The sequence below is a fragment of the Drosophila grimshawi genome, unplaced genomic scaffold (genome assembly GCF_018153295.1).
Source record: "Drosophila grimshawi isolate 15287-2541.00 unplaced genomic scaffold, ASM1815329v1 contig_1367, whole genome shotgun sequence".
Classification (NCBI taxonomy): Eukaryota; Metazoa; Arthropoda; class Insecta; order Diptera; family Drosophilidae; genus Drosophila; species Drosophila grimshawi.
In genome coordinates this window covers 10,723,135-10,968,740 of record NW_025062889.1, presented here as the reverse complement: position 1 = coordinate 10,968,740, position 245,606 = coordinate 10,723,135, and the positions used below count along the sequence as shown (strand labels likewise).

Here is a 245,606-nt window from a genome sequence, read left to right as displayed (position 1 = left end):
AACATTAAAAGTAGCGGTAGCCATAGAAAAGCAGCCGGAGACGCAGGAGGAGCAGTGGATGGAGATGGGAAAGAGCGACGGCGTTGTCGTCTGGGGTAGCACTTGCTTTCGCTTTTCCAAACCGAAAAAAAAAAACAGGGGATGCCACATGCAACATGCAGCATGTCTGCCCCTGTTGCTAGCTACTCTTGTGCATCTCTCTTAGTTTGTTTACTTCAGTGTCATAAAATTTAAATGCGTACTTTAGTGTTAATTTAGATGACGTTGGCGTCTGCCGATTCGCCATATGATTCCGATTCGAGAATCTAGTTGTGTGGATGTGCATGTGCTTAATTGAAAGTGCTGTCGACCAGTTCCCAAATCCATAAGATGTTCACTTACCCATCCCATCCCTAAGAAGTCTGTGTCTATTTTTGTTAGATCTTTCCTCTCTTTACCTCAGTGTGAAAGTCATTGCCACTTGAGCGTCAACAAGGTGTGAAGTTTCTGGTGTCCAGTGGCAACACACACAAAAAGGGAAATTGTGACTAAGCAATTAGCGTACTACAATTGTAAAACTTTCTTTTAATAACATAAATATATATATACTTGTCCAAGTATACATCAATTAAAATAATTAAGTATTTATTATGAAAAATCTACATTTTCACTTTCATTGTCAAGTTTTTGACGTCACTTTGAGATTCTGGATAGTTAAGGGTGTCTGAGAGGTTGTAAACTATTTCCTAAAAAAAGATTACACATTTTAGCTAAAAACTTGGGTATTATGCATTCAGATGAGATATATTTCATAGTTTAGAAACTGTTAAGAGATTTTTTACAACTAGTTCCATGAGGTGTTTTCATGTCGTTTTTTTGCCTACATTTGTAGAGCAACCCTATCAATGATATATGTATATATATATTTATATATATGTATGTATGTATGACTAATTGCAATTGCTCGACAAGCGCAGCTGCTCCTGATTTGATGTGCATAAATATGTATGTGCAGCGACGAATATTCGGATATGTATTTATAGTCATTGAAGTGGCGGCAACAAATACAAATCGAGTGCAATAAGTGCAATGAGGGTGACCCCTTGGCAAGGGGGAAGCGAATGGTGTGGAGTGTAGAGTGTGTGCTTGCCTGTGTGTGTGAGTGCAACAGTGCAACAAATAAATCTGCAACGGTAACAAAGCAGAATGCGAAAATAAACAAAACACCAAAATAAATGCAGCTAACGGCGACAGCTGCAGCCAAATCAGCAAGAGCCAAAAAGCGCTGGACTTGTTGTTATTGTTGCTAATTATGCGCAACTGCAGCAGGAACAACAACAACAACAGCAACAAAAACAATAAGGCAAGAGTCCAAGTCGGGTCGAAGTCGAGTTGAAGCCAAAGGAGGTCGCGCATGCGCCGCACGCCTTAATTGCCAACGCCAGAGGGGAAGCAGGAGCAGGCGAAGCAGGAAACTTGAGTGGCTTACTTCACAAGTGATCGGGATCTGGACTGTGGCAAGAGTTCCGAGCTGCGTCGGGTGGACGGGTTAATTGCTGTGGCTCAATTTCAATGCAGTACACTCCGCCTAAAAAAAAAGTTGCTCTAGTTTATAGAACGTCGAAAGTTGAAAATAAATCTAAGCTTTAGAGTGAAAAAGTTTAGAGTCCAAAGTTTATTGAAGATTTCAAAATAGTTTCTATATTCAATTTTATTTTATTTATTTTTAAAATTTATAAAAACTTGAGGGATGAATTCTTAAAATCAGAAAAAATGTAATGAAAGTAATTTCTACATTTAAAATAGCAAATTGTAAGTTTTAAAGCCAGAATAAAATATATATTGAAATTATTTCTTCAATTATCCCAAAACTAATCTGAAACTCAAATATTTTATTTCAAAACCTGTGCAAAATTTAGCTTTCATTTAGAATTGATAGTTGTCAAGCTGAGGTATAAGCAAAGTATTTTGTTTAGTGTAGAGAACCGGTTTGATGACTCATTGGAGCTCAGGACGCTGGCAACGGAAGTCGTGTTGTCACAGGAGCACAGCATATGTTGCATGTCGGCTCAAGCTTGACCCCTCCAGCCTGATCCGACCCGAGCCTGACCTGCACCGTTGCCTGTTGCCTGTTGCTTTTCTCTCATTCTCATTTTGTGTTTCCAGCATTGAATTTGGGTTTGTTGTCGTTGTCGTCGCGGGTTTTTGCATTTGAATTTACCCCTCGAGGGTTTGTTTTTAGTTTAACCAGTTTTCATTTGTTTTATTATTATTGTTTGCCTTTTTGGCCTGTTCCTAGTTAACCTGGTCGGAAGTGGAGGAGAGTTCGGGCTGAGTTGAACGAACTAACAAAGAGCTGCAGCTGGGTGCAGCGGATGTTGATTGAATGAACCAGCACCCATGTCCAACCGAAGCGTTTGTTAAACTCTGTTTGTCAAAGATATGATAAGATATGATTCCGAGTGTGCACATAAACTTAAACATAAACAGTCACTCTTTAGTTACTCTTCCCAATCAGTGTTTAAACAACATTACCCTTACCAGATGGGTACTGCCATTTAAACTTTAACTGTTGAAGCCCATATCATCTGAAGTAGTTGAGTAAACGCTTTTGATCATATCTCCCATGATGTCATGGTGATATCTGGCCCCGTCGACGGCGTTTCTATAAAAAGAAGTTATCACAAGTATTTGCTGCTTCAATTTATAGATACCAGATATCATGAGTGATATGCTCCTATATCGGATGAGATTGACTTCAGCTGAATCACTTCATTTCATTGATATTTACTCGTTTTTAATTGAAAATATTTATAAAATAAGAAAATAATAAAATACTTATCTAAAGATGTATGTGAACAAATAAAAGAATTTATATGTATACTTTTTGCATAATGATAAGAATCATTTTACTTTCATTAGTTGAAATAAATGAATAACTCAAAATTAGTTACAAATTTTCACAGAATTTTTGACTCATGTTTGTTTTTATCAAAACGGGGGCATCAAGATGCAAATTCGACTAACGATAATATCCACACACAATGGAACTGCCAAAGGTGATATAATATAATAACAGTAAAGTGCGCAGGCGCAGCGTGTGAAAATACGCAAAGACATTGTCTCATCGCAGTTTCTACCAAAAGTAACCCGTTATTGCCGAAAGATAGAGAGATTTGTTAGCTGTCCGAGAAAAAAATAATGAAATCGAAATTTCGCAGATTTAGTGTTTTGGGGTCATTTCTGGTTGATTCACTAATTAACATTTCATTCAAATTCACCGCCGTCGACATTTGATGTGACTTTTTATACCCTTGCAGAGGGTATTATAATGTGGTGCTGAAAGATGCGCCTCCGACTCTATCTGTCAACTATATATATTTATATATATATATATATATATGACTGCCATGGGAACGATCGGTGAAAAGATGAGTTCTTGTCTGTTTGGCAAGTTGTTCAAACTGATCTCACCAGTTATGCTTTGAGATCTGGCTACTATATCATATTGCAAAAATAGGAATAATCAACCGAAAGAAGAGTTTTTAACTGAAAAAATGTTAGTTTCACAAGATATCCAAACAAAACTTATCCAATATGGGCATTATTATTCTCCTAACAGTTAGACAAAAAATCATTGATAATAAACTAAATAAAAAATGGTCGGTTTTTAAAATATATGATAGTAATTTGATTACGGTCTACAAGGGTATGTAATCTTCAGCGTGCTAAAGATAGCCACTCTTTCTGGTTTAATTTATAGCGTCTTCAGATTAAGAGATAACGAATTCATTTCTTAATTATTCGCTGGAAGTCACGTCAGCACCGTACGTAGTTTTGGCATTAAACAATAGATCCATAAAAGTTGGTTCACAAACTTTGGTGTTGCTGTTGGTATTATTGCTACTGTTGTTTACCGCTAAACTTGTGCAATGCTCACCAAGCAAAAAAAAAAAACAAAAAACAACGAAAATAAATCAGCAAAATGTTGACGCTTAGTTATAAGTATCAAATAACTCAATTGTCGAGAAATGCGATCGTATTTGGAGTGCGATTTGTGTTGCCTACTTTCGAGATGCAAGTTAAAATTAATCACGAAATGCAGATACTATGTAGCCCACAACAAGCCAGATAAGCAAAGGGCGTCCAATATGTGAACAGCAGGTGCAGTCGAAGCGCTAAAAGATACCAGACCTCAGCCAGAAGGTTGAACAGCACCAAGCAAAGCGGATGACACCTGTGCCTCAGTCCGCAGCCAAGTTGTTGGCATGTGTGCATGTGTGTGCATGTGTGTGGGTGTGTGTGTATCGCTGTTTATCATGATAACGACAGACATGAACTCATAAAAGAAGAACAAGAGCTACAGCCAGGGGTCCAGTCACCGAAAATTTGTAGATACATACACTGAGCAAAATAAAACAATTTTGTTCTTAATTTTCAGAAAGTGAATGTTTTATTTTCAATTATTTATCAATATTAAATGAAAGGGTAGAATTTGATAAAATTAAAAATGTAATAAACTGAAATCATTGAGAATTTTAAGTAGATTTGAATCTTAATATTTGTCAAATGGGATTCTTATTGTCGATTTTTAGAAATGTGATCCTTACAATATGAAACGTATTTCTGCAAAGTAGTAATGATTAAGGGCAAGCGTGTCTGCCTTTAATAAATTAAAAAACATATAAATATATATATATATGTAATTCCAAGTTTTAAGCTAGATTACATTTTATGTAAATTGTTTTTGAAAGTGTTGAAAAAAATGAAACAAAATTGCAGCGCGTTGCTTGCTGCGGGAAATGCACTCAACTGTGTAAAGTGGCGTTGAGGTCGCGTGAGGATGTACAGGGCGTGGCCAGGTTGGGTCGAGTGGTGCAAGGAGGGAAGGGCGGCTGTGGATTCTTTGGCTTTGAGCCCTGTGGGTTCGCGCCACGCTTCGTTGGCTTTTGGGCCTGGGAAAACTGTTAAAAGTGAAGTCGCGTAATTGACCTTTTTCGGTCACATTTCCACAGCTCGGCCAAAAAACGAATGAAAATGGAATTTCAATATACAAATATATAGCCACGCCTACAACGAAAGCAATAACAAATTAAATGCACGACGTTGTTAGCTACTGTTCAATTGTTAAATCCCATAGCGACTTATTTTATGGTTATTTTACAACTGACTGTTGAATGTCACCACTTGATTTGCATAACAAAAAGGCAACTCATTGCTGAGAAATTTGAAAAAGCAACACAAATATTTACAAGTACATATATATATATATATATATATATATACATGTATGCGTGTGTGTTTGTATTTAGCTTTTGTTTATCTATTGGCAGCTTCAGGCAAGCGAAACTAATTATATGCCCAAACAATATGGGGGCACCTTTTGGGGGCATGGTATATAAACAATTCGATGGGAATTTGGATTTGCCAACACTTTTTAAGTTGCTGGCTGTTGAATTTATGTGAAGTTGGCAAAGAATTTTATTTGAAAACACTCTTCGTTTGCTTTTTTTGAAAACTATTAAAACTGATCTGACAAACATCAACAATTCTGTAAACAAATATTGCTTAGATTTAAGACAAATTCTCTTACAAAGTAGTCCAGAAATATGTATAAAAATCGCAGATTAGGAAAGTATTTATAAAAAGGTATATAATAACAGTTTTTTAATACTCTTTGCGTGTGTTATTCAAACAATTTGAATAATGTTTTTCGAGTTTTTGTTTGCATAAAGTGCGTGTGAATATTTTCTCAAGTGTTTGCTCGAATTTCGCGCTTCATTTGCTGTTGGATATCAGTTTTCAAATTTCCGGTCCAATAAACAATGCAAAGGCAGCCATTGAAAGCAAATGCTTTGTTGTGTTTCCAATAGCCACTAATTTGTTTAAATGCTCTTCATAAGGAAGCAATTGAAATGCGTGCAACGAATGGCTGCCCCAAAATGTGCCGTGAAATGTGCGTGCGCACGCGCCAATATACGACTTAAACCCACCTAACTTCAGCCCCCAAGCCCCCCTTCCCCCTGCCTACTAGGTCCAAACGGAAGTGCATTGTCAGCTGGTTTTGGCTTGGCCCCTTTGAAGGCGCCGTCTGTGGCGAGCAGCTGGTCATTTGGGGCAAGCACGTCCAGCTCGAAATTAACACACACACACACACAGCGAAACGGCAAACTTGAAAAGATTTTTATTTTTTTAAGTTTTTTATGACAGCACCACTTGAAAGCTACTAATTTTTTTCCCAACATAGACAATTGCACTTTGAGTCATTGTCACTCAACTGCTGCGGCACTCAAGCTCAGACCCAGGTGACCTCATTCTTGGCTTTAAAGCTGCGTAAAATGCAATTTACGCAGAAAGTGCAAAATGCAAAATGCAAAATGCAATGCCAAACGAGAATTAAATGCGAAGCGCAACACAAATACACAACAACTATTGTTAGTTGCAGATACTGTATCTGCAGAACACACAAGTGAGCTAAGCTTGAGTTTTATTTCACTTATTTTTATTCTTTTTTTTTTTTTAATGTGCATTGTTGTTGGTCTTTAGCAACAAATGCAACATACATTTCTCACGTCTCTACTTATGAATAATTTATATAGTTCTTTATCCGTATAAAAACAATGTTAATGCAATCACAAAGATGATGAAAGATGCCTTGAAACCGAATTCTAATAAATACGACATTATTTTTAAATACTTTTAAATAAAAGTCTATCAAAACAGTTTATAATATCGAACTCTTCCACACTACGAAACACGTTAACTGCAACTGGCAGGAGAGCTTACAAAAAGTCTGATGTAAAAGCAATTTGTCGGTTTTGCGTGGTTGGGCAACGTTTCGAGGTGCGATGGTGGTGCAGCTATTTACTAAGCGGATTCGAATAATGCACGCATGGCTGATGGATTCTCTGGTCTCTCGCACCCCCTTTTTCTCTCTCTCTCTCTCTCTCTCTCTGTCTCGTTCAATGCCTTGAATGACAAGAGAGACTCAAGTCCCAAATGACATGCAGAAACACGATTTTCATGTTCAAGTTCTATCACAAAAAAAAAGTAAATAAAAAAAACACTCAGGTACTGGAAACATTCTCCAAATCTTTTTAGAGAGTCTAAGGTATCAAGATTAATTGTTATCTATAAATATATTATTAATATTGATCATTTTCATTAACCAAATGAAATACAACCTTTGCTTCGAAGCATATTATTGATATGCAAAACATTGATTAACCTCTTGAAGATAGATAAATAATCAATTTAACAAACAATTTTAACAAATGAAACATAATAACAATAAAAAAAAGAAAGGATAGAAATGGTCCAAGAGAGCATTTCAAATTACAAACAATTCCAGCCGCTTTTCACACATCTTGCGGTTGCTAGATCATGCAACATGCGTGTGTCAATTAGAAACTGCCCCATTTGCCGATGCACTCAAGTTAATCTACGTTCTGTGGCAGCATTCGGTGTGAGATTTCGCGCTGTGTGGCCCCGGCTGGGTTAAGTGCCTCATAAAACGGGTCTGCGGTAATTGAAATGGTTCTAAGACACTCTTCAAACAATGCTGGAATAGTTGTGAGCGACATGAGTTTATGTGTACAAATCGTGTAGAGTTATTATATTTCCAATTTGTGGCTTTTGTAGAAATAATTAGACAAGCAATAAAAGAAATCTAACTCATGATTGTCTAGCAGATTCATCAGAGAACGAGCCAACTTACATATTTCAGTCTAAATACTTTTGCTTTGAACTTTGGCCAGCCAAACATTGAGTGACCTCCGTTCCAGTTTATTGGCAGCCTTAGAAGCGTTCACATTTGGCCGCCTTATGCACTCTGTAAACTGAATCTTTTGTGTCATTGCTTTTTTGTTTTTTGTTTTTTTTTTGGTTTATTGGCAACATTTGTGCACTACTCAGACTTAAGTCCAAGTCCAGAAACGAAGGCTGCTTGGTTAACGAGTATGTCGCTGCTTGGCTGATGGCTCCAATTCGTCGACTTCTCTATTTGTTTTCGCTGTTTATTGTTTTTTATTTGTTTTTAATTTTTTTTTGTTCAGTTTGCTGTCTCAAATGTCTTTATTTTGTTTACTTCCAGTTGTCGTCACAGTTTGTTTCTTTTATTTCAATTAAGCACTATTCCGAGTCGTTGTATTTTTGCAGCGTTGACGAAACCTTTGGAATAAGATATTTGACTGAAACAGATTTATAAGATTGGTTTACTCGGTCGACTCGTTGTCAGTTAAATATGTTTTGTATATATATCAGCAGCACATTGAGCATCCAACATAAATATAGTAACTGAAGCAAACTAAAGTCAAGGTGATTCTTTTAAAACATTTTCATTACCTGCAAATTGTCCACTTTGGATTGGGGTATGTGCTCAAGGATCTGTCTAGATCTGTTGGCTTAGTTTTTAGAAACTCTGACTGGAAAAAACTGGATACTTTTTGTTTTTCAGCTGCAAACTATAAATGCATTTTTTAACTTGATGAAGCCACTGTTTAATTAAGTAAAATGCTGAATTGATTAGATAAAATATATTAATAAGTTATTTATGATTACATTTTAGCACATCCAAGTTGAAAAGGTCCAATAATAAATACAAAATATGTTGAAGAAATTATACCATATAAGTTGAAATACAGGGTATCTTCCAGGTTAAAAGTTCTTATTTCCATGAACTTGAATTGCCCATTGGCTTACCTGATTACTTGTTTATGTTTGAGGAGTTTGGATGGTGCCTTATCGCCTTCACTTTGAGGGTTAGCCATCCATAACCATGTCATTTACCGCTATTGAACTGCAGCACGTCGCATTCGGCGCTCTTGTCACGATGCGGCATTTATCAAAGCGGCGAAGAGACTCATGTACATTGTCAGACACATCCACAACACACTTATCCCTCTATACATAACCCAATCCATGCAGGCGACAAAAAACCAGACGAGAACAACAACTAAACCGGCGACATCTAGATAAACGCAACTAGAATGGAATTTCAATATCTTTTTCGCAGTTGTTAGATGCATTCATATGTGAAGGGAGTGTGTGTGTGTGAGTGTGTGTGTGAGTATCTGTGTGTGTGTGTACCTAACGACCTACATATCCGGTGCTCTTATCAATTATCACAACTGCCAACAGTTGATTATTAATATTTTTTCTTCTTTTTTTTTTGTGAAATGAAATAGTTTTTACTCGCATTCAAATAATAAATTGACCTTTTCTTGGCGAAAACAGGGTATTAAATGTGAATCGCTGCTCATGCGCAAATGGATTCGGATTCGGATTCGCATTCGTTTTGTTCCAGTTTTGAACTGAATTTCAAGCAGACTCATAAATTGGCAGCCCTTTCGATTTTGGATATTGCTTGTTTTGGGCTTGGCATTGTTGTTTATGAATTATTGTTTATGGGCTGCTGCTCGTCTCCTTTGGCGAGGGTTGCTACTGCGCTTTTGTGTGTGTGCATGTGTATGTGTGTGTGTGTGTGTGTGTGTTGTGGGGGGGACTCTAATTTGTATTAGGGTCATATTTCACTTGTAGGGTTTCCAGCGAAGTTTCATTTTAATTTTATTGTTGTCGCTCGAGCAGCGCTGAGCGAGTGCATTGTTTTTGGTGTGCTACGATTTTAGTTGCACATATATATATATATATACTGAATATATATATGTATGTATAAATTCCACCCTGCGGTCTCTGGCGCTATTTTTGGGCTCATTCTTGTGCCACAGACTACAAGGGAGGGTGCAAAAAGCATTTCGTGGGTTTCCGCATTTTTCGACAGACTCTTCACGTGCATTCTTTCCCCATTTATTAATATAATCGACAATTGTTGACGCACATTTATAGGCAACAACTCTCGACAGCTGGCATATTGATTTCTATTTCTATTTATTCGTAGATTATGTCTGATATTATGTCTGGCTTAATTAGGTTACAAATGCACACACACAAATTACAGCATTTCGCAATAGATTCAAATTCTAGTCATAAATTGCAAATGTTAATTTTATGCTTTTTAGGCATATACTTGACTATATATAAATATGTTATAGAGGAAGGTTTCTGAACAATTTCATATATTAACAAATAAAGTAGCCATTTTGAAGTTTTCAGTTATTACTCAGTCAACTTTAAATAAGTTTTGTTTAATTGCAAATGGCATAAAGAGTTGTCATATTAATCTTTAAATATAAATGCTTCACATTTTTTACATTAAATAAATAGTTTTAGTACTGGATTCATATAAAGATATATTAATTTCTATTGCATGCAACTGAATGCATTTTCATCGCTTTCCCAAAAGTATCTATCGCAATATTTAAGTTGCGATACATTCTGCCAATTATTGACCAACCAACAGTTTGGTTATGGGAAAAGAGTCCAACAGTGCGCAGCTAAGGCCAAAAGCAATTCATGGAATTCCAAATTCTTTGTAAGTCGATGCAAAAAAAAAAAAAGTGAAAAAATTCACACTCTACGAATGCAAATGAGCCAGAAACACAAACACAAACAGCAACAGAAACAGATACAGATACAGATACACAGACCAGGTGCAAACTGCTGCGATATCGCCTCAACTTGAAGTCAGTGTTTTCTTTGCTGGCCACAACTGCAAACTGAAACAGTTGGCCACATTGCAATTTAAGCAGAAAATATGGTCTTAAACTAGTTTTGCCATGTTTTCACCTTCAGTTTGAGCTTGTGAGTGAAAACTAACGCTAACGCTAACAACACAACAGACTAAACAAAAACACAAAGGCCAAAACACAACAGCAAATACATTATACAAAAAAAAAAAGGAAAACATATTGTGAGTTGAGCCCACATACAGCTTTCAAACGCCCTTAAAAATAAACATAACTCTTTAAACATTGGCCAAAAAAGGCAATGCCTTAAAGCAAAGACTAGGGAGATACCCCTACATATATCTAAGGTTCTTACTTAGTTTCTTTACTGCAAAATAATAAAGATAATATTTGGGCACGAAGTGTGAACATTTGAATATACGAGTATATTAAGCAGGCTATAAATATAGCTTTTAAGGTACTTTATTAATTATTGATAACTAATTTTAGACTTCTAATGCACTCTATATTATTTATGTCTTCCGATGCAATTTTTCTATATTTTATTTTCCATATTTTCGGATCAAAAGCCTCATTTGACCAAATATGAATATTTTTTATGACTCAGGCCATATGCGGCTTAAGCCGCGCATTATTTTTGGCGCTTAAAAACATTTTTGGACTACAGTGCGTCCATTGAAAATGGCCTTTTGTTGCTGCATATCGTCCATATATATATATATATATATATATATATATATGTCTTGTACATGCCGTGAATGGTTAAGCAGTTGCTGGACGAGAACCTCAGGACGGCACGTCCGAGTGGACAGTATTGCTAGGGCCATACAATAGGCCTATACAGTCAGCAAATTGAAGTTGAACATTTCCCTTTATGAGCGATCTGTATTATTGACCAACCCTGTTGGCTACCTGTTGGCATGCTGGCCAACTAATAGGCGACTTAATACAACAACCACGTACCTAGCCTCATAGAGTTATTAGTGTCGTCTCAAAAGACACAAGACAATGGGCAGAGATCGCAGAGGAGTAGAACCCGTATTGGGTAATTGAAATGCTGATCAACTTTGCGCAGAGAGAACATTTTTAAAAAGCTAACAAAAAATATGAAATACATAATTATCATTTTATACCTTACAATTTTATTAATGGTAAAGATTGTAAAACAGATAAGGTAAATTAAGTGTTAAAATGTATTCTCCGTTTTTATCTTTTGAAATTTTAAGCAGTTTAAATATTATTTCATAATCATTAAGAAATTATTTCAAGAATATTCTATACTTTTTTCTAAATCATATTTTAAGCAAATCCAGAAAAGCAACTGTAGAAAGCAGAAAGAAAACTGGAGAGATGACTTCAAAGCTGATTCCAAATAAGTAATCAAATCAACATGCAGATAAGCCAGATGTGTATTTTAGACAAATATAATAAGTGTGTCTAGAACCATGAACAATGAGCGGGCATTGTGCGATATATTTGAGTAGTAGAAGAAGAAGAAGAAGAATAAGAAGAAGAACAGTGTCAGCATCTCTGCAATGCCAAGTTAATTGAAATTGTGATGAATAGTCGGACGAGTGTTAATGAGCACTTTGGCTAAGTTCAGTAAGTAAGTTAGTTTTTTTTTGCTCTGAGGCAACCGATTCCTTAATGGTCAGTTCGGCTGGCTACTTGGCTATTATTAATCTTGAGCAGCCGCCAGAAGGCAAAATTGCAGCAATGAGCGAGCGGCAGAGACAATGCTGAACAGAGAGACAAGCACAGGTTGTGGGAGAGAAGAGATCGGCAGCAAACAAGAAGCAACAGCAGAAGCAGCAGCAGCAGCAGCAGCATCCTCATCAACAGGTAGTAAACCGCCAAGACGTGCTCATCAATAACAATACAATGGTTTCGTGCGTGACATGTTCGAAGCTTCAAGCTCAACGAAAGAAGCAGCGCTTGAGAGAGGGAGAAAGACAGTTAGAGAGAGGGAGGAACAGCGAGAATGAGAGAATCTGTGTAGAAGCAAAAATAAGTTGACAGGCAGCTGGAGCGGACAAACGAAGAAGAGAAAATACTGAAAACGAGTGCAAACTGCGAATGCACTCAAAAAAACTACAACTTCACTCAAGAACACACAGCTACAAAAAAAACGAGAGAAACAAAATACATTCAACAGATACACACCTCGAACAAAAAAATACTGGTTTCAACGGCAGGCGGCCAAGTTCGTTACAAAGATTTGCTTTCATTTTTCCGTTAACGGCCACAGCGAGTTCGTGTGTGTATCCGACAAATACACACACAAATGTGCATGTATATGCATGTGTGTGTGTGTGTGTGTTTGTGTGTTCGTATTCAAACTGCAGCAGCTGCGATTGTCTCTCTGAGCCGCGTTCTCAACTTGGCTTTGCCTTTCTTTCTTTCGCTCCGGCTGCTGCTTCGGCTGCTGCTTCTGCTGCTGGTTTTGCTTCGGCTTTTGCTCTGCTCTTCTTTGCATGCTTCTTTCGCTGCGGCTGTTATGTTAATCCACTGGCTAAACATCCCAGCGAGACTCTATTCCATTCCCAATCCCGTGCCAGACACACACACATACACACTCACACCTGAGCGGCAGCTGCAGCTGCGCACAGCTCTTGGTTCTCAGTGGACAGGTAGTCAAAAAGGTTATTTGATTACTCAACAGCCATTTTTTCTGTCGCTTCCTCTCCAGCGTGCCCTGCACACTGCCTACCTGGGCTCTTTGGCCTTCTGCTGAAGCCCAAAAACCTTGTCATGTCATCAGAATTTTTGCAGTTTTTTGTGTAGTCGCCTTTTTTCTGTTGTGCGTGTTTTGTTATCGGCATTTGGCCGAGATAGGAACGCATCTGTCGTTATATTTTTGGGTCCTTCCGCAATTCACAAACACCTTGAATACTTTTAAGTTCTTAATTTTTGGGCATTTTAGTAAACTAATATCAAATTCTTAAAAATTATTTAACACATTAAGACTTGATAGCAGTTTTTACACATATCATATCAAGATGATCTCCATTAACTGAAACAGACAAAAATAATTTTAAAAAATAATCATTTTGGCTTCAGGAAAAAATATTTTAAAACTTTGTAGCTTTATTTTTTGTACTTGAGAGCTACTAACAAGATTTGTTACTGTGGCTTGGAATTATTCCCGATTCTATTTTCCAACACAGAAAAAATAATTCGTAATTTTTGGGCTCCCGAATCAATTGAAAAGCAATATCCATAAAATTAATGAACCTTTGACCGCGCTACAAAAATCGTAAAAGTGTAATAAAAATGTAAAAGCTATTTGTTCGTTATGATAGAAGAGATGTATGAGTCAATATGTAAATCAGTTGCTTTAAAATACAAAAAAAAGTAGGGTGGAAAAAGTGCATTAAAATTGAGCTGTTTTCAGTCGGAAAATCGATGATCATACGAAACGGCAGCTGCAACTGTGATCTAAAAACTCAGCTCAGAGAAATGACCCTGGTTGCTCAATTATATACATACGTAAATAGATGTAGACATAAAAATGCAGTCAATTGATTGGTGCACCTGCATTCGCTTCAGACTGCACTCAATTATTGCTCCCGTTCGATATTCTTTCATTCGTCCGCCCGTCCGTCCATTCGTTGGTAATCCATTTGTGCTCGTGCCGCAATCGATTTGTTCACAATTCACACAATTTTGAAGCCGGGGCAACATTGGGCGGCCTACTTACGACTGCGACTCGCTGATAAGATAATGGGGCTTTTCCTCTGACGCCAAATGACTGACAGCGAAACCAGTCCACGTGGGGGAATACGAACAGAACCGAACCGAACGGAACGCAACGAACTCCCCTCTCTCTCTCTCCTAGAGTGTAAACAGTGCCTTTATAAAAAAACATTTGCTTAGTGCTCGCTGTATTTGTTTAGAATTTGGTGTCAGTGTTTATTTTGGAGCTTTCATAAGTTTGAACTTATCATGGCATTGTATGAGTGTACACTTAGAGAAAATCTATACAATATAATCTGCTGCTACAATGCCTGACTATTTCTCAATAATTATAAATCATTATTGATTTCAAAATACGTCAAGAAAAACCAATAAAAAGTAATATTTACCTGTTAATAATTGTAAAATGTGGACAGTTTTTAATTAAAATTTGAGTAGAAAATGGTGTATCTGTTTGCCAAGTGTATGTCTGTGACTTCTGGCAATCTTATCGATCGTTTGGAGGGGTGCATTTATGTTTATGTGTTAAACATAAAAGTAGGTCTATTCCCAACACAACTTTGCTGTTGAGCTTTTTCAAAACTGAACTGTACAATTTAAATACGGTACAGTATTCCATTTTTCATTCCTGTCAAGAGTCGGCTGATTGGGCTTCCTATATACCAGGCATATATGTATGTAAATACTTACTCCCATACCTTGGGCTTATCTCCCACGGGGTCAACTTTGAGATGCTGTTAAATCGTAGAAATAAAATGCGTTTATTTTTTTTTCTTCTTTTTAATATTTCTGGTTTGTTTTTTGTTTGTACACAATTGTTGTGTGTGTGTGTGTTTGTGTGTATTGATATTGTAAATTTATTTGTATATAAATAAATTTGTCAGTTATTCATAATGCGTTGGCATGTAAAAAATTCGCTTAGTTTAGGACTCTTTCACGAAAAACGACTTATAAAAATACATATCGCATTTATTTATTTAAACATTTTTCACATAAAACTTTGTTTCCTATTATTATTATTAAATGTAATATTCTTATTTCGAATTGTTTCTATATGGAACACACACGCTTACATTAATATGTAAATATGCATTTGGATTAATTCATAATTACAGCGACTAACTATAAACTGTTCAATTCGATAGATTTGATTTAAACATACGTTTATATATATTTAAATATAAATATATATTAAAAAATATATGTATACGAAATGTACAGTGAAATTTTAAGATGTGTGTGTTTTTTTTTCGTATTTTCTTTTTCTCTTTTGCATATAAATTAGATCGACTTGTCTTAAATGATTATTATTAATTCAATACGGAAGTTTCAATGAGGCTCCAAAAAATACATTTGGAGTTGGTAGTTTTTTGTATTGTTTTGTTTCTGTTTTGTATATTTTGTTTTGCCTAAACATAAAGTATTTAATAATGCCTTTTGTATTACTTGAACATGTATATTTATAGACCTAAATGAAGATTAAGGACTAAGGCTTAATTGTATATTGTTGGGAATATGCAAATCAAATGCACTGTGTATTTTTATGTTAAATTTATATATATATATATATATATATATGCCGTAGGAATATTTGTTGAAAATTTTGATTTTGTTAAATACATATATATATTTTTGTTAAATTAATTTCAATGGATTTTGAATGTACTCTAAATGATATTTGTGTTTAGTGCTGTATTTTTTCTCAAAAAAATACAGACAACAATGCTATTTTGATTTGTTCGCAGTTGCTTTTGCTAAATCTAAGCTTGGATTTCTGTTTTCCATTTTCATTTTGTTTTTGTGTGGATCGTTATTTTTTTTATTATTTTTTTTTTTTTAGTTTTTACGTAAGATCAAGATCACTTTTAAGCGATTACAGACGAAAAAAGTGTTCCTACTAAATGCTCCCTTGCAATGCGCCTCGACAATAGTAAAAATCTATATATATTTGCAATGTCTTCCCAGGAGCGCATGACACCGTTGATACCGTTTTGGATACGTTCCGGCTAAGCCGGTGTACCGATAATCCCGGCGCCACGCCTACTCCTCCATCTCCTGCCTACTTATCGTAAAAAAGTCTTTTCGATTTCGTACTCGCTATCTACGTACTCGTTTTTTGTTTTTAGTTTGTTGTATTTCTTGTCTGTTCAAATGCGCCAGCCCTGATCGTCGTCGACATTGGAATCGGTGTCGGAGGGCTCCTCGCCGTACATGTCGGCAAGTTTGCGGAATCGTGGCCCAAAATTGGACAGATAGTCGAAATTGAGATCACCATCGTCGGTGCACGAGGCCAAGCTGGACAAACTGCCATCGGAGTTGCCATCGCCCTCATACGCATAATGCCGTACATCGTCCACGGTGTTGGCGCCCGTGTCCCTGTCACAGTTCTCCTTCTTCCCACCAAGGAAGTCACCAATATCGGGTATATCATTCGGATCCCGCATGCCTGCTGCAGCATGCAACGCATGTGGATCCTTATACAGTTTCTCCTCGTAGAAGGGTTGCGTGCGCAGCACATTCAGATCATAATCGGTGTCCCGTTCGCCGCCACCCTCATCCTCATAGTTGATGATCGTCTCACGTATATCATCAATGTCCTTCTCGTGCCAGCCATTCTTCTGCTTCTTCTGCACAACCACCGCAAGCAGGATGATCAGCAGCAGTGCAATGCATGTGATAATTGCTATGATGAAATTCCTATCGATGCCAAAGCTGACGGCAACAGCCACCGCCCGCTGGCAGCCGCTGTCAATGTTGCGGGAGAGCGAGGGCATGCCCAGATTGTAGGTACGCTCATTGATGGTCAGATTGCGGACACAGCCGAAGAATCCCTGCTGATTTGGTGTATGCGTCCAGTTGAGTTGACGGCCCAATTGCGCCAGATCCACGGGAGTACCACCCAGCTGCAGCGGAGAGTTGACGTTGAGGAATTCATTTGGTCCCTGGGGTGCACCCAGGCTCATGCAGGTGGAGAGACGACAATTGTCCACGGTCATCTCGATGCTTGCCCGTTGCAGTATAATGTCCAGTTGATAGGATCGACCCGGTTGCAATTGGATATGCTGATGCTTAATGCGCACCATGCCCGATCCGTAATCCACACTGAGCACCGGATAACCCTTGTCCAGTTCCAGCGAGAGGAAGTCGGTCAGCGGCAACAGCGGATTGTAGTTCAGTGGTCCCAAATACATGATCAACCCCTGCTCGTGCTGTGGCGCAATCTCCAAACTGATGCGGGTGTTGTCGCAGGCCGAGATGGGCTCATAGAAGGCATAGCCATTGCCATAGAAACCAACGGAGACGAGTTCACAGTGAGGACCCGTAAAGCCATCGATGCAATCGCAGGCATCATTCTCGCCATAACGACGCGAGCCGCCATTGAGGCAGGGCGAGATCGGAGGCAGTGCATCACAGACACACTGCGCTTGGACGAACGCATTGACGCCGACAAAGGAGCTGGTGTTGGAGTAGATCATGTAGGGCACGGAGCTCTTGTGCAGCTCATTGGTACAGGAGCTCTCGCACTTGAGGCGCTCAATCAGACACTCATCAATGTTGACCATAAGCATTTGCAGATCCAAATCGTTCTCTAACCGTTGCTGTGTCTGCGCCACCATTCCGTTGAGCTTCTCCGGCGCATAGTAGGGTGAACCGTGAGCCGAGTAGCGCACGTCCAGTGTACGATTCTCATTCTGGAGCACCGTGAAAACGTCCACATTCGAGACGGATGTGTTGAAGAGTTTGGCCAGCGAGTGCTGCAATCGATCCTTGAGCGAGAAGGCATCATCTGCGAGCACATCTCGCGGCACACTGATGAACTCCTCCTTGGTGATGTTGTAGAAACGAATGCTGCCACTCTTGTCCACCGCCTCCTCGGGCAATTCACGCACCAACACAGTCACATCGGCGTCCACAGAGTGTCGAGGGATCAGCGTTGAATCCTCGGTCACAGTGAACTCCAGCATGTATTCACCCTCGCTGGTGCCCTCGAGTATGGTGATCATTCCGGTGCTCGGATTCAAACGGAACTGTTCGTGTGGAATGCCGCTCTTCCACTGAAAGTGCTTGTCATCCAGATCCCAATCGTCGTCATCATCGACAAAGACGCGTCCAATATCCGTGTCGGGTGCCTCGCCCTTGTAGTTGTACATAAAGATCCGCGATGATCCCTCCGACATTGCATTATCATTCACATCCCCGATAATCAGATGGAGAATGCTAACCGAGCTCTGCTTGGGAATGCCCGCATCACTGATCCGAATGGGTATAAAGTATTCCTTTTGCATTTCGCGATCGAATTGAACGTTGGCAAACAGATAATCGTTGTCGATGCTGAACTTCGTTTTGATGTCGGGCGAGGCATCGCTGTCGATGCCAAACGTGAAGGGCGGTCCATTCTGGGGCTCATCGTAGTCATTGGCCAGCAGTTGAACGACCTGGCCGGGATTGCGATTCTCCTGCCAGATGACGGGCATCTGATTGATGAGGAACGGTGCATTATCATTGATATCCTCCAGTGTGATAATCACGGGCTTCACCGACTTGAGCGTGGTGCCAACGCCATCCTGATCGCTGGCCGAGATCAGCACCTGCCAGCTCTTATGCCCGTTGGGCGGATCACGATCGAGGGGCTGAATGAGACGCAGACAGCCGCTATTATCGATGGTCAGCAGTCGTTTGTGGTCCTCCTTGACGATGGAGTACGTTATGTGCTGATCTGCAGTGCGATCCTTGATATCCGGATCGTATGCCTCAATGATGAGAATGCATTCGTTCGATTGCACGGGTCCCTCCTGAATGGTGATGCTGTATTCCTTCTTGAACAGCGGCGGATTATCGTTGACATCCTCGATCTTAACGACAACCGTTGCATAATCATCGTAGATGCCATCAAAAGCACGCACTTTCAGTTCATATTCCGTGATGGTTTCGTAATCGAGTCGTTGATTAACCGTAATCTTGCCCGTTTTCAGGCCAATCTTGAAGGCATCACCCACATTGCCACTCTCAATGCTATACACTATTTGGGAAGCATTATCCTCATCCTCCGCCTTCACCTCGATCACCTCGTAATTGGTATTCGCATCCTCGAGCAATTTATCCGCCAGATACGTTGTCTGCTGGAAATGTGGCTTGTGATCGTTCTTGTCGCCAATAGAGATGCGGAACACCTGATAGCCGTGATTGTGATCCCCGTTGTTGAACAGACTCGACGGCGAATTATCCGTTGCGCTCACTTTCACATTGTAGAAGTCACGTTCCTCACGATCGAACGTGGTCAGCGCCGTAATGTTGCCCGTCTGCGGATCGATGGCAAAATAATCCGTATTATCGGCCAGCTCGAATGTGATGATGTTATTCGCTGGTGTTCCGTCCATGTCGAAGGCTCGGACCTGCATCACGGGTGTGCCGGGTGGTTCATTCTCCAATATCGTGCCCGATTTGACTTCCGTAAAGAAGGGAATATTATCGTTGACGTCCTCCACTTTGATCTTGATCTGATGCTCGGTGGCCAATTCGAAGGTGTTGCGCACACTCATTGTCAGCGTGTAGTCCGTGATGGCCTCGTAGTCGAGCATCTTGCCCAGCTTGATGGTCACCTCGTTGCCAATCTGATTGAACACAAAGGTATTCTTGTTGTTCGTCGGCTCCGTTCGACCCGTGATCAACTCAAAGATCACCTCCGGTTTATCGGGCATGTTGGAAACGGCGCGCAGCGTTGCAATCGGTTGCGAGAAATTCTTGAGATCCTCCTTCAGGTAGATCGGTTCGTCAATGGGATCGACAAATGAGGGTGGCTTTATGGATGATTCGACCACACGGATTCGCACCTCGATGTGCGCCTCCTGCAATGGATCCGGCACAATATTATACGCACGCACATTTATCGTATATGTCTGGCCGGGTCGTCGATCGATCGGCCGATGCAGATAGATAATGCCCGATTCCTTATCGATGCGGAAGTATTGGAAGTCACGCTCCCTCAATATCTCGTACTCCACAATGCTGTTGTTGCGATCATCAAAGTCGCTCGCACTGATCGACATGACGACAGCGTCGAGCTGCAAGTAAAAAAAAGCAGAAAATTCGATTCGAAATTCAATATAGAAAAACACCCTAAAAAACCCCTAATTAAAAACACATAAGTATTCTTGGCTTTAGATTTGCACTAAGCAAATGATTATGTAACCTATTTGTTGCATAAATTATTTATTTAATATTATTAGTTTTAGTTTCTACAATCAAATGAAGCAAGCTCAACTCAATCATTAAAATGCCTTAAAGAATACATTCCTTTCTCAGTTGAAGCCAGTACACAAAGATGCACATTTTCTTAGCACTTTAATTAAGTATCAGTTAAGTCCGTTTCTGTTCTATATTCACTGGCCAATTCAAGGCGTCAAACTGCACTGAAAGCTCTTGACCGGAAAACAGTCCAACGAACAACCGAAAATCCCTCGACAAATGCAAAGAAAATGCAGAAATTACGAGTGCAACAACTGTGGTTGCTTTTCTCTGATACTAAATATAAGAAAAATATATTGATTTATATTTTATTTTTAAATTTCTTCTATTTTTAAATACTGTTGCTTATTAGCTTTTCGCATTTAAATAAATTTTAATGAAATTATTAAATTTGTTATGGCAAAGTAGATGTAAATTTAGAAAATCAGATTCGTATTTTGTAATGCAAATAATATATACTATAAAGCTAATAAAGATATATATAATATGACTTGAATTAACATTTCATTTAAAAAAATACGAAATGACACCACTGTCTTTTATAAGAATAAGTTTATTTACGCTAGTTAAATTAGTCGAACACAATTTGCAAAAATCAATAATAGCTGACAAAAGTGAATAACTAAAGCTTCAGAGAAACTTATAAGACTAGTTCAAGGCCTGATTGTTATTAAGAATAACTATTAATAAGTAATAGTTTGTAGTCCTAGTCTGCAGCCTTCAGCTATTTCTGTATTGCGATTGGGATTATGGCGTGGGAGTTGTGCGCTCAACTGGAAAAGCTGATATCCATTTTGGCCACAGGTTGAGTTCATTGTTCGCTCTCGTTGGAGTCGATGAGTCAATCGCGAAACCTTGAAGCCCCTTGAACCGCTCTATCTCTATCTGTGTCTCTATCTCTATTTGTATCTGTTGCACTTCATGAAAGCTGCCAAACGAGTCTCGAGTCTGTCTGAAAAACTGACTTAACTAACTATTTGTGTGTATGTGTGTGTGTGTTGTGCGGGGGCTACTTTCAGTTGGTTAAGGCACCCTACAATTAATATTGCAGAGCTACTTTATATAGATACCATTTATATACATGTGTATATACTTGTTGATGTACTATCAAAATATCTACACATTTATACATCACAAATGAAGTTAATTTTTGCATTTCTACTAAGTGCACTCAAATAAATCGCCTTGAAATTTAGAAAATTAGGAGAGTTCAACGTATTATTAAGAGTGCAGGTAAAAAAGTCATCAACATTTTGACAAGTATTTTATCCCAAATCTTAACTTTAGAAATTGTGCAAAAAAAAAGGAAAATATAACATCACCGAGAGATGAGCTCTCCGCGCAGGTCAAACGGCAGTAATCCGAGGTCCACGCATTTGACCCGCAACAGAGAGAGAGAGATGGAGAGACAGGGAGCGAGAGAGATAGATATAAAATAGTGGGATTGGGAATACTTACAATGGTATTCTCGGACATGGATTCGTCGTAGCGCGCCTTGTTGAAAACGGGCGGATTGTCGTTGATATCCTCGATGGTCACATTGAAGGTGCACACATCGTCCAGCGGAGGCAGTCCATTGTCCGTCGCTTGCACGGTGACAAACACGAATTTCTCGTGGATGGGTTCGTCCCGGTCAAAGGTGTGCGCCGTCATAATAACACCCGAATTGGGATGAATCACGAATTTGGGTCGATCGAAGGCGGACTGAACAAGACTGTACGTTATCTCCTGATTCGGATCCGGATCGACTGCTTGCACGGTGAACACGTACGTATTCTCCGGCTGTTCCTCCTTGACGGATGGCGCATATTCTGCACAGTTTTTGAAGGCGGGCTTTCGATTATCGCCCGCAAAACTATCATATCGCAACGGACTCGAACTGGAGACGAGGGCATCGAGGGCGGGAATGTGTAGCAGGATTATTAAGCCTAATGCCAACAGTGGGCGTGGCAATAGTGGGCAGGTGCGATTTGTTGTTGTTGTATTTGTGGTTGTTGTTTGCCGGCGACATTTTCGCTTGTGCTGCTGATGTGGCTGTTGTTGAGCGGGATTCGCATTTATAGTATTATTATTATTAATTTTATTATTATTATTGTTGTTGTTGTTGCTTTGTAACGACATTTTGTTGCATTACTTTCTGTTTACACACTGGCGCAAAGAGGCGGAAGAAAGGGGGTGTGGGGACTTTGTAACATTCACGTAGTTGAAATCATCGTAATTTTTTTTATGAATCACCCAGTATTTTTTCTATTGGTATTTGATGCTTGTATGCGTGTGTGAGTGTATGTGTGTGATACGATCGCAGGTTCACGTTGTTTCTATTGAACTTGCGCTCTTTATCGCTCGCTCTCTCTTTCACTCTCTCGCGCGCGCACTCACTCCCTCTCTTTTCCACTCTGTTAATTCACCTCAAATGTAACGCAACTCAACTCATAAGTATTTGTTTGTTTGTGTGTGTGTGTCCGCAGTTTGTTTAGACTGCATTTTCATGGCAACCGATGCCAAACACAAATACTACAACAATTACAAACCAAACCAAATCAATTAATTTATATATGTATACATATATGTATTTATTTATGTGTGTGTTGATTTAATTTTATTTCGTTTTGATTCTTTCACTTGTTTGAATTCTTCTTTGCTCTGCTATTCATTTGCGAAGTGCGCTTTGTTCGCTGCTTCTGCGGCTTATTTCACTAGGCACAAACAGGTAAATCCAGGTAAAAAGTGGTTTCACACACATATACTCTCTGCGCTTGTGTGAGTGCTTAAGAGCGTTGGATTTGTTACCAACACACATACACGTTTGTATGTGTGTGTGTGAGTACAAAGACACTTTTGTTGTCGGTTTTTAGTGACGTTTGCAAGTCATAATCACGTTTCGATTCTTTGAATTGTGTTAACAGCACTTGAATGCAGTCGGTTTTTTCTCATGTATTTTGGTTTTGTTACAATTTTTATTCACAACACACAACAACAGAGAGCCTCACGATCGTGTTTGAAAGCAACGGTTAAATCAACAATTCTCGCGTAATACGCGCGAGAGTCCGTACGAGCAACCGCACAACTCAACAGCAACAGACAGAATGAGCGGCGAGTGCGCGACGAGTGAGCGAGCGGCAACCCTATGAGTAAAGCGGCAAACCGTCAAAATATATCGAATAGAAATCGCCATCATTATGAGAGGGGCAGTGAGTAACGTTAATGTTATTTAACAGTTGCGGTTACAGCACTCTCCTTCGAATCGGTTAACTCTACGTAGCTTAACGAATACTTAAACCGCTAAAATTCAAATAGCACTCGTATAATCATATTTTGTAAATATTTATAAATGTGTGCGAAAATTTTTGATAGTTGAATTGATTAAGGACACAAGTGGTATTGTTGATAAATGTTAAACAAACCTTTCTTCATAACTTAAAGAATTTACTATTTGTTGCTCAATGTTTTTCATTGCTTTTGCAATAACAACTCAAAGTAAATTTGGAATTAAAATATCGATACATACGAAAGTCAGCGGAAAGGAAAGGAAAGATATTCCACTTTTTAATATGAAGTAGCCAGAAAAACTGAAATTCTGGATATTGATAATTTTTTCAACAACTTCAGTTTCATCTACAACTAGTGGTGAATTCAATCAATTGCTAAGTGCATTTTGTAAACCTCATTGGCCCATATGATTTAAATGCTACTCAGGATGACGTACTGAATTTAGAATCAAACTATTTTGTCTTAATTTTTTGGCATTTTTTCTTGGCGATCTGTAAGTAATCGATAGTTTTGGCAGCCCTGATTAGAGAGACCAGCAAAGATACTAACAAAAAAATACCAAGCGAAAAAGACTGTCATCGTCATCGTTCATTGTCTTCTCATTAATTGGTTGAAAACGAAAAGAAAAAAGGCCGGATTAACTTTTATATTACTAAAAAATCAATGAACTACAACTGAACAGTGGCAAAAGCACATGTGCGAAACACACAATAAATACTTGAAGTTTCGATAACTAAAGCGAAACTACAACAACAACCACAACAGCAGCGAGAAAAACCAAACACTGCCCCAAAAACCAGTCGTGAATCACCCATCGAAATAACCACAATAATAATAATAGAAATATGGAACCAACACAGATTACAGACACGGAAAAGGTGCGCATTGTGTCCGATTTTATACTGCATGCGCCGCCCGGCGAATTCAACGAGGTGTTCAACGATGTCCGCGAACTGCTGAAAAACGATGGGCTGCTCAAGGATGGCGCCAGCCACGCCTTCTCCCAATATAACAAGGACCAGTTGACGCCCGTTCGCGTTGAGGGCAGCGAACACAACGCGATCATCTCCGAATATAACGATTTAGGTGCGTATGCCAACAGCAGTTATTCACCAGCTGTCGTTGGATGGGTGCGGATGTGTAGGGAATGGGGAGGGGGAGTTTAGAGTTGCCTCGCTTCGCTTCTGATTTTGTTGCGTTTACCATAAATGGGCATAAATAGAGAAAATAAAAACACACCCGCATACTCTACATACAAATGCATGAAAAACTGCAGGGTTGTCATCGAATATCGAATTAAAATTTCAAATTTGTTTTGATTCGAGTACTAAAAATTAGATTAGTTTAAATATTTCCTTTAGATCATATTAGTAGTAAATTTTGACAAAATTATGAAACACAAGTTACAAATAAAATTTACGTAGATTAAATGAAAAATTCACTTTTTGTTAATCATTTAATCTTTTGATGAATAACCAACTCATATTTGCAATTTGTTAAAGTATTTGAAAGTCGAATATAATATATATTTCCATAATGATATTGCACACGCTTATCACTTATATCTATTATCTTTTCTGATTCACTGATATGGGTTTCTTTGTGTGTGTATTTTTGTTGCAGGCAACGGTCGCTTCTATGATCCTCGCACAAAGCAATCCTTCAAGTACGATCACCTACGCAAAGAGGCGTCAGACTATCAGGATCTGGAGGCCGATGCCAATTCGGAAACGTGGCGCGCTGCTCTCGATCTCGCAGCGCTTGCATATACAGCCAATCACTATCGACATGGCGTATGTTAATCAATATATTTAAAGCTGTAATTTATTGATATATGTACTTTAATTCCTTATAGGTCAGCTCGGTGTTCGGCAATTCGCAGGGCAATCAGGTGACGCTGACCATTTGCATTGAGGATCATCAGTTCCAGCCGAAGAACTATTGGAATGGCCGATGGCGTTCGCAGTGGCACGTTACCTTCCAGCCTGGCAGCGGCACAGCGGAGCTGAAGGGTGTGCTAAAGGTCCAAGTGCACTACTATGAGGATGGCAATGTCCAGCTGGTCTCGTCCAAGGATTGTCGCGAAAGTCTCGTTGTGTCCAACGAACAGCAGTTGGCCAATGAGGTCATCCGCCTGATTGAGGAGGCCGAGAATGAGTATCAATTGGCCATTTCGGAGAACTATCAGACGATGTCAGATACCACATTCAAGGCGATGCGACGACAATTGCCCATCACTCGGACCAAGATCGATTGGAGCAAAATTGTCTCGTACAGCATTGGCAAGGAGTTGAAGACGCAATAAGAACAAGAGCAGCAAGCGGAAGCCGGAGTAGAAGGTGGATGTGGCACGCCAGCATCTCCGTTGCCCAAGAGACCCAACAGTCTTCCACTTGCGATAACAAAGCGAGAGAAATGATGATCACTGATCGAAACCATACGAGAAAAACACACTATTTACGATCGTTAAATGTTTGGCGCTTGTGTAATAATTGTCTTTGATTTGCTTATTCTTTTTATATATATATTTATATATATAAACACACACACACATACATATATACATATATATACAACACACATGCATACATTTCTTATCTGTTATATATATTACGATGAAAGTGGATATATAGATATATATGCATAAATCTACTATGAAATCAATTCAACTTGGTTGATTGCATCTGCATTTTACAGTCACAATCGCCGCCAACAGTCGCCTTTATCGTTTAATTAAGCGTGTGTTTTTTATATGAAAACAATAATAATATTATTAATAATAATAATAATGGAATGCATGCACTTTCAAAATAATGTATTATAAATTTAGAAGAGCTGGCATCAGTTAAATCTTAAGTGAGACAGCACCTTGCAAACAAATAACAGTATAAAAAAAAGAAAAGAAAAACAAGTAACGATAAATACACTTTTATTAAAAACGAACAATAATTTAATTAATTCAACAGCTAATAAAAAAAAAAACAAACATAAATTGCAAAACAAAACGTTCTTTGTGTTTAGCAACAAAAGACTTTGGTTTTGTATTTTGAACGTTTTTTTTTATACTAATTAATATATTACAAGTTTAAGAACGCTTGCATAGTCAAATTTAATGAGAATAAATTAAAGAAATTTCAACAAGTATTTAATTTTTTGATTTTAACCCATGCGACCACCATCCGCCGTATGGACATATGGCGCCGGTTCCTCCGGCTGATGTAATGGTATTGGCTGTGGATATTGCTGTACCGTATAATTCCGATCCCCTGATGGTAATTCTGTGGAATTTTGCTGCTGGTACTCCGGATCTGTAGGCGATTCGGAGTCATTTGGCTTCTTCAGCAGGAAACGCTTGTTGGGATGCTGTTTCGTCTCCAGCTCCAGTCGATCGATGAGCCAGCCACTTTCTAGCTTATTTGTGGCCCAGAAGAAGACGGTGCCTTTGTCCTTGGGTCCACGCACCGAAATCTCGAGTTGTGCCTGGTTCGCATCACACGTGTTATTCACATTGGACATGTCAAAACCGGATTCCTTAATCGGTTCGCCCAGCAGCCCGATAGCTCCTACAAATTTCAAATATCAATACTCGTATTTGTTTACATTTTCATTGAAGATTTACGACTTTTACCCTTGTGTTGACGCAGTGTTTTCAGTGCCAATTTATAGTATTCGGTTGAGCGGACGCGATCCTCGAGCCGCCATCGCATATACATCACAGCCGAAATGGAGATGACGGCGCCATAAACGCAAATATTGCCCAGCGTTCGATTCGAAGGCATTCGCAGTTTTATTATCGGCATTTTGTTGCATGTAATGGCATCTGGTGTAGAATTTTATAATTTTGTTATCGTGTTTTTTGCCGGTTCAGGGTTGATTTCGATAGGTTTTCGCAGTGTGACCGTTTGCGCATTTGGTGGTCTGTTATACAACAACTGTGTGAACGACGTTCATTTTCCCCTTAAATACAATGATACTGTAATATAAAGACAATTAATATTGAAGTTTAATGCAAAGCCAACACAAAAATGAACAATTTAACGATGGCACTTAATTTGTTGCGACAGCGTCTAGCAACAACAACAGCTGCTCGCTGTTATGCGGTCAAGCCGGTGGCTGTGGGAGCAGGTGAGTCCAAAAATGTGTGGAAATGTGGCCAGTGTGTTAACATTTTTATTTGTTATTAGCGGGCAAAAAGAAGAAACTCGGCAAGCTGGGACCCATCATGGAGAAGAAGATAATACCGGTCGAAACGGATGCCAATAAGCTGGTAAATTATGTGTGTGGCAGCAACTACATGAAAACTGGCGAGGATGTTAAGGTGAGTGTGACTAGCGCATTCAAGGAGCATGACCATTAAATGTGCTCTGTTCTTGCAGCTCAAACCGGACGCCGAATACCCTGATTGGCTGTGGACGCTCAACACGGAACGCATTGTGCCGCTAGATGAGCTAGATCCTGATACCAAACAGTATTGGCGCCGCTTGCGAAAAATGGCTCTGCGTCGCAACAATCAACTGTCCAAGCTGAAAAAGTTTTAAGTGCAGCATTTACGCGTTGGCAATGGCTGGTCACACTTGGCAGCTTGACAGTTTGGCCTTCAAATCGTGTAACTGCCTCGTTGTTGTCTTAGGTCATCATTATTGTATTTGCCTTGCTGTTAGTGCAAGAATAAACACATTGATTATATTTATTGCTACGTTGTTGTAGCATTCTTATGTACATAATAATAACCATGTATACAATCGTTTTTATTTTACAACATCTTTCACTTAACGCGAGTATCTTGTTGATATTGTAAAACGTATAAAAGGCGGCCACCAAGTTGAATTATGAACAAAGATGCCAAAAGATTCGCTTGAAATGTTGTCTTTTATATTACTAATAATAGCAATGCTGCTTAATGCAGTTGCAGGAGCAGCCGAGCCAGAAAGTAAGTTCCTTTTCACGCTTATTATATATGTTAAATATTAATTTATATGTTCACTTTTAGAGCACGTTATTTGCTATCAGGGAACGTGGAGCGTTTATCGGCCCGGTGAGGGTAAGTTTGGTGTGGAGGACATTGATCCGTTTCTATGCACCCACTTGGTGTACGCTTTCCTCGGCATCAATGAGACTGGCGAGCTGCGCATCATTGATCCCTATCTGGATCTGGAGGATAATGGTGGCCGTGGCAATATTAAGAAATTCAATGCGCTCAAATTGAAGAATCCGACACTGAAAACACTTGTTGCCGTTGGCGGTTGGAATGAGGGCTCCCAGCACTTCTCGATCGTAGCCAGCGATGCGGAGAAACGTGCTCGCTTCATCGAGCAGACCGTTCAGTTTATACAGCGTCATGGTTTCGATGGAATTGACTTGGACTGGGAATATCCTGGACAGCGTCACAAGTCCTCTGAGAGTAATGACCGCGAGAATTATATAACCCTGCTCAAGGAACTCAAGGAGGGACTGGATCCGTTTGGTTACATGCTTAGCGCTGCCGTAGGATCAGCTGAGTTTTCGGCTGAGATATCCTATGATATACCCGCCATATCGCAGTATCTGGATTTGATTAACGTTATGGCCTATGATCTACACGGTTCTTGGGATGCGACAGTGGGCATAAATGCACCCCTCTACGCTGGAGCAAAAGATGCAACGAAACGGGAGCGCCAGCTGAATGTGGATGCTGTTGTTAAATATTGGTTAGGTGCCGGAGCACCGCCAGAAAAACTGCATCTCGGCGTGCCGTTTTACGGACGCACCTTCACTCTGGCCACAGCCGCGGATCATCTGCCAGGAGCTGCACACATTGGTCGCGGCATTGCGGGACCATTCTCGAGGGAGCCTGGTGTCCTGGGCTACAACGAGTTGTGCGGCCTCATGCAAAAGGAGCAATGGACGCAGGAGTGGGACGAAGAGCAGCAGGTGCCCTACGCATACAAAGATCGCCAGTGGGTGGGCTACGAGAACGAGCGCAGCCTGCAACTGAAAGCACAGTATGCCATGGAGCAGAAGCTAGGCGGCATTATGATCTGGTCACTGGAATCCGATGATTTCCGAGGCAACTGCGATGGCAACAAGACTCGTTATACCCTGCTGCACGAAATCAATCGGGTGCTCTTTGACCGGGAGACTCCAACTGGGCTGGTGAACACAGAGCGACAAAGCGCAATTGAGGATTATAGTTGCCCAGCGGATGTGGGCTATGTGCGAGATGCACACAACTGTTCCAAGTTCTACTACTGCAATGCTGGCACCACTTTCAAGTTCAATTGTCCCACAGGTCTCCAGTTCGACTACAGCTCGAATAGCTGCAACTATGTCAATATAGTAAAGTGCTGAAACCCATTTAACACCAGGGTTTACACGAAAAATTTTATTTTTGTCTATCAATAATGGTTGGTGTTCACTGAACAATCTTTAGATTCAGTGGCAGGTTGTGATAGTTGTAGCCATCATCGCCTGGTCGCCAGGTGACAAAGTTCTGATTGCATTTCACTTGCTTCGAGGGCTGGCACTGAGCAAGCTCCTCAACAAAATAGTCGCCGACAGGGCATTCATAGTCGGTGCGTTGAGCATGACGACACTCGTGATACAGCCGACAGTCCCACGGATGCCTAAAGAAGCCATCCTGTGGACACAGACCGAAACCTTCGGTGGTTGGTGCCTGAGTGGTGAGCGTGTTCGGATCGCCAATTAATGCGATGATCACCCGGAGCAGTCCAAAGCGTTCGCCGCATCTACCCTCGAAGTCGTCGGCATCGATGGACCAGGCCATGGCGCCACCCAAACCATGTTTCATGGCCAGATGCAACTTTGCACTGAGGCTACGTCCATTCTCATAGCTAGCCCATTGGTCATCGCCGTAGGCATAGGGCACCTCGGCCAGCTTGTCGTATTTCTTCTCCCACTTGGATGCCTGCAGGCAGAACTCGCCAACGGTCATGAATCCCGGCCGGCTGGAATATTCATGCTGGCGACCCGGTCCCTTGCTTGCAGCACCCACCATCGTATTGCTCAGCTCGTCCAGGGTGTAGGTGTGCACAAAGAGCGGCAGACCAAGCAGTAGCTTCGCTGGTATCTTGCCATGCTTCACCCAGTGGAGAACACTGCGCTCCACACTCCGGCTGCCGTTGCCATAAAGTGGCGCGTTGTAGTTAAGTTGACGGCTATATGGATCGTGGCCATCATGGGTATTTAGGACCATAAAATCAGCATTCTTTGCTATTTGGGGAATGTCATAGGCGGCCAGAGTCACTGCGTCCAAGCGGGCAGAAACCACAACCATAATCATAAAGTGATGTTCGTGTAGACTTTAAGGCAAGGATATTGAAAATATTGTCTCATTTTTTCATTAGTTTGTTTCTTACATTACTCGGAGTTCCTTCAATAAGTTGGCAAAGTTATTGCGATCGTCTCGCATGGGGTACTCCCAGTCGATGAAAATGCCATTGAATTCCCATTTGTAGAGGAACTTGATAAGCGATGCATAGAATTTGTCGCGTTGCTTTACCTCGGCTGCCATCTTGGAGAACATGTTCGACTGATCCTTCCCACCACCAATGGAGAGAATTGTCTTAATATTATCACGTTTCATGTTTACGATTTGCTCCAAGAGTCCTAATATATTTCAAATATAAAACTAATACTTTGGGATGATTTAAATTGCTGCTTACCATTTTTTACAAGCAATTCCTCGTTGATAATGCTTAATTCACCGGATCCCTTTGGATCCAAACTTGTAGCGGAGCCAAAAACAATATGGTTGCAGAGCTGTGTGTCAATCGAGTACAATCTAAAAGTGCTAAGCGACATCCGATTGTTCGACTCAATATCCCAGTGGCAAAATACCTTATCTACAGTTGAGGTCGGCAGTTATTTCATTATAATATCATATATAATCAACTTACACTCTCGATCTGCGGCATGACTAACGAGCAGCGTGCCTGCGATGAAGAAAATTAAACTTAAAACTTTCATAATTATTTGACAATCGAAAGAGAAACACTTGTAATTTGAAACTCTTTTATAATGTGGTTCAAAGGTATCAATTCTTAAGTGTTTATCGTGTATATTTTTTAAAATTATTTCTAGCTAAACTATTTTCGAGTTCGAGGTTGTGTTTAGTCTGAAAAAATGATAGTTGTTGCAAAAGTTTCTACTTTGTATTGCAAGGCTTGCTTAAACTTTTGTGCACTCAAAGCTCACTTCAAACTATTAATTGCTAAATCTTCTACAAGTTGAGGACGTATATCTAAACTCTATGGATATGTATTAAAATTCGATGTGCTTAAAATTGTTCACTTCTATAACTTTGTCAAAACTGATGCAATCTTCATCTAGATAAAAACTGTGCTTAAATTTGAAAACACCAATTATGGCAGAGATGCATGTTAATCTTTAATCTCAAAAAATGCACCAATTTATTGGTTTAACTATGTACCTTGTACTATGTACATACATATGTCTTTATGAAGATACGTATTCTTCCATACAAATGCATATTTTATGTGTGTTTTACATTGGCGCAATCAAAATTTTAATGGCTTATTAAATGGGGCAATAAAGCACAACGCAAACCATCAGGCGATATCAATATCGCGGAGAAGCCAACTTCTCTCAAAGGTATATTTCAGCTTGTTTTTCCAGTTGACGGCACAATGTGGCCTCATTCTGAATGACAACAACAACAACAAGAACAAGGCCAAAGGATACAGATGTCGCATCCGGCACTTTATGTGTCAACATTGGCAAATATTTTACGATTATTACCGATTTTAAAAACAATGTCATATCGATTTTATACGTACTCACTTGCGAAATTATATGTGTAGATATAACAATAATAATACACAAAACAGTCGCTTCTTCAAGAGGTGTCAAATGTTTCCAGGCAACTCAGCTGAATATAATCAGGCAGGTGTCCAATTCGCGAACACGGAAAAGCTTTTGGTTTTTCATTTACAAAGCGGAAAAGTTTCGCGTAAATTGAAGCATGCCAAATAGCAGTCCTGCAATAATAACTCAATGTAGCCCTTGAAATCTATGTTCATATGCAAAGTATTGGAACCTAAAAATATCGTCTAATTAGAAAAATATTAATTTATTTCCATCAACTATCCAGAAATGAATACATTTCGTGATAAGTATTGGCACATTATCGAATTTTCTAGATTATGTGAAGAACTGCAATCCTCTGTTACAAAAGTGAGTCTAAAAATTGAAATACTCCATTGAAACCGTTTAAAAAAGGATCAAAATTTTGAGGGACTAACAACAGCGACAGCAAACAAGCGCCTTATATTATATGGGAAAAACAAGTTCACATTGCTTAGGCCAGAATCGAGAATTCGAAGTTATTTGAGAAACTGTTTCTATGGCACTGGTCGCATTTTATTTGTCGATATAATTGGCTGCTTCGTCCTGTACCATATTGAGCTGCAATCGCCAAGGGAATCGAAAATCGTACATGAGTTTGGCGTAATTGGAATACTTTTCGTTATCTTATTTTTAGCCGTGGGCTATTTTCGTCAGATCCAGGCCAACGACGATTATGGAGTTGCTCTGGCTTTTAAAGATTTAATGCCCATGTATTGCACGGTTCTCAGAGATGGACGTAACCAGATTATAAAAGCCGAAAACGTTGTCCTTGGTGATATATTACAGATCACATATGGCGAACGCATAGCGGCCGATGTCCGATTCTTTGAATCACATGACCTGGAGGTGAACAACGTGGCCCTCACCGGACACTCCGTCTCTGTCCTAATTGATCCCGAGTTCACGCATCAAAATAAATGGGCAGGGAGGAATGTGGGCTTTGCCTGCAGCCATGTGACAAAGGGACACGGACGGGGCATTGTGATTGCCTGTGGCGATAAGTCCGAAGTGGGTGTCATGGCCAGTTTGAACATGGAGACACGTTCTCGAAGCAGATCACGCAAGCATATTCAACAGGTTAGCGATACTCTGCGTAATCTGAGAATATAAATAGGGGTTTCTAGCTATACATTTACTGAAGAATCAAATGTTGTCTGATCATGGCTAGATAAATTGTATACTTAATATTGGAAAAGTGCTTCTGGTTCGAAATTCATGTTCAAAATATACCCTGAAGTGCTTCCAGATTCGGGTTAAAGCTTTCCAGAGTCATAACTTGGTTTAAGGTGATCCGATTTATAAAAGACCGAAGTTTTTGATCATGGCTCAAACTCGAAATTCAGGCTAAAATTATACTTTGAAAAACTAGAAATTTGTTATCATAGTTTGACCTAAGTTAATCTCCTTTATACAGATCACTTATTATACACATATCATCTGTATTCTGATGTTTTTTATATTGGTTTGTACGATTTCGCTGGAGGGTTTGACTTTGCAGATGTTGATCGAGTTCAACGTGAGCTTGACGATTACCCTGTCACCCATCTATCTGCCCATTCTGATGTACTTTGGACTGTGGCGCACACGAGCTACGCTGCTGGAAAAGGGCTGCTATGTTCGGAATATGGAGGCAGCCTCCACACTGGGATTAACAACGGTGTTGTTTAGCAGTTTAATTGGCACTATGACAATGCGCAGCTGGCGAGTGTCGGATATATTTGTGAATGGAGCGCTGGAATCTGTGCAGCATCGTCATCAGTTCAGTGAGAACGAGCCATTTTGGCAGCTCATTCGTGCATCGGTGCTGTGCAATCGAGCTATCTTCAGTCCCGGCCAGAAGGGCGTGCCCCGCATGGAGCAGACTCTGGACGGTAGTGACTATGACAGAGCCTTGTTCCTATTTGGCATGCGCGTCTTTACAGATATTTTAGATTTTCGAAGTCAGTATGAGACAGTTGCTTCTAAGGCCTACGATCCTCTAACCCATTTACAGCTGAGCGTTCACAGGACACTCAATGATGAGTATCTGCTCATCATTCGAGGTTTTTGGAGTGTCGTACTGAGTTACAGCAGTACCTGTTTTATCAACAATAATGAAGTGGAACTGGACGCAATTGAGCGAAGAATCGTTTCCAATGTGGGCTTGAAGTTAAAGCTGGCGGGACGACACACGTATGCCTTTGGCTCGAAGATCCTGCAGCCTGATGAGCAAATGATGGCTCTAATCTCCGAGGACTTTGATTGCAATAACAAAAGGAAATATGAACAATTTATGAGTGCATATTGCAATTCGTTGTGTTTCTTGGGTCTCATTGCCACCTACGATCCGCCCAGCCATAATGTGAGGCAAGGCGTGGATCGTTGTCGCAGTGCTGGCATCAAGCTGGTCCTTATCACACGAGCCGATCTAAGCTTTTCCAGGGCCATAGCCCGGGCGGTGGGCGTGATTGGGCAGAACAGCGAGACCGTTGAGGATGTGGCCATGCGCCTGGGCATACCCGAATCACAGGTGAACTGCAGCATGATCACCGCTGCGGCCATTGATATGAAGAATTGGCACAAGAAACTGCATCATCAGCGTTGGTATGCCAGGCAGCTGCTGCTCGCCCATGCGGATCTGGTCTTTGCGGCAATTGGTGTGCAGCAGCGCTATATGCTCGTCGATCTCTGCCAGCAAATGGGCGCTATTGTCACCGCTATTGGCACCTCTGTCCACGACTCTTCCGCCATTCGACGTGCGAATGTGGGCGTGTCAGCGAGGGCCGCCTCGCAGACAAGTCAATCCTGTGCCGATATCACACTGCTGGACAGCAATTTTGTGACACTTGTGGATGCCATTGAGGAGAGTCGTCTGCTCTTCGAGAATATGAAGAAGGCGTTGGTCTACACCCTATCACCGAGCATGGCAAGCTTATTGATACACTTGTCATTCATTTTGCTGATGATTCCATTTCGCTTGTTCTTGATCGTCTCGTTGATTTTGAATTTTTTGGTTGGATTGGTGGGTGGGAAAAAAATCAATCAGAAAATCAACTTTAATATTTGTTTCTAGTTGCCAGCCTTATCGCTGTTTTATGAACCACCGGAGGAAAACCTAATGGAACACAAGCCCAAGATCTATGAAGACTTTCTATTCAACAGACGGTAATTGTTGCTTTGAATCGAACAACATATTTCTTAACACTATCCACTTGTTAGCATTATTATTGTGGCTTTTATACATGTGGGTTTGATTGAGGCCTGTGCCGTCTTTACTTCCTACTTTGTTTACATGGCCCATAATGGATTTCTACCCAGAACTTTAATTGGCCTCAGCGTTGAGTGGTACGACTATTCCGTCAATGATTTGGTCGACTCATATGGTCAAGAATGGGTAAGTTCTCATTAGCATAAGTTATTCATTATGAATTATTTTGAATACCCCTTTGCAGACAAGTGGGGCTCGCAGGCTGCTGGAGATTAAGACTTTAACAGTTGTCGTCATCACATTTATTATTATGCAGTGCATCAATCTCATATTGGCCAAAACAGGACGTGCAAATCTATTTACCCATGGCTTTGGCAACATGCGCTTAAACATTGCAGTCATTTATATGATTTGCTTTGGTTTTTTCCTCACCGTCTTGGATTATCCAACATACTTACGTATTTCGCCAGTTGAGTGAGTTTATTTCATTATCAATTTTCACAAATTAATCATAAGAAAATAATTTGTTTAATCCTTTGTAGTTATTATCCGGTATTTTGCTACATTTTGGCCATTGGTATTACTGAATATATTTTTAGAATCAGCTCGTCGTTATGTGTTGAGGAATTTCCGTGGCAGCTGGTTTGAGCATGAGACCTACTTTGGACACATATAAACAGAAAAACTCCTGTTGCAAGAATAGAAATAAATATTCATTTTGGCTTTCATCAGGCTGTCGACTTAAATAAAATAATCTTCAAATAAATTATGAATTTCTAATGTATTTTTAAAATATTGCATTTATTTTTGAATAGCTCGAAGCTGTGGTGGTGTTTGCTGCAATTACTCACATCAATATTGTACGTGTTTTTGTGTGTGGGTGTTGGTGTGGGTGTGGGTGTGTGTTCTTGTGTGTTTGAGTACCGTTTAAGTTAATTAATTATTTAAATTTGCATATTCGTATTTGAGTTTCTACATACAATTATTTATGTAGGTACGAGTAATCATTTTTGTGTTTTTTTTTTTTTAGGACTTTACACGGTTGTATTCATTCAACATCAATATCAATATTTGGTTTTATTAAATGTTTTCTTTTTAATATATTTATTTTGCTTGTAAATTGTAAATATGCCATTTTTGATTAAACTGTTGTGAACATTAATGCATATACTATTTATATTTGGTTTGTATTTGTATTTGTATTCGATTTGTATTGAGATTACACTTAGCTATGAATGCATTGAGTGCACATTTCGAGTTTTAACTTGCTTTTTTCCATAAAGATTCCTCATTTATTTATCATTTTCTATTATTTGTATAACGAGTATTTTAAATCAGCTTCTTTGTAAACAGCTTATCAATTCAAAATGCCAAACATTTGAGTAAAATTCCTTTCATTTAGTGCAAAATAGATAACGTTTCGTCCTAATTATATCAATTAAGAATTATTTTTTGTAATCTTATGTGCAGAAACTCATTGAAAAGTTTGGGTTTTAAGTGAGAACATATCGATAAGGATGATCTGAAGAAGGCACCCATTTCAAAGAATTTAGTGATGAACATTTGTTTAACTATTCTCAGAGAACTGTAAATATTTCCTGGATTCGATGTGTTGAAACTTCATTTGTGTTTTAACTGAAACCGAATATGTTTTTGTGTTTTGTTTGCTTTGGGCTCAATATTAAAACAAGCTGAAGGCGGTGGGATCACTGTGATCACTTAAATCCAAGATTTGGAATAAGTTGTGTTGCATTCAAATATTTTTCTATGCAAATGAATTTTGATTATCCCAGATGGGATATACTTTTGTATCATTCTCAATGCGATAAAAGTATTTGTGAATTATGGTTGTTTGGCTTTTGGTTTCTTGTACTCAACTCCGTCGATGCATTTTTTAGAGTTTCATATTAATTCATTTTAAAATATGTACTCCAAAAATTATTATCAATTTAAGTGGCGTGTGTTTAGGTTTGTTTGTTTTGTTTTTCTTGCTTGTTTTAAGGTTTATTTTAACACATTTTAAATATAGATTTAAGTACATATAAGTATGCATAGTGTATATATATATTTTGTTTTATGTATATATATATACATATATATATATATATATTTTTTTTTTATGGTACTTGCAATTGTGTGTGTATATTTATTTAAAGTAATTTATTTAAAGTAATTGCGTTTACATTTTAATTCTATTAAAAGTTGTTCGTTAATTTGACACTAATTTAGTTTGGTTTTTTATGCATTTTAGATTTTTACTGGTTAAGTTTTTCTTAAATTTGTTTTTTTTTTTTTTGGTTTTCTGAAATAAAACATCGCATTAAAAATACTTGTGTTATTTATTTATAATTCGCTTAGAACAAATCGTGTGTAGACAGGCTTTCTGGTAATTCAGGGAAATCAGACGATCCCTAGTTCCCCTCGGAAGCTTCTTCAAAGACATACAGTTGTGTACCCAAAGGGGCACAAAAAGCGCAAAGTATTCGCTGACGTGTGTGTGTGTGTGTGTGTGTAAGTGTGTGTGCTAGTCGATGGACTCGATTCGAATCTTGTTCGCTTTCATAAAGTGTTTCTGGTAATCCTAACTTATTTGTGTCCATTTGTTATTTGTTTGTCGTGTCTTTAGAAGAAGGAGGCGGGGCAAATTTGTAGTCGGTCAGGTGCGACCATCAGTGCTGCGCAGCATATAAAAGTCATAGGGTTAGACGCCTTGGGCGAGACTCTCCTTGGGCAGCGCTAAAATCGACTGATCCATGCCCTGGTGCGGAATGATGAAAGGTGATGCCAGCATCTGTAGTGGCCTGCACAGGTATTTATTTTTTTTGTTGTTGTGTAATTTATAAATCCATTTACAAACTCTGAAAACAACTTACTCGCCAAATGTTGAGGTGGTCACCATGGGCTGACGTACTGTGTGCAACGCCTGGGAGTTCTTCGCACGCGCCAGCAAACTCATCACGGTGCGCTTTGTGGGATTCATGCCGGAACGCGGTACGCCCAGCAGCGGTCGCTTGCGTCCCAGACCCCCGCCTGCAAATAAACATCAGCGCCCAGTTGTACCGTCGTTGTCTTGGACAACTCACCTATGTTGATGGTCTTCACGTTGCGCAGCGCTGGATGCAACAGTGTCCCGGGTGGATCGAGCAGCGTTAATGTTGATGTGTTTGCATCATTATCGCTGCCTGTCAGCTGCAACGCTGTGGCGCTGCTCTGTGTTGTAGCCAGCCCCGACATCGCCCCACCCACACCCTGTGCCGGCTTCAAAAGTCCGCCTATGCCCGCGGCAGTCAGTTGATGCTGCAACGCCACTGCCATCGCTGTTGTGTGTACTGGAAAATGGCATAGAATGAGAAAGTTGCAGTAGAAGTGATCGACTAGAAGATGCCCTCTGCTAGATAGTTACTAGAAGATGTCATTTGATATCTTAAATACATTTGTTATCCATTTAATAATTTATTTTTTTTTGCATTTGTGCATTGCAAATTTTAATTTATATATTGTTTTTTTTTTATTCTATTTAAAATTTATAATGTTTCAAATTAATTGTGTATATCTTTATATATACTCTACACTAAATAAATAAATAAATGCAAAATAAGTTCAACATTTTGTGTTTATAGTTAAATAAATAAATATATTAAAAAAGAGTCAGAATCAGTGCGTTTATTATTATAATCCAATAAATATGTTCTGCTTCTTTAATAAGAATCCAGCAGGAAACATTATCGAAGTTAAATGATAATTTGATTTACCAGCGATGATAATGTTCCTTTATTATGAATATATACATTTTTATATTCCACAAAGTGCATAAGAGAAACGCTTAACACTGAATTGCGTCATAATCTGTTGTTATTTAACGAGTTTCGATTAATGCCGCAAATTGCACTTGATTAAAGCGGATTACAAAGGCGAACATTATCAAAGCCATCTCGGTAATTTTTCCTTTTTAACTAGGATATACTCACGAGCCGCTGCTGCCGTCGCCGAATTCGCCTGCCCAGCGAGATGGTCCCCACAGGCCATGGCGGATGCAGCAGCGCTGGCGCCTCCATGCGTTTGGAGTAACTGATGGAAATGCGCTGGTTGGTGATGATGATGGTGATGTTGCTGCTGCTGCTGTTGTTGTTGCTGCTGTTGTTGTTGTTGCTGCTGCTGCTGATGGTGGTGTTGGTGCGCGTCGCTGCTGCTGCACGACTGACCGCAATCGAGCTTGTCCGGTGAGAGACAATCCATGCCGCTGGTATCGTTGTCAGACTTCTCATCGTTGGACGTGTCCATGTCGGCCAGACCACCGCCCAGGCCGCGAGTGGTATTTGTCGGACTCTGCGAGTCGTCCAGGTGGCTCAGCGTGGGCGTCGATGTCAGTGCCTGCATTTCCCACATCTGCTCCTGCCTTATATCGTCATGATAGTCCTGCGTGCAATGCAATCGAGTCAACCGTTTCAAAATATAAGTAATTAAAGTATATACACTCCTAACAGAGACACGCCCACGTTGCGGACAGGAGTGGGCTGGGCGTGACGGGCGAACGAGTAAAGAGTGCGTTTTGCCACGTTGAGCAATTAAATTTAGTTCAGGCGCAGAATACGCGCAATAAATGCGAATTTTATTGGATGTCAATTAAAAGTTCGTGTCACACTCAACAGACTACCCCTACTGCCAACCGCACACACGCGCACACACTCTGACTACCCCTCCCCTGTTAGTCCGACGCTAAGGCAGCTGTTTGGCAACAGCTGATGTATTTACTTCTACATGTGCGCGTTTCTGTGCTTAATGCAATTATGCTGAAACAGCACCAGCTGCAGAGTCAGCGCGGAGGGATTGGGGAGTATGGCGAGTATCAACGTGTCAAAAGCAACAAATTTGAAACACAGTTGGTTGTTGGTGTTTTTTTTTTTTTTTGGATGCCATCTGCGAGTGGGGGGTGGTTGAGTGGGTGGGAGAGTTTAAGGTGCCCTCGAGCGTATCTTTTCATTGCCCCCATTAAACGAGTTACGGTTAGTGCAAGAGCTGAGTGTGTATTTTTTGTTACTTGTTTTCTAGTTTGGGTTTTTTAAGCAATACGAAAATTTAGGTGGAAATTTAAAGAGAAATTTTCCAATGAAAGCTCTACTTATATTAAATGCTGTACTCACAAATTCTTTGCTTACTGAGCAAACAGTTTGATTTGACTCCTCAGTTGCATTTGTTACACGTCACAAATCCAACCAATAATTTTTCATTCATAATAAAGGCTGCCTACTTCGAAGACAATATCTCCATAAATCGCGCTGTCAGATGCCATAAACAATGTCAGATTTCAAGGATTGAACAGCTTGCGCACATAAGGCTACTCCTACACACACATATACATACACACACACACATACACACACTCACACACACATACAAAAACACACACATTTATACACGCAAAAGCATAAGCTGCACATATTTATCAAATTGAAACAGTTTATGTTTTCAAGTGCGAGCAAAATTGAAATAATTTCTATGCAAATTTTTCAGCGTAATCAGATCAGAAAACTCCATCAGCCACAATTTATGTTCCTGACAGTTGTATGTCACAGGTTTGCTAGTCTTTAGTGTGTGTGTGTGTGTGTGAGTTTGTTTCCCCTAAACTCAACCCATTTATTGTCGAAAGCCAGTGAAAGCCCCACAAGGCCCCAAAATAATTTTCAAGTTGTGAGGGAAGCTGGTCTTTTTAAATTTTTAGTCTGAGCCCAGAAAAGGGAATTTTGTTAAGTAATTTAATATGATAATAAAATTCGTTGAAACTTGCAAAACGATTTAAAAATATTTGTAAGTAAATTTTAAAATTTAAGTTAAATTAATATTGACTTAATTCTTTTATGCAGATATCAGACATCAACTATGATTAAGTTATACATTTTCCAACAAGGCTGTAATTTAATCTTTCGAATTAAACCTCGTTAAAATAAATCTTTTGACATGCTACTTTAAAGCATCATAAGAAATGTATTTATATTTGAAGAAAATTGCTGTTATTTGGGTCACCTATGCAGGGCAAGCGAGTGTGTTGCACTTGGATAGAACTGGAACTGGAGCTGGAGGTGGAGGTAACTGTAATTTAAGCTGCATACATACGAAGTTTTTCATTGAAAGCACAAAAATAAATAAATAAATATCATGGCGAGGCATGTGAACATGGCTGCATGGTGCAAGCAGGTGCATTGTAAACGAGCATCGAGGATTGTAAACGGTTAGCGTTTGTATTCCAAGTGGTCGCGGGCTGAGTGGGTGCGAATGGGAACGGGAGCAGACAGAAACCTGGAGCTATGCTGGCGCACAAGAGATGCGAGAATGCAACGGCTACAACGATAGCGATGACGATGGTGCCAGCAATGGCGACGGGGCTGAAGACGGTGATGGTCATGGAAATGCTGATGGAGTTGCAGTGGCGATAGCGTGCCAAGAGCCCACACAATGGACAGAGCTGATAGCAGCTACACGGCTACACTGTAAAAAAAACCTTTCTCTTCCTAAAAAAAACCGAACTATCCTTGCAGAGTGCATTTTAATTTTGCCGTGACGAGGAGCAGTAGATGTCTCCAACCCCATTCTTGATCAGCATGACTAGCCGATTTATATAGCCAATGCATATAGCTGTCATTCAGCTGTCGGAACTGGAAAATATCAGAGTCATCTAACAAAAACATAATTATATTTCGAACTTTGTGCTAAAATTGGAATTTGTCAGCAGATTTACAAGGGTATGTAATGTTCGGCTAGCCAAAGATAGATACTTTTTTAGAAAAGATAGAGTTTTGCAAAATGTAAAAAAATTGAACAAATTTTAGAACGTTTATTTATCAGACATGCGCCAATTTATGCAAAAACTTTTCCGTTTTCGCAAATTGGCGCATTCTGACGCCCACTTTGAAAATGAAAAGGAAAATCTTTTCCGTTTGCTCAAATTGGAGTACGGCTGTGAGTGTTATTATAGAAATAAGTTTGTAAGAAATAATATAAATATTTCTGGCATCGTCAATTAAGTGTTTTAAGTGTTTTTTCCCACTATTTTCTAGGTATTTTCCAAGCGTTTAAGAAATGTTTTTCGCTAGTTAAGAAATTATTTCTAAGAAAACAAAATTTGTCGAATCTGTTGAGTTTTGTCAGTTATGTGTTATATATTTTTTTTTCGAGTGTGCGGAAGTTTATGGAGGGCGTGTCGAGTGGAAAAGGGAGTGGGTGGTTAAATGTAATTACAGCACAATGCAATTTAGTCAGCGACGCGTGGTGGCATGGCTAGAAAGGAAGCTGACGCTGGATGCTGCTGCTGAGATGCAAGGCAGCTGGCAGTTGGCAGCTGGCAGCTGCTGGCAGATGCCAGGAGCACACGGAAGCTGAAGTCGATAACGAGTGCAACCTTGGAGCAGTATAATCTGCCAGTGTCTCTGTGACCGGCATTTAAGTTTCTTTGCTTGAGTAAATTTAAGTTGTTTCACAACTTGAACTTACTCAAAAGTGGGCAGGCAACATTAAGTCCCAATTGGGATCTTTCGAACTCACCGGAACTAGAAACCGACGCACTTCCGCCAATGCATAAGCAATGCGAGCGTGTGCCTCGGCCGGTGCCGCAAACGTTGAAATCTCGACGTGCAGGTCCTCGAAGAGATGGGCGTAGCGACTGTCGCCACTGGCCCGCAGTTCCTCCTCCTTCCGGCGGTCGCGCATCGAACCGCGTCCCAGCACGGCCATTTTGCACATTGTGTCCTCCTGGAGGCGTTTCATCGAGTTGCCTTTGGGTCCCAGCAGCTTGCCAACGAAATTGAACTGGCAAGAGAGAGACAGACACAAAATGGCCAATAAGTTACTCAATCATAATCATGATTACCATCCATCTATAACCCTATGACTCACCTTGGGATGATCACGCACAGGCACAGCCACTTTAACGGACACCTTAACTGGCTTGTCTCGCGTTATATCCAGCATCTTGAGTTTCTCTGCAATGGGCGGGGCCAAAAGTGTGTCAGTGAGTAAAAGACATTCATGAATAAATAACAATGTAAACTAAGTGAATAACGCAAAGGGACTTGACATTTAAGTAGCTGAATGTATCAACAACTTCTTTCTTCAAAGGATTTATGTCCTCTGAGCATAATCATTTAATTAAATATGAATATTGTAAAAAGTACACATGAGAAACAGAGCATTGCTTCAAAAGCAGCAGTTAAAAAGATTTGACTTACTTAATATAATGTTAAAATGCTCTTTATAAAAAATATTTGAAAAATGTATCAAGAAATAGGTCAGCTTTTAAATACTGATTACTGATTAAGTCAGCAATTAAATGAAGTCCTTCAATATTGAAGCTAGTCATTTGTTTATCGAAATCAAAGACTTTATAAATTCAACTGAGACTTAGATTAAACTTTGCGACATTCTCCACAATAAAGTATTAAAACACTCACAGTTAGTTTTTATAAACCGAACTTTAAACTATGATTAACAAAGTTTCATAATAATTGGGTATTCATATAGATACAAATTCTGAAAAGTTATAAATGCAAACACTAAATACATAAGTCCTCTATTAGAATTGAAATTGTCAATTTACTTGGCACACAATGCTTTTAATCACACCAAAATATCTTCAACAATAAATGGACTTAAAAACTTGACACCGATATGGGCTGTTTATGAACAACTGTCAAAGCGACAATTTGTAAATTTGGGTAAATCCAATCTTTTAGTTTCCAACACACAATTTGAAGTGTAAATCTTATGACAGTTGACTTTGACACGAACTCACTTCGGTGTCATGCCTGTGTGTGTGTGTGTGTTTGTGTGTGTGGGTGGGTGGGTGGGTGTATATTTATCAGTTCGTTATCTGACATGGCCTTAATCAAACTAGCAGAGCCAGAGAGCTTATCCCAGAAGAAGTTCGCACCAAAAGATATTTGCGAAACTTTTGCAAACATGTCCCTTAAACTTAGTCAGTGTCGCTGTTTGCCTGAAGGTAGCTAAGATAATACCGTTTTAGAATCACCGTTTTTAATGTTTGTAACTAATTAAGCAAAATGCTTTTGCACACAACAAACCTACGCATAGGCTCTATGGGTTGTATGTGGGAAGAGGGTTGATGCGGTGGGTGGGGAACATGGCAGGGACAAATCTGTTGACATGCCCAAACATGAAAACATTTGTGTTTGCTCTTCAGCTCAAGTCTCGTCAAGGCACGAGCAGGGTAGCCAAGACAAGGACTTGTTCACACACACACATACACATACACCTGACACACACACCTGTACACATACACACATCCCTACACACACTCGTCTACACTTTTATACCGACACTCATTAGCAGGCGAAATGGCTTTCTTAACACCTTTGACGCTGCTGCTGCTGCTGCTGCTGCTTCTCTGCCGCCGGCATAGCCACCTCCCCCCTCCGTTCATCTGCCAGCCCTGCCCCGCTTCCGAATGCTGGCCCCGGTGACTGACTGGCTCTCTGTCGACTTGTTGTCAGTGGCAGTGGCAGCAACACACGGTCTAAGTAGTTTGTTGTTGTATGTAGAGTGAGTGCACTTTCTCATGCATACATCTATACATTTACTCTATACACTGACATTTACGAGGGGTTATTATGAACATACACTGGCGAAAAATGTTCAGGTACACACAGACCTTGAAATCAGTTCAATGTGGTTCGACTCATATTAGTTTAAGTACAACTCGATATCTGAATTCAAATTAATTTCAATTTACTTAAATGAAGATGTTACATTTATGAATAAAGAATTGTTAATCTGTTTTTTAGTTTTATTTGAATTGGAAAAACACTGCAGTTTTTACAAATAAAAACAAATTCAATTTACGAATTATATTTAAAATAAATGGGAAGAATTTAATTAGAAATGTTTGTCAACATTTATTGCAAAGATTGAGAGACCGCAGAATAAAATCCAATGACACCAGTAATAAATAAATTAAAAACGTTTAAGAGCAGTGCTATTTGTACTTGAAAATATAACTGCTTTTTTTTTCAAGTGTATATATATTTTTATGTTTTGATACTGACAAAAGCATAAACAGTCAAACGGTAAGTGCAAGACCAGCTGAATATGCACATTTCCTCTCTTTGTGTGTGTGTGTGTGTGTATCTGTGAGTGTGCGAGTGTATGTAAGTAAGTCACTTTGTCTATATGTGTATGTGTGTATGTGTGTGTGTTGCTGCTTGTAGCCTATTTGTGTTAATTGTTGCCATTGCTGCATCAAAAGCACGCCTCATCATCATCTTCAGTCTGCATGATAAGAAAAACATCCATCGCCGGAGTACCTCAGTCACATATAAAGTCTCACAGATATATATATATATATATATATATATATATTCTCGTCGGTATATGTACAATATTTTGCATAATTTAACTCGAGAGTATTCTGGCAACGTTGCGTATGTGTCATTATTAAATTAAGCAACAAAATATTTGTACACATGCATAAATTTGAGAGGGCAAAAATGGGGGCAACAGAATATGCTTAACACAGCCTGTTGATTAATTACACTCGAAGAGGACTTTTGCGTTCATAATTAAGTAAATTAATTACGCAAAAATTAACAAAAGCAAAATATTTAACTTTAATCTCAGGATTTTTATTTCTTGCACAAATATTTATGCAATTTGCAATTTAAAAAGTGCAAAGTGAACATATCATTTTAACGGCAAGTTGCATTTTCTTTGATGACAGACTTTTGCAGCAAAGAGTTGAATATTGAATTAAAGTATATAATAATGAGCAGAAAGAAATGTTAAATGGTTGCATAATATTGTCATTACTGTCAACTGTGGCATGGTTTTAATGGGATACTGTATGGCGGCAGTATTTCTGTTAAACATCAACTCTCTCTCTCGGTTGGGGCATCATTTATACACGATACGGTTTGTTCAATTAATTTCCGCTTTATGCGTTGCACAATTGCAGCTATTTATTGATTTTCAACCCGACCACACACCGACGCTAACAATAATAATTATATTTATTATTCGTTTACGCTGGCTGACAATTATTTAAATGAGCCACACGTTGCATGGATGAAAAGTTTCGTGGTTCAAACAGTTGTTTTTGTTATTGTTTTTGGCCAGTTTCAGGTGAATGTAAATTTTTTGCGCCCTAATCTAGCGTAATTTATGGCCAAAATTGGCCATTAAGGTAATTAGGTATGCATTTTACGCCCACATCAACCCACGTCTCGCCTCCCCCTTCCACGGCATTATGCTAACTGCTGCTCCTAACTATTTTGTCGCCTGTTCCACGTAATTTTTGATCAGATTGCACTAAGTGCTTTCTTTCTCATTTTTTTTCTTCTGCGGGCTGCCCGTAAAATTGCTAAAGTGTTTTTGGCATTGGTCGTCTGGCATGCTGCTGATGCCAAAAATGCCTCCGGAATGCTGCTACACTTAAGGAAATGCCTTTGATAAAAGCAATGAAAGTGTTTCGCTCCGATAAGCATTCGATGAGAATTCAAACTTAATTTTCTAGTTCCGACAACGAGTAACGAACTAAATATGCATGAAATATACTTGTGAGGGAGCACTTCCTGTACAGAGTGGCCCCAGGACAGATGCTAAACATTTGCTCAGTCATTGCAATTGTTTCCGTTTGTTGCTTTTGCTGCTGCTGCTTATGTTGCTGCTGCTGTTGTTGTTGTTGCTGCTGTTATTGTGCAGCATTCAGCAGCACAATTCGCTCGTTGGTTCTTTTTGCTGCCATATTTTTCCAGTTCTTTTGTGTTTGCCTTCGTTTGGCTTTTCCAGGTCATTTGTTTGTCCGGAAAGCAGTTCCGTGTACCGCACTCTAGCTTCTTCTCTCTCCCTCTCTCTCTTTTCTTGCCTGTTGCCCGCCTACATTTCCGCCCCATGCCCGAGGGGCAGACACTTGTCTTAACATGAGGGTTTGGTCCCTGCATCACCTTTGCCCTTACCCCGTACCCAAACAAGCCTGTCACCCTGGTCATCCTATTATTCAGAAGAACCCTCTTCAGTGCGATGACGCCAAGTTGAGCATGATTTATTTTCATTTAATAAAAGGGACACCTGCATTTAAATAACATTTGGCAAATCAAACATCAAAATACAATTTGGTGAAAGTAGTCCAGTAAGTGCCACACTGCCATTTAATTAATTTACTCAAATATGCAAGAAATTCATTTGAATATATTATTTACTTTTATTTTGTTTTAAAAGTCGATGTAAGGCAAAAACAGCAGGCAAAATAAAACTAATCAGTGGAAAGTTGTAACAAAAAATTGCTTACCAATTTCTTGATTGCTGCTGAGAATTTCCAATTTGATTGTCTCTTTTACTATTTGCTCATCACTACAAATGTATTCATTTCTTGTTATACAATATCAAGTAAGACTTCTAAAAACTTTTATTTCTTAATTTTAAGTGAGAATATATACGATACTGCCCAAAATCAATACATCCGATATCAATTGATCACATGCCGGTATCAGAGTGTTATGCAGTCGGTAAGACTGAAAAAATCTCAATGCTTTGTTTTTGTTTGTGAAGTGAAGTGTAAAGTAACAGATAGAAAAGAGATGTAAGGAATTTAATTCTATATAGAGGATGAGCTGCTAAGAATGGAGGAGTACTAAAAGATTATTCTTATCTATTTGTTATTTTATTTTAAATCAGTTTTACACTCACAAACACATTTCGAAAATTGTATGTTGGAGAGCATCTCAATTTGGCTATTTATTATTAATTAATTGTGTTCTTTGCCGAAAGAAGTGTTTAAGGGTTTCAATTTCCAGTTAAGTATGGAAAAGTGTTGATTACACGCACACAGATAACACAAGTTAAATAGAAACAATGTGCTAAAGCATTGTTGGTATTAAATTCCTTTGCCCCTTTCATTCGGTGCTTATCTCGAACATGGTCGTATAAAATATAAAACACAAAATAAGACCCCAAAGGAAACCAGACGCTTTGGGTCATTGCCATAGCAATGGCCAATGGCTCATTTAATCGTTTTGCGAAAGTCGTTTCTTTAGCTTTGCTTCTTTATTTATTTTTTTTTTTTGTGGCGCAGAGCTCATGAGAGGCGTTTCGACTCTGACACTGACTGTGTGACTGACACTGGCTGCTGCTGCTGCTTCTGCTGCTGGTTTAACATTTCCATGTGGAACACCCAAGGGACGGATTACCAAAATGCGGCTCGTTAGTCAAAAAATGTGCTGCCCGAGAGCTTACAGGCCGCAGATGACGACAACGGCAAGGAGGACATCAAGCATTCAAAGAAGCAGTTGCTCCCTCGTTACGTACTCGTTCATGTTACATATGTACACATGTATCCTTTTTTTCTTTCTATCTTTTCCCTTTGTCCATTTCGTCTTTTGCAAATGTGATAGCAACAGCAGCAGCAGCAGCAGCAGCAACAGCATTGTTATTTTAAACTTCTCATCTCGTCTCGTTGAGATTGAATTTAAAGAAAAACGAGATTATTTTTCTCACTGGGGCAGTGATTGTGAACTTAACGCAGATGCTTTTTGTATCTGTATCTGTATTTGTGCTAGACGAAATGATCAAAAAGCTTAGTATTTCAATGTGAGGCGCTTGGGAAGATGGCCCTTTAAAACGATACCCCTAATGAGCTCAAATGGAGACGGAGCCGACGACAAATAGTTTTGTTTTTCGTTGCTTATCACTGCATGACGTAATCTTCTTGTATGCTTATGATTAAATTTGTACGAGTGTGTGTGTGTGTATCGGTAACAGCCAGTGTGACGACAGTTTTTACGACGGCAGGATGCCAGTCGCTTTATATCCTTCCTTAACTTTTGCACAAACAAGTCCAAGTCGAAAAGGTAGCGCTAAAAACGTAAAAGAAAAGCTCGCTGAGAAAATTCACATCTCTCGTTTGGCGTTTCCCCTTTGCTTAGCTCAGCAGCACGACGGCAAAACGGGGAGGTGGCAAAGACAACAAGACAGTTGGCATGAGGTTTTCTCAATACACCGCTACGCAACCACCTTCCCCCCCTCAACAAACCCCTCACGCAAGTTTACACACACACACACACAAAATATACAAACATTGTTGGCGCAAAGTTTACTTTATTCTGTTAGAATTTCTTTTGCACCCCAAACGGGGTACTTGAAACTGCTGAGCATTTGATTGTTCTTCCTTGCGCTTTGAAGCTGCTCAGGTTGCCTTTGCATAAACACACACAAACAAATTTCCACTGGCGCTTGAAAACAATTGAAACGGCGATTTAAAAGCGCCGCAAAAGGCTCTCCACTTAAATGTTTACGGAAGGCAATTAATACAACAACATTAGTTGATCTAAATAAATTAAACAGTTCTTACTGATTGACTGATTGATTGATTGAGTGGTGACAGCTGGCTGAAAGCTCACATCTTTAGCTTCCTTCGAGGAATTTACATCTTTTATCCAACTTAAACTACAGTTAATCGACTATTTTGATTTACATAATAAGACACTTATTTTATTGTTATCTTTAAGTCCTAAGATTTAGATTTTCTTTACTTACTTAAGAGTCTTAAAGTGGTCTCTTCAAATATTTAAAAAGACTTAAATTGTATAACAACGTCAATATGCTCATTCAATTTTGGTAAGACCATGGTATAAAATCCGGTTTATGGTTATAAAATTAATGAAACATTTTAAGCAACTTCAGCCCGTCTATAAAAAGCTGTGAAAGTGGAATTCAAAAGTTGTACTTTTATTGCATACCTGAACTTTTAAGAGCACGTTCCTCTTGTGTGCTTAAGCTGGATTTGGGTTCCATTTTGAGCTTCAAATTTCAGCCACTGCAAGCAAAGAAGAATGCAAAGAAAATTCAATGTAACTTCATAATAATAGTATGCTGTGGAATTGTTAAGCTTTCCCCTCCAGTTAAAGTCTGAACGTAAAGTTTGCGACATTTTATTATGCTAGCCGAAATAAGTACTAGCTAAGCAAATACAAAATACTTTTATCTAAAGGAAGGACACATTTCGTAAATAAATAGTTTAGCAAAATTGCTTGATACTTTTTTTTTGGGTGTGGGAGGTGGTATTTTTAAGTCACGTAAATTTCAATGAGTCACTTAACAAAAACCATTCATGTCAAGTAGTGTGTACAACGTTTTGTAAATAAAGTTAGCGCAGTGTTAACTATTCTTGTATAACACAGACTCAACTGTGTCTGTCACAGCGCCTAAATGGCCCAGATGCTAGAGATTGACCAAAGAGCATAGCATTGGCAATGAGTAACCGAGTCCATTTGAGAATGTCAAGTATCCGTTTTCATAGTCAGTAAATACGAACAACAGCCACACACATCAGATATATATATATATATATTGGCATGTAGACATGTATTTATGTTTGTAGCAAATTTTACCCGCATGCATATTTGCTCAAATCGAAAACTGGCCGAATGGGATTGGTATTGGCTGCTTGACGTGCCGGCTTTTGATGTTCACGGCATGCGACCCAATTCTCCAATGTGTAGCTGCTGGATAATTGATGCCACGCCCCATTAAATTCCAGAGTACGGTAATATAAATACGTATATACATATATACGTAGTATGTATTAAATTATAGGTAATATAATTTTCACAGCCATTAACTGGTGAGTCATGCCGCCTAATTGCCTTTTATGATGACGCGAAACATTTGTTGTTGACTTGCCCTCGACTTAGGCCAAATAAAAAAAAGAAAAAGAAAAGCAACTGAAAACTCAGAACTGAGACAACTACCTGAGAAATTGACGAAAGGATAAGCGTGGTACAAGTTCTCAAAATTAATGATGGCGTGGGCCTCAAATTCTCTGACAATGTTGTTTGTCATTGTACGTTTTTTTTATTGTTGTTGTTATCGTTGGTATTGTCTTGCCAACATGCTCTAGCATCCAACAACATCCAACATTCACCATTCAGCATCCAGCTCCGAGTTTGACGGATTTGTGCGCATTTTCAGATTAATGCTGCGATTATTGTTTACCGTAGGAATTGTGTACAGTGGAGCGTATGCGTAACATCTCGTTATCTATTGTTATTTTTAGAAACTTTCGTGATTGAGTTATAATTGCTTTTCATATTCTTGTATTTGTAAGTACTTTGCGCTACTCGAACTTGTTCGAAACTTACCCGATTACGTATGCGTAATAAATTTTATCTATTGCCGCTTACAGACTCCGTTAGTCATAAATTCATTTTCATATCCTTATTTTTGCGTAACCTTTTTGTTGAAACCTAACCGATTACGTTTACGGAATATTTATTGATCATAGAAACTTTTTATATATTTTCTTACTTCTATTAACTTTCCACTACTCCACCGATTAACTAAGCGTAGATGGAGTATATAAGTTGATGTATTGCTATTTAGAGACACATTTATCGTGAGTCAGAATTTATCTTCATATTTGCATATTTGTATGAACTACTCTTAATTTGTATGTTTAGTGATTAACTGAGCTTATTTCTAATATAATTTTATTTATTGCATTCCTCTCTTGGTTAACGAAGCGTATACGTAATTGATGTTTATTTATATCTGCCATTCACAGACATTTCTATTGCCACAATCGAAGTATATTTTTATAGAATTTTATGAATTGACTGCCAAACACATTCAAACCAGTGGAAGCAGTTAGTTTGAGCCTTGCCAATATGCAATTGATAACCACTGTGCACAGGAGCAAAGACGACACTCGAAGTAACGTTGTCTTTTGTATGCAAAATTTAACCCAGAATAAAGTCCCGTTCGGTTGTTGGGTTAGTGGGTTGCTGCTCGGTCGGGTTGGGCTGCGTGAGTGGGTTGTGGGTAGGCCGCCTTCTTCATTTGCCCGCGTTCCTGTGCATTCTCGGCATTCGCTTTGTATAGCTTTGCACGCACGATTTAAGGATAACGAGGATGGAATGCAGGAAGCGAGGCAAATATTTACACAGTTGGATGATTTAGATAAAGAAGACATGAACATGAACCATAAAACGAAGCAGCCGAACACCGAAGCCGCAGAACAGCTGAGAGTGGGCGATGCCCAACCGGAAACGGGGTGGGGGAGATGGTTGGTTGAGGGGCGGGGAGGGGGTAAATAAGCTCAAGACATTATAAAAGTGGGTTGGCATTATAAAGGATAAAGAAATTTGAATACAATGAAGAGGATTTGGGGAAAGCCGTGATTGGCGAGCGTCACTTCTTTGGTTTGCTTTTGTGGCTGCCAAGCAACAGGAAACCACCAACAATAGCAACAATAACAATAAGCAAAATAAGAAATACAAGAAATTGTTTACAAAATTAATGCAAGTATCGTGTTATTTAGTGGAATTAATAAGCATCCTGTCCATAAGCAACAAAGCTTGTCAATTTCAGCAATTAAAAGCGAACAGTTTGAACTAGCTGTCAGAAGGAGGATGTCTACAAAGATGCACACATAATGTATATGTATGTGTGAATGTATGTATGTAGGTATGTGTGTATACCTTGTATACACGCCTATTTAGGACAACCTGCACGTTTCAGCTTTTGCTTTAAAGTCCGGATCAGAAACGCAAAACAAAACATGCATGTGTAATTTATTCAAGCAGACGTGAAAAAAGAAGGAAATAACACACAAATGGAAATGGAAATGCAAATGCAGTCGGATGTGCATACAGGAATACGCAGGGTATTAACAGTACCAGCATGCCATCTCTCGCACAAACAGCACAGCTGCATCCGGCTGACTCGACTCGACTCGACTCACGTTGGGTGCCAATTTGAATGATGAAAACGGGTTCAATTGAATTTCATGTATGCAACGTGTGAATGCCACTGAAAAGCTGTCGGCTCAAACAGATGCCGTGCCACGTGCCAATTGCTACTGTTGAGTTTGCAACAAGGCCACCGGCACGCATAACAGATGAGAAATTTTCATACGATTCCGTACAGCATTTAAATTATTTGTGCCTGTGTCAACATTTGGAATTCCATAAATTTTGGCCAGTCAATGCATGCATAAGGGCGTGCTGCACACAAGTTCAGCATAGCATCAAAACGTAACCCCCTCCCTGCCCCATCCTTCCTTCCAAAAAACTAACTAAACACCCCCTCAAACCCCTACCCCACACTCTGTGAACAAATTTATTTGTTTTCTTGCTTGTTTATTTGCGCATTCGTTTGTGCATATGCGGTGGAATACATATATGAAATATATGCGAATATTGAAATGCTATTCACAATTGGCACTCTATTGCCATTTTCTAAATATCTATTTCTCTCTCTCTCTCTCTCTCTCTCTCTCTATCTCCCATCTCTCTTTCGCTCGATATCAGTATCTGTTGTTATCGTCTCTATAAATGCAGATGAAATTCCTGACCGGAAATTGTTTCACAACTGCTAGACAATTAAAACTAATGGGAAAACAAGAAAGAATGTTTTTTCTAGGTATGCCGAAGATAAAATACCCTTGTGGAATGGACTTAATCTTCTGCAAGCTCATTTTTAATCCCAAGTTCAAAATATTTGTCCATTTTTGTACATTTTATTTCTTATTGCAGACTTGTGTATTGGTAGGGATTATACGCATGCCTTTGTCGACTTAGAAACTCAAAATTCAGTTGATGCACCTGAGTAAGATACCCTGTTTATTCTCATTGGAATTGCAATCAGCACACGGATGCAGCATGATAAAATAACGAGCATTTTTTCACATTATCCTTGGGCAACTATTAATTTTTCCATTATATGTTTATATGCACTTCTTATTCGATTACTTGAAAATAATAATAAAAAAAAATGTTGCATACCTTGAACAGAATATGCATTCAGTTTGATTGTTATGTTTGGCTCATATTTGTTGATTGGCATTTTCTGTTCATTTATATATTATTGATAAGAGAGCTTAAAACGAATTGAGTAAAAATTGTAACTTAGATGGATATATGAACAAATCAAACTACTAACCTACTAACTATGAGAAATGTTATGTTCGTATCTGTGAGATACTTTGAGTGTCTACAGTCCTCAGTAAAGAGATGAATACATGCCAAGTTCAAAAAAAGTAGCTTTAAAACTGTTTAAGTTGTGTTCAGTCCCAAAATGAATATTAAGAAGTTCAAACTTCATCTCTCCCTTAAGACGAGTCCCAACCAAAATAAAAAATACCTGACCTGGCTGACCTGGCGAAAGACATACTTAAATTGGCGAACGGCATACTTAAATTAAAATTCGAAGAAGCAAGAATGTTCTAGTCGAGAGCGCTCTCGACTAGGAGTTGCCCTGAAGCGAGCTAATAAATGCATTAAATCGTTTAAGACATTTGTTCTAAGTACAGTAGATACTATGAGCAAAGTATATTTTAATGCTTTCAGGGGATGAATCGAAACTTTCTAGTATCCAAACTAAAACGATTTTGAAGAGCAGAGTGTGCTTTGTCAAGTTTTGGGTTCTAGATTAATATTTCATTGAAATTTGCAAGCCTAATTTCCGGTCAAAATTTATGACCAAATTCAACTCGCAATTTGAACAATATGTAAATGCCTCCCACTATTTTGTATACATTTACATTGATTAAAACTGGGGCCAGACCCCGAAGGTTATTAGCAGAATTTGCTGAATTGTCAGTCGAGCTATGGGTAACTAAATATGTTTATTATTGTGATACAATATTTAGTCATACAGAAAAATACATATATCCACACAAGTCAAGTGTTGGAAAGTGTCACACAGCTTTGCGGCTAGCCGCCTGAAATGAAGCACAAAAATAGTTCAGTGGCTTCCATAACCTTTTGAGGCAAACGAAACTTGGCCCAGACACACACATACATAATGCATACAGTATGAATACAGTACGGGTAATCATATGCACATACATTAAAAAGGTCATGTTATTGTTGTTATACAATAATGTGCATATATAAATGGCCACAAAAAGTGAAACTTTTGCCTTTATTGTCCGCAATGTGGGCTGTGGATGATGCCCACAATAAAGAAAATGCCAAAATGAGAGACCTTTGTGCCAAACAACAAACATATATTATGTACATGTATATTCATTATGTTGAAATTCAGTGGAAATCATTTTTGTGGTTTTCATAAGTCAGAAGTTTTGCGGTCTGTGAGAGGTCGGTACAAATATTATATATATATATATATCTAAATACTTCGAATCCCTTGGGGCGATCTCATGTTCAGTTTCAGCAGCTAATAAGCAACTACTTATTGCGAATGCCATAGAAATCCAAGCCAAATTAGAGCACATCAATAAGCATTCCGGCCATAATTTATCTAAATTAGTTTTATTCCATCAAGCCTCAACAGAGATCAGCAAATAAATGACACTCCACTTCACATTCCACCCCAGGCTCATCCAGTCCACCCCAGTCCAGTCTGAGCTGTCGGCAGTGATAAGAGTGAAATAAATCAAAAGCAATTACAAACATCCATTATCGCTTACTCTGGTCCACCCTGGGGAGTCATTCCGGTGAGTCCAAATGGATAAGTGAAGGAGACTCCAAATATATGTGAAGTACTTACATCCATACAAAAAGTAGCCGGCCATTGAATTTATCTGGCGGCTATCTGTATGACTGCTGGAGCAAAATAATTAAGTTGATTTCCCAGCCGTAATTGGGTTTGCCACAGGTGCACAGCTGTATTTCATTTAATCTTAAATACAAACAGACATCCAAACACTGCCCAAAAATGTATATTTTATATTTAATGCAAATAAGAAACGTGTTAAGCAAGCAAAAGTTTAGTTAATTATTCAATTAATTGTGAGTACAATAAAACAAACATCAAGCAGTTGATGTAGCCTTAAACCACTTACAAAGACAAGTTTAATTATTACTATTTTGATTTATTAGTCAAATAATTCAATTTTAATGCCTGAATTTCAGTCAACAAATAAATGAACTTATCAATTATGTTTGTAGAGTGAAACTAGACAGAAAATAAACAGAAAGCAACAGAGTAGTTTAAGCACACATCTAAACAAATGAATTTAAAATGAATCTTTTTAGGATAATGAATGTAGCTTACCCAGGTGATAGATATATAGGTGAATATATTCAATTTGAATCGCTTCCAAGTAGTATTGTTCTGTAAAAGTAATCCAGTTGAGATGTCGCTTTAATTGTAATACATTTATCTCAATATTCACGGGTCGTTTTCATTTTAATTTTCACTGTGCTTCGACAATTGCCTGGAAGTGCTTATTTAATGCTTTATTCATTCGCTGCAAACATTTGCACATCCACCAAATTCATCAGTACTGATTAAAGATGCATGATGCCCCCGGTTCAAAGGGGAACGGGGCGACGGCAAATAGTCAGTTGAATCGCGTCGGGGTGCCCGAGGTGCGAAGAAACAGTTCGCTTTTAATTTAAGTCTGGCTGGCGACAAAAACAACAAAGTAAGCCACAACCACAACAATAACAACAATAAGAACAACAAGAACTCTTCAGATATATCCCGCGGGCCTCAGATAATGCCATCCGATTGGGGAACCGCACGAGAGAAAAACGCGCGCGACGAAATCAACAACAACAAATACGTGAAACAACAATAACGACAAACAACGATGGCGACGAGGATTCGAATTCGGTGGCGGAGGCGGTGGCGGAGGCGGTGGCGGAGACGGAGACGGGGCGGGAGCGTAGGAGTATGGCAACGTCTCCTGAGGAGCGTCCCAACTGTTTGGCTAAGTGCTCCGCAGACGGCGCCACACGGCACCCACTGAAACACAGAACCGCCAACTTTCACTGACTAGCAGTCAGGCTGGGTATTGCGGCGGGGGTAGGAGAGAGGTGCGGTGTATACATAGGCTGCTACTGGGCTACAATGGGGCAATGTGTTCCTAGTACACCGCACACTTGACACAAGATAAATAAATTGTCTCTGCACCGCGCCGAAGTGGGCAGCTGCTTGGCGCCAAACACCTGCAAGTGCACCTGGAACCGGATGTTGGTGGGGCCGCGGGCGCCTACAACAACAACAACAACAACAATACAGGCAATAGCGTTCCTAAACAGTAGCACATCTCACTTAACCGGAGCTGTGAACCGTATGGTATGAACCGTTCCGTCAAAAGTCTAGCGCGCAACTAATGCGACCGCAGCACATTCTGTACTAACATGGCTTGAAACACAGTCACACGAAAAATCTCATCGCATCTGTGGATGCTGAGTTGGAAGGCCTCCCAATATTTGTTTAGATTCTGCGCACGACTCCATTTGGGAATCCATCTCTCCCTTTGTCTCTTTTATACTGGGTACGGTTGATATTAATGATTCTGCATTTCCGTTATGCTTTTCAAAACCAACTCAATGCTCGGCTTGGTCAGATTTAGCTATTATTAACCAACTGACAGATTGTGATTCTCAAATCTGCTGTTCAGCATTGAAAGAAGGCTTTAGTTTTCTAGTTGTAGTTTTACTAAGGCAATCAAGCTGGGCAGAGGCACCAGCTCTAAGACAGAAACTATTTGAACATTTAATATCGATGTGAAATCAAAGACTTAGAATACTCACCGGACATAAGCACTGTCATTATATTTAATAATTATAAAATAGATCACATTTGATATTACATCTTACATGAAATGCCATGGTAACGATTATGTAATATTGGATTTGCTTTTGGTCTATCAAAAATGAATTGCAAAGCAAGTTCTCTGATAACATTCTGTTCCTTGGGGCTTTCTCTTATATATACACTATATTCTGCAAAAGAACTTCAATAGCTTCAATGGCTTTTTACTGAGAGTTTTCCATCAAAGCTCTTGTAATTCCTTCGTCCAACCAATCACTTATCTCAATTTAATATAAAATTCTATTTTCTTTTATCAGAAATTGCAATAGCAGTTTAACTTCAAAAACTCCGCTTTCGAGTCTCTCTTACATAAAGTTGAAATGTGTATATTCCCATGTAAATATTGTTGCAATTAAAAAAAAAAGAAGCTGTATGTGTATATTAAGTTTAATTTTGGCTTCATCGAATGGACAAAGTCTGGACAAAGCCATAGGCAAAATAAATTTACATTCAAGTTTGTCAAAGGTAAAAAGGAAACCAAAAAAAAGGAAAACAATCAGCCGTGACGCTGTGGCCACAACGGCTGTTCACGCTCCCGTCCTTGTGTGTGTGTGTGTGTGTGTGTGTGCGTGTGTGTGTACAGGTGTGTGTGTGTGTGTGTGTGTACAGGTGTGTGTGTTAGTGTATGGTCTCCATCGTAGCCATCGTCCACATAGTCGCATATTGTAAACATCCTCAACAGCATCGAGCACAATACGCTTGGGGCCCCATTTGGATACTGTTCAATGCGCCAGAGACTTTCCTATGTATGACAAACAAACATAAACATTGTGTGCTGAAATTGAGACCGTAAAGTATCGTTTCCTCAGCTCCAACTTAACTGGCTTAACCCGAAACGAACCGGACTGGACTGGAGCGGAGCGGAGCGGTGCTCCAATGCGATGCGATGGATGAGTGCAAGTGTAAGGGTCGCTTTCCATGTTTGCGTGGCGCACTCTAATTAAAATTTTTGCCCGGGGCTGCATGGCCCCAAAATGTTTTACGAGGTTAAAGCCAAAAAAAAAAAGAAACAAAAAAAAATAGAGAACACCAAACTAAACAAGTGCCAACAGCATAATTTGGTCAAGTTAGCCAAATGTAATAAAATCGCGCCGATGGCGTTTTGTTACGACGGAAAGTGTTGAAAGTTAGCGTCGAAATCAAAATGGAATATTTACTGCATCTGCAGTGCATGTTGCACGAAGCATAATGATTTCAATTTGTATATACCCTGTACCGAATTCAAATTGACATTAGATACTTATAAGGATTAGTAAGATGACCATATTCAAATTGGCATTAGATACTTATAAGGATTAATAAGATGACAGACAGTGCAACGAATTGGTTTTTTCTCTGTAATTATTCTGTAATTATTATTATAAATAATATTCGCAGGGTTAATAGATGTGAACACAGGCATATTCTTGTGCCATAAATATATATGTCTTCATTACATTTTCTAATTCAATCTTGTCGTATCATCATTATATACCTAACTGATATACATTCAATTGCTGGATATCTTTACCAAAATGTTACACAGCTAATCATACATATTATCTTTGACTATTAATTCACAAACTTAACTATGATATATATACAAAATGCTAATTTATATTGCTAGATGCATTCAAGGGAATAATATATATGGCGTATGTCATTAATTGTGCTTTACAAAGTGTTTAATTACCTTTAGCTGTCACGACTGTCACATCATGTCAAACACGTCCGTCGCAACCGTTGACATGCTGTGAATGGTATGTTGAAAGCTCTGGAGCCGAATGAAACATGAAACATGACCAGGTTGCCACAGTCAGAATCCCCAGCAGGGCTATAGCCTCGCCAGTGACATGAGCAAAGTTGTAATTGATTTCCTGCAGCGACAGCATTGGGACCGGACACGACTACTGCACTCGAGAATGAAATGGAGCAAAATTGTAATTCATCACAATCAGGCACACATAAACACATTACACACACCAACACCAATGCATACATGTGATATGCAATTACTCGGTCCACCGAGAGTATGAGAATTTTATGCCTGCTGTAAAGTCAGTCAAGTTTTGTGGGTGCAACTCTAGTTGCCATCCCCACCTGCCACACTCGTAAAATTTCGTTTAGTGCAGTGCATTTCTTGCGGCTCAGCTCACAAAATGAAGGCAACAAAGTGTTTTGTGTTTTGTATGTTTGCCACTGTGGCAAGCTAGCGACAACACACATAAAGTTGTCAAGCACTCGAGCATTGCCAAGGCCTGACAGCCTCGTGCCTCATGCCTAATGCCTCAGCCAAAGACATTGCCACAGTCATAGCCGCACAGCCGAATAGCCATGTAGAAATACAGCCATATAGACCCATATAGCCAAAGAGGGATAGAAGCCAAATGTGCCATTTATAATTTAAGCGGGATTAAAGTTTTCCTACAATGGAAAGCCTGCTGCCTGCTGCCGGCTGTACATGCCGCGCGTCAAAAACTTTTTATGGCCGCTTGGTCGGCGTCGTGGTTCCACAACTGCAAAACTGCGAAACTCAAACTGAAAACGGCCCGAGAGTTGCTTGCAAATTTGACATCAACGGTGCCCCAGACAAACCAAAGCGGATTAAGCAACCAAGCCAGCAGTCATGCAAGTACAGTGGTAGTAGTAGCAGTAGCTTCCCGTGAGGGAGGAACGGTGCCGGAAAGGGGCGGCCAGTCCGCCCAAGGCGCCGTCAAAGTGCTATACACTTTTTATACCCTGAACTCATTGAAAATGGGCGAAGGGTATAATAAAGTCTATAATGGCCAATGTAGGTTTTGCGACTCCATTAAGTACATATATTATAGATCATTACCAAAAAAAATCGGGTCATATCCAGTTGTGTTTGTGCTTTTCTATGATGATATCAAAGACTATAAGAGCTAGAAAATATTGAGTTGGAATATGGGTTCTCGTATATCATACGTATATCGAGTTTCTTGATCAGTTTCCCGTTTCTCAAATCTATTTACGATAACAACGAACGACACAATTTTAATGTAAATTAATCATAACCATATCCTAATATTGATCAGCTGGAAAAATTTCATTAAAATCGGATAAGAAACACACGCTTTATTAGCCACAGTTATTCACTTTTTCTGCATTTATTTATGATTATTACGATTGACTGCATAATTACACAAATATATGTATGAACCTGTGAATAAAACTATATCTTTTTTCCCTTCTCTGGAGATCCCTCGCATAACTTACATTTGAGTGTACAAAGATATTTTTAAGCCAAAATTACCAATAAAACTAGAATCTATGCTTTCAACGTATTTATATAGTCAACTTCAATATTTAGGGTATCTCGTAGTCGACTTCTAGAACATTTTCAGTTGTTTCACTTTACGTTTTATTTTTGGACGTCTTTGCTTTGCACAGAGATTTAAGTTGCTACTCCTGCTTCTGCTTCTGTTTCTTCTACGGCTGCTTCTGCAACTGGTGCAATGCAAATTGTAGGTTTGACCTCCGTTTTGTTGAGGCTCCGGCTGCACAAGAGCTGTCGACCGGCATGCAAAAAAGCACGCGGCAAAGCATGTGAGCGAAAATCAGGTAAGAGGGCCCTTACTTGAGAGGGCCGGACTGCGAGATACCCTGCCAGACTGCTGGCTTATCCGTCTTTGATATTTGTCGATCATAAGGATCATATAGAAATGTCTCAGTCAGAAATCTATATTGATTTGAATTTGGTTTACACAAATCTACATTCAACATTTCCAATATCTAGCTAAAATGGGCCTTGAGCTTCTATCTCAATAAATAATATAAAGCGCTATCAAGATCATGTATGTTCTAGATAGTCGCTGTAACATGCAATATATTATAATAAAAACCAACATTTTCTGATTTGATTTACAGAAATCTATATTTAACATTACAGATATACATAATGCGGTCGAAGCTGTCTCATTCTGACTGTGCAATTTGTATTACTTCGCAGGCTGGCACGTAATATTATAATACACTACAGGGTATACAAAAATATAAATACAGCAGCAAACAGGCCATCACAGCACCTGCAATTTCGCAAATTGTCTTGAAATGGCTGAACACTCAAACCACCCACCAGCAACGAGTCAACCGAACCACCGTAGGCAGTTGTAAAATGCTCGGAAATGCCACCGGCAGTCGTTGGATTAATTATGAAAAATACCCACGACCACCACGTCCACCACGGTGCGGCACTTTGCATTGTTGTAAATTGTGTACAGAAAAATGTGCCTACACCCTCTCTACCCCTCTCTCTCTCTCTCTCTTTCACTCTGCCTCTGTAGGTCAGCGACTTAATTGTCTGTTAAGTGTTACAGTGCGCACGCAAAGTGAGCGGACAGGTGGGCTGCATATCCATGCAATGGATGGATTGCGTACGGATGTCAGTGTCTGTGTGTTGTGTGTTGTCAGCTAGAATGTTTCTGACACTTGGATGCACTTGCCACACTTCCGGGCACTTGGTGCACTGCTGTCGCAGATTCCAGCACACGCTTTTGCACGCCAAGGCCGATCGGCCTAATATGACGTGTGCTATGTATGCTTGAGTGGAAGATTGCACCGGTGCATAAAGTGGAGCATGTGAGCCCTAAAAAGCTTGATTTGTGTCTAAGTTAGGTAGAGATGACTAACTTGACAGACAAGCTCATATCAGCCCACCAGATAACCAGGCTAATAGCTTAAAGATCAATCCAACATGTATTTTAGCCACAACACATTAATAATAAATTGAATTGTATATTTGTTAAGTGGAAACACATCTTTTATGTTAAATTCATTAAACGATCGTTGGGAAATAAAAAGGGAAGATGTACCTGCATACAAAATAGCAAAGAATAAAGAATATTAATTTGTACACAATTAATACATTGAAATCTATTCACAATTTATATTATATTACTGGTCATTAAATTAAGTATAAGCTTTTATGTGTTGTAATCCCCCAGACATAAGTAATAGCTTCAGTAAAATTCTTGGTACACGAATTAAAAGTGGGTTGTTTGATTTTACTCATCTACAGTCGGCTTTGAAGCACCTCTAAGAAGTGTTTCCTTCCATCTGTGCTCCTTGCAACTAAAAATCGTAATAACTGCTATAAAAGGTATTATATTTTGTCGTCTTTGTCTCTCTCCGAATGTGCTAAAAGCCCCAAATCGGTTTACTGATTTCTTGACTGAAGCAAGCTGGTCGTAATTTAAGTAGCTTTGATTTTCAATTACCTCCACTCGATTCATATGCATTGGACGACTGTCACAGGCAAAAGCTGTCAACTGAAACAGACACACACACACACATCCATGCATACTAAAACACTCTTATTTATGTACGTATGTATGTACATATATGTATGTATGTATATAGATGTAGTTCATTGAGTTGTATGTGGTCGATATGGAGCTAGACAGTAGCCTGGCCTTGGGTAAATATTACGGTATGCGTTGGACATGAATGATGAGCTCTTTGTGAGAGAAAGAGGCCATTGTAAAACACTTAACACAGTCTGAGCCAGCAAGTGTGTAGTCCTGTTGATTTCCTCAGCCTTCGCCAATACCATCCGCCTCCACCTCATCCGGCACTTCCTTCAAGCACATCGACATCCGAAAGGCTGAAAGACTGTGCGCAATTCATTGTCGGCTTGATGAAGTGGCCAGTGGGTTGGTGGTACGCTGTGTGTGCACAGCGCATATAACACTCCATTGAGTTCTGGCCAACACTTCACACTTTTCCACAAATTACCGAAGCCTTGATTAACTCACCATCCGCAGGAGCAGGAGCAGCAGCAGCAGCAGCAACAGAAGCGACCACAACTCTCAGAAGGGACAAACCTGAAGGGCGTTTTTTTTTCGTGTAGCCAGGTTAAATTGAAATGCATTCTCTGGCATCTCGTCATTCACGTCGACATCGACTGATTGTTCAATGAAGCAAGCTGAAATACATTTTTTTTTATATTAATTAAATTCCAGAAAGGTGGTTTCCTTGGATATGTGTGTGTGTGTGTGTCTTTTTTGTAAAAGGGCTGTCTCTAAGAAGCCATAAACTATTTGCAATCACCTACAAAAAAAGAAAGAAAAGTATTTCTCAATGCGATCAACACTCTCATTAGCTAATGGCTCTGAATTTATGCTTGTAGCTTTAAATGCTTCAATCCCTGCCTGACCAGAAACCGTTCTGGTTTTCACTGCGGCCTCGATACCGCAATAGCCGTTCCATTCAATATTTTCCGAGCATTGCAGTAAAGGATTTCATTATTTTTTGCTACTGTTCTTTACACTTTGTAACTTTGGCATCTTCAGCTATCTCGACAGTTGATAAATCCCAGCATAAATTCAGCAATAAAAACTTTATTGAATATCCCATGCCTACCAATAATTTCATGAAGCTCTTGCAATACTCATCTTATGTCATAAAAGAGCATATACACTTCGGTGTTTTGAATTATTTTGACCCTGTTTTTTTTCAATATTTATTTGCTTTGAAAGTGTTTACATGGATTTTTACTGGTAGCCCAGTCTGCTTGCCGCAGAAATAAAAGCAACGGGGCCTTACAATCATATTTTTTGGTTGGCTTTTATTCAACATGAATGGCAGAAATTCAACGCAAATGCAAACAAAGCGTAAATTCTGTGAAAACATCCCGACACTGAGCCTATTGGCAGCGATTGCCCTTTGCATCGAGACATTTGGTCAACATTCTTAACAACACTCCATATAAGCCCTTATAAATGATTCCGTTTAATACTTGTATTCTATTGACTAGTGTAGTGGATAGTCATATCTATTTACTTATTTATTTATCTATTTTATGTGGACTAATAACTAACCGGCTTATTTTCCAAGAAATAAATTTTTTTTAAATAAAAACATATTAAATTAAGCTTAGAAATTAAATGCTTTACAACTACAAATTAATAATAAAATTTGATCATTTAAAAAATAATATATACTAAACTCTAAAATGCCAGAAAAAAACATTTTTGAATGGCAAACCTTATTTGAAGAAATTTAACCAAATAAATATTTTATATATTTACATAATTTAGCTGCCATCGCCATTTAAATAAATGTTAAATTATTTTATTATTATTGCTTAAAAAAATATTGTACAAATATAATTATTTGCAATTGAATTAGTTTGTGAGAAAAATACGTTTATATGCAAATTGAATTATGGCACATACGTCCATTATGGTCCATTCGTGTGCAGAATTTGAAGTATATAATTTTTATAAATGGATTGGCGAGTTAGTCCCCATTATACTTGCATGTTGACTCAGCAAAAATACAAACATAGACTAATACATGTACATGTACATTCTGGAATCCATGAGATTCAAACTCATCAATTACTGTTGAATAGATTTTGTGCATGCAATGCATTTTGCTTTTGGCTATGGCCATCTCCTGACGTGTGTGTATATCTTGTTACACTGCTTACCACTTGAATAGAACACACTAAAATTTGTTTTCTATCTCCCAAACCAGGTATGCCAGAGATTTGAGTTTTGTTTCTACTTAAAGTATATTTAATTGTTTAAAATTGACCGGCAGGTATATTAAATATAAATAAATGATTTATGGACAAAACATGCTAGATAATTTACAGGGTGTCTTATTTAAGTGGCTTGCGGTGTATGTTGCTATCGATACCATGGCTAATTAAAGCTTCTACCTGCCTGCTGAATGAGAAAACAACGAGCCATTCATCAAATGTGAACTGAATGCCAGCTGACTAGTCTTGATTTGAAATCGAGGTCGAACGAACGCAATCGCTTAGGCGTTTGCCATTCGAAACCAAAACTGTGGCAATTAAAATTGTTGCAAGCTAGAGTGGCACTCATAGAGCTGCAAATCAGATGTGCTCAAAGCCCAACAAATAAAAGTATCACAAAAAAACAAAAATAAAAATAAAAATAAAATACAAGAAAAATACATGCCAAAATCAGCAGTGCAAACTGTATTCACTTGCCACAGCAAGTGGCACTCACATTTGCATTCCCATTCGCATGAGTGTGCATATGTAATTGCGGTTATTTGACTGAGAGTCTGTTTGGTGGCATTTCGAGGGTGGAGATGTGATGCAAACAGAGAAATGGTCAGTTTCAATAATTCAAGCAATTTCACACGTGTGGTCAGTTATTCCCAATGGAGGCAACGCATCGATGGGTGCGTGGGCGTTCAGTGGCCGTGCTTCGAGTATCTACTTTATGTTTTATGCAATTTTCCCATTTGCTGCTCAAACGAAAGCCAAATGCATTCATAAAACTGATAGTAATCAATGCATCCTGGTCGGTATTCATATTCCTGGCAGGGTAATCAAGAGAATTCCACATTTTTTGTGTGTGCATGCAGTAAACCATTTGGTAGATCGATAGAATTGATTGATTCTGTTTAAGCCAGTGTTGCATTTTTTGAATATTGAATAAAAAATGTTAATATTTTGTTTGCACGTTTGCCATTTATTGTGACCCAGTTTAGAATAAATATCGCAAGTTTGGTTTGTTATTTATTTATATATATTTTAAAGTTGAAATTCGCATTGTAATTAAATAACAGCCTTTGGGGAGCAATTGTTTAATTTGCATTTTGAATAAAACTAATAACAAGCCAAACTTGCGACATTTATTATAAACTATATATATCTGTAAATATTCAAATGAAAAACCAGCAAACTTGTCGTTAAAATCGCTTAAGGCTAATGTTTACTGCGTAATCTCATTGCTTATTGTTAAACTTGTGTAAATATTAGTTTGATGAATCCAAAGAAACTTGGCGTATTCTTATGAAGAAAAATAATATTTCTAATTTTTAAATTGTTTGGCATTAGACGATTTGTGTTTTATATTATTTATATTTTTGTTATATATGCACCACGCACTATTCGAATTGTATTTAATATATATATCATTCACTTTCCCTGACCGCAATCCGTTTAAGAATTTGGGTATTCATTTGACAAAACGTTCAATTTGCCAAAAACAATTAGCCACAAAGGGCGACTGTCAATTGACATTGAAAACTTTACAATGGCAACTTTATCCCAAACGAACTGTGGCTAACACTCACTTAACTGTTAATGCTTTAGGGCACTTTGTGGGGTTGAGAGTTTAGGTCGTAGTGTTAAGTATTATTGCTGATCGCTTCATTGAAATGACTTTTGTAATGCAATTGAACTCATTTAAAAAAAATGGAAAAAAAATGAAAAAAAACGGAAACTTCAACTTTTCTCCGCAACAGTTCCTGATGTAGACAAAGGGAGACAGGAGTAAGAGAAGGCGAATGTCATTGAATCCATCAACTGTGAATGAAAAGGAAATACAAAAGCAAATGTCAAGTGCTCAATACTTGCTCGCACATTTAACGAAAAATCAGCAAAGAGCACAGTAAAGAGAAGTTGATTTTTCATAGCCGACGTGCTCGAGGTTCCCGATTCCCCAGTCCCGTTGGAACCCACCCAAAACCATGGTCACGGAAGCCAAGTGCCAAACGAGGTGCCAACTGCAGGACGCAAACCGGAATAGGGAAAGCAGCAAAAGCTGCTTTTGTTCGTTTAGTTGCGTGATATTTCTCTATGGCTGACTGCTTAATCATGTTGTGGAACAGCCGAACGTTCTCTTATGGTGGTGGTGGTTTTGGTCGTGTTGGTGGTGTTGGTGATGTCAAAAGTTAATGCCAATGCGGCGATTTCCATTTGACCTCGTTACACGACTTTCACTACACAGTCGTGGAATCAATGACAAAGAGCATTGCAAATTTCATTGTTTGATTTGCCATTTCCTTTTTTTTTACCTAAACCTTTAGCTCATTGAAAAAGAGCATAATGAAGTTGTGCAATAGTATGTAACAAGCAGGAGGAAGCATCTAAAGTGTATATATATTCTTGATCAGCTTTAACTGCCGAATCGATTTGTATGATTGTCGATTTGCCTGAGAGACTTTAGCAGCTAAAGAATCCAAATGTGGAATATATGTGTTGTCGATTTTCGAGTTATCGATGTTAATCGATTGCCAGTAGCATATAAAGCCACAGTTCGAAAGATATAGCTTACTAATTCGAATGGATTAAGGTTATTTTAGAAATACGATTGAAACTTGTATATTCATGTTATATATATTTATTGAATTATACACGCATTATTTTTATCATCTACGTATACGACTTGTGATAGATAGATAGATGTTGAGGGTATCTTCTAGTTGAGCTCTCCCGACTATGACATTCCTACATATTTTCTATGGGTTTTGGCTCCATTGTTTGAGTTTAAAAATGTTGCTCGCAATTTTTATGTCACCTCCAGCAAATGACATCCATGTGCCAGATATGTGTGGGGAATGAGGAATGCAGTTCAACACACGACCAGGCGTCAGAGAAGGGGGGAATTGTTCAAATAGTGTTTGTGGAGTCATTTGGTCACGAGTTTTTATGCGAACTTGCAAAACTGTACAAAACTACAGCTTTACTGCTTCAGCATTTATCCGCAACTCGAATGGGTCATTTTGGATGAACAGCGGGGCTATAAAACAAAGCTACGAATAAAGTCACTTAGTTAGTTAAAAGTGATTTTAATTGCAGTTATATTATGGCTCTGAGTCTAATGGTTTTCTTATTGTCTGTTTGTTTTCACAAACGCATTTCGATAATTCCTTGCATTGATTGTTATTTTAAATTTGGCTGATTGATTTTTATTTACTCGTTCTGTTGCTCTGCTCATGACAATCCAATATCGCATGGATTACATATGAACGAATACGACTCCTCAGAAGGCATCGCACGATTAAGCCTCCATTGTGCCACCATCTGAATTAAAAACTGACTGTTTTAGAAATACACTCAAGCATTCAACTTTTTGATTTGACTTGTGACAGCATTAAGCCAACTTGATGATGGCAGTGACATTCATAAGATACATCTACACATTGTGTGTACACTAGGACAGATCACAGAGATTGTCTGACATATGACTCTGTGCATATATGTATTTTGTTTGTGTTTCAAGTCAGCGAACAGCGAAAAACTCATACGCCCCGTTGCACAAAGCTGAGCTGGAATTGACAAAGCATCCGCAATTGCGCAACAAAACCCTCACGATTTACATTTGAGCACTCGCACCCTCGTAAATATTTGTATATACAATTTGTAATTGGTACGAGTGGAGTGCGAGTGTGAGATGGGGGCTGGAGTTGATGAGATGGCTTATGCATTACAAGCAACTTAAATGCTTATTGTGATTACAAAATGCCACAATTGCGACGAGGGGGCTAGAGCTGTTGGCTGGGGGCTGGGGCCAGAAATTAAAAACTGGGGACAGTGTTTCAGGCGATTTGATGGCTTTATAAGTAATTCAGGTCGACAGCTGCTGGCTGACTCTCAAGCTGGCTGGGACATAATTTCAAATTGCGTTCATAAATTGATGCTCAAATTGGCGTCGCATTTTGTGCTTCTTCACATTACCTGGCGCATCATTCAAATTATTTTGAAGTTGCGTCTGCTCGGAGTTTGTGCTATCAAACTGAAATTTATCTCGTTAGCCCACTTGCCAGTATCATCGCAGACAGCTGTCACTGCAGCCCAGCCAGCCCAGGCAGCCCCAGGGAGCAAAAACGAGAGAACATGGCAGATAAGAGGCGGACACAGGATGCGATGAGTTGTTGCGACACCCGGTGACAATTTTCAACGAGCGCAAATTATGAGCCGGAGACGCAATCGATATCGGCATGGATGAATATATATATATCTATATATATATGTCTGTATGTAGCTGTTACTATGTAGGTAGGTGGATGATGTCATCGACAGATGCCTCCATGATACACTTAATGAAATCAATTTAATTATTTATTTTCTCATGTCTCATTTACATATTTATTAAACGTTGTTCGCAAACGCTTCAACATAATTTTCAACAAACAATCAAGTTTGTTCAAGTTTTATAGCACTTGCCAGCCAAGGAATCAAATTTAGACCCACATTCACCCATAATCGCATTTCCATTATATACATATATATATAAATACTTTTTTTGTGTAATATTTCATTTATATACATAATTCAATGATAAACTGAAAACATCGCTTTGAAGAGGACGAAGCGAAAAAAGCAGGCTGGCAATGTGTAATCAGCCAGCTAATACCCTGTAATATGTAACCTTAACTTTGTAGACTGTCTTTAAGCTCAAACGAAAAATCTGCCTTAAAAATCATCACAATATCCGATACTATACTACCTACTGTTGAAATTATTGTGTTGTGATATTTTTTACTGTCCGTCAAGTTTGAAATTTGTAATTTACTTTGGAATTCAATTCTTTATGACCATAAGACCGTAAAAATTTCTATAGTCAAACATTATTAACTCTTGCACGTATCCCGTAAGCTGTTTGCTCTATACGGTGTATACGTGGACGTGTGTATGTGTGTGTGTGTGTGTGTGTGTGTTGTAGGTGGAGCGGGGGAGGAGGAGTATACGCCGTAAATTCCTGATGCCTTTTCAGAAATACGGAAAAAATAACATCGTTGGGCGCCTTGCACAAAAGGAATTCCATATGAAATTCCAGTAAACGAATTTGTGACTTTTTTAATGAAGCTAAACAACAATTATTACAAACAACAAATTCACAAGCTATCCTTGGGTGTGGCTCACATAAGGGCCGCCCTCTGGCAGAGTTGAATGGAAACAGAATGTTTTATTTCATTCCGTTTTTTTTTGTGTGCAGCACTGTTTTTGTTACCTTTGCATTTGCCGCAGGGCTTTTGCGGGCGCCCAATCATCCAAAATTGTAGGTGACAACTTGTTGCCACCCCATTTTTATATAAATATATGTGGCTGTGTGTGCATGAACAGGAGTTGATATGGGTTGCCTTTGGTATCTGTGATATATATGACCGAAAATTAAATTTTAATTATTCATGTATGAATGTTCTCTGGTAAATTTTAATTAAACGCTTTTATTTGTCAGTTCGCTCCCCAGTCGGCAATTCCATTATACACAACAGGGTTCCGTTCTGTTGTTGTACTTATTGTTTTACCAAGGATTATGCCGGAGTTTTTAGCCACGCTAATTACATGCACGCAAATATTTATTTACACTCATGTAAATATTTATAACTTGGCACTCTATTTCCTAATTGATTTCAGAGCATTAAGCTAACACACATAAGCTGGCTTATAACTTAAAAGCGTAAATATTTTGTAACTCATTTTAGCAGAGAATAAGTTGTCTAATTAATGCAGAGTGTGAAATTTGTGATAATTAAAATAAATACATTTCAAATTTAAAAGCTTAAATATAAAATAAATATGTTTAACCATTAGAGAGGCACTTTAGTGAGTAATATTCATGCTAAAGAATAGACTTAGAGTGCTCAACGTTCTCTAAACAGGACACTGTATACTATCTTCGATTGTTTGACTATTTTTGACAATGAAGGGAATCCTCAAAGCACAAGAAGATGACCAGAAGAAGATTCAGTATGTGTCCTAAGCTCAACGCTTCAACTTCTTCTTGAACTCGTGCAAGAATCTGTATTGATGAAGCTATAGCTATAGACTCAGAAGTGGGTACAATAGATTGAAATAGATTGTTGTGTCCGAAAACTGCAAACAATAATAACATTAAAAATAAACATTAAAGAAGTCCGAAAGCTTTTCCAATTTGTCAAGCTACTCATTTGGTGAACACAAGAAAAGCTTTGAGAATTCCTGTGCATATCTTCTAGTGGCAGCCACGAAAATAATTAAACGGTTGGCAATTTTCGGCAAGTGCCGTTGGTTATTTTCGAGCTGCAGCTGCTTCTATGCCACAAAATTGTTAGCCGAGCACCTACACATATATATATATGCGTATATATATGTTGCACAATACGCCTGCATGTCCGTATTTTGTTCCTGCTGTTGTTTGGTTTTTCGCACAGCTTTTGTTTTAGCCGGAGGAGAGCGAATGATTCCTAAAACTCGCTTTTGTTGTTTTTCTTTTTGCCGCGTTTTTGCGTTTTACGCTTTGTGTACAATTTTCAATTTTCCGCCAGCGCTTTTGGCCATTTCCATTTCCTCGGGCCGCCCATTGTGGAGACACAAAGGAGGAGCATGAGCCTGCGGGCACTTGCACAGAATAATCGGATTCGACTAGTTAAATTCATTCCGCTTTTTCTTCATTCTACTGCCGAGTCTCAAATGCCGACTGAGCCGTGCCGAATGAGCCCGCACGACAGTAGAACAGCAATGCCGAAACTTGTCTTGCTACCCATTAAATCTCAATTATGTTGGTTGGTCGAAAAAAAAAAGGACCAAACGTTAATGTCATTATAATGAATTGAATGCCGACATCGTCTTTGAACCTTTTTATGTGCAAATAATTTAAACTTATGTATTGTAAGTCGATGCGAATTTCCGCTTGGCTACCCGCCCACAAAAGCCAACTAGCCAGCTAGGCAGCCAGCCAACCAGAACCATCACATTTTGATGTGGAGCTGGTAGTTGGTGGTCCTTGCACCGGCACTGATACCACAACCAAAACCTATCCGCACAAGACGAGGGTGCAAGTTTTTCTTTGAAAGAACAGACGTTGCACAAACAGTGCCACAAATCATCCAATAGAGACTTTCTTGACTTACTGATGGCCTGGAATAGGTATAGTTATACAAATTTGCCCAAAAATTGACAGTTTCTGCAACTAATTAATACATTTTAATTTTTGTGAGATAATTTTGAAATATATATTAATAAATTAAGTACCAGAACTATACAAATTACTTTAGTATTTTATATTTGTTCACGTCTTCCAAGCAAATCAATACGTCGCTTATACCCCTTAAGGGCTTCTGGCTTAAAACTGTGGCACACAACTTGCTAATAGAAAGAAAAGTTTCCTTTTGTGTAACTTTTACGCTGTGTTGTGTTTTAATAGGAACACAAACTTGGTTGCTGCCAATTTATTTGTTCCTTTGTTTTTACGCCAAATCATTGTGGGTGGTGTATTCATTTCCTGTATATGAGTGTGAATGTGTGTATATTCCTCACACAAATATTTGGTTTGAAAGGGTAACGTATAATTGGGGATGGTGGGCATATTGATAACTGAATTATCCGTGGCAGTGCCATAAATTCAAAAGTGTTTTATTGCGCCTAATTTGGCCTGAACAATAGGGTTCGTGCCGAATCGCATTACTCATGTTTAGCCATTTAACGCATTCACGAGTTATACGCTCGAATAAAGCGAATTGGTTTTGGGGCGCGTACATATTGCTCTCAAAGGATTTAATGTGTGTTAAATTTGTCCTTTGCGTAACTTGTTTTCTTTTTGTTGTTTTTTTTTTTTTAATTTGCCGCAGCAAAAAAACACATCCATAAATAAAAACTTTACTGCACTCAGCGAAGTAGTACCAAGTCACGTTGTTCCAGTTGTATTGAAAAACTTTCACAGAACCTTGAAAATGTCTAAGTGCATGGCAATTGAAGATTATATACCATGTCGACAACAGTTGTGCCCCTTTCCAGTTTCCTTTTGCAATTGTTTTTGTTCTTTTATTCTTTCTTTCAAGTTTTGGGTCGAAAGGTGGTAGGGACGGATTCAAATTGTTAGTATCTAACAGCTGTGAGTTAGTTCTTAGGCGAATTCAATTCTTCTGAATGTTCACCCTTATCGCTTTCAAGTTTGCCAGCTTGGAAATTGCACGACTTAGCTATTTTATGTCCTTTAACTTTGCGGTATACTTTGGAAAACTATTTAAAATAGTTTGCTTTGAACATTGCAAAATATATTAAAAAGTTTGTATTTTATGAAAACTATTCACCTTTACAAATCTATGAAATCAATCTATGCTTACTAAGCAGATATCTTTGGAAATATATTAACGTTATCCAATTACAACTGGTGTCAGCTAAACTGCGAGTTCGTTGCCCGTTTCAATACTATCCAGAAAGTAATAAGAAAATACGAACGTTACTCAATTGAATAAAATATATCTTCGTCTGTCTAGGCCAAGTCATCTGAGTGAAATAAATAGACCATGAGAGAAAGGCAGACAGAGAGCGAGAAATAAAGACAGAGAGAGAGAGATTGTCAGCGTGGGAGTTTCAGAGTGGAAAAATGGACATCAAACTGTCCATGGTTCAAAGAAAAATATTGCATGCCACTTGGATATTTAATGGCGTTCAGTGCAAATACAAATACAAATACAAATACAAAACACATACAGAGCTACAGATACAAATATAAATGTGCACGAGTACATACGCAAAAGCCATAAGTATACGTGAGAAATCTAAAATGTTGCGATAAGCGCAAGGACTACTCGCTGTGTGTGCTTTTGGCTTTTATGCTCGGCGACTGCGAATCGAAAGCCAAATGCTCGGCGGAGGACTGCAGGATTATCGAGCACGTACGAAAAATCGAAACGAATCGCATCGAGTCGGAAAGCTTCAAATTTAGATTGAAGTGCCAACAACAACTAAAAGAAAAACGAAAAAAATTGAATGGGAAAAAGTGACGCAAGCCGGCGAAGCTTCACCTTGTTAGCGGCTTGTTTGCTTTTCAATTTTTGTAGCTGAAGCCGAAAATGGCAATAAATCTAGTCCCAAGTGGTCGCACAAAGTAACCCCAGCATCCTTCACAGGCGCGTCAAGTGCAAGCAAATGCTCCAGCAGCACAACACCCTTTCCACTGCCCCTGCCCCTGCTCCTGGTTTTGGCCCCACCCTTTGGCAGTTGCATGAATTAAAATATGCCGCTTGGCATTGAGGATCCAGCGAGCTGGTCCCAAGATGAATGCTTCTCACTTCGGCAAATGGCTGCAGTTCTCTAGTGCTTTCCATTTGGCCACTTTGAGTCGCAGCTGCTGCCTTTTTTGCAGAATTTATTATTCTAACAAATATTGAGCTGAAATCGATGAGTTTACCGTCATTTTGTATATAAACCGTTTATAGTTGAAATAGAGCTCAGCTTTTTCATCATAGAACACCATTTGGCAACAAAAATTAGAATATTATTTTAGTGAAATGTTTTGGTAAATAGTTATAATTTCCTCTGTATTTTCTTAAGATTTTTACAGATTCTTATTAATAATCAAATTTTTCTAAACAAGTTTAATATATTCTTTTACTTACGGGTTAAAAAACTTTTTGTCCATTGATTTTCATAAAAACTTTTAAGTTTGGAAACTGCCCTTAAAATGATTCAATTATTTTATGTGATTCTATTAACTTTTTCTTGTTCCGTACACCTTACATACCCTCATGTGTATTCAAATATACAAATATAAAATCGCATACTTGATGCTTGACGAAAAGACAAACTAACTTTGTTTAGTCCCTTTTTGTTAGGGGTAAAAGTAAATTGAATTTGTGGCATGGAAATAAGGAATGCGAGCGTGCCTACTACCATAATAAACTATTGCAAAGCAACTTGTGGCAAGTCAATGCTCGTAATTTAAAGTTTACATATCAAAGGCAGGCATTTCGTTGGATTCTCCAAACTAAAATTTGTATTCATTTAAGATGCGTTGAGGCAATAAAACAGTTTGAGAATGTGCCAAAGCCACACGAAGTCCATCAATAGTGGCGATTACTTGGCTTCGACTGGCTTGTAACTGCGACTCTAGCCTTTAACTTTGGCATTCCAGCCCAGGGAATGTCCATTGAAATAAACAATTTATCTGCAGCTCAAACAGTTGCCACTACTTAAGCCAACAAATAAATATTGCAGACATCATTTGTATGCCATGCCACGTGCATTCCCCCTTTTTTCGACTTTCTTGTAAATGTCTGTCTTTTTTTACATTTTAACCACGAGGAGTAGACCAGACCAGGTCCAACAGTCCAATGGCAGACACACGAAATAATGTGATGCAAATTTCATGTAATCATATGCAAAGTTTGGGGGCGGACACAGGCAACGAGGATGAAGCTGGGAGCTGGCTGGGTGGTGTCTTCGACGTAGGCGACCGTTGAAGGTGGAGCAACGTCAACGAAAGTTTATGTTCTCAACGTTGGGCGTGTCAAGGGTTTACGAGGTCAGTGAGATGTCAAGAGGTCGCTGCTGTGAGAGTAACTGCCAACAACAAGAACAACAAGTACAAGAAACACAACAAGTGCATTCCACACACATGCACACACAGATGTGTAACGAACTTAGGTACGTGTCTGCATAAATATTCATTAATTTGCATCACAAGTCCTTTTATGTTTTAAGTAATACTTATAGATCTACTTGTCTGCCTGCATACATAGATATCCGTGCCTGTAATCAAACAGTGCAAGCTGTAAAATGCACAACGAACAGGTCCTAATACAAAATTATAATTGCAGCCAATGTGGGATGGAGGGGAATTCCAAACTTTAATCGCGCAGTTTTGCAAATTTGAGTTAAATTGTTGCGCAGCCAACCGAAATTTTGCAGCGCATCTCATTAAAATGTAATTTCTCAACTTGTTACAAAAATATAAAAAAAAAGGCCTGTCAAATTGGGTCAGGGCCAGCATCATCAGCATCCGCATCTTCTGAGCTGTGCTGCTGGCTGACTCTTAGGGTGACTTGACAGCTTGAAGATGTGACAGTTAAGTGCAGTCCACCTTCCCCCGCCAACCAGTCAACCATTTGTATGCGCTGGTGATAAAATTTGCGTTTCCAATTAGGCCGCAAAGTGCAGGCGTTAAATTTTGATTAAACGCATAGCGTCAACACAATTAGGCACGACTCTGCAGTTAATTGATATACAGCTAAGCAAACACCACCTAATGCACAACCACCTGCCGCACCACTAACACACCAACGCTGCCGTCACTGCGCCACATGAAATGCTGCAACGACCGCAACACAAATCTTTAATGGCAAATCAACCGCATATGCGATTTCAAAGGGTTCACAGTGGAGCACAAAGATCAAAGCTGACTTACAACATGACCGGCAGATTATAAACGGTTTTTAGTGTTAGTTTTTAGTTTTTAACTCAGAAAAAAATTCAACTGAAAATTTAGAATATCACAATATGTCTTTTGAATCTTAATAAATTGTTTTTCGTATATTCAGAATGTTTTTGTTGTGCTTTTAGTTTTCAGAGCGGTTTTCATTTTAAGGCGATTGTTTTGAAGTCATTTTTTCTGGCTGTAAGAAGCTTAACAAACAAAGAACTGTTTTTTTGGTCATAAAATGACCTCTATTGCATGTAAGAAAGTTGAGATGGGCAAACAACAATGGCAGTTGATAAATTTAAAAGCGTTTTCCGCACACAAACACACAACAAAAAGGTATTGCACACCCGCTGTGCTAAAAGTGCAATTATTTTTTAGGGTCTCCTGCCGGTTCGCCAGGTGTTCTACCCCACTGTGCATGGGGTTGGTATAAGTCGAAAATAGGGCCCAAACAATTGGATGCTGACCGCAAATTTGTATTGAAATTTGCGGTCAATGCAAAACACAAATTCAACTCCATTGCAAGACTGAGCAAACAAGGAGCAGGAATGCTGCGGATGAGGGATGGAGGTGACTGCATGCGAAGGTAGCCAAATGGCTGTTGAGTGAAAGCCAATTGCGGAATTGTGTTTTCAATTGATTTGCTTGAAATTGCATTTAGTACTGCACTCGGGCATTTGGCAAATAAATAGGCCGCAATCGAGTAGTGAACCTTTGCAGAAACAGTGTTTTACCATTCGACTATGTCTCTGTGTGTGGTTGACTGTTAATAAAAGAGTAGGACGAAACAAGCACGGCTCCAGAGTAGTGAAAGGCATTTGCCCAAATGCAGAAAGACAGGCATCCCTAATTTATAGGCAACATGGCATTAAGTTAATTATTTATGCTTGCCCAGACCCGGGCTCCCAAACAAATGTTCTAGCGCTTATTCCTACCGTATTTTTTTGCTTGCCCTCTATACATAAAATATATATATAGAGCAAAGAGGGCGAGCGGAGTTTTCTACTGAGAGGACACCACTTCGCAGCCAAGTGTTGTTCTTTAATTTCAAAGTGATAAAAAATTAACACGAAAGCGAGAGAAATTTGGGCTGACCTCCCCGCCCCCCACTTCCCTGGGGTGTCCGAAATACACAAACACACACAAACACACACACACATACACATACACCCACCAACAGCCACAAACATACTCCGATGAGAAATGGCCTCTTATTGGTGTCTGCCACTGCCATTAGTGCGTCGTTTCTTGGACGGAACAGCAAATGCCTCTCATCCGCATCCGCACACTTGAGGTGCGAAAACGGAGAAGGAGCAGCCGGAAAAAGAAGAGCAGCAGTCGGTGACGGAAAGCTAAAGCATTGTCGGTGTGTGGGCGAATTGGGCGTGCTTTTAGCTGTCAGCTCTGCGAAATGATTTATATTTGTTATTAAATTTGCAGTGAGTATTTGAATACGGGTAGGCTCTGGCATTTGATTGCTATTATTTGCCGACAGAATGAGGCCAATGGCGCCAGCCTGGGGATTTTGTAAGCCAGGCGGTCGTAAAGTTTCCGGCCAGGACACTCATATTGAAAAGTTGCAATCGTAACAGGGGACAGACCACATCAACACCGTCCCCCTCCACGCCGCAACCACTGTCCAATTGACAAATGGAAACTCGCACAAATTTCGCTAATGTTTGTGCTACTTTAATGCCGACTGCTTTGCTTAAATATATGTATAAAACAGAAAAAAAGAAAAGAAAAGACAAATCTGAGAAATAAAACACAAAAAATGTTAAGCAATCTTAGGCCAGAGGTATATTCTTATTATGTCTTATACATTCAGTTTGTGTTGAGGGCAAGTTAGTAAAGTAAACAATCAGGCTAACAAGTTCTACACACAGCTGCCAGCTGTTCCTGTCATCTATCACTTGGCCTTCGTGTCATGTCCAAGTCCCATCCTAGACAAGACTTTCATGATGTTTACTTAAGAGATTTGTCAACTTTACCCAACTGCTAACCAACTGAACGAATGCATTGACCAACAGTTTCATATATTTTTATATAGTAATTGTGCACACCGCTCACCGTTCAGCAGCAATTCATTTCAATTATGCATGGTAATATGAATAATTGAGAATTTATATGGAAATGTCATAGTTGCACAAATTGCTCACCACTTATGTATGTATGTATAAGTATGTATATATAATATAACTGGGCTGCACGTTCGCCTTTAACATTTGCATACAAACGATGAACCGAAATATTTTTTTTATTTTCCCTTTTTTTCTTCTCATTTTCATTTTCACATGGCACACACACAATTGATGCTTTTATTGGCCAAAGTATTTCACACGGGTGCTCTTTTTATTGATCCCATGGCACAGTAGCACAAAATAGACCAAAAATGGTTTGGGTAAATTCTCAAATTGCCCAAAAATAAATCCACTGTGTATTGAGTTTTATAAAAATTACTATTCTTTTACCTTTCTGAGACGATTTGTGTGAATTGTGTATTCTAGTTCGACGATAAAATGGAGATTTGTGTTAAATCGTCTATTTACCTTAACATCCAATAACGATTACGTCAAAATAGATGCAGAGCATAGAGAGAGACTGAGTAGCTCTTTTTTCCTGTAGTAGTTTGTAATTTAGTAATTTAATCAAGCAAATAACCCACTGTACTGAAAATTGCAATCGACTTAGCACGGTAACGACTTTCAGCCACCATAAAATATAACAGCTTCCATTCGGAGCGTCAAGAGCAAAGTGTTAAGGGAAAAATTTTCGAAAAACAAATCATAATCGTGTAACAAATCAAACTTATGAGCTCTCCACTTAAATGCCCATTTTATGAGTCTCTGTCCGATCCGAGCAATAGTCGCAAACAAGCCAGCTGAGCTCTATAATCCCGAGACTCCAATATATGGACATACATTTGAGACGTCAGGCAACAACATAAAGTATACACTGTATACACTGTTGGCCATTATTTGATTTGGCTTATTCATGCGGCACAAAGTGACACTGGGGAAATGTTAAGAGGAAAGCGCAACCAAAATAGAACAGCACGGAAAAGCACCTACACGGGTCATTCAACTCTCAGAGTCTGAAATATGGCATTCTGATTTATAAATAAATGTAAACAAACAAAGTTACAATAGCAATTATTTACTTAGCTCTCTCCAAGTACATGGCAAAAGTGTAAATGATATCTTAAGTGTACCGCTAATCGATTTTCAATGTTTTACATCTATGTCATTTTTGCAGTTATATCAACAAATCGATAAAAATAATCGTATTCATTGCTATTTGACACATGTTTACTTAGCCAGCTGTCGACATTGCCGTTGGCCATCTTTCAATGACGGGACTTTCCCGAAAAGAGAGCGGAAAACTTTCTCTATTGCCGACACACGCAGCACGTACTATCGCTAAAAAAGTTTGTGATTTTCTTAAGCTTTTCGTTTTTTTTTTATATATATAATCTTCCCAATTGGTAGCTGCAGGCAACATAAAAAAATGGCATCAATATGATAGCAATGTCTCATGTTGACGCAATTTCCCAGAGACAACAATACACCAGGCCAGAGGCACTTTTGCTGCAAATGCACAATAAAGTTGTGCAAAATGTGTGCTAAAAATATACAAAGTTTGCACAAAACAGAAAATAACATTCCTCAGCGGTTCACAATTTTCAACTACCACAACTTTGTCAAAACTGATTTAAATGCCTTTGCAGTTTTATTCTTACTCTGTCAAGAGAAATTTACGGAATCCATTTCTTATTCTACTTGCATTATCAAATTTCCTTTTTAAAAGATTTCCACATTCAGCTATAAGCAGCTCAGCAAAGTAAAGTACTTTAATCGGAAATCAAAACCACGATCCGGAACCATTCAAAAGCATTTGTACAAATTTTCATGAAAAATTAAGCAAATGGAAATATTTTTGCTTTTGCTATTGATAATGCTCTTTCTTAAAATGAGGCTGTTAAGTGTTCTGCTATTGCTCTGTTAAATTTTGTAGCAGTAGCAATAACAGAGCAAAATATTTGAATTTCTTGCTGCTTGCTGCTATTGAGAACAAATTTCCAACAGTGCTTAGAAGTTTGTTTTTATAATCGGTAATTATTCACAACGCTATTCAATATGCACTTGACATAATCAGCTCTTATAAAAGCAATTAACAACACATAACATGCTCGTTGGAGACGTATGTTTGCTCTGTTGAATATAAATGAGATACATTCCTTGTTCAAATGCGAGAAGTTTCAATTAAGTCTCGTTTGAAACTGTTGACTGCCGTTGACTGCTTCGATTAGATTTGTTGTGCGCCCAAGATAGGTCAAATGGCGTACAATCAACAGGCCAAAGACAACAACAGCAAAGAACAAGGCCAGTGCACATCCTTTAGTTATTGCACAGCAATGCTTTCTGCTCGTAATTACCCAGCCGGGAGAACCACTTCAGCGTGCCATTCTTGCCAAACTCTCGTTTGACAGATTTTTGCATAGACTTAGTGGTGCTGAGACCCAGTTTCAAGCCCAAAGAACCAAGCTTAGTCTAGTCATTCAGTCATTGCCATGTGCCGACAGGAGCTCACTTCTCGTCGAGTGCTACGCGAGGACAGCAAAGAGCACCACAAACTAGGAGACGGTTGGCAGAGGGTGTAGGGTAAATGGGGAGGACAGGAAACGAGGCCTGGCATTTACACAGTCGAATGGTTTAGATAAACATAACATGAGCTGTCGAACAAAGCTAAAAAGAAGTGCACATACGAATGGTACAGATAAAAGAGCTCGCCGAGCAGATACCCTATGTTTTTCTTTTCTAATTATAATGATATTAACAGATTATGAAATACATTTTAATATAATTTAACATTTTATAAATGTCTGTTTTGAATTTTATGTTTAATCTAAGCGAACAGAACACCCACGTTTTCATATACCCCTTGGCAATTTTAATGGCTGTAGGGAAGCTGGAGTAACTGAGTCAGAGCCAAACTAAAGTATTATTATTATTGTCATGCTGGATAAAGCGAAAAGATTATTTTGAAACTTTCTTGACTCTCTTAAAATAATATTTACATCATTTTAATTTTTATTAAAATATTACGACTTGTTATACCTCCTTGTTCATTTAAATGGCTACAGAGAATTAAAGACAAAAAAGAAATCGGCAGTTGGAGCAAGTGAGTCAGAGGCAAAACAAAGTTGTAGTTATTATTACGCAGGATGAAGCAAAGAGATTAGGACAAATCTGTGATTGTGATTGTGAGTGTGATTGCAGTGTCAGATGGCAGTTGGCAAGTGTCAGACTGGGCTTTCCGTCGAATCACAGATACTGATTTAATTAAATTTAAATAGCTTGCACATTGGCAACTTTAATCAAATATTTGCAATTGATAGCTTTTATTTATGCAATCGGCTTTGATTTTATTGCATATCTAAATCAATGGTAATTGCTAATGATAAAATGTGGCTTTATTTCAATATAAAACGCGGTTGCCAAAATCATTCAATAAACACACATTCGTTGAATAACACAACTTAATTATCTAAGCCTATTCTAAATACTCAACAAAATAGCTGACCATTTGGAAAATAATTCTAAAATAATTGCATATAAATAAATAACTTTTTGTTCTCAATTTGCTTTATTGTCAATCAAATGATTTATAATTGCCACTACAAGTAAAATGAAAAATTGATTAAAATAACCAATAACAAAAGAGCTTTTGTCGGCATGAAAATAAATCTTTAAATTGTAATAATGCACATGACATAAAATAATGCATTAAGTGCAAATATTAAATACAAACTCTCAACTTGAAATACTACAATTAATTGCTACAATTCAATTGAGATACTGTAGACAATCCAAAGATGCAATTAAAATGGCCCAAACTGTGCAGAAGATAATAGATAAGTCAAGGATTGTTCTCGACTGTAGAATGAGTTTGGCTAATGCATTTGGCTATTAAAAATAAGAACTTCATAAAATGAAAAGTTAATAAGTGCGAAATTAAGAGCCTTAGTTTTACTTTAGCTTGGAGTCGCTCTAAGCGCTCAACTTATATGTTTATGGGTCAATTAGGTGTTAAGTGCTTGAACTGCAGGAATCTGTAATAGTTTCGCCATTTCTTGGCTATTCGCAGACATATATCTATAAATGCAGAGCCGCAACCTGTTGGCAGGCGGTATGTGTGTGATGTGCCTGCCTCTGATAGCATCAGCAAACTGAGCACTTAACAATTCGTGCAATGGCATTTTTGGCATCTCTACTGAATGTGGATGCTGTGCTCCTTTTAGCAGCTTGCAACATTTTGCGGATCATGCGCAGAGAAAGCAAGAGCACATATACTGGGAACAGTTTGGTTTGGTTTGGTTTTTTTTGTAAGGAGAGAGCGACAAATGTGAGCATTGCATTCGATGTAATTCACCTGATAATTAGCAGTGCTGAACGATCAATCTTTGCCGGAAAGACAGACCAAGAAAGACACTGAGCACACACTGTAAAAAGACCAGTGACCAGTTCTGAATGCTAAGCCTTATGTCAGTGCACAAGACCAAAAGTCAACTCGTAATAATGAAATATTATTAAGCGCATGGGAAATTGCGTTTCGGCTTTAGCCCTTTAGCCTGAACTCCGCTTATCCCCCCCATTCTGCGTCTCTCTGTCCGTCTGTACATCTGTGCGTCCGTGCGCAATTGTGGGATTAAGCTAATGAGGTGTGTTGGGCACCCAGTGGCCAGCTGATTGATGGCCATGATTATTCAGCTTGACAGGCTTACCAGTTGTCCAGCAAATGCCTCCCTGCCACCCACACTCAAACTCAACTCTCGGCTCGTATTCAACCAAGCGGGCCAAAAGCAACAGCAACAGCAACATTCCATCCATGGAAATTATCTGTCCCATTGCAAACCAAAATACATTTATTACGTCGCCTTCGGCACTCTTTGCATATGCAAAATTACCCAATTCAAAATGCATTTCACTCCATTGCTGTGGGCGGGATGAGAGGGCGGAGTGCATGTTTTCAAACGCAGGCGTGCGACACATTGTTGGAACCCTTTGCTGGCTGTGCCTCACCTGGCCTGATAGGCGCCCATTCGATTTGGGTGCCATTTTATGGGCGTTGTGCTGGAGGACAAGAAGCACCCAAAATGCTCGTTCGAGTAGGTTCCATTAGCCAAACTTTAGATACTTTCATATTTGGCTGGGGAATATTTCACCTTAAGTGGTTGGCCATTAAATTTAATGCTGTAATCAACTTTTTTTTTTTGCTGAAAAACAAGTTTTTTCACTTAGCCCATAAGTTAAAAATACAAAAAAAAAAACTCTACTTATTGGTACAAAAAAAAGGAACAATTTGCTACGATATGTCCAAAACTGTTGACAAGAAATCATGAATAGGATAAAAATCATCTCTGATGAATATCTTTTTTGAATTAGGTCGAAATACGAAACCAAATATTTGCTGCAAAATGAAACTTTTAAATAATGGACTTAATAATTGATGAGAGCTTTAAATATGAGTTTAAACTCAATCTAACTCCAATCCATATAAACTTATCCTCCAATTTTCCATCCACCTGGATGGATTTTCCGAAATCAATTAAATCAACTTTCACATGAAATACATTTGAGGCCGCATGGAAGCAAAGGAAGCTTGCATGTTATTTATATGAATACGTATTCCTATCTGCTCACACATAACTTGTATGCCTATGCCTCGACAAGGCGTAAAGAGTACTATAATTATTGAGGAAAAGACATCATAAAATATGAACGAACATTTCCGAAACTGACGAGAAGTTTTAATTGCTTTTCCGCATGCAACATATATATCTATATATATTTGTGCAGGTATAAAATGTATATGCAGCATCAACAACCAAGTGTAAGTAGTATTTGAGCAAACCACCTGAGTCACCTCGAAACCCACACTGGTCAGGTACGTGCCGAAATGTTATGCAATACTCGTGTACTGACAACGAAGAAGACGTTCTCCCAGCTGCACAACAAACTAGATTGTATTTGTGGAATATGTACTTGAGGATGTGCATAACGAAGTCGTAAAGGAGCCAAAAGTTCAGCTTGGAATGTCATAAAGTTGACAATGCTTACGGCTGACAGTCAGAACTCCCCAGGACACAAACACGCCCACACACCCAAACACGCCCACACCCACACACATACTTGAATACTATGCAGCATAACAATTCAGCATAAATTATTAACACCTTAATCAAACCAAACCTTTGGGTTTAAGTTGTGTAGGGTGAAAACTTCATTGCCAGCCTGACAACTTTCTCTTACGGAAATTTTGATGTTAATTACTCGAACTCATGTGCATTCAGCATCAAACTTGCAAATTGTATTGCGCACAAATTCATACAAAATACTGTCTTCTAACGTTATGCATATTAGATGTATTTTACAGCCAGATAGTTAGGGTCGTAATATGCTATGTGTAAATCACATGCAGTTTGTTTCACTTTCAGCTACTGCAAATCTAATGGCATCGTTTTTCATTGAAAGCTAAATCTCTGGCCAACGACACCAAGGAGACCAAGAAACTCGGTAACTCGTTGCAATAAAGAATTGAATTTAGTTTTGTTTCCGACATTTATGTATAGAGTTCCACGGGCACGTCGTAATCATTTGCGGCAGTTGTCTTATCGTTGAAAGCTGGCTTGGCTTTGCTCTACAACCCCAGCCAGTCACATCAATTTCAGTTTCAGTTTTAGTTTTTCTCTCAGTCAGTCGCAATTGCAGATTCAGTTTCAGTTTCAGTTCTAGTTCTTGTTCTTGTTCTTGTTCTCATTCCCTTTTTTGGCCACATTGTTGACTTGCCATAAAAACAGATGCAATGCACGTGGAAGCATCAAGCGTTGCAATTTCGCAAATTGTCTTGAAATGCTACAATGCATTTCATTCCTTTTGCTCAAAACCGCCCCCCGACCCGCTCACAACGCCCACAGGCGTCTGACCGGAATTATGAAAATGGGCGGGGCAGAAGTTTAGCACACACCAGTTTGTGAACTTCACAGATACACAAATCAAGCAACTGCGAGACTGGCTGTAAAACTTTGACTAGTTGTAGTTTTAAAGTGTCCGCAAACAACTTAAAGAAATCTAGTTATTTTATTATATTCTATAGAATTATGCAAAATATTTCTTTATTCATTGATATTTCACAAAGCTACAAATGCAATAGACTTTCCAATTACACAATTTCACAAAATAACAAATTATAGATAAAACGACACAATAAAATATTTTCAATAATAAATAACCAATTTAGCTTGTCAAAGCTTCTGTGTATTTCTAATCATAAATATCAAAGTCAATGTAAATATTATAATTATAAAAGTAAAATTGAGAATCTGAATTTTATACAATTAAATGAAGTTTGTAAGTAAATTCAGTTTGTTCTCGAGTTCACTTTAAATTTCTCACATTTTCCACAAAATATCCTTTAATATATTATGTTTGTATAAATGTTACTGCTAATTGAGCAGCCGTCGAGTTGTGTATGTACTTTGTACTATATAAATTAGTCAATTGGTGTGTGGGTCCAGCAGTTAATGTTGCACAGCAATAGAAAATCCTTGGTGTGTGTGTGCTGTGGCGCGACACAGTCTTCAAAACTGTTGCCACAGTTGTTAGCCATAAAAAAGAAATGCTCATGTTACGAGTTTCGTGTAACGCAACTTCAAGGGTAAATTAAAGGGCTTGTACATGTAGTAAATACAGTTTAGCACTGACTCAACTACAACGAGCATACACTTAGTTAGAGAAAAGTAATTTAGGCAAAAGCGCTTATATTGGCATCAATTCGAATAATAACCACAGTATGAGTGCCAGCTACAAAAGTCTGCAAGGTTTCCCTATTTAATAACGCAACCCTCTTAATTGCAATCAGCAGTTTCCTAACATTACGAGTAGTCAGCATTTTGAACATCTGTCGGCTCACATACGTAATTTACTTGCATACACACACATAGGCCTGGTCTATGGAATCAGAGAAAAAATCATCAAATTGAACTGAAAGCCGAATTTTACTTCGTATATTGTGAATACCTTTAATTTGAATCTAAATTGATTTCCACTCTTTCATGCTCAAACTATTTCAGTTGATGCAAAGGACATTTACTGAACTTGTGTACACATCTACTAGTGCAAACTATATATAATTAAAATATGAATAATTAACTTAATTTCATTACAAGAGCTTTATTTACGGACAGTTGACATTTGTAAGGAGAAGTTTCCTTCTTCTGAATTTAATGAAACATCAGTTTTTATACTCTGATAACAAACATATTTGAAGCTAGAAATCTATCACTTGGGCTCAGACAAAGTGTTAAAGTTGGAGTGCTTCGCCGTGAGACTAGGAAATCGATAAAATCGATAATTACAAATCGATTAAGTCACATATTTTCCACAATTTGTAGACTGCTGTTACTTGCTGAAAGCAAATTAGCAGGCCACGCCCAAAATTTTAAAGCAAAAGACCCACAGTTAAATTAAGGCGGCAAATTATTGATTATTCCAGGCACTATTATCAACTGATATTAGACAGTTATCAGAGTATATCGGAGTCGGTTACGCCCGACTGCAGCGCTCTCACTCTTTTCATACTACCAAACTCACTCAAAAGGTGTTTTAAATCGCTGGCCTTTCATCAAAAACTTTCTTGAAGACGGTTGGTTGAAATAAATTGTTTTTGCTGGTATTCCCTTGGGATATAGTTCTTTGGTATGCCATATACTTTGGTTTTGATTGTATTGTTCAACGTGTTGAACTTGTTCTTTTACAACAATTGGATTGGGTTTGGATCTGTCAATTTGCTTGCCACGTTTCCAAGTTATAAACTCCCCAATGGGCTTAAGAATTAAGAAATAGATCAGTTCAGCTATTGAGATAACGCTGAATCCCAAAAACAATCCCATAACGCCGCCAATGTTTGCTGCATGGGAAAAGTGTCATGTTAAAATTGAATAGAATCAAACGGGGCAAATAACTTACACAGAAACTCAGTAAAGCCAATGTACACATTTGTCATAGTCCCATAATAGGCTGACTCCCTGTAGTATAAATTCATAACGGCAATGTTATCCAGCAAATACGTTTTGTTCATATTCGCCACCAGTTTATTAGCAATCTTAAAGTCCCGTTTGGCCAGGGGAAAATATAACGCATCCGCCTGGTATGACAGATCAAAGCAACTAGGCAGGCACTCCTTTCGACAGCTCGCCGTCTCATTTCTATTCTCAGGACGTTTGGCTCGATTAATACAGAACGCATCCTTCACACTGCAAATGCTGGCATTGCTGAAAATTTGCGGATAATTGTGGGGAATGCAGTCGCAGGACTTGTACAGAAACATTGTGATGCATTCCCTTTCACAGTCCAGAAGTGAGTAGACCTTGTGATGAATCAAGTTCTTCTCATTCTGAAAGACACACTGACGATCCACCTGAGGTATGGATCGAATTGCTTGCGTCGCTTCAGATCTGCTAAACTCCATGCGAAAGTTCGTTTCGTAGCCAACGCCCACGACAAGACCTTCGTCTTTAACATTTGGTAATGTTGTGGGATTGTGGAATAAGATCTGCAAAAAATAGGTGATATTTTCTATTCAATTGTTCTTCCCAAAAAGATTCATTATGTTCCGATCGGCCTACAGACCTTGAATCCAGGTCCGTTCGTAGATGAGCAGTAGTATTCGCTCAGCTGGGCATCGAGAACGGCAGAAAATCCCATTGTTATACCAGTACCTTAATAATAAATAATGTATTTGGAAATCATAAATTATATTTAATCATTTAGTTTACCAATGGCCGGAACTGGATAATATTTTTTTGGTAATTTCAAGGGATAGCCGGTCTCCGGATCCCAGGGCACAGGCTCATTCACAAGACTAGAGGTTAAGTTTCTAGTGTTTTTCGAACTAGGACAAAATGTGATTACTTAAATTTAGTTTGACTGCCTAGTTAAAACACTTACGTTGACTTATATACAATCTCCGGTGGCAGAAAATTAAATACGCAGCACAAACCTTCATCGGTGATTATGCGCCGAAAGAGATGGACACAATCATATTCCTCACCATTCAATTTGCAGTGTCGCAACATTTGCTCACAGGGCTGGGCATGATCCGTTAGAAATTCGCTCACTTGCAGATTGTTGTCGCCCAAAAAAGTGGAGAGCGGAATCGCATCTGAACCGTTATCATCCTCCGTTTCGAAAGAGTCTTGTGAGCAGAGTAGTTTCAACAGATCTTTCTCACTGGACCCACTGGATTTGTGTGTCAGATAGGCATATATAGAAAAGTATGTATTATATGACGTTTGACTTACTCCTTATAATGCTGGACTTTACTGCGTTGCACCTGATTCATGTTGCATATAGTTATGGCCGGAAATGGCACCTTCCGAATCGATGTGGCATGTGGACTAATGCCAATAATAACTGGTGTACTATTCCACTTGCCATAAATATTTGATATCAGGTGGCAAGTCAGCATAAATGCGGCCACAAACGCAATGAAGAAAAAGGATCTGGAATCCACCAGACATAAGGTATGTCGACAGTCAAATTATTATTAAATTATTCATATTTACCTTTCCCAGATTCTTAGCGATGAGTCGCCCACAAATTTCAGTCCATGCAATCCAGTTTCCCTTAGAAAGTTACTTAGACTTTTCGTAAAACTATTCAGTAAGAATGAATAGTTTTTTTGTCTTTTCCGGTTGGATTCCATTTCGACAATTCTTACTTCTAAGCAGCTACTTATTAGTATTTATAGTCTATTGAGCCCATTGAGCGATTTCGCTTTTCTAATTGAATGCGGTCAATTAAACGGAATACTTTGAATACTAATTAAAGCAGTCTATTGATTGAAGCATTTCAAGCAATTCCTTTGATTAATTTGTGGTTCCTGTTACACACACTAAGGGGACTAATAAGTATGTAAGACACACACACGCCCCCACATGGGCAGAAAATGATTTGACCTCGTTTTAATACAAAGACGAGGGTTGCTAGGTGCGACTAAGCATTTATGTTGATAGGTTTCGAATTGCGAAATTTATGTCAAATGTATGCATTGGTATAGATATTGAGTTTAGTGGATAATATTTGCAATGACTACGACACAAGCGAGCGAGATTAAATATTGATTATTCATTAATGGACGCAAAATATATCGTGTATATATAAATCTTTGAGGTATCCAGCATAAAAGTAAGAGAACTTAACTTTTGTGACTTTAAGTTTAAATATGTTTGGAATTTTAATATATAAAAAAAATAAAAAATAACACTTGATCTGGAACAAGCGCAAAATATATTTAAATTATTAAACACTAAACACTTATTCATAAAGCAGAACCAGATTTCTCGCTACATTAAGTACACATTGTGCATCTAATGGTTATGTACAAATAAGTACTTTTGTACATCAAAATGTACACTTAAGCCACAAATATAGCAAATTCAGTCAATCATTGTATGCATATTTGTATTTCTATACAATGAAATTGAAACAAAACATTTACCTTTATCTTCATCATATTCTTAATCATTGCTCATTGTGAAGAAAAAAACAAAAGCTTTTCCACAGCACAAGCTTAAACTCAGCCAAGTGAGAGAATAACAAATAGACTTTACTCGTAATGCATACAATGTTTATATAGTTATTTATTTATGTTATTCAGTCTCATTGTGGGGCAAGCATTGATAAGAAAGCTTTGCTCCACACAACAAAAAGCTTCTGCACGTGATTCACAAACCGGTTAGGGAGAGACGGTGCTATTTTTATTGCTCGTTATTACAATTAAAACAGTTTCAATTGAGTGCGGTCGGAATGAGGGTTCGACGCAATCCGCTTCCACGCCGGCTGGTGGATATCTTGTGTTACTTGGTCATTGGCGTATTTCTGCCAATTGTATTCATCTTTGAGATTATTGTTGTGCTGCCACAATTCCATGCACCTGGCAGTCTGCTACACAGCTTCACCTTTCTATTGGCCATGTTTATGCTGTTCAATATCAAGGGAAATATGGTGGCCTGCATGATGATTGACACCAGCGTTGACAGTGAGTTATACAATTACTCAATCAATTATATTTATATATAAACACTTTTCATAGAGCTCGTCGAAGCACCGCCAGTTGGGTCAGCTGAGCGTTTGGAGTGGCGGCATTGCACAATCTGTGATAAATTAGCACCGCCCAGATCGTGGCACTGCAAGGTGTGTGGTGTTTGCATATTGAAACGAGATCATCACTGCCTCTTCACCGGTTGCTGCATTGGACACGAGAATCATCGTTACTTTATGTGCTTCATATTCTATTTATTCGTCGGATCGTTGTATGCCCTTGCCTATAACTCTGTGTTCATGTGGGTGCTGAATGGGGATATATACTACAAGTGGATAACTCTCGTTAAGCTACTGTGTCCCATGTCCATGCTGGTCCTGGGCAACTTTTGGACGAATCTACAACTATTTTTCTATTGCCTGAACATCTTGGCACTGTTATATGCACTTGTCATGTTGTGGTATCATGTACCCATTATGCTGCGTGGTGAGGTCTGTGCCGAGAGTGGCAAGCCACACAAATATAATAATGGACTTTTGCTCAATCTGCAAAGTGTTTTTGGCCAACGAATGCATGTCGTTTGGCTATCTCCACTGATCAAAAGCCCCTTGCCCGATGATGGTTACACGTGGAAGATCAGCTCTACAGAAGAGTTAGTGCCTACCAAAAAGTCAAGTTAGCTATAGCATCTGGAACTTCCCTTTAAATGTTACTTATTTATAGAAAATTATAGAAATATAAATAATTTACATGTTATTAAAAGTTATCACTGTTTTATCTTAACTTTAAGCTCTGCAAATTTGATCTCAATAACCTCATTGACTCTTATGGATTGACAGAGAAAAACATTACAAATTAATCTTCGAAATCAACTTCAATATAAAAAGTGTTTTTTGCCAACGCTCTTCCAAATCTTCATTCCGATTCAAACTAAAGCGGTTCATGATATTATTGTTTTAATACATTTTTCGGTAGACATGTTTTGAATCCTTCTATTCGATGAGCAGGCCATAGATGAGAACAGTTACCTTGGCATTTCTTGGTTGAGTTTTATCCGATTGAAAGCAGCTCAGGCCTAATATTGTATAATTGAAACCAAAACCACCATGGATAATCGTTGCGTTTACTTTCGAATCCAATTGACTGTCATCAATAACTAATATCTGGTTTACTCTAAATTTCATTTCATCCTATAATTGAAGGAAACATATGTATTTAGAAGATATACGACTTTAATGTATTTACCTCGATTGGTGATGCTTCGGCATACATATAGTTAAATAAAGAACAGTTCCAAGCAATGTCAACTTCAGCAATGGGCACTGCTGAAGGATGCAATTGCCCAAATTGAAACGAGTATCCGAAAGTAACGGAAATAAAGAGAATACTCCAAACTGACAGCAGCAATAAAAATGGAGACATGTTCTCATGCCAGACATTACTTTCTAAAACAAAAATCTTATCAAGAAAAAAGGCGCGCATCAAACAGTAGGTCTTATATCTATTTGAAACATTATCTAGCTACTGTACTTTTAATGTAATTGATTCTATTAATGAAAATTGATATGGGTCTATGTAGTATTTTTTTTTTTTCATCTGATAAGAAACTCTTATTTAAAAAAGAAATTATTGACATGAATCTTTCGATATTGAATGTTTGTTGAAATTGTCAATGAAGTTTACATCAGGCACACATTTCACAGCTGGCAACCCATAAAAATCAACATTTCATTTGTTAAGTTTCATAATTCCGGAATGAAGTATCGCATTCCAATAATACGAAATGCATCGGATTTCGTATACTTTCTAATAATAAGCGTACTTCTGCCCATCGTACTGCTTTTCGATGTCATTGTTGTGCTGCCAGAAATCCATGAACCGGACTCTTTCCCATACGATTTTACAATTATAATGGCCCTGTTGATATATTTCAACATACATGGCAATATGATAGCCTGTATGATAATTGCCACCAGCGTTAAATGTGAGTAATATCAGTTTATTCAGACCGCAAAACATATTCAAACATATCCAATCCAAACCTGCAGTTGAGACTGTGAGAGAACCTTCAGCAGCGGATGCCGAACGTTTGGAGTGGCGTCATTGCAAGACTTGCGATCGATTTGCACCGCCCAGATCATGGCATTGTCGATATTGTGGTGTTTGTATTCTCAAGCGAGATCATCACTGTGGCTTCATGGGCTGTTGCATTGGCCATCACAATCATCGCTATTTTGTGTGCTTCGTTTTCTATCTGTTTGTTGGTGCGATTTACGCATTGGTCTACAATACGCTGTACATAGTTGTGTTCACTGATGGCGTCGCCAACTGCTGGAAAAATGCGCTAGTCGTACGCTTTCCAGCGCACATACCCAGCTGCAGTTTCTGGGTTAATGTACAGATCATAATCTTTGGCCTGAACATATTCACACTGATCTGTGCGAGTATGGCATTGATTCAACAAGTATCCATTGTGTTACGTGGTGCGGTAAGTGCTGAATGTGGTCGTCATCCCAAATACAATTGCGGAATCTACCACAATTTGAGAAGTGTTTTCGGCGTGCGAATGCATCTGGCTTGGATATGTCCCCTAATCGAAAGCCGATTGCCAAGCGACGGTTATAGCTGGAAATGCATTTCTAATAAGGACCTAAAATAAACAGATCAGTTTTAGTCAACAGAAAAATAAAATTGAAAGCTTAGTTCTAAAAAAATTGTCTTAGCCAGTTGGTACTTCGAAAATGAAGAATAAATTTATATAGATATCAACCCTTACCTATTTGAAAATAAACAACAAGATTTCATTTTTTCAGTCTGTTAAATGCATACAAATGTTAACAGCGAAATACTTATTTCGATAGTCATCGATTATTGCACGCGAGTGTCATCGGTTTTCGATACATGCCCCAGCTGTTCTTGCAGCTCTTATTTAATACACACGTTCGAAGGCAGCGATTCAATTTGGATTGTAAATTGTAAATTGTTAATGAAAATGTTTCGCAAACAATTTGTGCACCTGTCGCGTGTCTCGACTCACCTGCAACGCAATGCAATAGCCCCCTGCATTGCCAGTCCTGCAGCTGAGATGTCAACAAATGTGGCGCCGGCTGCTGCAGATACTTCTTCTGCCGCAACGAATGAGTTTCGCACTGGTGTAACTAATCCCGGCGAGCACTCAGAGCTGCATGTGGCCAAGTTCTATACGATACCCGTTGAGGAGAAGAAACAAATTTTCAGTGGCGGCGGCCTGCCAAAGCAATACGAGCAACAGATCAAAACATTCACCGAGGCCTGCTTGATGGTCAGATCTCCAGCACTGGAGCTGCTGCAGTACATCAAGAATGCGGATCTGACGAACCCAGCGGTCCGTTACGTTCTCTATGGTGACAATGGTGTGGGCAAAACTCTGACTATGGCGCATGTGTTGCATTATGGTGCACTGAATGAGTTTCTGTTGGTGCATGTGCCCTGGGCACCCAACTGGATGAAGCGACCCAAGGAGGCGGCCAATTCAGCGAGCCAAGAGGGCTTCATTGATCTTCCATTCGATGCGGCCGCTTGGTTGGTGCACTTCAAGACGCAAAACGCCAAATTGCTCGGCAAACTGCAGCTTAAAACCAGCAAGGAATATGTGTGGAGTAAGCGTGAGAGCACGCCAGCAGGAGCTCCACTAATGGAACTGGTGGAGCATGGCATTGCACGCATTAAGTATGCATCGGAGACAACAGCGGCGCTACTCGCGGAACTGAAGCAGCTTGCCAGTGCCCGGCAGTGTAAGATAATGGTGGCCATCGATGGATTCAATGCATTCTTTCATCCCATTACCCGCATCTTTTCCGACAACAAGCAGCGTGTGACGCCGGAGCGGATCACGCTGACGCAGCCCTTCCTCGACATCACCAACTACGACTGGACGAATGGTGTGTGTGTTCTGTCCGTGGATAAAATAGCGATGACCGAAGGATATATGGCTTCGTATATGCCACGCTATCTGCTTGGCAAGGATGGCTTCGAGCATTTGGATCCCTTTGTGCCCGTCCATGTCGGCAACTACACGGACAAGGAGTTCTTAAGCTACATCAATTATTATTTGGATCGCCACTGGATCTCGAGAGCGCAACCAGGCTTCGAGGAGCAACTTAAATTTATGAGCAATATGAATCCTTACACGCTAATGCAACTTGTCAGAGGCTTGTAAACTAACTAGATCATCAATCCAGCTCTGTTTTTAGTTTGTAAAAAGTTAATTAAATTAAATAAAGGATTTCAAAATATTTAAACTGACTTCAAATATTTTCAGAAGTAAACTGTAAATCGAATGGGATAAATTATAATGCATAATTTTTGCGTTTTTAGATTGTGGGCGACTTGGATTAAAAATATTTAAAGCTTAATATTTGATTTTAGGCAAGACTCTGATTAACTTTAGTTTTCCAGTCAATATTTTAATTTATTGCACTTGTATCAATTAGGAAATGAATCTAGAATTTCTTCTTCAACGGAATAGTCTTTGGTCTTGGAAATTAGCCCATGAATTAAAATCTTATCGAAATAAAACAGAAAATAATTTAGATTCAAGTTTATTCAACATATTCAATTCAAATTGTGAATTTATTTAACGATAATCAGCAATATATAATAATGCACTGTAAAATAAGTATAATGTGTGTGTGTGTGTGTGTGTGTAGGTGTGTGTGTGTATGTGTGTGTGTGTGTGTGTGTGTGTGTGTGTGTGTAGGTATTGAAATGATGTTTTAGTCGCTTCATAAGCTCGCAGTACGCCCAATCATCACATGCATAAAACATTACAAGTGAATATCTCGGCATACATGTTGTAGTTGTAGTTTTTGGAGAAATGCATTAAAGAAACTCAAACTCAAATAATAGCGCTTTATAACTAACATGTACCGTAATCCGTATTCTTAGGTGTTTTTTTTTAGTTTTTTGGTTTTTTTGGCGTTCGGTCAAAAATCGAGAGTAGTTCTTCATTCATTTCATTTCAATTAACTTCTCGTCTCGTCTCATTCACAAATAATATGGTAAGCTGCAATTTAACATTGTCATCATATTTTGTTTGTATATTTGCATAATTCTATTACAATTTTAGTTGCTTTCAACAACAATAACAATTATGTGTGTGGGGTTTTTTTGCATTCATTTTCATTAAATGTATCTTTGTTGGTTTTAAATATATATATATATATATATATGTGTGTGTGTGTGTGTGTGTGTATCTGCTGATCGTTTTCTGTTTGTTTGTTTGTATGATGTAATAATGCTAAGCTATGTATGTTATGTATCGTATTATAGTAGTCATAATCGCGCTTTCGCCGATATATGTTTAGATTCATGTTTGTATTAATTATTTTTGTTTTTTTTGTTGTTTTTTTTTTTTGTTTTTATTTTTGGTTTATATATTTTTATGTAAATATGTATTGTATGCTTGATTATATGTAGGGGTATATGTATCTTTATGTGTGTGCTTCAGTGTGCATGTGATTAGCTACTACACGCAAATAAAAATCATTTATCTGTCAGTTTTACATGACTTTTTTTTGTTGCAAATGTAACAAAAAAGGAAAAAAGAAGCCTCCTATTTGTGTAATTATAGCATCGGAGAAGAAAATTATAAATAAAAATTGTATGCATTAAGTATACACAAATAAATATGAAATGATGTTGTAAACATTTAATAATCAATTCAATTCAAAAAAAAGGACAAACAAAACAAATTAAAAATCAAGATATTATTTTTTGTTTTTTGTAGGGGGTGCCCCAGCTGGATGAGCGATCCACAACTGTCAAGAGTTGGTTTCCGTTTTACACAAAATGCTCGTAAAAACACAAACAATATAAAAATGGTTCAACAAAAACAGTAAGCTTACAAAAATGGCATCTAACGAGTCTTCCTCCCCCTCAAAACAATCGAAAGCCCAATCATAGTGTTATTCAGTGTGTGTGTCTGTATGTGTATGTGTGTGTGTATGTTTGATTGTGTGTTGTGAGTGTTCGTGTTCATTTGGAGCATTCGTCTACTTAGGCTAATTTCTTAAACGTACAATTTACTCATTTCATTTCATTTCATTTCGTTTTGTTATGTTTGGTTTGGTGTGGTTTTGTCTCCTCATTGTTTTTTTTTTCTTTCCACTTTTCGAAATCTTTTTTGTTAAAGTCAAATGTATGAAAATTGTGTGTGTACTTATTACATCTACCTTTGGAGCAGTGTGCGTGCGAGTGTGAATGTGTGTGTGTGGTTTGAGATTCCGGCTCTGGCCTGAAATCGACCGAAAAGCCCAATCAAATGGCGGCGCATGCACATGCATAATATACTAGAGATGTATATATATATTTATGTATGTATGTATCTATGATTGTATATATATGTATATGCACATTGCTAGGCGGGGCATGCGTTTGGATGAGATGACGACATTGATGATGTGGATGATGATGATGCGGATGTTGACAAAATGGTGAACAAACAGCGAGCGGCAGCAGGCGGTGGCGGCGCATTGCTTCTGTATTATTTCTTGACAAACTGATAGGGGGCGGCGGGACGATAGTGCCGTATATTTGGCGGCACAGTGCCACCGGTGGCAGTTACAATAGTGTTGGCCATAATGCCACCACTGGCATTACCAAGCGCAGCATTGCGTCCATTAAAACTGGCCGAACTGACCAGCATGCAGGGTGATTCCCGTACAATTGTCTGCGGCGGCAATGCGGTATGCATTGCATTGCCCCGTTGGGTAGCTAAAAAGAGATGAGGATTACGGAGAGATAGAGAGGCAGATGGGTTGGCAAGTGGTTGACTACTCACCTGGCACATAGGGCTTTGGCTGGTGGTAGCCATTGTTGTGGGAACGATAATAGACAGTCTCGTCGTTGTGATGATAGTGCGATTGCTGCTGAAACTTTTGTCTGCAAATGATTGATAGATGCATGATTGATTGATTGTTTGACTGATGATAATGGTCACCTGTAGTTGCCGCAGGAGCGATTGTTGCCATTGCCACCGCCGCCGCCGCCACTGCCTCCAGCTGATTGTTGTTGTTGTTGCTGCTGCTGCTGTTGTTGTTGCTGCTGCTGCTGCTGGTGTTGTTGCACCTGGCGAAGTGATAGCTTTTTGGCCGCCTCTGGATCCTCCATGAGCTCCTTATACTGCTGCTGGCGTATATCATCATGCTTATCGGGTATCAGATAGCGCCGAATCTCGGCCAGGGCGTAGGCAACGCGTGCGTAGGCCTCCGCTGGCGGCGCTATGGTCGACACTTCGACATGGAGCGGTAGATTGAGGTGGGCATATTTGGCGTCCGCTGAATTGCGCAACTCCTCCTCGCGGGCACGATCCTTCATCGAGAAACGACCCAATATGACAATCTTGCACTGTGTCTCCTCCTGCAGCCGGCGCAGTGAGTTGCCCTTGGGGCCAAGCAATTTGCCAACATAGTTGAATTTCTTATCCTTGATCGGCACGTGCACCTTCTGCGACAATTTAATCGTACGCTGCTGATACACATCGGCATACTGATCTCTCGTCGGTATCCGGCCATTTAGCTGCACCCGTTCTAAAGCTGCAAAAGTCACACACAAACACAAATATATATGTATTTATAGATATGGTAAGCAGTTGGATTTTGTACCTTCGTCAATAAGTTTTAGTGCTAGTGGATATTGGTTCTCCATGCGGGATCGTTCGCTCATAAGTTCCTGCATATATTTCTGTGCCGATTCGTTGAGACGCGCCGGCTGCGCCTTCTCATTATCCGCTGCCGCATTGTGTTCGTTCTCGTGCTCGCCGTTGGCGGTGCCAGCATTTGCCACTCCCACACACGATCCGCCAGCTGCAGCTACTGCTACCACCGATGTTGACCCTGGGCCGACACGCATTCCGTTTTCCGCCATTTGTCCTGATTTCGCTAACTGTGCACGCAGTTGAATTGTTGTTGGCGTTTGTTACCAGCTTTGGGTGTCGGCACAGTGCGTGGCGCGTTTTATCTTGTTGGCACCGTCGCCGTGCAATCGTATTTATTTGAATTTATCAAATATGTTTGCAACCTTTTTGTGGCCCTAATTTTTTTCTCTCTCTTTTTCCATCAAAGTGTGTACATATTTAGCAGAAAATGGATAAAACGCGCTTTCGCATCGACAAGTGTCCAACCCTGCCAAGCCCAATTTGACCATCTCTAGTCGTGTACTTGTTTTGCACCGATAGTATCGTTAGAGTTTGCATCCAGTGTTACCATGCGTAGTTGACAAAAGTCTACCAGCATTTACTTTTAACTTTAAATGTATATTTTAAGCAGCAAATTAAACAAACTAGTTATTCGAATTTTATTGTATGTATTATATGCATGTAACAGCTCAGAATGCATCATATTAATACCAATAGTAAAATAAACAAGAAAAATACTAAATTAGGCAGAAAAACAAAAAAACGAACGGTAACACTCATTACCCCATACATAAAAGAAATTTTTTTCAACCACATACATTTTTACAATTGTACTTTGACGATTTTTGCGCTTCCCAAACCTTTAATTAGTGACCCATATACTGTTAATAAGTGTGCTCTCAATTAATTAAAATGCCGCGCGACTACGACAGAGACTACAATGAGGACACCGCCGCAGACTACAAGCGGAAGCGACGTGACGACGAGACAACCGGCGCCGGCAGCGCAGCAGACGCTCCCGAAGTGGATGGCAGCCACGGTCACACAGCCAGCCACGCCCCCCTGCACGATACGCCACAGTTGAACGAGAAGACAAATGCCTACCTGCAAGAATGCCTTATGGAGAAGAAGTCACTGGAGAAGAAGAATATTATCACAAAGCGACTGCTCGATGATGGTGCGAATAACTGTGAAAATGGGGAGGGGGAGTTGGGTGGGACACGTAAGTGAATTGTGAATCACAAGGCTTAATCCGATTTCATTTCATTTGCAGAGGTGGAGAAAATACTGGTCAGTGGCCGCATACCAAAGCCCGAGATATATGCGAATGTGTACAGCGAAAAACCAATTAGGGTTGCCCAAAAAGTTCTTTTCCCCATCAAAGAGTATCCGAAATTCAATTTTGTGGGCAAAATACTGGGACCCAAGGGGAACACACTGCGCCAACTGCAGGAGGAGACAATGTGTAAAATGGTCGTAATGGGTCGCAATTCGATGCGTGACCATGGCAAGGAGGAGGAATTGCGCAGCTCGGGCAATCCAAAATATGCGCATCTTAGCAGGGATCTGCATGTGGAGATATCGACAGTGGCACCACCAGCCGAAGCCTATCATCGTCTGGGGTATGCCTTGTGCGAAATACGCAAATTCATGATACCTGACGCCAACGACGACATTCGTCTGGAGCAACTCCGTGAAATGGACGGCAAGGAGCGCATGTACAAGAAATCTCATCACTACTCCAAGTCATATGGTGACCATGGCGCCTACAGCACTAGGTATATATAATTGCTACAATATTAAACTCATTTGTATATGCTTATTTTTATTCAAAACATTCTATATTACTTCTGTTCTCTTCAAAGGACACCTCCGCCAGCCACATCTAAGCCCAAGGTGTATTCCATTCTGGAAAAGGCGCGCTACGTAATGGATGATCCCAATTATGGTATTGTTAAGGCTCACAGGTATGCGGGAATAACTGCAGTAAATATCTACAAATTCCTTTAATATATTTTCTATTAGATCTAGGGATCATGAGCTATATGATCATCATGGTGAATACGACAGATATGCAACGCCGCCGCCGCAGTCTTCGAAGCACTCGAGTCACCATGCCCAATATGACAGTAGCTCGTATGAGCGGGACTATCGACGTGAGTATCATCCGCACTCGTCTTCCTCAACGTATGCGGCGGCCTATCCAGGTAAGGGCGAACGTATTTAGATATAATTAATGTCTTTTCCAGCAGCTGGAATGTTTTCGCATAACGAATAATTCATAAAAACCGCGCGCAACTGTTGACAAAAATCGAATAATTTAACTGCGATAAAAAGCACCAGAAAAAAGTAAAAAAAAAAAACAAGAGAAGCAAATGAAATACAAAAATATATCAAAGTAAAAACGCGTATATCAATTATGATAAAAAGAGAAAAAAACGGAAGCATATATATATCTATATTTAACAAGATTTTAAATGCACTATGCCTGCCAGAGGCGATCGATCAACCAACTCTCCATTCTGACGAACGAAAATCACGAAACTCAAGACAACTGCTAACAACTAACAATATATTCGTACAAAAGCATTTCTTAAAACACACATTCGAAGCAAATCTATCTCCAATTACTCATACATCGAATATAAACAACCAATTTCTACCTACTTCAAATTCAAATTAAAAAAAAACCTGTGATAACACATCAATTTGTAATTGCACTTTTGTATGCAAAACGCAAAAATGAAAAACAAACAAAAATATATATATGTATATGTATTAATTAAATTACTGCTGGGGCTAGTGCATTCAAAACCGGTTAAGCAACATGAATATCTTTTTTTTTTTGTTATCTATCTTAAGACCAATGTATAAAAAGAATTTAACAAATGAAAAACAGAAAGCAAAAAAAAAAAAGCAGAAAACAGAAAACCAAAAATACAAAGTACAAAGACAAAGAAAAACAATTGAAATCTAAACAACAAATGAAATTCTTTCCAAAATAGCAAAACCAAGCAACGGTCGTTCATCATCGTCATATAGACCAACGACATCGGGCTCGGGATCACATTCATCGGCACATTATGAAACTGGATCACGTTCTCGTGAAAGCGTGCGTTATCGCTCGGCTCCATATCCAAAAATGCGCTAATTTATTTCACAATAATCCAATCAACCAACAAAGTTAAGTAGTTAGTATCCAGCAACGAGAGCGACAAAGCTAAACAAAACAAAAAAAAAATTCCATGCAAATACAAAAAAGAAAAAGGAGAATAAAAAAAACATACAACAACAAATATCAAAAATATTTAAAGTCCAATAATCCAACCAATAATACATAAACAAATCTATGCATACACTTACCTAAAAATATATATATGACCTAAAACCAAACAAAAATTTCAAATGCAAAACCTATTTTATAGTAATTGTTGTTTAAAATATTTAATTTGTGTTAAACCCAAACAAAAAAGAAAAAAGAAAGAAAATGCAAACCCACAAAACAAAAGTTAATCATAATAATGCAACAAATCTAGCAAAACAAAAAAAAAATATATATATATATAAATATATTAAAAAGAAAACACATCTATATCAAACTTGAAAACTCTTTGTAAAAATCGTAAAAGCAATTCACATAATCAGTTAACACCTAAGCAAAGAAAGAACAAAAAATAAATAAAATCATTATACACACATCCTTATGCAATCGAAACAACAACAAGCCCCCTAATTATTCTAAACAAAATGTTAGCGTAAGTTTTTGGAATTATTTTTCAATAATAAAAGTTAATATAAAAATAAATAAAAAACAGAAATACCCAACGACAAAGTAAGTATGAAAACGGCTTCAATAAACAAACACACACAAAAAAAGAAAAGAATGCAAAAAAAAAAACAATTAAACTTTTCCGGCTTCGTTGCTGATCAGAGCGTTAAACGTTATACTTTATAAAAAAAATGTGTATTACTTTCTTGTAACGACGGTAAATGAGAAACCACAAAATTCCAATATACTTGATTATTATTTATAATTTTAAACGAATCATGTGCGCTTTAAAGAAATGGGGTGAATAACAATTAATACTTAAAATCAAATTCTCTCTGTTCGACGAAAACACTATCCCAAATAAATAAACAATTATAATAAAAAACAAAACAAATGTGTTTTTTAAAGATATTATTATCCTTTTTGAGGTTGTTCAAAAATGCAATGCACCATCCAAGAATATTAAACTATCCACGGCAGATATGGCTAGTTCCACATCTCTCTTTTGTACCGTCTTCTTTTTGGCCTGTGCTGTATACGTGAAGGACTCTCGTGCCAGGGATTCTATAAACAATTCCACCGCCTTTGTAACGGCAAAAACTGCTTCATTTGATGCAATCTGTAGATCTGGATCCAGTTTCATTATATTTCGAATGCGACCCATTGGCAACTGGGTAAGTTTGCCATCGGGTTCAGGTTCACTCGCCTTGCTGCCATTGCCTATTAATTATAACAGAATTTATACACTGCTCTGTTAAGTTGCTGTTTACGCTTTTTACTTGTTTTGTTTGCCGGTGGACTCATATTCGTTGTCTGATTTGGGGCAGGCGCTGGCTCAGCATCTTCGCCGTCGGATTCAGCAGCAGCCGCCTCTGTATTCATTTCTTCGTTCTTATCCAAGTCCTGTCCAAAGTCTGGCTCCTCGGAGTAATCATTTTGAAACAAATCCTCGCTTGCCATTATTTGTAGTTTACTATGGTGCTGTAAATATTAATACACGACTGCGTCGGTCGCCGCCAAAATAGTATCGATATATTGTCGCTGGCATCGATGACAATATGCACAAGTTTCGATCACTGTTGTGGTCGCTGAGATATCAAATTTAATCGAAGAAGAAGAGAAGCATTTGCAAACTATTATACACAATTTTCACGTGAATTAAATAGGAAAAAACAAATATTATGGATACTTCAAGTAGTGAATTCAGCGAAAAGCCGGCTGCACATGAGCATCAGCCACGTCTGAATGAAGTGGCTCAGAAATTTCTGGCAGATTTAGATGAGGAACGCCAGCGTCTCTCAGCCGAGTTTCCATTGTGCGCTTTGCTCATCGATGAAGGTAATTCTTGAAAGATTAATAGAGTGAATTGATGTATATGTATATATATTTAACAACAGCCGTGGATCGTGTTTATTGCACTGGTCGCATACCTGGACGTGAGTTTTATGCCGATGTTTACAAACAGAAGCCAATGAAAATCACACAAAAAGTCTTTGTGCCCGTCAAGCAATATCCCAAGGTAGGCTCAAAAGGAGAGCTATAACGTTATATATTTATATCTATATATATGTATGCCATATGCAGTTCAACTTTACTGGTAAAATATTGGGGCCCAAGGGCAACTCGCTGCGTCGCCTGCAGGATGAAACGCAATGCAAGATTGCCATTAAAGGACGCAGCTCGATACGCGATCGCAGCAAAGAGGAGCAGCTGCGCAATTCTGGCGATCCACGCTATGCTCATCTGCAAAAGGATTTGTTCCTCGAGGTGAGCACGGTGGCGACACCAGCGGAGTGTTATGCGCGCATCGCATACGCCCTGGCCGAGATCCGTAAGTATCTAATTCCAGACAAGAACGACGAGGTCTCTCACGAACAGTTGCGCGAACTGATGGAAATGGATCCCGAGTCAGCCAAGAATATACATGGGCCCAATTTGGAGGCATACAGGTGCGCCGTACCATATAGTTTCAAAATATAGATATGTATTAATACTTCCTAATCCTTAGATCCGTTTTCGATAAGAAATTCGGTGGTGGGAGCAGCGGTGCACCGAAATACTTGAATCTTATCAAGAGAACAGCGGAAAATCCGCCCGAGTAAGTTACTTGTAAAGTATAATTTTGAATTTATTTTCTGTGAGCGAACAAATTTACAACGAATGGATAAAGGTCTTAACGGATCAGCGTAAACGACAATTGAATTTGAATTAATTTGTTATCCACCACCTAACTGTCTTTAATTTAATCTAATCCAATCTTTTAGAGCTGAGGAGTCTGAAGAGGTGGCCTACGAGTACGATCATCGGATGCCCAAGCGTGGAGCACCATCAGGATATGAATACAACAAACGTAAGTGGATGCATTTTATTTGTGGTTGTGTTTCTTTCAGATCCTTGTATAAGTCAATACTTATTTTTGGAGGGTATTTCCTGTTTTTTTTTTTACCTTGATAATAAAGTAATATTGATTGCATTTTGGACAAACAGTGCAATTGTTATAACATATAATAATGCATTTGAGGCGATGACTAATTTTTATAAATAACAAAATTTCTATTTATGAACTATATAACTATATACCTATTCAAATTGTTGATAACTATAACATATTAAAAATGCATAAATTTTATAGCACGCCCATCAATAATACCAACAAACGCAGCCGCATATAAACGACCTCAGCCATACCAAACTGACATGAAACGTATGCGCGAACCACCCATCAAGTCTTATAAACCGAATACGTACACCATTCTAAAAAAGTATAAATAACACTATAAATGCTCTTAAGAAATAATAAGATGAAAAATATATATATACTTAAATATATATATAAATGAACAAGTAAAGACGATGTAATAGTTACAGCCAACCTCTTAAGAATATGATTAATTGGAAAATCAAGCAAACGTTTCAATTTGTTTGGACCTTGGGTGGAAACATATTTGGAAATTACCAATGCCCAATGCTAAATAAATATGAAAAATAATCTATATATATACATAAAAGTTTAAAAAGAAAAGAAAAAAAACATATTTATAAAAAATTTCAATTTAATTAAATTATAATGTTTACGCGTTATCACAGAACCTGTAAGTTTTGTGTGGTGAGCAGCCATACTTTCAGATACTTTTAACCTACTATTGTGCAGTTAAATAAATAATAGAAATTATAAATTGAAACTAAAAACTAAAAGTCGCATATAAAATTCGATTATAATAGAACTTAAATAACGCCTTCAAGATGAGATTGTTACTAGCAATAGACAGACTATATATAAAACAAATAAAATATATACAACGATGACACTGGCAATCGATAAGTACAGTCTCACATTGTTTATAAAGCAATAAATTTGGATCAATTCACATTTATTGAATATCAATTAAAAATCTAAAGTTTATAACAAAAAAATATGCGCATATTATACAATAAGATAATAAAAATACAAAATAAATTTATAAATTACTTAAAGTTGAATAAATAAATAATATTATCAGCACAATAACAATTATTCTACATTCAATGTAAACTTTTGCAACATTAAATTACATTTACAGCAAGCTGAGATCATTTATTAAGATCCCCGCGAGTCTCGATGGATTAGCAGACGTCAGAAATAATTCAGTTATAGCACTAAGGACATTCCATTTCAATGTCCAAGGTACGCGCACAAGTAAGTTATAGATATTATTATTTTTTAAGATAATTTCTAGTATAATAGCATTTAAGATATATAATATTCATATTTTTTAAAGATTTTCGTTTGGCAATGCAAACGCAAAAAATATGGCAATGCAAAAAATATTTAAATAAATATAAATGAATAAATCATAATGTTTTTTTTTTTACTGGGTTAAATGTGCGGTTAATTTGGGGTCTTAGGCAACCTTCAACGAGGCTAAAAATATATATTTGTTAATGTATACACCGCATACTTTCAGGATGAAATAATTTTTGGCCTGCTCAGTAAAGTCACAAATAAATGCATACTTTTAGGCTAAAAATGATTACTTAAGATACAAAGGTTCACATTCAAGTAGCTCTAATTATGCAATATCCTAGCAGATTTTTGAGCCAAATCGAATCTTGGAAATTGCTAAATGCCAGGATGCTTTCAAAAATGTCCGAGCTATGAGCCAAATCGAATGTCTACAAAAATCGATTTATGACGCAAAAATCCTTACAGATTTTCGAATTGCGTTCAAGAATTATGGAGTCATCTAAGAACCTAAGGAATTCGAATAATTTGGGTGACGCAATTTAGATTGATATTTTAATAATTTTTGGTTAATAAAAGACAATTAAATTTCGTTTGCATAATACAGCTCTTATTTCAATAAAAAATGTACTTATTTGTAAGAATACATAACTAATAAAATACTTAAACCAATTTTGTAATATAAATTGTACATGTATTTAATATATAGAAATCCATTACATTTCACTCTAGCGGAAAACATTCTTGATAAATAACTTGAAGTTCGATTGCTGATCTGTTTTTTTTTGGGGCTACGCACGATAATATATATTGCCGCCTGTAAAGCTAGCAATCCAAATCTGTTTCAATATTTCTTCGCACGGATTAGGGTCAAAGCTTTGAGTGTGCTGCTTCTGCATACGTTCCACTATTCTACGATATACATGGGATGCTGTCTGGAGCTGATTACAGCGGCTTTCCTCGCAGCAGGTTGTGCTGCTCGAGCCAAAGCTGTCCTGAGCAGTGGCTATGGCTATACTCTCTGTGTTGGGTATCATCTGTAGCAAAAATGGAAAATATTGTTAGTCAAAATGCATTTTTATAGATATTGCTTGCAATTTACTTTCTTATACGCAGATATGCAGCACTGATTTGGTATGGTGACTAGAAATGTGTAAGTCCTGCTTAGCGGTGCAGTTGTCGACTGGCGTGTTGTCTGCAGGAAACTAAACATGTTTTCTGAGCCACGCTTGGCTTGTGTCGCTGTTGGCAGCGGCGTTGTCGTCAGCGTCGCTGTCGACATCGGTTCCACCACCCTTGGCCGAGTGTTTGTGCCTGCCAGCTCCTGCTACCATATGGCTGGCATGTCCTGCGCACATTGCGGAATTCCTACCCACTACACATCTGCAGCTGCAGTCGGCCACCGAACTCGTGCTGGTGCGACAAAGAGAGCCAGCGAGTGAATGCATTGTTGCTGCTCTGCTCTGCTCTGCTCTACTCTTTTTAGCCGCCCCTATCCGCTCCACAAAATACAATTCGGCTGCCGTGCTCTATGGAATTGTATAGACCTCCATAAGGGTGGGTCGTCATCGTCATCATCATCATCATCATCATCATCGCAACAGAAGCACACACAAACATTTGGGAACGGCAGCAATTTAAAGTTTTAAAACGGTATTCTGCATTGATTGCATTGCAGCCAATATAAGTCTTGGTGTTGCAATTAAATTAATTCAGGGTGTTTTTTTTTTTTTAAGGATCGAGTTTATTTTACTTGCTCTGCGAGTTTCAAAATATTTTTTTTTAATTTTTGTTGCATCAATTTAAGACACTTGTTACCGTACATTTTATGCATTTGTTTAGTTACTTTGTTCTAAATATACATATGGCTCAACCAAATACTAGTTAATATTGCAATTTATCATATTAATATATTGGAGTTTAACGCAAACTTTTCTTTTGAGATATATATTTGTGTGCTGCAATTGTTATTTTAGCTGGATCTGTTCTTAATTACAACATTTTTTATAATAATGTAAGCTGTTAACTTTCAATTTACTTGTGCATCTGACTTTCTTTTCTAGAACTTTTGTTTTGTAAAATATTTCTTAGAATTTGTCTGCTCTATTTAACATTTTTTCTAGATTGGAATAAGCAATACTTTAAGATCAAGTTTTAATAAGTACAAGGCGAACAACTTTAGTTCATAATTACATATTTTCTAGTTGTAATATGGATATTTCCTCTAACTCAGTTTATCTGATATTCCAAATCCTTTTTCATAAGCATACTTTGCATTTATTATTAAAGCAGTTAAAAGCACTTTGGATATTTGTTAAGAGCTTGTCTGATGGATTCGTGGATCCAATTGATAATCGGGAAAGTGGCAGCTTTAACATAGTAACGTATTTATATACATTCGATCAATCTAAATATATATATATGTATATATATTTGTGTATATATATTTCTTACAGCTAGACTACAATAATAAAGCAACACCTAACATAATTGAAGCTACACTTGAATTGGAAATTAAACCAAGGAATCCTTAACTCAAAATCAGCACATTTAACAACTTAGATACAAGCTCGTCCATTACTGTAAGTCTAATCCTTCTGCCAAAGGACATCAAGTGCCGGTGGTGCAATCTTTAAATGTGTGTGCTCCACATTTGCAATATGCTTAAAAGCGAGCTGTTGCCTGCTGGATAAGTGACAGTACTCCAAGAATCAGGCAATCGACAGCTCTTGGCCAGCTTATGGATGAAGCTGAGCTGGAATCCGAGGTGGGGGTAGGGGCTGTTCCCAACTGGATGGTAATCAGGCGACGCACATTTGCCGGCATCACGTAACACGAGAAATTGTGACCGGTGGCATTGGCCAGCGGCACATTGAGGACGAACTGATTGTCCAGACTGTAGATGGGGATGATTGGCTGAATGCCATTCATGACGGGCGTCTTGTCCCGATACCAGAGAATCACATGACGTACAGCTGAAAGCGAGCGCACGAAATGGGACAATCAAGGCCAGCTGGCACACACCCTTTAATCAATTTACCATCATAGTTTTTAACTGGGCAATCGAGTTTTACATTGGTCTCATTCGGCATCACGTAGACAACACCCTGTTCCTGATCCTTTTCAAAGTATGGCACCATTGTAGCCGCTGTGGGCTTTGCCAAATTGCCCGGCGAACGCGATGAGTCCTCGTCATCATAGGAATAATCTGGACTTTGCTCGCTGGCGTATGCTGAATAGACATAATAAACATATACAAGTGGGATAAGTTATATCAGATAGATATACCAAAAAAACTATATATCAATAAAAAATATAGCATTTTGGCATTTAAAAGAAGTATACAAAACACCTTAGATTTTATTTTATTATATTTATTAAAAATCTTTGGAATTTTTTGTTTTTTAAGAGGAACATTTCTTTTAGAACATAGGAAATCTTAAATGATATTATTTGCATCTCCAAATTGCACAAAGTAAAACATTAATTAAAAAATACATATAAAATCAATTTATTGTTTGGTGATTGAATATTTCAAATGTTTGTTTCGCGGTTTTCATTTTTTATGCTGCCAGCGAAAGACATATTTTTATCTTATAATTAGTCACTTTGTAAAGGTCAAAAAGATGACCCTCATCATAGAAAACGAGTCTCAGTTTTTGTGAATCTTCCTGTTAACTGTGATTCATTAATATTGGTGTCATTTCGTTGTCTGTGCTTGTATTTAAGATGGGCGCGGCAAGGTCAGCAGTCAACACCCTAAACATAACCAGTCAACACACCTGGATAGCGTAATTAAGGCCCAATTATGCATTGAAAACCACAGCAGTTTCTCGTGTCGAGCAATAATCGAGCTTATCCCCAAACATATATATATATATATATATATATTTATATATATATATATATATCGAGTAGGCCTAAGCTTTAGGATTCTCTTCATAGACTCGCTCAACACGACGACAACATAATACCATTAGGTAAAAGGGCGCAGCCCAAAGACTGGCAGCGTGTCGACGCCCACTTTGGATGACTACAGACTACAGGCTACAGACAGAGAGATATACACAAATGCTGTTCCCGTCTCTATGGCTCTTCCTTCAAGTTCCTCACATGCCAACCAACGCCTCGAGCTCGAAACTGCTCGAGGTCATTATAGGTTTATGGGAACAGCCATTTCAAGGCACACGGGAATTGTTGCCAGTCAAAATGAACGTTTTCGGGATTTCAACACGGACACATTGTACACTTGCATACATCTATTGATTTATGTCAAGGATAGCTATTCGAATTGCTTGCGTCATTTGCACTTTGAGTTCATCATCATAGTTTGAGGTCCTGAAATTGCTAAATATCTATATACGCATATACACAGCGTGCGGTAAGTTATTATTTCTATTTATTAACACACATCGAATGTGGAGCGTTTTCTGTGTACTTAAGGCTTGTGGTAGCAACCACAAAGTGGGTCAGCGTTTTAGCAACTGGGAATGTTATAATATACTTATATCTGTACTTGAGATCTATTATAATAAGTAGAGAGCGCATGCACAGCTTTCCAATAATACACCCCACAACATTTTTGATTAATCTATATTTTTTGTCGAGGCTATAACTGTTAAGTGGGTCATTCAAGTCCTTTTGCTCCAAATATGGGCATCTATCCAAGAATGCCTAAGGTCAAGAACAATTATAATCATGACTCAAGAACTGACAGACTAAAAATGACAATCATGCAACAGTTTCCTATTTCCAAGATACTCATTAAGTTTATTAATATCTCAAAATGACAATTAACATAGGAAGCTATTTACAACAGTATTGATAGATAATGCTGTGGGTAACCATTGAATGACTCAAATACACTCATTTCATCGCATTTATGCAACAGCTTCATAACTTCCAATTTAATTATTCAAAGTCACTTTAATCATGCTGATATTTTTAACAATGTGGTCATTCATTCCTTCTATGGATGAGTCTGTTGTGGCATTAATTTGTCCATTTACCCCAAACCACATACACATGTATGAATTTACCCGGCTCAACGGTATCAGCTACAAGTGAATAACAAATTCTATTTATATATATATAAATATCATCGTTTTGGCAGCCAAGACGCGTTTCCCATTAATGTGTGTGTGTGTGTGTCTTGTAAGGAAAGTATCTATATCTATATGCACATACGTGACAAGTATTTTATGAATTTCAGTCCATAATAAATATTTTGCAAATATGTAACTAGATGAATTATTCATAGATTTATATTATTTATTAATTAATAATTACTATTAATAAAAAATTATATAGAAATTCAAATCTGCCAGCTTAGTAACGAAGCAAAGAAGAATCAATATATAATATTATTCCAAGAGATTTCTAAAATATTATATGAACTAAATTCCATTCCAGTCTAAGAGCTAGTTTTAAGTACGAGCAAATTGTAAAGCATATACTTAGGCGTCTTATTTACAAGACATTTTAATCATGCAGCTTGTTCTCTTTTTTGTTTTTAATGTGTAAACTTAGAGTGTCTTTTGGAAAATTAAACTGCAGTAGTTTTTTATCTGTTCAAATGTAAGTGTCGAGGGTCGAAAGGAGAGTGCAATGCTCTTGTGTGAGGGGAAGGGTTGGGATGGGGTTTTAATCCATCGATTTCTTGAGCGCTGCACAGCCAGCGCATTTTGTTTGGGCCTGCATGCAGTTGGCTTATACTTAAGCCGTAAGCACTCGGCACTTAAGGACTCTTGGGATTATATAATTTGAAGGATTGTGTATACAGTAAAATATTTTATTCACCAGCATAAGTGTCATATGGAAAGCTTATCAGAGGCAAAATAACAAAGCAAAAGTTGCCTTGTTATGCAAAGTAATTTTTATCATAGAGTCTCATAAGTGTTCTCATAAATACATATCTGAAATTGGCAGATCAGTCAACATGACGTATGATTGATAAACTAAAAATGTTTTCAGCTCATATTGTTGGCATTTTTATTGGCAGCGGAGAATAGACAAACAAAGCCATCGAAAATAGAAGCATAGCTAATGGATTGGCATTTCGGAATATGAATAGTTTGAATAGTTTGAGAAACAGTACCATTAAACAGATGCACAGATGCTGTATATATATATATTATATATAAAATATGTACATGCAAGTTGTATTAAATTGAAAATATGTATTATGCATATATAGAGGCCAAGAAAAAATGATGCTTCTATAAATAAGTGTTTGATGCGTGAGTGAATTTGGATAATTCATTGAAAAATGTACAAAATAAATGCCGAACTGATGGGCTGAAATCCATCAACATCAAAAACGGATTTAAAGAGTACACTCTGAATGAATTTGAATAATAAAAATATGTGGAATTTGTACCTGGCAGCGTATATAGAGATCCGATGATAAATGCCAGCAATAAGAGACGAGTTGTCATTGTCATTGTGCTTGCGGCAGATATGGAGAGTGTAATTATGATAATGTGGTTTACTTTGGCAGTTGTCTCGTTCAACTCGGTATCCTTTGCAATTCAGATAGAGAGATTTTTATATATTTATATGTATTGCGAAAAAAACGCGAACCGCGAAACCCGTTCACACTGAGCGACACTGAGACACTAAACTTTGCGTGGGTTGTTTTGGTTGTTTGGTCGGTTGCTGCTTCTGCTTGTGCTTCTGCTTCTGCTGCATGCCTCTGCTGTCTGCTGCCTGCTGTCTGCTGCGAGAGGAGAGCACACTGAGCACAACAGCGACGAACAGAATAGGACTGCTCTGAACTGCGAACTGCTCATAACACGACGACGACGACGCCGAGGTGCAGCATAAAAACAAAAACTCAACAAAAAGGAAATAAGCGAAAACTATGCGAATGATGATGATGACTCACAGCCGACTTTGGTTGCCCAGTTGGAAATTGGCTCGCGACTCGAGCAACACTTTACACAGCGTTCCGTGTATTTTCAGACATCTCTTTTTGCCGCTCTGAGTCTCTTTGGAGTTGGGTCTGTGCGTCTTCATTTACCATTGGCATTCATCGCATGCCCATGCGCAAAATGATTTCATCCATCGGGGCAAAAAAGCAACCACAAAATGTAGCCTGAAACGACTCCAGCAAACTCCGCAGTCCGTGGCCTAAATGTCGTAAAACTTGTAACTTATGGAGGGTGCATGGATATGCTATATATATGCATATAGAAATTGCATATGTATTTGCAATATATTTGCAATTCTACACTGTAAAATATTCGCTTACCACGCGGCTGATAATCATCAGTAGCTGGGAGCAGCTGGGCGTATCAATCAGATTTTCGAAATAAATTCATCCAAATACTTTGGCTGACTTTTAATGCAGCTCTTTACTTGAAATAAAAGCTTTTATTTTATGTTGTAGTAATGTTTCATAATTAATAATAGGTAATCAACGACTGCTCAAATATATAAGATATTTTTACTTTTTTATTTGTTTTTAATGTATTTAATTTATGTATCCCAATAGTCCCAATGGGATTCGCCATTTATCGGAGTAGAAAAAGCAGCGAAAAGCATATTTAATTTAGTTATATTTTCAATTTAATTGGGTTATATATGCTTTTAGGATAAATCTTCTAATTTTATAGAACTAAAAGTCATTATTGAATATGAATTAAAACAACAACTAAATTAGTAGTCTGAAAAATGAATTTTACTAGAAAATAAAATGCATCTTTAATTGGAAAAAATATCTTCAAATAGACTGAACTTAGTTTTACATTTTCTGACAAATACTTGAAACTAAGTTTTTGAAATTCTTTTGTAAATTTTATGTTTCTGCTTCTGCTCCTCCTTTACTGTGCAGTGCATTGTTCAATGTGTATTTTATGTTTGCATGGAAGATTGAAATTCTTTAGCACATTTGCTGACACTTTCAATTCCAAACAGTTTTTCGTCATAATTTTGTGTCCTATTTCAGTCAACACTCGCTGCTCTTTTGCACAAACACAGCAGCAAAAACAACCCCCAGCAAACACCCACACACACACACACACACACACACACAGAGGCATACCAACGGAACTTGTTTGGTTCTGCAAATGCATGTGTTCTTGTGGTGTCGCGTTGCCAACTATGCCAAGGAATTGTCGGCATATTAACACGTAAATATAGTTTCTAATGTGCTCTCGCTCTCCCTTTCTATTTCTCTTAAATGTGCCTTGGCGCTCTCTTTGCGGCTGCTGCTGCTGCTCCGAGCAAATGGAGTCTGCGCGGCGACTGAGAAAAGGGATACGCATTTGTGTGTTTGTCTTTAGATATCTTGCATGTATTTTATGCTGACAGCGCACAGCTTTTAACACACACACACACAACACGCACACATAGAATACTTGAATTGTCGCTTGTTGTTTGTTTGATTAATTTGATTCCAAAGTTGTAAAGAAAGAAAATTCCCAGAAATTCGGTGAATGCCGCCGTCGCACAATGTGTCTGTGTGTGTGTGTGTGTGTTGTCTACGTGTAAATATAAATATTTGATTAATATCCACCCATAGCTTAGCTGCAGGCGCGAACATGTGCAACAACCACAGCATCTTCAACTCATCAACAACAAAAAAATAAAAATCTGAATTTTGCGGATGTTTACAAAGTTGGCACCCAAAGGCAACCCCAGGCAACAGAAGACAACAAACAACAACAAGACGAATACATAAATATGAATATACATATATATACACATATATATATATATATATATGTATGAATGCATCATAATGCATCTACAAGATACTCACACTCGTACTCGCACTCGATGCACAATACCCACTTTGTTTTATGGTCGTAGATTAATTTTAATTGTTTGTTTGTCTCGCTTCAGCGTGCTGCATATCATATCAGCAAATGTTGCATTGCATTACGTTGCACACATTACACATTACACATTGCTACATGTGTCCACACGATGAACACAAACATTTTTCTGTTACTGCCACACAGTGGTCGTCATATCATTTACCGCAACTACAACTGCAACTGCAACTGCAACTGTGGCAAGCACAAGCACAAGCACAAGCAGACAACACAAACAAAACGCGACCCCTAAAAGCAGTTGGGGCAAGTAAATCACAGTGCTTGCCCCAATGCAATCAACTGGCTTCCCATGCAAAATGCTGGGAAAGTCGCCTTTTCATTAAGCAAACGGCAAAATGTATCTCTCGGCCCGACAATGTACATCTGTGCATCTGTGTATCTCCAGCTCTCTTCTGGGAACTGTTCAGCACAGCGAGGAGTACATTGAAATGGAAATCGCCAGAATGCGAAGCAAAAACTGTGGATGGCAATGCCCAATAAATTCACAGAATTTAGCACAAGAATGCCTAAATAAGACAAACATGATATAATTATATTTTTTCTCTCTCTGATTGTGTGTGAGCTGCATACCAAATTAATTGCTTACCAATTGCCTTTAATTTAACCTACATTTCATGCCCATATGCATGCATATATTTGTGTATTTATAAGGTATTGGCATTTTATGCTTAAGAAACTTTCACTTAAAATTAATCATATGAACGAGGAACTGCAAGCTCAATTTTGATTAAGCCTGATGAAAAATAATAAATAATAAGTAAATAAACATTTTCTGATCTGCATATTTTGTCAGTCCATTTATGCATTTAATGTAAACATTTATTAATTATAGTTCAACTACTAATCTAGTATTAATTAAGCTTTATAAAATAAAGTCAAACTGTTGATTGATCAGTAATCATATCAGTTATTTGCTGAGCTATAAATCTCGCTTGCCAATCATATTTAGCCATATTCTTTTTATTAAATAAAAGCTTTTATTATAGATTTATTAACTATAGTCCTATAGTCCTACTACAATATTATTAAAACCTTATTAAAAAAAATTCAACCCAGCTGATTGCCCTGTAATCAATAATAATCATATTCTGATCTGAAAATGTCGTTTGCCAAGATCAGCTTTAGACTAGTTGACTACTTTTTTTCTATAAATAAATTATTGTATTAAATTCATTACAGTTCAACTACTACTCAACTATTAATAATGCCTTTTAAAAAGCCAAGCTGATTGCTCGATAATAATAACAATAATAATCTGATTGGCTTTAAATTGTGGCAAAACTGCTTTTTTCCACACCCGAACTAAATTTGAATAACTTATCTGAGTGCAAATATTGTAAATGGCAATTTAATGAGTAAGCAGTTAAGCGACGTATGAATATTAATTATAATGAGTCAATTTAACGCCCTCAAATAAATATTGCCTTAATCAGCCGCTAGAAATAATATAATGATCGTTATATTCATATATTGTACATGTTATAAATATAAATATAGATTTCAATATATTATATCTGCTGTATTTGTCACAAATTAAGAATAATTAAGTGTTCATATATTCTTTTAATGCATCATCCCATAAATGCGATTGTTGGTACACAAATGCTTGTTAAATACAATTTGAGCTGCGCGCTTCTCTTAGCTTAAGGTGTGCCGCTCTTCAGCCAACTCTTTGGCCTTTGCCTAGCTGCCCCCACACTCTCTCTTAGTGGCTCTCTTCAAAATAACGCCGGTGCCGTTGAGTCAGCGGCCGACGTCATTACTTTTTGTACTCTTGTCCCGACCGGTTGCATTTTGCCGAGTGTGCGGCAAAGCAAAGCCGAAACCGAAAAAGCCGAATAACCGAATCTAGCCGAGAGTGTTTGAAAAAATTATTTCATAAATTCGCGCCTCAAAAGACAAACGAACTCCAGATACAAATGAGACGTGTTCGTGCAGTCAAGTTTTGTGCGGAGATCGGAAGCGTTATCGGTCAGCAATAAGTGGAACCTTTTTTCCCCCGAAATTAATTGTGCTTATAACTGTAGTTCGTAATTGTGCAGTGGAAAAGAGTGCAGAGTGAAAGAGCCACAAAGTCAAAACATAACAACAATAATTACGAATATCGCTGGTTGAAAAGTGCTGAATATGTTATATGTAGACCGTTAATTGGGACGCTGAACTCTTTGAATTCAACTGGAAACTAATTACTCGGCAGTAATTGTATTTAGTTTTTTTGTTTTTCTGTCAAATCACAAGAATAACAAACAAGCGACAAAGAGGCAAACGCAGACGTGCGACACATTTTAAACACAACTGTCGACAATATCAGAATATATATATATATTCACAATATACTTTCATATTACTTGCGAGTGTCGAGCAGTCAACAGCGGCCAAAATGGTATCGAGCAGAGTCTTCAATAAGTTTATAATCTCAGCAGTTCTGCTGCTCGCAGGATGTTGCCTGGGTAAGTTGCAAAGATGATCGTCTGATGATCTATTTAAGTGTAACGGAAATCGGTGTCTTAGATTTGTGGGGTTTATGTAAAAGTCGTGCTCTATCTAATCTCGGTGATTATTTGGGACCCTTTGAACTGACTTAATCGCTTCCATCAGATTCACATGCATTGCGACCGAATCGAACATGTAAATAGAAATGATTGTGTGACTGTGTGGAATGTGGCATGTATAGAACAATTTTTGACCTACATACTAGACGAATGTCCATTCGGGTATTCGAATCTCGTACGCATTGAACTTTGAGCATAGTACATATTTCTATATATATATATATATTTGACACAGTGGCATTCTTAGGATTCGGCATTCTCAAGTGATTCATGCTCGGTGCCGAGTATTAAACACTGCGCTCAAAATAGATCTTTATGATCTTCATACTAAATTACAGTCAGTAAATTTCTTGTTGTCTTTTCAGTTGATTCATATTTTATTCCAATTTGTCTAAATGTAAGGTAAATGGGTATTTCCCAACATTTTGGCAGATGCATTCTGAGTGTGTGTTTCATCTTTGACCTGATGCGCAGCTGTTGGCATTAAAAGAGTTCCGCCTTTAAAGGTTAATCAATGTCTGATATATTGCTCAATCAGCTCGTTGATTATGCGAATAGTTTAGTGTTATTGCTACCTCATTGCTGAATAGTAGTGAATAGTAATATTTGCGTTTCATTTAAAAGTGAATGCAGCTCACCGTAAAATGTACAATTTATGGGCGAAAGCTGTCACATTAATGCAGTTATTTATCACGATCAATAAACCGAGTGCAGTTTGCACAGACACACACACACACACAGACTCACACACACACATAAAAAACAAGCACTCCCTCCTTCAATGCGGCACTCAATCAATAGGAAGTGAATATGCCAATTTTGTATGAATGGAAAATGCCGCCAGCTTGGAGAGAGGCAGACCCCCCTTGGCTCGTTGGCCCGCGTTTAGCAAACCATTCGCATATCGGTTACGCTGTTAATTATTCCATAGGTGCCTAATAGGCGACAACACAACAGCAACAACATCGCAACAAGCGACAACAAACAATGGCAACAATAAGAAAGGAAGTGAGCAACAAGGCGCTGCAAGTAACCAGGTAGTTGCAACCAGGTACCAGGTACTCCGAGTGCGAATCTCAACACACCACAGCTCCTTGGTTCGATTTCGGTTTGGGCAAGCGTGAGAATGTGGGTTTTGTGCAAAAAAAAAAAGAATAAGAAACAAAAAAAAAACCCTCTAACTGCTCTAAGCTCGCTAGCCTTTGCTGCAACATAACCCCTTGGCCATAAACAATGCGATTGCAATCGGTTTGATTGGATTGCCGAGGGTGCCATGTAGGGAATTAGGAAGACAGTGTGTTTTACTGGCTCAAGGCAACAGTTTGCTTGAATTATGCACATCAATTTCTGCTTAAATCTAAGACTCCAATTTTCCTGCCTTGACATGGGTAAATAACCGAAAGAAGACCAGAATAAAATGATCATCATCAACCTTATCTGCTGCTATTGTTTGTCTACCATTTTCTACTGTTTCTGCTCCTATTTTGTTGTCGGATGGGGCATTAAATTTCACGAATACACCAGAGAAGATCCTCTTGCTGTGTGTCTTTTGCATAATTCTCTTTCTGGTATTTGCATACATATTTATTTTGGAATCTGTGACTCATGCGCCCCGATAATACCCGTCCATGGTAGATGTTGTGATCGGTTGCAGCTTGCTTGGTATTCGTGGGCATTTAACCAACAGATACGAGATGCAGATACGAGTTTCGTTGGCTTTTGCAGTCTGCTGCTCTTTATGTAAGCCGCTCGATTCATTCGCATTTTCATGTGCGTCTTTCTCATTCGACGACCCGTTCAGCAGCATGGGGGCATTGTGGGTTGGGGTAAGGGGCATGCCGCCAAGCGGCAAAGCGAGTTAAACAAACTCGTAACCAATTCTCGACAATTAAAGAATCAATTTACTTAACAGAGCTGGCGAATTGGTGGCTCATGCTGTTCATGCCACGGCTGCCACTGCTGCCACCGCTTCTGTGTGGTGCGGGTGCGGGTGACGCTCTCAGATAGAGGCAGGGGATACACATACATGTGTGTGCGTTGTGTGTGTGTTTGTGCACTCAACTGGGGCAACAACAGCCAGTCAGCCAGCCAGAGGCGGGTATTATTATTATTTGAGCATGTGTTGGCATGGTGACTCCCATGTGCATGCCTGCAACGAGTACCCCAATACATATGAGTATGTATGAGTGCACTCATAAGTGTACTCTTCTACATAATCGTATGTACTCGAATATGTATGTACATATATATAAAAATTGTGCCACATTGAAACATAAAAATTAATCGTTTTGATCACAATGATAAAGAAGAGCTCTTCACATAGATGATTCAGCTGCAGCAGAAGCCAAGAATATACAAAATTTAAATAAATTAAAATGGTATAATAATGAGTTAAGCTGCAACCATAGACAAGTGTTGGGATCTCTGCTCTGAGTAATTAAATTTATTCTAGAATTGCAGTTGTTTTCGATTCTGTTAATTGAGTCAACAAAAATGTGTTCATCAATAGTTCCGTGAAGTATATTTAAATAACATGAATTTATTTTTATTCAATTGATATTATTGAACAAAAATCATATAAAAATTTTGAACTCTGAAAAGCTTAACAAATTGTTTTTTATAAATAGACAAAAATGTCTTCATAATTGACGAAAATTCTTTTCTCAAGGGTTAAACTGCAACAATGAAAACAAATGCATCATTTGTAGAGGCAATCAAATTTCTATACAAAGTTTGATTGATATTTCTCAGTTTTGCTGTGTTTTCCATAGCCATAAATAACACTGGAGAATAGAAAATAAAAAGCAAAAATAAAAGAACTGCTGTTGCCTTTTGCGCTAAATAGTTGGCGGTGCTGGAAAAGGAGTGTCGCATATTAATTACATGCCACAACCACTTGAATGGAACACGAGACCTGAGCCAACCCAAGCCAAGCCAAGCCAAGCCTTGCCCCAATCCCCCAATCCCCAATGCCCTGCCCTGCCCTGCTCCCCCTCTCACAATTTATACTATCCCCAAGTCACCCGTTCGCATTCCCGACTTGGAATGAAGAGTGATTTTAATATGCGCTCCGTGTAGAAGCCTCGGACTCTGCTAAGTTTCGGCCATCGTTATTACGATGTGGTCTATCGGCCTATTTGATTTGCTGTGTGGATCTACACTCGCATAAATAACTTTGAAGATCGCACTGAAAACAATTAACGAAATATTTTATACATATTTAAAATAATTTATATACAATTGATGGGACTGTGCTCAATGAGAGTTTTGGACTATAACTTGGGTGTTTCCTATCCGATCTTGATGAAACTTCTACAGTTGGTCAATAATATGTCAAGGTACACAATATATTAATTATTCTTTGGGATCTGTCTTGTAAATGACTTTAGTTATATTATATTTGTTAGAAACATAGTTCAAAATTTGTTTAAAAACCCTTTCTTCTTTATAGATTTATTTCTGAACAGGATGTTTGCAATATTTCAAAACTTTCGGAAATACAAAAGAATTTGTGTTTTATTTGATTATCTAAATTCAAGAGAATATTTTTCTCAGAGTGTATATATATATACTAAATCTCCATAGATATGCCAGACTGTGCTATATGGCTTTTGGCTATGTGCCCGCATCCCGAGGCACTTGCCGAGGCAGCAGCCTCGGACTCCCTAAGTGCCGACACGTGCACTTTGGGCAAAAAACGGGAAACATGCTTGTCCATGCCTCTCTCTGCTGCTGCTGTTTCTTCTTCTTCTGCTTCTTCTTGTGTGTGTATAGTCTTAGGCCTCAGGTTCGAGTGTGTGTGCCACAAATTGTTAAGGCACTGGCCTGCCGCTGATCATAACTCTGGCGGGGCACGCACACAATTTGAAATCAAATGGGTCTGCGGCCAAGTAAGTGAAATCAATGTTCTCGTAATGTACAATAGAAACGAGTACTTCTATATTTGGTTGGACGCTTTCGAATGCATAAGTGTAAGTGCATACATATAATATACATTTATGTATATACATATATATGTATATACAAGTAACCGGAGTTTCGATTTGTAATTTATGTTTTGAATACATTCATTTGCATTTCTTGGGTAGGCACTTGATCGCATTTGTGGCTTGCTTTGCTCAATTGAATTTCGATTATGACAAAGTAGGCCCAATAAGTATTTTGATTTGCATTTTCAATCGAACAGCTTTCAATAATTGCCAGAAAAATTCGTTAGACATCTGTCGATTTTTACAGATATAAATTGCAATCCCTTTGGCAAGGCACAGGACACGCGGCCTTTCATCCTCTGTAATTGAATGATGGCGAATTTTTCCAATGTGTGGGTTATGTTTGTCAATGAATGACTCTCTCCCTCTCTCCTTCTTTCGCTCTGTCTCTCTTTCTATCTATGCCACTGTGGTCTGGTCGGGAGTTTGCGCTGCACATCTGCCTTGGGCGAATGCCTTGCGTAGGTAGACCTGGTTTATGGCTGTCCCTTGCGGCCCGTAACCTGATCGCTTTCAAAGAACCAGAATGCCATTATCATTATCCGCTTCGCTTCATGTCTCTATCTGCCACCATGCCACACAAACACAAACAGCATAATTTTCGGCTCGTATAACGCCAGACGGCTAACCTGGATGGGGAACGGGACCGGGACCGGGCTCGGGCTCGGGCTCGGGACAACAACCATCAGGGTCAGTCACGTAGGGGCGGGCAGTCGGCCCGAAAAACCTGACAACAAGAAAAACAGAGAAAAAAATAAAAACAACACAGTCAAACAGACAATCAGGCAGAGAGACAGACAGCCAGGAGATCAAAGATCAGAGCTGCTGAGCGCTTTTAGGCCGCTGGCCCAAATGAGGCACTCGCGGCTTATCAGGTAGTAAAAATGCGGCACTTGGATGACTCCGGTGACTGGCAATATTTCTGGACAGGCTGCACTAACCAATGGTCAACGTCATCTTCATCCGCCTGCGGGTCAGCCCGAGGGGTTATTAGCTGAACATTTTTCAGAATCATTGTGCGTATGATAAATTGTTGTTGGCCTAATTCTGAGTACCAATTAAAACAGGAAAAACAGATACAAAAAAAAAAAAGAAAACAACAACAGCAGCATAAGCAAGATCAACTACAATTGTTATCTTAAGCATTGAAAACATTAGAACTGATTCTCATGAGAATGCAACATTTAACTTTTTGGAGCCCAAGTGTAGAGCATTACATAGGTGTCTTTAATCTAATGATAAGAGAATGTTGTATTAAAAAACTTTCGTTCAGCTGAGTACAAATTTGTAGGCAAGATTTGTTCAAGGATTACACTAAAACCATTATCTAATTATGTGTAAAGCTATAAAGAATTCAAAATATGTAGCTGTTAAATATTTTATCACTTCCAAGAACTAAATCCATAGCAGAAGCTTAACTCTCTCAAATCACGTTGATTAAATGATGAAGTGTAAATTTGTTAAGCAAACCTTTTTATTTGGCTCTTCGTGTCAAGAATGCAAAAAAAATATATATATATATATGTGTATATACGTAACCCTTAAGAGCCTTCATCTCACAAACTTCCTCGGCATTCTCGGTTCATTGACTTTTTCGCGGAAACAGTGGAAACAGTATCTTTTTGTTATTTCTTTCATTTTATGGCTCAAGTTTACGACAAAGAGTAGTCGATGGGGTCAATTCGTGTAAGTGTATGTGCATTTTTGTTTGTGGACTTGTATCCGCACGACTTGCCTCCAATTGGAATGCATCTCAAAAATGTAACAATTCATTAAAAATTCTAGAATCTGCCCCAACTCCAGTGTATACGAATTGCCGATTCGGTGTTCACTCAGCCACATTCCGGCACATGTTTGTGGCTGTGGCTGTGGCTGTGGCTGTATCCGTATCCGCAATGCATTAACTGCTAAGTCCACTGAGCGTTAATACCCTGTACTGAAGACTACACTGGGTGTGTTGTGAGAAAGGTTAAATTAAATTTGCATCTACTTTTACAATTAATACAAATTTGCATCTATGAAAATAAAAAATTAAATACTATGAATACTCCTTCCAATAAAATATGAATGACGTTCGTTAAAGATATGCCAATGGTAACTTTAACTTTATCTATTTAAATTAATAAAAATCGTTATAAAAAAGTCGCCTCTTAACGATTCCTCCCCTTTCGTTACAATGTTTAAGGACAGTTATTGCCATTTAGTTGCGCAGCTTCTTCTGTCAAATTTACAGGGTATGCAGATAGTCAACTACTAATAGCAAAAACGTTCCTAGTTGTTTATTATTATGCGAGTGTCCGATCTCTACGGCAAGTTACAATTTCAACACGCAACGCTGCGCAAGGAAAGCGACAAAAGTGGCTATAATAAAGAAGCATAAATAAATAAGTGTGTGTGTGTGTGTGTGTGTGAGTGCGTGCGTGTGCTTGAGTGTGTGTCAAAGAATAACACATAAAATACAATAGCAACAGAAATAAGAACAATAACACACACACATAAACAAGAAGCTAGAAATGGCAGAAGCGAAATACAAATGTAAATTTAAACTTTTTCACAATCATCATCTGCGGACTCTGACCCCCCCTTTCCCGTCTCCCTCGCCATTGTCGACATTTTGTCTGCAACGCGGAGCGAGGGTGTGATATGTCAGTGTGTGTGTGTGTGTGTATGTGTATCTGTGTGCGAGTGTGCAGTGCAGTTGCCAGAATGAAAATGGACATTGTTGTGAAATGTTTTTCGATTTTGTGTCCACTGTCGACACCACTAAAACAAAGTAGCACAAAGTGACGGCGAAGCCGACTGCGGCGCCAGCAGTAGCAGCTACACACAAAAAAAATTCGCTTGACTTCAGAAAATGTCGGTAATTTTCAAATTGCTTTGATTTATACCCGTAAAATTTGTGAAGAGCATTCGTCATTCATATCAATGACTTATTTATTTATTTTATATTTAATAAACATATTTTCCGAATTATTATGTATTATTTTTTAAAAATTTACTTCAGTTGTTCAATTCTATAAATAATAATTCTCAATATATTTAAATGTGCAGTTCGAAGTTTCGAAATCTTAAAGGTCATTACAGCTAAAAATATTGTTTTTATTTTAGAAAAACTGCCTTGATATTTAGAAATGATGATCTCAATTTACTAAATAAACAAGTCGTGCATTTTTCAAATTTATATTTGAATAAATAAAGGCGTGGTTGCACTAGTGATTTTTAAAATTCTATTGCATATTTTTGTGTGAGTGTAGTTGTCGGGTATAAGCCGTGGCAGCTTTGTTGGCCGCATTCCCCGCCCCCTAATCAAGACACATGCACACATGTGGGTGCGGCGATCGGCCGACCGACACGGGGAGTGGGAATGAAAATGGGAATGGGAATTGGAATGGGTATGGGTATGGGTATGGGTATGGGTATGGGGACTACCGCAGCGTTTTCTCTTTCCATTCGCTTATTTTAATTCTCGCGTTTTTCGTGTGGCCCGCGCACCCGAGTTTGTCTGTGACCCCATTTCCGTGAAATGTTTTCATACGACTTTGACAATATTTATATATGTATATATATGTGTATATTGGAACGATATAAAGGAAATGATGAATATATGATAATGTGAAAGGGGAAAAAGAAAACATTCGTATGCCTTAAGCCGACAGTGCAGCTGGTGCTCAATGTCCCTAGCTGTATCTGTATCTGCATCTGTATCTGTATCTGCATCTGTATATATATATATCGGTAGCTATATCTGCATCGGAAGTGGCGGTGGTGGAAATGAATATGAGCTGCCAACGAACTGTTTAGACAAACATATCAGCACGCTGATGAGCTGACCTAATGCATTGCCAAAAACAAAAATGAAAAAAAAGCCCGCCGTTTTCAATTTCAATTTAACTCGGAGTACAAGTGATTAGCATAGCAGCAGGAAGTGTGGGTCGTAATTGTAAACAAGCGAGCTTTTATAGCCCTATTTTATCACCCTATTGTTTTACCAATAATTTTTTTTTTTTTATAGTTTGAATATGGCCCTCCGTGTAAGCTGCCTCGTTAAATTTCAAATTATTTGATAGTAAAATGATTTTAAATTCAAGGTTGAACGCATGCCGCCCACATTTTAATTGGTTTTTATATTGTCTGTGTGACAATCTTATAGATCGTTAAATATATATAAAGCTTTTATAAAGATTTTTTATGACTACAAAATCAGCAGGAAACACATCAGTTCAGTCTTCCAAATTCTTTGTAACTAGTAAATCGTTTAAAAACTTTATTTTTTGAGAATTTGTGCGATTATTAATTAATTCAACAGATGATAATATTAGTAATGAACTTTCATTTTGTAACTCTTTACAGTCCTTTCATACCCGTCAAGCACAGAAGATGATGAGCTGATGATGAAGGACGATTACGACTACGGTTCCGATGATCAGAGCAGTCCCAGCCAACAGAACAAGCCCACAAGTGTGGCCAAGCCAGCCTCGCCACTGTCCAACAGAACTACGACCAAGACAGGACTTATCGGCGAGGATGTTGTCCTCAAGTGCGATGAATCAATTACAAAGAGTAAGTCAAATTCAACAAATGATAAAAAGAAGACCTGTACAATTATTCTGATCGTTTTAGGTAATGTCATACTGTGGTACAAGGACTCCAAACTCATCACAAGTGGCAACAGTGTGGTGCTGCCCGATTTCAGTCTAAATCCGAGCAACTATGACCTAACAATACTGAGGGCGAGTCCCCAAAATGCTGGTGACTACTACTGCCAGATTATGCCCGAAAAGGTATTAATACACACAAAGGTTATACTGGGTGATCATTCAATGGATGTCATTACGCCGGAGAGCTCCACGTCCGGTCAGAGTAGTTTTCATGGGATTGCGTTCATCTGGCTCCTGTTTGTGGGTTCTGCACCATTAGTTTTTAATTAGTATTAAGCTGAAATTTATATAATGTCCCCTGGGTGTGCTTAGATAAGTACGCTAAAATTGCATTTCTGTCTCCCACTTCTGTCTCCAAAAACAAAAAAAAAAGAAAGAAAAAGCTAATTAAGTAAGTCTTGTTAATCGTGTATTTTTCATTTTTTGTAAAGACAAACGATTTTATTTATTAAAAAACCAAAGTATACAAAAATATCTTGAAACTCTTTTGATTTGCGTTTTGGATTAAATAAATCTGTCCACAACAAAATATTAAATTTAAAAAGGCATCAAGGATTCAAAAATTAGCTAGCTAAAGCTGAGAAGATAAACTTTATTTCAGATTCTGCATTTTCTCAACCCAATGCGAAAGTAAATAATCAAATTTAGTTGATTTGTTGCTTTATTTGTATCGGTATGTATATATTCTTAATGTCGCTTTAACTAAATTAAAATGAAAAAGTTACAATATTTGTTTAAGACACTGACTTTTCTTTAAATATGTATATGTATGTATGTTAACATGTCGGCTCTCAAAATTAGGTTTTGCATTTACGAAAATTCATATGGAACTTTACTGGAAGGCAATCATTTTGCATCGATTGCTGCAATTGGCACGTTTATATTTGTTGTTTCAATACTAATATTATGATTCTTAAATAAAATATAAGTATACAAAATATATTCCTATATTCATGTTTTGATTGTAAGTATCAACGATTCTATATGGACAGCAGATTGCATATATATTATGGCCAATGGCAATTTCAGGTATTGTAGCGAACATATTTCAATCGAAGCCAAACAAATAAGCGACTCATCCTCCTCTTCTTCCAACTGATTATCGATATTCAATATTATTACATATAGACATAAGTACTGTTTAACACATTCTTTTTGTTTAATCTTGCTTAATAACTACTAAGTATCAACCGGATTCCTCAATACTCCCGAAAATTATGCCAAATTCAAAATTGAGAATTTTTCTCGTAAAAAATAGTGCACATATGTATGTATGTATATGTGTGTGTTGTGTGTGTGTGGTGTGTGTGTTGTGTGTGTGTGTGTGTGTGTGTGTGTATGTGGGAAGGTACACATGTATTTGTATTTCTAAGCTTTGGTCTAGTGTTATCGTAATATTTGAAATGTTCTCGTAACTCGAAAACATATATACATATTTATTAAATAAAAAGTGTTTTATATCTTAACTCTCGATTATACTCTCATGGCTCTATACAAAACATGTAAGCCCGCCTCCAAATCACTAGATCCTCATTTACCCATTTCATCTTTTTTGTATTTTTGTTTTTGTTTTTTATATATTATTATTATTATTTACATAAGTAAGTGCTTTTAAGTTCAGTATCTATAAGTGTGTGGTGTGCTTGTTCATCTGTTCAGGTAATTGGGAAGTTAATCCTTCGGATTCTATATAAATCGTCAATGTTAACTACTCGTTATTACGCGTACATACAAACAAATAAATATTATAAGCTAGGTTTTGGGCGGTTTTCAACCGATCGTCGCAGTTATTTGAATCTTTAACTTTAACTAAACTAAGCTATATGTAATTCTTACACTCGCCTTACTCTTCTTCCTCCTCCTCCTCGTCCTCGTGTGGATGCTTATTGGCACAAAAGTTGGTTAGCATTTTGCTTTTGATTTGTTTTGTTTTCTTTTTTTTGTTGTGCAATTTGCCTATGCGTGATTTTGATTTTAGATTAACATTAGCATTAACATTAACATTGACCCCGTCGTAACGGGGGCGCATTAGCATTTGCATGTATAATTAGAATACTTGGGTATTTGCAATGGCATTCTTATAAATAAGCTGCTGATTCTTCGTTGCCCAGGTGCCGGGCTTGAGGCAGCACAAGCCAAACAAGTATGCGTATGTAATATGTAATTTGAAATACGTATTTGGATGTCCTGTTCCTGAGCCGCAACGATTCTTAAAGTCGCAGCAGGACTGAGCTGCAGATGGCACCCATCATCATCAGACTCGGCAGTATATTCATTGTACACGCCGCATTCGCCTTTGAGCTGCCCACTCCAAATCCGGCACGTACCAAATCATCTGGCGGCACGGAATCCTCATCCTCATCGGAAACTGCAAATGGTTAAGCGAATGAATATATTCAAGTTGCAATTGTCTCTTAGGTATCCCAATAGCCACCTTCTTCGTCTTTAATGAAAAACTCGTGATCTGGCGAGAAGTTGGACCAGCCCTGAGTGTTCTTCGTCTTGACATGCGCATGCCAGTGTCCGGGCGTCAGTTCCATCTGATGCGTGATCTTCCAGATGCCGCTGTCCCTGTCATGACGATGTGTCCTTATCACCGAGACAGTGCTCCACGTGTACGACTGCAAATTTTGTGAAAATTAGAAAGCCAATTATAATTCTATTAATTCGAAATAAATTAAATCGTTTTTCCTGACAAACGGGCTGAATGTCTAACTGACTAATTGGTGGCTTAATGGGAGGGAATCAAGACTTTCCAGCAGAACCGGTTTAGAAAAGCGAGAAATTTTTAATCACATTGTGTTCTCTAGATTACTGCCGCATTTTAGTAAATATGTTTTATTTATTCCGACATTAATGTAAAATACTGAACATCAAAATTTCAATTGGGAAATTGCCAAACATTTTTAGACGTTTTCCAAAATTAATTTAAAGTACTTTTTCATTTTCATTTACTCAGTAATTACGAAGAACTACTAGAAAATGAATCAAGCTTGTATATCTATTAGAGAAATATTTGAAAAATATACAGAAAAAGATTCGCAATTGTTCCTAGAAAGGTTGGTAAAGTTTAGTTATATATTAAAATAATCTGAATTAAGAATCAATTCCACATAGTATCAACTAAGTCCCAAATTATGCTTTGTGACACTTTGCGGAACTGAAGCAATATATAAATTCAGAGTATTTCTGTTAAGAATTTATATGTAAAATACTTAAGTAACTAAGTCAGTAACTAAGTAAATCCTTGCTTTAGCTTCAGCTTACCCCTGTCAACTTGTAGTCGAGCATGGCTTCCGAGAGCGGCTGCAGACTGCGAACGAGCCAATGCATTGTGACCTTGTTGCCATCGATGGTGATGTTCTCGAACTGGGGCGTCTCTGGGTGATAGCTGAGCTGAATGCGCACATCGCTGGCACCAATGGTGTTCTCAACTTGGCACAGATACTCGCCCAGATCGCTCTCTTCCACATGCTTGATGAGCAACGTGGTGCGATTTTGCTCCTTGTGCAGTGAGTTCCTTATGGAATACTTGTCGGACAGTGTCAGTTTCTTGCCGTCCTTGATAAAGAAGCTAATCGCAATGGGATTGGCACGATAGTTACAGTAAATCTCCGCCGTATCACCTTCCATGGTGTTCACATGGTGTCTATGTGTGGACGCCTTGGGACTGAACTGCACATCGACAGAGACGCTGCCATGAGGTGGAGCAGCACTTCTATCTTCACCCAGACACTGATAAACGCCAGCATTCTCTTCATCCACGTTCTCTAAAACGATGACGCCATTGTCGTCACCCTGGAGCCGCTGACCCTAAACATGTATGAGATGATTGAGATTGAGATTGTGATTGAGATTAGGCATGGATCAGCAAATAGAGTAAGCTGTGATGTGTAAAGGTGACGGATGATGAGCACATACATTGAATGACCATATAATCTTTGCATTGTCGGGCAGATAGGTGCGGCACTCGAGCTTGTGATTGTCGCCCTGCTTGAACGTCTGCGAACGATCCGTAACATCGCGATCGTCGCAGAGGATCGATAGCCGGGCGCCAACACTCAGCGTTGTATACTGCTCCACTTTGTCCGGCAATATCTGACATTTGTAGACATCCGCATCGTCCGATGACACATTCTCCAAAAATAGCGAATTATTCGGCATGATTTTCACCCGAGTGCTAATCACACTCTGGCCACTGGTCAGCATAACGTCGTTCTTGTACCACATCGCCACATTGTTATCTAGAAGAATAGAACAGCATTGTTCAATTAGCTGCAAAAGAGTGTACATTAATCCTACGTACTTCTATAGTTGCGGGCATCACAAGTGAGGGTGACATCATCGCCGGGCTTGGCAGAAACGGTTAGATTTGACTTCTCAAAGTAGGGTGCTGCCACATGTTCCTCAATGGCCATGGGGAAACCTTCCGAACTGGATGGCTCCTCTCTATTATCGTAATCGTAATCATCGTCCTCAGGATCATTGCTATTCTCTTCGTCAATTGGTGTCGCCCGACACTGTTCTGAAGGAAAGAGCAGAAGATTGTGACAAAGTCATTTCTTGTCGTTTAAGTATTTATATGGTTAATGAGTCATTGTTTAGAGTTCGCTCGTAGTCAGCTCTTAAGTGAACGACATGTTTGCCATACTTGTTTACATGGCTGATGCAACTTTAAATTGGAATTGATAAAAATCACACCCCATCAGCTAGGGGAGTGCTCACAACGACAACTTCGACATATGATCGACACTTTTTTTTTTTTTAGAGGAAATTGAGTTATTACACCGGATGTGAATAGAAGGGTGGGCGAATGAATACATTCGAGTGCAAACATTGAGCGAAAGCATATGCCAATATTAGCGTTTATTTGGATAAGCTATTCAGTTTACTATTTAATTAGTTTAAGTGGGATGTAGTATGGCCTTATAAAACCAATTTAAAAGGAAATCTAACAATATTGTCTTAAAATTGCAATCAAAAGTCGCTTTACCCATAGCTCTTAGCTCATAAAAAGAAATATAATTAAAGCTTATATAATAAATATTTAATGCATGATAGCTGCCAATTAAATATTTAATGGTAATCTTAATTTACAGTTTTCCAATTACAGCCTTATATATTCAGCAATTATACACAGCTAAAATTGAACCATAAAAGAAATGAGTTTTTCAGTTAAGGCCGCTGCAATCGTAATTACCAACGATAAAGACAATGGCTTAGACTTTCGGCCATCCATTGTGGGTTAATGTTCAATTTTGGCATTAGACACACGTAAGCAAAGTCAAAGTCATAATATGTAAATTGAATGACGAATTTATAGCTGCGGCTTTGATTATCGATAATAATTTGCATACCATATACAAATGTTGGTTTTGGACGAGCTCTGAGTAATTTGATTCAATGACGTCTAACGGCAATTCCAATCTCACGACTCAGTGCCCACGTCAATGAGTCATGGCGATGCCATCGTCATCACACTTAACCACTCTATGCTGCATTTAGCCACACGAATCGTTGCTGATGTGTTGCAAGGTATGATTACGCAATCCACACCAAAAGATACTTCAAATTCGCTTCAGGTCGTTATCACGAGTAGATAAAAGTGTGCGTTCGCCTTAAAGAGCTTGCAATCAACTGGTAAAGATACTCATAGAGTCAGAGCCAGTTATCTTATCCAATCCCCTGCCTGTCCTATCCACAGATAGGCAGTTACCCCTTTTATGGCAGTTGCCTATGAAAACGAAAACAGCTTCTGTCATCTCACAGTCATCGTCGGCGTCGGCGTCGTCGCCGTTGGTGGCCAGCCAATTGCCAAGCGACGAGAGGCCGGAGAAGAAGACGAAGACCGAGGCCGACACAGACACGGTCACCCAGACCAAGAGCAAGAGCATGCGACCGAGACTAAGACCGAGACCTTCACCGCCACCAAATTGCAATCGTTTTTCGTTGCTCATTTTTGGTCGCCTAAGTCAAGGCCAAGTGTATCGATACACTTGGAGAAAAAGCATAAATCCTCTCATTTTAAAACGGTTTGTATAACTTGTGTATATATATTTATAAAGTCAGGTACATGTTTAATTGAAGCAATGCTTTTGGTTAATTTAAATCAATCATATCAAAAATTAATCAGCTTGAAACTAGAACGCTCAACATTTGCTCAGAGATTTGCTTAGCTCATCTTTTTTTCTTTATCTCACTCCTTATCGGTCCAGATCTCTATCTCTCTTCTTAATGTGTTGCTAACGCTTAACAAATTATGATTGGGTTGGGTTGCTTTCTGGGCTTACCCAATCTTTGCAAAAATGTTGAACTGTTTTTCACAGAATTATTTTATTTGAAATATTCACTTTTAATTTATTATAATTTAATTTGTAACTTCAATTTTAAATTTTAATTAAAATGTTTTCTTTTTCAAGCCCTTTTTTGCAAATTGTTCAACGTTTTTTAGTCCGCATTAAATAAATAAAAATAAATCTTTGAGTATTCTTGGTATACTTGATTTAAGTATGTTTGACCTCATCACACTTCAGATTTAGTGAGCAACACATTAGCACTTCTTGCGCTGTTGTCCAAGAATTTAAATGAGCCACTTTTTTCCTGAGTGTATGGTCGCACAACTTAGCTCCAGTTGGTCCACTTAATTTCCCAGCAGTCTATTTGCACTCGCGCAAGTGGGTCAGCTCAAGGGGAGATGTTGCATGCCTGGGCGGGGCTGCTTGCCACATGCGTCAGCTGCTGTTTCGAGAGTCCTCACTCCGTTGCCGCATTGTCCTTGGATCGATGTCTGGGGCAGCTTCAACTCAACAGTCTGCCATATGGATGCTTCAATATTTTGCCCTCCCCAACTGCCTGCTGCAATTCCAAATGTGGGACAATGGCGTCAGGACGTCGTGGCGCCAACGAGCCAGAATCCTTTACACACTCCAACCCCGCCTCCGCACCCCCAGAACCACCCTGCAAAGTCACTCGAGAGTTCGCACTTTTTAATGGCGCACGCATTGGGAACACAGACTGTCGACTGACGACATTTTGCTTTTGCTGCCGTCAGCAATTGGAATTTCAGTCCTTCTCTTTCTCTCTCTCGCTGTCTCTCTCCCTTTTGGTCTTGAATCCCTAACTGTGCCAAGGGATGTGAATGCAATTCGTTATGCCATAAGAAAAGTATATTTATCAGGAGACCAAATTCAATGCCATTTTATTGCATTACTCATACGCAATGGATTGCTTTCAATTGATGGCCTTATATTTGGACCCAAAAACATGCAATAAAATGTTCTTGTTTATTTATTTTATGGTAAGTTATTCATCTTATCGTGCCCATGCATCTTAAATAACCTTGTACATAGCTGTCAAAGCTGTGAGTAGTAAATATTTAGTCTTAGATTTGGTAAGATTTAGTGAGTTAGGAATAATTTGTGAACATTTTTATTAATAATTGGTTTATTTATGGGCATTAAACTCTCTGCTTGTCAAGTCTAGAATCAAAAATCAAGATTGCTGCGCCAATGAACAGAAACTGCATATATATGTGTCTGTTGGGAATTGACATATCAGTAAGGTCAGTAAGTGGGAAACGGCGCCTCCTCCGGCAGATAACAAGTCTGGCATCGCATCACATCGCATTCGATTCAATTCAAGATTTAGTTCAAGCACGTATATATAATAAATGAATGCGTGTTTTTGTTTTTATTTGATTATCACCATGGTTGATGATGCGCCCACCTCTTGACCATAGCTGCTGCACACAGACACATTGCAACCAATGTGTTATTCCATGTCCTACATATGGTGCTCATACTATATACATATGTACATATTCATATATATATATACATACACGCACAGATACCGCCAAGTTATGGGGTCAGATCGTAAACAAATAAAATGCCATATCTGTCTCGTTGGTATGTCTTGATGTTTGTGTGCTTATAAATAAATATGAACTGATCACTGTTGCTAATTCCGTGTATACATTTTAATTTACCCTCGCCTGTCGATTCCGACAAATGCCCAAATCCGCAATGGCAACAATTGAATTTGCGCTCGGGTAGAAAATGGGGATTGACAGCCTCTGGTGGGACCATAAAAGTGCCAAGTAGTAGTCTATATATATATATATATATGTATATGGACTAATGTTAATAGTTGATCAGCGTGCATAAATTTCGATTGTACATAATTCGATTCAAAGAATTTGCATAGCGACTTAAATGAAAAAGCCGCAACAACAATGAAGGGAGCACATTTGAAATCGAGAAATTTAATTGAAATCAATTGATTTGCCAGAAATACACATATGTATGCAATACGTGCGCACATATGTTTGTATACATATATTTATATATGCATAAGGAAATGTGTTTTGGGCACGGATCAAAAGGGTGTCTGACGTGCATATAGCGAATCGAGTATTTTGATTTCAAATGCGATTTTTCAAACAGAATTTTTTCGACTCGAGCAATCGGCAGGTTAATATGTAATTTGAGAAGCTTCTGTCATACATAAATAATTATTTGGATCCAGTAAAATCAGCATGTAATCGACTATAATTTTAAATTGATCCAAAAAATTCACATTGAATGAAAACAATTTTTTTTTTAAGTATAGTTGCTTGTGGCATAGAAAATGTTGTGCAGAATTTTTTAAAATAATATTATATTTGAAATAGTAGCTTCAAAAAGTTTAAAAATAAGTAGGACAATAGAGTGTTCGACGGGCAGATACCCTCTAAATGTAATGCCAATTCGTGTGCAATGTTAAATTCTTTGCACACATTTCTTCTTAACAAACATAATTCGTGCAGCTGCTTAAAGATCAACATGCGTCAAATTTTGCCTGCTGGCAATTATTGATGCAACAGCTAAATTTCAAAATATTTACATAGACATCAAAAATATGCTTTGAACTTATGGTTGTTGTTGTTGTTGCTATTGTTGCTCCATGCCTATTTTGATGTATTTATGTAGTAAATTTTCCATTTTCTAGCATTATATATGCACATATGTGCAAAGTTGTAGCTGGAATTGTATATGGATGTTTACTATGCGCTTGCTTTAGTCAGATTTCGAAAACATGGCGAATGTTGGCTTATCGCATGGCTAAAATTGGAAAAACGCACATTTAATTAAAAATTTTCAATTCGTTGGTGGCCCTGGAAAGGCAATATGTGTGTGTGTGCCTCGATTGTGACCCCTAACCGCCGGAACTCAAATCGGGCAACTGGATCATAGATTGGGGGCAGGCATGCTGGCTGACTGGAAGGCAGGCACTGGCTGCGTGTCTGGCATTAGCAAATATCTAACATAAAACTGCCATTCTTTGCACAACAAATATTTGCTCTACGAAATGGACGGTTTCAGAATCGGGGAACCAAGCGAAGTCGAGCAGAGCAGCATGGCCCACAGCTTCAATAACATTGGTCACACACTCAGAAAAAATGCTTGAGTTGAAAAAGCTGGAAAATTGTTCAGATTCTTGATAAAGAAAAGAACATTTCTAAAAATTAAAAATACTTCTTTTCTATTAGTATTTATGCCAAAGAAAATATTTGTTTGAGAAGAAGTGTAAAATCTTAATGAAATTCGCAATTAAGAAAATAGTAATGAAATTAAATATATAAATTATTTTGTATATGAAATTCTTATTTACTAATTTTTAATAATAATATTAAGAACCAAAGGCAATATTTTGTGCATAAAAACATCCTCTGGAAATAGGCTATATTTTTTACACAACTTTCACTTTAGGAACTCATTTTTTTTTTTTAAATAAGTTGAGTTTCTAAAATGTAGCTTGATTTTTCTGAGTGCATCTATTACAGCCAAGTGAGGCGTGAGTAGCTGAGCTGTGAGGCATGTGGAATGTTTACCGTAATCAACATTTTGCGCCATAACTCTAAACGCATATGAAAATTTAACTTTCAACAATAGATAAGCGTTCTCTCCCCGATAAGATATGCTGCTGACTTCAATTTACTTTGGCTTTGGCTTTGCCGTAAACAAACGTAACCCACGTGTTGCCTGCCTCGAGTTATAAGTACGCACACACACACACACACAGACACAGACACAACATTTGGTATGATATGTGGGCTGGCGCATTGCTCATGGCTATTAATATGGCAGACGCAACTTTGGTAATTCATAATTTTGACACAAAATTACATACCCACATTTCATTGACAACGCCTCCCATTAAAAAAAAACACGCATACTTTTGTAAACAATTGTCGTGTCGAAGAAATATATTGTTTTACTAGCCCCTTTTTCTTCTTCTTGGTCTTCATATTCTTTTTCTGGCTACTAACCTAATAATCACTTATTATTGGACAATGAACGTTTAGAATTTTAATAGACTTTTCATAATCAAAAGATATGGGGCCATACCGAAAAATGCCGCAAAGTAATTAATTTATTTATTTTTTATTATAAAAATATGTAATGTAAATTTATGGTATTCCTATACATTGAATATGAATTTATGGCATATACATTTAAACTTCTCTAAATTCTCTTTGTTGACAGCAAATTGAGTCTTTGACATTACATTTTTAACTAGAAGATTTAGCAATTATTGCTTAACAAATGAATCTGGTCAAATCTAGTCAAGCTGGTGTTGATCTGATTTGTACATTTATTGTTGGCAATCAAGAAAGTTTTTCAAGCCCTAGCTTCAATTTGGGGCGAAGTTATGTCATAACCGTATACTCGATGGTCTCCGTGATGTCAAGGCTATAACAACAGCCGGTTTCCCGCACGCAAACACAATTAGCCTACAAATCAAATATTTGTGCCTGAGAGTTTCAACTTTGTATATTTGAGTACGAGTTTTAAACAAACAGTTTTGCCCAATCGAAGAATGTTGAGCGGCAAAGTACTGCAATTGACATAAATTGCTTATAACGAATAAATTCAATCAGAATTGCGAATTCAATGGGTGTATTTTGATTGTTTTTGTTCTTAATTTAGGGGCGTATACCAGGGATATGCGATTAATTGAAAGTTCCGAATATCTAGGGAGCTTTCAATGAGCACTTAAGCAAATCAGATGTGTACATAAAAATAACACTATCGCATACCAAGAGCAACAAATTAGTTGACTTACCGTCATAAAATAGTCCAATTAGCAGACAACTAAGTAACATCCACGTCGCAGCTCTCATTGTTACCGGTCTCAGTTGAGTTGTTGTTTTTATTATTATTATTATTTTTTTTTTGGTATTCGTATTTGTTTTTGGCAGCACGCACTTTGAATTTCTGTGTGTGTGTGTGTGTGTGTTGTTTGTTGAATTTGCTGCCGCTATCGGAGGTAGTTCGTTAACTGCAATTAATATGTTTTGTTGGAAGTCGATTTAATTAATTTGCCACTAAATTGCTACAACCAATTGCGGCCCCAATCGGGCGCCGCAAAGCCAATGAAACATTTTTCTGATGTTTTTCTTTGACAAATTGTGTGTTTTATTTTTATTTGTTTTTATATACGCAACGTGAGTTGCATGCAACCGGAAGCTCGAATTTGGCCAAAGCCAAAAATCAAAGAGAAGCGCGCGCATAATTTTCGGATTATGGAATTCGAAAACAGTTGTCAAGCACTTAACCAAAGAGACCCCCTAACCCAAAGACGCCAACTTGATTCGCAGCTGTTCGCTAAAAAAAAAAATACGCAAAAAAAATCACAGCTTCCAAAAGAGCACAAAAACAGTTTGGCGCTGATTGGCAGCTAAATGGTAAACATGGCTTAAGTATTTCGCATTGGTTATGCAAGCGAGCAGAGGCTATACGAAGTGTAACTCAATGAATATTATGATCTCAGTGCGAAAAGTGCACTTTGTTGTTGCGGCTACTCCGCTCGCTGGTCAATAATGAATAATGTTGCCCCAAGTCACTTCGGCCTCTCGCTCTCTCTCTCCTTTTTAGCTCTTTTTGCCTCTGCCTCTTGGCTCTGCTCAATGCCACAGAGTGCTGCAAAGTGGGTCGTGTCGGGTCGATGGGGTTGGGTCAGGCGGGGAGGGGAGGGAGGGGCTCTGCTGGGGCAGGGGGCGGAGTGCTCGGGTGTGCCAAGTCGAAAAGCATGCAAATATGTATGCATATTCTCGTACATAAATAAATAAATGTGCAAATGCGAAAAGTCATAAGCGAAAAACAGCAGCTAAAAATTGTTTTAAAAATATTTCTATATATTAACACAACGAAACCTCGACACCCTTTCGATTGACATTTAAACTAATAACTCATATTTTTGGAGTAGTTGACAAAAATTTGCCAGACAAGTCTATTTTAGCTAAGCATGTGTAAAGTTCAAAGCTAGGTTTTCTTTTACCAATTTTGTAAATTGTATTGGAGATCTAGATAAATGTATGAAATATTAAATATATTTTCTCGCAAGTGATGTGGCACACTTATCCGCTTCTGGCGCAGGGCATTAAAATGCAAACATTTAAATAACATGTATGTACATTAATGTTTACACTTGCTACACACATACTAAGTGATGACATATAAGCAAATATGTATGTAGCACATACATATATATATATTTTTTTTTTTGTGCTACTCGCCAAATAAATTTGCAATGCTTCGCGATCAGTTTCTAGTTGATGCATTCGCTAAAGGCAGCTAACGATTACTAAATATGCACTCGAACATTCACATATTCACATTTTGCGAAATACGAATACGAATGTTTGATGATGAACACGTAAATAATCACTTAGCACCCAAAATACATGCGAGTATCTTTTAACTAATCAGCTGCCTTTTTTGTATTGACTCTAAATTTGTTAGTCAGTTTTAATTTGGACTTGGTGTGAGCTATTTCTAGTTGCTAGAGTCAGCTGCAGTTATAACAAACACCTCATGTGACGGCGAGTGTGTCGTTAAAACTCACAGTTATCACAAATGAGTGTTTTCGAATATATATTTATCAATGAGCAAGGTGCAAATGCGACATGACAAGGGCTTTTTAGCTTCTTTCGAATTCGTTCTAGCGAGGGACGTTCAAAAGACTCTTTTTGATAAGCACATTGTGAAAGTTATTTCCAATAGTAAATCTCGAAAGAGAAGCTCAGCAGCAGTTAAAGAAAACAGTTTATGATTGTAATAACTATAATTTTCAATTTAAAGCTGTCAACTTTAAAAACAGAAGAAAATAATTATTCCATTTGTTGAATATTACTTTTCTCATGTCCACAGAATACTTTTTTCTTGACTTATAATTGTTAACAACTTTTTAAAAAGTTGTAAGAGCTGATTTCTTTTTATAATCACAGTATTTATAATAGTCGAATATCCGTCCTGAAAGAAAAATCTATGATTTGAAATATCTTCCAGGATACCAACTTTAAAATGTGCAAATATAGCAGAAAATACAATAAATCTGCAATATTTTGCTATGCAACTTGAAGAAAATGCAATAATTATCCCACTTTTCGTAAGTGAAATTTCTCGTGTCTATAGAATGCTTATTTCTTTTGACGTTTTATAAAAGTTCACGAATCAATGTTTGTTAAAGTCTGAAAGGGCTTTTCATTTGAGTAATGCCAACAATATAAAAGAGCTTTTCTTTTTTTTCCCATCGCTTAACTTCAAACAGAGATCAAATGATATTTTTTGGAATTACAAAAGGAGTTGCGATTGCAATTCCAGACACGAATATTCTCCGAACCGCTCTCGCTCTTGTGCTGGAAATCGTTCGTTCGTTTGGCTTTTAACATTCTCTGCTTGCTGACTTGCTTGTCTTTTTCTTTTTTTCATTTTTTGTTGTTTTTTTTTTTTTGGGTTTTTTGTTTTTGACTTGATGTTGTTCTTGTTGCCGTTTGTTTATTTACATTGCGCTCCAAGTTTACACACACAAAAGCAAGGGCTGTGTGTGTAGCAGCTGCAGCTGCGCTCAGTTTGCTATTACAACCGATTTTTTCTTCGATTTTTTTCCGTATGGAATGGAAGTCGAATATGCCTGAAAATTGAATTGAAAACTTTTGTACTGTAAATAAGAGCAAATCAATGTTTTGCCTGCGGCGTTTACTTTTCAGCTGTCTGTCTGCAGAGCAGTGCTCCCCGACTCCCTCTGCTTCAGAAACTGCCCAGCCTCTTTGCTGCTCCTTTCGCTGCCATATGCTCAATTTCCTTTCTCTGCCAACTTTTTTTGGTGCATTAAATTTTCGTTTTCGCTTTCGTTGGCTGCCCGGCGAAAAAAAGAGAGAGACGACAACTGCAAATCGAGTATTTTACATATTGCACAAACATATTTATAGAATGCACATTTGCATATTGCACAAGTGTGTTTTCTATTTGATTTATTTTTTTTTTTGCTTCTTTTTATTTTTATTTCTGTTTCTGTTTCTAATTGAGAGTGTGCCAAAATTGTATTGGGGGCCGCAAATTCGTAATTTGTAATTCGCATTGCGAATAAATAGCCAGATTTTTTCTAGTTATTATGAATCACTCAACACATAAAGTGGAGTTTTATGTGCGTGTGTGTGAGTGTGTGTGAGTGTGTTGGGGCAGCTGCACCCGCCGGTGGCAGGTAAAAGAATGGCTTAAAGTGAAGTGGCCTGTGTGCCATTTACACGAGGAGCATAAAACTGGTTTGCTTTTTGTGCGACGACTGCTCGAGATGGCGATGAAGAGGGAGAAGGAGAGAGAGATGGAGAGAGATGAAGAGGCAACAACAACAAATATTTCGGTTGAAGCCGCATTACAAAAGGGCAACCTAAACTGAACTGAACCAAACTGCCAGCGACGACATATTGTACGAGGTGTTTTTGATTTACGAGTCGAGGTAACAATAAATTCGAATTGATGCAACTTGAAGCTGGTGTTGTTGTTGTTGTTGCAACAACACTTGCACTTGCAAGCGCTTTCTTTCGCTGCTGCAACATCGTATCGAATTTGTTGCCCCCTTACGAATTCATTTGTTATAGCTTTTGCTTTGGCCCCAGCCAAAGATAAACTACACTCACACACATATACAATATCTACTGTTTGTCTGCGCGCACAAAACAAATTGAAGTCTTCAAGTACTTAATGGATAGGAGTTGAATATTATTTTTATTTCTAGTGCGCTACGCGCTCTTTGCGTACCCGTCGCGATGCTTTTCAAGCGAGAACTGAATTTAAGTGTAGCGCGTGCTTGGGAAGCCCAAAAGCAAAGTAAAAAAGCACATACAGCAACGATTGGAATTGAAACACATAACATCTCAACGGCGCTCTCTCACAGTTGATATTGCTGCTGCTGCCGTTGCTGGTTGGGGCTGATTACTACTGGCTGGCGCAGGTAAACAATTTGTATCTTTCCGCGTTCCTCTTGTGGCGCCAATTTTATCTGAGCAAGACACGGAACAGAGAGACAGACAGAGAGAGAGAGAGAGAGAGAGAGAGAGGGAGGCAAAGAGAGATAAATCCAGAAGATGCTCACAATGTCATTGTCAATTGCTGTTGGCGGTTTTCGCTCGAATTGATTTGAAGCCCTACACCGAATAAATACCCTTCAATTTACCACCCGAGTTGGGAATTTTTGTATGAACAACTTTTCACTCGGTTTAGAAAAGTCGGCAAGACTCATATTAATCTAGAAAGAAATATAACATCATATTTGTTTTTAAAAAACGATAAGACTTACAGCCAATTGAAAAAGTTTCATGAGTTTTTGTTTATTTTTTTTGGAAATAATACTTTGCCTTATCAAATTTAGTAATAATACAAACGGATGTTCGTAGAAGCTTGATTCATTTATTTATCTCTGATATGAGACAAAGTGAGTAAGCCAAATCATTAATCAAATAAAGAGATTATTCACATATATTTTTAACTTAAGACTACATTTATTGGCAAATAAATGACTGTACTGCAATAATCAATTAAATAAGTAAAAGCGTTAAAATATTTGAATTAATATCTTTATGACGCTCACACAAGCAATAAATAATTAATTTTTAGTTTTAATTTACTGGGATTTATAATAAATTGAATTAAACTTCAAAACGTATATTTGAGGTGACCACATATCGATAAATCGATAACCAATTTTTGCATGCGTCGCAAATTTGCAACACTGGCACTTAACAACACTGCACAGTCGACTGCGCGAACCTTTGTTTACAAACTTAAACAGAAACAAACAAAAAATGGACGTGCCTCTCTCTGAATTCAATTCACTTGACTTGGAGCGAGAACTCTACGCTCGCGCAATGGATACCGAAGGCAGCAAGCAGGAGCGCTATGAGCGTCTGTTGGCCGCACGACCGAAAGAAACGCATCCTTCAAAACGAGGTACGATTGCAAAGTTCGGCGCTCGCTTGCAGCTGGGAGATTTTGCTGAAATTAAGGTCTACAATCAGGCTGAATTTGAGTTGTTATCTGGCAAGTTGAAGTGGAGACTGGAGCATGTGCGTCGCACAGAAGACGGCGAGAGTTTGGAGTATTTTCATCCGGACGTGCTCAGTCGCATTGATCGCGCCAAAACATATATGCTGAATATGGATGAGTTTCTGGTGAGACAAGAGCCATATATTCACAAGGTAAGCCAAAGCATTAATCGTCTGAATAGAAGTTTTATTTATGCACATTTTACTTACAGATTTTTGCTATATTCGTATCACGCACTGGCGGTCAGGAACCACATCTTTGCTATGCCCGGAGCCTGGCCAAATTGCGCAGCTGGGATGAAATTACCGAGGAATTTGAATGGCCAGTAAGTGGGATTCGCATTTACCATGATAATGATAATTATTATTATTATTAATTAATAAATTGGCAGCTGATAGGAAGTGAACACATTGCCAAATCCTTGCCCAACGGCGAAATGGATAATACTGAGCTGGAGACGAATGTAAGCTCAAAATTGTAACTTGGAAATGGAAATATAATTATAGTCTAATAATCTTTCTCAATTCTTAGCTCATCACATCCGAGAACATTGCCAAGGCGATGACGTACATATTGACTGTGATTCGGGAGAAAGGATTGAAGAACTTTGTGGCGATAGCTTGTGATCAGAATAGGCTCAGTTTGGCAGCGGTGACAATGCTGGTGGAGGCCAGTGGACATGTAATGTTGCCTTGTGTCTTCGATACGAGCGATCTACAGAAGTCCCTGAGGGACATGTTCTGCTCGGCCTGTGTGCGTTGCTCGGTGCGTGTCTCCAACGAGTTGTATCTGCAGAGTAGCTACGAGGAGCAGCTGAGCAGGATATGCAATAGCAACAGTACGAAGAATATGAATGCAGTTCTGCTGCTCATGGACTATGTGAATCGTTTACCGCAAATCCTGCTCGCCATGTGGCACTTTGAGGAGCATCGAGATAAGCCAATCTCCTTGCTTGGCCTGAACAATAAATTGGTGAAAATCTATGGTTCGCATTTAAGGAGAGAACTGCCACCGATCACATTTGAGAACTGTGCAGCTGGCTCGGGTCTGTTGCAATTGCTTGTCTTCGACGCCTTGTGGCACATATCTCCAGAGCTTGAACCAGAAGAACTCCATCCAAGATAGCTCCATTAAAAGTAAATATCTTGTAGTTTTGAAATTTTATAATCAGTTGCTAATGTATATATATTTATATTAATATTACTATTGTAAAAATGTCTGTAAGAATAGCTTTTATATATTAATTTATTTGTTGGAACGTTGAAATCAGTACAAATGCATTTATTTATTACTTTATGTTATGTGTAACGCATATTGAGGCAAATTTGAATAAATATCGCTAGATATATAAAGCCACTGTATTCACAGGTTGTTGCCCCATTATGGGTCATGCTCGCTGTGAATATCTGTGATCTCTGCGTGATCTCATTGTCAAAGACCTCCTCCGTTGCATCATATTGCAGTTCCGATTCCGTCGAATAATTCGGCAGCTCAACTGAAAGTAAAGAAATGTATAAATTGCCAAAATATTCAAAAATATTACTCTCTTTATTATTATTACCCTCGCCGCCAGTGGCGAATCTGACAATTTTACTGTTGTCGCTCCAGCCAAAGCTGTTCCGGGCCAGAACTGACACCTCAAAGAGACTCGCAGGCTGAAGGCCGTGCAGCGTATAGGATGTTATATAAATCGGACCTAAAATTGAGATAGAAAATTAATTCAAATGTATAGCATTCAAGTTGGATTCTTATCTATGACTAATGTCTGCCAGATTTATGCAGTTTTTGTTTATAAATACATAAATTCGCTGGCAATGCAGAAGCCAAATTATTGACTCGTCACCAAATTACTAAATTTATAAACATATTTTTGCATGCTTTGTTTACATAATCTTTATTTTTTGCTTAGTGTACCCTTAACTGACTTGTATAATAACTTCTTGAATTATTATGAGAATAATATCTTTGGCATGCTCAAATCAGCAGTTCTTTCCTACTTATAATATCCAACAGTTATTATATATTATGTATATAAATGTTATTTTTACTCACCGATTGTCACTTGGGCTGGAATTGTCAGCTCAGTCCAGTTGGTTCTAATAGTCCTTGTTATATTTGCTTATAGAGGATAACATTTATTAATGATCTTAGCAAGTGAAAGTAAAGGTAACTCTTCCAACCTGATGGTATCTGTCGGAATTTCAGTTTGAACTCCATGATGGGCAGCATGCTCTCCGTTTGCCAAACAAGCACATGCGAAGTGGAGCTCTGGGTGCCCGGATTGATCTTGAAGACACAGGGCATGGGTCGACCTGTAAGCTCCACGGTGGCGCTCTTGAAACCAATCGAGTTGCTCGCCCGGCACTCGTATTGACCCATGTCGGATTCACGGACCTTCTTGACGGTCAGCACGTGCTTGACGAGGCTGACATAGCTATCCAAGGCCTGATTGACAACGCCCAGCTCCGTCTCCTGGCTGCTAATGTGAGCGCCAATGGCCACGGGGACACCATGATGGAACCATTGCAGCGTCGCCAGCGGTGCCGCCTCCACAATGCACTCCAGATGTGTTCGATCTCCGACCCGAGTGTAGACAACACTCTGTGGCAACGTCACCTCTGGAGCAACTAGAAAGATTTGGATAACTTGCTGAATGACACAAATCAATTGCAGCAGAGAGCTTACACAAGACTTGGAGCTGAACGCCCGCCACTGCTGGCTGACCCACTTCATTGGTCGCCAGGCACTCGATCAATCCGGCCATGCTACGAGACTTAATCTCAAAGATGTGGCTCTGGCGATTGCCCGAGTTGCTATATTGATCCACAGTGTTGCCATTGAGGCGCCAGCTGATGGACGGCTGTGGCACACCCTTTGCCATGCAGATAACCTCAAAGATGGCGCCAATGGGCAGCTCGAGGATGCCGCTTGGCTCCGTGACAACACTCGGCTCGTACTGCACCTCAATGGCATGTACCTGGACGGCGTGATTGCTGCTCGACATGATCTCGCAGTAGTAGTCGCCAGTATCCTCGGCTTTGAGATTGGACACCTGCAGGCTGCCATTGCCCCACAGCACAATCCTTTCGTTCGGTGGCAAAATCTCCGGATGGCGGGAGTCTACCAAAGGCTGATCATCGCGATGCCATCGCACATAGCGAAAGGGAGCTGTAGATTCGATATAATGAATATAAGCGATTTGATAAAATGATTAAGTCTGCACAAGCTGCACAAGTCAAAGAAAATAAATAAATAAATAAATAAAAAATCATTGCAAACATTCATAATTAAAATATTTTAATACTTTTAAAGCTCAAATTGGCTAGGAGAAAAAAGGGATGCATCTTTTTCTTGTACCTAATTGGAATTATTTTAAATATATAGAGCTTAAATCTTTTAAAAACTGCCTTAAATTCGATTATTAATTGAAATGTTAATTTTTAAGAGATTTTTCTTTGATTGACCCTCTGAAATCACAAACACTTTTTTAATGACATAAAATCAATACATTTTATATATTAATCTACCCTCTTTTGGGGCTTAATTAACTTGTTCTCAAATATCCAAATTCAATGGGCTCTGTCAATAACCCTTTTTAATTGACATGACCTACGATGGATGTGAAATAAATCACTTAATGAAGCTACTTCAAAAACATGCATGTTGACGTTCAATTAATAAAATCCGTTTTCGCGTCTATTAAAGAAAAGAAAAAAAATGTTAATAAAGAAGAAAATCCATTGTGATAAACGAATTTCCTTGGCTGCCTTTTGTGTAGTCATTCAAGGCGCTTTATAATATCAATCTAGAGTCATCTTTTGCTGGCTACCAAATTAAATGTCATTGTTATATCAAATTGTACACAAAGGAGCCATTTCAAGGCCCATTAATAGATGAACAAATTTAGTCATTCAAATGCACATGTTACGTTATGAATTGCTTTTAAAATTAAACATTGAATCTGTATAGTTAAATTAGCTTACTATCCAAATGGCACGGCAATAGAACTGTATCATTTTCATATGATTTTATTGTGGTCGGAACACTTTTAAATTTCTGATTGTTTTCCAGATCATTGTTGAAATTGAGCTCGGCTTTTGAGGGATGCAGCAGGCCAATCAGTAAAAGCGATATTAACAAATCAATGGAGCACATATTGCGGTCACTTGGATTTTAAATTCAATTAGAGAACAGCGATTTAATGTTACGTATTATTCGAATCTATTTCAAGCTAACTATTCCCCTCCAGGCGGACGCGTGTCGCAATTTTTGTTCCGGCGCGCTTCAAGTCACGAGCCCAACTGAACGCTTGAGCTGACGTTGTGAATCTGTGTGTTGTGCTCTGGCGAGGCTTCCCCTAACGGACACTTGAGGCGCAGCAGAGATGCAGAGGCAATGACTGAGGCAGCGAGAGAGGCGTTGATGAAAAGACAGCTCAAAAAGTCACTTGCTCTTTCTTTGGATGCCGGTTGATTAGCTGACATTCAATGTACAGCAACGCAGTTGGGTATTGTGTTCATTTTTTTGGAGTGCAGACATATGTGCAAGCTTGAGATACATATATATATAAATATATATGTAAATATATATGTAAAGTATATATATATCTATAGTATCTATAGATGCATCGAAGCGTTCCAAACGCCCACCACACCAAGCATGTCCATTTGCCATGGGCCATGCATCGCTAGTTTTTTTTGTCCGCATTCTAAATCCGATTCTGATTCTACTGCTGCTGATGCTGCTGTTGCTGCTACTACTGATCTATTACATTCTCCGCTTCACAGAACGTGCTTCTGTTGCATACTCTGAGATAAAATGTCATTGTGCCACAATGGGAAATATGTTTGGGCATCATCATTGTGATCGGATCAGACACATACAATTCACACATTCACATTTGGTCACAATGTGTGGCTCCAAATTCTCCCCCAGTAGAGATGGCCCTCAGTGTCCAAGTGGGCAGAGTTAGGGCCAGGTCCTCCCCTATGTGGCATCGTTAACCATGTATTCAGAATCTGCATTTTTAATAAAAAACTTTTACCGGAAGTGCATTTATACATAAAGGAATACATAAACTGTTTGTCTCGATACAAAATGTTGCATAATAGTAAGCAAATGTGAGCCGCATTCATAATATTTGCAATTTGCATTTCTAAATGGCTCCAAACATTTTAAAAAACGAGCACGATCTGAAATGTTTTGTTCTCTATAAGAAAGCAAATGGTATTTTGGAAGCTAAATTTTGTATAAGTTTCGAATAAGAATCGTGAATTCAAATTAAAATGCAGTCTTACATTTAACACTGTCAAAACTAAACCGATTTTAAAAGTAAATTTCCAATGTTCTACTTAAGAAACTCAGTGTGGAAAAGGATCAAAGATTTCCAAAGCTATAACTGCTTTAAAATCTAAAGGTCGATTTAATTATAATTTGTTTTCTAGATTAAGACTGCATTAAAAATTAGAATCTATGTTAAGAAAATTGATCTAAATATATATAACATTTGTGTTTTAATATTGCGAGTCATAACTTGAACATAAACTCAACCCATTTTCAAAAGCAATTTCCAAGTGGATTCGATTGTGACCTTTAACGTTTTGATGTAGTTCAATTTGAACTGCCCGCGAAAAGATCTGAAATGCGATCGCTTTCAATTAAAAGACAATTTCATCGAATTAATTAAATTAGATGTTGTGGACTTTTTTTTTGAAGGGGGCTCCAACAGCTGCGCAAACAAACTGCAAACCAATTAAAGACGCGTCCGAAAGACTTAACCCGACACATATACAGACACACATATATATATAGAAGGCATCAATGTTCTCATCATCATCATCACATTGGTACAGTTGGGCAATTAGTTCTCATTTGATAAACCCTGGTAGTTCATTGAGTATAGTAAGTATTTATTTATGTTTAACCTGGGCTACATTAGTTGGTTTTTTTGTTCATTTTAAAATTAATAAAGCGCTGAATGCTTACAACCGAGGCATTAGCAACTTATGGTTTTTAAGTGTGTGTGCTTAATATTATCCTTATATAGTAATGGGCATTAAATCAAAGTTTAAACGATTCACGTTATAAGAATGTATGTTTGCATGTGTGGCAATATAAAACATAAGTTAATTTTTAAAACAATTGATGCATATATATTCATTTATACATGTATATAATAACTAATACAGTTTTTCTTTGTTTAACTTAACGATAGTTGAATTACAAAGGATATGACTGAGGACAATCCTATGACTATTTTGTGGTTACAATAAAATGAGTTTCGTACTTCAAAAAATTAGCTAATTCTTGTTCATAAATTATAATTAATGAAACACAGACAATCGCACACACACACACAAACTCACACACACATACACGCAACACATAAATAATCAGATACAATTTCCATCAGTAACAGATGTTGGCTTGTAAAAAAAGGAGTCTTGAAAAACGCAACTGAACCGTCTCCAAGAAGATTTCTTGGAAAACCCCTGAATGAACAGAAAATAATAATATTGGATCGTCCACATATCCAGTACAAAGCGATGTATTCGTAAGCATCGTACAATGTTGTAAATTACGCCTACAAAGTTTGGAGCAGCGTTAACAAAACTTGTCTCTTACAATAATCGATTACGTTTAATTACTCGTAACTCATACTACTAGCCTATGGGGGATGGGGGATAAAGAACGTCGTCATTAATTGGGTGCAACACTAGATTAGGCCGCGCTTCTTTTTGTAATCTTCCAGGTTGAGTGAACGTTTGGACACCGTTTCGGTTGGCTTGTTCGCCGGTTTGGGCAACGCATTGGCGCTGTTCACTATAAAAGGTAAAATATTGTAATTAATATATAAATCTATGTGTATATTTATTATCAGCTCACCTGGCAGCGGCACATCGAGGTCTATATCAAAGTCGTGCAGCGAGTACAGACTGTAGTCCTTGCCATCGCTTGGCTTTGCATTATTGGAAGTACTCGTCTCATTCGCTTTCTTTTTGCCCGGCGGTGGCGGCGGCATCGGTGCCAACAGCATATCTTCATCATCCTTTTTGACGCCACCCTTGAAGCCCATACGGGGCTGGGTGATGCGACGCGTGAACGGATCCGATATCTTCTGGCCTTTGTTGGCACGCGCCTCCTCCATGATGGCCTTCTCGGCATCCTGCACATTGCGCTTGCGATTGCGATCGTTGATGTACGAAATCAAATTGAGACTGTGCGAACGTCGCTTGTCCAGTTCGGAGGCACGGCTCTCCAGCTGATCGATCTGCTGGCCCAGATCGTTGGCGATGTCGTAATCGCCGCGCAGCATCGCCGCGTCGCGTTCCTTCATCAGGCAGGTCTTTTTCATGGCATAGTTGGTGGGTCGATTGCGAAAGCGATTCTTCTCCTCAACGATCTTGTCGACATCCTCGTCCTTGTACTCATAGTTGAGCGCCTTCTTAATGTCGTTGGCTTTGATCTCGATGAGATCAATTGTGGGCATCGGCACATGCGACTGCTGGCAGATATCGACCCATTTGTTGAACTCCGTTTCGGTGAACTCCTGATTCGAGATAAACTCCAGCCGAAAGACACGCTCCTGTGTGCCATGTTTCAAGCGTAGTCCACGATTCGTACGCGTCGTACCCAAACTATAGATTTTGCCAGTTTCCACAACGCCAACGATTTCGGCAACGCGATAAACGGGCTTCTGCCCGTTGTTGCCAATGCTGATGCGCACAAAGCAATTGACGACGGTGCTCTCAAATATGGGCAGATTAACAAAACGCTCCATTTTGAAGCGAGACAATCGCAACTTGTTGAGATCCTCACGGGTGGTTATAAATACGGGATCCTTGGTCGCCTTGTCATCGTCCTCCGATTCGCTGGAGGCTTTGCTGCTGTTCGAACGGGATCTTTTGTCTGTCGGCTTCTCATCGTCGTCCCAGTCACTGCTGCCGGAATCATCGGAATAGATTTCGGATGCTTTCAGTTTCACAGCCGATTTACAACCGGAGACGCTCTCCAATTCCTCTTTATCATCATCTCGATCGCGTTCCGCTTGTCGCTTCGCTTCCTCCTCCTCTGCAAATGCAAATGAGAGAGATTTGTTAAATATATTCGGAAAGGTTTACTTTGATTTGTTGGCTTCACCTCGCTTGGCTTTTCCTTCTCGCTTGGCTTTTAGCATGGCCATTGCGTTGCTGCGCTTGTCATCCGTTTTGTTTGCCTCGACGTTCTTCTTGCGCTCCTTGGAGCGCTCCTTGTGATCAAAGTAATCGGCCACGTCGCTGGCCCTTTGCTCCTCGGCAATTCGCTCGGCGCTGCTGCTTCTGGGTGCACCACCACCTGAACCGGAACTTGCCATAGATGTGGATGGACCCTCGCGCATCGAGGTCAACGGCGGTGACGGACTCTTGGCCATGGTGCGTGGTTCTACTGCGCCACTCTTGCTGGGATCGGTATCAGCGCCGACGGATGCCTGATGCATGGTTGGTGCTACAAGCTCTTTGGCCCTCTTGAGTCGCTTCTCCTTCTTAGACTTCTTTTTGGCCCGATCGCCCTTTGTCTTCGATTTCTCGTTCTTTTCGCCACGGCGGGCGAGCTTTAACTTCCGCTCGATCTCCCAGCGGGTGCGCATAATATCGCGCTGTTCGATTCGTTTGAATATCTCCGTTTCGCGCTCCTTCTCCGACAATCCGTTGAGTCGCTTGCGATCCGCCTCATCGCCCATCAGATCATCATCGTAACCATCGTCAAATTCCGAATCCGAACTCGACGATGAAGAGTCTGAGGAATCTGTGCCAGAGCCGGAGCCCGAGCCCGACGACGATGTTGATTTCGATTTGGATTTATCGTTATCCGAATCACTGTCGGAGACTTCACCCTCCTCCTGTTCACTGTGATTGTCTGCCTTTTTATGCAGTTCGGGTTCGGGACGCTTTTCGATGGGAGCAGGGGCATTTGTTGGCGCTGCCTCATCCTGACTATCGTCGTCCCAATTCTCCTCCGAGGAACTCGAGTCTCTGCTCGTCTTCTTTTGGCGCTTCTTTTTTGAGGCGGGCGCACCCGATTTATTATTAGCCCAGTCCGAGTCCGAATCGGACTTGGAGTTTGTCGCTTTTGTGACATTGCTTGGCTTCTTGCGTTTTCGGGCCACCGACAGCAAGTCCTACATGCAAAATACAAATACAAATTAATATATAGATTTTTACATTTAATTTTTGCGTCGCATTGATTTTTGTTGCATGGCGGCTGCATTTTTTTCGGGGCGTCCTTCCGTATTTTTAAAATTGGCAATACTCACCGATTCCAGGTTGGTGTCTGTGTCGCTGTCACTGTTGCTTGAATTTGAGTCCATTAGAGATTGCGTTCGACGTTTTCCCATACTAATTAAGTAAATTTGTGCCAAACAACAAAGCTAACCTGCAAACAGGGTGAAAATAAATAACTAACATTAACATACATACTACATAAAAATATATACATATATATATATATACAGCGACAGGCCACTTACATTTTGCTCAACTGTTAACGGTTAACAGCGACGACTCATTATTGCGTGCAACAACAACTGCTCCTGCTTTTCTCGAGAAAACTTTATCAAATTATGCAATTCGAATGAAAATTGCGTAAAATCACAAAATATTTTTCGTTTACACTTTATTTATTAATTTCATAACTTTTCAGGGCTCACTACTCAATATATAACAGCTGCTGACTGGCTGTAGTTCGCGTCTGTAATGCTGAATAACATATCGTTGCCAATTATCGATTACAATAGACAGACCAGGAATTAGGCCAAAAAGAGGCACAACTGATTATAAATATTCGATAAGCTTTAGGCAATTGGTGGCTGACTTAATGCTGATAGCTATAAAATCAAAGCGCCAGTTTGTAATTTGAATTTTCAAAATTTCATACGAAATTATTTTACTTGGATAAATTAGGTTAGGTGAAATAATGCTGAAATACAATGATTAAATTATTTAATATATTCAATTTACATACATCTCAAAATCTACTTCAAACATATTTTTGGTAAACTTCAGTTTTGGACAAAACAATTATAGTTAAACAAAAACTGTAAAAATGTTTTGAGTAATTGTCTATGAAGCGGTGCTATTCAGAAACTAAAATGAATATGTATTAGATTAGCTTTTGATACATTCTTTAAATTGGTGGAACATCTAGCAAATCAAATCTTATTATGAACATGCATTTCTTGAATTTATCTGTTTTTTTTTTAAGAATTGTTGGCAAGATAGCCGAGTAATCTAAGGCGCTGCGCTTAGATTGCAATCTACTAAGTTGTAGGTCTGGAAAGGAATTCCGCACTTTCAGTAGATCTGTGAATGCATTCCCTATTTTGCCAGTGAATTGAATGATATTTTTTCTTGATTTATGCATATTCATATATGCAGACTAATTGAATTGTCTCCTTAATCTTGTTAAAATCGTATAATCCTTATGTAACTTTCTCTCACACACTCTCAAATATATCTCATCATCAATTGAAAATGTGTAAATATGAGAGGACACTCGAGGACATTTGAGGGTTTTACGTTTATCGCCGTGAATGTCTTTAGGATGCTTGTTTGTTAATGGTTGTGGTAAATGACACAATTAATACGCTTGACTGCTCCGTCATCGCAGTGAGGTATTTACTGTACCTGTACACAGCCTTGACACTGAATGTGGTACTTTTCTGCATTTTTATGGCATTCAAAATTGTTAATGTTTTTTTCTCAACGGTCGGTCGCTTGAGCTTAAGCACCCCATTTATTACGGCCCACTGGCGATGTCAGCTGCAGCGGCAACTGTAAAAGTAACCAAAAAGAACGATGCCCCCTAGGAAGGAGGCCCAGACTCACCTGAAGTGGTCTCCATCAGTACGCGGGTACAACGGGCAACAATGCGGCGTCCACTAACGTACACTAATGCAACAAATAAATCATGAAAAGTGTGTGACTGAAAGTTGCCAGCACTGAGAAAAAATGAGCAGCAAAAGCAGATAATTTTTTTTGGCTTAGTTTGTTAACTCTGATGCCCAGACTTGGGAATAGATATATTAGCGATATGATGATGGGAGCTGCGGCGATTGGTCTGATACTAGAAGAGGTTTATTCTCTTTTAGTATATTTGCTTGCAAAGACGAATAAATATAATATTCATACATATATTTTTTAAGTGTCTTCGCTTTAAAAAATAATAAGAGGGAGTCTCTAAGAAGTGAATCTGCAATGTGGAAACAGCATTAAGCATTAGATCTCAAGTCTATTCTATAATTTTTAAAATTAATTTTATTATTACATTTATTTGTTAAATACTTTTCTAACAAATTCCTTGAAAATAGTATAAGTTGTATGATAAATTTGTAAAATATATTAAAATAAAGCAATAAAATAATTTAAGTGATAATTTTAGTAGTAGTGTATTTGATTACCTTTATTGTGAACAGTTCACTTGTTACACACCTGATAAATGCCTTTAAAATTGTGCTGGCCAGTTGTTAAGCCTTTTTTGAGCACATCCTCGCTGCAGTCCATTTATACTGCCTGTAGGACATTTAATAAATTATCGGGCATTGATTTCGAATTCGCCATCGAATAGTGGCCATTTCTGAGACAACTTGAATGCGACTGAATACTGACTGACTGCAATGCTACTAATAAAATAAATAGACTACGAAACACGCACACACACAGGCACGCACACACACACACACACATACACAAGCACACACACACACACACACAGTGACTACAAACGTGAATTCGAGCGTGTGAGAGACTTTCAAATGAAATGCTAAGAATTTCATGCTTATGCGTTACGCTCAATGGATTTTGGATGACAGACTGACAGACGGAGGGAGTCGAGGGGAGGGGTGCGCAGAATGCTTCACGGATATAAACATCAAGATTGCGGGTTGTGGAAAACGCAATGACATTTAATGGGATTGGGTCAACAAACGCATTAGTGTGTTCATGGACTGGGAATGAGGATGGCAACTATACCAGGATAAGGACTTTATGGTGCGCACAAATTGTGGCGCATAATTCTTTAGAATGCGCAAAATTTTTGCTTTATTCATAATAAGTGCGGTGAATAGACAACAAAAAAAAGGAACAAATAAGGAATGCTAAATTGGAGAAACACATAAAGAGATATTAATTGGAAATTCATAAAGTTCTGTCTTCTAATTAAGCTATCTAAAAAATATTTGAGATTTATGCATCTTATTCATACCATACAATAATATATATGTATATATATAACAAAATATAAAACGTATAAAACAAATATGTAAAAGGAAACCACAAAAATGAACTCTTAAAGAAAGAGCTCAATGTTATCAAATATAAGTATATTATTATTCCAAGCTTCACATGTTATCTTATCAATATATATATATTTATATGCATATATATATATAATCGAAAAACTGTTCAGAATTTATATGGCAAGCAACAACCGATTTTAACTTGCCCGGATAGCTCAGTCGGTAGAGCATTGGACTTTTAATCCAAGGGTCCAGGGTTCAAGTCCCTGTTCGGGCGATGACTTTTTTTTCCTCGTATCTACGATTCCAAAAATTCTTCATTTTGATTTATATTGACTGCAGCAATTGAATAGCATTAATTAATATGTACATGCAAAGATAAAGTCATATATGAAAACGCAATTAAATCGAAATCTAGCAAAAGATCGTAAAAATGTTTCCTGCATTTGAAATCAAATTGAATTTAATTCGGTAAATTGAAATGCAAAGAGCAGTCACATGGAATGCAGCAACAAATATACACACACACCTACACCCACACTCACACACCCATACTCATACACACACACGTTCACACACACGCACACACTAACACTGAAAGCAACGCCTTGTGGTTTCAATGTCAACAAATAGTAAACTTAGTCGACCTCGACCTACACTGATAACAGCAAGCATAATAAATAAAAGGTTTGCAATATAATATTACATTATATATTACATTAATTATCAATGATGTTTGGTTTACTACAGCCGTAAATTTGTCAAAACTGAACCGATTTGGGGATTCAGAATAAACTTTACTGTAGGAAAAATTAAAAATGATCGAAAAATATATGCATTTTTGCTCGCATGTTTAAAGTGTTATAGGTCTGATAAGAACTTGTTTGCATTTAAGTTGAAACTAAATTAGAATAGTTTACAACACTTATGTACAAAATTCTACTCCATTATATACTCTGCACAACTTCAGTGTCAGAGTATAAAAAGTTTCTAGACTCAAGTCAAGCTGTAGATGCCAAAGTCGAAAGCGAAAACTTTCACTTTGAAGGACACGAAGAAGATACTTTAGAGATGCGCAATCAGAGCGACTGTTAGATATACATGTATACAGACATATGTATAGTCTGATAGCATACAGACAAACATGTAGGACAGGCTGTCAATCTCAGCGAGCGTTGGTTCGCCGTTCGCCGTTCGCCATTCGCCATTCGCAGCTCGGTGGAGCGCAAAGCGGAAATCAGACGCCATATCAGGCGGATATGCTCGACAAGACCGGACGGAAATGAAACGTAAGTGAACATTGCAAAAACAACAAGCTGCCGAACATTGAATTAAATGTTCGGAGCAGCAGTAGCAGCAACAACAACAAAAACAAATACAACAACATTGAAAGGACAACTGACATTGACAACGATGATGATGCCATTGAAGCTGAGGTAGAATGCGGGCCAAGGATTGAGGATTGGGATATACAATAAATAGGAATAGGTAAATATTGAGTATACGCCATCGTAAACAAAACGAGATTGTGTCAACAGTGGCAATAAAAATGCAGTGCCAATAAAACGCATCAAAGCAATTTTACTGTTTTCGTTGCTCCAACTTGACATACATACATATAGGATGGGATACATACATACATCCGTTCATACATACATACATACTGACTTACATAGATTTTTGTTTAACTCTCACTCGCCCAAGTCACTCAGCAAAACTTGAAATCGATTTCGCATTTGCAGTAAAAATGCAAATGCAAACAGACAGCAATAAGAACACAAAGTTTTGTTAGTTGACTATAACAAAAAACACATTTATGTGGATAATGGATAATAGCTGCAACTAGATACAGCTAAATTGCTACTGCAGATTTTCGAGGATATTCATTTCTAACAAATATGAAGAAAAAAAAAAACAGATGAAAGCTACTCATAGCAATCTTAACAAATTGAAGAAAATTCTGGTTATATATAGCTTAAGTAATATACGAATCTTGGTAGATGAGATGTCTACTTGGATGAGTTATGAAAAGAAGCAATTTCTTGAATAATTTTTAAAGTAGAAAATTTTTGATTTTTAATGAAGATTTTGTCAAAGAATTGATAGTGTTTTTTATATTCCTAATTGGTTGAAACTGCTCATAAATATTTTTTTGTAAGAATACATTTTCAAAACAATATAAGTTGTTGTTTCCAAGTGAATAATAATTGTTCAGTCTTCTGTCTGTGTTGAAACATTCAAAGTAGAAACATCAAATTGCTCAGCACAATTCTTTACAGCTTTTGCTGTCTAGTCTTAAACTTTACTAAATTAGCTTAAGTCGCATAGCTGCATTTAGATATAGATATATATGCAGATCAAGCGCATCCATTGTAAATTGACTTGAATTGAATTCGAGTGGTTCTTTAAATGGTTTAACCAAGCAAAAGGGAATCCTGCTTCTTTGTGTTTGCTTGACTGCGACAGTGTGTGCGTGTGTGTTTAGATATATATATCACATACGCATTTCTGTATGCAAATTGAAGGAAAGTTTTTCTGGCGGCTGCCTCTTCGAGGGCTAACTGCAGCGCTTTACACGATTTCTTTACGCCATGTTGCACATTTTGCGAGTGTTGCAAAAGTTCAAATGACTGTGAAAATGCACTCGGGTGACGGGGAGCCACCCCAAATATGCAATAGAATGGGAATAGCAACACCAACAACAACAAACAACGACATCAACTATTCTATAAAATACCAGCTGGGTTATCGAAATGGCAACGGCAGCAAATGCCGCACGTGTTGCAAGTGCGCACTCGAAAAACTTGTGTATTTTATGCACAACATTTTTTGTTTTTGGGAATATGAGAAAATAATAAAATTCGCACAGAAAACATTCTGGCCACTTTTTAACCTTGATCTCTCTCGCTTAGAATATATAAATACATAAAAATAAATTTGAAGTTGTACATTTATAGATTTTTATGTGTGAATGTATGTATATTATTAAATAAACCTGCTTTGAATATATTCTCCCATGAAATCTGGTTATTGTTATGAAATAAATTAAATAACTACGATAATAATCAAAGTCTCCAGAGATACATCTCTATAGAGATAGATATGAGATGCATTTTTAACTTTTGAGCTCTTTAAATATATTATAATTATGTTGCGGATACCTGAACTACAACAGATAATTATTTTTGATGAAATAAAATAAATAATGGATTTGATAATAGATAACAAATAAATAATAATGATTGAAGTTTTTTAGAAATTGTTCACATAAAATCTGATGGAGAAGCGGGCAACAGGAACTTTGGGAAATCGCAATATTATATACATATATATATTATATTAATAAAGATATGTTTTTCCTTCGGTTACAATAACCGTTTCAAACGCAACTGTTGCCCATCAAAAACATCGAAATGCTGGGGCTCCACTTGGGGAAATTATGTTTAGTTACAGATAAAGATTGCAATCGGTTAAATTGGGATAACTCACACTGCGCAGTCGCCGTGCAAGAGAGAGAGAGTGAGAGAGAGAGAGGTAGAGAGAGAGAAGGAAAGAGAGCATTTGTCCTATGTTGTCCTTATGCTCTCTCTTTTAGAGTTAGCTGCTCTCAGAAAGCTCCTTTTGGCACATCAAAGGCAAAATGTTCATTCAAATCAAAACATTTCGGGCTCTGTGCTTTGTGATGTTTTGGAGTTGCCCCACCATCTCACCTGCCCTCCCCTCGAGCTATTTGTTATTGTTATTTGTTGCCATTGGTACAACATTTCCAACATAGACGAACGAACACGCGCTCAATTTGATTGAATTGTTATTGTTATTTGACTGTAGTTGTTGAATTGGCTGCTTTTTTTTTTCTTTCTTGATTTCTTGTGGCCACTGGTAGTATGTTGGCCATTTAGCCAAATGCACATTTAGGCCAAATAGTAGCAAATTCTTACATGCATGATTGTGTGTGTTAGTGTGTGTGTGTGTGAGTGTGTGCTTGAGCCTGCTTGTGGGACTATGTCAGTTCCATTGACTTGAATAAATAACGAGCACTACGTGAGTTGATTTTCGAGTCTTTGAATTGTTTGTCTTTTGCACGTGGCGGCTGCCAGAAAAAAGATTTGTAAGTGTGGCCGTATTTACATTGTACCCGTGTGTGTGTCTATCCGTCCGTCTGTGCTTGTCTGATTTTCTTCATTTTTTTTTTTGTTTTTTGTGTTTTTGTCTTTGGGTCAGCAAATGACTCGCTTGTGGCTCGTACAGCGTCAGCGATTTGAGGCCGGAGTGGCTGCAAAGCTAGTGGAAATTGTAGCCTGCTTTTCAGGCAACCCTGACCTACTACTTATATGTGTGTGTGTGTGTGTGTGTGTGTGTGTGTTACTCAACTCTCGATGGCATTGTCAAACAGTCAAATACATCAGCGTCAAAGCTCTATATACTAATTGAATGCATTTGCATTTTATGCACAACTGTCATGGCATTCAAACACACACACACACAGTCAAATACTTACTTTGTGTGACAATGTTTGCAACAATTTTTATTGTTGCAACGTAGCAATAACAGGCAACACCCAACACTTGCCACAAACTACAAACCGCTTACGTCATATATTAAGGTTGTTTCATATTAATAGTCGACTTATTAAAGTTACAGGTTCGTTTATCGTTTGAGTTTATGATAGTTAAAGAACATGTGTACAGGGTAACTGCTAGTCGTGCTAACTAACTAACTGCCTGTTTGTTGACAACCAGTGTGAGCTATGCGCGTCCGCGTCTCATTCAGCCCTTTACAGCTTTCACAGCTGCTGCTAAACTTAAAGTGTGGCAATTGCAGGCGAGTGTCAGGCCGAGCTTTGCAATTGACATAATTAGCTGACATGTGTGTGTGTGACTGTGTGTGTATATATATATATATATATATATATATCTGTGTATATGTATGATATAAGAGTGTTGCTCATTGAAGCACTTTCAAGTGCTTTGTTTGGCCCAAGTCTTGCACAAAATAGACAATGAGTTGTGAACAAATGAAGACAGCGCAATTTTGTCGAGCATTAGGAGTCCAAGAAAGAGAGAGAGAAACGCCGAGAGTGCTGGAGAGAGAGAGAGAGAGAGAAAGGGAAACAAGAAGTTGCACTCAGTTTTAACAAATTTTGAGTGTAAGCTTGTCTAGAATGTAGTACTTTAAATGCAGTTCATTGGCAAAGCTTGAGAGTAATTTTAATGTTCGACATTTAAGAATTCCTAAGTTCGGAATTGTGAACTCGAATTCAGATCAAGCTTTCTTTTTCTATATATATCAGTATTTATACTTATAAAGGAAACCTAGCTTAATTATATACCCTGTATTTTCTGTTTCGTTAAAATGCTGTCCATAAAAGAATATTTCGTCCAATTATAATTGTTTATCTCATTATTCGACTGATGAAAGGTAAAAAAAATAAATCAATTTTATGCTTTTTACGAGAATGACAAATTTCTCGCAAACAAAACCCAATCAAATTAAAATGCTCATTAAAATATGATTTAAGTAAAACACAATAAATTGAATAAAAAGTATATTGATTTTGTTTCATGAGTATTCTTCGATCGAACAAATGCGAATTATGCTGCATACTTTAAGCTTTTGGAATTTATTAATTAAGTTACGTGGCAGCCAACCCAATTAGTGTATGTCACTGTATATATGTATATATATATATATGTGTGTGTGTGTTTATTTGTTTGGGCTTGTGGCTGACCGGGAGTCAGGGGTCAGCAGCCATACAAAGCAAAGAGCGGCTTTAGTGGCGGCTCAACTCAACTCTCGATGCAGTCTGAACTCTTGAACCCACCCCACATGCAACATTTGCATGCATATGGATGTGTACTGCACCCACACATGCACACACACATACACACACCCACACACACGCACATACACACACACACAACACCGCAATTTGCATATAGATTAAAGGAGTGTAATGCCGTTGGAAGACAAACAACGCCAGTCGACGTAAGTCGCCCATTGAATCTTGTGCAAAATCCTTTTGCCTTCGCCCAACCTACTTGCTGCAGTTTTGTAGGCGTGGCCAACGGATGTTTTCTTGCAGTTTGCTTCCGTTTTTCTGCTCCCATTTTTTTTTTCTCTTTGCCGTGAATAATTCAAGCGAACGGGCGCGATTCATGTTGTTTGTATTTTAAATATGTTGTTGCATAATCTTGAGTCCCTCGATGCGCATTTGCGTTGTTTTCTTGTTTTGCTTGCTTTTAGTTTAATTGCAGTTTTGCATACGCATTTTGTTGCTACCTCATCCAAAACATAACTAAAAGTTAAGTTCTTTAATTAAGCTGCTATTCGAGTAGAGTTGAATTGATAATAGCCGCCACAGAGAGATATTCACTTCTGAGAGCTGTATTTAATATAGTAAATCACATAATAGTAATAAAAATAATATCAATAATTTAAAATTAATTATGATTTAATGCTTATTTGATAAATAATTTTTAATTAAATATTTTTAACAGCCCACTTTAATTACCAATTTCAATTTGTATTTATTCACAATAATTATTTGAAAATTACTATTTGGCAACTTAAGCTACAATTTTTGATTTCCACTTGCAATATTACGTTGATCATTATTATAAACGCTGGGATACTTTTAGTGCTTCAAATCACATTAGTGCACATCAGTATGCAACACAACAGGGGCAAGCTGTTGTGTGTGTGTGTATTGGTGCGCCCTGGCAACACTTACGAGAGCGACACCCCAAAAAATGTGGTTCATGTCTTTTGCTGACATTGTTGTTGTTGCTGTTGTTGTTGGTGTTGTCGGGGCTGCTGCTGCTGCTTTCGCATTCGTGTCTCGGACATGAATTACGTTTACCGACAATTAATTTCAAGTGAAAATGTGCTAAAACTTTTAATTGGGCTACCAAGTGGCAGGCAATGTCTGCACAGCGAGGAGGACCCAAAGAATTTCAGCAACCATAAAAATGTCGACAACATGCCAGCCAAAAATGTTGCAGCAATTTTCGACGGCGTGCCAGCAGAAGCAGAAGCAGAAGCAGCAGCAGCAGCAGCAGCAGGTGCAACGGGCAGAAGGATAACCAGGCACCAGCCTGCCGTCAACTTTAAGTCAAGAACTGTGTAGCCGATTAGTAAGCAAAATGAAAACTGACTTCCAGCACGAGAACACGTTGCGTTCATTTAATGAAAGCATAACATGCGAGTATCTCTTTTGTTGTTGTTTCTATTGCACAGCATAACCTGTATGCAATGCAAATTGGCATAGCGATTGCAGCCACAAACTAAGCTGACTTCATAAAAAAAAATAAATATTTGCTTATCAAATGATGCAGTGAGTGAAAAATCGCAGCAGCAGCAGCAGTAGCAGTTGGGACCTATCCAAGTCCGCTTCAAGGCACACCCGTCAAAGTCAAACAAAACAAAGGTTATACGAATTATGGAAGCGTGCAAAATGGCAGCAAAAACCGCTAAACAAAACTCTTCACTTCAAATTCACGCCTCGACGCACAGTGCACGCACAATGTATTTTTCACTCCAGCTCCTTTTGTGCCCTTCTTTCTGCGAATGCTTTAGTTACGGTTGCTTCAGCTGCTTCACTTTAATTAAACCCACTTGTTGTTATTGTTGTTGTTGTCGTTGTTGGGACATTTACTTTGGCGACCTGCTGCAGTTTTGAACTTCTGAGTTCTTAGACATTTCTGAGTTCTAGAAATATACGAAACTAAACTCAACTGATGCTAAGTATACTGTGATACAAACTTATCTGTCAATATGATATAATATTCTAAGAATTGATATGCATATCTCAGTTTGGGTACATAAAAGTATAACAAATTAAACTTGAAAATTACGATTCGCTTTGTTGGACTATCTTTGTGACTTATTGATTGATTAAACTTCCATCTTTGAGATCTGAAGATCTACAACACGTAATTAGATTGAAGCCCTGTTTAAATTACGACTGCATGATATACACACTTAATAAAGAGAGTTTAAGCTTCAAATCAGTAAGAGAGTTTACTCAGCAAGAATTTTGGTAGATCCTTAGTAAATTATTAAAACACAACGCTTACTTAAGCAACAGAAATAATATAGGTTGTTGCAGCCATTGGTTAATTAAAATGAAACTATAGAAATGCAGCAACACCCAGTGGGAAATAGCCAACATTGAGTATAGATACAACAACAACAACAATAGCGGTAGCAAATGGGCTCCTTTCCTGGCATGCTGGCATCATAAATTACACAGCTGCCATTAGCTAACACAAAATGAAATTTTTCAATTAAACTAAAGGCCATTGATGATAGTGGCAATGTCATTAGCAGGCCCACCAGACTCTGGCCATAAGCCAGGCCCTAGGCACTAGGAACTGCTTCTCTCCCTCTCTCTCTCTCCATCTCTCTCTCTCTCTCTTTTCCTTTCCCTTGCTATCTGGGTGCACAGTAAAATTGCACAGGTAAATCGGTGGCACATAAATTAAAATCGAAGCCAGGCTATTTTATGTGCATTTAATGCGAGTCGATGAACTTTACGCCCACACAATGTTTAAATAAATGCGCTGTGTTTTATGGCATACTCCAGCGGATTTTGGTTGTTTATGGTATCCGCAGCTAATTGACAATTGAAAATGTTGAACATTTGCTAGTAGCGACAGATCGACAGCCAGTCATAAAGTTAATAAGCAATTTGCATAACAAATTTTCTAAAACGTTGACAACATGTCGCATGCAACGGTACATGGGACGAATGCTTAATGTGCGTTCATCGCACTGCGGCCCATTGCGTATACGCCATGTGGGCTGGCAAGCAGGCAGACAGACGGGCAGACAGGCAGGCAGGCAGGCAGGCCTGCATGCATTTAATTGTTTTGCACAACCAGAGCGTCGCCCAAACAAAAATGTCATTGCTCGTGTGCTGTGTGCTCAGAGCATTAGCTTCATTTTGACGCAACTCCCGCACCACCGCACCGCACCACTCCAACCCTCAGTCACCCAGTCAACCCACGCACAGCTCGCGGTGCTGTTGCATTTTTCAAATGCAATGTTCGTAATTTATTCTCGGCTTGTTAATTAGCCTGGCAGCAGCAGCAACAACAACAACATGCGTTGCCAGCCTTTTAAAATAGTGTGGCTTAAAAGCCGCTTCTGGCTTTTTTGGTTGGAAACTTGTTAGACTACTTTTAGAGCTTATTGACGTCAGTATTACACACGTTATTATGACATTATTTCATTATCGTATTATGTCCAAAAATGTTATCAGACAGTTTTTCAAAATTGAATAAATTAAAAAGAAATACAATAAATTGGAGAGCACAAAGTCAGATTCAGAATTAACCTCTATTTGTCAGACAGTTTTTCAAAATTGAATAAATTAAAAAGAAATTCAATATTAGAGAGCACAAAGTCTGATTCTGAATTAAACTCTTTTTAAATGCACTCCATTATCAGATTCAATAAAGAGTGTTCAAGCTCAAAGGCATGAAGAGAGATTTCTATATAAAATAAAAAAAAATGTGTTCTTAATCAACAAAAATAATTTGAGTTTTTGCAGCCATTTGGTCCCATTCGAAACATTTTTACTTGATTTTTTTCGTATGGCTGTTTTGTATTCAATTATTTTCCTTTCAAACTTAAACAGTTAACAGCAAGTTTTCGGTAAATTACGTAGATGGTAGCTTTAATTAAAGTTAATGGACAATCCTTGCAGCTTAAGTGCATTCGTACAGTGTAATTGCACGAATGAGTATAGAACTTTTCGTATAAAATTTGCAACTTGGCCACAAATCACATCTAACAATCCAACTGGTTGCAGTGTAATAAAATAAAACGGGACCAAAATGGTTATGGTTGCATTTAACGGATTTTCCAGTGCAATTAGCCAGTGTCAATTGTTCATACAATGTGTGCGTGTGTAGGCTCAAATGTGTGAATGGAACATTAGTGACTTGTTTTGTTTTTCATGCTGCCTAGCCAAAACATGCAGGCATGCATACTCGCACACACACACACACACACACACACACACACACGCACACTCAGTAAACACACACGACTTTGTACTCACTCCTAACTGCCATTTGCATCTGTTTCTACTTCCGTTGGCAGGCCACAAAGCATTGGTCCTCCGTCAAACGCCTCCTCTAGTTCCGTGTAGCCCCCCTCGGGCTCAACATGATTTGTAATTTGATGCCATGTGCACACACATACACACACACACACACACACACACGCAAAAAGAGAGAAGGAGAGCGATAGTGAGAAAGAGCAGTTGCTGCTGCCGTTTCTCCGGTTGCAAGGAAATGTTCCTCACAGTATGCATTACATTTGCGGCCAGGGCCATTATAATTGCACACACACACACACACACACACGCACAACCGCATACACACACATGCTGCAAAGATGGATGCCAGTGAAATTGCATTGGACATTATGCCTTATTATAATTAAATGATAATCAATTTGGTAAATATTTGAATTTCTGAGATATTTACCAAGCAATGCAAGTTAATCAGGCGTGTCTTTGGATCAGCAGCAGTGGCTATAAGAAAATGCTAATGTGCATAAGGCAAAAATATGTGTAGAGGCAAGTAATTGCTCTGGGAAAATCAATATGAGTCGCTGGCAAGTTGCATGTTGCATGAAAATCCCCAATAAATAAAAATTTCCTAGCAATTTACTTGAGAAATGAGTCGATTTTTTTTTGGTGTTGCTTTTTTTTTTAAGTAAAGACGTCGCCAGCAACAGCGAACAGCCACCAACAAAATCAATTCCCCAGCTATTTCACAGCATGTAATTTCTCAATTTTTGGTAGCAACGTTCGCTGTCCAAGCCAGACTCTTTGCCTCCTTGCCCCCTTACCACATTGCCTCATTGTTTCTCGCTGCTTTCTTTAGCTACGTACTTAATTTCGGGCTACGACAACGTTGCGTGGTTGAAGGGAGTGGAGACACAAAATATGCTGCGACTCAGCTATTTCTATTTATAAAAGAAGGCCATAAGGATTCTTTACTTTTTTATTTTGCCCTCCTTTTTTGTTATATTTAGCTGCGTTAATAGTTGCAATATATCTTCCGTTTTTTTTTGTTGTATAGTAAAGAAGGGAATGGTTTGAGCTGCATTAGTTAGTTAAGTAGCTAAGCAAAGCTTGATTAAATATAAGGTACATCGATGAATTCAGAATTTCTTAAAAATGTTTGCTTTTTTACTTCTTCATTCTTTATTCATTTGTAATATTTATTGTTTTAATAAAAAAATTTAAAAATTGAGTTTCGTCTGAGAGCAAGGTTAAATAAAACTTGCTCTCTAGTGGAAGTTAATTTTAAATGGTTAATTAATTAAACCACCGACTCCAGATCAAAGCCAAGTAACTTGGCCTTTTCATTGATCCAAGGGCGTAGGTAGGGCACATTTGCATAGACCGCTGGCACATCCTCCTTGGCGCAATCGACTCCCCACGAAACGATGCCAACTATCTGATAGCGATCCGCCTGTCCGGGCAGCGAGCAGAACAATGGTGATCCGCCATCGCCTTTGCATGTATCCTGGCCCTTCACGCCGCCAGCACAGATGAAACTTGGACGTAGCCGGAAACGCTCTCGCAGTCGTGTGACTCTCAGCAGTGCCTGGCACTCATCTTTGTTGACCAAGGGCAGCTCGATGCGTTTGAGTAAATGTTCGTTCCTAATGCTTTTCAGATTACGGGCACCCCAACCGGTGGCATAGCACACAGCCTGGCGGAGATCTTTGTGCAGCTGAGGCGTCTCTGGCGGTGGCAGGCACAGCGGTTGAATATGCGGCTGGATGTCGATCGGTGTCTCCAAAACCAGCAAGGCAATATCATTAAAATACGAACCAGGATCGAATTCCTCATGTCTGATTATCTGCTTGATGCGGCGGGCCTGACGCTCGTATGGCTCATCGAATCCATTTAGATCCCATTCGCCAACAAAGACAATCAGAGTGTCCACCGTTTGGTTGCGTATATTGTGAGCGCTCGTCAGCACCAGCTGTTGATGGATTAGTGTGCCACCACAGAGATACTGATTGCGTCCAGTCATGATTGCCACCATCCACGGAAATTCGCCAAAGAGCGATACATCCATCGGGTACTCGTAGCCATCCTCATCGGGAATCAGGCCCTTCACATTGCTGTGCCCGCAGCCCTGATACTTGAATTTATCCAACCTGGCAATGTACGGACTCGCATTGGCCTCCACCTGAAGTAAAATGGGTATAGAATTTAATTTCGATAAAAAATAAATCCTTAAATACAACAAGTCTTGAGAGCTACCAACACATTTTGCATTTAAGAAACAAATTTATATTTTCTTTCATTAATTTCTAAAATTTAAAAAAATGCTTGGAAAATATCCTAAAATCCTATGTAAATAAGATATTTATTTATTTCAACATTTATGAAATTGATTTAATAAATTTCGTAATAAGCACGAAGTATATATTTTTTCCCAGAATATACTTGGATGACTCACCCGCTGATCTACGGCACAGCAGCGATGCAAGGAACGTGTGCAGGGCAACTCCCCAATACGTGGATTGACTAGAAAGCGACCATCTTCGACGATGATATTGTCTTGACAGAGACTCCTGGGCACACATTCCATTTTCACGCCGCAGGTCTCATACCCGCTGGGTTCAGAGTCAGTGCCTGTGATTGCTTTGTTTTTGATGTCGGTGTTTGTGTGTCTAGGAGATCCTGTCATATTCTGTGTGGCGTCCCAGCTTTGCAGTTGTTCGCGATCGCAGCACACCATACCCACACCACAGATGCGAGCGAGGCGTACCCCAATTTCACCGCGTCCCGAATCATCCGTCTCATTGCAACGCTGCTCGGTGACGCACAATTCCTTTGTGCCACAAATTGACACCGATGCAGCGGTTTGCTGGCCATTTAACAGCTGACTTTGAGTCACAATAACAAAGGCCAGAAGCCAATAATTAACGGCGTCCATCAGCTGGAATATATAGTATAAGACAATACAAGTTGCAGTTTTCTTAGTTGAGAGAGAGAGAGAGAGAGAGAGAAAGAGAGAGAGAGAGAGAGAGAGAGAGAGAGAGAGAGAGAGAAATATAGAGAGAGAGTCGTTCTGATAAGATTCATCACAGTGAGAACAAAGAAAAACCCGCTTGCAGTGCGTAGGTTATCAATGAATCTCTCAAATTTACATTTAATAGATGCAGTCGATTGCCAAAGGTCCGTATAAATTAATAGACTTTATATTATATTCTATTTTTGTACACATTCATTGAATAAATTATATTATTTTTATTTATTTTTAGATACTTCGCAATTAATACTCGTTGGTATCTAGTAATTAACTGATGTGATTTTATCTGGCGAGCTCATTTTATGATCACATCCGCAATTCAGTTAAGTCAGACAGACGGTTGCCCATAATATTGTTAATTATTTGATTTCTCGTTGTTTTTATTTTTGTTTACTGCCTACGCATGTTTATTTATTTACTTTATTATCTCGTTAAAGTACAACATACACGTATAAATATTTTTGTCAGACACAATTATAATGCGAAGCGCGTAGAATTGCAACTGAGCTGTTTCAGGCAGATTTCGGCTATATTATAGAACCGGCTTGGGAACAAATGGAGAGCGATGCTGAATTGAGGCGCAAATAAGCATCTGAGAGAGACAGATACATTTAGTGGGATCAACTAAAGAGCTGTGCAAACTTCAAGCTAAGCTTATTTCCAATTCTCTTCGTTAAGTTTATGAATTTACGAAGAATGTTCACACAGCGAGTTCAGAGCGCTGAATCTGTTGATAAGCTAATAAAATATGTGAATTGGAACTTGGAAAACTCAGTTGAATGCGCAAACTCTTACGGAACGTAACTCGGACAAATCGTGTATTGCAATTGATTTTGTTGTGGCTCTTATTAGCTGTATTTTAAACATGTAAATATTTATGTGCGACATTGATTACTCATTTAATAATTACCAGACAGCTGAGTATATATTATTAATATTCACTCTCAATTTATTTCATATTATATATTTATGATTTCTTACTTTTTAAAGTTATTACTTTAAAAACTGCAGTTCGAAATTTCAATACAATACGAAATCAACAAAAGTGTACAAAGTTCACATGGAAGTTCATTAAAACTGGTGGAAACATTGCAGTGGGGCATATCCTACTGAAAAATACTCTAGATAACAGTGTTTCTATTCGCAACGAACCTTCTTATGGGGTTGAGGTTTGACAATTGAAAAATGATTAATTTACTCATTAAATCTTAACAAGGTTTCTACTAATTTACCTTCAAGTTTAATTCCAAAATTGTGAATTTAATGGCCAAGAAGATTTTGGGAGTGATCTTCTGTATGGAAATCAATAAGGCTATCATTAAGGAACATCGTCTGTCATCCAAATCGGGATCGAAGTATAAAAAGAAACCTACTTTGAGATACATTTTTTAGCCTGCACCCAATAAAAGTGGGTAAAAGAGAGTCGATATAGACATGTACGCGAGAGACTTAAAATTTTGATTATAAGTTCTCGTATTCCATATGCATTTTATCGCTTAGGGTTGAGCTTACTCGAATACAACATTCTTACTTAGTTTTTAATTGTATTGAAATAAATTATATAAATTGTATTATTAAGAATTGTATAAATAGCTGCGCAGATAACCGACTCACATTCGACCTATGCACTCCTACTTAATTATTCTTAGAAGCTGAATATTTTGTGTATTCCAGCGAATATTTTATATATTCCAGCGAATATTTTGTATAATGCGCAAGATGGATCATTTAATAAAGATGCTTTCGCTGCTGATACTCGCCTATGCAACTTCAGTGCTGTGTTTATGTAACGAAAATCAGGTTTGTGTCACGGAACAACGCTGCAGTGAGTCAGATGATTCCGGTGCTGGAATACTCGCACCACGGAGTCTAACACGCGCGTGCGGCACATCCCTCGTCTGCTGCGACAACGAGCAGCTGGAGAGCTACGCCCGAAGCCAGGCGAGTGGCAAAAAGTTTACATCAACAAGACAATCAACCAATGTGGTGAGTCAGAGCTCGGAGAAGCCGTTCGATTTGAGCTCCTTACTGGATTACAAAAGCTGTGACCAGGATAGTCTGTGCGTACCCCGACATCTGTGTAAAACTGGCGAAGTTAATACAGATGGTCGGTTTATAATTCAGCCCAAAATAAATAATGCCAGCAACTCTGGCTGTGGAGTTTTCGAGATTTGCTGCCCCTCGAATGAGAGGGTAAGCAGAATAAAAATAATAATAAATAATCAAAATAATCATTGCATTATAATTATATATATTATAACAAAATACAAATAATATTACAATTAATAATAGAAGAAACAGCACTATATACACTATGCTTTAGCTAACAGTATATTTATAATATACATTTGTTAATTAGCTAATGATTTCTTGCCCACACATTACATTAATTAATTACATTCTGGCACATATCTTATTTGCTGTTTCTTCTGCCCTTCTATGAAAGATTTATTATTAATAAATTATTTATATGAATTGATTTTCCATCTGCTTTCTGCTGTTGCAGCTGGTGGAGAGCGAGAGTTCCGTGCGACTCAATGTGAAGGACTTCAAGTACAAGGGATGTGGCAACAGCAATCCCGGCGGACTCTACTACGCTTTGGTGGGCTATAACGATTATGAGTCCCTCTTTGCCGAGTTCCCCTGGATGGTTGCCCTGATGGACATGCAGACGAATTATGTTTGCGGCGGTACATTGATACATCCCCGTCTGGTGCTGACCAGTGCCCACAATGTGGCAAACCACAGCTCGGACACACTGCTAGCCCGTGCCGGTGAATATGATTTGAGGAGCGACGGCGAGCCGCTTCCCTTTCAGACGCGCCGCTTGCGCGGTTTGTTTCGCCACGAGCGCTTTAACAATTTGAATTTTCATAATGACATCGCACTGCTGGTGCTGGAGCAACCGTTTGACCTGGCACCACATATCCAACCGCTTTGTCTGCCGCCAACGGACAGCTCACAGCTGCAGGCACAGTTGCGCAGAGCTCAGTGCTTTGCCATCGGATGGGGTAAACGCAATATCAGCGAAAATTTCACGGTACAGATACTTAAACGCATTGATCTGCCTATCCTGGAGCATGGGCAATGCCAGCAGCTGCTCCGCGAAACCATTCTTGGAAGACGTTACAAGTTGGACGACAGCTTCATTTGTGCCGGTGGCATGGAGGGCAAGGACACGTGTAAGGGCGATGGCGGATCACCTTTATTCTGCACCATGGAGGGGCAACGGGATCGCTATCAGCTGGCAGGCATTGTCTCCTGGGGCATTGAGTGTACAAGGAAGGACATTCCGGCCGCATACACGAATGTGCCATACTTAAGAAACTGGATTGAGGAGAAGGCCTGGAAAGAGGCCACCATTGTGTTCAACTAAGACGGGCAGTAGCAGTGAAATAACTTTTATTATTTGATGGGACAAAAACTTGTGTTAGTATTTTCAAGAATTCATTCATTCACATAAACTTAATAAAAAAATATTCAAGAAGTAAAGTAAAATACATTTTAAAAAAGAAAACGATAAAAATAAAGACAAAGATAAACAAATACTAAGTAAGGATTAATCAATATGACAAACAATGACTTAAGAGCAATTGAGACGAAAAATTGGTATGAAATTTTCAAGATTTATACAGTCATTTTACACTATATAACTTGAGATTAAATTAAAATGGTTCAAAAGTTGTGGATGCTTAAAAACTTGTCAAATGCAAAAAGCATAAAAATAATTGCACTCTGCCAGCGATTTGATCCAAATACAAATTTTGTTTAGACAATAATTTTGTGCTCGTGTAAATTGTCAATATTTCTTTCAATAAGAGAATATTTATGAGTTTTGCTAGTCGCCCAGTCTGATTTATATCGCTTCGGTTTGGGATTTTGATTTGTAGTGCCATAAAATGTGCCGGTCAATATTTGTGCACAAAATTTCAAGCGTATTCTGTCTGTCTCTGTCTCGCTCTCCCCCCTCTCTCTTTCTCTCTCTCTCTCTCTCTCACTCTCTCTCCCTCTCTCTCTGGCTATGGATATTGAATTGCAAATAGTGGCAGCGCTCTTGCAGACACTGTTGCAACCAGCAGTGCGTATGAGCAATCAGTCAACCAGCCACTGACTCAGTTAGTTCCTACATACGATATCTGCATTTATGCTCCACCTACTCTCAATTTCTGCAGTTTAAAATTTGCAACACTTTTTCTTTGGTAGTTTTCATAACGAAAGTTTCAAAGTATCAAAAAATACAAGTGCCTTAAAATAAAACCGATGAATAAATTCTATTAAGTTTAACACCAAAAATTAGAAGATTTTTTAAAATTTTATTTAAGTGTTGGCATTCCATCTTAAAAAAAATAAATTCTGTTAGAATTTTAAAAAAATTATATGGAATAGGGTCGCTTAGAAGGTTATGTTAGTTTATGGCGGGCATCCGATGGAAGCTTGTCCGTCTGTGTAACATAAACCAGGCACTCTTGTAAAATATATACTGTCATCATTGGAAAAAGCAAAAATCTAAAGTTTCACTAAAAAAGTCAAAGCTTCATTTAGTTTTTGCTGTAGTGAAGCTAGACAAATCAAGGTGAGTCATGCAAATGAGTCAAATCAAAAAACTGTTAATTGCTGCATGTGTTTTTTACCGATTCGCAGTTGAAAAGTTAGTTGTGAGGTAAATAATACAATATAATTCGTGAAATACTAACCAGATCTGAAGCAGTCACAAATCGCTTAAGCTGAGTAGTAGCTTAAGCAGTGCAACTGCAATAAATTTTATTCAGATTGCCTTAACTGCAACTGCAACTGGAACTACAACAAGGAAGGCAAGGAGAAGGAAGTCAGAACTTTCACCTGTGTCGCCATAAATTTTCATTGCATCCATGCGTCGAGGCGCAGTCAATTGTGCTTAAATGTTCGACATTCACGATAACTCATCGATGTCGCTGGATTTCGTGAGGGGAACAAGCAGGTATGAAAATCAACCCCTTTAGCAGTATTTTGGCAAAGTTTTTCCTTTTGTTTTCAGTGATAATGAAACTGGTAAAATTGGCAAAAAGTTGAAATTGAAACGATGATGGATGTGAATTATGACAAAAAGCGAAAATGAACTTATCTACATAAGTATTATAAGTAAAGGAAGAAGAAAGGATGAATTGTAATGCATCATTTTAAGTACGTATTAAAGATTTGTGAACATTAAATGCTAATTACAGTTTCGATTGGGAAAATTTCTATGAAATTAACTCCAACTAATAGCTAACAACTACAGAAAGACCAAGGCATTCCAATTTTCGTTCACCTTGAAAACAAATGCTGAATACATCTCTTTATTCAGTATTAAATGGAATTAACATCGGGCTGTTATTAATGTTGGCTCATGATGGAGCTGGTAATTGCCGCCGGCCGAGAATCGAGCGAACATCTTTCGTGAAGCGAAGGGCGTCCAGAAAGGGTAGCAAATTGAGCAGTTCCTGATCATTGAGATCATAGATATAGCTCTTGATGGGTATGGCATTCTCTGGGAAGTCGCGATACGCACTCGGTGAGTTGTCAATGATGAAAACGCTTGCCAAATCCTTATTGACCCCAAACAGATTCTTGCTGACAAATGACGAGGTGGAGACACAATGTTGTCGATAGAAACGACGCTGAAATATCCCGCGGCCATCATCCAATTTGTCTACCACAATTGAGGCATAGGCCTCCATGCTGGCCGTAAAGATGACCACTTCGTACCATCTGCCCACAAAGCTGAGAAACTCATCGACATATGGCCGTTTGAATATCTGAAATTCAATTGGTTGAATATCGGCTACAATCGGTATGTTTATTACGTAATCCGGAATAGCGGTTTCGGGCATCAAATTACAGCCAATCAAATTATTTGTCTCTGGATCGAAATAGCATGAATGCACAAGCGTTTCATCTAGATCGAGTACAAGTGTCTTGCGTCCTGCCACTTGCAACTGCGCCTTGGATGCCGGTGAAAGGGCCGCCTCGTCATATATAATAAGTTGATTCGGGTAAAATAAGTGTCGGATCTTAAACGCCAGATAGGCGATAAACCTTGTCACGTACTGGCCCAGTTCGTCCGTCCAATCGTAAATGCGGGAAAAACAGGTTAACCAACCTATTTTTGGGACAAGAAGTGAATCTGTGCTTGTTTCAATCCCTAGTGTTTCCTCGATTGGAGCGACCTTGGAGACGTTCGGCTGATCAACTGATGATGACTTAGGCTGCTCAAAGAGCTGTACAACCATTTCGAAAAACAATTCCTTTTTTTAATTTTGTCAAAATGTATAAAGATTTAATTTAAGATATTATTTATATGGCTTGACAGTATTTTCAATGTATATGTAAAAGATAAATTGTTTGAAAGTTTGTAGCAGCTTAAATACTTAAGTTGAATACTTAATTTCAATGAGGAAAGGAAAGTTTTCCATTTTGATTTTAATAGAAATAAATTACTGTAATTGGATATTTGTAAAGCACTTAATGTTTACTAGTCTTCGGATTTCTTACGGTTAAAAACTCATTAATACTAAGCTGACGATTGTTTGAAAGTAAGTTTTGTAATATAAAAGTTTGAATTCTATTCTATTCATCGAACGTTTCTTTAAGTATGTAAATGCATTTGACTTCATTTCCGCAGAACATGCCTGAGTTGGTTAAGCCCACAAGCCCACAAGTCCACAATGTCAATGCAATCTTTCGCACCTCTTCTTTGACGATGACTGCCAAACGGTGGCAAAATGGAAGTCAAGTTAAGTCAAGTGTAGTCGGAGCTAATTGCAGCCAAGCCACAGACGATACTCGTGCTCCCAATGCACCAAACAGCAGATTCATTAGCACACAAACACCAGAACAACGAGGAGGACACGACACTGTACGAGAGGAGCGACGCGGAGATGGGAGAGGGAGACTGCTCAGCCGAGCAAACTGAAATGCAAATCAGGGAAAAGAGAGACGAGGCTATCGGTGAGTGCAGTAAAGTGGGCAATAACAACAGCAACAAATGCACTTTTACCACACTCCACCATTGTCCATTTGCTCTTCCCACCCTCCACCCCCTCACACACATTAATTAAGGCTTGCATAATTTATATGTAGCTGTTTTCTGTAAATGTCGCTGCTGCATCTAGCTTCCTTCCTTCCTTCCGGTTCATCCGACTAACGTTGCGTATACGCAAAGTACTTTCTCTGCTAATTGAGTTATAATGCTAAGCGACCATTTATTGGCTAGCCAGTGCTGTGTAAAGCTTAACAAGACTCTCGTTTTAAGTAGTTTATTTTATATATTTTAGTGAATGGTTTCCATTCCTTATTTTTCGCTTCCCTGCAGGAAATATTTATGAAAAAATGGAAAATAAGTAACAAGAAACTTGGAAAACTGTTGCAACTCCAGTTCGAGCAGCAAAAAACTATAGTTTTTCTTTTCAAACTACCTTTTTGTTGGTTATCAAGAAAAGTTTTATAAATGCTGCCAAGATTTTCATACATAAGAAAAAAAAACACAAATTCTTTAAATATTGATGTGCCAATTTGTTTACAGGTACAAATTATTTCTTTAATTGCCTTAAATTTGTACAATGCAAAGAATTAACTAATAAGGGTTAGTTAGTGGCCAATATAAATTGGATTGCAATACAATTACATATTTCGTTTAGTCGGTGTGTATTTTGTTTTGCTTAGCTTTAGTATAAATCAAATATAAAACAAAAACATTTCAAATTGTGAATCCTGTTTGGCCATTAAATATTTGATGACTTTCACACCAAGCGAATCGGAGGCAAATATAAGTTGGCATTTCAGCGCCAATTTGCAGTCAGCACAATATGCAAAATAGGAGAGAAAAGCAGACAAAAATATAAAACAATTTGGTAACAAGCAAAATGCATCAGTATCATGGAGTATGGATAGTTATACACTGAATTTTGCCGTCCCTCTTATACCCTATATAGAAGGTAGAAGGTAAGAAATGAAAATTAATAAAATAATATTAGAAATTAATTCCAATAAAAATTATAAAACTAAATAGAGATAATTTTTATTGTCTATTCCCATTATTTGAATCATATTAGTGTACTAGAGAGAATCTGTAAGTCGAGCACTTTTCTCTTAAGCTGTATCGCTTGTTATGCTCGGCAAATGTGCTGGTGAGTTAAGGCAGAAGTTGCAACTAGAGTTGAAGTTGGAGCACAAAACCGAAAACTGTTGCAAAAACATGTCACATTAAGTGCCACAGACAGCAGTAGCATCAACATCAGCAGCAGCATCAGCAGCAGCATCAGCAGCAGCAGGAAGTCTATGGGACTTGAGTGCTTTTATTGCTGCCGGAATTCTGCGGGCATTCGCTTTGAAGTTGAAGCTTGCATTTGGCTTCAACTACTTCCTTCTTCCGTGCATTTTTTTCTTCTATTTTTATTTAATTTTTTATTTCTTTTTTTTTTCGTTATTCTTTGGCATGCGGGAGTGTGCTGCACTTGTTTATGTTTTATATGCAATTGCACTTAAATGTAATGCTAATGTTTTGAATAGCTTTATATTTCTGGGCAGCCACTGAAAACTTTACATTCGGCACATAAGATAATGTCTACGTTTGATTTGCATGTCTTAGCTTTAGCTTAATCAACCCAATTAGTTGTCAGTCGTTGTTGCTCGCCGACAATCAATTAGATGCTTTAAATGTTGACCTCAACGCTGAAGCAAATTCCATACCACTTTAACCCTAATTAACGGCAAGCTGCCGTTGCCGTTGCCGTTGCCTTTGCTACGAGCTTTCTTCATTATGTTGAACGCTTTTTATAATTAAATAGAGCCGAGATAACGTGGCAGACGTTGCATAAAACGCTTCACTGCCTTTCAAAGGAGCCCAACGACGAGAACGGTAAGTCTTGGACGTCTAAGACCTTCACGCTTTTCCTCATGTCAGCGTCAAAGGTGTAACCATTTTTCACTTTTGGTTGGAATTTTAATTATGATACTTTATTAACGTAATTACTCTTCGCGGCACTCTTACAATGTAAATAACAGTTTGACTGTGTTTGTAAAACTCTACTATTGCTCTTAATTATGGTTGTCGATATTGGATATGCATTACTAAGACGTTGAGGTAACTTTACTTCGGCTCAACAGCGATATCAGCAGAGAATTCATGGACCAAGTTCCACTCGACGAGCACAGCATATAAAATAAATAGGAAATACATAATAAATGCATAAGCACCCGAAGAACGTCGGGCACAGAAATTATACATCAAGTTCCAGGCCAGAGTTGTGGAAACGACCAGCATAAAGAATATGAACGCGTTTTGTCCTTGATCCTCTGTCAGCCAATACAAAGAGCCTTTGGCCGAACAGTGCTGATTGATAATGCAGGATATACCCATGCCAAATGTAATGCCTGAATTGCAATACAGCTTGTTATTGAATGCACTTTAAATAATTAAATAATTAATTACTAAATATTGGTCCTGCGAGAACGGCAGCAAATGCCATTCTCTCATAGCCCTGCAGAGCCAGCTCCAGATTCATTATCAAATCAGCAAGTCCCCCGGCAAATGATCTCACAACTGCTGCCACAAAGCTTTCACTTACGTTAAAATAGAATCCAGATATAACACAGAGCACCTCTAGCTCGTTGGCAGCGATTGTAATAAACATTATTGAGGTAGTAGCAGTGAGTACAATAAATAACTATTGTACACAGGATTAGTATTTCGATCAAATTGAGATATTTAAACTTACGACGTGATAGCTGGGCGGCTTATCCGTGCGGGAATGGATCAACACGAATATGGCCAAAGGCACGGTTACAATAAAGGTCCATTTGGCAATGCTATAGTCGAATGTCATATACCAGTCCTGGTATTTACCGTCAATCAATCCTGATAAAATAGTAATAGTTATATTGATGTTTAAGTGATTGATACCTGAGTGATACCTTTAGTCACGGTGGTAACCATATATGGAATAATAACAATCTGTAGGCAATTGAGTAGCTTGCACCATCCATGCTTATCATGAGTGTAGTCCACCAAAGGCACAAAAATAGTGCACAGCAGCACAATGGGCGATATTAAAATGCAGAATAAGCGACCACACCAGCCTTTGCGTCTAAACTCGCCAATATTGATGGGGATTAGAGCCTCAAGGAACTCGGAGCATAAAAACAAATTCTTCGGATTATTTGAATTATGCAGAATATCACGAGTTTCTTTTATATTAATCTCATTGGTGTGCGAATCTGGTGTTAGCGTTGAAATGCCGTGTTTACTCGATGAACGAATAAAGGAAGATTGTTTGGTGTGTATTATCAAGTGATTGTCCTGACTAAGCTCTCTATTCTTTGCTTTAATCTCCGCTATTAAGTTATCCCTATAAGGTGAATGAGGCGTCCTCTTTAACTTACTTATTTGCAATTTAAGCTCTAACGAGTGAGTGAAATGATTAATATTAGGATTATTTTCAAATTTGTATGTCACTCACATACTTTTTATGTACGCACGCAATAACATTAAGTCCACAACATTGATCAACAAGTATAAAACATAGAACATCATAAGACCTGCAAGAAAACATAAATGTGTATTCATATTGAAATATAAATTTAAAGTAGTCGTGCGGCTTACCTATACATTCATTTAAGTCCAAACTTTCCCCTGTCAATATTATATAGTAAAGTACTTCAGCAGAAAATATCAGACACAAAAGGTCGCGCAGTCCACATGCACCATTGACTTTAAATGATCTCATGTAGCTAACAGTGCCGCCACTTAATAGGATGATAACTAAAGAATTACTGATGCATATGGTAAAGAGTGGTGCATGCTGGCGAATATGCATTATATTGGTAATTAAATCGGGCAAAGTATTGCAAAAGGTCAGTACGGTTATGCCCGCCAGATACTCGTTCATGTTCAGCTTAACGGATACAATTTTCAGTGCTGGAGTGAAACTGATGTGAAAATATTGTGTAAATTATGAGAATGATGTGTGATTTTTTTTGTTTTTGGAACAGAACTTACTATATTTCAATTATGTGTGCCACAAAAATCAAAAGATATATCGCAATTAGCATCAGTAGACACATTACAGCCGACTCTAAAGGTTTGTTTGAAATCTCTACAGTGCAATACATAAGGTGATAGTACTTGAATACGCCCATAACACGACTGCATTGCTCAGCAGATTTAACTAGGAGGCAACGATCTTTGTAGTCCACCTTCTCTACAACAAAGCAGCTCATCTTTATGCAATATTGGAATACGTTAGGATAGGTCACAAATAGCATATCCAGTATCTCACCTCTTTGTAAACGTTCTGTATTGAAAAGGTCTTATTCATTTTGATACACAATTATTGCCTGAACTTAACGAATTTGTATTTGATTGAATGTTGTTTGCAAAGCATACTATTACTAAACATGGTGGTTAGCTATTCAAATGTACTTGATTAAGGAACAATCTTCATCCCAATCGAAAAAAGCAGGTCAATATAGGTAATATGTGATAAGACAATTTTTAAAATTAATGAAGTAAATAAAAACTACAAATAATTCAAGGTTATTTATTTTAATTTCTAGGAACAGTATAAGTTTTGTGCCGTACATATCTATGTATATAATCCTACATATTCATTACGTGTTCCATGTATATGTTATCAATTTCTATGGAAATATTTAGAGTTGTGAGACTTTTGGCAACATATTCGAGTATTTTTGACTTATCCATTAGACCGCATGACGGTTTCAACAAGATCTTAAAGTTATCGATGGCAGCCAGCAGATTTTGTGTCATTTGAAGTTTGGGTGCCTGCAGCAGATGTTCGATGAGGGAAGGATAATTATCGGATTTGGACGGCTTAATCAGCCACTGCTCAAAGGCGTGCATGTAACACTTGAAGAGGAAGGCGTAGGCATTCAGCGAGTTAGGTGAATCAATTAAATCCACAGCCTGCGCCAGCTGTTCCATAACAACTCGGTCAATCCCATGACGAGTGGCGTTGCCCAGCAGTTTTATGGCCTCCACCGACGAAGCCTGCGCCAGGAGCTGTAAAACATAAACAAAACTGGTATTATTTGTGTTTACATTAATATATGTCTCTTTTCGTACATTTGAACAACAAGGATCGGATAATAAACATGAAAATTTGAAATGATTTAGTACAGTGCTTTATGAAACATGAAAGTTGGTCTTGTGATCCTCTCTCCTGTGTCAGAATCGATTATTTGGTTATCCTTACCGTAGCGCACTCCTTGGCCTGCGGCGGCTTATGGGTATCTAGCAGCAGTGCCAAGTGCTCATCCTGCCACAAGTGCTTGTGCTGCAGGGACTTGGTCACCAGATCCCGAACTTTGCCAACCAAATCTGTAAAGCATATGGACATATATAAATATAGATAGACATATATTTATGTTAATCTTCACCTGGATAATGGAGGAATGAGAGCGGCATGTTTTTGATGTAAGATTTCATGACCAGATCGAGGACAGCAAGGCGCGCAGGCTCAAAGGTGTCCAACTGTGGACGCAGCCGATCCATGCAGAGAATCAACTGTGAGATTAGTGGCCAGCTGCTTAGGCGCCACATGCACAATTTGCCATGCAACGTCACATATGTGCGTGCCAGACGAATCTTGCCGCGTGTCTGTTTCAATTCATCCTCCTTTGCTGTGCTGGCGGCGCCTTTCAGCAGCTGCGACAGACGATGGCGCTGCCATTGCAGACACTTGCGGCTGCATTTGATGAGGCGCTGCTCGACTTGTGGCAGACGGAGCAGTGTCTGCATCAGTTTCTCCATAGCAACATAGTTGTTCGACTTGGAGCACTTGGCCAGGCCATTGGCACAGGCCGATAGATAATTGGACTGAGCCGACTGCAACTCAGTGTCGCTGTAGGGCACTGCGGATACATTCAAATTGAGGGTCAGTTGGCGTTGGCGATGCAGCCGACGATACTGCATGCCGTTTAGGATCACTGGATGCTCATAGAGAGCCAGCAGCAAATCGAAGTCCGTTTTCTGGCTGAGCAGACGCTCATCCTGCATGAGTTGTTGCACCGTGAACGGCACGTGGTGAACGGCATGCGGGGCACACTGGACACTGGCGACGTGCCAGTAGAGGTGCGCGTAGGCGCCATGTATCATGGCCAGCTGAGCAAGCGATAGCCAGGTCTGTGCCGGCTGCTCCCAGCAGAGATCGAGGAATGTGTGCAGCGGAAACTGCTCAATGGAATCGCTTAGCTGATTGAAGAAGTAAATGCGGCGCGAATGGTGATCCTCCTCCTCAAAATTGTAGTGTTCCAATAGCTGCAACTTGTCGCGATAGCAAAGCAGCTGCAATTTTTCCATGGGATCGGAGCATGCCATATATATGGGCATCAGCACTTGGCTCAACAGCTTGCCATAAATCTCATTATTATCATCCAATTCGTCCTCCTCAAAGTCCGCTAGCTGCCTTTGCTGCGCCTGGACTAAAAGCACCTCAGACAAATGATCCAAGATGAGCTTGGCATGCGACGACGTCAATAGTTTCACATGCTTGGCCATGCTCTCCACGCACTCGTCGTTGCCAAAGCAAATGCTGCGCTGAAGCAGCTCATTGAGTGCGGCGTGCAGCTGCTCAGTGCTCACATCCCCCATTTCGCCATCGAGGAAGCCAAGCAGCTCGCCGAGCGTAAGCATCTGTAGCCGTTGCTCAAAGCTCTGCGCGCCCTGCGTGAAATTGTCGAGCATTGAGCGAAGGCAGTGCGTCTTCAGTGTCTCATCCTCGACGAGCAGTGGCACCAGTTCACCGCATTGATTGCTGATGTGCGCCTGCAGATGGAAGAGCAACTGGCCCGAATCTAACTCCTGCCACGCCATGTACGTGTCCACACTGATGCAGACGAGCAGTCGCTGCACCCAATCCATAAGTTTGCCAGCAAACAGACGCAACTTGTCATCGCTAGTGGTGGCTTCCACTTTGATGTTGGACTCTAATTTGCATTTTGTGGGCGAACGCAGTGCATAGACAGGCGCATAATCGGGCAGCAAGAGCAGCTTGGAGCCATCAAGGGCATGCATCAGCTCCAGCAGTACATCGAGCAGCTGACGCATTGCCTCGCCCAGATAGCGATTACGAGCGGCGCGAGAGCCGAGCGACTGTTGCCGTTCCTCCGTGTCCAGCAGATTCCGCTGCAGCATTCGCATGGCATTGTCCATGAGAAAAGCATTCGAGGCGTTGCCGTAGCAAATTGATTTGGTGACAGCGCTCAAGGCGCCACAGATCAGTGGCAGAGTGTGCCGCTTAGTGCGTAGCACCTGATGAGCCAGCGTATCGTTCAAGCAGTCAAAGTACTGCGATGCTAGCCAGTGGGGACTACAGGCGATTAACTCGAGCAGCTGCTGATGCAAGCCGCACTGCAGCGCCACGCTGACAGTGACGAGCTGTGGCAGCGGTGCCGGCAGTTGTTGCAGCAAGTGTACACACTGCGGATTACAGCGGCCCAAGTCGCCCTTCTCAATGCTGCCGTCGACATTGGCGCTGTTCAGCACCAGATACATGAGGGCACCACGCAGCTGGTCGAGATCTGCTCCAGCTGCAGGCACTGCGATTGCGTCCTCATCCTCCTCATCCTGCTGAACGAGGCCATGCTCGAGAAGCACATTGAGTAGGCGTTGCGATAAGTTCTTGATATGCTGCTCGTTGCCTGTGGGGAAAACTGTGTTTATTTCCCGCAATGATTTTCAAATCCGACAACAAAACTAACCACCAAAGTAGAGGAAGCTATTTAGTTTCTTGGTATGCTGATGGTAATTGGTGAATTCAATGCGTATTTGGTTAAACACCTCGCAGTTATTCAATGGCCGCAAATCCTCCATTGTCTCAAGCAGTAGAAAGAATCTTGTTAACAAATTCTCATCTCGCTTTTGCCGGCTACTAGCGCAGTAAAAGTATCGAGCCAATATCGTAACCATCGATTGTTTTTGTTTTTTAACTTCTATCGATATTTTATTGCGATAGTGTACGATATTCATTTGGCGCGCAATTATCGCCATTTTTTCCCTTCTGTATTCTTACTTGTTATTTGTGATATGATTTGACAGTTGTTGTATTGTATTTAAATAATTTAATTTAATTGTAAGCAAATCAATATTTATCTAAGAACCAAACACTTTTAAGATTTACTAGGACAATTTGAAGGATACGCAAAGAAACAAATGAGAAAATTTAATGTTTTTAAGTTGCTTTTCCGACTGTTTTCGATCTATTCTGATCCATCAAAATTCTAGAAATATCTCGAATCAATAGACTCTCCTTCGCAATGATAAAATGGATGTCCTTTCGAGAGGCATTACAAAAATTGATTGTTTTTCAAAATAATATAATGTAATCCCCCTTTGCACGTCCTTGATTTTGCTTAAGATTTTGGGTATTTTTACAAATTAATCAAATGGCACTTGCCCAGATTACAAACTCATTTGACCAACGCTTGAAAAAGGCACGCGAGTATCAACAAGTGCTTCTGATTGTCTCCGTATCAGATCGAAATTCCCTCTCATATGAAGAGGGGGTTATATTCGTGCGCAACAATTGTCTCTTTAATCGACAGAGATAAGACACTCTGCCAGAGTTGTATAAATAGCGCCACTGCTGTAGCTAATAATGCAATAATTAATTAGAAATCATGACGAATAAGGCAATCATTCTTCTGGCTGTGGTGCTGTGCGCTCAGGCCGTCTTTGGTGTCACCATCATCAGCAAGTCGCAGTGGGGCGGACGTGCTCCCAATGGCAAATCCTCTCTGGCCAACTCCCTGGCATACGCTGTGATCCATCACACCGCCGGCAACTACTGCACCACCCGTAGCGCCTGTGAGGTCCAGTTGAGGAACATCCAGGCCTACCACATGGACAGCTTGGGCTGGGCCGATATTGGCTACAACTTCCTGATTGGCGGTGATGGCAATGTCTACGAGGGTCGTGGCTGGAACGTTATGGGTGCTCATGCCACCAGCTGGAACGCCAAGTCCATTGGCATCTCCTTCCTCGGCAACTACAACAACGATAAACTCACCTCAGGTCAGATCAAGGCTGCCAAGGATTTGTTGGCTGATGCCGTTTCCCGTGGTCAAATCAAATCCGGCTACACCCTGTACGGTCATCGTCAGGTCGGCTCCACGGAGTGCCCCGGCACCAATATCTGGAATGAGATCCGCACCTGGCCCAACTGGAAGGCATAAGCTGACCACTCAAAAAATTGCTGCAAAATAAAAACGATTTTAAATACAACATACGCCTACGTAATCTAAGCAAAGATTCAATGAATTTTTATGGAGTTAAATTCCGAACATAACCGCAGGTTCATATGGAAAATTATCATTTTCTCTGAGTGTATGCTAATGACACTCCTCGGGAGTTTTTTTCCAGGGGACTTCCCCACAAATCACAGCTTGTTTACAACTACGACAACAGATTACCAAGAACAAAATATTTATACTATAAAATAGAATATTATAGAGATAGCCAAGGGCGTCCACATGTTGAGAGGCTGAAGGCGCGGGGGATTGATGGAGGGCGGATCAGTGACTACAGATACAAATCCCATGACGTTTCTTGCTTTACTATGGAACAAGTGTTCGTATCGCAAAAAGAGCACTTTTCGGCGGTGCTTTTTGTATTCCACTCTTTTCATAAACAACAAGATAATTGATTTGCCGTAAACAAAATAAATAAATAAAACAAATAATACCACAAAGAAATTAAAATTTAGATCTTAATTAAAATATATTTTGCTTACCCTGAAGTCCATAATATTTAGTACATATCGGAGTTCTCTAGGAGAATATTTCAATATTTCGGTATTATATTTGATATATGACGGAGCTCCCCATTATTTACTCAAGGAAACTGGCTCGGTTCATACTTCATGACAAAATTATAGTGCCCAAAATACGAAAATATAATTGTTCTACATGTATATAGTTTATATAGTTTATTTTGCTATCAAGCGAAAAGATTGTCTGCGCCCTACAGTTGAATTAACTGTGGATCTTGTTCCACTTGTTGGCACTTAATGGTGGCCACCTGACGATAATCGCACAGAATACAAGTGGAGAGGATTTGACCACGTCAAATGGTATAAGCACAATACCCTTGGCAGCATTATCGTTAACCATGACTTTAAGTTCTAACTGGTGGTACGAGCATCGACAACATTTCAGCCACGACCCACTTAGACTTCTACCCAACTCCACCGATCAGAATGTTATGGTCAATATCTGGCCAAGCCGTCCCCATTGCATAATTGTTCTGGCTGTTCGGGAAGCTTCCGGTGGTGTGATCAGCAACAGCGCAGGTCAGGCTCCATATACTAGTATCAAAGTTTATGACATACTTAATGCTGCCTACTTAATTAGATTAAGTACATGCAATAAATTAGTGTTGAAGATAGTGATATGATCAATTTATGATTGCTGCTAACAAAGTAATGGTAAACAATGCAAAGATTGATTGCAGTAAACATATTATATAAAAACAATGACGTAGTGATCTAATCTACACATAAAAATAAATAATGAAAACTGCAACAAGTTTCATTTTCATCGATATACAAACACAACAAAAATATTTGTACAGTTGACTAACCTTGGCAGCCTCGCTATGTTTATTATATATTATTTTTCAATACAGGCTTAAGATTTTTTAATGCAGAAATTGTTTTCAAATAAAATTATAGTTGACTGAATCTTAGAAAGAAAGCTTGTTATGAAATACTCTTTCATAAGGTGTTTTAGATTTCACAAATATGATTTCAATGCGTTTGACTTCAGGGCTTATTGTCTATAAAAAACTGTCTACCTATTTCCGACTGTGAACCTAATACCAATAAAGAAAAGTATCCGATGAGTGCTTTTAACAAATGTAGTATATAACGTGTATTGTATTTTTTTTTTAATTTTTATTATGCAGCAGTTTTTTTAAATTCATTTTTAAGAATGCGACAGCTTATGCCTTCCAGTTGGACCAGGTGCGGATCTCGTTCCACAGATTGGTGCCGGGGCACTCTGTGGAGCCGACCTGACGATGACCGTACAGGGTGTAGCCGGATTTGATTTGACCACGGGACACGGCATCGGCAAGGACACCCTTGGCAGCGCTGATCATGGCAGCGGTTGGTTTGTTATTGTTGAAGTTACCCAGGAAGGAGATGCCAATGGACTTGGAGTTCCAGTTGGTGGCATGAGCACCCAAAACGTTCCAGCCACGACCCTCGTATGCAGAGCCATCACCACCGATCAGGAAGTTGTAGCCAATATCGGCCCATCCCAAGCTGTCCATGTGGTAGGCCTGGATACTACGCAGCTCCTTTGTGCAGGCATCCCGGGTGCTGCAGTAGTTGCCGGCGGTGTGGTGGATCACTGCGTAGGCTAGGGAGTTGGCCAGAGTTGTCTTGCTCTTGGGGTTGCGTCCACCCCACTGCGCCTTGCTGACGATGGCGACACCAAAGACGGCCTGAGCGCAAAGGAGCACGGCCAGAAGAATGATTGCTTTGTTAGCCATGACTATAGATCGAATCTAATGCCAACTTCAAGAATGCTAGCTCTTATATAGCCGGTCGTGATTTAGTTGTGATCAGATAGGGTATTTTCACAATGTGCTACTGATACGAGTATCTTTGGCATTCTAAATGATATTTACGAAAATTAATAAATTTACAATGAAGATAACTGATCAATTTATGGCAAATGGCAAAGAATATAGCCATAAACTGATGACGCTTTTGGTTCCATCAGATTGTATTCCATTAGCTTTATTTATTTTTTATTATTATGGGATACCTACACTGTGACCTACCAGATCTATTATGTCCCCTTCTGAGCCTATAGCTCCTCCATCAAGAGTCTTTATTGGTTTGCGGGCTTCTATGTCTGTGCAGCTGATACCATGCATTTCTAGGATGCTGCATCTTTTTCTAGTTAAGGCGACACACTCTGCTAGAACGTGCTCTGAGGATTCTTCCTCGCTTTCACAAAACCTGCATAGTTCGCTACAATAAATACTTAGTTTAGTTAGGTGACTTCTAAGTCTACAATGTCTTGTCAGTAGACCAATAAAATAATAACATAAAATAAAATTTAATTTTTTTTGTGCAACAAATTTTTTGTGCTTAAAATTCGGTGAAATTACCATGCTAAGCACTTTCATCACATAAGTGCTGCTAAAATCTTATCTCCTCTCTGAATTATTATTTCAAATCTATAGAATATTGTTGATGTGAATGAAGTCCGCTATAAATATTTGTAGTATAAAACATATTGTTATTGCTATGAGCCGTTAATAATACTTATAATAAATGGAAACATTTATCATTTTATGCTGGCTTAAGATTATAAAACTCAGCTGATTGTTGTATTTTAAACTAATATTTATTAGAAACAGATAAATGTGAGTAAGCCTTTGACTTTATGGGTTTTTGGCTATCTAATTCCGACTTCATAATCATCAAAGAAGAACCTATTACCAATAAAGAAAAGTATCCAAGGAATGCTTTTAACAAATGTAGTATATAACGTGTATTGTATATTTTTATGAATTTTTATTATGCAGCAAATTATGCATGCCATTTTGAGCAAGCGATAGCTTAGGCCCTCCAGTTGGACCAGGTGCGGATCTCGTTCCACAGATTGGTGCCGGGGCACTCGGTAGCGCTGACCTGGCGATGACCGTACAGGGTGTAGCCGGACCTGATTTGACCACGGGAGACGGCATCGGCAAGGACACCCTTGGCAGCGTTGATCATGGCAGCGGTTGGTTTGTTATTGTTGAAGTTACCCAGGAAGGAGATGCCAATGGACTTGGAGTTCCAGTTGGTGGCATGAGCACCCATAACGTTCCAGCCACGACCCTCGTATGCAGAGCCATCACCACCGATCAGGAAGTTGTAGCCAATATCGGGCCAGCCCAAGCTGTCCATGTGGTAGGCCTGGACGCTACGCAGCTCCCTTGTGCAGGCATCCCGGGTGCTGCAGTAGTTGCCGGCGGTGTGGTGGATCACAGCGTAGTCCAGGTTGTTGGCCAGAGTTGTCTTGCTCGTGGGGTTGCGTCCACCCCACTGCGCCTTGCTGACGATGGCGACACCAAAGACGGCCTGAGCGCAAAGGAGCACTGCCAGAAGAATGATTGCTTTGTTTGCCATGATTATAGATCGAATCTAATGCCAACTTCAAGAATGATTGTGCTTATATAGGCCAAGATCAGATGGGGTACTTTCACAATATGCCACTGATACGAGTATCTTTGGCATTCTAAAAGAGATTTATGAAAATTAATAAATATGCAATGAAGATAACTGATCAATTTATGGCAAATGGCAAATAATATAGCCATAATCTGATAACGCTTTTGGTTCGATCAGATTGTAATCCATTAGCTAAAAGAAATTAATAGCAGTAAAATAAAATTCGATTTTATTTTTTCTTTTGCATCAACACGTGACGCTCGAAATTCCGTAATATTACCATGCTGCCAAAATCTTATCTCATTTGAAATCACACTCTTATAAGTGAATTATTTATTCAAGTCTATTAAATATTGTTGATGTGAATGAAGTCCTCTATAAATATTTGTATTATCGCTTCATGTGGCCAGTGAGAACTGATAATGGAAGCGTGTATCACTTTATGCTAGCTCAAGATTACAAAACTCAGTTCATTGTTGTATTTTAAACTAATATTTATTAGAATATCTCTGCATATTTAGTATACAGTATACATATAGATATTGTACATACATAAAATATTGATTTTTTCTTATTCTTTTTTTATTTTCTTGGATGCCAGTGTAATTTAATAATTGATACACAAAGTAAAATACAACAAAAAATTGTACACATTGTTATATATATAATTATGTATCCATGTATCAAATATGCACAGAGGCTTACAAGTTAGCTTAAAACATAAGTAGAACATACGTTTGCATAGATAAGACTTCCCATTTAGATTCTTGTAACTTCCGCTTGACTCTCTTATTTTCATTTTCTTTTTCTTTTTGGTAACAACTACTTGCGCTTAACTAGGTAAAATCCACAGGTTAACTAAATTCAAAACCAGTGCCAAACGGAATAGACTTAAAATACATACGAGTGGCAAATCTATAACAAAAATTGTTGCCAAATATGCACGACATAAGCATAAGTATATATATAGAAATGTCTAGAGCAAAATTCATAGAATATTCGTTTATATATGAGAGGGTATCCTTTTGTTTTTCTTCTTTTTTTTTACGTTAAACAACAATATGCGACTGCTAGTGGTTTACATTTTTAAAGGTAATTTTTTGTATTTTTCATTGATAATATTCAAAAAACATTTTTTTCTCAATATGTTAATACATACAATATTTGTATATGTTATGCGTACAAGTGTGCGGATAATGTATTTAAAAAAACGAATCTGAATTGGTAGAATACATATCTACTGCACGTTTGGAACATTTTATTTAGAAAACAGAAGTCGAAAAGTTGTGCTATCTTTTTGTGTTTTTGGGCAAGAGAGGAAGAAGCGTTTCGGTCGCAAGGGGAGATTTTTTTGTGTTATGTTTTTTGCTTACAACACAATATAATAATAATAATTTAAAAAAACCTTAATGAAATCACAACTTAGGCCTGACTCTCGTTGTGCCCAGGCACCACCTGACCGGGTATGTTCACCTGACGATTGAGCGCCATCTGCATCTGCTGCAACTGAGCCTCGGCAATATTATCGTTGTTGTAGGGCGGTGGTGGCACCACACCTTCGACTATATCCACGCCAGCATCGATGATCTCCAGATCCGTATCATCATCATCATCATCGTCGTCCTCGTCCTCATCATTATCACCGACATTCTCATTATTATCGTCGGAGACGGTGGCATCGCCAGAATTGGGTTGCTCACTGCGTCGCATTGGTGGCGTGTTGGCATTCACATGAACCGTATTGTTGTTGTTGGGTGTGTCGTTGTTGTTGTCCAGGTTGTCATCCAGATTGGCGGCGCCAGCACTAACAGCATGCCCATCGAGTGCCACAAAGAGCGGAGTGCTGCCACCATCTGCAGCAGCATGCCCAGCACCGCCAGAGGCACCCTCATCCTCATTTTGATAGTTGGACATGGCCACCTGATAGGATGGCGGCGGTGCCTGTTTCAAGTACTGAGCAATCGCCTCATCATAATTGGGCAGCAGCGTCGAATAGGCTCGCTGCTCCTCCGAACCAAAGCCACCGGCACCACCAACCCCGCCATGGACAACCATTTCAGGCAGGACGCAGGGCAGCAAACTACGCAAATGCTGCTGACGCAGTGTCAAGTATTTGTAGCAGCGCCAAACAATGCCAATGCAATACGCCTTTAGAAACACAATGCACACAAAGACGACGAGAACAACGACAACCAGTTCCTCAGGGGGTAACTCCAGCAACTTCTCGCGCCACGGCAATCGATGCGATTCGGCAATAATACGATGAATGGCCTGTAGATAGCAGAGGTAACCAGCGGCGGTCAATCTACAAAAGAGAGAAGAATATAATATATGCAAACGGGAATCGAAAACGATTATTGTCACTCACGTGGTGATGGCAAAGTCAAACAGTTGCAGACAGAAGAACGGCAGCAAGTGCGAGGGTTTCCCCTTGATGGTGCCGTAGATCATCATCAGCGTTATGGCTATCATGCAGGTGCATACCAGTCCACCCATATCAAAGTTCTCTGCAAGTATTTTTAAATTAGTTACAAGTATTTAACGAATATTTGGAGGGGACCCGGGGGCATCTTACGGTAACGCTTACGATAGTTGAGCGAATGATCGCGATACGCATAGGGCGGATCCACCTTGCTCAACGGTGTGGGCAATGCGGGTGCATTTAGATCGACGGTGAAATCATGACTACCACTCTCCAATTCATCCATCATATCCGGATTGCGCCAAATGACAGCCAAAACGCTGAGGGCCAGTATGTTGAGGAACTGCAATTGACCAAGAAACGAAACAATAAATAATCTTTTTGTTTTGCTGTATGTCAAATAAATGATTACAATGTATTAAATTATAATATTAAATATATATATATATATGTACAATCTCTTCTTACAAAGCTATACACCCTTCGTTCCTTTTGGTTGTTTGCTGTCAGCTATCAGCTGGCTGCAGAGACAACAATCCCCCGAGGCATTCACCGGCTCCAGAGAGCGCCAGTGGTCCTTGTGCTGCTGTTGCAACCAATTCAGATAGTGCAAGAAGGACTCGTATGTGAACTCCTCGCTTATCTGGCAATTGAGGCGATGATGGTAGCTGCACAATCGATCATAGATCCAATTGCGTTGCAATGGTGGCTGCATTCCACTTCGCTTCACGTGCAACTTGAACGCATCTCGATCGGAGCCGTAGCGCAGACGGGCTGTGGTGTAACCGAGACTATCGTGGATCTGATGCAGCACCTCCGGCTGTGTGGTAATGTGTCGCAGCTGCATGGAGCTGGAATGCCGATCCTGCAGTCGAATAAGCAACCACGGCGGCACCAGAGCAAAACGGATGCAAGAGATGAGCTGGGCAACAAGAGGACGTCGTTTGGGCCACTGATAGTTGAGCCAGCGAACGGCGGACATGAAGACCTCCATTTCGGCGTTGACCCCAATGCTGTTTGAGCTGAGCAGCAGACAGACGGCAGGCATGGACAGCTGAAGGAACTCCTGGGAGGCGACGAGGGTAAGGAAAAAGCAACCCACTCGCTGCAGTAGGGGACGCTGAGCACGTTCCATCCGCAAGAGTCGCGCCTCGAGATACAGCATTGCTGCTGCGTCCTCCTGTATGCCATGCGTCAGACACATCTCGCACTGCCTCTGCAATTGGGGCACACGCAGAAAGCTGGCAGCGCGTAGCACTTCGAGCAATCCGTGACGAGATAGAAGCGGCTCATCCTGCATCATCCAATTGTAGACGAGGTGAAAGGCACGTGGCGTCACCCACTGCGAGGGCAGCTCCACATCGATGCTGCTTGCCTCGCTGTTCAAATCACAGAACAGACCAGAGAAACACTGCAGCACAATAAGATGGACTTCCAGGCGACTATCGGCAATTGTAATCACAGCATTCGTTCTTCGACCCTGTCGCATCAGCTCCGACAGCAGCTCGTAGAGATTTGGCTTAGAGAGGCGTCTTTCTCCCGTCTCCGGCTGGGGCCATTTCTCTGGCCCTGCATATCCCAGCGAGAACAATGTTCGATCTGCCAGTTTGTTGTACGAATCCGTGGGAAGATTAACAGCCTTCATCTCCTGCTTTCGATCCTCATGCTCATAATCAGACGTTTCACTTAGTGAATTGGAGGAGCTGATTGCATCAAAAGATGTGGAATCACTCGATCTGTCTGGCCCTTCGTCTTCCTCGCCTGTATCGGAACTTTCTTGGGGCATTGCATTGAAAATGTGTTCTCAAACATAATGTATACAAATTTATACCCAACCCATAATTGAGTTACTTTTCTAAGCTTGTCAATGAGAAGAGTGAATACTTAAAACACAACTGACAAATGAGTCAAGCTAATAGAAAACACTAAATACTTAAAATCCAATTGACAAATATGTCAAGACTGTAGCAAATAATGACAAACATTTCAAGGTAGTAGATAAATGTGAGTAAGCGCATAGGAATCTAGTAATTATCTAAACCCCAATATAAACTTCACATTAAGATATGTAAAGATGCTCTTAAAATAAGTGGCAAACATTTGCTGACTTGTGATCTCACTTGAGATAAATCATGTTGATAGTAGGCAAGCAGGTAGTAAATTAAATCTACTCCATATAAAAGTGAATCATTTTTACTAATTACCAAATATTTATATAAATAGAGTAGAGTTAAATTACTATCTGTAAACTAGTTAAAATTGAAGAGTATAAGCGATAAACTAGTTAAAACTGAAGAGTATCGCTTATAAGTGATTCCACTTTTTGATTTCAATTCTCGTATCTTTCAAGCGTTTTCACTCGATGCATGGTTGGCACTTGAACAAAAGGTGATCCACTTTGGGGCAGTGTTGCAGCATAATTCTCCAGCTCAACTTGGGCAACTTTATACATATCCGACGGTGATAAGCGGATGCTTTGTGGATGATCTTTTATTTATCTTTTTGTGACTGACATATATTTGCAGATTTGCAACTCAACAACAAACTAGAAAGCAAACAGAAAACACAGTAAATATTTACTTGCCAAATAAGAGCAACGTTTTTCGTTTTGAGTAACATTTTGTGGACGTTATTTACCCAATGAAGATATCATTTTTTTGCATTCACCTCGCGAAGTTATTCAAATTAGCTGAACTTGACGCTTGACCTTTACGAATATATGATACGAATGCAGTGGCCATCAAACTGCCACACATTAAACACATATTTTCCCCCATTTAGATTGTACAGTTTGAGCAGCACTGTCAAAACCATACATTTATAGCTATATCAATGCAAAACGTGTGTTAATTTGAAATAAAAACAAAGGCAAACCAACCAATTGCGACACACTTGAGCTGTTATCAAAACTATGGCCCAATTGCTCTCAAAACCACCTTGTTGCGAGCCAGCTGCGATGAGTTTTGCTGTTGTTTTGCAGTTGTAAAATCACTGAATGCACAGCGACAATTGATTTTTCCCTACTTGACACTGAACAGGGTCAACTTGAATGAGTTTGCATGTGTGTCTGTGTGTGTGGGTGTGGGCGGGCGAGGGAGTGGGAGTGAGTGAGAGGGAAAGGGAGCGGCAACAGTTTTTAAATGCACTGGAATAAGGCTAATTTTGCTTACCAGATGCCAAAGGCCAATCATCAGTGTGGCCGTATGCACATGCAGGCCAAAGCAGCACGTCCACTCCTTGTTGACACGGGCATGATTGCTATTCCCATTCCCGTTATTATTGTTGTTGTTGTGATTACGTTGCGGACCCATTTTGACACGGATCCTAAACATTGCACGTCCGACGGCGACGACGGGTTGAGCGCTTTGTCGGATCGCACTAAACTGAAGACAAGACGAACGGCATTAATTAAAAAAGAGCTCTATTTTATATTCATTGCTTGTCTCTCTCTATGTATATGCATGGGTGTATACAAATACACTTGCAAATTTATTTACGTATGTATGTGTGTGTGTGTGTGGGTTGTATGTATTTATTATTGTGCCACTTTTCCACTCTAGATTTCACTGGATGTGATCACACTGCGCAAAGTTTGTTGTATTTCATTTACTGTTATTTTGTAGAGCTATCTATCAGAAGTATATTTGTGCAAACTTTACCAATTTCAATTATTTATCTACTCCGTATTATTATTTTTACGCAGAGTTCCGTTTTCTGCCTGCAGCAAAAATCTAAGCAATAATTTGTGTGACCGTACACAGTGAAATAATTGGGAGCACAATCGATATTTGCAAATGGAAAAACAATATCGATGCCATTGCAAGGCAAGTACGGTGATTACACATACGATATTTATATCTGTTTAATGTATACCCTCCTTCCACCACTAGTTGAAATCATCGATACAGAAATCGATAGGTAAGCACGACAAGTTTTCAGAAGCATTTATTTTTGTTGTTGCTTTCCTCAGTTGCGTCTCGTGTGGAGTGTCGTTCTTTGCGTAACGTTAAATTCGGTTTAATATTATTATTGTTTTTTAAATAAAATCATCACTTGAGAAGATGGTATTAACGAAGGAATATCGCGTCTGTATGCCACTCACCGTGGAGGAGGTGAATAAAAACCAGTGCCTGCTTTTTAATATGTGCACCATTCACAATTCATTCATTGCTTTGCAGTACAAAATCGGACAGCTTTATATGATTGCGCGCCATAGCCTCGAACAGTCCGACGAGGGCGAGGGCGTCGAGGTAATTGAGAACAAACCGTGCGAGGATCCCGTCCATGGCACCGGCCAGTACACAGAGAAACGCATCCATTTGTCCAGGTTTGAGCGGGGAAATCATTTTATTTGATGTGCTCATATTTGTATACACTGTATTATTTGTGCAGTCGTCTTCCATACTGGATACAGGCAATTTGTCCACGCGTTTTCTATGTGACAGAAAAGTCCTGGAACTATTATCCCTACACGCTAACAGGTGAGCCTTCCAATATGCCCGTCTCATTCACCCTTCCACTTACAGCACAGTTCGTTTAAATAGTATCTCTTTTTGTTTCTTTGCCATATGGCACAACTTGTTCCGATAAGGGTAAATCTAATATATATATATGTATGTATCTATATGTATATATATATATATATATATGGCCATATCGCACTTGTCAAGCTAAATAGAAAATACGTCACAGTCGTTAGTCTGATAAGGCTTACAACAGCAAAGGGGAAATTGGTGGCCAGATTAAATTTTGGCTCTGTGTGTGTTTGTAAATTGATTAACAGTTGTTTCATTTCGCATGGGGTTTAATTCTAGATTTCGTTTAAATTTCCCTGTAATCAATGAAAACACAGACTGGTTTTAGTGTCTCCAATATATCAATCAGTAAATTGTTATGGTTATTGTTTTGGGTTTAGATCGTTAACATGTTTCCTTCATATTCGAGCGACTTGGTAACTAATTCGAATTTGGAATTTGTTGGTCAATTTTTCATATTATCTGTTCATCAATATTGATAATAATGTCAATAAAATGAAGAAGGAAAAATACACAACATACGAACGTCTTCACATATTTATAATCATGACGTTTGTAAAATATTTATTTTGTAATTATGACTGGCAATTTCAAATTTTCAAATAAATTAATAATAAATTGGACAAGTACATATTCAAATAGATTCTCTATATAGCAGAGATATGTGAGTTTTGTATACCTCTGTAATAAATATATCTGCCAGAATATTTATATTTTGTTGTTCGAGAGAAATTCATTTCAATCAATTTAAATGGAATTAAATCTCTAGCCATGCATGTCTCATAAATTTTTCAATAAAATTGCCGTTTGGCATTTCCCTTTCGTTTATTTTTGTATGGTAGCTGCATATATACAGCCAAATTTATATCCGGGTATTGATTTTTTTCTCCTTTAAATGATATTTTCACGGTCAATCTATGGGCGCTTCAAATGACTGGGCACTCGGTCAGAATACACGGTAATTAAGCAAATTGATTGGGAATATTTATGATATGTATTTATACGTTAACTCTTACACATTTCAGTGTTCCTTTATACCTAAGCTCAATGTGCTAATCAAGACCAAATATGAGAATAACAATGGCAGCACAGAAAACGTAAGAACTAACTTTAAATTTGTCGCTAGACACATCTCGCTAATGATTGGTATTATTTAAAGTGCTTGGATCTCAGCGAGGATGAATTGAAGGTGCGTACTGTGGATCATTTGGACATTGCCTTCGACGAGCTCAATGCCAAGCATTACAAACGCGATGAGGACCCCAAGTTTTTCAAGTCACAAAAAACCAGTAAGCGTAAAAAGAGATCTTATTTTGCATAGGCCAGTAAAGGCAAAAATTTTATAAACGTTCTTCTTTTCATTTTGCAGATCGCGGTCCACTCGTTGAGGGGTGGCGTGAAACTGACACGCCCATCATGTGCTCCTATAAAGTGGTCCATGCCAGCTTCGAGGTCTGGGGATTTCAAACGAAAGTGGAGGATTTCATTCAGCGGGGAATTCGGGAGATTCTGCTGCTAGGACATCGTCAGGCCTTTGCCTGGGTGGATGAGTGGCACGGCTGGACGCTGGAGGATGTGCGCTCGTACGAGCGACAAAAGCAGGCCGAAACCAATGAGAAGGTTCAATTCGCGAGCAAGGATACCGAGGTGGATGCCAATGGTAGCAGCACTCCAACGCACGAATCGGTCTCTTAAGATCAAATGTTTAGGTTGAAATTTTGTGAATGTTATACCAAATTGAAAGGCCAATCAGGGCGGGCAGACAGTTTTAGTGCTTAGCTCAAATAAGATAACTAGAACGAGGGGGGCATCGAATGGCGAGCTTATCAAATTTCTCAAGTCATAGCCATAAGAATGTTACATATACATATTTTAAATGCATTTCATATGGTCCAAATAAGCTCAAGATTCTGTAACTAAAACCAATATGGGCACTACTTGACACCAAAAACGAAAGAAAAACAAAACATAACAATCAACAAACTATTTAATAGACAACTTAACTACCTAGGCATCTGTAAGAAGATGTTTGCATATATGTTTTAGATGTATATGTGTGTGGAGCACAATTTTTGGTGTTTTGTTAACTATTTTCCATAGTTATTATAAACATATGCGCTTGGCAGAAGCTTTAGAACAAAATGCGATGTTGACATTGATGTACAAAATGCAAAAAGAACATGAATTAAACAATATTTAAATAATTGTCAATTGGTCACGAAATTCATTTGAATTATTGTGGGTTCAACGATTTGGTTGATTTTTTTATTACCCCAAGTAAGTACAGCTTAACCGGCACATAATTGCTGTCGTATAAAGTGTAGTTGCTTTGTATTTATATATACATAACTTTTATGGAGAACTATCGTCACTTCTGCGAACAATTAAGATCGTAATCAAATGAATTTTTGGGAAAAAATCATTTATTCCGAGTGAACGTAAAAATTTAAAGCAATTAGTATGCGCGGCCAGCATCGCTTGAAAAAGGTTGTCTAACATTTTTTGCTTTGCTTAAAAACGCACAACAATCAGCTGCTGATACTTATACACACATAAATCAATTGTTACACACACACACAAATATACCACCCTCGGAGAAAGAAAACAAAAAAGCCGACTCTCACCAAAAGCGTTCTCTTGGCTCGCAAACAGCTGATTTTTGGTTAGCGGATCTTTCAGTGCCGCCAAAAAGCAAAAACACAAAAAAAATTAAAGAAAGAATATGACAGCGTTTCGCATTTGCGCCTCATTTGAACTTCAAACGCGAGAAAAGTAGCACAGTCCGCGAGCGAGACAGATACGGATGCGCGACGATTAAAATAAAAAAATACAATAAAATCACTACAACAATAAAAGGCATTTAAATATGTAGCAAGCACAATTCAAATATACAAATACTATAAATATATATATAAATGGCGGGCGATTTGCTTCGATACTTGCAACAATAAAATAGAAAATTAACGTCATGTGTAAATACATAACTCTAATAAACATTGGAAAACTTACGGTGCCCGAATTTTAAAACAGTTCACAAGAAATACACAAATACGTAGTTCAGGTGTCTCTCTGTGATTTTTATGTGCCGTCTCTGAGAATGGCAATGAGCTACCGAGTCATTTATTTTGATGGCAGCCCATTTGTGATTTGTCTTTGCCTGCTGCTGGTTATTTTCGGAAGGTGCGCAAAATTTTAATTAATAATCGAAAGTGTTTCAACTTGAATGTGATAATTTTGATAAGCAAGCTCAAGATTCCTTTGCCCACATATCGTATACGCAATTTGTTTATTATCAAACTGAACCTTTAAACGTGCTTTTATTTCATTGTTGATTTTTAGGCTTATAAATCAATGTAACGTTTTGTATCAATGGAAATATTTAACTTTATCATAAATCGATCTGCTCACATTTTTATCATCACAATGAGACGAACGAAACAGCGTCAAATGAGCTTATCATAAAACACATTTACATGTGTATCACTTTACGTATAAGCTTGTATATATATATTTATTTTAGTCAAGCAGGTAATCACTGTGGTTGACATATTGAGTACGTAATCGCTTGGAGTTAACTTCTTTAATTTATTAAAATTGTTATGATTTTTATGTCATTTGCGGATTAGATTATATGGGACGTGTTATTTTTACCAAGAGGTTTTTTTTTATAAATATACTTGTTTATTTATGCTTATAAACTAACAGAGCTGCACAGTTCGAAATTCCAACCCTGATTATAAACGGAAATCGCATAATTAATTAATTTACATTTGCCAACAGATCGATTAATAAAAGAGCATTCAAAGCTGAGAAATATATTTTCTTTTGTATATTTTATTCACCTAATAAAATATATGTTGAAAGGGGAAGTTTTAAGATGGCGGCTTAAAAAAGTTGTTTACAAGCTTCTTGAATTATTGTTCAAATTGGGGAAATGATTAATTTTTTTGTGAAGCTCAGCTTAATCACCTCACATTCTTCTAGTCATCTTGCTTTATTTTGTTCTTATTCTCTCTTCTTTCTTTTTCTCATTTTGTTAGATTCTTTCGTAACTTTGCGACCTTAACAACCTAATCAGGTTTTCTGACAATTAAGTAAACTTACTATCTTGCTTCTGTCTAAATTGTTGTATCAGAGCGTAGCACTATTTACCGTTTTCATTTCGTACTTGTTAAGCAGACACTTTAATTTTGAATGTGTGCCTATATTATCTTCTCGTCTGGATTATATTTGCTGATGTGTATAAGAATAGCACAACGAATAATAAGGCACATGACAGATAAATAATTACTGATACAGTTTCTTAACTAGTCCGGGGCACTCATTTACCTTAATTGTATTCACTGCTTAACAAGAAAAAGGGGTATAACTAAAGATAAACCTGATTGACACATTGGTAATAGAGTATTGACCAGTCGAGTAGTTGCGATTTGTTTCATGAACTGGGTTATGCAATAGAACAAAAAGACAACGCATGTTCTACATATGAACAAATATCTTAATTTTGTAAATTTTTCTTTTGCTTCCCAAACTCAGCGTATGTCAAAAATTAATAATAGAGACACACACAAATTATAAACAATTGTTGTTTTGTCTTATTTCCGTCGATAAAAAAGTAATAACAACGTCGAATATGACGATGCTAAATATATGTGTATGGCTCACATTCTTTGTTAATTAACGTTAAATGTGGCCACGTGGTGAGCCAATTTTAAAGCCAGACTCTCTCTCTGTACAGCCAGCCAGTCTACAAAATTATTGTAGTTTAATTGCTTAACTTGATAGAGTCTGCAAATAAATACGATGCTCAAAAACTGTGAAATATCGTATGAGCTAATATTTGTTTATATTCTCACGATTTCTGCTCAACAGACACTCTAAATTGACCAAGTATATAAACTACTGGTATTGCCACCATTTGGTTGCTTTTGTACATTTTAAAATAAATATTTTTGGCTTTCGTTGTTTTTTTCTTTCCTGCTTATTATTAATGTTAACACTTGCTCAGCCACCATATGACGGAAGAGTTGCTAATTGCAGCTAAATACGTACGTTTTAAAGGCCTTCGATTCGTAAATACGAAATGTATTTCAATATTAAATATTTGCTATTAAATTGTCACTAAGTTTAGTCAAAATACATCTTGGGAGACGTGTTTTTCACTTATTTATTTATTTATTTCATTTATTAACATTGATTTCTTATTATACATTAAAATTTATTAAAGTGAAATGCGAGCTCTTTTATTCATGTTAAGTGTTTATCAATTACTTTCCTAGATTATCCATCTTAAAATCTGAAGACATTATGTTATTATCAGTCATTTGACAGCACTTCTATACTCTGGTGCAGAAAGAGCAGAGTATATTGGTTTCGCGCAATGCCGCTCAGTGTGAACATTTTTGGACACGGCTAAAGCCAGAGTCTCAAAATTCTGAGGCTCATCAATGTCAGAGTCAGATAAAGTGGTAAAATTGATGACATTGATTGATTGATTGATTTATTTTGAAAGGTGCATTACTAATAACACTGGCATCAGAGTATTCTGCTGTTGGTTACTCCAATATTGTGTCCATGTAAATGCCACAAACTGATCTACCAAGGTGCTAAGTGGAATCATCACCTATGTCGCTAGCCGCTAATGAACACAGAAAAATAATATATATCACAGTGTTAGCTCTTATATTTAGTACCTTGATTTTAGCTGGAGCTAAAAAAGTTCAAATGAACCATATACAAATTATTTATTTTCGACAAAGCAGTGAAACTCAGTTGGATGGGCCACAAAAGTAATACACTCCAATAACTTTTTGTGAACATTATTCTTATTCTTAAAAGGTGTTTGGCGGAACTCATTAAAATTAAATAAATTGAAAAAAATATAACTATCTATATTATATATTATATGCGTTAATAAAAATATTCGTTAATAATGATTGGAATATAAAATTTAACGATTAAATTTGACACACATTATTAAATTTGACATCATTTTTATGGACACAGGTATAAAAAAGGTAGCGAAAAGAGATAAATTATTTTTAATAGACTAGAGCTGTTCATATATGATTGGGGCAACTCCATAAGCAGATAATTAAGATAGTTGATATATAAAAATATAAATTATGGTTTGCTCTTTTCATTGACATAAATAAAATGTATAGCAGGCTGCAAAAGAATTATCACCTACCAAAAATAGACTCAGCAATCGTATACGGACTCTAATTGCGTAGATTAGCAGAAGGTTTCCAAGCACGTAGTCGTGACAGTTATAAATAGTAGCTAATTTATTCACGGTTTTTGCACACAGATATTGTGGCGCCGCAGATCCCAGCGATGGGTTGACCACACTAACCACAACATCCACATCAGTGGCACCCTTGGCAGCTTTGCCCGCCTTGGTGCAGAGCCCCACCCACAGCTGTGTTAATTGGACAGCAGCGCCGGAGGCTGCAGATGGAAACTGCACTCGTTCAACAGGAACTGGATTAATCCAATGCTATGGCGGCATGAACAATCTAGCGGTGCTAAAGTAGGGATACAAAATGTCACTGACCCAACTGCTTTCTAATTTAATATATTTTGTATAGCTCCAAGTTGGGCAAAGTCTTTCCCGCTCAACAGATGCTTCTTTGTGGCTGGCCAAAGGTGGATTTTAATCCACTTGGAGAGCTGCTGAAGTTTCCCAAATTGCGCTCGTTGACCATCGAGTATAGCGGCTTCATTAAGTTCGCATTGGACTTTCCGGATATGAACCAATTGCAGGCAATCAACATATCCTGGACGAATCTCTCGCATATCTCGGCACGCACCTTTAAGCGATTGCATGCGTTGCAAGTTTTGGATTTGCGCTGGAATCAGCTGATACAGTTGGATGGTCCACTGATACTGCCACGCTCCTTCCAACAGCTGTATCTGGCGGGCAATCCCTGGAACTGCACCCGTAACTTCAAGTGGATCCTGCTGCAGCCGGAGAAGGGTCGCCTCGTGGCGGATCGAGAGGAGCTCATCTGCACCGATCGCAAGTACAAGGAGCGACAAATGATACTCGTCATGCACTACAAAGTGGTGGGTGTGCTTCACAAATATATATAAGACTTTAGCTGACTGATAACCTTTTACTGCTAATTCTAGGTGCTGAGAAGAGAGTGTCAATCGCATGTAGATCTTTTAAACTGCACATGTCTTATGCACCACATCATTCCCAAATCATACATTCCACTTTACACGGTCAACTGTTCCCATCTGCAGTTTTACAGTCTCCCAGCCTATTTGCCACCCAATACAACCTCATTATATATTACTGATAATCAAGTAAGTAGAGTGAACCAGAATTGAATTTTGTCTGATACACAAGTCATTTATCATTTATAGATCAGCGACATAAATCCACTGCGCGATAATCCGCATTATAAGCATGTGGTCGATGTGCAGCTGGAAAACAATCGGATCTCGAACATTGATGTCCTGGAGGATACGTATTGGCTTGAGAACTTTCGCCTGCTTAACTTACATGGCAATCAGTTGCAGAAACTTCAGGTCTATGCCCTCGATAATGCCCTAAATGACAATTTGAATGTGAATCTCCTGCTGCTGAGCAAAAATCCTTGGCACTGCACATGCAAATTTGGGATGCGACTCCGTGAGCTGCTTACCAAGTACAAGGATATTGTGAGGGATGCACGGAATGTCACCTGCACCTATATGCAGGGTGATGAAATGCGTCGTGCCCAGGTCCTGTCGCTGACACGGCACGATATGTGCAACATTACAGTCGAGGATGATATGCGAATCCATCCCATTGACTGGCTGAACTGTGTGTTGGCCAGCCTTATTTTTCTGATACTGGGCAAGCTGGCTTATGACTATTATTTCTATAGATTCCACGGACGGGTTCCTTGGATAGTCATGAATATGCCCTAATTATTAAGTTTATCAAAGTATTACAACTGTGTTATAATTAAGCTGTTGGCTTTTAGTTATAGACTATAAAAAAGTATTGTTGATAAATTATGTACTTATGCATTTAACACAAATCAAAATATGTTTGTTTAAGTAAGATGCCCAATCTGTCCAAGTATTTATAAAATATGTACTTAAATTAAATAGTTATGTGTATGTAAAAACACAGCTGTTAAGCGATTTACAAATCAATAAAAATTATATTATAAATTTTAAAACAGTATATTCAACTTAACTAAGATTACGGATGATATTTTATGGAGTGATTATAGCATTCGCTGGTGTCCTTTTTGGCTGTATACTTAATGTAATTAATGTGATCAGATTTAGTCAGTTTGCATATACGAATTTTATTGGCTTAAACTTCTGTGCCAACCAGCTTCTGCAAGCCTGCGTGTAAGCTCGATTGTTATGAAATATGATGTGCTTTGCTAGAGCTTTGTGAATTAAGCTTTCCTAGTTTCGCACCACTTTCCCATTATTTATTTGCAAAAAGTAGGGATATGTCTTTGCTATCCTTTGTATATTTACTATAAGAATTCAAATAAACTATTAAAAAATGTATATAAGACAACATTTAGAATTTTTATTTGCTTTATAATATTTTGTGTTTGAACAATAGACAATAAGCAATTTTCAAATACATTTATAAGTTGAATGTGATTTATTTGACACCTTTTTCATTATTGAAGAAGTCTTCGTATCTCAAACCCGCTTCTTTCCTACGCTTCAGATCGAACTGCATTAGAATGATGATATAGCACAGCACTGAGGCCATATAACCCAAGCAGGCTGGTTTGTCAAGGATCACACAGTGGCAAATTCTGTAGACAAGTCGGTTACCACGCAAATGAGTCATAAAGAGTTCCAACTCCCTTTCCGAGTCCTTTCCCAGCATTCGTAGATCGTTGAACTGTCGAATCTGTTGCTCTGTCTGATTGCAGGAATTAACTGCATAATCTACCATATTCATAAGTAGGATGGAATTCCAAATGTTGAGGGCCACGAATACATTCCCAAGCATAAAGCCCCAGTGATCAGATGCAATTGTCTTATTGCCAAATTGCACGGCATGATATAGAATATTTACTTGGGCCACAAATATATTCAAAAATATGATCGCATTGGCAACATCATAGAGGCTGAAGGCTCTCATAGCTAGCTTCAGGCACTCAAAGTGAACGGCACCAATCCGCCTGAGATTTGTCACCAACAATCGGGATCTGGCCTCTTTTCTGAGTGCCTGCAGTGCCAGCTGTACGGCCTGAAACTGATGACTGAGAAGCACGAGCACCGTGAAGAAGGTAATTCTTCCAACGGAGATCATCAAAATTGGTACGAAACGTATCAGCAGCTCGGGCAGTTGGACCTCAGTGAGCAGTCGACACTGCATAAATATCGAGCAGCTGAGCATTGCATAATTAACGCATAGCTTGCGGCTCAATTGAAATGCAAGGTGCATTTGCAGTTGTCTCAGTGCATCCTCGCCGGCAATGAACCGCAGGATGTGCCAGTGTGTCATCCAATGCACCACAAAGTCCGTGCAAAGTTGTATGAGCCGACGGCGTTGCAACCAAACGAGTCCATAACAGCTCAGTATGGCAATAATGCGCATCAGCAATGACACAATCAGACCCCATTGCAGCACAATGTGGTTCCTCATGTAGCCGTCGATAATGCCGTGGGTCATCATTAACGGTATGTGCAACAGCAATATCGCACTCAAGCACACACTATAAATCAGATATCCGGTAGATACTTTTCTGATGCTAACACGACCGTTCCTTATGCACAGTTTCCGCGGCACTAAGCCCCAGATGAGCATCTGGAAGTAGATAATTTTAAGCAGCAAGCGCAGTCTACGATGCAACATGTTGCGCCTTCCGGTTTATACCAATCATTCATAACTGGCAACACATCGAAATTACACGAAAAAAACTAATATGTTAAAAGTGCTTGTATTTTCATAATATCTGATAATAAATCTTGATAGCTTAACAGGCGTTTGTGTGATAAATACAAAGATAATTATACACTATACCCATTCATTTCGGTACATTAAAATGTACACTAATTCTGTCTTGAGGGACATCTGGAGTACGCATATTCGAAACGCACCTTAAAATATTGCCGATTCTCCAACAATATTGATTATAAGTCATATCATAGCTGGAAAGTAGTCTGCATTTATACCTGCCCTATAAATAAAGGGGCGAGAATTAAACGACAAGAATATGTTTTTTTCATGTTCTACTCATTACCATTATTTCCACAATATGCCATGTGTAAAAATTAATGGCTCATCAAATACATGCAAATACTAAAAAATGCCAATGAAAATACTATTCGCTAATGCATATTTTTATTTTTATTATTCACATAATTTGCTTTCCTTGTTCGTTGGTAGCAATTAAAGATTCAAGCAAAAGTAATAATAAAAAAAGAAGAGAAAAAACATTACAGTTTGGCGGCTTTTGTTTTTTATTGTTTGCACAAATTTTATAGCCGAAAGTTTTTTAAATGGTTTTGCAAAAAGTGTGAAAATGAGTTGTTTATCGGTATTTAATGCGATTGACAGCAAGTAAGTTCCATTATTATCAATATGCCAAGACTTCTGCTATTAAGCCTTAGTTTAGTTGAAGTTTTGAAGTGGATATTGTTTTATTTTTGTGTTCTTTTTATGTGATTGTGTATGTTTGTGTGCGGCTTAATTTTGGGTTGCTGTCTAACAAATGCTTGTTGTGGTTATTGCTTAATAGCGCGTCGCTTTGCATAAAGTTATTAAATATCAAAAGCTATTAATCAAATGCGGTACCATCCTTGGCGATTTTATGTGTGTACAGTGAAGCATGGAAGAAGCCACAGCGTGGGGAAATCAATTGTTGCGGTATATAAATAATTTGAAATGGGATTATAAAAGACATTCAAGACGTGAATATAGTTTTTCAGTTATTAGTAATAGTTTTTGATTATATAAGTATAGATTAATAAGCACAGAGAAATAGTCCGCTAGTCCTTAAGGTACTAGCGCACCAAGTCCTTTACAAATATTCAATTAAAGTTGTTCGTGAAAAAGACATTTTTGTTTTTCGTGTATTATCTTGAACTGAGAGGTCGCCAAACAATAAAAATGAAAATATTTATGCTAAATACGGATGGATCTTTAAAGAACATATCTATTATTGTAGGGCTAGATTAAAATAAGTGAACAAAAGCTAGAGTTATTTCTAAAAATGCACTATCGATTTTAAAGATCATCCTAAAAATATGCTTTAGCATTTATTAATAATGTTTTTCTTAGACTAAAAGTACTAAAAATACATATATGTATAATAAAATGTCATTCTTATTATTGTTCAAACACTCATCCACGTAATGGATAACATATTCAGAATACCCATTGGGGGCTCCACAAATGAAGCTTCTTTGGACATGAACAAAGGACATGAAACGCTGTCTATTTCGTTTCCCTGCTAATTGAATTCAATTTCATAAACACTGGCCATCCAACCAGGATGTAGTCTCTGCTAATCCAGGGCAATACAACAACAACAACAACAGCTGGCAACGAATGTCCAGACTTCAGCTTAGGTATTAAATATGACACAGCAGCAGCTAACCCTATCATTTGCCTCGGTCTCCGTTAACTGCTCCCTGGTCCGCAAACCAACAATATTTCTCAGCTGCTTTTTGTATTAATTCCAATTATACGCACGACTGGGGAATTTTCATTTGGATTGATAGAATTTTGGGTCATTATGTGCTTCGACCGTCTGTGGGCATACAATCAACATCCGCCAGCCATTTGGATGCACACACACATTGTTGCCATATGTTTTGTTGGTCCTGTTGTGATACCCTATCCTTGCGAAAGGCTTAGGCTGATGAGTTATGTAGCTATTTACATTTTCACTTCATAGATATCTGTTTTTTTTAATAAAAAAAAAAGTCTCATATTTTTAGTTAAAATTGTTTTGTAAAACTTAGCAATTATTTTTTCACAACAAAATTTATGTTTATATCGATATTACCTTCTTATTCTCTTCTTTCTTAGGGTATCTCCATGTCGATTACACCCATCTATGGTAAACTAACTCAGTGTTATTGTCTTTGTTGCTATTGTTCTGTGACTTTGGACGCTTTGGCTGTGTGGCGTTGGTTGTGTTTCGCTTGGGGCCTTTAATTGGCAGGACATGTGTATTGATTGCAAAGTTTTCGCCTATGACATTCGCCCGAGCACAACAAACAAGATTTCTTACCCAAAACTAATTAGCAACGGGAATAGTTCATTTAGCTTCCATACTCCATTTCTTCTCAACTTTTGTTGTTTTCTGATTCATGTTGTCAAATGTACACCACAGGCGATTATTTTGGTCTCCATTAATGTTAGAAAATGAATCAAAAATGCATTAGGATGAAATATTCACCTTCAGCTAGCAACACGCTGTTAACACTTAATCGCATTTTCTTTATAACTCTTAAGGAAAATATACAATTATTTTGTTTAAAAATTGCTGTTGGGTTTTGCAAACAATCCGACCGGGCTTTTAAATAGTAAGCATGCAGAAGCTTCTCAGACCATTATCAGCACACCACACACACAAAGTGGGTCGAGTAGATTTCCACACTTAAATAAAGGCTCTTGCCTCCGCCTCGGCCGTCTCGTGGTTTCGTCCTTTTCTGACTGTGAGCCAACAAAATGCGGGACGGCATTTTCTTCGGCATTTTCGTTTTTCTGGGTCATCGTCGACATCGCATAAATATAAATTGTATTGTTTCAAAAAGTTTTTGCAGTCGTGCTTCGCGGCTAACGGAAAATGTAGTTAAAGTTTTGTTTTCGCCGCTAGTTTATTGCGTGATTTCCTTTCACAATGACACTGTCCTGAGCATGAAGGGGACTCTTGGGGGAAGGTTTCTCATCTCGTGTCACTTTCAAGGTGCTAAAACATTTCTCCAAATAATTTACAGCTTTTGCTAGTGCAGTTATAACGTTGTCTTTTCCACCAGTTGTGGCATCATCCTTTTTTTTTTGGGGCATTTGCTGAAATCTGTATCTGTTGACCAAAAAAATTGTACGTTTGTAACTTAATTTGTCAACATGTTACATGTTGAAAGGAAAGTAGAAGAAAACGCATATACAACAAAGACAAAGGATCCATTGCCATTAGTTGATCAAAATTTAACAGATTTGCATACTTAAAAAAATTTAGAAACACGTTTGTCAATCGACTTTAATATTCTGTTGTTGAAATGAGTCCAAACTTCCCCTAGCCATAACTGTATCAGAACTTAACTGATTTTCAAGTGGGTAGATTTTAGAACTGTGTTCAAGGCAACTCCTTATCATCGAGATCCTTATATCGATTGTAGAGTCCATCGATTATGGAGTCCATCGATTGTAGAGTCCATACGAGGAGCAATTACAAGCGTAGCTTGCGCAAACTATCTTCAAGCAATAAACATCAAAAAGGGTCATTGTCGGCGACTTGCTTCGCAATTGAGTCACAATTCGGAACTAGATTGCAAACATTATGCACCATGTCGATTGTCTATTGCGAACGTGACCAGGATGGGGAATGGCTGACTCTTCTGCAGTTGGCAGTTCGACGTTTTACATTTCCTCTGACTTTTGCCTGCCACTTCTAATTGCATTTTTACTTAGTGCCAGGCGCTAAAGTTTGCCCACGGTTGTCACGCCCCCTATTTGCCCTTCCCTTCGCATCCTTCGCGTCCAGTGCCACGCGCAAAAGTTTAATTAAACGTGTTTGATTTATGACTTGTGTGTGTGTGTGTGTGTGTGTGTGTGGGCAGCTGCTTGGCAGGAGGTAAATGAAGGTTTGCCAGCTGCAACCGCAATTCCAATTCAAAAACCAAATGCGTTTATTTTGGACGGGAGTGAGACTTTTTGCTCTCTACCTCTGCGCCGGCCATAAAAGCTGAGCACCTTTATGGCAGCTGCTGCAGCAGCTCCTTATGTGTGTGTGCCGTGTGCCTGCGCCATTTGATTTCCGTTTCCGTTTCAACACACAATTTGCGAAAATATTTGTGCCCTAGTGCGTTTATTGATTTCGGTGCAATTAAAGTTGCATTTTTCGATACTTAACAAGTTCATCAATGTTATATTTTCGTTGCCGCAAAATTGCAGAAAGAAAGCTGCCCCAAATCTGGGTCGGAAATCCCTGTGGCTTATGCCTTAAATCAGGTATAGGCCACAAGCGAAAATCTCTTGCTCAAAATATTCCACGATAATCAACTTTGATAGGCCTCCAAGAACTTCGGCCTCCGTCAGTCCGTCCGTCCGTCCGTCCGCCCGTGAGCTCGCCCAAAAAAGTGATTGAGAAAATCGCAAAACAAACGGGATTGTTGGGTCGTTTTCTTGTGCCGCCCTTTTTCCATATTTTTTTTATGGTCTTGCGCGCAAAATGAAAATGGAAAAAGTTTCGTGTTAAGGAGCTAGCAGCATTTCTCGATGAACTGCCGGATAATCGCTGCCATGCTATTTTACCCAACGCTTGTGGCTTACACTTGGCTTAGGCAGCTAGCGTTGCCCCTAGCCACAAAGCTGGCTGCAGGTGCCTTGTGAATTAAATCTACAAAAAAAAAAGGTGAACATAAAAATGTGACCCTGATAAGCCTTCAATTAGGTGTGTATTTTATGTGGCCCGCAGTTGCAGTAGAGTGTTTTCGTTAAAGCCGAAAAGGGCTGACAAATTGCTGGCTTAAAAGAAATTCGCAAAAAATGAAATATTATAATTTTTAATAAAAATGCTTCAATGACTAAAAATCTCAACGCAATTAACAAAATTGATAAGTAAATCCGGTTTGGCATTGGGACATAAATGCAGTCATGTACATTTAATTACACATAATGCAACATATAAAATACATAACACTGAATAATATTCTGACATTGAAATATTTAATCCTTTTTTCAAATGAAGTGTAACATTTTAAATACTAATCCCAAAAAATTACACTAATGTAAAATTCACATACTGCAAATGCAGCGTTAAAGTTACAATCCATATGTGATTGAAATAAATTTATATGTATATATACAGATATATATAAATGAGTTGTTTTTCGTTTTCGTGTGACGTTTTACGGGCACTAAGTAAATTTCACATTTAACATGAGCAATTAATGTGTGGCAAAGCCGCAAATAAAACCGCTTAATTACGTGACTCTGACCAAACTGGATGGCAGCAGGGCACACAGGACAAAAAGGAACAATAAAATCAACAATTTCAAATGGAAACTTTTTGCATGACACATTCAACGAAATGAAATAATAATATGGTTAATAAAGTCAGCCGCATCAGAATCGGATTCGTATTCAGTATGAAAAACACCGGACGCTGGACAACAGGCAACAGACAACAGACACCAGACACCGGAGCAGAGACCAGGAGGCAATTATCGCACTTATTTCGCAGCTAATTAAAATGCAATTATTTGCTTTAAACAACATAATCCCATTGACAGGCGTTTTATTTGCATATCGCATATAAACAGGTACATAATAAATCGATTTCAGTTTCACGGCAACCGCAATGCATTCTCATCATACCCACCATACCCGTCCTCCGCATCATCCTCATCATCCTCGGCCGTGATGTGCAGACGTGGCGCCACAATGCCGACAGTACGGACAAATTGCCGATTAAATGCCACTGCCCCCCCATTGGCAGCCACATTGCGTCCCGCCTCATCCACATACTCGCATATGATCTGCCAGAGGGACTGGCGATCCGTGGTGCCACGACTGCAAGCCCGCAAATAGGCGGCTGTGGCGACTAGCGTGAAATTCAGTATGCCCGCATTGAAGATGTGCAGCCAATCAGTGAGCTGGAGCTGACTGTTCGCCGCCTGCTCGAACAGTTCAATTGGCATCGGTACGCCGACAGGCGTCATTGCTGCCGGCTGGCCATTGTGATCCCGTTTGACGGGTCGCTGCAGCTGCGTAGGCGGAGATGCATTCTCCTTGCCTGGCCACAAAGAGTGCATGAGTGCATAAGTCGAGTGTGCATCTCCAACTTACCTTCCAAAATTCCGCGTGCAATGCGCTGATCTGCCCGCTTAACCCAGCCGCGCACTGTCGACTCCGGCACGCCCAGTTCACGGGAAATACTTGCCTTGGTTTCGCCATTGCGTATGCGCGCAATCGCCAGCTCCTTGTTCTCCTGGGATACCTGCACCCGCGGACGTTTGCCACGTGGCACAATTGCGCGTTCCATCTCGATTGGACAAAAAATATTGCGAAAAATGGTTTTCAATATTATTTGGTTCTTTTTTTTTTGATAATATTGTGCGTTTCCAATTTTCAACGAAAGTTGCTTTTCTCACGCGCCTCTGTTTTCCAAATCGTTAACTTTTTGACACTGCCTTGGACGGGCGATTTGTGGGTTAGCTGACATATAAATCGCTGTGGGTTTCGATTTCTTCGCGTTTGCTTAGCGTTTGTTTGCTTTCCTTTTGAGCTTTTCATTTGGTCGCCCGGTCTCGTTGACAGTTGGCAAACAGGGCCGCATCTGGGGGTGCTGCCAACCTGCCTTTCATTTTCCATTCAAATGATACCGTTAATTTTCTTCACATTGCGTTTATTTATGTTCTTCTGTCTGTTCTGTCTGTGTGTGTGTGTGTGTGTATTTTTTTTTTTTATATTTTCATCGAATTCTTATATTTAATTCTGACGTACATCTAAAATATGTGTTCTAACTTCATTTTGCTTTTTTTTCATTATTGTTGTGTATGTTTCTCTATAATTCTTTTTTATGGCACTGCAGCGGCGTGTTTTGGGTTTATTGTTAACAAAAAGCCTAATCTGTAAGTTCCCATTTGTTAAAAGCATATCAATATCTAGAGGAATCTTAAGTCAATTTGTAAACAAACATTTAGGTTGAGAGATGAATCTGTTCACTATTAGTTCAGAAGTTAATTTTTATTGAAATTGACTTGTTAAGCTGCTGTTGTAAAGTCATTCAAATCCAATGAAAATTGTATTGTTTGTTAAACAAATTGTTATTTATCGTTATACTACTACATTAACATTACTAAAACTTTGTGTTGAGCATTATACGTTTTTTGCTGACGTTATTGTAGAATTAACTATTTACTTACGACATTGATAGGTGAAATTGAATTGATATCAAAATGAAATTTCAAAGTATCTAATTCTATATATATTCTGTATATACTTGCAAGTATCTACTGCTCTCTTAATCGGTATTCACTGCTGGCACCGCTACAGTGCCTTCTAAACTCTGTATATATAATATGACTTAAGTTTACATAATACGACTTAATTGCTAAAACCATTTCGGCAGAACTTTACAATTTTTCTTTTGGTATTATGGGAAACTTTAATGGTATTTAATACGGTATTTTTTTGCATTTCTTCGCAGAAAAGTCAGCCATTTTTTGTGGGCAATTTCCACCAACTATTTAAATGGAATTTTATTTTGTTATGGTCTAGGTAAATCTATGTGCAAAAAATATATATGTATTGTATATCGTACATTATATACATAATTATTCAAGTATGTATGCATTTACTTATGTACGCCTGGTTTTTTTATTCTTCTTTTTTTAGATTGACAATTTGCCAATTATAAATACATTGTATTGATTTCATACACATAATAACTGATAAAAACCACCAACAATTGTTTTTTAATATGACATATTTCTTGTTTTCTTATTTTTTCGTTTTTTTTTTATTATTTTATATCTTTTGTCATTTACGTGTCTACCTTAATTAATATCTAATTTATTAATGCTCGTTAAACTATGCTGTATGTTTATTTTTTCTTTTGTTTTTTCATTTTTTTTTTCAACAATTATCACGTGACAATTTTACGCTTAATTAATTTATTCAGGGCAGTTAATCATTTTTCATTTTGTATAATTTTGTGTGTGTGTTTGTGTGTTTTTTAAACATTTATATGTTTCGAGTTTGTATCGTATAATTTAATTAATTAATATTCAATAGCTGTCACGTAGCTTACATAGAAAAAATTGATAGATTTTAGTTATATAGAACCACTTGCATACATATATTTCTTTGCTATTAAGCATTTTTTTTATTCATAGTCCAAGTAAGTGAAAAGTAACTAGGTGAATAAACTAAGTGGGGATTGAGGTGAAAGCGGAAGAATACCGATGAAGGGAAAAGGATTAAAAAAGTCGCTTTAAAGCTGGGCTAAATACTTAGTAAGTTCTTTCATAATCTTTAACCCAAGTTTGTCAACAAAAGCTTTTTGTGTTAAATTGGAAAAACTTCAATTGAAAATATTTCAAGAGTTTTTGGTGCGATAATTAAAGTTTGCATTGGAAACTTTTCCAATTTAGGGCCAGCACCGGCTGCACTTTCTAAAAAAGATTGAAAGAGTCATAGGGAAAGAACTACTTGGAGCCGAGCAGTTAGTAATCCTCCTGCAGGTGCTGCAATCCCGACTGCTTCGGCGCTCCCTGACACATGCGTCTCAGAATGGCGATGAGCAGGGCAAACATCGCACATAGTCCCAGAGTGATGAGTGCCAGTTTGGCGTAGGGCAGCTCGCTGAGATCGCGTCGCAGGCAAATCTCCGGGGATTCGTCGTGCAGGACGAGCTGTCGATACTCGTTGGCCTCGTGGAGCAGGCCGAGCTGTTCCAGATTCCACTCAATGTGCCGCGTTAGTTGGGCCAGCGTCGAGGTGTGCGTCACATTGGGACAATTGGCAACTCCGTTGCACAGCAGATGACGCGGAATGCAGACCTGGGTGTCGCCAGGACAGCGGAAGTCACAGCCGCCATCCTGCAACAGGGACGCGGACAGACTACCGTCGGGATTGCGGGGCAAGTGGAACAGCTCGGTCCAGACCAGTCGAAAGATATTCTTACCCGGCTGGCCATCGCCCGTATATTGTATGAGCACCGGCAATGGTTCCTGATCGGCGCCAGTGGCGCCCAACTCGGCAGTGGTCAGGATTGGCAAATCCCTGGCCAGTGAAATGTTTTCGGGACAAACCACAAAACGCGGCTCCAGACGTCCAGCTAGATAGACTTCAATCTTGGCACTCTCACAGCTGCGCTCGGCAAAACGCGCCTTCTCCAAATTAAGCCAGAGATCCCTTTGCGATGCCACCTTCAATTCCCAGATGCATTTCTCTCTGCGATAGTGGTGTTCCGGCGGTGCCATTGGTCCCGCCACCATCGCCAGCGCCTTCTTGTAGGGAAAGACGAGCTCACCATCGGGTGAGGGTCCCAAGGTGATGGGTCCACACAGCGGACCATGGGCAAACTCATAGGTTGCCTCGAACAATGGATTGGGATTCTTGAAGTACGAGGTTATTGCATGTTGTCCCTGAACAATCATCTCGAGGTTCATTTGATCCGCCGAGGATATCACACGCACCGCTCTCGGTATATTGTCACAGAAACAGGCCAAGTTATTTTGGAACTTGTCGCGCTCCTCCCAGATGACCAGCTTATCCACACGCTCCTCGTGACAACGCGTGCACGCATTGCTATTATACGGCAGCTCCTTGAAGGACACCGAATTCACCTCAATAATGGCCCGGGCATATAGACGCCGATCGGTCACGAATTTATATTGACATCGGACATCGCTGCCACCCGTTCGCTTGAAGATGAGTGAGTTGAGGGGGGAGCGCAGGCGACCGCCAGGATGCTTCCAAGCGTACATCACCTCATCGCAGAGAGTGTTGGGGACCGGATCACCGAAGCGTGTATTATTGAAGAAGTCGTAGTGCGCCCAGTAGTACAGTGAACTGCCGCTATAGCTGCCCGTCTTCGAATCGAATTGCACATAGAGCGATGGACTTGTGCTCACAAAGTCCACCTTCTCCATTGGTCGCGAGAACGTGTCGCAGAACGTCTTGATAATCCGGGCAGGATCCGCATGATCCGAATCGTAGATGGTCAACGATTCACCGCAGTCTCCTTCATATTTCAATATGGGCGATTCAATGCGATTGATGCGAAAACTGCAACAGGAAACGAGAAGAAGGGTGAAAGGGTTTATCAAAATTCCAACTTATAATGAAAATACCACAGAACAGCTGCGGCCCACAAAAACCCTGAAATGGCTTTGGCTCATTGCCAGCCCATGCCCCCAAAAATGAGGCCACAATATTGGGCAGCATTTTCGATATTTTCGCATCGTATTTTTCGCGTGTTTCGCGTGTTTTCTTCCACAGTTTAATATAAATTCCGACAGCGCCAACAGGTAAAATCTCACTTTTAACTGGCACACGTTGCACGCGTTAGATTTGTGCCCCATGTGCAATGTGTGTGAGCTGCCTAGTTGCCAAAAATGAATGCAACTAGGCTCTACATTGCTGGCACGTTGCAATTTCTCACAAATTATTGGACAATATGTAGGAATGTGCCTAGCCATTCTGATGGACTTCAAGTTCCAAAATGGGCATTGCGATTGAGACTCGTCCGTAATTTGTAATCATTTTGGTTTCTCCAATCAACATTTGTTATTTTTACTTTTGTTCTGATTGCATTTTTCTGGGATTTTCCCAGTTCGTGCAGCAAATGGTGAATTTTGCTCACATTTTATATAAATATGTGAATATTTTTTTTTGTAATTTTCTGTGTCGACGTTAAATAAATAACTACCTTAATTCTGGGAAACGGAATTTCATCAATCATGTCTCCCATCACATCCCATTAACAGAAAAAAATGCTGGACATTTGGAAAGATTATTTTAATGATTAAAGTTTGCACAGTTTTTATGCATATAATTTGAGTTGGATTTTTGTTAAAGAAACTATTTTCTAGTAAATCTACTAGTTGGCCTGCAATCATTTCTGCTAGCCTTAACCACATTTATTGCTGCCGCGAAAACTTTTCCAATTAACTGTTGGCAATCGTCCAAAATCCATCTGGCCAACCAAAAAATAAATAAAAAATAGATATAGTAGTTTATGGAACCAGCGCCATCCATCTCGCTAAGCAGATTTCATACAATTACATTTGCGCTGTCCAAAAAATATGACATAATACAACATTTTATTAACCCACACAAAAGTTGCCAAAATGTCAAAACTGTGACAGAAAGAGACAGAGAGAAGAATAAAGAGAGAGTGTGAGAGAGAGAGAGAGAGAGTAAAACACAAGTCAGCATCATGAGGTGCGAGTGGAGGCATTCCATTTCATTCCAGCCACGACACAATTTCATTTTTGTTTCGTATCATTTTTTATTTGCAACATTACTGTAACATTTTTTTCTGTCTCATCCTCGTCCTTTTTGCTCCTTTACTACTATTCATAATAGAGCAGAGTTACTATTTTTGCACCGCGCTGCCATCGCACCTCCTTGCCCCACGATCCCCTCTACGTGCCCATGCCGTTATTCACGTACGCGGCTTCGAAAAGTAAGCCTGACGCCCTGCGGCATGTCCTCATAATCCGTTTGCAGCCTAGTTCTAGTTCTGCTGACTCAGTGGGGAGTTTATTCAGAATCGCTACCAAAAACAAAAAAAAAAACAAAAACACAAAAACAAAAATCACACACAAAACGGGCAACAAACAAAAAATAAACAAAAAAAGAGAAAAAAAGTGGTACGCCCCCCTATAAAATATGCAATGCAGCAGCAGCAGTCGGACGATCCTTGTGCGCCGCCTCGTCCGTCTGGGTCTCTAGTCAACTGTTTGGGGAGCAACTGCTTAGTTATGTGCATATGGCAGTCAATTGGTGTCGTCTCGTGTCGAGGTCCTTAAAGCGTGGGCGTCAGTTTCTATACATATATATTCCTATATACATATATATATGTGCAAATGTCGCTTACAAATAGTTGCGACTTGGGAATTTCTTCCGTGTTCAGATTTATTTTGGAATATATATTGCTAATTTGAGAGTACATATATGCATGCATAACTCTTAATTTACCAATGATGAAAATTGATATTAAACATACGCTGCTCTCAATAAAAAATGAACTATTTTATACTCCAGAGACTTGACTTGACTTGCGTCTTATGTCTGTTTTTTCAATTAAAGTGTTGGCTAAAAAATTGCAAGTTTGATTCAATATTCCGAACTAACATTTACAGTTGATATTTAAATTTCTAAAATATTAAGTACAATACTAATTTGAGTTGCACATGATTAAAGTCAGCTTCTCTTAAACTAGACGCAGACCAAATTGAATTGAGAAAATGTATAAGAAACTATTTAATTGCTGTAATTACACGTTAGTCCCGTGGAAACATATGAAATGGTAGTAGTTGGTACAATTTTAGTAAATAGAAACCCGTCCTCATGTGTAATTCAACCCAAAAAATGTACACTTAGAGGAATTAACAACAGCTGGACTCACCAAAACAAAACAAAACAAAAGAAAGGACCAACCATTAAGACCCACAACTCTGGTAAAGAACCAGGAAAAAAAGAAGAGTAGCAGATACTTAGTAGAGGAGAAAAAAGCGCAGGCATGACATGTTACTTAAATGAGCAAGTTTGTTGGAAACAATGTCGACAGTGTCTAGACGCGCAGACATCAGGCTGGAGCAGCCAAGGAGCAGCAACAGTTAAAGCAGCCAAGGAGCAAGTGTAGATCTCAAGGATTGCGAGAACGAATTGTTAGCTACAAAAGAGGTGAAGGCAAACAGACGTGTGTGTGTTTTTAGGGGGTGGGGTTGGGGTGTGCTACGTTGTGTGGGCGTGCAATTGTTGTCATGGGCGTTGCAACAACTTCAGTGAAGTTGGCAGCAACCAGCAACTACACAAACAACAGCAGCAACACCAAGAACCAAGCATGACACGAGCAAAGACAAAAACTTCAGCGACTGCTGCACGCAGTTTTCTTATTGCGTTTTTCGTCTACTTTTAACTTTTTGGGGCAACTGCACTTGGACAAAAAACAGAGGAATTTGTGAATACATTTTCGCAATGATTAGTAGAATAGAACCATAAAAACATCTGAATTATGAATGTTGAAGTGAGATACTATATTCAAATTCAACGAAATAAATTGCATTTTATTGCCATGGCCCCAAATATTCTCAATTAGCGTGCATATTTTTTTCCGAGTGTCGCCTACAAACCGCGTTGCTTTTCTACAAAAATACATATATATACAAAGAAGTAAGTGTATGTTTGTAGTGTTGTCTATTTCATTCCGTCGCCAGTGTTGTGTTCCATTTTGTGCACTGTAATCATGCAATCATGTTGCCCACTTCTGAACTCTTAATGGCAATCGGTGTAAACGTGCTCGCAAGTTCACCATTCGGCTGGGGCTGTGGAGTTTTCATTCTCGGGCTTAGTTTTGCACGCCTTGTAGGTGGACATAAATATTTATCTTTTGGCAAAAACTTGTTTGATATTTTACTCCTCGATGTAGACAATTGTATGCATTTTGGTGTTGGTGTTGGTGTTTGTGTTTCTGTGCCTGATGTTTGCCATGCACACAGTTTTCTTTGCAGTTTTTAGCCCAAAACTTGGCAATGTTTTGCAACATTTTGTGCATAAATTATAAGGTTGCAACATGGTCAAATGTGCTGAAATAGTTGCAGTTCCACTCCGACTAACTTTGGAATGCTTCTGCAGCTGTATTTTCAGCTGCAGCAGATCACAGCAAATAATGTCTGCAGTTTTACAAGAAAAGTACGTAGTTACTGAAGCAAAGTGGTAAATTGGCAAATATTTGTATATATTTGTCATGTGTTTTGGACATTCACATATACATATATTTTAAAAGTGATTGGTTTGGCGTGAGGAATTTGAAATATCTTTGCTTGTAAAGTAGCATAATAAAGCATTTGAATTTCTTCAAACTGACTCATGGAAACAACGAGTTTTTTCTTATATAAAAACAGAATTTTCGATTCAGTTAAAATGATAAAGTTTCGGCAAAAAATCAAATAGCTTTTTATTACATTAAGGGATCATCGAGTTGACTGTTGTTACTGCATAATATGTCTTTATATCAATTGACATTCTAGCGCAGCTTATCAACCCTTTCTGGATTTAAACTGATGATTACTTAGCAACGCCCTCCGGCAGCATTCAATTTGGGAAAACCAAGCCATCAGTGCCCCCAAAATGTCAGGGCTTCAAAACTTTGCTATCGTCTTGGCGACTAAGCCGCCCTGATCTACCCGCCCCGTTGCAGAGTAGAGTTGAGCCGAAGCCAGCCAAAAACCGCAGCATCAATAAAATATTTTCGTACCACAATGAAGAATATTCAGAAAACGCAAACACAAAATGCAGCGACCAATGCGACACTTGCAGAAAGTTCAGAGAAGAGATTCAGATTTAGACACAAACAACTGCTCCGGCGACGCCGACAGAACTGAGAAGGAATAAGGAATGGGGAATGGGGAGTGGGGGCAACGGCAGGATGTATAAAGTAAAAATAAAAAATATAAAGAACAACTTCAACTCAACACGTTAAATTAAAATGTCACATAAATCTTTGCGGCAAATTTCATTAAAATACGCTTACAGCATAGAACGCAGCGCCAAAATAAATTCAAACTGGAGGAGAAAAGAGTTCAGTGGAGGGGAGTGATGTGGAATGGAGTGGGCAAGGATTGTGGGTGGATTGGGGCAAGGATGCAAAACCGTTAGCTAGGCGCCCACATAGCCGCAAAACTTTGCACTTTAAATGAAATGTCGACGACGGCGATGGATTTTGCACACAAACCTCTCGGACTACAACAACGCCCCTTGTCGAGATAAATACATATACATATTTATATTTATATATATATAAATATATATGTCGATTTCGTAGGGTTATGTCGAGAACTAAACAACGAGCGGCAGACAAACAGACCACTTGACAAAAGGACGGCTCAAAATAATAAATGGTGAAGAGTAAATGGAAATAGCATAAAAAAGGAATGAAGTTGAAGTTACGCTCATTTTAAACAACCATCAGTTATACAATAAAATATATTTAAAATGTTTATAATTATATTGTGGAAATGCAGTTAACAAGCAGAAGGAAACCTCACTGGTCCCACATAAATTATGTGAATAGACCGAATGGCTGATTTAATGTTAGTCGGAAAACTATTCTTGCTACTTTATGACTGGAGGCGATGTGTGCTAGTTTGTATGTATGCAAATTGAATAGAAAACATTAGCATGTGAATTAAAACATCTGTACACCTTGAGGTATATCTTCAATTAAAATGACAGTCGGCAACATGATTAATCAAGGCACCTTAGGCCTCTACTCAAGTTGCATAGCTTTCAATCGAGAATTTGCGGTCAGTTTTGATTTAAGATGGTAAACTAGAAAAATAATAAATCGCGGCTAATTGCTAACCTGGGAAAATAGAGTCGCACGATTTCGCCGGGATGTCCTTTGATGTGGTAACTGCAGGAGGTGTTCGGTGGATACCAGTGGGCAATGCTAAGGAAGATGCCCTCACTGGCGCTGCTATCCTTTAGCGAATCGGAGCTAAGCAACCAGTCACACACACCGTGCTTTATCCCGGCAGTCTCCACATGTCCTGGCCAGTTGCCAACATTGAAATGAAAGCCTGTATTTAACAGTGGACCCGCCGGTGATGTAACAAACTCCACGTACATGTATTGTGATGTGCCTGCGAGGCAAATTGGATAGTGGCAGTAATCGTATTGGGTTATCATCATCCAGCCAGTTTTCGCTTTGTACTTACCAATGATGCTGAATGGAAACTTGCCCAGGCCGCAGAATTTGCCTATCAGCGGTGAATGCTCATCGCGACCATCATAGACGGCCAACCAATCGTATGGGCAATGCTCGTTACCAGACCCTATCGGCCTTATGGGGCAAGTCATCACGTTCTCGCATCTGTAAAGAGTTTGCAAAATATGCAGGAAAAGTGATGAATGTTGACGGTTAAACGTGTTAAAGCTAAATTGAAAGATGGATTATCTCTCTTTAAATTACACTTATTTCACTTTTGAGCGCGTAAGAGGTCGCCAATTAAATTTATTCCCTCACTCAGCCGTCAACTGCATACAAATTCAACAACTACAGGGCGCATGCGGCAGAATTTCAAGTGAAAATACCTGACAATAAAATATGAAAATGAAAATGCAGCAAAAAAGCACAGTCTGAAATTGAATGAATAACAGCTTTTAGTGCAAAAATATGCAGCAAAGAGTTAATAAAAAAAATAAAAAACTATAATGAAAGTGTTTGAGTCATATTTAAAAAAAAAAATATATTGATAATAAATTTTAATTCAATTAGCACTTGTGACAAAGGAATTTTATTTATCCAATATCCAATTTACCCCTTTTACTACGCCACTGACAATGACATTCATTTGCACTTGGGCAGCGAATTAACAAAAAAAAAACCAACATTCAAACCAAACCGTCTGTTCTGAAGCATTTTCTAACATTTTTTTGCCATCTTTTTCCTTTGGCATAACCCTGAGTAGATTGCCCAGACAAAGTGACCTTTGTGCAGCGATTCGCTTAGTTTTTGGCCCATTGATGAGGTCTGAAAACCGGCTGGCCTTTTTTCATCCATTTGTTGGCAATACAATTTGCCAGAAGGCGGAGAATTTCATGCCAATTCAAAAGGCAAACGAAATGCTTTTTCACCTGACAGTGTGTGTGTGTATCTGTGTGTGTGTGTGTGTGTGTGAGTGAGTGTGCTTGTGTGAACTTTCTAATTGAAAGCTAACTTTGGCAATTACGACCCTGGACTTTAATCAAATGCGGGCCGACAAATGCTGAAGGCTGATGCCGAGTGATTTGAAATTGTAACAAAAAATGCCAATTTAATTGACATTTTATTGAGCCTTTGACTAGCGGATGAAAAACTTTTCTGAAGAAAAACTTTTTGACCCAAAGTTTGGGATCTATTCGTATCTGTATCTATTAGCCGGGCAGTTGTTCGGTACGGCTCTCTCTCTCTCTCGTTTCAGTCAATTTAATCACTTTGTCAGCAAGTTTTTCCTTGCCTCTCTTTCCGCTGCTCAGCTTTTGGGGAACCTAATCTAACTTATTGATAATAAATGCGTAGGGCAAAAAGTTGATTATTTTTACTTTTTTTTTCGCGAAAGATATAAACGGTGTAGAGTGAAAGAGACGAGGAGAGAGGGCTAGATAGAGAAAGAGAGACATAAACTTGGTGTCTGGCGAAAGTTTTGGCCAACAGACATATCAAAAATAACTGACTGGTAATAATTTCGGCATATTAAAAAACTTTTTTCTCGATGACTTTTGCATTTATTTTGCCCTGAAAAAAGTTTCACTAAAGTTTGTTGTGTGTGTGAGTTTGTGTTGTGCTTTGTGGAAAAATGCCACGTTGGCAAAATATTTTCGGTGTTTGCCAGGCAGAAATTAGAAAAATGTTTTGGAACATTGGCAGCCAAAGGAGCATCGCCATCAAAATAAACTCAGCTGATTTATAAAGGAGCAATGGCAAAGTTGCCGCTGACTTGGCAAAATAACCACATACGCCTACACAAATACATATATATATATATATACTATATGTACATCTGTTTGGACAGGTCCACTATGCTCTGATAATGAAACTAGAATCGCAACAGAGACGCATGAGTGTTTTATGAACTGGATTTGATTGGGCTTTGTGCAAAGCTTAGATGGATTATGGTGATTGGTTGTAAATATTAGTAATACCCCGAAGGCATAATTAACTAAATCGAGCTTGCTTAGAGGTATTTGCATTCCCTACCCACAGGCAGAGCGAAACGGGAGTGATAATAATCAATATTCCACGGTATGCCACAAAAGAAAACACATTTCGCAAGGAGCTTTTGTAGCTCAATGCATTTGAAACACTTCAGCATAAGGGATTTTAAGGGATGTACAGAAAAGCAATGAAATAAATGAATACAAAATGCCATCAGGTTTCTTCGAATTGTATTTGCTTTAGCAATTCATGAAAGATTTAACTGTAACTGTTTGAAATATATTTTAACTGCTTGGATTACAATTTGCCTCTCATCTTTAACTTTTAATATTATTGTCGAATAAGAATATATCTTTCTTATCAAATCTTTCATGTCTCACATAGATTTTCATTATAATCCCACAAAAATGTACTTCCATTGGAACCGTCTGCCATCTATTTTGTAATCTCTAATTAATACCCCTGCTGTGCGTTTAACTTTGGGATTACTTTGCCAAACACTTTGACTGAATACTTCAAGTATTTTGTCCTGTTTGTAACCCCAAACGAACCCAAGCCAAACACAAACAACCCGCCCCAAACTAAACATCATTAATGGCATTGCAGCATTGAAACCCTTTGTGAAAAACATTCGATTAACTTGCCTCTCCCATCAGCCATCTATACACCCAGCGATTAGCTCGTTTGTAGCGTTTCTGTTTAACTAATCCTTTTTGGCACGCCTCCTGCTACTGCTATTGCTGCTGCTGCTGCTACTGCTGCTGCTGACCCGTTTCTCCATTGACATGGGGGAACTAACTTAGACTTGCAAATTAATACGCACTTAAAGCGGATTTTCAACTAGTCCGAAATGGGCTATACCTCCCCAAACCATCCAACTACCCCTGCACCCCCATTACCCGTTCCCAGTTAAACTGTCAGATCCGCACAAGCGTTTTAAACTCTTAGCTTCGCTCTTGTGCTGTCAAAGTTGGCACTTTGACGTGGCTCGTGCCTGTCCGGACTTTACGGCGCTCAAAAGGTAAATATTCAAATTGAATCTATAAAAATAAATTGAATGTTGCTTATCTAATTTCAGCTCGAAAGCGCCAGTTGATGTGCACGTACTGGCGAAGTTCTGCAAGATAGTCACCTGAAATATGCTGACTGGCATTTGCACTTCAAACAAGCTTTAAGATACTTAGACACTTTTGACTGCCCATTTGGAAAGTGTCTTCGCAGAAGTGTTAAGACCAACATCAAGAGCTAAAAACTCGCTTTTATTACGCAATTCAAGCGATTTAAGAAGCTGCTTCATTTCCCTGACCCCAGAATTCGTTGAAGTGAAATGAGTTTTTTTTTTTTAATAATTGGTTGCTGCGTTTGTGAAAGGTCAGCGAATGGACAAAATGTAAATTATAATTCAGCTGCAGATAGCTCAGGTGAATTCAAGGGTACGCTTTGTTGAACCCTTTAGCTACATAAAATATTTATGCTCTGATTTAAGCCCAAAACACAGCTGGCAGTTGTAAATGTCCCCACGGAGTTTGTAATACTCCAAAGAGATTTCCCTCGGATTTCGCACTTTACTTTTTCATGTGAATGGCTTAACCCAAAGCTATGAAACGTTCAACTGAAAACTCAAAAACTGTTTTTCTCTTCTTCCCATAAAGTTCACTGTGCTGCGATTTGAATAATATAAATACGTAAAATATGCAATGTGCATATAAATTTCTATACAATGGAATTTGACTTGAATAGTGTAAAACGATGTATTAAATTTTGAATAAAATGTACAACTAAAAGAACCAACAGATCAAAAGAATATATAAAAAATAATAATAATAATAATAATAATAATAATAAATATTATCATCAACTAGAATTTCAGTCTTTCACACCGATTTTATGCGATGCTCATTACGTGACCAACTGTAAATGTGCTTTCTTTCTGCTTTCTTTGAAAATCAGTCAAAACGTAATCCTTTAGCCAATTTGAATGCAGCCAGCCCAAGTGCAAGCCAATGGCAGAAAGCAGTCAGGACAGGACATTGTTGGGGATTGTAATTCCGATGGTTGCAGTAATATGGAAATGAAAATTGGGATTGGGATTGGGGGGGTTTGGGGGGTTGGGGTAAGGGGGCGTTTGGTCTGTGATATTTTCCACGAAATTGGTGCCAATTTTTCCAGGACGCTGTGTCAAATTGTCATTGTCAGCATGCCAAATGCATTTCAACAATAGCAGCAACAACACCAACAGCGACAACTACCACACGAAATGTTGACTGTCAAAAAAAAAAAAAAAAAAAAAGAGAAAAAAAAACATAGACGACAGAAAAATGTAAAAAAATATATATATATATTTGAAATTTGGAATTGCAGTCGATGTCGCTGTGCCAAGATGACAAATTACAGGGTGTTAACTTGTCGTTAATTTCTCTCGGCAATTTGCATTTGCATATATTGGGTGGCTGGTTGGATCTGTCTGAGCTGATTTGCTTACCTTTGGCCATCGACCGCGAACTGTTCGTTCTGCAGATATAATTTGATGTACGGCTGACGGGTGTGCAATTTGTAACGGCAGTTGAGAGCCCGGGGATACAGGCCCGGATATGCGGGGGACTGTACATAGCAGGTCTGCAGGCGGCAATCACGATACTCACGCTCGCAGTAGGATCTGTAAAGTAATATATATAAATATATTTTATATAGTATTTTTGTAATTAAATTCAATTAGTTTTCTATTTGAGGACCCTTTTGGTTGTGTCTCTGTCCAACCAATAAATGTCTCCAATCCTTTTAGCCTAAGATCTGTCTTGTTCCCGCTTCAATTCCTGCTTTCTTCCTCTTGGGCACAAATCCAACGAATTAATCGCTGGCAGCCCAGCGAACAACGAAATAACAAAAGCAGAAAATTGTGTTCAGTGATTTGGAATTTCTTGTGCGCTGTGTACCCCGAGAGAACCTTGTAAAATTTGTTGTTGAATTACAAGAACAACTGTAAAATTGTTGTAAGGAGAGCCGTGCGTATAATTTTCAATTTGTTCAAGTCAAACAAACGCATTGCCAGGGTTGTCAGGGCTGAGCAAATCCGAACTTGATGCTTGCACAAATATGATTACCATTTCCCATTTTATTTGCACACTAAATTTCTATTATTATTATTTTTTTCTTCTCTTCTTATTGCTCTTGGAAATTTGCCTTTCATTTGGGTTCAGTTGATTTCCGTTTGAATATCGATACTCTGTAGTAAAAAACTCTCGTCAATTGGGTATTTTAAGCATAACATAGCTAATTGATATATCTTATCTTGTATGTGTATATATATCTATTATCCTGATAATAAACATAACAGTTATACAAGAAACTTTTGACAGTCGTAAAGAGCAAAATGAAATTGATCCGTTTATCTATGTATACAATCCATTATTGTCTATATAGAGAGTATCTTCTAGTCACGCACCCTCTACTAGATAGGTCATACTTGTTTTGTGGTAGGTTTGAATTGGTTTTGGGTCTGTTTCAGCGTCGATGTCGATGCGCGTGACCACAAATTAGCATAAAAATCATATTGGCCATGTGGGCTGCTATTGGCTTTGGAAATTGCAGCAATCTTAACAGTTTGGTGTACGAATGATGGCTGCTTTTGGTTGGTTAAAGTGCTTAAAGTGCTCCATTTTTATTATATTTTGAGCCTCTGCTAAAACAGATGAATTAGATTGATGAAAGTGAGCAGATTGCCTGGCATCAAGTTGAATCAAAGTGCCTATTTTATAAATGGAAAGTTAAGGCACTGCAATCTATTTTAAATTATTGAAGTAATTTAATTTTTGTAGTGAATGAAATCAACATTAGTGTAAATATATCTTTGCTTTATTTTATTTATTACTTTATTCGTTCAAATACATACAAATGCGTGAACTTAAGAACTGTATCTTTCATTTTAATTTTAATCTATCCTTAGCTCAATTTTAAATTTAAATTTCAAAAATGCCCATCACAAAAGTTTCACAATAGCAATAGGCTCAACGAAGCATATTTAATATCTACAGTGCCTCTGCACACAATTCGCACTCTGCACACAGTCGTCTGTGGAATGATTTCAACCAATGCTCAAAACTTGCAACTTATTTTATTAAGATAAAAGTTAGACGCTTACGAAAAAAATTAAGAAAAAAAAAATCAAATCAAATGAAATTTAATGTCTGCAAAGTTTTAGGGATAACTGAATGCTCGTTTTGGTCCTTGCTGTCTCTGTCTCCCTCTCCCTCTCTCTCTCTCTTTATCTCTCTATCTCTCTCTATATGTACATTTTTCGCGAGTTTATGTTGCCGCAGTGCTTTCTCCTTCTCCCAGATTACTTTGTCACGATGTTTGCTCTATCTCTTTCCCTTTGACTGGCAAATTGTAATTCAATTTTATACGACCTTCTGTTACCGCATTACCCAGCATTCTCCTCCCCATTCCCCATTGTACGCCAGTCTTTCGCATATGATTATGAAATGTTCTCTTTTGGGGCAGTTCCACAAAATTGTCAAAGACATCGTCAGTGCGCATTGTGCGTCCCCTTCAAAAAACACTCAAGTTGCGTGCAGCATAATAAAATTAAATTAACGCATTGCTGACTACAAACTAGTAACTGTCTGTTGTCAACCACGCCCCTTTTGCCAATCCGACCATCGCCCACAGGCCGCGGCCATAAAAACGGGACACAAAGGCGCTAAACATTATCGATAAGCATGGAGCACAGCGGGCAGTTGTTCATTGCTGATGCTGATGCTCTCCTTTTGTGTATTTGTACATTACGTATACGCACCCTTGGACAACTTCGCCGCGACGATTTGGATATAATTCGGGATGTTGGCCATATCGCAAATAGACTTCAGTTTGTTGTTCGGCGCGTGAATCGAATGTGAAGTAGGTCTGCAATGAGAAACAAGAACAAGTTCACTAAGTGAGTTGAAATTCAATGCATTGTTATTGTTTGTGGGGGGTATTTTTGTTTGTTTTTGTTGGTTGTTGCTTTTGTTTGGCCCACGCTACGCAAATCACGTACTCGCATTGTTGACCGAGTCAAGTTGAGGCTCTGCTCTTTCCTAACTATTACCCTAATCCGCTCGATATGGTGTATTAAACAGCCAGGTGACATGAAGTCATTGCATTTTTGTCCATGCGGTTGTTTGCCAAGCTCGACGCGTTTCACGGCTGTTCACGAAACCGGGTTTTCCACTCGTACTCGTAGTCGCCCACTTTACTCTACCACATTATGTGGCCCCATTTCTGCACCAGACTAGACCTCATCAACACTAATGACCTGCTGCAATGACGTAGCCAATGCTGCTGTCTAAGGGTGGAAACAGCCCAGTGGGAAATCGCTGTCGAACGGATGGCTGACTTCAATTTATTGTGAGCGAAGCTTTAATTCAATGCCCTATACAGCTGTGACTCCTTTAAATTATTTAGAAAATAATTTGAAATATTAATCACATTCTTTTCCTCATTTAGAGTTTCCAGATCAAATCCTTGTAATAAATGTTGGACTATTTTATATTTTAATTTTCATAGATTATTTAATTATATGTATATTTTTTTAACTTTAAATTTAATTACTTCTTTTAAATGCTGACATAATTTAATTTGTTAGTTTAAGTTTACATTTAATGCCATGTAAATGTCTACCGATATACCCAAATATTCATTAGTTTAAGTATTCGCTTTACTTTATCAATAATTTATTTATAGATACAAATAAATCGTTATTTTCAATATTATTTTACTTAAAGTCATATCTTTTTGCCCCATAACTACGATTATATTCCAAAAGGCTGAGCCCCGACAAGCAAACCAAACTGATAAATCATTATATTCAGCAGCAGCAGAATCCATCGGAATACCCGTATTGACTTCTTTCTGGCTGCAGCTCCGATTGCGTGAGCGTAATGCACATGTCAATATTAAATGCGTTACCGGCGTCAATGACGTTAGCGCCACTTAACGCTGTGAACAATGGCCGACAGGCAAGCCTCACAGACGACTGGCAGAGTGTCTGACCAGCAGGCCAGCAGTCTAGCATCCCAGTCCAGCAGACAGGTCGGCACGGACACAGTCACAGGCACGCCCCGTCGCCTGTCAAATGTGCAGTGTGAGGCAAAAATGTGCATTCCCAGGTCATATTTGCCGCATTATGTGACTTTAAATGCATTGAATATTTTTGAAGCGCTGACGATGTATACTGCCAATGCTGATGCTGATGCTGATGCCAATGCGGACGGGAATGCTGATGATGATGCCAATGCGGCGTAGCTGAGCACTATCGCCATGGCAACATTCCGGTTTCTGCTTTTAATAACCAGTCAAATTCGTGCTCGAATAAATTAAAAATCAATCAGATTTCGCTTGTGTATCCTTTGGGCTTTTGTTTCTGTTATTGCCTGTGTAAGAATTTGTGCAAATTATATTTGATTTATTCCCGTTGAGTTTCATGTTAAGGCGAATTTACTTTATCCACTCGATATTTTACTATTTGCAATTTTGCTTTTGCTGCTCATTAAATTGTGTACGTGGCAAAGTTATTACTTATTATATGCCAGCTCTCTGTTATTTTTCTTATTTATTATCAAGGACGATGCCACTTCCCGCTAACCCCGCTGAATAGATTTTTCAGCGCGCTCGCGCAGAATAAGTGGCAAAAATTGTGGAGGCGACGAAGAAAACTGCGGGCAAATCTGCGTGGCGAAAAACAAAAGCGTTGTTAACTCGCAACTTGCAACTCGCTGGCAAACTCCTGAACTGTCTGTCTGCTAGTGGAGAACCGGGCTGGGGTCGAGTTTTCATAAATATTTATGACTCCATTAAGGTGTGCATAAGACAGTCTGGAGGGCAGGAGCAGTAGCTCTGCAGCTGAGAGTGTATCTCCTACATCGAACACTCGTACATGTCATTAGTGTATTTTTGTGTAGTGTTTGTGCCGCATGCAACTTGAAAGCTGCACCATGACGTTAAGCCAGGAAGCAAACATCGAATAACGAACAACGAGGCAATAATGAAATCGACTTCCCTGACAGCCAAAAGCCATTCGAGACACAGATTGGCAAAATTGTTTGCTTGGAAAAGATTAATGCAGGAAAGCAAATTTAGATCTGAGATACCAAAATAAAAAGGCTGATTAAAGATCAACACGAATAAAAGTAAATTATGCTTAAAATTTATAAGTGAGTTTTTAAATACTTTTCAAATAGTGCATTTAAATAATAAAAAATTAAAAAAAACCCGTAATAATGAGACAATCTTAAATTTACAAACAGAACAGATATTAATATTGAAATATGTACTACAAAAACTAATGATTTTTTCCTCTAGTTAAAATCGGCTACGAATAAGTTATCAGCAACCAAAAATGTAGAAAAAAAGTACTTATAAATATTAAAATTTCTTATGTGACATAATGATCTTATCTCTCATTTTGTGAATGCAAGTACCGCATCAAAAATGCAGAAGCGCATGTGAAAAAAAAAAAATGAATAGAAAAGAGCGAAAACATCTAGTGGGAAAAGGCGACTTCCATGCAGCAAAATAGAATTCAAGTTGTGAACGGCATTTTCACATATAAAACCTGTAACCGGCAACGAGTCGCCAGCCAGCCAGTCCAAAAAGGATGCAGAGACAGGAGACAAACTGGCAGACAGACAGACAGACAGACAACAGGCAGACAGACGGCAGTCAGGAGACGACGCCCACTCGTCCACTTCCCACAGACGTACGACGCTGAATAATGCATACAAAAATATATATGAATATACATATACTATATACAAATGTGTAAGCTTGTTTTGTATATAGGTATATACATATGTATGTATGTTATATGTATATAGAAAGCTAAGTGCGAAAGTGAGTTGCATAGATGCAGCAAAGCAGATAGAGCAACATGGGTCACAGCCAAAGCAAACGATGCCAGCAAAAATGATACAGATACCGTACAAACAAAATCAAAATAAAACAATTTAGCAGGCACTGCCCGACTAGAAGACATCCTTCATATATAATTTAAGAACTTAGATAGATTTTAACACTATTTATAAAGAAAGATTTTCAGATAATATAAATTATACTGTTTGCTTTGTAATCGAATCCAATGGCAGGCAGATACTTGGTGCTTTACTTGTTCGGAAAACTTCTGCGTTTGATTATCGTTCACAAAACTTCTTTAACTATTTTGCTGGATTTTCAATTAGTAGCTCTGATGCTTTCCCAATATTCGTATGCAAAGCATCGAGGTTACAAACCCTCTACTAGACACTTTATTTTTGTGATTACCTTTTGACTTCCATTGCAGAAGTATACAAATTAATGAATGCCAATCAACAACGCTTTAATAAGGACAAAAGCAAAAGGTCTCCAGCGAAGAGTGCTCGGCTTGTCTGCTTTGGCTTGTTGACTAGATGAGATAGATCCACGCTGTAAATATCTATCTCTAGACGATTCCCGATGGGTTTCGAAATATATATAAGATAAGCACTTGTCTCCAGGTCAGCTAAAATCATATATCTTTTTAGCCCATATGCTGTTTGCTACAGGGTATAGAAATATGTAGAATATGATGGTGGCAGCTGGAGACGATGACAGCCAAGACTTGTGTGTAGTAATATTTTCTTTAAATTATGTGATAAATATAAATAGATGTATATATGCGAGCAGAATATGGGACGCCTGTGAGGATACGGATAAGGTCGAAGTTGGGAGGCTACGTGACACATGTGCCATGAAGACCCGGTGGGCAGATTGTAGGATGCTACGGTTTATTAGTGTAAGTGCGTTGGCGTCTGCAAGCCGAAGATGCTAGAAACTGGAATAGAGACTTTTTACTGTAATTGGAAGTCTCCGGGGTTTGTTATAAATGAAGGCTATGTTCAGGTGGCCAGGTGTTGATAAAAATGACAGGCTAAGTGTGAACACACTCCCTGCTGCGATGCCAAAACATAAAGTACAAGGATATAGTTGAAGCAGGGAAAGAACTAAAGATTTATGTTTGAATTATGATTCTTTTACAGTTCAGTACAGTTGTTTGTTCCTTACAATTTTTCAGTGTTATTTCCACTCAATTATATTCAACTTTTCAAACATTCCTGACTGAAACCATCTCAATGTGCAAGAAACTGACCTTCATTGATTATGTGATATTAGCGCGATCAAACGATTTTCTGCGCTGAATTTAACAGCACACTCTTTGCGTATACCCTGTAAATTAACGCTGAAGCTTGTTAATTGCTCTCGAACTCACCTGATCCGTAAAGTTGTCCGTGTGGAAAAGGACCTTCACGTAGCTCGTCTCGCTGATGAAGGTTTGCGGCTGTTCGGCTTCGCCGCAGAACATGCCCGGCTCCCGGCGATTGGAAACGTCTGTTTTAGCATTGCCATCAACAATCTGCGAATATGGACAACAACAATAGCAACAGTAAAATGAATGCCACATAAAGTCAAATCAAATGATAAGCAAGGATAACAGTCGCCACATAAATTGCGAGGCGAGCGCGAATTGTGTTCGATGGCGCTTGCAACGCTGCCCTGCGCCCATAAAGCTGTCAGCTGATGCGGTGCACGCAACGCGACGTATGAATTACGTGGCTGCATATGTCATCATTTAGGCGAGGCAAAGGTTATAAATTAGATTTGATTGCAACGATGCCCATAAATCAGACGCCGCTTTTTGGGGCGTTGTGGTTGCAATTTGTGTGCGATGGTCACACTCACCTGCAAATAGCCGCCATCGCAGTGGGTGGCATTGAGCAGTTGTCCCACTTTGAACTTCTTGAAACGCAGCCGGAGCACAAAGTCGCGAGGTGCACCCTTGAGGGTGCGAAAACGATACCAGCAGGTCAAGGGACGTCCCAAATTCTGATTGCTGACCTCCGGCGAGCTGATATCCTCGAATATGTCCACCGTTTTATTGCAATGATCTTTGGAGATGTCCGAGGAGCTGCCACCACCACCGCCACCACCGCCGCCACCGCTGCCACTGCCGCCTGCAAGTATGAAGAACAACAAAAAAAGAATAAAGACATAATCAAGTTAGCTTATTAAGACCAGAGCACAACCAGTACCACAAGCGCTGAAAATTCATTGTGCCTAATTTATACAGCGAATGCATAAATGACAAAGGGACATTGTGCTGAATTTGTAATTCTCAGTCTGGCTGTCAGACTCCCCAACCCCCCGACCCCGACCCACTGCCACCTCCTCCCACACCACCCCACCCCTCCACGCCCAGCTGCCAAAATGCAAAAGACGCAATCGTCGACCGTTGTCGTCGCTAAATCTAACAAAGGCCATGGACGGGACCTCCGTGTTGCTCACGTCTCCACTCACCCGCTCACCTACCAGCACCCACAACTCAGAGCACCACCCACACCACCACCACCGCATGCCCCTAGCACCACTTCAGCAGTCAACGCGCGTAAAATTTTGAGCACGGAGTCGACTCGAGTCTCGAGCTTTGAGTCGTTGTTGTTTTTGAATGGTTTTCTTATGAAATTGGCCAGCCAGGCGTATTGCAAGTTTGTTCCACGCTCAGGCTGTTGACTGTAATGCAAAGCAAGCACAAATGTTCTGTAGTTCTGTTGCTCAACTATGAGCTTACTTAGAGCAAACGATATAAATTAGTAACTTTATGGATTCAACCTTAAGTCGAATTTTGTTATTTTCGTTACACGCCTGAGCTGAACCCATTAATCAGCTTTCAACTCAAAACACATTTTCTGTAAGTTTTCGAAGTTTAGAATGATTATCCAAATGGTAAGAACTTTTGAATTGTTTTTCAATCTTGCACAATTAGTAAGTTGATAGATCATAATCAGTTTTCTGATGAATAGCATCAGCCATGTAAAACAAACTTGATGTGGCTTCATTTAATTTTAGTATCAGAGTTCTTTATAATCAATATATGTACTTATTGTCTTGATAGGATCGGGAATGTCCTCTATACATAGCCTTAGAGTATTCTTTTTCTTCTTTTTTTGGTCAGCATTGAATTATTCTTAATCATAAGTTGCTTGTCGCAGGAATTCCTGCTTTGTCTTTGGACACAAACAAAGTGGTTACGTGACCAACATATTTGTGCTCTGCGGCGTTTCCGTTGATTGTTCGGCGTTTCTTTTGGGACATCCTTGATTTCGGGACTGGGTTGCAAATTAGTGCTCGTCAGTGTGGTCGCCAACAATTGCCAACATTCAGTTAAATTATGAATGCCAATCGGGTATTTTTTTTTACCTTGTTAGCTAGGAGGTTCTAGGACTCTTTTGAACTTGATGACAACTTGGGTTGAAGAGAAAGAAGCTTTATAAATTTCTAAATTTCAAAATACAATATATAAAAATAAGAAAAACCCGTAAGAAATTAAATGATTAATTGTAGATTCTCAAACGTTTTTCTTCATCAAAAGATTTTAAAGGTTCGACCAAACTTTAACTAATTTCACTCAATCAAACACATTATTACTCAACGTGATTTAAGGCTGAGTATCGGCTTTCTCAAAGTTCAGCTCTTTGATACATTAACTTTGTTAACTCCGGAATTACATTGCCACTATAATTAAATGTACAACTTAATCAGTTTGAGGCAAGGCTGACATCAAAGGCTTAATGGAAATGTTATATATGCTTTAATTTAGCTTAAGGACACCACACTAAGCCAGCCGCAGGCAGATAGATTTCAAAGAGCTGGGCGAATCAATAGACGGAGAGCTCGTCAAAATTTGACAAACGCAATGCGCTTAGCTGCAGGCGGTGGCCGACCCACAGAGCTACCCAGCCACCCAGCTACCCAGTTACCCAGCTACCCAGCCAAAACCACCAAACCACAAGTCGACATCGTCGTTGGCCCCTAAAAGCCACGAGCACAGCACGCGCCAGAGCAGAGCCGAAGGAGAGGGGCTAAATGGAGGTTGTCAGCCATTTATTTGCAGTGGAAACAGCATTTCATATAAAATGGCTGCCAACTGAAGGGTGTAGAGCTAGAGAGAGCTGGAGAGAGCTGGCGGTGGGTGGGGTGTAGTTGTGCCAAAAGTCGACAATGAAGGCAAAGCATAATAAATCTGTTTAATGTATCAACGTTTCATTATGGAATAAGTACATTTCTCAGTCTATGTGGCAGGCTGTCAAAAGATAAGCAACACAATGGCTAGCTTCACTTTTGGTAATTAGCAGTGTGCCAAGGACAGTTCACGGAACCACAATTCGTATCTGGAAAATCGCTGCTTGTGTTCTTCTCGAATACTCGGGACATTAATCAAAATTAACGACACTGACAGCCTCAAAAGAATTTACGGAAAAACATTAAAGATTTCGTATAATATTAATATTTATTTTTATTCATTTTCGAGCCAAATAAGGCAAACAAATAATTACATTTCCAGTACAAAAGTTTCAAAAAACTTTCTTAAGAAATTCTGTAACAAACCACAAATCAATTAAAGATCATTTGTAAAATTTGTTTGCTTTTCAATTTCCATTCATTAAAATATTTTTAAATTGTTGTGCGTATATTTGTTGTGTACGCTTTGTATTATTTATTTTACTCTCTTGTCTTTATTTTACCTATTTCCATAAAACCATTTCCAATTCCTTAATGCGGAATATTGATGGTTGGTTGTTTTTTGCACCCAGAAAGCTTTCAACTGCCTATTAAACGAAGTGCATATCAATTCACTTCTCCTTCAGGCTCTACCTTTTTCGCAATACATTTTTAAGTCTAGTGTTTTGTTTACTGATTTGAGTAGTGCTTTCACTCTATGCACTTTCCACTTTTCACATTTCACATTTAAAGGATGTACGTCTGACCATAGCTGCCGACAGTCCCTTCACCAGCCCCAAACATAGACCATCTATCACTCAGCTCGAGCTCTTTGCACCCATGCACAGGCATAGACTGTGATTTATACACTACTTTAACGCAACTGGTGTGTTTAACATGTTTAAAGCCTTCACTCCTTGTATCTGTTCTTAATCTTCCAGCTAAGGGGGGAATGTTCACAAAACTATTGTCACATACGATACGCCCACTAGACGGGTTAGAGACACATTGCGCAGATGGAAGAAGAAAAAAACACAGTACAAGCAATGATAAAGACAGGGAGTTAGACCTCCAACCTAACCCCCAACGTATCCCTGCTCTGGCAGACTAGCCAGGCTCATCGATTAGACGCGCTTTGCTGACTTCAAATGGCCAACGATTGGAGCAACGACAATCGTTGTACACTCATAGAAAAACTTGTCTTAAAATAAAGAAAAATTCTTTATTAAATTTTAGATATTTCCAAAACTGGGTCAGTTTTGTTACTTATCTTTTTTAAAAGAAGCAATAACCGTATGTTGCTGAGGTTAGTAATTGATTGACAACCAAGGACTCACTCAAACTAACACTAAACACTTACTACTTGAGACATTGGATGTTGAAATGCTGGACACTTTACAATAACAAAAAAAAAACAGTATCTATTTTTTTAAATAAATACATTAATAACTGACTCTAAGCAATTTTTTGTTTAAGTGTAGAAACAGTAGCCCGCACAGCAGAAGCATCAGACACGTCATACCATAAAGATTACTTGACCTGGCGGCATACAGAAAACAACAATAACAACAACAACAACAACAGCAGTAACAACATCAATAACAGGGAAATATCCAGAGGGGGCAGAAAAGCCAAAGTCAAGTAGAAAAATTGTAAAGTCGGCTTCTTGTCTTTTGCATATATATATATATATCTATATATTATTTTTTTTAGCAGCCAAGGACAGTCAGTGTGTCTGTCCGCCCACCATCCGCCCGCATTCCACATGTTGATATATTGTCAACAGACGCATGTCGCATTTGTCTCGGCTTTACTGTCTGGCCTCTCATTCTCAACACCGCTCGAGTGCCTCTTGCACAAGTATATCCTTTTCTTTTTTTTCTCTTTTTTTTTGATAAAGGTTGACAAGCGTCTACTCCGCACCCATCGTAAAATCTAACACCCAATCTGCTGTATGCTGTGTTGTCAACAGTCATTGAGGAGGCAGTGAAAATCGATTATGAAAATCGTTTGCTGAAATTTCATACACACACACAGACGTAGAGAGAACGAGACTGAGAGACCTTTTCAGCTTTCAAAGCTGGCTTAAATTGTCGCCTCGCAGCTTTTTGCATAAATATTTTAATAGAAATTCGTGCCTAAGCGGCTTCAACTATTTGCAGCTGGGCACCAAAGACGTGGGTCTCCTCTCAAGGATTGATGTATGATGTGCTGCCTTTATATGGGTCCTTCCCAATCGAGGAGTCCTTTTCTAGTGGAGCAGCACGAACTGTTCAATTCACTTAGCAGCTGCGAGACGCTATTCATGGGTCGACCTTCGATATTGACTTATTCAAATAACTGATTTGAAATTTGATGAGTACCCAAGTAATAAAATACCAAATTACCAAATTTGCATATTACGCTACAAGAGAGGGAAATTTCCATTTGGCATTCAATAAAATGGTTACCTTTCCCATGCTGGGAAAGTATTTCACCGATTTTCATTATGGAATGGATTTATAATCACGGCCAGATTTGAGATTAATACTGCATTTACATTTTTAAAAAGCCATTTTCGATTGAAAATAACTTTTGGGGTTGTTTTCAAGCTTTCCACAGCAATAAACTCTTCCCTACGAAATGCAAAAATCCATCATGGTTTCGCCCACAAAGATGAATATATTATGCAGTATCTTCCAGTCGGGCCCTTTTGAGTTGAGCATTTTTACTATTTTAAATATATAATTATTCAAGGAAAACATTTATGACGAGGCTTCTTTACAATTATTTGCATTTTCTTATATATACATGAAACAGAATAATAAATAAATAAAAATTCTTGAAATTCCTGCAGGCAGACACATCTCTGAATTGCTTTAAGTATTTGTCGAGCTAAGAAGGGTCCTTTAACCAAGCAGCTGCATATACATTTTCAAGGCGTGCCACTTCAATCGCAAATGATTTCAGTTCAGTTCAATATCCATTCCTTGGGTCATTACGATTAACCATCAGCACTTGACAATCAAGCGTTCGTCTTCGAAATTGTGAGACCACAGTTAATTCAACGTCCCAAATACACAAATGAATATAAATGACTTAACGCCTTAAATACTAATGGCCAGCAAATTTCCTTATCTCACTCAAGCATACAGCAACAAACGCGAGCATTTTTCAAACATTTTTCCAGTCACTTTTTATCTGGTTTTCGCTGTTCGCTTTTTGCGACGAGCCAAAATAAGAAAACTTTTAACAAGACAATTTGTTAAAAAAGAAATCGGTATATATATATATTTATATATGTATTTTAGTATGTGTTTGTATACGTGTTTATTTGCTGTGTGTGTGTGTGTGTGTAAAGAAAATGCTCAACGGTCTTTATAGCTGTTTCCCGTCTGCCTGTCGTTGATAGATTAACTGTAACTGTGATGGATCATTTACTTAAATTATTAAAATTGCCTACTCAAATTTCACACACAAACAAACTGCAAACAATGTTACACCCCTCCCTCCCCCCAACCCCCATCCACTGAGCGATGGCTTGAATGATATACTGACTGATGGACAGATTGAATGCCCAACTGACGTGGAGAAGCTCTAAGAACTCAAAGCGGCAAATCTGTCAGTGAAATATGTAGCTAGCATAAAAACCGAATAAGCCAACGACAACAATAAAGTTGCCGGCCAACAAATTTGAAATTGTTTAAGAAAGCTCTTTGGGAATATTGTGACCGGGGTATGTTAAATTCGAAACCAATTTCAAAATTAAAATTTCTCTAAAGAAAGTAATTTTATCTGTTTCTAAAGACGGTCGACAGCTCATTTGAAGTTTAACTGCTCATTTCATATTCCGTACTTAGGTCGAACAGGGTATTTAAACTTCGTGAGAGTCTGCTTAGCACTTTTGAGCCGTTTCTCTGATAATTTCACCAACATGAAAATCCATTAAAAAGTTTCCCTTTGGCATTTCCTCAGTTTAAGCACAGTGCTTTTTGGGCAAAACAAAAAAAAAAAATATACAAAAATACAAAAACAAAATTTTCACAATCAGAGCGTTTGCGTGTTTTATATATGGGCTTAGTTCAACTGGACCGGATACGAGAATTCCGAATTTAAGCTACCCAGAGTAACTTTGTGCTGCGATGCGTAAAAGTTTTTTTCATACTCTGAAAATATGGATAAAAAGGGTATAATGAAGTTGTGCACAAATATGTAACATGAATCTACAATCCCATATATGTATACTCTTAATGAGGATAATATCTACCTATAGAGACTATGAGAGCTAGAGAATTAAAATTTCAAGTATAAGCTGCCGTATACCACGTTCATATAAAGTTTATTTTATTTCATTGATGGCTCCCCTCGATTTTGCGATTTTTTTGGGAAATATGGATGAACTCGTAGTTTCATATATAACTTAAGACTAAGCTAAGGACTTGGGTTCAGGATATCTCCTAGTCGAGCACTCTCGCTCTCTCAACTAGACCTTTTATACTGGTATTCATAGATTTTATTTGGGGCCAAACTCCATGGGCATATTTGTATTGCGCGACCTTACATATTTTATGCTGACTTTTGCATTTTTGTACAGCAGAAAAACCAATTTTTTGACATTTTCATGTTTTGTGGGTGACAAATACAAAACTGCGATGAGCATGAAAAAAAAATCCAGAATTTTCATGCATTAGGTAAATGAAGCTATTTGAGGTTTGGTGGTAAGGGCGACACAGAGCGATGTCGCTATCTGTAGCCGGCAGGCCTGTGTCGTGGCAAATGAAGGGTTCAAAGTGAAGGAGAAAATTGATTTTGTGGCAGATGGATAGAAATGGCGGAAACTCATCAGCATCGTGCCCGGCACACTCTTATTTAGTTTTTTGTATATTGTATATCAAAAGCCACAGATTCCCAGCACAATCTGTGAGCTTTAATTTTTGTTACACATTTTTATTTGTAACAAGTTAAAGGTGAAATGATTGCCGAGCTTATGAAAAAGTTCAGCTGCATCTTGCTTAAGGCTGTAGGACGCAAATTTGAAGTCGGTGATTTAAAAAAAAAAATAAATAAAAAAATGTACCTTTGAAATATATGAATAAATTGGAAATTAATATATTAAGATACTCAATGGGAGAAATTATCATCAAAAATCAGGTTGATTGATGTGTTTACGCAACAAATGAGTACAAACTTGTTTTTGATCCCAAAAATCAAATGTAAAATTTCTACATTCGAAGTGCTGCTCAAAATGTGACATGTTTTTGATTGAGTTGGGTGAAATTGGCAGCAAGTAGGTATTACCTACTGAGCATATATTTTCGTAACAGCTAAAAAGTTAAGCTGTTTGCTTTCAATTTATCTAACCCCAATGAAATAAGCAGATGAAAAGCCCTTCAAGGAACATAAATGGGCAAACCCACAATCTGGCACCCAATTTACATTATAAATATTAGAGGAGCCGTAGAGCAACCCCAAACCGGACAAGGAACCGTGCCTGCCTTCAATGATTAATTACCAGGCTTCAGTAGAATTTTGTTGAGCCATCAATTGCAAAAGAGAAAAGGCAAACAAACAATTTCAATAAGCAGCTACACTTTGAGGTCCCACTCTCCAATCTTGGGACTGCCGTTGTAATCCTCAATCAATCTGTTGACCTTCAGTTATGGTACACACACACACACACACACACACACACACACACACACACTCACTCAAACACATATACACATATAAACACTCATATAAACGGGAGCCATTACAAGATTCCTGCCATTAAGCTGCAATTAAAGAGCTCCAAATGAATTTATATACACATCCATAAATTAAACGAGCCTCACGCACATACACAAGCACACACACACACACACACGCACACCTTTAACACAGCCCACACACACACACATATATTGCCCCGGGGCTTGACCAAGTTTTACGAGTTTGCCAGACGCATTTGTAGTCTTCATTCATTTCATTTAAGTTAATTAGATTCAATAATTTTGAGGCCTAAAGCGAGCCAAACCCAAATGGCTGCTGCGTGCCCAAAATGCCTAAATAGCCCACATAAATTGAGATTTATATGGGCGCCTAGGTGGAGTCACTTCCTCCGACCATCTGCCATACAAGCTCAAGCAATTGAAATTTTGCCAATTCCTAGATTTTATGTCTGTACTAAAAATGAAAATTTAACGCGCCATAAAGGGACAAATTCATGTACTCGTAATGCCTATGATGTCTATGATTCACTCCCACTTGCCCATTTTGGCCTCTTTTCATTCACTTTTTTCTATAGATTTTCAGAGCGGAAATCCAGAAAATGGCTGGTCAGAACAAGAACAAAAAAACAAATACAACAAAATTGCCCATATTAAACGCTGCGGAAATTGTTTCATCAATTTGTTAATAAAACGGCACACAGCACACAAAACGTACACGTCCACACACAGGCACACACACACACACACTGACACACACACACACACACACACTGATACACACACACACACACACTCATACACACAGAGATGGAGAGAGACAAATGTTTGACTTAATAAAATAAATTGTATAAATTGAAGTCTGTCATTTTGTGATTCCCATGCGTAACATTCGAGCTGCCAGCTCGCCCCCATCAGAGTTAAGAGTTGAGTTGAGTTGAGTTGAGAGGCTGCCAGCCAGACGGGCCACATAAAACATAACAAATTGCATGAAATTTACGTGAAGCGTGTGTTTGCTCTTGGTTCCAGCACTCCACACTCCACATCCCTGGCCATGCCCCACATTCCACGGCCGCTCCTTGAGTGATCTCCCTTGGAAAATTGTCATGCATGGCAGTCACTTCACATGTGAGAGGAGTACATCAAATTTGGCTGGGTCGTTTTGCTTGCCATCGAGAAAAAGACAATCAGGCAGCAGGCTGCTACAAGTCTCACGAGTTGACTGTCACATGACAAACGTCTCGACGACGTCTTGTCAGCGAGCCAAAAGTGTGGAGCCTAAAGCAGCATTTTAGCTGCAACACACGATTCCCGAAATTAGATGAAAATGTTGCCCCCGAAACGATGTCTCAATGCCCAACTGATGACTGAAAGCTATTTTTATTTTATTTTTTTGGACAGCTTTGTTTAGCCCATAAAGTGAAGAGTTAATCAAGAACAGTTGCAATCAAGTAAGTGCAATATATATCGCTTAAAAAATTGTATATATTTTATATTTATTTGAAAATTAAAACAAATTAGAGTGAGTGAGAGAAATATGTGGTTAGAAAATAATTTATTGATTTTTGTGATTAGTTAAGCATTAAGTAATAGAATTCCATATGCTGTGGCTAACTAAATGAAATTAAGTGATTTATATCAATAATTATAATGTTCATTTACGCCCAAAATGTTACTCATACTCTACGCACTTATAAATCACGCCTCCAACTCAATGCTGATGCTATAAACTAAGCCAGCTGAACTATAACCATTAAATTGACTCTTTTTTTTTGCATACTCTATTATGGATTATTGCAGATTCAGATGTGTTTTATTTAATCGGTATTAAATGTTGATTACTTCAAATGCGTAAATTATTTATGCAGTGAGAGATAAAAAAAAGAGACACAATTAAAAGCCGGCATTTATTGTCACGATAAAAAGGGCACATAATAAAATGTAAAGAGTATGAAAGCTATGGCATAATCTTGTCTCGCGTGTGTTGTAATCCGCAGTGAGGATGAAACTTATAGCCGACAATTTAAGGCACAGCCAACGGCAGGACGAGGAACAGCAGGAGCAGCAGCAGGAGCAGCTGTAGGACGAAAAAAAAAAAAGGAAAAAGCAGCTGAAACTGAAGCTGGCTCTGGAAAATGGACTCGCTCACGTACTGATAAAAATAACGGCAGAAAAATGACTATGGGCACAACAGCAACAGGAACAACAAGGCAAACAATAGTCGGAGGCCTCAGTTCTCAACACAGACAAGCTAGCAATTTAATACGCAGATAAATATAAACACACGAAGGTGGAGAAACAACAAAAGCAACAACAACGACAACAACAAGAACATCAGCAACATCAGCAACACCAACAACAATGTTGGATGGTAAAAATAGAAGATGAACTCGCTGGCACGCACATCGCTAAATTTGCTCATGAGTTGTGGGCGTACTGGGGCACATACATGCATGTATGTACACTCAGAAAACAAACAGCCAACTTTGTAATTAAATTAAGTGCAAACGTTGCCAGAGTTCGGTGAAGATTGAAAATCATAAAACAGAAAAAACACATTCTGATTTTTAAATGAAAATTGGTTTAAATTCAAAAAATATAACTTAAAAACATGCACAACAAGCACTTGTTATAAAGATCGATTTTACAATCACGTTTCATTTTCAAACTTAAAAGTTGAAGTGGAATTCTATGCCCAATCTTCTCGAATTCTAGCCCTAATATTTCGCCAAGTGTACACATAGATCGTTGAGATGTATATTGAATGACAAGCGCGTGCCTCAACTGTGGACCAAGTCAATGCTCGTCATCAAGGGTTGTCTTGCTGTTGTCATTGTTGTTGTTGATTATGTTGATGATGCATGTTGTAATGTTTAGGGTTATGTTCTACAGTCTGCTTCACCCCTACTCAATCACCTCCACCCCACCCCTCTCTGTGTGCCTGTCGTGTTGAAACAAAGCCTAGACATTAACATGAGCTGAATACAAGCCATGCAACGGGCTGAGCAAATGCAATTTGTCCCAATTGTAAGACGCCTCCAAACTCAAAATGTGCTACACGAGAGATGAGCCTGCCTAGAGGCAGGCTGCACTGACTGCTTTTGGAGAGGGGAGAGGGGATGAGTCGGTGTCGGCACACGTTCCACGACAGCGATGTGGCATGCCATTTGAAACGTTATTAATATTTATACAGCTCTTCACATTCAACAAGAACTGCCAGCCGATTAATGGATTCGTTTAATTTAACACGGCAATGGGGAGAAGTGGGGAAAGAGGCTGATGGGTATACATAGCTCAGTATTATATAGGCAAATAGATAGATAGATACATATGCGGTTTAATTTCAACTGTTTAGATAAAACACTGGAACTTTCCATCCAACTTTACTTTTAATTAACTTAATTCATTTTGAATTATACTCAAAATACGTATGACATAACTTTTGTTTTTACAGCTTAACAATATTCGTCAATTGATTTTATAATTACAAATCATTTCATTTGAAATTGGTGTTTTTTTCAATATACAGATAAAACTTCGATGTACGATTGATAATGAAAAATAATAATAATTACAGCATTTAATTTGTACTTTGGAAATAAAACCTCGATATTTCACTTACAGAAGTTTATATACATGTTCAGAAGTTGATTCTGCGTTTCAATTATCCTAATTAAAAGTACTTTCCACATTTTAAAATATGGCAAAAAATCACTTTTCACTTCATAATGCGTATACTTAATATTACAGTCAGCAGCACACACTGCACCACAAATTCAATAAAATAAACACCGCGGATGAAAAAAATGAGATTTATTTATATTTTAATTATAATTTCGTGGAAGCAGCTTTTGGCGCTGAAGAAGATTAAGTCGAGTTTCGAGATAACACCAAACTTTTGAGACAAATAAACAACGCTCGTTTGGCGCTTGCGTTCTCATAGGTAATATTATACTACTGTTAAGAAAAAGTTGTAGCATGTGGCGTGTGAAAGAAATTATCATAAATTTTCATTAAAATTAAATTAAAAAACTTAATTTTAGACAGGCGAAGGCAGCGCGTAATAAACAAGTTAAAAGTCTAACCATAATTTGGTTTTTTGGCCAACATGAAAGTAAACAAAAACAAACGTGAAGGAAGGAAACCAGCCAGCCTGTGGATGCTGTGGAAGCCCGAGGACTTTATAAATTTATGCCACAACATACATATGTTGCTCTTGAACTTTATGAGCCACCAGCCAACGGGAGAAACCTCTTTATCCCCCACCATTCACTTGCTGTTGTTCTTGCTTACAGTTTATGTATAAGTTCTTTTTTGAGTAGCTTCCTCAATTGCGGGCCCTTGTTGGCAACGTGGTTAAGAAGCAGTAGCAGCAGCCAAGTTGGATTGGGTTGGGTTTTGCGATTGCCTATGCAACTCCCTCGGGGTAAGCGAAAAAAACAACAATAACTAAAAGAATTTATATATGTATATATGTATACACAGATGGCATAGTCAAAGTTTTGCCCTTACGCTCAATTACAATGCAAAAGTTTGACAAGAAAATAACCGCATGGCAAACTTGCGAGTGGTTTGTAATACTTTTCAGGCGCTCCAGCCTGTATGCAACCTCATATTAATTATATACAGAAAATCCAAATCTTTTTCAACGTTCATCACGACCAATAGAAGCATTCAGCACTAAATTTTGCAACACAACATTTATTGACAAAGCAAAGGAAAATACAAAATGTTGGGCTAACAATTTCATAGCCAACGATTTTGTGTGTTGAATAATTGCAAACAGTTGGTCGGGCAAATCTGGTTGTATAAATAAA

At 38.7% G+C, this 245,606-nt stretch overlaps 39 protein-coding genes and 1 non-coding gene across 48 annotated transcripts; 16 read left to right on the top strand and 24 right to left on the bottom strand.

Annotated features, from left to right (window-relative positions):
* Window positions 1–15,893: 15,893 nt before the first annotated feature.
* Window positions 15,894–23,050, bottom strand: LOC6559498 (DE-cadherin). The gene is made up of 2 exons (XM_001986410.3): window positions 21,963–23,050; window positions 15,894–20,320 (listed from the first exon to the last, which is right to left on the bottom strand). Exons 1-2 carry the CDS (start codon window positions 22,623–22,625, stop codon window positions 16,406–16,408), a joined length of 4,578 nt encoding a protein of 1,525 aa, XP_001986446.1. The 5' UTR covers window positions 22,626–23,050; the 3' UTR covers window positions 15,894–16,405.
* Window positions 23,051–24,396: 1,346 nt separating this feature from the next.
* Window positions 24,397–26,245, top strand: LOC6560585 (F-actin-capping protein subunit alpha). Its single transcript, XM_001986409.2, has 3 exons — window positions 24,397–24,860; window positions 25,398–25,567; window positions 25,630–26,245. The coding sequence occupies exons 1-3, from the start codon at window positions 24,620–24,622 to the stop codon at window positions 26,077–26,079; spliced, it is 861 nt and encodes a 286-aa protein (XP_001986445.1). The 5' UTR covers window positions 24,397–24,619; the 3' UTR covers window positions 26,080–26,245.
* Window positions 26,246–26,864: 619 nt separating this feature from the next.
* LOC6560096 lies at window positions 26,865–27,636 on the bottom strand. The gene is made up of 2 exons (XM_001986408.3): window positions 27,403–27,636; window positions 26,865–27,337 (listed from the first exon to the last, which is right to left on the bottom strand). Exons 1-2 carry the CDS (start codon window positions 27,572–27,574, stop codon window positions 26,934–26,936), a joined length of 576 nt encoding a protein of 191 aa, XP_001986444.1. The 5' UTR covers window positions 27,575–27,636; the 3' UTR covers window positions 26,865–26,933.
* Window positions 27,637–27,782: 146 nt separating this feature from the next.
* On the top strand, window positions 27,783–28,525 carry LOC6560095 (39S ribosomal protein L54, mitochondrial). Its single transcript, XM_001986407.3, has 3 exons — window positions 27,783–27,899; window positions 27,959–28,092; window positions 28,151–28,525. The coding sequence occupies exons 1-3, from the start codon at window positions 27,800–27,802 to the stop codon at window positions 28,310–28,312; spliced, it is 396 nt and encodes a 131-aa protein (XP_001986443.1). The 5' UTR covers window positions 27,783–27,799; the 3' UTR covers window positions 28,313–28,525.
* An 86-nt stretch (window positions 28,526–28,611) lies between these two features.
* LOC6559606 (chitinase-3-like protein 1) lies at window positions 28,612–30,136 on the top strand. Its single transcript, XM_001986406.3, has 2 exons — window positions 28,612–28,704; window positions 28,765–30,136. The coding sequence occupies exons 1-2, from the start codon at window positions 28,614–28,616 to the stop codon at window positions 30,099–30,101; spliced, it is 1,428 nt and encodes a 475-aa protein (XP_001986442.3). The 5' UTR covers window positions 28,612–28,613; the 3' UTR covers window positions 30,102–30,136.
* On the bottom strand, window positions 30,121–31,919 carry LOC6559707 (chitinase-like protein 3). Its single transcript, XM_001986405.3, has 4 exons — window positions 31,670–31,919; window positions 31,436–31,615; window positions 31,130–31,379; window positions 30,121–31,072 (listed from the first exon to the last, which is right to left on the bottom strand). Exons 1-4 carry the CDS (start codon window positions 31,737–31,739, stop codon window positions 30,166–30,168), a joined length of 1,407 nt encoding a protein of 468 aa, XP_001986441.2. The 5' UTR covers window positions 31,740–31,919; the 3' UTR covers window positions 30,121–30,165.
* Window positions 31,920–32,885: 966 nt separating this feature from the next.
* On the top strand, window positions 32,886–36,572 carry LOC6559706 (sodium/potassium-transporting ATPase subunit alpha). Its single transcript, XM_001986404.3, has 7 exons — window positions 32,886–32,966; window positions 33,027–33,716; window positions 34,054–35,640; window positions 35,692–35,783; window positions 35,838–36,012; window positions 36,071–36,300; window positions 36,369–36,572. Exons 1-7 carry the CDS (start codon window positions 32,886–32,888, stop codon window positions 36,472–36,474), a joined length of 2,961 nt encoding a protein of 986 aa, XP_001986440.2. The 3' UTR covers window positions 36,475–36,572.
* A 1,414-nt stretch (window positions 36,573–37,986) lies between these two features.
* On the bottom strand, window positions 37,987–57,906 carry LOC6561269 (homeobox protein abdominal-A). Its single transcript, XM_001986403.2, has 8 exons — window positions 56,842–57,906; window positions 50,562–50,638; window positions 43,714–43,799; window positions 43,363–43,626; window positions 39,795–40,242; window positions 38,910–39,155; window positions 38,700–38,856; window positions 37,987–38,627 (listed from the first exon to the last, which is right to left on the bottom strand). The coding sequence occupies exons 2-8, from the start codon at window positions 50,614–50,616 to the stop codon at window positions 38,528–38,530; spliced, it is 1,356 nt and encodes a 451-aa protein (XP_001986439.2). The 5' UTR covers window positions 50,617–50,638; window positions 56,842–57,906; the 3' UTR covers window positions 37,987–38,527.
* A 6,017-nt stretch (window positions 57,907–63,923) lies between these two features.
* On the bottom strand, window positions 63,924–90,053 carry LOC6560918 (pickpocket protein 28). Its single transcript, XM_001986402.2, has 8 exons — window positions 89,914–90,053; window positions 89,650–89,850; window positions 89,297–89,587; window positions 89,125–89,240; window positions 88,979–89,067; window positions 88,316–88,901; window positions 88,146–88,256; window positions 63,924–63,994 (listed from the first exon to the last, which is right to left on the bottom strand). The coding sequence occupies exons 1-8, from the start codon at window positions 90,051–90,053 to the stop codon at window positions 63,924–63,926; spliced, it is 1,605 nt and encodes a 534-aa protein (XP_001986438.2).
* Window positions 90,054–91,122: 1,069 nt separating this feature from the next.
* On the top strand, window positions 91,123–92,136 carry LOC6560917 (probable palmitoyltransferase ZDHHC24). Its single transcript, XM_001986401.2, has 2 exons — window positions 91,123–91,388; window positions 91,443–92,136. The coding sequence occupies exons 1-2, from the start codon at window positions 91,157–91,159 to the stop codon at window positions 92,069–92,071; spliced, it is 861 nt and encodes a 286-aa protein (XP_001986437.1). The 5' UTR covers window positions 91,123–91,156; the 3' UTR covers window positions 92,072–92,136.
* A 16-nt stretch (window positions 92,137–92,152) lies between these two features.
* Window positions 92,153–92,845, bottom strand: LOC116804999. The gene is made up of 2 exons (XM_032734505.1): window positions 92,637–92,845; window positions 92,153–92,581 (listed from the first exon to the last, which is right to left on the bottom strand). Exons 1-2 carry the CDS (start codon window positions 92,811–92,813, stop codon window positions 92,384–92,386), a joined length of 375 nt encoding a protein of 124 aa, XP_032590396.1. The 5' UTR covers window positions 92,814–92,845; the 3' UTR covers window positions 92,153–92,383.
* A 241-nt stretch (window positions 92,846–93,086) lies between these two features.
* Window positions 93,087–94,195, top strand: LOC6560860 (probable palmitoyltransferase ZDHHC24). Its single transcript, XM_001986400.3, has 2 exons — window positions 93,087–93,375; window positions 93,440–94,195. Exons 1-2 carry the CDS (start codon window positions 93,147–93,149, stop codon window positions 94,048–94,050), a joined length of 840 nt encoding a protein of 279 aa, XP_001986436.1. The 5' UTR covers window positions 93,087–93,146; the 3' UTR covers window positions 94,051–94,195.
* Window positions 94,196–94,325: 130 nt separating this feature from the next.
* On the top strand, window positions 94,326–95,665 carry LOC6561074 (28S ribosomal protein S29, mitochondrial). Its single transcript, XM_001986399.2, has one exon. It carries the CDS (start codon window positions 94,378–94,380, stop codon window positions 95,587–95,589), a length of 1,212 nt encoding a protein of 403 aa, XP_001986435.1. The 5' UTR covers window positions 94,326–94,377; the 3' UTR covers window positions 95,590–95,665.
* A 1,867-nt stretch (window positions 95,666–97,532) lies between these two features.
* LOC6561073 (RNA-binding protein asd-2) lies at window positions 97,533–99,526 on the bottom strand. The gene is made up of 4 exons (XM_001986398.2): window positions 99,035–99,526; window positions 98,371–98,965; window positions 98,212–98,312; window positions 97,533–98,144 (listed from the first exon to the last, which is right to left on the bottom strand). Exons 1-4 carry the CDS (start codon window positions 99,294–99,296, stop codon window positions 97,915–97,917), a joined length of 1,188 nt encoding a protein of 395 aa, XP_001986434.1. The 5' UTR covers window positions 99,297–99,526; the 3' UTR covers window positions 97,533–97,914.
* A 314-nt stretch (window positions 99,527–99,840) lies between these two features.
* LOC6561204 (KH domain-containing, RNA-binding, signal transduction-associated protein 2) lies at window positions 99,841–102,554 on the top strand. Of its 3 annotated transcripts, none has more exons than XM_001986397.3 (5): window positions 99,841–100,243; window positions 100,340–100,844; window positions 100,932–101,033; window positions 101,092–101,273; window positions 102,072–102,554. In XM_001986397.3, exons 1-5 carry the CDS (start codon window positions 99,979–99,981, stop codon window positions 102,215–102,217), a joined length of 1,200 nt encoding a protein of 399 aa, XP_001986433.1. In that variant the 5' UTR covers window positions 99,841–99,978; the 3' UTR covers window positions 102,218–102,554. The 3 variants fall into 3 exon arrangements, with proteins under 3 accessions (XP_001986433.1, XP_032590467.1, XP_032590466.1); XM_032734576.2 differs by lacking the exon at window positions 102,072–102,554 and adding an exon at window positions 101,319–101,420 and having other exon boundaries at window positions 99,907–100,243; window positions 101,092–101,222; XM_032734575.1 differs by lacking the exon at window positions 102,072–102,554 and adding an exon at window positions 101,316–101,420 and having other exon boundaries at window positions 99,907–100,243; window positions 101,092–101,222.
* Window positions 102,555–103,229: 675 nt separating this feature from the next.
* LOC6559562 (DNA polymerase epsilon subunit 4) lies at window positions 103,230–103,826 on the bottom strand. Its single transcript, XM_001986396.2, has 2 exons — window positions 103,615–103,826; window positions 103,230–103,555 (listed from the first exon to the last, which is right to left on the bottom strand). The coding sequence occupies exons 1-2, from the start codon at window positions 103,793–103,795 to the stop codon at window positions 103,269–103,271; spliced, it is 468 nt and encodes a 155-aa protein (XP_001986432.1). The 5' UTR covers window positions 103,796–103,826; the 3' UTR covers window positions 103,230–103,268.
* Window positions 103,827–103,930: 104 nt separating this feature from the next.
* On the top strand, window positions 103,931–106,335 carry LOC6559561 (KH domain-containing, RNA-binding, signal transduction-associated protein 2). The gene is made up of 6 exons (XM_001986395.3): window positions 103,931–104,173; window positions 104,233–104,354; window positions 104,420–104,784; window positions 104,844–104,933; window positions 105,100–105,185; window positions 105,468–106,335. Exons 1-6 carry the CDS (start codon window positions 104,017–104,019, stop codon window positions 105,605–105,607), a joined length of 960 nt encoding a protein of 319 aa, XP_001986431.1. The 5' UTR covers window positions 103,931–104,016; the 3' UTR covers window positions 105,608–106,335.
* A 955-nt stretch (window positions 106,336–107,290) lies between these two features.
* LOC6560210 lies at window positions 107,291–107,838 on the bottom strand. Its single transcript, XM_001986394.2, has 2 exons — window positions 107,659–107,838; window positions 107,291–107,593 (listed from the first exon to the last, which is right to left on the bottom strand). The coding sequence occupies exons 1-2, from the start codon at window positions 107,836–107,838 to the stop codon at window positions 107,348–107,350; spliced, it is 426 nt and encodes a 141-aa protein (XP_001986430.1). The 3' UTR covers window positions 107,291–107,347.
* Window positions 107,839–108,276: 438 nt separating this feature from the next.
* On the bottom strand, window positions 108,277–113,170 carry LOC116804990. The gene is made up of 3 exons (XM_032734417.1): window positions 112,936–113,170; window positions 109,597–109,788; window positions 108,277–109,531 (listed from the first exon to the last, which is right to left on the bottom strand). Exons 1-3 carry the CDS (start codon window positions 112,997–112,999, stop codon window positions 109,221–109,223), a joined length of 567 nt encoding a protein of 188 aa, XP_032590308.1. The 5' UTR covers window positions 113,000–113,170; the 3' UTR covers window positions 108,277–109,220.
* A 4,063-nt stretch (window positions 113,171–117,233) lies between these two features.
* On the top strand, window positions 117,234–126,960 carry LOC6560365. Its single transcript, XM_032735635.2, has 3 exons — window positions 117,234–117,846; window positions 126,288–126,497; window positions 126,558–126,960. Exons 1-3 carry the CDS (start codon window positions 117,777–117,779, stop codon window positions 126,863–126,865), a joined length of 588 nt encoding a protein of 195 aa, XP_032591526.1. The 5' UTR covers window positions 117,234–117,776; the 3' UTR covers window positions 126,866–126,960.
* A 1,593-nt stretch (window positions 126,961–128,553) lies between these two features.
* On the bottom strand, window positions 128,554–141,706 carry LOC6559840 (protein amalgam). Of its 3 annotated transcripts, none has more exons than XM_032735633.2 (7): window positions 141,558–141,706; window positions 137,702–137,917; window positions 130,902–131,120; window positions 130,517–130,839; window positions 129,863–130,408; window positions 129,030–129,216; window positions 128,554–128,963 (listed from the first exon to the last, which is right to left on the bottom strand). In XM_032735633.2, the coding sequence occupies exons 2-7, from the start codon at window positions 137,757–137,759 to the stop codon at window positions 128,806–128,808; spliced, it is 1,491 nt and encodes a 496-aa protein (XP_032591524.1). In that variant the 5' UTR covers window positions 137,760–137,917; window positions 141,558–141,706; the 3' UTR covers window positions 128,554–128,805. The 3 variants fall into 3 exon arrangements, with proteins under 3 accessions (XP_032591524.1, XP_043072314.1, XP_032591525.1); XM_043216379.1 differs by having other exon boundaries at window positions 141,679–141,701; XM_032735634.2 differs by having other exon boundaries at window positions 130,902–131,115; window positions 141,619–141,656.
* Window positions 141,707–142,622: 916 nt separating this feature from the next.
* LOC6559839 lies at window positions 142,623–144,148 on the top strand. Its single transcript, XM_001986391.3, has 4 exons — window positions 142,623–143,114; window positions 143,174–143,287; window positions 143,354–143,425; window positions 143,494–144,148. The coding sequence occupies exons 1-4, from the start codon at window positions 142,722–142,724 to the stop codon at window positions 144,085–144,087; spliced, it is 1,173 nt and encodes a 390-aa protein (XP_001986427.2). The 5' UTR covers window positions 142,623–142,721; the 3' UTR covers window positions 144,088–144,148.
* A 74-nt stretch (window positions 144,149–144,222) lies between these two features.
* LOC6560449 (immunoglobulin superfamily member 10) lies at window positions 144,223–147,285 on the bottom strand. Its single transcript, XM_001986390.2, has 6 exons — window positions 146,946–147,285; window positions 145,648–146,130; window positions 145,143–145,589; window positions 145,015–145,080; window positions 144,524–144,658; window positions 144,223–144,457 (listed from the first exon to the last, which is right to left on the bottom strand). The coding sequence occupies exons 1-6, from the start codon at window positions 147,115–147,117 to the stop codon at window positions 144,261–144,263; spliced, it is 1,500 nt and encodes a 499-aa protein (XP_001986426.1). The 5' UTR covers window positions 147,118–147,285; the 3' UTR covers window positions 144,223–144,260.
* Window positions 147,286–149,482: 2,197 nt separating this feature from the next.
* LOC6560448 (RNA polymerase-associated protein Rtf1) lies at window positions 149,483–152,713 on the bottom strand. Its single transcript, XM_001986389.2, has 5 exons — window positions 152,468–152,713; window positions 152,255–152,373; window positions 151,102–152,119; window positions 149,848–151,032; window positions 149,483–149,784 (listed from the first exon to the last, which is right to left on the bottom strand). The coding sequence occupies exons 2-5, from the start codon at window positions 152,333–152,335 to the stop codon at window positions 149,678–149,680; spliced, it is 2,391 nt and encodes a 796-aa protein (XP_001986425.1). The 5' UTR covers window positions 152,336–152,373; window positions 152,468–152,713; the 3' UTR covers window positions 149,483–149,677.
* A 2,724-nt stretch (window positions 152,714–155,437) lies between these two features.
* Trnak-uuu lies at window positions 155,438–155,510 on the top strand. Its single transcript has one exon. It is a non-coding gene; the product is annotated as a tRNA-Lys (tRNA).
* A 10,920-nt stretch (window positions 155,511–166,430) lies between these two features.
* LOC6559772 (phenoloxidase-activating factor 2) lies at window positions 166,431–168,802 on the bottom strand. Of its 2 annotated transcripts, none has more exons than XM_043214745.1 (3): window positions 168,751–168,802; window positions 167,728–168,210; window positions 166,431–167,454 (listed from the first exon to the last, which is right to left on the bottom strand). In XM_043214745.1, the coding sequence occupies exons 2-3, from the start codon at window positions 168,205–168,207 to the stop codon at window positions 166,573–166,575; spliced, it is 1,362 nt and encodes a 453-aa protein (XP_043070680.1). In that variant the 5' UTR covers window positions 168,208–168,210; window positions 168,751–168,802; the 3' UTR covers window positions 166,431–166,572. The 2 variants fall into 2 exon arrangements, with proteins under 2 accessions (XP_043070680.1, XP_032590920.1); XM_032735029.2 differs by having other exon boundaries at window positions 166,434–167,454; window positions 168,723–168,802.
* A 279-nt stretch (window positions 168,803–169,081) lies between these two features.
* Window positions 169,082–171,790, top strand: LOC6559771 (phenoloxidase-activating factor 2). 2 transcript variants are annotated; one of them, XM_001986387.2, is made up of 3 exons: window positions 169,082–169,170; window positions 169,999–170,496; window positions 170,810–171,790. In XM_001986387.2, the coding sequence occupies exons 2-3, from the start codon at window positions 170,014–170,016 to the stop codon at window positions 171,677–171,679; spliced, it is 1,353 nt and encodes a 450-aa protein (XP_001986423.1). In that variant the 5' UTR covers window positions 169,082–169,170; window positions 169,999–170,013; the 3' UTR covers window positions 171,680–171,790. The 2 variants fall into 2 exon arrangements, with proteins under 2 accessions (XP_001986423.1, XP_032590918.1); XM_032735027.1 differs by having other exon boundaries at window positions 169,978–170,496.
* A 1,789-nt stretch (window positions 171,791–173,579) lies between these two features.
* On the bottom strand, window positions 173,580–174,558 carry LOC6559818 (CTD nuclear envelope phosphatase 1). The gene has a single exon (XM_001986386.2). It carries the CDS (start codon window positions 174,549–174,551, stop codon window positions 173,667–173,669), a length of 885 nt encoding a protein of 294 aa, XP_001986422.1. The 5' UTR covers window positions 174,552–174,558; the 3' UTR covers window positions 173,580–173,666.
* A 2,696-nt stretch (window positions 174,559–177,254) lies between these two features.
* LOC6560406 (cation/calcium exchanger 2) lies at window positions 177,255–179,662 on the bottom strand. 2 transcript variants are annotated; one of them, XM_001986385.2, is made up of 8 exons: window positions 179,598–179,662; window positions 179,318–179,538; window positions 178,922–179,247; window positions 178,783–178,857; window positions 178,234–178,719; window positions 178,038–178,177; window positions 177,752–177,986; window positions 177,255–177,693 (listed from the first exon to the last, which is right to left on the bottom strand). In XM_001986385.2, exons 1-8 carry the CDS (start codon window positions 179,634–179,636, stop codon window positions 177,410–177,412), a joined length of 1,806 nt encoding a protein of 601 aa, XP_001986421.2. In that variant the 5' UTR covers window positions 179,637–179,662; the 3' UTR covers window positions 177,255–177,409. The 2 variants fall into 2 exon arrangements, with proteins under 2 accessions (XP_001986421.2, XP_043071625.1); XM_043215690.1 differs by lacking the exons at window positions 177,255–177,693; window positions 177,752–177,986; window positions 178,038–178,177 and having other exon boundaries at window positions 178,669–178,719; window positions 178,779–178,857.
* Window positions 179,663–179,844: 182 nt separating this feature from the next.
* LOC6560405 lies at window positions 179,845–183,219 on the bottom strand. Its single transcript, XM_001986384.2, has 4 exons — window positions 183,040–183,219; window positions 180,718–182,979; window positions 180,534–180,658; window positions 179,845–180,340 (listed from the first exon to the last, which is right to left on the bottom strand). Exons 1-4 carry the CDS (start codon window positions 183,149–183,151, stop codon window positions 179,918–179,920), a joined length of 2,922 nt encoding a protein of 973 aa, XP_001986420.1. The 5' UTR covers window positions 183,152–183,219; the 3' UTR covers window positions 179,845–179,917.
* Window positions 183,220–183,940: 721 nt separating this feature from the next.
* On the top strand, window positions 183,941–184,561 carry LOC6559666 (peptidoglycan-recognition protein SC2). The gene has a single exon (XM_001986383.3). The coding sequence runs from the start codon at window positions 183,958–183,960 to the stop codon at window positions 184,510–184,512; it is 555 nt and encodes a 184-aa protein (XP_001986419.1). The 5' UTR covers window positions 183,941–183,957; the 3' UTR covers window positions 184,513–184,561.
* Window positions 184,562–186,179: 1,618 nt separating this feature from the next.
* On the bottom strand, window positions 186,180–186,846 carry LOC6559665 (peptidoglycan-recognition protein SC2). Its single transcript, XM_001986382.3, has one exon. The coding sequence runs from the start codon at window positions 186,830–186,832 to the stop codon at window positions 186,278–186,280; it is 555 nt and encodes a 184-aa protein (XP_001986418.1). The 5' UTR covers window positions 186,833–186,846; the 3' UTR covers window positions 186,180–186,277.
* An 843-nt stretch (window positions 186,847–187,689) lies between these two features.
* LOC6559493 (peptidoglycan-recognition protein SC2) lies at window positions 187,690–188,483 on the bottom strand. Its single transcript, XM_001986381.2, has one exon. It carries the CDS (start codon window positions 188,466–188,468, stop codon window positions 187,914–187,916), a length of 555 nt encoding a protein of 184 aa, XP_001986417.1. The 5' UTR covers window positions 188,469–188,483; the 3' UTR covers window positions 187,690–187,913.
* Window positions 188,484–188,986: 503 nt separating this feature from the next.
* Window positions 188,987–194,710, bottom strand: LOC6560242. Of its 2 annotated transcripts, none has more exons than XM_001986380.3 (5): window positions 194,592–194,710; window positions 194,103–194,315; window positions 191,086–191,275; window positions 190,879–191,017; window positions 188,987–190,815 (listed from the first exon to the last, which is right to left on the bottom strand). In XM_001986380.3, the coding sequence occupies exons 2-5, from the start codon at window positions 194,262–194,264 to the stop codon at window positions 189,933–189,935; spliced, it is 1,374 nt and encodes a 457-aa protein (XP_001986416.1). In that variant the 5' UTR covers window positions 194,265–194,315; window positions 194,592–194,710; the 3' UTR covers window positions 188,987–189,932. The 2 variants fall into 2 exon arrangements, with proteins under 2 accessions (XP_001986416.1, XP_032590385.1); XM_032734494.2 differs by having other exon boundaries at window positions 191,098–191,275; window positions 194,592–194,677.
* LOC116804998 (kelch-like protein 3) lies at window positions 191,385–192,783 on the bottom strand. The gene has a single exon (XM_032734495.1). The coding sequence runs from the start codon at window positions 192,716–192,718 to the stop codon at window positions 191,405–191,407; it is 1,314 nt and encodes a 437-aa protein (XP_032590386.1). The 5' UTR covers window positions 192,719–192,783; the 3' UTR covers window positions 191,385–191,404.
* A 238-nt stretch (window positions 194,711–194,948) lies between the features above and the next one.
* LOC6559505 (cytoplasmic phosphatidylinositol transfer protein 1) lies at window positions 194,949–197,671 on the top strand. The gene is made up of 7 exons (XM_001986379.3): window positions 194,949–195,044; window positions 195,111–195,259; window positions 195,325–195,413; window positions 196,418–196,425; window positions 196,493–196,564; window positions 196,627–196,756; window positions 196,837–197,671. Exons 1-7 carry the CDS (start codon window positions 194,994–194,996, stop codon window positions 197,160–197,162), a joined length of 825 nt encoding a protein of 274 aa, XP_001986415.1. The 5' UTR covers window positions 194,949–194,993; the 3' UTR covers window positions 197,163–197,671.
* A 664-nt stretch (window positions 197,672–198,335) lies between these two features.
* Window positions 198,336–203,580, top strand: LOC6559504 (protein singed wings 2). Its single transcript, XM_001986378.2, has 5 exons — window positions 198,336–198,647; window positions 201,778–201,999; window positions 202,058–202,535; window positions 202,602–202,781; window positions 202,842–203,580. Exons 1-5 carry the CDS (start codon window positions 198,565–198,567, stop codon window positions 203,388–203,390), a joined length of 1,512 nt encoding a protein of 503 aa, XP_001986414.1. The 5' UTR covers window positions 198,336–198,564; the 3' UTR covers window positions 203,391–203,580.
* Window positions 203,581–204,093: 513 nt separating this feature from the next.
* LOC6559320 (putative gustatory receptor 58b) lies at window positions 204,094–205,302 on the bottom strand. Its single transcript, XM_001986377.1, has one exon. The coding sequence runs from the start codon at window positions 205,300–205,302 to the stop codon at window positions 204,094–204,096; it is 1,209 nt and encodes a 402-aa protein (XP_001986413.1).
* Window positions 205,303–210,883: 5,581 nt separating this feature from the next.
* On the bottom strand, window positions 210,884–212,924 carry LOC6559319. The gene is made up of 2 exons (XM_001986376.2): window positions 211,471–212,924; window positions 210,884–211,417 (listed from the first exon to the last, which is right to left on the bottom strand). Exons 1-2 carry the CDS (start codon window positions 211,664–211,666, stop codon window positions 210,969–210,971), a joined length of 645 nt encoding a protein of 214 aa, XP_001986412.1. The 5' UTR covers window positions 211,667–212,924; the 3' UTR covers window positions 210,884–210,968.
* A 461-nt stretch (window positions 212,925–213,385) lies between these two features.
* On the bottom strand, window positions 213,386–233,042 carry LOC6559358. Its single transcript, XM_001986375.2, has 7 exons — window positions 232,787–233,042; window positions 232,317–232,460; window positions 227,853–227,959; window positions 225,540–225,713; window positions 221,079–221,233; window positions 220,724–221,003; window positions 213,386–215,418 (listed from the first exon to the last, which is right to left on the bottom strand). The coding sequence occupies exons 2-7, from the start codon at window positions 232,407–232,409 to the stop codon at window positions 213,852–213,854; spliced, it is 2,376 nt and encodes a 791-aa protein (XP_001986411.2). The 5' UTR covers window positions 232,410–232,460; window positions 232,787–233,042; the 3' UTR covers window positions 213,386–213,851.
* Between the last annotated feature and the right edge of the window lie 12,564 nt (window positions 233,043–245,606).

What these genes read in the sequence shown, in the direction of transcription:
- LOC6559498 (XM_001986410.3), bottom strand. Translation starts at nt 22,625, where the DNA reads ATGTCGTTACAAAGCAACAACAACAACAATAATAATAATAAAATTAAT. An exon ending in CCATGTCCGAGAATACCATT is followed by an intron (nt 20,321 to 21,962) that starts GTAAGTATTCCC and finishes TTTTACTTGCAG; the next exon opens with CTCGACGCTGTCGTCATGTC.
- LOC6560585 (XM_001986409.2), top strand. Translation starts at nt 24,620, where the DNA reads ATGGAACCAACACAGATTACAGACACGGAAAAGGTGCGCATTGTGTCC. An exon ending in CTCCGAATATAACGATTTAG is followed by an intron (nt 24,861 to 25,397) that starts GTGCGTATGCCA and finishes TTTTTGTTGCAG; the next exon opens with GCAACGGTCGCTTCTATGAT. An exon ending in CCAATCACTATCGACATGGC is followed by an intron (nt 25,568 to 25,629) that starts GTATGTTAATCA and finishes AATTCCTTATAG; the next exon opens with GTCAGCTCGGTGTTCGGCAA.
- LOC6560096 (XM_001986408.3), bottom strand. Translation starts at nt 27,574, where the DNA reads ATGCCGATAATAAAACTGCGAATGCCTTCGAATCGAACGCTGGGCAAT. An exon ending in AACACTGCGTCAACACAAGG is followed by an intron (nt 27,338 to 27,402) that starts GTAAAAGTCGTA and finishes TGAAATTTGTAG; the next exon opens with GAGCTATCGGGCTGCTGGGC.
- LOC6560095 (XM_001986407.3), top strand. Translation starts at nt 27,800, where the DNA reads ATGAACAATTTAACGATGGCACTTAATTTGTTGCGACAGCGTCTAGCA. An exon ending in GCCGGTGGCTGTGGGAGCAG is followed by an intron (nt 27,900 to 27,958) that starts GTGAGTCCAAAA and finishes ATTTGTTATTAG; the next exon opens with CGGGCAAAAAGAAGAAACTC. An exon ending in AAACTGGCGAGGATGTTAAG is followed by an intron (nt 28,093 to 28,150) that starts GTGAGTGTGACT and finishes CTGTTCTTGCAG; the next exon opens with CTCAAACCGGACGCCGAATA.
- LOC6559606 (XM_001986406.3), top strand. Translation starts at nt 28,614, where the DNA reads ATGCCAAAAGATTCGCTTGAAATGTTGTCTTTTATATTACTAATAATA. An exon ending in AGGAGCAGCCGAGCCAGAAA is followed by an intron (nt 28,705 to 28,764) that starts GTAAGTTCCTTT and finishes GTTCACTTTTAG; the next exon opens with AGCACGTTATTTGCTATCAG.
- LOC6559707 (XM_001986405.3), bottom strand. Translation starts at nt 31,739, where the DNA reads ATGAAAGTTTTAAGTTTAATTTTCTTCATCGCAGGCACGCTGCTCGTT. An exon ending in TCATGCCGCAGATCGAGAGT is followed by an intron (nt 31,616 to 31,669) that starts GTAAGTTGATTA and finishes CCTCAACTGTAG; the next exon opens with ATAAGGTATTTTGCCACTGG. An exon ending in GGAATTGCTTGTAAAAAATG is followed by an intron (nt 31,380 to 31,435) that starts GTAAGCAGCAAT and finishes GAAATATATTAG; the next exon opens with GACTCTTGGAGCAAATCGTA.
- LOC6559706 (XM_001986404.3), top strand. Translation starts at nt 32,886, where the DNA reads ATGAATACATTTCGTGATAAGTATTGGCACATTATCGAATTTTCTAGA. An exon ending in GACTTTCTATTCAACAGACG is followed by an intron (nt 35,784 to 35,837) that starts GTAATTGTTGCT and finishes TCCACTTGTTAG; the next exon opens with CATTATTATTGTGGCTTTTA. An exon ending in TTACGTATTTCGCCAGTTGA is followed by an intron (nt 36,301 to 36,368) that starts GTGAGTTTATTT and finishes AATCCTTTGTAG; the next exon opens with TTATTATCCGGTATTTTGCT.
- LOC6561269 (XM_001986403.2), bottom strand. Translation starts at nt 50,616, where the DNA reads ATGGAACCCAAATCCAGCTTAAGCACACAAGAGGAACGTGCTCTTAAA. An exon ending in TGCGTCGGTTTCTAGTTCCG is followed by an intron (nt 40,243 to 43,362) that starts GTGAGTTCGAAA and finishes CATTGCACGCAG; the next exon opens with GACTATCATGACGATATAAG. An exon ending in CGTGAAGACCATCAACATAG is followed by an intron (nt 38,857 to 38,909) that starts GTGAGTTGTCCA and finishes GTTTATTTGCAG; the next exon opens with GCGGGGGTCTGGGACGCAAG.
- LOC6560918 (XM_001986402.2), bottom strand. Translation starts at nt 90,053, where the DNA reads ATGGAATCCAACCGGAAAAGACAAAAAAACTATTCATTCTTACTGAAT. An exon ending in GAGATTGTATATAAGTCAAC is followed by an intron (nt 89,241 to 89,296) that starts GTAAGTGTTTTA and finishes ATTTTGTCCTAG; the next exon opens with TTCGAAAAACACTAGAAACT. An exon ending in GGAGTTTATAACTTGGAAAC is followed by an intron (nt 63,995 to 88,145) that starts GTGGCAAGCAAA and finishes ACAGTCTTTCAG; the next exon opens with CCTTTCGGATGTCGATGTGC.
- LOC6560917 (XM_001986401.2), top strand. Translation starts at nt 91,157, where the DNA reads ATGAGGGTTCGACGCAATCCGCTTCCACGCCGGCTGGTGGATATCTTG. An exon ending in GATTGACACCAGCGTTGACA is followed by an intron (nt 91,389 to 91,442) that starts GTGAGTTATACA and finishes CACTTTTCATAG; the next exon opens with AGCTCGTCGAAGCACCGCCA.
- LOC116804999 (XM_032734505.1), bottom strand. Translation starts at nt 92,813, where the DNA reads ATGTCTCCATTTTTATTGCTGCTGTCAGTTTGGAGTATTCTCTTTATT. An exon ending in CCGAAGCATCACCAATCGAG is followed by an intron (nt 92,582 to 92,636) that starts GTAAATACATTA and finishes CTTCAATTATAG; the next exon opens with GATGAAATGAAATTTAGAGT.
- LOC6560860 (XM_001986400.3), top strand. Translation starts at nt 93,147, where the DNA reads ATGAAGTATCGCATTCCAATAATACGAAATGCATCGGATTTCGTATAC. An exon ending in AATTGCCACCAGCGTTAAAT is followed by an intron (nt 93,376 to 93,439) that starts GTGAGTAATATC and finishes CCAAACCTGCAG; the next exon opens with TTGAGACTGTGAGAGAACCT.
- LOC6561074 (XM_001986399.2), top strand. Translation starts at nt 94,378, where the DNA reads ATGAAAATGTTTCGCAAACAATTTGTGCACCTGTCGCGTGTCTCGACT.
- LOC6561073 (XM_001986398.2), bottom strand. Translation starts at nt 99,296, where the DNA reads ATGGCGGAAAACGGAATGCGTGTCGGCCCAGGGTCAACATCGGTGGTA. An exon ending in CGCTCCTGCGGCAACTACAG is followed by an intron (nt 98,313 to 98,370) that starts GTGACCATTATC and finishes AATCATTTGCAG; the next exon opens with ACAAAAGTTTCAGCAGCAAT. An exon ending in GCCAAAGCCCTATGTGCCAG is followed by an intron (nt 98,145 to 98,211) that starts GTGAGTAGTCAA and finishes ATCTCTTTTTAG; the next exon opens with CTACCCAACGGGGCAATGCA.
- LOC6561204 (XM_001986397.3), top strand. Translation starts at nt 99,979, where the DNA reads ATGCCGCGCGACTACGACAGAGACTACAATGAGGACACCGCCGCAGAC. An exon ending in CATGGCGCCTACAGCACTAG is followed by an intron (nt 100,845 to 100,931) that starts GTATATATAATT and finishes TTCTCTTCAAAG; the next exon opens with GACACCTCCGCCAGCCACAT. An exon ending in GGTATTGTTAAGGCTCACAG is followed by an intron (nt 101,034 to 101,091) that starts GTATGCGGGAAT and finishes ATTTTCTATTAG; the next exon opens with ATCTAGGGATCATGAGCTAT.
- LOC6559562 (XM_001986396.2), bottom strand. Translation starts at nt 103,795, where the DNA reads ATGGCAAGCGAGGATTTGTTTCAAAATGATTACTCCGAGGAGCCAGAC. An exon ending in TCCACCGGCAAACAAAACAA is followed by an intron (nt 103,556 to 103,614) that starts GTAAAAAGCGTA and finishes TATAATTAATAG; the next exon opens with GCAATGGCAGCAAGGCGAGT.
- LOC6559561 (XM_001986395.3), top strand. Translation starts at nt 104,017, where the DNA reads ATGGATACTTCAAGTAGTGAATTCAGCGAAAAGCCGGCTGCACATGAG. An exon ending in CCGTCAAGCAATATCCCAAG is followed by an intron (nt 104,355 to 104,419) that starts GTAGGCTCAAAA and finishes TGCCATATGCAG; the next exon opens with TTCAACTTTACTGGTAAAAT. An exon ending in ACAGCGGAAAATCCGCCCGA is followed by an intron (nt 104,934 to 105,099) that starts GTAAGTTACTTG and finishes CCAATCTTTTAG; the next exon opens with AGCTGAGGAGTCTGAAGAGG.
- LOC6560210 (XM_001986394.2), bottom strand. Translation starts at nt 107,838, where the DNA reads ATGTCGACAGCGACGCTGACGACAACGCCGCTGCCAACAGCGACACAA. An exon ending in GCATATCTGCGTATAAGAAA is followed by an intron (nt 107,594 to 107,658) that starts GTAAATTGCAAG and finishes TTTTTGCTACAG; the next exon opens with ATGATACCCAACACAGAGAG.
- LOC116804990 (XM_032734417.1), bottom strand. Translation starts at nt 112,999, where the DNA reads ATGACAATGACAACTCGTCTCTTATTGCTGGCATTTATCATCGGATCT. An exon ending in ATCTCTATATACGCTGCCAG is followed by an intron (nt 109,789 to 112,935) that starts GTACAAATTCCA and finishes ATGTCTATTCAG; the next exon opens with CATACGCCAGCGAGCAAAGT. An exon ending in CCCAGTTAAAAACTATGATG is followed by an intron (nt 109,532 to 109,596) that starts GTAAATTGATTA and finishes GCTCGCTTTCAG; the next exon opens with CTGTACGTCATGTGATTCTC.
- LOC6560365 (XM_032735635.2), top strand. Translation starts at nt 117,777, where the DNA reads ATGGTATCGAGCAGAGTCTTCAATAAGTTTATAATCTCAGCAGTTCTG. An exon ending in GCTCGCAGGATGTTGCCTGG is followed by an intron (nt 117,847 to 126,287) that starts GTAAGTTGCAAA and finishes AACTCTTTACAG; the next exon opens with TCCTTTCATACCCGTCAAGC. An exon ending in CGATGAATCAATTACAAAGA is followed by an intron (nt 126,498 to 126,557) that starts GTAAGTCAAATT and finishes TGATCGTTTTAG; the next exon opens with GTAATGTCATACTGTGGTAC.
- LOC6559840 (XM_032735633.2), bottom strand. Translation starts at nt 137,759, where the DNA reads ATGAGAGCTGCGACGTGGATGTTACTTAGTTGTCTGCTAATTGGACTA. An exon ending in AATTGGACTATTTTATGACG is followed by an intron (nt 131,121 to 137,701) that starts GTAAGTCAACTA and finishes TCTTTCCTTCAG; the next exon opens with AACAGTGTCGGGCGACACCA. An exon ending in TTTCATTAAAGACGAAGAAG is followed by an intron (nt 128,964 to 129,029) that starts GTGGCTATTGGG and finishes AACCATTTGCAG; the next exon opens with TTTCCGATGAGGATGAGGAT.
- LOC6559839 (XM_001986391.3), top strand. Translation starts at nt 142,722, where the DNA reads ATGGACGTGCCTCTCTCTGAATTCAATTCACTTGACTTGGAGCGAGAA. An exon ending in AAGAGCCATATATTCACAAG is followed by an intron (nt 143,115 to 143,173) that starts GTAAGCCAAAGC and finishes TTTTACTTACAG; the next exon opens with ATTTTTGCTATATTCGTATC. An exon ending in ATACTGAGCTGGAGACGAAT is followed by an intron (nt 143,426 to 143,493) that starts GTAAGCTCAAAA and finishes CTCAATTCTTAG; the next exon opens with CTCATCACATCCGAGAACAT.
- LOC6560449 (XM_001986390.2), bottom strand. Translation starts at nt 147,117, where the DNA reads ATGTGCTCCATTGATTTGTTAATATCGCTTTTACTGATTGGCCTGCTG. An exon ending in TCCAGCCCAAGTGACAATCG is followed by an intron (nt 144,659 to 145,014) that starts GTGAGTAAAAAT and finishes TCTCAATTTTAG; the next exon opens with GTCCGATTTATATAACATCC. An exon ending in ATTCGCCACTGGCGGCGAGG is followed by an intron (nt 144,458 to 144,523) that starts GTAATAATAATA and finishes CTTTACTTTCAG; the next exon opens with TTGAGCTGCCGAATTATTCG.
- LOC6560448 (XM_001986389.2), bottom strand. Translation starts at nt 152,335, where the DNA reads ATGGGAAAACGTCGAACGCAATCTCTAATGGACTCAAATTCAAGCAAC. An exon ending in AGAAGGAAAAGCCAAGCGAG is followed by an intron (nt 151,033 to 151,101) that starts GTGAAGCCAACA and finishes TTGCATTTGCAG; the next exon opens with AGGAGGAGGAAGCGAAGCGA. An exon ending in CCTCGATGTGCCGCTGCCAG is followed by an intron (nt 149,785 to 149,847) that starts GTGAGCTGATAA and finishes TACCTTTTATAG; the next exon opens with TGAACAGCGCCAATGCGTTG.
- LOC6559772 (XM_043214745.1), bottom strand. Translation starts at nt 168,207, where the DNA reads ATGGACGCCGTTAATTATTGGCTTCTGGCCTTTGTTATTGTGACTCAA. An exon ending in GCTGTGCCGTAGATCAGCGG is followed by an intron (nt 167,455 to 167,727) that starts GTGAGTCATCCA and finishes ATTTTACTTCAG; the next exon opens with GTGGAGGCCAATGCGAGTCC.
- LOC6559771 (XM_001986387.2), top strand. Translation starts at nt 170,014, where the DNA reads ATGCGCAAGATGGATCATTTAATAAAGATGCTTTCGCTGCTGATACTC. An exon ending in GCTGCCCCTCGAATGAGAGG is followed by an intron (nt 170,497 to 170,809) that starts GTAAGCAGAATA and finishes CTGCTGTTGCAG; the next exon opens with CTGGTGGAGAGCGAGAGTTC.
- LOC6559818 (XM_001986386.2), bottom strand. Translation starts at nt 174,551, where the DNA reads ATGGTTGTACAGCTCTTTGAGCAGCCTAAGTCATCATCAGTTGATCAG.
- LOC6560406 (XM_001986385.2), bottom strand. Translation starts at nt 179,636, where the DNA reads ATGAATAAGACCTTTTCAATACAGAACGTTTACAAAGAG. An exon ending in GGTTACCACCGTGACTAAAG is followed by an intron (nt 178,178 to 178,233) that starts GTATCACTCAGG and finishes CTATTTTATCAG; the next exon opens with GATTGATTGACGGTAAATAC. An exon ending in TCTCGCAGGACCAATATTTA is followed by an intron (nt 177,694 to 177,751) that starts GTAATTAATTAT and finishes ATTGCAATTCAG; the next exon opens with GCATTACATTTGGCATGGGT.
- LOC6560405 (XM_001986384.2), bottom strand. Translation starts at nt 183,151, where the DNA reads ATGGAGGATTTGCGGCCATTGAATAACTGCGAGGTGTTTAACCAAATA. An exon ending in TAGCTTCCTCTACTTTGGTG is followed by an intron (nt 182,980 to 183,039) that starts GTTAGTTTTGTT and finishes TTTTCCCCACAG; the next exon opens with GCAACGAGCAGCATATCAAG. An exon ending in AGGCCAAGGAGTGCGCTACG is followed by an intron (nt 180,341 to 180,533) that starts GTAAGGATAACC and finishes TATGTTTTACAG; the next exon opens with CTCCTGGCGCAGGCTTCGTC.
- LOC6559666 (XM_001986383.3), top strand. Translation starts at nt 183,958, where the DNA reads ATGACGAATAAGGCAATCATTCTTCTGGCTGTGGTGCTGTGCGCTCAG.
- LOC6559665 (XM_001986382.3), bottom strand. Translation starts at nt 186,832, where the DNA reads ATGGCTAACAAAGCAATCATTCTTCTGGCCGTGCTCCTTTGCGCTCAG.
- LOC6559493 (XM_001986381.2), bottom strand. Translation starts at nt 188,468, where the DNA reads ATGGCAAACAAAGCAATCATTCTTCTGGCAGTGCTCCTTTGCGCTCAG.
- LOC116804998 (XM_032734495.1), bottom strand. Translation starts at nt 192,718, where the DNA reads ATGCCCCAAGAAAGTTCCGATACAGGCGAGGAAGACGAAGGGCCAGAC.
- LOC6560242 (XM_001986380.3), bottom strand. Translation starts at nt 194,264, where the DNA reads ATGTTTAGGATCCGTGTCAAAATGGGTCCGCAACGTAATCACAACAAC. An exon ending in TGATTGGCCTTTGGCATCTG is followed by an intron (nt 191,276 to 194,102) that starts GTAAGCAAAATT and finishes GGTCAATTGCAG; the next exon opens with TTCCTCAACATACTGGCCCT. An exon ending in TTTGACTTTGCCATCACCAC is followed by an intron (nt 190,816 to 190,878) that starts GTGAGTGACAAT and finishes TCTCTTTTGTAG; the next exon opens with ATTGACCGCCGCTGGTTACC.
- LOC6559505 (XM_001986379.3), top strand. Translation starts at nt 194,994, where the DNA reads ATGGTATTAACGAAGGAATATCGCGTCTGTATGCCACTCACCGTGGAG. An exon ending in TGCCACTCACCGTGGAGGAG is followed by an intron (nt 195,045 to 195,110) that starts GTGAATAAAAAC and finishes ATTGCTTTGCAG; the next exon opens with TACAAAATCGGACAGCTTTA. An exon ending in TTTCAAGTCACAAAAAACCA is followed by an intron (nt 196,757 to 196,836) that starts GTAAGCGTAAAA and finishes TTCATTTTGCAG; the next exon opens with ATCGCGGTCCACTCGTTGAG.
- LOC6559504 (XM_001986378.2), top strand. Translation starts at nt 198,565, where the DNA reads ATGGCAATGAGCTACCGAGTCATTTATTTTGATGGCAGCCCATTTGTG. An exon ending in CTGCTGGTTATTTTCGGAAG is followed by an intron (nt 198,648 to 201,777) that starts GTGCGCAAAATT and finishes TTTTGCACACAG; the next exon opens with ATATTGTGGCGCCGCAGATC. An exon ending in AACAATCTAGCGGTGCTAAA is followed by an intron (nt 202,000 to 202,057) that starts GTAGGGATACAA and finishes TATTTTGTATAG; the next exon opens with CTCCAAGTTGGGCAAAGTCT.
- LOC6559320 (XM_001986377.1), bottom strand. Translation starts at nt 205,302, where the DNA reads ATGTTGCATCGTAGACTGCGCTTGCTGCTTAAAATTATCTACTTCCAG.
- LOC6559319 (XM_001986376.2), bottom strand. Translation starts at nt 211,666, where the DNA reads ATGGAACGCGCAATTGTGCCACGTGGCAAACGTCCGCGGGTGCAGGTA. An exon ending in TGCACGCGGAATTTTGGAAG is followed by an intron (nt 211,418 to 211,470) that starts GTAAGTTGGAGA and finishes CTTTGTGGCCAG; the next exon opens with GCAAGGAGAATGCATCTCCG.
- LOC6559358 (XM_001986375.2), bottom strand. Translation starts at nt 232,409, where the DNA reads ATGTTCTGCGGCGAAGCCGAACAGCCGCAAACCTTCATCAGCGAGACG. An exon ending in TTCGCGGTCGATGGCCAAAG is followed by an intron (nt 221,234 to 225,539) that starts GTAAGCAAATCA and finishes AACTCTTTACAG; the next exon opens with ATGCGAGAACGTGATGACTT. An exon ending in GTTTCCATTCAGCATCATTG is followed by an intron (nt 221,004 to 221,078) that starts GTAAGTACAAAG and finishes TTTGCCTCGCAG; the next exon opens with GCACATCACAATACATGTAC.